Consider the following 288,358-nt stretch of genomic DNA (forward strand, 5'->3'; position numbering starts at 1 on the left):
GCCTGCGGGCGGACAGGAACCGCTGTCACGATGGGAGCGGAGGGCGCGGGCCAGGCAGCCACCTCGGTGGGACGCGCAGCGCGGGAGGGTTGGCACGCGCCCTCCTCTCTGCCGTGGACCGGGCCGTGGGCGTCCTTGGAGGGACGCCCTAGTGACCGGCGAGGACAGCAGCCGAAGTCAAGTGCCCACCTCACCGCCGGCCGTGGGAGCCGGGGCTGGACCCGAAGTCGGGCTGCGGAACCCACGCTCTCCTCGATTAGTTGTTTTGTCCACTGAGGCGGCGCCCCGCGCCCCGGCCAGGCGGGCAGCACGGCCCTGCGGTGCGGGAACCATGCGCTGGGACCTGGAAGCCCGCAGTTTCCGCCCCCGGAGCCGGCGCGCAGGCCGCCAGGTGCGCCAGGCCAGGGCCCAACGCCGGCAGCCGCGGAGAGCCCGCTCGGCCCTCCCAGAGGGGTGCTCTCAGCACCCTCTCCTCCCACCTTGTCCCCCTCCACCCTCCGCCCTGCGGTTCCGCAGCTCTGGGTGCGATCCCGCCCCTGGAGCCAGGCCAAGGCCGGGGCGCAGCTGCAGCCTCGAGGTGCTGCGTCCGTGCCCTACTCCCGCCGCCGCAGGCCCGGAGAGTGGAGAGACAGTCTCCCGCGCCCCCTAACCCGGTCCAGCATCCGACTAGCGGCGGTGGGAGGCGCGCAGAAGGCCAGCGCAGCAGCCCGTGACCCGTCAGCGCCCGGTCTCCCCGCCGGCCCCTCGGCCACTTTCCTCTGCCCCGCAGGCTCCGCTGGCGTCGCCCGCCTGCGCGGCCCAGCGGGTGCGGGTGGCATGGAGAGCGAGGCGGTTCCTCACGGCAGTTGGGGGTCTGGGGTGTGGGGGTCTTGCCTTCTCACCACCCGCGCGGTCTGGAGCCCAGAGCCCGGAAGCCTCGCCCGCGCACGGGACCCAAAGGGGGCCTCCTCCTTTGCTGTTCCGTGGGATCACGTGGCCGAGTTCTCTCAGCGGTCCCGCAAATGTGGGGTTAGGTGCCAGCAGCAAAGGGTGCTCCGTGGGCCTCCTTTCCTCACACCTGCTGCCCCATCCTGGTCCACACCCAGCGCCTTCTGCGGACGCCCCGTGCGGGCGTGGGCACCTCGCCGGAGAGCTGAGGGAAAGTTACAGAATTCAAACCGGAGACCTGCCCTCAGCAGGTTCCAGGACCCCAAAGGATAGGGTTCTGAATGCACCCCAGCTCCCCAGCCCTTCCTGGGCTTCCCTTGGTGCCTGGTGCCACCCAGCTCCCCCTGGGGCCTGGACAGGATTCCGGGGGACCTGGAGGTTCTGGTAAAAGAAGGTTTAATTTCTACTCAGAAGCACAAGGAAATGGCGCATTTCTGTGAGACCCCCAACTGCTTTCCCAGGGAAACCAGAGGTGCTGCCCAGGGAGCTAAGACCCAGAAGGAAATGGCTTTCCTACTGAGATCCCGCAGCCCCTTCCAGCAGACACAGACCCCCCCCCCCCCACCCCTGCTTCTGTGCCACTCCTGGGGTCCAGCTCAGGGGCTGGGGTTGCTGTCTAAACTCTGCTCTGGAGGGCTGTGGTGTAAAGGGGTTGGCTTTCCCCAGGCATCAGTCCTGGTGGTCTCCACCCCAGAGCAGGCAGCCCTGCAAATTGGGGGTGTGGTTGGGAGGTTGGGGCTACTGTTGCTGGTGAGGTGAGCTGCTGTGTCTGGAGGAGGTTTGTGCCACCTGCACCTATGAGGAGCTGCCAGGGACTGGGGCAGCTCCCAGCGTACAGGGGGACAAGCTCTGCCCCCTGCTTGCGGATGGACACAGAGTGCTCTGGGCCTTTCCCTTGAGGGGCGGGGAAGAAAGCTCTGCTTTGAAGCACAGTCTGGGTGCCGCTGCCATGCTGGGAGCTATCATCAAGAAACCCTAGAAGCCTCACCACAGCCATGAGATAGGCATTCGGAAGCCCTTGCCCAAGGTCACTGTGAAAGCTGAGGCTCAGAGGACATCAGTAGTGGGTGGGAGGAAAGGCATGCAGACACAGGCCAGCTCCAGAGGCTGCGCTCCTCCTTGGCTCACCACTGCTATGGGCAGACAGGTGTGTGTGTGTGTGTGTGTGTGTGTGTGTGTGTGTGTGTGTGTGTGTTGGGGGTAGCCCGGTGTGGGCCAGAAAGGGTGCTCTTGCCTCCTACTGGCTCCCACTGGTTTCTCCTCCTCCAGCCCCTGGCACTCAACCCCTCTGGGCGGGCGCTCTGAGGCCACACCATTCCCTTGCCACCTCCCTGTCATCTCCCTGCCTCTGGACAGGCCACCAGGTGTGCCATTTGTGGTGTCTCCTTCCCTTCAAAGCCAAGAATGGGTGCCCCTGCACAGCAGAGAGTGGGCCCAGGTGCGGCAGGACCCCTGCCCAGCCCCGAGCTCCTCCCCACGGCCAGCAGCAACTGTGGTGAGTGCTCCCACCAGGGCCTGCCCAGAGGTCAGGGTCTCAGGCTAGGGCAGACCCATCTGCTGTCACGGGCCTGGCTCGGAAACGTGGCCTGGATGGGCCCAGGGAAGCCAGAGTTGGCATTCTTTCCAGGTACTTGGGTTCCCAGGTGCCTGCTGCACCCCAGCCTCATGTGCTGATTTGGAGTGAGACCTCACCACACCTCTGGAGGGAGAGGGACTATCACCCCATCTTACATGTTCTTCTGCTGACTCGGGAGGCTAACCGTGTCTTGCCCAAGGTCACTGAGGCAGTAAGCGGCAGATCTGGAGAATGGAGCCAGTGTTTCCAGGTCAGGACCGGTGCTGGGTCTGCTCCTGGGGAGGGGCTGGCTGGCCCAGAGAGTGGGTGGTAGGAGCTGGCGCACAGCTTTCTGCCCACCTCTCTGCTCTGAGGGCTTCCCAAGAGACCTTCCCAGGACCCACCGGTCATCAGCTTGACTTTTCTAATTTGAAGAGGAAGAAAAGAGGCAACACTTTCTCACTGAGATGGCCTCTGCACACCACAGAAAGGGGCTAGACCAGGTGCCGGGTGCTGTGATCCGCTGCCCCCACCCCCACCCCAGCAAGCCCTGACCTCTGGGGATGGGGTTGATCACGGGCAGGAGGTGAGTGAACACTGGGCTCTGGGAGGGGCCCAGGGAGGAGCAGGCCTGGGCGGACAAGGCCATGGAGCAGAGGGTCCGGAGGAGCTACACTGGAGGGAGGCTGTGTTCAGTCTGGAGAAGCCAGTGGAGCAGCTATGGTCAGGCGAGGCCTCAGCCCCGATGGGATGGGGAAGGGATGGGCCAGGAGAGGGCCAGTGAAGCCCAGGCCTCTGCCTTCCTCTACCTGCCCGACCTCCCAGGGCCTGTGTTGCAGGAGATGTGTGTGCGGTGGGAATCGTCATCCAGAGCGGTACAAGTTCCTGGAGGACACGAGCGAGGGCTGCCTGGGGCAGCTGTGGTTCTCCGCAGAATACCAGCGGGAGGCAGAGCGACTGCGGGTGGGCCTGGGCCTGCGGGTGGCTGTGGGCACCCTCACAGACCTGCAGTCCCTGGTGAAGCTCCACCTGCTGCCAGAGGAGGGCGCGTCCTGCCGTCCAGGACCAAACACAAAGCTGTCAACCCGCAGCTTGATGAGCACTTGGTCCTCCAGGTGCGGCTCCTGGAGCAGGCAGCGTGGCAAGGAGAGGCTTGTGCAGGAGATCCCAGCCCCAGTGATCCCCTGTTGATCTGCGGAATGGCAAGCTCGGACTCTCGTTTCAGGTTCTTGTTCTATGAAGTTTGAAGCATAAAATTTGTGGACTAAAAGATTTTAAGCAAAAATGTGGAAGTTTATTGCAAGCATATACAGATTCCCCCTGGGCAGGGGTCCCCAAATTGAGAAAACCCTGCTGTTTCTCTCTAAAATGGAAAAACCCTAGTCCTCTGAGTTTCTTGGTCTTTGGGTTTATAAATGCTGGCAGCTCTTTGTCTGTCCATAACTTTCTAATTGGACCCTTCCTTAATTCATGTTCCCCATGTTTTCCTAATTGGCCACTTTCCCCCTTTTCCCTGTATGGTATCAGTTTCAAAGTTCAAAGCTCACCGGTGCCCCCTCTTCTTCTTCCCCTTATCTATTAACATTCCTCCTTCCTGTGTATGTGAGATAAACAACCTGGCGGCTTGGAGCGTCTCTGCCCATCACGGATGCATTCCTTTCCCATGGACCCATTCCCTACCACTGCCTCCTGTCTCTAAACTCCTTCCCCTGTGAATCAGCAGATTCCACTTCGTGGGTCTGGGGTGGGTCCCAAAGTCCTGCATTCCTAACAAGGTCCAGAGGGTGGTGAATCCCACTGGCCCTCAGACCACACTCTGCATGGCAAAACTCTGGCACACATTCCCACCTCCTGCTGTGCTGGCCAAGCTGCTGTGAAGGGTCCCCAAAGATGCCTGGGTTTAGGGTGTTCAGGTCTCTGGTTGAAACACCCCTCACCAAAAGCTCCTGTGTCCAGAACAGTGTGCCACGCCATCCCATCCCACCCCAGCCCAGCCCTACCTCTCTAGTATGAGCATCACTCAGAGGTGCCGAGGTTCCCGGTGTACCATGTGGACTTGTAGAAGAAGCACCAGCTCCTGGGCCAGGTGCTGTTCCCTCTGAGCAATGAAACCGACTGTCGGTGCATTATCTGCAGAGACCTGGAGGCTGAGAGCCTGGAGGTAAAGATCAAGGCCACTAGATATATGCCACTGTGTGCCACACTCCCATGGGCATCTGCCCACCATCCCTACAAGTGCCTGGATGGGAGGGGTGGGGTGGAGGCGCCCCTGGCTAGGGCATGCTACCCAGATTACCTAGAGTGATTTGAAGAATCCGTGTGTGGGTTCCACAACAGATCAGACAGCTGTGGAAGGCGATACATCAAGAAATATATTTACTTGCCTCCCCCAACCCCCCAGGAAAACCCCATGGCTCAGGTAGGCTTTGGCACCCCCAGACCTGAGTGTGAAGCCTCAGTTCTGTCCTCACCTCTGTGTGGACTTCACAGATTCCCAGCTCTGCAGACCTTTGCTTCTCCGTCTGTAAAACGGCGGGTAGGTTTCAAGGAGGAGGTGCGTAGTCACGTGGCACCTGGGCCTGACTGCTGGGAGGAAGGAGGCACTGGGGCTCTTCCACAGCCTGCCCCATGGTGCTGTGCCTTCCGCGCCTCTCCGGCCTCCCTTGGAGTTTGGCGCCCTCCAGCTCTGCCTCAGCTAGGACTGCCCTAGCTGCCTCACTGTGGTCGTGCTGCGAGCCAAGGGCCTAGAGCTCCAGGACCAGCGGAGTTGTGACAGCAAGTGCTCCTCCAGGGACACATCCCACCCTGTGGGCTTGGGGACTAAGGCTGGAGCCGACCCTCCCCTTGGCCATCCAGCTTCTTCTTGCATACTCTCTTAGTATGGACATTGGTGTGAGAAGCCAGTTCCTTATGTTGAACCCAGTACACCATCCCCTTGGCCTCCACCAAGACCCCTAAGACTCCTGTGACCAAGTCAGCCCTCCCTTTTGCAAAGGCAAGGTCTTAGCTCCTTGAACTGGTTCCTCCAGGGTGAGTCTCACACCTCCCTGCCCCAGGAGGTCCCCTGGACACAGGCATGGCAGTCTCTGGAAGAAAAGGTGCTCCAGCCCAGCAGGCCAAGGGCACTCTGCTCCCCCAACCTCCCAGACCCAGAGCCGGAGGAGCAGGGGCCCTGCACCGGCTCACCTCACACATCCACCTCCAGGTGGGTCTCCAGCAAGGCTATGGTTGTCTGCCACCCACGTGTCTGCCCTGAGTTATGGCTGTCTGCCACCCGCATGTCTGCTCTGAGTGATGGCTGTCTGCCTCCCACGTGTCTGCTCTGAGTGATGGCTGTCTGCCTCCCGCGTGTGTGCTCTGAGTGATGGCTGTCTGCCTCCCACGTGTCTGCTCTGAGTGATGGCTGTCTGCCTCCCACGTGTCTGCTCTGAGTGATGGCTGTCTGCCTCCCGCGTGTGTGCACTGAGTGATGGCTGTCTGCCTCCCGCGTGTGTGCACTGAGTGATGGCTGTCTGCCTCCCGCGTGTGTGCACTGAGTGATGGCTGTCTGCCTCCCGCGTGTGTGCTCTGAGTGATGGCTGTCTGCCTCCCGCGTGTGTGCTCTGAGTGATGGCTGTCTGCCTCCCGCGTGTGTGCTCTGAGTGATGGCTGTCTGCCTCCCGCGTGTGTGCACTGAGTGATGGCTGTCTGCCTCCCGCGTGTGTGCACTGAGTGATGGCTGTCTGCCACCCGTGTGTCTTTGCATCTGTGAGATACTTGTATGCCATGTGTCTTGGCACCATCAGCAAGTTGGCATTGAACCTTCCACTGCTGATCCAAAACCCATCTGAGCCCCACACTCAAAAACTTGGCTCTCTGAAGGAGAAGGTGTTTAAGGGGCCTCAGGGTACCTGAGAACCCAGCACCCAAGTGGGAGGGATGAGTGTGCGGGGCCAGGCTCCTGCCAACAAGGGCCAGCCAAGCCATGGGTGCTCCAGAGGCAGAGAGGAAGGAAGAGGCAAGGAGCTGAGTGTCCTGCGCCCCGAGGCAAGACACTAATCACCCTGTCTCCTCTCGTAACGCCCTGTGGCCACAGCCCTCTGGCCACAGTGGCTGTGAGTAATGGGGTCCATGTGCCCCCCACAGCCAGACCTCCAGCAGGCCAGAGGCTGGGCCCCTGCCTGCTCCTCTCAGCCCTCCATCTGCACTGCCCCTCAGGTGTGTTTGTCAAAGTGTTGATGATGAACCATAAGTTTCTCAAGTGCAAAAAGACTTCGGCTGTGCTGGGCTCTGCCAATCCTGTATACAGCGAGACCTTCAGCTTCCAGGCCGAGCCCGCAGAACTGGGCACTGCCAGCCTGAGCCTGGCCATGCTGCAGAGTGCCCATGGGCAATCAGGCCATCCCCACACCCAGTCGGGGGCAGTGGGCAAGCAGGGTTGCTGAGCACCCAGACAGCGGGGACGCCGAGAGCCCATGGATTCTGTTCCATCCCTGCCTAAGGAGGCCCAAGGGCAGGGCTTGCCAGTGAGGGAGCTGGATCCCCAGCAGCTTTCTCACAGTGGGACTGCCTGTGGCACCCAGAGAGGGGATGACTTCTGCCACCCCTCCTGTAGCAGATTGCCAGAGGGTGGGAGCAGCATGGCTGCCTCCCCCAGCCAGGTGACCTATGCCATGTCACTCCATGCCCTGCATTGCCCATGCCTTCCAACAAGCCTTTATGTCCTGGGAGTCACCCCAGCCAGCTCTCCCCCACTGCCCACACCCGTGTCCACAGCCACTGTCTAGGGGAGTGGAGCTGACTGGTCTCGTGGGCCAGAGCTTAAGACCCTTCTCCACTGTGACAATGGAGGTGAAAGTTCCGTCGAATGTTCCTCCTGAATGTATAAGTGGGCTGATGAAAGAAGGCTTCTTTCTGGAGGGGATCCTAGTTCAGCTCTGATGTGAGGCAGGCTTAAAATGGCCCAGTAAGGAATGAGGAGTGAAGTGGTATCCCCAAGGACTGGCTCTTCCCTGGATTTATCCCCCCTCCCCCAATCCTGCCATCTCCAGCTCCAGGGCAAAGTCAGGATCTCTTTGGGGTCAGTCAACTGAAATTGAAAGAGGGAGGAAGCTGGCTGCTTCCTTGGAGGGGAAAAGTACTAAAAGAGGGGGAAGGGAGGGGAGAGGGCAGGAGGGGGAGGGAGGATAGATGGGGAAGGGTAGGAGTGAGGGGGAGGGAGACGGGGTGGCAGAAGGCACTGGCAATGCTTGAGGTGATGGGCCTTCTGCACTCCAGAGAATCACAGTGCTTTTCCTCCTGCAGAAAGCTAGCCGCTGAGCCACGGGGTGGTAGCCCCTACATGTATGCCTGAGGCCGAGAGCTGGAGCACTGGGACAAGATGCTCAGCAAGCCCAGGAAGCTGGAGAAGTGTTGGCACTCACTCTGTAGCACCGTGGATCCCATCCTGACCTGGCCTGACTCTCCGAGGCTGTGCCTACTGAACCTGTGTGGCTTTTTCCTTCACCAGGTTAGGTAAGTTTGCTGCTGTTATTTCTTCAAACACATTCTCTAGCCTTTGCTCACTTTCTTCTCCTTCTAGCACACTTGTTATGTGAATATTGTCCCACAGCTCCCTTAAGCTGTTCTCCTATTTTTAAATTGTTTTTTCTTTTTGGTTCTCTGATTGAGTGATTTTTTTCTACCCTGTCTTCCAATTCACCAATCTGATCCTTGGCTTCTCCTAATCTTTTTCATGCTGTTGAGCATCTTTACCATCATTATTCTGAACTCTATGTCTGATAAATTTCTTATTTCCATTTCATTTAGCTCTTCTTCTAGAGAATTATCTTGTTCTTTCATTTGAGGGTTATTTATTTTTGTCTCTCCATTTTGGCTCCCTGTATTAGGTGGATCTGCCATGCCTCCCAATCTCTAGTGCAGGACAGTGCCAAACACTGTTTCTGACTATTTAGATCAGGCAAAGACCTAAACCTCCAGTGACCCACCTCTATCTGCAGACTGATTGGATTTAGTCCTGAGTAGCCTTCGGTGATCATCCACAAGTGGGGCCATAGATTTTCCAACAGGGTGGGCAATTATTTCTGCCTATAAGCTAATTATTATTCTTAGTCTCATAATTGGCCTCAGAAACCCCACAGGATGGCACAATGGGTTTTCCAATAGGGTGGGGCAATTGCCTCCTAAGTAAAAACCACATGGATGGCAAAATTCTGCCTGAGAAAGATGTCCCCTGCAGCATGAGAGAATGACTCAGCACAGGAAACTGAGGTGGCTGTCCTCTGAGCTCTAACCCCAGAGCCCTCAACCCTGGACTCTCTTCACACAGCTCCATTCCACTTTGTGAGTGGCTGCACATGAAATTTTGTGTGTTGATCCTGTGTGCCTGAATTTCTAATTGGCTCTGGCTGGCAGACAGCAATCCTGCTGCTTTTCACAGCCAGGTGTTATGTGGGCACCTTTCTCAGTTCTGGTGCTCTGGGCTGGGGAGCCCAGCTGAGGTTTTAGACCCAGAGTTCTCAGTGGGAACCCCACACAGCTGAGATATCTCTCCAGAACTTCAGCTGCTGTCTGTGGGATCCCAGCCAGGCCTTTTGCGCCTGTGCCCTTCCTACCAGTCTCTATTGCAGTCTTCACTTTCCATCTTTGGTTATCAGGATTCTCTCCAGCTAGTCTTCAGTTGATTATTCAGGATGGTTGTTGTTTTTGTGTGTGTTTTTTTGTGTGTGTGGGGTTTTTGTTTGTTTGTTTTTGTTTGTTTGTTTGTTTGGTTGTGTTTTTTTTGTATTTTAGTTGCAATTCCAGTTTGGTCCTGGGAACATGTCAGTGTAGCATCTACTTACTCTGCCACCATTTTTTATCTCCCTCAAGAAAGTTTCTTGAAGTTTAGAAAAGTGGCTTATGGAATGTCAGCTCATATTATTTGTTTTCCTTCTTCTAAAATCATGACCCATCAAATGCTTGTCAACTTGGCAGCTCTCCAATAACTTAAAAAGAGGTTTTCTGTATTTTATTCATCTTATCTACTTGTTCTTGGCATGAACATTAGTGTGCCTCAAGCAGAGAAAAAAAAATATTTTCTCAGAATTCCTTTCCCAGAAAAAGAATTCTTAGCAAATTAGTGATTTTATACAGGGACTTAGATTACATAATTCTTGGGAAGGCTGGTGAAGTAAAAAATGAAAAGTTGCTTGTATCAATTAGCTATTTTTGCAATAATGGTGCATAACAATCACAACATTTCAATGTTCTACCAAAATGAGCATTTATTTCTCATACATCTATGGGTCAGCTGAGTGTGGGTTGATTAGGTCAGGCAAATCAACTTTGAGCTGTGGGTCTGGCCGGGCTCAGGCCCTCATGCAAGCCTGTTCCATGTTTCTTGATTCTGAGCAAAGGCTGACAGGGAAACAGATACCCAGGGGAAGTGCTTTCCATGGTGAAGGCAGAAGAAGGGCAAACACATGTTTTCCCCTCTGCTTGTGTTATATCACCTAATATTCCACTGGCTGAAGCAAGTCATGTGGCCAAGTTCAAAATCAAGGGATAGGGAGATAAATTATGCCTTTTTGTGAGAGGAATTGGAAAGCTACCTGGCAATGGAGCTACATGGTGGGGTAAAGAATTGAGGTGATAATTCAATGTTCCATATTGATGTTCCCTAGAGATGGGAATTCCAGGGGCCTGTGCCTGGCTCTGCAGTCTTCAAAGAGACCTCACTGCTATGGAGCTGCTGCGGTGCTTCAGAGCTACTGCATGCTGCAATTTGTTATCCCATGGTGATGAAACCCCGGGCTTTGCACAGCCATTCACCAACTATGGGTGGTGTTTTTTGTGTGTTTTTTCTGATTTTTTTATTGTGGAATTCTTTGCCCAAATTACTGTAAGAACCTCAAGCATCCTGCTATCATAAATGTCAAAGGAAGAAAAGAATAATTTTTACCTTCTTCCTGATTTCTAGTTTCACATGTGTCAGACTCCATCTGGAGCCCTCTTTGTAAAAGTGTCTGGAAAATATAAGTGCCAGACTTCCATTTTCAGAAACTTAATAAAGACCTTTAAAGAGGATGGGGCAGTGCTGTGTGCCAACCCACACTCTGGGGCCAACCTGAGTCCTGGGATCCTGAGGTAAGGGGTCCACACAGAACGGAGGTCCTGAAGAACCCACATGAGTACTCCACTCATCACTGTAGTACTAGTTACGCAGAACCTCTCCCTCCCTCGGGCTGCTCCCTTCCCATCCCCCTCCCTGCCCTGCCAGGGTGATCAGAAACCCCTGTTAGCAAGTCAGGGAAGGACTGGAAGCACAAATCAGAGCAGTGGGAAAGCTGCTGCTCTCCCCTCTCCTACTGTGCCTCACATGGGCACAAGCCAGGGGGAGGGAGGAGCAAAGGGAAACTTAAACTTTAAAGGAAGCTGGAAATTTAGACTACTACATGAGACTGGGATTTTTTTATTTTTTATTGGTTTCAGAGAGGAAGGGAGAGAGATAGGAACATCAATGATGAGAAAGAACCTCCAACACGACCCCCACTGGGAACTGAGCCCTTGACCGAAATCGAACCTGGGACCCTTCATTCCGTAGGCTGACTCTCTATCCACTGAACCAAACCAGCCAGGGCAAGAGACTGGGCATTTTAAGTGCTAGATATATAGCCTGTTTTGTAGCTGGATGTTACCAGGGAAATTTATTGTTATCTAAGAGTGATCAAAGGAGCCAGGGGCTTGCCCTGGACTTTGTATAAAGAGCAGGGAGAAGTTACCTGCCGAGCAGGTTTGAATGGGTCACTGGACAAAAAGGATGAAGTAGTTTGCTGATTACATTCCATAAACCTGACCCTTTCAACATAATAGATATATTCTTTCATTGGATTTAGTGTGATGAATTTTACATTAAAAGACAGCCTGTTATGTCTTTCCCTAATATTAAAATACGGAATTATTAGCTCAAATCACTCTCCAACTCCTCATTTTTACCTATTTCAAGAGCTATGCCTCTCAAAGTGAAATGGCCATCTGGATGGGGAGAAAGAAACTAGGAACTGTACTAGGTCTTTAAGGCGGTTGGGTAAACCTGTGCAGCTTCCCACATTTAGAAATGAAGGAAAGGGAGGTCTGGGAAGGGCTGCCCTTGTGCAAGGCCCCGGAGAGAGGAAGTGGCGAGGCTGCAACTGGCACCAGATTCCAGGTGTCCAGAAAGGTGCCATCATCACATACTGAGCATGTCAGGGCAAGCCCCTGGCTCCATCACATACTACTAGACACACTTCAGCCAAGATAGGCAGGGCATGCAGCCACCCCCAGCCGGGATCTGTGTCCCGCCTATGGGGGAAGCCTCTGTTTGTGCACTCTTTAGTTGCAAGTGAGGCGTACACTTCCCACTTCCTCCCTCCACGCCTTTCATCTTCCCTTCTCCCCTTTCTCTCTCTCCCTCCTCCTGCCAGGTCTCCCTCCTTTCTCTCCCCTCTCCCTTTCTTCTGTCTGTGTAAATTATCTGTGTATCTCCACTGATGAGAAAGTATAATCCCGAAAGTAACCAGATTTGATTCCTTTTGGACTTCTGATTTTGAAAATATGTTTTTATCAGTTTGTTGATTGACAAACTTGATAAGACAAACCTCCAAGAGGTGAATGATCTGAGGGCATGGGAGCACCTGTGTACACCTCCTGTCCTGTCAGGAGGGCCACGGGGATATGATGGGGCAGGCCAATCAGGAACGTGGCTGACCAGGAGGGTGGGGGGGGGGACGTTTGGCTGGCTGGCCCCGCCCTTGATCAGAGTGGGAGAGTCCAATCAGGGATGGGTGGCCAGGGGGGAGGGGCTGCGGGAGGTTGGCCGGCCGGCCCCACCCCCTGATCGGGCCATTTTGCTGGCCACAGTGGGTGTCATAGCGACCGGTCATTATGATGTTACAGTCCCTGGTTTTTTATATATATATACTAGAGGCCCGGTGCATGGCATTCGTGCATGGGGGGGGGGGGCTGTCCCTCAACCCAGCCTGCACCCTCTTCAATCTGGGACCCCTTGAGGGATGTCCAACTGCCGGTTTAGGCCCGATCCCACCTGGATTGGACCTAAATGGGCAGATGGACATCCCTCTCACAATCCAGGACTGCTGGCTCCCAACCGCTCACCTGCCTCTGCCTGATTGCCCCTAACCACTTCTGCCTGCCAGCCTGATCACCCCCAACCACTCCCCTGCCAGTCTGATTGATGCCTAACTGCTCCCCGGCTGGCCCAATTGCCCCTAACTGCCCTCCCCTGCCAGCTTGGTCACCCCTGTCCTCCCCTGCCAGTCTTGTCGCCCCTAACTGTACTCCCCTGCAGGCCTGGTCCCCCCCAACTGCCCTCCCCTGCAGGCCTGGTCCCCCCCCAACTGCCCTCCCCTACAGACCTGGTCCCCCCCAACTGCCCTCCCCTGCAGGCCTGGGTCCCACCAACTGTCCTCCCTTTCAGGCCTGGTCACCCCTAACTGCCCTCCCTGCTGGCCTGATCGCCCCCAACTGCCCTCCCCTGCAGGCCTGGTCCCCCCCCCCCACTGACCTCCCCTGCAGGCCTGGGTCCCACCAACTGCCCTCCCTTGCAGGCCTGGTCCCCCCCAACTCCCCTCTCCTGCAAGCCTGGGTCCCCCTCAACTGTCCTCCCCTGCAGGCCTGGTCCCACACAACTCCCCGCCCCTGCTAGCCCGGTCACCCCTAACTGCCCTCCCTGCTGGCCAGATCACCCCTAACTGTCCTCCCCTGCAGGCCTGGGTCCCACCAACTGTCCTCTACTGCAGGACTGGGTCCCCCCCAACTGGCCTCCCCTGTAGGCCTGGTCCCCCCCAAATACCCTCTCCTGCTGGCCTGGTCCCCCCCAACTGCCCTCCCCTGCAGGCCTGGCCCTCCCCCCCCCCCCGCAACTGCCCTAACCTGCAGGCCTGATTGCTCCTAACTGCCCTCCCCTGCCAGCCTGGTCACCCCTAACTGCCCTCCCCTGCAGGCCTGATTGCCCCCAACTGCCCTCCTCTGCCAGCCTGGTCACCCCTAACTGCCCTCCCCTGCAGGCCTGGTCACCCCCAACTGCCCTCCCCTGCAGGCCTGGTCCCTCCCAGCTGCCCTCCCCTGCTGTCTGATCACCCACAACTGCCCTCCCCTGCTGGCCATCTTGTGGCAGCCATCTTGTGTCCACATGAGGGTGGTCATCTTGTGTGTTGGATGACAGTCAATTTGCATATTACCCTTTTATTAGATAGGACTAGTGGCCCAGTGCACAAAATTCGTACTCAGGGGGGTCCCTCAGCCCAGCCTGCACCCTCTCCAATCAGGGACCCCTTGGGGGATGTCCAACTGCCAGTTTAGGCCTAATCCCACAAGCAGTCGGACATCCCTCTGGCAATCTGGGACCACTGGCTCCTAACTGCTCACCTCCTGCCTGCCTGATCGCCCCTAACTGCCTCTGCCTGCCTGATCACCCCTAACTGCCCTCCCCTGCTGGCCTGATCTCGCCCCCAACTGCCTTCCCCTGCCAGCCTGGTTGCCCCCAATGGCCCCCCCCTGCTGGCCTGATCTCACCCCTAACTACCCTCCCCTGCCGGCCTGATCTTGCCCCCAACTGCTCTCCCCTGACAGCCTGATCACCCCTAACTGCTTCTGCCTGCCTGATCACCCCTAAATGTCCTCCCCTGCAGGCCTGATCTTGCCCCCAACTGCCCTCCCCTGCCGGCCAATTTGGTTCTGATTTGTTGGTTTCTATGCCAGTCAGGGTCAAAAGCTGCACCTCCTAGGCAGCCATTGACTCCTCACAGTTCATCCAGATTTGGTTCTGATTGGTTGGTTTCCATGCCAGTCAGCATCTCCGGGCCTGATCAGTGAGGCAGGGCTGATCAACAGCCCCCGCAAAGACCCAGAAAGAAACAGAGGTGCGGCTGTTGACAAAGCCCAGAGAGAAAGAGAGAGGCAATGGCTGATCAACAGCTGCCATGGAGGCTGCAGATCAGACCCTGTATCTCTCTTCAGGCCTCTCTCCAGGCCTGATCTGCAGCCCCCTCAGCAGTCAGTGCTGGGTCGCCACACCCACACCGGTGGCAGTCAATGCTGGGTCACCACGGCAACCCAGCACTGACTGCAGGACTGACTTCTAGTGTTCGGATGAGCCTTTGGTTGTTTTGGACATTATGGACCCTGGCTCTTTTATATATAGATTTTTAATATATATTTTTATTGATTTCCTCCCATTTTATGGCTTTCTTTTGATAAACAAAAGTTTTTATTTTAACTAGTCAAATGAAGCAATCCTATATAATAAAAGCCTAGGTGGCATCACACAATGCCCTCACGCAATGTCGTCACAAGATGGCCGCCATGACGTTATCACAAGATGGCTGCCACAAGATGGCCATCACAAGATGGCTGGAAGGGGAGGGCAGTTGTGGGCAATCAGGCCGGCAGGAGAGGGTGGTTGTGGGGGGATTGGGCCAGCAGGAGAGGGCAGTTGGGGGCAACCAGGCCTGCAGGGGAGGGCAGTTGGAGGCAATTGGGCCGGCAAGAGAGCAGTTAGGTGCAATCAGGTCGGCAGGGGAGCAGTTAGGGGGCGATCAGGCTTGCAGGCATAAGCAGTTAGGGGCAATCAGGCAGGCAGGCAGGCATGTGGTTAGGAGCCAGCAGTCCTAGATTGTGAGAGGGATGTCCGACTGCCAGTTTAGGCCAAATCCCCCGAGGGGTCCCAGATTGGAAAGGGCGCAGGCCGGGCTGAGGGACAAATTTCATGCACCGGGCCTCTAGTCTTTTATATTAGTGTTGTATGTAAGTTTTCCATACCTTGAGATCATGAAGATGATCCCCTATACTATTTTTAAGAAACATCAGTGATGTTTCTATCTCTCTCCCTTCCTCTCTGAAATCAATAACAATATATTTAAAGAAAAGAAAGAAACATCAGTGAGAGAGTAACACCGATTGGCTGCCTCCTTCATGCCTACTGGGGATCGAGCCCATAACCCGGGCATATGCCCTGATCAGAAATCGAACCCATGACCTCTTGGTACATGAGATGATGCTTAACCACTGAGCCACAATGGTGGGGCTAATTTTTTTATTTTTTAACTCTAGTTGATATACATAGTTTTCCTATATTGACCTTATATATGGCAATCATGCTAACCGAATTCTAGTAATTCATCTCAATATTCTTTTGAGTTTTCAATATACAGAATCACTGTTTTATATTTTAGTTCCTATCCTTATATTTTTTATTTCAATTTTTTGCTTTGTTACTTTATTACTCTGGCTAGGAACACTAGAAAAATACTGGATATAAGTAATAACAGTAGATATCCTTGTCTGATTTCTGTTCTCAGAAATTTTCCCCCACTTTATCATTAAATAAGGTGTACTGCGGTTGTTGGCACCTTAGGATAAACATTGTTAAAATTTGTTAAGTATTCTCCATTGATTTAATGTTTGTCTTTACAAAAAGGAAATATTTTACATGGTTTTCTAATATGATTTTTCACTTAATATACTATCAAAACAAAAACATGTTTTATTTTCCAGTTTTGCTTACCTTATTTTTAAAATTTTAACTTTAAAAAACATTTTCTGTTTATTCTTTTTTAACAGTTTTACTGAGATATAATTCACATACCATACAATTTGCCCACATAAAGTGTACAACTCAATGGTTTTTAGGATATTCACGTTCCTTTTTATTATTCTCAATTAATTTTTAAATCAATTTATCTACTTCCATATGCCATCTTTCAGGGACTTTGGTTAATATTGAACTAACTCTGCATATCAAATCTTTGCAATTGGTAAAAACACATATAATGTTTCATTGATTCCTAGCTCATTTTTTCTTCACAGTTTAAAATCATATGAGTAAATGAAGCTTTTTTTAAAAAAATGTTTTTATCGATTTTTAGAGAGAGAGGAAGGGGAGGGATAGAGAGATAGAAATATTGTAAGAAAGAAACATCATTGATCAACTTGCCCCTTATTGGGGATCAAGCCTGTAACCTGGGCATGTGCCCTGATTGGGAATTGAACCGTGACCTGTTAGTTTATAGGTCAATTGAGCCACACCAGCCGGGCAGTAAATAAAGCTTTTAATGTTTTTGTTTGTCTGCAAGAAGGATTATTTATTAAATTTAGAACTGTATATATTGTCATATTACTAATTTTAAATTTGTAAATTTGTCATTAATTTATGTGATTAATGTATTACCAATATATTTTTGGTTGGTTTCCTGGGATTATTTTTCTGGGTACATATTCTAGTCATTCAAAATAGTGACATTTTAATTTATTGAAGACTTTATGTTACAATTTTTTTTTTCTAATGCTGCACAGACAATTCAAATATATTATTGGTACACACATCTGACTTTAGAACACGTTCTGACCAGTAAAAAAATTAAAAAGACAAGCAACCTAATAAAATAAATGTGCAAATGACTGGCAGACACTTCCCAGGTGAAGATGTGCAGCTGGTGAATAAGCACATGAAAGGGGCTCAAAGTCATTAGTCATCAGGGAAACGCAAGCTAAAACCACTTCACACCCAGGATGATGGCTACAGGAAAGCAATGGCACCTCCAAATGCTGGCCAGGGTGTAGGACACCTGCCACCTCATACATGTGAGCATGTAAAACTGTACAACTTTGGAGCACTGTTTGCCATCCTATATAATAAAACCCTAATATGCAAATCGACCAAACAGCAGAATGATCGGTCGCTATGATGTGCACTGACCACCAGGGGGCAGATCCTCAATGCAGGAGCTGCCCCCTGGTGGTCAGTGGGCTCCCACAGGGGGAGTGCCACTCAGCCAGAAGCCAGGCTCACGGCTGGTGAGTGCAGTGGCGGTGGTGGGAGTCTCTGTTGCCTCCACTGCAGGCAGATGGTAAGGAGCGAGGGGTCCCGGACTGGGAGAGGGATGTCCAGCAAGCAGATTTCATGCACTGGGCCTCTAGTTTTCTTATAAAGTTAAATCTGCACCTACCTTAGCAACCAGCAATCTCAATCCTAGGTATTTGCCCTCCAAAATGAAAACATATGTCCATGAGACTTGTAAAGCAGGTGTTCATAATAGCCAAAAACTGGAAACAACCCAATTGTCCTTTAATAGGAAAACAGATAATATAATATATTCATACATTGATGTATCACTAAGCAATAAAAAGAATGAACTACTGAGTCGCATAAAATTTTTGGATGAATTTCAAAAACATTATGTGAAAACAGCAAGTCACAAAGAAATAGAACCTGTATGATTTCATTTATATCAAGTTCAAGGACAATTAAAACTAATCTATGATGATAGAAATCAGAACAGTGGCTGCCTAACATGGTGGGGATTGACTGGAAATGGAGATGAAGGAAATTTTTCAAATGATGAAAATGTTCCAATCTTGATTGGGATATTGGTTACATAAATGTATATACTAGTACATTTGCCAAAACTCAGCAAATTATACACTTAAGATGTGTGTGTCTTACTGTATATAAATCTTAATTTTTTTAGTTCCAGGAAGAAAAAGTCTGATTGGCCCAGCTTAAGTCAGGCATCCTACTCTCTTTGAAGAATCAATTTTGCCTACAGTAATGCAAGACTAGTCCTAAACATCTGAGGGCTTGGATCACAGCATTGAGGAGAGTTCTGGGGATGGTGACAATTTAGAAGCACTGTGAAAAGGCCATCCTATCCCAAGTTTGTAGAACTGTTTATCCACTCTTGCAGGACAGCATAAGGAATAAAAACCCTCTTCTGATTGGTTTCAAACCCCATGAATGTGAATATTAGAACAGGAAGTGATATGTAAACTTTTCACTGATGTCTTTAGATTCAATTTCTATATTCATGTTAATAGCAGCCCTTATTTCAGAGCCTGCACTGCACTGATGACTCTATTTGGAATCTGGTAGAACCTGCTGGGGATTCCAGCAGCAGTGTTCCAGTTTATGGCTGAAGAATTTGTATGGCTAAAAAATGTAATTCAATACTTGGCACAAATCAGCATGTTTTCACATACTTAATTGAACCTGTAGTAAAACCTCCATTGCTTTGGGAGTTAAGGTTTCTTCAGAAATGTATTGTCTTTGTTGCAGTGTCTTATGTCTCCCCTGTTCATTTGTGGGGAAGGGTTATTCATTTTTTTCAGCCCTGTTAGGTCTGATCAAATAATTGAATAAATATCCCCTCCCCTGGGAACTGACCTTTAGACTACTTCACAACCGACATTCCCTTTTGCTTAGACCACATTCCACTAGCTAAGACCACATTCCACTTACTAAGACCATTATCATTCCCCTCTGGACCCGCCCAGAGAATTCTCTGCCCAGAAAAAGCCTGCCTAGAGTCCTTTAAAATCTCGGACTCCCCACCCCTGGGGGCTGGCGCCATTTGGGGGCTCAACCCATCTGGTTTCCCAGATGATCTAATCTACACTATTAGAAGAGAAAGATGCAGGAGGATCCAAGATGGCGGCGTAGGTAAACACCCAAACTGCTGCCTCGCACAACAATTTCAAAAATACAACTAAAAGACAAAACGTCTATCACCCAGAACCATGGGAAAGCTGGCTGAGTGGAAGTTCTACAACTAGAAGGAAAGAGAAAAGAGCATTGAGATGTGCACAAGCGCTGAAAAGCTGAGGTACGGAGGTGCGTGTATCCGGCTGGCGGCGGGCGACTGGGAGCGCTCCTTTTTTCAACCCGAAGGGAGACAAGCTCCCGATTACTCTGAACTCCAGTTTCTGGGGAGACGCTGGGGACCCAAACTCCTATGGGGAGAAGCTGGACTATTTGCCATCAGGTCGGAAGTGAGGGTGGCTTGCTTGCAGGGCTGCACACAGGAATAATTGTTTACTGCGCTGGGGCGTGGGACGCAGAGCAGGATTACTGGCAGCCATCGCTGTTTGCCACGCCCTAGCCTAGTGACTCCCTGAGACCCCGCCCTGCACAATCTACAAACCCACCCAAGCTCCAAGTAGCGGCTTTAGCATATGAATTGCCTGCCCTATTGCAGCTTAACATAGCAAACTTGCAGCCTGGGTCAGACAGCTCCAAAACCTCCAAAGCCCAAGCAAAGAGGAGAAAACTGTAGTTCTCGCTGTAGCGCCTGCTGGGTGGCCTCAGACAGTAGCTGACCTGCACCCCATTGGAGATCCAGAAGCCAGTGTACCTAGTGGTCAGTGTGAGACACCAGATTTCAACTCTTCACATCCATAAGTGACACATTCAAGAGGCAGACTCAGTGAGCACTAAAGCCCCACTGAAACAAGTCCTACACCATAAGCGTGTCTCCAGCGCAGCAGTTCTTCCATTATAGACACAGCGGGTCCCCACAGCCAATTGGCCTGGAGGTCAATTCCTCCCAGTGTACCAACAGCAATCAAGGCTTAAATACACCAATACTTTGCACTCAGCCCACAAAGGGGTGTACCAAGAGCGTCCACCTCAGGTGATTGGGGAGGCTGAGCTACTGGCCCCTATAGGTCACCTACCACACAAAGCCACTCCATCAACACAGGGAAGCAGAGACAAAGAAACATGTCACGAATGAAAGAAATGGAAGAAAGCAAACTACTGGATGACATAGAGTTCAGAACCACATTTATAAGGTTACTCAAGAATCTTCTAAAAACCGCCGAGAAACTTGATGAGACCTCTGAGGAGCTTAGTGAGACCTTCAAGGACCTTAATGAGAATGCCAAAAAAATGGAAAAGGACCAGTCAGAAATTAAGCATACACTGTCTGAAATAAAGAATATACAGAAACTCAACTGTAGATCAAAGGACCCCAAGAATCAAACCAAAGATCTGAAATATGAGGAAACAAAAAACACCCAACCAGAAAAACAAAAAGAAAAAAGAATCCAAAAATATGAAGATAGTGTAAGGAGCCTCTGGGACAACTTTAAGCGTACCAACATCCGAATTTTTGGGGTGCCAGAAGAAGAGAGAGAGCAAAATATTGAAAACCTATTTGAAGAAATAATGACAGAAAACTTCCCCCACCTGGTGAAAGAAATAGACTTACAAGTCCAGTACGCACACAGAACCCCATACAAGAGGAATCCAAAGAGGACCACACCAAGACACATCATAATTAAAATGCCAAGGGCAAAAGACAAAGAGAGAATATTAAAAGCAGCAAGAGAAAAACGGTTAGTTACCTACAAGGGAGTACCCATACGACTGTCAGCTGATTTCTCGGCAGAAACTATGCAGGCCAGAAGGGAGTGGCAAGAAATATTCAAAGTGATGAACAGCAAGAACCTACAACCAAGATTACTCTACCCAGCAAAGCTATCATTCAGAGTTGAAGGTCAGATAAAGAGCTTCACAGACAAAAAAAAGCTAAGGAAGTTCATCACCACCAAACCAGGATTACATGAAATGCTGAAGGGTATTCTTTAAGAAGAGGAAGAAGAAGAAAAAGGTAAAGATAAAAATTATGAACAACAAAATGACATCAAATACATACCAACCAACAAGTGAATCTAAAAATCAAGTGAATAAAAAATCTGAAGAACAGAATGGACTGGTGAACATAATAGAATCAGGGACATAGAAAGGGAGTGGACTGACAATTCTCAGGGGGAAGCGTGTGTGAGGGGTGCGGGAAGAGATTGGACAAAAATCTTACACCTATGGATGAAGGCAGTGGCGGGGGGGTAAGGGCATGGGGTGGGGTGGTGTGGGGAATCAGGTGGAGGGGAGCTATGGGGAAAAAAAGAGGAACACCTGTAATAATCTGAACAATAAAGATTTATTTTTAAAAAATAAATAAATAAATAAATAAAAATAAAAGAGAAAGATGCAAATTTACCATACCTTCGAGACGCCTACCAGCCAATCAGGAGTGAGTATGCAAATTAACCCAACAAAGATGGTGGGTTAATTTGCATATACAGGCACCCAGCAGCTAGGGGCGGGATGCAGGCGTTTCACACCACCCCAGCCGCTCCAGGCCTCTGGGCAGCATGGGAAGGCGGAAAGGCAGCTCCAGGCCGGAGCAAAGGCTGTGCCGGCAGCCAGGGTAAGGAAAGCCCATTCTGCACAAATCTTCATGCATCAGGCGTCTAGTAAATTCATAATTCTTTACCCCTTTTGGCCTCGTGTGTTCCTCCTGTGGTGACCATAACATTTGATCCCGAAACCCAGGAGGGTTCCACGGGATGGGGAGCCATTGCCCTGGCTTCAGTCACCCCCAGTTTACTACTCAGAGAGCAGTAGGCAGCAGCAGCTTGAACTGGGCTTACCTCCAAATCCTACTCAGGTGACACGATTGCCGGCATTGATTAGGCCTCCCTCCCTTAAGGACTTTTTTAAACCAGCCAAGGAGAACACCAGATCGGGGACCTCTCCTTCCCATTGCTGACCTGCACTCAGCACCGGCTCATTTCATCTCCGATAAGTGACAATTAGATCCCCCCCACTCCCTCGGATTTCTGATTTGCCATTGCAGAAAAAGGACCTAGCACTAGGCCAGAAATCCTCTCCAGTCTGGCTTCAGCCCTGGGACCAGGTCTCACAGTCTTCTATGTCGCAGGGGAAGCCTGCCACATGGATTAGACTGTCCTCTCTCCGGAGCCTGACTAGATGGCAGGGACGCCCTCCCTCTAGTCTTGCTCCCCAGGTCTTCCTTTGTTGCTTACCTCCTCTTCCTAATTTACACCATGGGGGATTTTTTTCCATTCCCACCCCCCCAAAAACACTCCTCTGGGATGTCTCCTGCAAAATCTTAACACACTCAGCCTTTCCACAGAGGTCCAGGCAAAGCACCCTATCCACAATGTAAATTAGTCACACTGGCCCAAGATTTTAACATTCTCTGGGACTTAGACAATTTCTGTCACCACAATGGGAAGTGGTCAAAGAGCCCCTACATCCAGACCTTCTTTACACTGCAATTATCCTTCTCTCTGCCAAACTTGCTCTACTTAGCAAATCCTACTTTTCCACTCAAAGCCCCTTCTGCTGACCCTGAATCTTTCCACCCCAAGGCTTCTAATCCGTCCTTTCCCAACCCCTCAGGTCCCTCAGACCCTCTCTTCGACCCTTTCTATCATTTGATTCTCCATTCCCCTCTGGGTCCCCGGAACTCACCTCCTTATGTCCCTCCTCTGACTGCCCGCCCCCCGTCTTCAGTATCCACCTCTTTGTCCACCCCCTCAATCTCCTTACCAAGATTCCCTCTTACTTGTTCCCAGATAGCCCAGCCTCCAGCCCCCGTCCTTCCCCTCCAAGAGGTGGCCAGAACCAAGGGTATTGTCCAAGTACACATCCCATTTTTCATGTCTGATCTCACACAGATTGAGAAGTGTCTCAGGTTTTTTCCTACTGACCCCACCACATTTACTAAGGAATTTGAGTGCCTGACCCAGTCCTATGACCTGATCTGGCATGACATCTATGTCCTCCCATCCTTCTCTCTAACCCTAGAGGAGAAGGAGCACATCTGGCTAGCAGCTCAAGACCATGCTGATGCCCTCCATAGACAGGATGCAACAGCCAACTCACTTGGCACTGACACGGTCCTCCAAACTGACCTGAGATGGGACTATCAGGTTAATTCTCCAGGGCACCAGCTCCGTGGCCATATAATCACTTGCCTCATTGCCAGACTCAAAAAGGACCTCATATCCCCAGAGATAACCCTTCTTCTGAACACCCATTTTATACCCCATTCAGCTCCCAACATACACCATAAACTTCGAAAAATAGACGGAGGTCCACAAACCCCTCAAAAAGACCTTGTTAACCTGGCCTTTAAGGTCTTTAATAATAGAGACAAGGAGACCCAAATCCAAAAACAAAGGTGAGACCAGGCCAAGGCTGAAGCCCAGAAGGAGGCCTTCCAGCTCATAGGCACCGCTCTCATGAACCCCAAACCAAGTGCTGGTCCTCTCACTAAGGGCAAGTCAGGGGCTAAGCCTCCTCTGGGCCCATGCTTCAAATGCAACAAGCAAGGACACTGGGCCAAGTTCTTCCCAAACCCGAGACCCCCGCCTGGGCCCTGCCCAAGGTGCGGGAGGAAAAGCCACTGGAAATCAGATTGTAGTCTGGCCCTGCTGGGTCAGACTTCAGCCAGTCCAGCAAGGACACACTCTGGATCCAGTTTGTAGCTCCTAGACCTCCTGGGACTGAACACTGAAGACTGAAGCTGCCCAGCCCCTGACAGGGCCCCACAGACTTACATCACCAGGGCAGAGCCTCTGGTAACGATTGTGGTGGCAGGTAAGCCCATCTCCTTTTTAATTGACCCTGGGGCCACTTATTCTGCCCTCCCTTGTGTCCTCCTCAGTCTCTATTATGGGGGTTGATGGATTAGTCTCACAGCCATTAGCCACCTCACCTCTCTGCTGCATCTCACTAGACACCCCCTTTATCCACTCTTCTCTCATTCTACCTCAGTGCCTGACCAGGACTACTTCACATCCCCTCATAAAGCCCAGTTGTCCCAAACCACAGTCATCTACCTCAGTTTCACTCTCACCCCATGGAGCCAAGTCATCCCTTAGACTATAAATGCCTTATCTCCTCCATGACTGTCCCCTCCTCTAAATAACAAATGCTCTCCTTTCTCAGGCTCACTGTGTACTTTGGCCTCTGGGTTCCCAACTTTAGTCTTTTTGCAAAGCCCCTCTGTGACTCAAGGAAGGGACCCCTCACTGAGCCTTTAGATCCCAAAGCCAGCATTCTCACCCTCTTAATGCTCTAAAAATCCTCTCACTTCAGTGCCCTTTCACCCCACCCCTGCTTCCAAAAGAACAACTTTCTTTACTGCAAAACTGCACTTTCTTAACAGTTCTGCTACTATCAGAAGCTGACCTCATTATCACCCAAACCTTAGTATGTTATCACTCAGAAAAATGTGGCAGTTTTAAATCCAAGTAGCTGGAGGCCTGGAAACTGCAGTCCTAGAACAGGCTATAGGGCCTGCTCCCGTGACCCCTCTGCCTTTTCTCCAGCCTCATATGCCTATACATAATTTTCCAAAGTCTTCTTTGGCAACTTAAAAGCTTTGGAGCATTGCTGGGTTAAATGATAAACATCTAAATATTTCAACAAATTTTAAGTTCACCTGATTTTAGCTTTTGTTACAGAAAATCTAGATTTTGAATACAGAAAAGTAGATTTAGAACTGTTAGTGTAATGTCTTGTACTTGGTTAAGTTATGTTTTCTTGAGAGTTAAGAGTGTATTTAAAGTGTGTTCATAAATGTCAATTTAAGAAATGCTGGCTATTGCCCTGACCGGTTTGGCTCAGTGGATAGAGCGTCAGCCTGCGGACTGAAGGGTCCCAGGTTCGATTCCAGTCGAGGGCATGTACCTTGGTTGCGGGCACATCCCCAGTGGGGGGTGTGCAGGAGGCAGCTGATCGATGTTTCTCTCTCGTCGATGTTTCTAACTCTCTATCATCCCTCTCCCTTCCTCTCTGTAAAAAATCAATAAAATATATTTAAAAGAAAAAAAAAAAGAAAAAAAAAAAGAAATGCTGGCTATTTATTTTTTGGTTCTCATTGGAATATCAATGTTTCTAAGAGTTGACAATAGAAGGCATGAGGCATGGACATGCATTTTGAAGGAAAAAGAAAGTGAATTAAAGTTGTAAGAATATTTGTGAAAGTTGTAAGAAGCTTTGTGAAAGTTATGGGTTTGTAGGGAGAAATGTTAAAAGGAAGTTATATAAATGACACAGGCCAGTAAGCCAGGACAAGCAGAATAGGGAACTGAGATAGTAAAACAGCAGTTTGCAACCATCTAGAAAATCCAGATGCCAAGCAGTCCACAGCCATCTAGTAAATCCCATCTTCCTAAACCAGTGGTCGGCAAACTCATTAGTCAGCAGAGCCAAATATCAACAGTACAACGATTGAAATTTCTTTTGAGAGCCACATTTTTTAAACTTAAACTATATAGGTAGGTACATTGTTATTAACTTAATTAGGGTACTCCTAAGCTGGCCTTTGCTAAAAATGTCCTCAATCTGATTGAGGTACGTTCGCTGAGGTCAACCCCTTCCAACTCTCCCATCCACACTCGTCTTGTATACTTGTTTCGTCTATCTCCTTTCATTCATCCTCTATATATGTCCAAACCATCTCAACATACCTTTCTCAATCCTCGACACTACATCTTCTTTCACTCCACAACGTTCCCTAAAATTAACTTAATAAACTTTACTTAAAGTTTTAAGTCTTAGTTAAACTATAGGTACGTTGAATAAAACTTGATATCATACTTAATAACGATATTATTTATTGATAAAATTAAATTCCTTACAATTTACCTTAAAATATCCATAAAATTAAATCATGACAATGACTGACAAACACTAATGTGAACAATGGCATTGCATCTCCTTGAAAAATTTGGGTAAGTCAGGTTTTTATGTTGTTGTTTTTAATTTTAGGCATGATTCCAGGTTCTCATCAATAAAATGACTTCTCAATTTACTCTTGATAAGGTTCATGCTTGAAAATGATTGTTCACATAAATATGTAGACCCGAATAAGGAAAGAACAGCAAACGCTAGTTTTTTCAGTTGATTATATGAGTCAGGAATACTATTCCAGGTGTTAAAAATCAACATATCTTCCTTCTCCAGGTCTTTCAAAGCAGACCACTTGCGCTGTGAACTAAGTTCACATTTGTTTTTCTCCAATATTTCTATATCAGCACAAAGACATTCAAATTTCGAGCACCACAATTCTTTGTTTTTTAAATCCAGCAATTGCATTTCAAAGTTGCTAATGTCAATATTAAAGGGAGAAAAATTTAATTCTGTTACAGTAGCATTAAGAGGTTTTTTAACAAAGGCTAATGTTGCTTTGCTGTTTCTGAATTCCTGAAACCTGTTGAGAAAAGCTTCCCTCATTTTTATAAGTGTTGTTTTGAAATAGCAAATGTCAATATCAGAATTATTTTCTTGGCGATGTTTCAACAGGCTTGGAAAGTGAATCAAAGTTTCTCTTTCAAAATCTTGAGCAAAAAGAGATAATTTGTTTTCGAATGAAATAACTTCTTCTAATATCGAAAAAATTGTGTTTCCTTTCCCCTGTAGTTTACGATTAAGCTGATTTAGATGAGATGTAACATCTACCATGAAATAAAATTTTTGGATCCACTGATCGTTCGTTAGTTCTGGATAGTGAACACCCTTCTCAAGAAGAAATGCTTTAATTTATGTTAATAAGGAAGCGAAATGTTTCAAAACGTTTCCTCTTGATAACCAACATACCTTGTTATGCAGCAGAAGATCTGCATACTCACTCTCCATTTCAACTAAAAATTCTTTAAATTGGCAATGATTAAGAGCTTTAGCTATAATGGAGTTGATAATGTTAATCACCAATTCCATAACTTTGCAGATTTCTTCTGGAAATGTCTGTGCACAAAGCGCTTCTTGATGAATGATGCAATGGTAAGTATCTTGTGATTAATTTTTTCTTTCAAAATAGCAACAAACCCATTTCTTATGCCGGTCATACTTTTCGCCCCGTCTGTTGAAATTTAGACAATTTTATCAAGTGGAATATGATGTTTTTCAATGCACTCAATTACAGCATTTGCTATATCCTCTCCACGTGTTTGACCTTTGAGTGGCAATAATCCTAAAAGTTTTTCTTTAGGACTTGTAGATGAAATAAATCGTACAAAAAGTGAAACTTGCGTTGTATCATTTATGTCACAAGGCTCATCAACTGCTATTGATAAGTTGAAACCAATTTAAGATCTTCGACTTGCTGGTCAGTTATATTCGAAGACATTTTGACTGTTCTATCTTTTACTGTTTTAGCAGACAATGGTAACTCTTTAATTTTTTTTAGAATATCTGCTTTGTTCTTAAAATTTCGAAATAGCTCTTCGGATGCATTTATAAAACAACTTTTTATGTATTCACTGTCTGTACATGGTTTTCCTCTCTTAGCAATCTCTTGACTAACCACAAAACTTGCAATATTTTAACATTGTTGGAAGATTGCATCCAGTAATTAAATACAGAACTTGATTTTTCTTGACTCTTTTGAAGTTCCTCAACTGCTTTCTTCCTTGCATCACCAATAGGATATTTAGTACTAAATGACACGTGTTTAGTTGTAAAGTGTCTCTCCAAATTTGATTTCTTGTTATGCACCAATTTTTCCTGACAAATAAGACAGGTCGGAAGGCCATTTAAGTTTTGAATAAACGCGAAAGTCTCAGTCCATTCAACTTTAAATTCACGGTTTTTGTCTTCCGTTTTTCTTTGCTTCTTCTTTGTAGCCATGTCAAACAGGGCACCTAAAAAAAAGTTTCATTTTATAATAATAAAGCCACCAACACAAAATAATTACAATTCTTAAATTGATGACAAAAATACCTGTAAGATTTGCAGCTGGTTGTAAAAATACAGGTAACTTTATGCTTCGAGTAGGTACTTTTGTCACCCGCGCGCGATTTGCGGATGCGACTAGCACTAACCACTGCACAATGAGACTGCTGACTGGCTCACTCAACTTGTGCATGAATCGCGTGCGCCTCCCCCATGCTGCATATCCCGTGGCCCGCCTGCACTGCGTCTCCCATCGCCTGACCGACCGACACCCCCACTTCTTCTAACGCCACTTCTTCTAATGCCACTTCTTCAAAATAGACTTGCCCAGGCCGAAAACCGACTTCTGCGCATGGGCCATGAAGTTTCCATCGCACTGTATGTGCGCGCCCGCATGTGGTATTTTGTGGAAGAGCCACACTCAAGGGCCCAAAGAGCCGCATGTGGCTCATGAGCCACGGTTTGCCAACCACTGTCCTAAACCAAGGACAAATGAAACTAAGAGAATAAGCCTCATTTTGGTATATTGGACTACAATCCTCCAAACTCATGTCTCTTTCCTTTCACCAGACCATTTGTCATAATTCTTATTGTTATAGCTTTTGCCCCAGTAATACTAAAATTTATAAAACAGATTATGTCCACCCGGTTAGGCAGCTCAAACCCCTGACCTTTTCCTCCCTAAAGATAACATCTAGGCCTCAGTTGTATTTCAGCCCCAGGCCCAGAAAAGCAGCAAAACAAGACAAGTGACCCTGTGGCAGCCTCAGGACCAGCTTTTACCTCCCAAGTCACTCAACAGGACCACTTTCGAACCAGTCTCTTGGGCAAATCATGCTGCTGCGACTCCTCGCTCCAACCAGGAGGAATCTATACAGTGTTCCAGCCCACTACAATCAAAGTCCATCCCCCTATGATCATAACATTGCCCCCTTAGGAAGTAACTATGGAAGATATGACCTTTGTCCCTATTACATAAAACAAAAAAGCTGGAATGTTAAGTCTGATCAAATAATTGAATGGATACTCCCTCCTCTGGGAACTGACCTTTAGACCACTTCACAACCGACATTCCCTTTTGCTTAGACCACATTCCACTGGCTAAGACCATTATCTTTCCCTCAGGACTCACCTAGAGAATTCTCCGCCCAGAAAAAGCCCACCTAGAGTCCTTTAAAATCTCGGACTCCCTGTCCCTGGGTGCTGGTGTCATTTTGAGGCTCAGCCCATCTGGTTTTCCAGATGACTTAATAAATCCATAATTCTTTAAGCCTTTTTGGCCTCATGCATTCCTCTTGAGGCGACCCTAACTAGCCCTATTTGAGATATTCCATTTTCCCAGATATGCTACACTGTTGTATGCTGATCACTCTGCTTTTGTGGTGACAATATTTTTTAAATATATTTTTATTGATTTCAGAGAGGAAGGAAGAGGGAGAGATAGAATCATCAATGATGAAAGAAAATCATTAATTGGCTACCTCCTGCACGCCCCCCACTGGGGACTGAGCCCACAGCCCAGGCATGTGCCCTTGACCAGAATCGAACCTGGGACCCTTCAGTCCACAGGCCAACACTCTATCCACTGAGTCAAACCAGCTAGGGCATTGACAATATTTTTTATTGCAGGTTAAGTATTTCCTTTATGAAGCCTTCCTGCATCTTCCATTGCCATAGATATGTGCCTGGCTTGGGCTCAGGCTCCCCTTTCATCAATGATGGGCTCCTTGCATCTTATATGGTTTTAGCCCTTTCAGTTCCAGGGTCCCACCCATGCCTTGTCACAGTGGGTGGGCAGGTAAACTAAGCAGATGCCCTAAGAGTCCTCCCATGAAATTTGCTATGTGACACTAGCAAAGAGTCTCTCTTTCTGAACAGAGGAAAGTTTGGGGCTTCCTACAGTCATCTTTTATCTATGAGCATAGGTAGGAAAGATAGAGAAAAGAGGGAAAGATGGAGAGAAAGGTCAGGGAAGGAGGAAAAAGAAACACAGGATGGGGAGAGAACAGGGCAAGGAAAGAAACAGGGGAGAAATAGAGGGAAGGAAAGAATTAGGGGTTGGAGTAGCCAGATGACATAATTTAAGCCAATGGATTCAACTGTGCTTTAAGTTAGTGCTACACTCAGTTACATGAAACAGTATCTCCCATTTTTTGCTCAAGCTAGTGAGTTGGTTTTTTATCACTTGCAATAGAGTTCTAATAAACCTATTCTTTTACCTCCTTTGTCTTTTCCACACAGATTTAATCCCAGCACTATCATTATTTTGTTTAAATGTATCTCCACCAGCCTATGAACTCACTGAAAGCAGGCCTTCTTATCTGCCCTAGTAGTACCAGTGCCTGACACATGTATACTCTCAGCAACTGTCTGCAGGGGCAACATGTGTTCAACTTTGTCATCCCACTTGAAGCTCAGAACCACCCCCCAAAAAAATCCAAGATGCAAAAGGAAATTTAGCGCAGATCTCACTAGTGGGGAGAAAGATGAATGCCTCTAAAATGGGAGAGCTGTCCCTCTCAGCTAACTATTGAGAGATGAAGAATGAGGTTTACCTAAAATGCCTCCCATTGAATTGCCATATGTAGAACCACTAACTTCACAGACACTCTTAGGCTACCCAATTGAGTTTTATGAAAATGTATGAAATAGGTTAGGTATACTCTCTTGTTCATCTCAGGTAAGGAATACAGCTAAAAGCTGAAGCTCTGCTGATCCCAATTAAATAGTCTCTGGAGATAGATCTGATTCCTCGGGACAGGAAGAAATAGCCTTCAGGGTTTGGGAAAATATATAAACCCATGAAATATATGCCAAAGGCTGTAAAGACATTGGTGCAACATGGTGTTGTCTCACCTGAAATAGCATAAAGGCTTCTTCCCAATAGCATGTGAAGAGCCATCAATTGCAGGAGTTTATGTTTTGGTAGATGAAGGGATTAGGCCATGTCTTGGGGACGAAGTAGAGAAGGGAAAACTTAAGAGAACAGCTCTCTTGGTGGGCTTATACGATTGGATAGATTCTACATCAAAACTCTGACTCGCTCCTGCTGTGGTTATGGTTGAAAGAGCATGGACTAGCCCTAACTGCTTTGGCTCAGTGGATAGAACATTGGCCTGCGCACTGAAAGGTCCCAGGTTCGATTCCGGTCAAGGGCGTGTACCTTGGTTGCAGGCACATCCCCAGGAGGATGTGTGCAAGAGGCAGCTGATTGATGTTTCTCTCCCATCAATGTTTCTAACTCTCTATCCCTCTCCCTTCCTATCTGTAAAAAAATCAATAAAATATATTTTTAAAAAACGAAAAAAAAAAAAAAAAAGAGCATGGATTAGAGGACATCAGCTCCAGGCTCGAGTTTAACCATCCGTTAGATGAATTACCCAGAGGAGCCAAGTATTTTGTTTGAATTCTAGTATTTCTAGATTAAAAAATAGGACAGCTTTTTGGGGTCGGGGGGAATCCTCACTGGAGGAGGATATTTTTTCCATTGATTTTCAGAATAAAAGGGAAGGGAAGAGACAGAAAGAAACATTGATGTGAGAGAGACACATCCTCCCCCACTCCAACCAGGCCCGGGGATTGAGCCTGCAACTGAGGTGCATACTCTTAACCAGCCGACACTCATCACTGAGTCAAACCAGCCAGGGCAGGACAGCTCTCTACCCACCTTATAGGTGCTAGATAAAACCTCAGAAATCCTTTGTTCTATTCTCCTTGTCTTTCCCCCAAATTAACTCAGAAAGTTTCTACCCTTTTTTGTTGTTGTTGTTGTCAAAGATGCCTCTGAGGATTTATTGAAAGGCATGGACCCCTCTCCACTGAAAAATGGACTTTTGTCTGCACTGTCCCATACACATTTTTGCATATTATTTTGGGGAGAATCAATGTTTTTTTAAAAAGGGGGGAAAAAACCTGAATTAGAGAAAATAATTTCAATGAACTATAGGAATTTAACAAAACACAGACATAGTAAAATAAACTTGTTCATTTCATCAAGTTGTTTTTAGTTGTTTTCAAGCAATATTATTAATCCATTAAGTCACAACATACTCCATCCATATTTACAAGTTAAGTGCCACTCCGTATTTCCTCACTGATGACTACCATTTTATATGAGCTTCTTTGACAAACACAATGAGAACATAAATTGCTAAATGTTTGTTGGTAAGTCAGTTCAGTAAGGCACTCAAATCCCAACTAACAATGTGGCGCTTCCTCCTTCTGTAAAATGAAGCATGGTCTTGTCTTCATCATTTTCAATTCTTCATAAAAAGACATGTTCATCTTGAACTTGTCTAAACATGGGCTTATTCAAACTAGCCCATTATTATGTGTAGTTATGTTAAGGAAATCATCTCATGGCAATAGTTTACTAAAGAGGAATAAGGAAAACTAGAGTTTGAGAATAGAGCAGAAAGGAGTTCCTGAGGAAGTGTTACACCTGTATCCCCAGTACTTTGCCCAGCAGACTGTGGCAAGGACTGTAGAAAGTGAACCTTTTTAATTTCCGGGAAAACATTGCCTTTTTTGCTAGATAATTTCTCTAGAACAGCGATTTTAACCCAGTGTGATGCAAGAATTTTTAAAACATGCAGCACCCAACTATTTAGTCAAGGGCCCTGCCCTCTTTTCCCTTAGACTGTCAAATAAAAATGACAACAGCCAACACAATAGTTGTCCGGTGTGAATGAATCAAATTATACCTATTTTTTTGTCAGATCAGCAAAAATTTTAGTAATTAGTGTTTATGTGTATCATGAGATGAAAAAGGTTGAAAACCGCTGCCCTAGAAGCAAGAGAGGAAAACATAAAAACAAAAATCCCAACAAAATTTTCTTAGAAAAAAAATGTTTTATTTTACATATTTAACTCTTTATTAAATATCTTTATTTGGCTCTTAATAAAATACAAGGGTAAGCAAAAATAGGGTTACAGTTGCAGGTGAAAGTGTGTTCTTATAATATTACTAGAGGCCCAGTGCACAAAATTTGTGCACTTGGGGAGATCCCTCAGCCCGGCCTGCATCCTCACAGTCCAGGACCCTTCAGGGGAAGTCCACCTGCCACCTTAGGCCCAATCCCCCCAGGAAATAGTTTTATTATATAGGATTTATTAATTATTGTATTATTTTTCATATGAACAACTGTAAACCTACTTTGCCCACACCTGTGTATTTAAAAACCCCAAGCAAAAGCCCTGTAATTCATTAGGCTGGAAACAAATTCTTTCAGTGGTCTCCTTGAAGTGCCGTGGTCTCCACTGGCCTCAGGGAGGGCTAGGAGCATGCTCCCCAGGCAGGCGAGAAGTCCAGCAGGGAGAGGTCCTGTTGCAGTGGGTAGCTGTTTTCCTCCAACACAAAGAGGCTCTGCACCTTCAGGAAGCAAGACGCTCCGCAGGCTGCCAACAAGGAGTGCAGCACGTCTGCTGCGACCAAGCCATAGGTGACCTCCGAGGGCGGGGCTGCGGAGAACGGAAGCACACACACTCTCAGTGTCTTGTCCCGCAGGCAGAAACACGCACTGCAGGCTCACTCTTCCCCCTGGCTCTCAGTCCCAATCCTACTGTAAAGTTCTCTTGCTCTCCCTTCACTTTCTAGTCACAGCTTTTTGAAGGTATGCTAGAATGGTGACACTGACTCCTGCTGGTCATGCAGAGAGGGCATAGATAACACGCTATTCAAACTGACAGCATTTGCTGTTATGGTACAGCTACTGGCTTCTTAAAACAATAGAAGAACTGAGATTAACGTTTTCTTAAATTCAGTCTGAAACCAAAGTTTCGTAACTTGGCTTCTCCTAGGCACCTCCAAGCCCAGCACAAGTAGCATCTGCAGATTGCTTTGGAGCTCATGCTGGGTGGCCCTGGGCAGAATGTAGCCAGCAGTGGATTTTGGCCTCCACCTCCTGGGAGGCCTCAGAGCCAGCACACCCAATAGACAGCTTCAGACCACAATGAAGTACCACACAACCACCTCCACAAGTGACAAACTCAAGGTGGGGACTCAACAGGCATCAATAAGTCCTGTTCTGTAGGGTGGGTCTCGGCACAGCTGATCCTCCACAAGGTAGCAGCCAGTGTTTGCAGACAGTTGGCCAGGATGTAAATCCCTCCCATCGCCATGCCAACAGCAATCAAGGCTCAACTACCACAAAAGGGTGTTCACAGCCCAAGGGAGTGCACCTGGAGTGCCCAACTTGGTGATCGGGGAGGCTGTGCCATTGGACCCTACAGAACACCTACTACATTAGGCCAACGTACCAAGCCCAGGAGACACAGCAGCTCTACCTGATACACAGAAACAAACACTGGGAGGCTGCCAAATGAGGAGATAAAGAAACATATTCCAAATGAAAGAACAGAACAAAACTCCACAAAAATAATTAAACAAAAGGGAGAGAAGCAAACCACCAGATGCAGAGTTCAAAACAATGGTTGCAAGGGTCCTCAAACTACAGCCCGTGGGCCACATGCGGCCGGCCGAGGACATTTATCTGGCCCACCAGGTGCCGCTGCCTGTCCTGCTTAGCAGCCGACTCGTCCCGGGCCCACAGTGCACATAGGAATTTGTTCATAGTTGTTTTTTTTTTAAACTATAGTCCGGCCCTCCAACGGTCTGAGGGACAGTGAACTGGCCCCCTGTTTAAAAAGTTTGAGGACCAGAGAAACCAAGATGGCCGCATAGGTAAGCACCTAAACTGCTGCCTCGCACAACAATTTCAAAACTACAACTAAAAAACAGAACGGACACCATCCAGAACCACACGAAAGCTGGCTGAGTGAAAATTCTACAACTAGAAGGAAAGAGAAAAGCTCACAGAGAATTGGAGGTACGGCAAAGGGTCTTTGTGCGCGAAGAGAGGAAGGGCGGCTGAGAGCCTGGCTGACTTTCTCTGGCGGGAGGGGGAAGGAAGCCCCCGACTGCACTTAACCCCAGTTCTGACTGCACTGAACCCCAGTTCCAGGCGAGCCCCTGGGGACCCACGCTCTTGTGGGAGGAGTTTGGACTCTCAGGCGGAGACTCGGGAGCCGGGGAAGGCAGAGGTCTGAAGGCACGCACGTGCCAGTGCGCACAAAGGCTGCGGAGGTTGCCACAGGCTTTCCCTAGTGGAAGAGAGTCAGAGGCTCCTGACTGCACTGAGCCCCAGTTCTGACTGCAGTGAACCCCAGTTCCAGGTGAGCCCCTGGGGACACACGCTCTTGTGGGGGGAGTCTGGACTCTCGGGCGGAGACTCAGGAGCCGGGGAAGGCAGAGGTCTGAAGGCGCGCACGTGCGCGCAAGGGCAAGGCTGACGGGAAGCCAAGACTGAGACTCCACCCCATCCAAGCTGAGCACAGAGGCTATTGCAATTTGGCAAGTCTAATCCTATAAGGCTGTCTCCAGCACCGAACTTCTCCCAGCATAGACACAGCTGATCCTTACAGCCAACTGGCCTGGAGGTCAATTCCTCACAGTGATACCAACAACAATCAAGACTTAATTACAACAAGGCTGTACACACAGTCCACAAAGGGGTGCACCAAGAGTGTCCACCTCAGGTTAACTGGGGAGGCAGACCCACTGGGCCATATAGGAAACCTAGCACACAAATCTACCCTACCAACTCAGGGAAGCGGTGAAAATGCGGTGTCAAAGAATCAGATCACAAACGAAAGAAATGGAGGAAAACAAACGACTGGATATAGAATTCAAAACCACGGTTATAAGGCTTTTCCAGAATATCCTAGAAAAGGCCGATAAATATAACGAGACCCTCGAAGATATGAAAAAGGACCAACTAGAAATTAAACATACACTGACTGAAATAAAAAATATTATACAGAGACCCAAAAACAGACTAGAGGAACACAAAAATCAAGTCAAAGAATTGAAATACAAAGAAGCAAAAAACACTCAACCGAAAAAGCAAAAAGCAAAAAAACAAATCCAAAAAGTTGAAGATAGTGTAAGAAGACTCTGGGACAACTTCAAGCGTACCAACATCAGTATTATGGGGGTGCCAGAAGAAGAGAGAGAGCAAGATACTGAAAACCTATTTGAAGAAATAATGACCGAAAACTTCCCCCACCTGGTGAAAGAAATAGACTTACAAGTCCAGGAAGTGCACAGAACCGCAAACAAAAGGAATCCAAAGAGGACCACACCAAGACACATCATAATTAAAATGCCAAGAGCAAAAGAAAAAGAGAGAATATTAAAAGCAGCAAGAGAAAAACAGTTAGTTACCTACAAGGGAGCACCCATATGACTGTCAGCTGATTTCTCAACAGAAACTATGCAGGCCAGACGGGAGTGGCAAGAAATTTTCAATGTGATGAATAGCAAGAACCTACAACCAAGATTACTCTACCCAGCAAAGCTATCATTCAGAATGGAAGGGCAGATAAAGAGCTTCACAGATAAGAAAAAGCTAAAGGAGTTCATCACCACCAAACCAGTATTATATGAAATGCTGAAAGGTATTCTTAAAGAAGACGAAGAAGAAAAAAGTAAAGATAAAAATTATGAACAACAAATATATATCTATCAACAAGTGAACCTAAAAATCAAGTGAATTAAAAACCTGAGGAACAGAATAATCTGGTGAATATAGTAGAATCAGGGGCATAGAAAGGGAGTGGACTGATAATTCTCAGGGGGAAAGGCGTATGGGGGGGTTCATGAAGAGACTGGACAAAAATCATACACCTATGGATGAGGACAGTGCGGGGGAGGTAAGGGCAGAAGGTGGGGTGGGAACTGGGTGGAGGGGAGCTATGGGGGGAAAAAGGAAAAACAATTGTAATAATCTGAATAAAGATTTATTAAAATAAAATAAAAAAGTTTGAGGACCCCTGGTGCCAAGGAACTTAAGGAAAAAGTGGTTGAACTTAAATAGAACTTCAAAAGCATAAAAAAGGAATTGGAAACCATAAAAAACAACCAGTCAGAATTGAAGAATACACTAACTGAAATGAAGAATAATTTTCAGGGGCCCGGCCAGTGTGGCTCAGGTGGTTGAGCGTCAACATATGAACCAGGAGGTTGAGGTTGGATTCCTTTTCAGGGCACATGCCCGGGTTGCGGGTTTGATCCCTGGTGGTAGGCGTGCAGGAGGCAGCCAGTAAATGATTCCCTCTCATCACTGATATTGCTTTCTCTCCTTCCTTTACCCTTCCTCTCTGAAATCATTAAAAAATAATAATAATTTACAGGGATCCTGGCCGGTGTTGCTCAGTAGTTAGAGCATCAACTGAAGGATCCTGGGTTCAATTACCAGTCAAAGTCATATACCTTGGTTGTGGGTTTGCTCCCCACTTCTGGTCAGGAGGCATGCAGGAGGCAACCAGTCAATGTCTCTCTCTCAAATCAATGTCTCTCTCTCTGTTTCTCTCTATTTCTCTCCCCTTCCCTAGCTCAGTTCCACTCTCTCTGAAGAACAATGGGAAAAAATATCCTCAGGTAAGGATTAACAAACAAATAAAATAAAATATATATATATCCTCAGGTGAGAATTTTTAAAAAATGTCCATACTGCCCAAAGCAATCTATAGATTCATTGCAATTCCTATTAAAATACCAATGACATATTTCACAGATCTAGAACAAATATTCCAAAAATTTATACAGAACCACCAAAGACTCCAAATAGCCCCAACAATTTTGAGGAAGAAGAACAAAGTTGAAGGTATCACACTACCTGATATCAAACTGTTTTACAAGGCCATGGTAATCAAAACAGCCTGGCCCTGGCTGGTGTGGCTCAGGTGGTTAGGCATTGTCTCAAGTACTTAAGAGTTGCCAGCTGAATTCCCAGTCAGGGAACATGCCCTGGTTGCAGGCTTGATCCCTGGTGGTGAGGCATCCGGGAAGCAGCTAATTAATGTTTCACTCACTCTTGCTCCCTGTCCCTTCCTCTCTCTAAAAATCAACAAAAATATATATATTTTTAAAAACAGCCTGGTACTGGCATAAGAACAGGCATATAGATCAATGGAACAGAGTCAGGAAATAAACCCATGTCTTTATGGTCAATTAATATTTGACAAAGGAGGAAAGAACACACAATGGAGTCAAGATAGTCTCTTCAATAAATGGCAGTATGGAAATTGGACTGGAACATTCAAAAAAAGGAAACTAGACCACCAACTTAGACCATACACAAGAATAAACTCAAAATGGATAAAATACTTAAATATAAGTCACAAAACCATAAAAATCCTAGAAGAAAACATAAGCAGTAAAATTTCAGGCATTACTCGTAGCAATATTTTTGCCAATTTTTCCTTGGGCAAGAGAAACAAAGCAAAAAAATAAAGAAATGGGACTACAAACTAAAAACCTTTGCACAGAAAAAAAATAAAATCAACAAAATGAAAAGGCACTGAATCAAATGGAAGAACATATTTGTCGATGCATCTGATAGGGGGTTAATTTTCAAAATATATAAAAAACTTATACAACTCAACAACAAAAAGAAAAAACAACACAATTAAAAATGGACGAAGGAATAGACACTTCTCCAAAGAGGACATTCAGATGGCCAATAGTCATATGAAAAGATGCTCAACATCACTAATCATGAGACAAATGCAAATTAAAACCACAGTGAGATATCACCTCACGCCTCTTAGAATGACTAGCATCAATAAATCAAGAGGAGAAACCAAGATAGCGGCATAGGTAAGAACCTAAACTGCTGCCTCGCACAACAATTTCAAAACTACAACTAAAAGACAGAACGGACACCATCCAGAACCACAGGAAACCTGGCTGAGTGAAAATTCTACAACTAGAAGGAAAGAGAAAAGCTCACAGAGAATTGGAGGTACGGCAAAGGGTCTTTGTGCACGCAGAGAGGGTGGCTGAGAGCCTGGCTGACTTTCTCTGGCGGAAGGGGGAAGGAAGCCCCTGACCGCACTGAACCCCAGTTCTGACTGCACTGAACCCCAGTCCCGGGCAAAACCCCGTGGACCCAGGCTCATACAGGGGGGGTCTGGACTGTCAGGTAGAGAGAAAGGCACCCGGAGACTAGGAGACCCAGGGGAGACCCGGGAGAGCCCTGGTAGGCAGGGTTCCGGAGGCGTGCACGCCAGTGTGCACAAAGGCTGCGGAGGTTGCCACAGGCTTTCCCTAGCAGAAGGGAGTCCGAAGCTCCTGACTGCACTGACCCCCAATTCTGACTGAACCCCAGTTCCAGGCCAGCCCCTGGGGACCCGCGCTCTTACGGGGGAGGGGGTGAATCTGGACTCTCGGGCGGAGACTCGGGAGCCGGGGAAGGCAGTGGTCTGCAGGCGCGCACATGCCAGTGCGCACAAAGGCTGCGGAGGTTGCCACAGGCTTTCCCTAGTGGAAGAGAGTCAGAAGCTCCTGACTGCACTGAGCCCCAGTTCTGACTGCACTGAACCCCAGTTCCAGGCGAACCCCTGGGGACCCACGCTCTTGTGGGGGGAATCTGGACTCTCGGGCAGAGACTCGGGAGCCGGGGAAGGCAAAGGTCTGCAGGCGCCCGCATGCCAGTGCGCACAAAGGCTGCGGAGGTTGCCACAGGCTTTCCCTAGTGGAAGAGAGTCAGAAGCCGGGGAAGGCAGAGGTCTGCAGGCGCACACGCGCACAAGGGTAAGGCTGACTGGAAGCCAAGACTGTCTGCTCCGCCCTGAGACTCCACCCCATCCAAGCTGAGCACAGAGGCTATTGCAATTTGGCAAGTCTAATCCTATAAGGCTGTCTCCAGCACCGAACTTCTCCCAGCATAGACACAGCTGATCCTTACAGCCAACTGGCCTGGAGGTCAATTCCTCACAGTGGTACCAACAACAATCAAGACTTAACTACAACAAGGCTGTACACACAGTCCACAAAGGGGTGCACCAAGAGTGTCCACCTCAGGTTAACTGGGGAGGCAGACCCACTGGGCCATATAGGAAACCTAGCACACAAATCTACCCTACCAACTCAGGGAAGCAGTGAAAATGCGGCGTCAAAGAAACAGATCACAAACGAAAGAAATGGAGGAAAACAAACGACTGAATATAGAATTCAAAACCACGGTTATAAGGCTTTTCCAGAATATCCTAGAAAAGGCCGATAAATATAACGAGACCCTCGAAGATATGAAAAAGGACCAACTAGAAATTAAACATACACTGACTGAAATAAAAAATATTATACAGAGACCCAAAAACAGACTAGAGGAACACAAAAATCAAGTCAAAGAATTGAAATACAAAGAAGCAAAAAACACTCAACCGAAAAAGCAAAAAGAAAAAACAATCCAAAAAGTTGAAGATAGTGTAAGAAGACTCTGGGACAACTTCAAGTGTACCAACATCAGAATTATGGGGGTGCCAGAAGAAGAGAGAGAGCAAGATACTGAAAACCTATTTGAAGAAATAATGACCGAAAACTTCCCCCACCTGGTGAAAGAAATAGACTTACAAGTCCAGGAAGCACACAGAACCCCAAACAAAAGGAATCCAAAGAGGACCACACCAAGACACATCATAATTAAAATGCCAAGAGCAAAAGAAAAAGAGAGAATATTAAAAGCAGCAAGAGAAAAACAGTTAGTTACCTACAAGGGAGCACCCATACGACTGTCAGCTGATTTCTCAACAGAAACTATGCAGGCCAGACGGGAGTGGCAAGAAATTTTCAATGTGATGAATAGCAAGAACCTACAACCAAGATTACTCTACCCAGCAAAGCTATCATTCAGAATGGAAGGGCAGATAAAGAGCTTCACAGATAAGAAAAAGCTAAAGGAGTTCATCACCACCAAACCAGTATTATATGAAATGCTCAAAGGTATTCTTAAAGAAGACGAAGAAGAAAAAAGTAAAGATAAAAATTATGAACAACAAATACATATCTATCAACAAGTGAACCTAAAATTCAAGTGAATTAAAAACCTGAGGAACAGAATAATCTGGTGAATATAATAGAATCAGGGGCATAGAAAGGGAGTGGACTGATAATTCTCAGGGGGAAAGGGGTATGGGGGCGTTCAGGAAGAGACTGGACAAAAATCATACACCCATGGATGAGGACAGTGGCGGGGGAGGTAAGGGCAGAAGGTGGGGTGGGAACCGGGTGGAGGGGAGCTATGGGGGGAAAAAGGAGAAACAATTGTAATAATCTGAATAAAGATTTATTAAAAGAATAAATCAACAAAAAAGTGTTGGTGAGGATGTGCAGAAAAGGAAACCCTCATGGTGCACTGCTGGTGGGAATGCAGACTGGCGCAGCCTCTATGGAAAGCAGTATGGAGTTTCCTCAAAAATATTAAAAATGGAGCCGAAACCGGTTTGGCTCAGTGGATAGAGCATCAGCCTGCGGACTGAAGGGTCCCAGGTTCGATTCTGGTCAAGGGCATGTACCTTGGTTGCGGGCACATACCCAGTGGGGGGTGTGCAGGAGGCAGCTGATCGATGTTTCTCTCTCATCGATGTTTCTAACTCTCTATCCCTCAACCTTCCTCTCTGTAAAAAATCAATAAAATATATTAATAAAAAAAATATTAAAAATGGAACTTCCTTTTCATCCAGCAATCCCACTTTGGGGGATATATCTGAAGAAACACAATATACTCATTTGAAAGAATATATGCATCCTATAACTTGATATGTGGTATTATAATTCCTCCAAATTTGTTCTTCTTTCACAAGATTACTGCAGTTATTCAGGGTCTTTTTTAGTTCCATATAATTTTTTGGAGTATTTGTTCTAGATCTGTGAAATATGCTGTTGGTATTTTAATAGGGGATGCATTGAATCTGTAGATTGCCTGGGGTAGTATAGACATTTTAATGATGTTGATTCTACCAACCTATGAACACGGTATATTCTAAACTTGTTTATATCTTCTTCTTATCTCTTTTTTCAACGTCCTATACTTTTCCAAGTATAGATCTTTTGCCACCTTGGTTAAGTCTATTCCTAAGTATCTTAATTTTTTTGTTGCAGTGGCAAATGGGATAGCTTGTTTAGTTTCTCTTTCTGAGAATTCATTATTGGTATATGAAAAAGTCATCGATTTTGGGGTGTTCATTTTGTATCCTGCTACATTGCCAAATTCATTTATTAAATCTAGTAGTGTTTTGGTAGAGTCTTTAGGGATTTCTATGTACAATATCATGTCATTTGTGAATAATGAGTATTTTACTTTCTCCTTTAGAATTTGGATGCCTTTTATTTCTTCTTCTTATCTGATCACTGTGGCTAGGACTTCCAGTATTATGTTGAATAAGAGCAGTGAACATGGACAACCCAGTTCTTAAGGGAAACAGTTTTAGTTCTTGCCCATTTAGTATGATGCTTGCTATAGATTTGTCAATATGGCCTTTAACGTGTTGAGATATGCTCCTCTATTCTCACTTTGCTGGGAGTGTTTATCAAAAATGGGTGTTGGATTTTGTCGAATGCTTTTTCTGCATCTATTGATAATGATCATGTGATTTTTGTCTTTCAATTTGTTTTGTGATGTATCAAGTTTACTGATTTGTGAATATTGTACCAGTCTTGCATTCCTGGAATAAATCCCACTTGGTCATGCTGTATGATCTTTTTAATATATTGCTGGATCTAATTTGCTAATATTTTGTTGAGGATTTTAGCATATATGTTCTTCAGGGATATTGGCCTGTAATTATTTCTTTGTAGTGTCTTCATCTGGTTTTAGAATTAGGATAATTCTGGCCTCATAAAAAGAGTTTGGAAGTGTTCCTTCCTTTTGGATTTTTTGGAATAGTTTGAGGAGTATAGGTGTTAGTTCTTCTTGAATGTTTGGTAAAATTCCCCTGTGAAGCAGTCTGGACCTGGGCTTTTGTTTGCTGGGAGTTTTTTGAATGCTGCTTCTATTTCATCAGTTGTTTTATTGGTCTATTCAGGTTTTCTGATTCTTCTTGATTCAGTTTTGGGAGATTGTATTTTTCTAGGAATTTGTCTATTGCATCCATATTGTCCAGGTTGTTGGCATACAGTTGTTCATAGTATTTTCTTACAATCCTTTGTATTTCTGTGGCATCAGTGGTTACTTCTCCACTTTCGTTTCTGATTTTATTTATTTGGGTTCTCTCTTTTTGTTTCTTGAGGAGTCTGGCTAATGGTTCATCAATTTTGTTTATCCTTTCAAAGAAACAGCTCTTGGTTACATTGATTTTTTTTGTATCGTTTTTTAGTCTCTGTGTTATTTATTTCTGCTCTAAATTTTATTATTTTTTTCCTTCTACTTACTCTGGGCTTTGTTACCATTCTCTTTCTAGTTCTTTAAGTTGTAGCATTAAATAGTTTATTGTTGATTTTTCTTGTTTTTTTGAGGTATGCCTGTAATGCTATGAACTTCCCTCTCAGTACTGCTTTTGCTGTGTCACAGAGATTTGGGGTTGCTATGTGTTCATTTTCATTTGTTTCCAAGAAGTTTTTTGTTTCTTTCTTGATTTAATTGGCAACCCATTCATCCTATATAATAAAAGGGTAATATGCAAATAGACTGAATGGCAGAAAGACCAGAATGCCTGCGGCCCCTTGCCCCAGCCAGCCCACCCACAATGACCCCCACGGGCTGGACCCCACCAGTACATGAATTCGTGCACCGGGCCACTAGTTGTTTAACAATATGCTATTTAGCCTCCATGTGTTTGAATGTTTTGGGGTGTTTTTACATACTTGATTTCTAATTTCATTCCACTGTGATCTGAGAAGATGCATGATTTGATTTCAATCTTGTTGAACTTGTAGAGACTTGTTTTGTGTCCTAATATGTGGTCTATCTTTGTGAATGACCCATGTGCACTTAAGAAGAATGTATATTCTGCTGCTGAGGGGTGAAATGTTCTATAAATGTCCATTAAATCCATCTGATCCAGTATGTCCTTTAGTCATTGTTTCCCTATTAAGTTTTTGTGTGGAAGATCTATCCAGTGAATTCAGCGGGGTGTTAAAGTCCCCTACTATGATTGTATTGCTGTCGATCTCTCCATTAAAGTCTTCTAGAAGTTTTTTATATATTTAGGTGCTCCTATATTGGCTGCATATATGTTTACCAGGGTTATATCTTCTTGTTGGATCAATCCCTTTAGTATTATGTAGTGAACTCTATTGTCTCTTGTGATGGCCTTCATTTTGAAGTCTATTTTGTCGGATATGAGTATTGCTACTCCAGCTTTTTTTTCTTTTCCATTTGCATGTAAACATTTTTTTCTATTCCTTCACTCTCATCCTGTATATGTCTTTTGTTCTGAGGTGGGTCTCTTGTAAAACAGCATATAGTTGGGTCATGTTTTTGTATCCATTCAGCTACCCTATGCCTTTTGATTGGAGCATTTAATCCATTTACATTTAGGGTTATTATTGATAGATACTTATTTATTGACATTTTAATTATGTATGCCTAGGTTTCTCTCTGAGTTTCTTCTTCTCGTTACAGCAGTCCCTTTAGAATTTCTTATAATGCTAAATTGGTGGTGATGTACTCCTTTAGCTTTTTTTTTGTTCAGGAAGCTCTCTATTTGACCGTCTATTTTGAATGATAGCCTTGCTGGATATACTAATCTGGTTTCAAATCTTTGCTCTCCATTACCTTGAGAACTTCATGCCATTCCCTTCCAGCCTGTAGAGTTTCTGATGAGAAATCAGGTGTCAGCCTTATGGGAGCTTCATTGTAGGTAACAGTTTGCTTTTCTCTTGCAGCCTTTAAGATTCTATCTTTGTCTTTAAATGTTGGCAATATAAGTGTCTGGGCATGGGCCTGTTTGGGTTCTTCTTGATTGAGGTTCTCTGTGCCTCCTGAACTTATTCCTTTACCAGGTTAGGGAAGTTTTCTGCCATTATTTCTTCAAACACATTCTCTATCCTTTTCTCCCTTTCTGCCTCTTCTGGCACACCTACCATTTGAATATTGTTATGTTTCACATTGTCCCACAGCTCCCTTAAGCTGTCCTCCTGTTTTTTAATTGCTTTTTTCTTTTTGGTTCTCTGAATGATTTTTTCAACCTTGTCTTCGAATTCACCGATTTGATCCTCATCTTCCCCTAATCTGCTGTGTATTCCTTCCAGTGTGTTCTTTATTTGTACTATGTCATTCTTTATTTCTGTTTTCATAGTTACTATATCTTTTTTCATGCTGTTGGGCATCTTTACTATCATTACTCTGAACTCTGTATCAGATAAATTTCTTATCTCCATTTCATTTATCTCTTCTTCTGGAGAATCCTCTTGTTCTTTCATTTTGGGGTTGTTTCTTTGTCTTCTTATTTTGGCTGCCTGTTTGGGTTTGTGACTATGTATTAGGTATATCTGCTATGCCTCTCAATCTCTAGTGCAGGACAGTGTAAAACGCTGTGTCTGACTAATTAGATCAGGCAAAGACTCAAAGCCTCCAGAGATCACCTCTGCCTACAACTTGAATTGACCTCTGGCAATTGTCCTCACATGTGGTGAGAGTTTTCTTCACCAGGGTGGGCAGTTGCTTCTGTCTGGAGGCTAATTATTATTTTCAGTCTCTTAAGTGGCCTCAAGAACTCAGCACTGTGGGCAGAATGTTTTCCCCAATAGGGTGAGTCACCTGTATAGCAAATGTCTGTGTGGGAATGATTGTCCTCCACTGCATGAGGGAATGACTCAGCAAAGGAAACCCAGGTGTCTGCCTTCAGAGCTCTAACCCCAGAGACCCCTATCCTAGCTTCTGCTCACACAGCTCCAGTACACTCTGCCCTCCCTTTGCTGAAGCACAAGGTGGGTGGCTCCACAGGGGATTTTGTGCCTTACCCCTTTAAGAGGGTGCCTGAATTTTCAGCCTGCTCTCCCTGGCTGACAGCAACTCTGCTGCTTTTCACAGCCAGATGTTATGTGGGTATCCTTTTCAGTTCTGGTGCTCTCTGCTGGGGAGCCCATCTTGGGGATTAGACCCCAGAGTTCTCAGTGGCAAGCCTCCACAGCTAAGAGAACTCTCCAGAACTTCAGTTACTGTGTGTGGGAGCCTGGCCAGCCCTTTCACACCTCCACCCCTCCTACCAGTCTCTATGTGGTCTCCACTTTCGGCCCTCGGGTATCAGGGTTCTCTCCAGTGAGTCTTCCATTGATTACTGAGGCAGTTTTTCTGTATTTTAGTTGTAATTCCAGTTCAGTCCTGGGAGCATGTCCTGTCCGTGCAGCATTCACTTACTCTGCCACCATTTTTTATCTCCAAGAACATTCTTTTAGAGATCTGCTAGTTCCTCCCTGGGCAAGGAAGGGAGCCTGAGGTTGAGTGGGGAAGATGTTTTCAGAGCTGGATGACTTTGGAGGGGACTAAGATGTGGAACAGGGTCTGCGTTTCCAAGCCCCAGGCCCAGAAGGAAATCAGGCAGAGACTCAAAGCTTCCAGAGACCTGCATCTGCTTGCAGTCTGCCTGTAGTCTAATTGTTATCAGCTTTGATCAGCCTCAGGCTATGGACCAGATGGTGGGGTGAGAGTTCTTCCAACAGGATGTGATGACTGCCTTTCCCCTAGGCAAAAACCACCTGGACAGCAAAGGCCCATAAGAGAAAGATATCTTTTGCAGCTTGAGGGAATGACTCAGCACAGGAAACAGGGGTGGCTGCCCTCTGAGCTCCAATCCCAGAGCCCCCAACTCTGGACTCTCTTCACACAGTTCCAGTCCACTCTTCCCTCCCTCTGCCAGAGCCCAAGGTGAGTAGCTGCACACTAAATTTTGTGGGTTGGCCCTTTAAGAGGGTACCTGCATTTTCCACCATCTCTGGCTGCTGCTTTTCACAGCCAGGTGTTATGTGGGCACCTTTCTCAGTTCTGGTGATCTGGGTTGGGGAGCCAAGCTTGGGGTTTAGATCTCAGAGTTCTCAGTGGGAACCCCCTTCAGCTGAGATATCCCTCCAGACCTTCAGCTGCTGTCTGTGGGAGCCTGGCCAGCACTTTTGCACCTCCACACTTCCTACCAGTCTCTATGTAGTCTCCACTTTCCATCTTTGGTTATCAGGATTCTCTCCAGCTAGTCCTCAGTTGATATTTTAGGGCGGTTTTTCTGTATTTTAGTTGTATTTCCAGTTTGATCCTGGAAGAGTATCAGTGTAGCTTCCATTACTCTGCTGCCATTTTTAATTCCCCAGAGCAGCGTTTTTTTACAATAGCCAAGATGTGGAAACAGCCAAAGGGCCCATCAGTAGATAAGTGGATAAAAAGCTGTGGTACATTTACACAATGAATACTACTTGGGTGTAAAAAAGAAGGATATTTTACCTTTTAAAAGCATGAATGGACCTAAGTGAAAAAAAGCTAGTTAGAGAAAGACAAATGTTGTATGATATTACTTATATGTGGAATCTAATGAACAAAATAAATTAACAAACCAAATAGAAACAGCCCATACATACAAAAAACAGACTGACAGCTGTCAGAGGGTAGGGGGTTGAGGGACTGGGTTAAAAAAGGTGAAGGGATAAAGAAAAAAATATGTATATACACAATATAGACAGGAGTATGGTGATAGTCAGATGGAAAGTGGGGTGGGGAGAGGTAGAAGTGGGCAAAGGGGGGATAAATGGGGAAGGAAAGAGACTTTACTTTGGGCAATGAGCACACAGTGTAGTATGCACATGATGTTTGATTGACTTGTACACTTGAAACCAGTGTGGTTTTTTTGTTCGCTTGTTTTATATTTTATTTTTTTTAATCCTCATCTAAGGACATATGGAGAGAGAGAGAAATATCGGTGTGAGAAACATCAATTGGCTGCCTTCCATATGCTTCCCAACTGGGAATCAAAGCAGCAACCTTTTGGTGCACAGGATGACTCTTAACCAACTGAGCCACTCCAGCCAGGTGAAACCTGTATGGTTTTATTAACCAATGTCACCCCAATAAATTCAATAAATAAATAAATGAAAGAAATTAACTTCTGCCATTATCACCTGGCTGGGATGTACCAAATAACAACCAACAGAGTGCATACAAACAGGGCAGGTGCAAGAACATGAAGATAAACTCTCTCTGAGGTCCAGGTGCAGAGGGAAGGGTTAAAGTGGATGGTAGAGCAGGAATATTGGGGAAAACCAGAAAATCACTTCCCACCATAAGCACAAGATGATGCTAGAGGAATTTGAAGCCAGTGGTGACCTGAAGGTAATGATAGCAATAACAAACTTGAACACAACTCAATATCTGACAAGAGTGACTCTACTCTGCTCACCCTTTGCCCCAGTAAAGGTTTAGGAGAACAGGTATGCCCATTTCCAGGTTAAAAAAACAACTGTTTATCTCAGCTATATTTTTCTATATGTAATGTTCAGCATTCAAGTAAAAATTACTAGCCTGGCCAGCAAGTCTCAGTGGTTGAGTATCGACCTATGAATCAGGAGGTCATGGTTTGATTCCCAGTCAGAGCACATGTCTGGGGTTGTGGGCTCGGTCCCCAGTGTGGGGAGTGTAGAAGGCAGCCAAATCAATGATGATTCTATCTCATCATTGATATTTCTATCTCTTTCTCCCTCTCCCATCTTCTCTGAAATAAAAATTTTCAAAAATCTTAAAAAAAAAAAAAAAAAGACGGAGCAATCAATAGAACCAGATTACCTCATTTGCTTGAGACTAATGAGGAAAGTTATCAAGTTGGATCACCTGACAAATGGGTATTTTCACATTGCTGTTAGCCACTGACTATACCTAGCTTCATAACTAAAGAGAGTAGACTTTAGGTGGTGAGCACACAGTGCAATATAGAGATGAATTACTAGAAAATTGTACACTTGAAATATATATAATGTTATTAAACAATGTCACCTCAATAAAATTAATTTTTAATAAACTAAGATCCTGAACCAAGATGGCGGCATACTATACTTGCTGCCTCTCACAACCACATCAAAATTACAACTAAAGGCAGAACAACTACCACCCAGAACCGCAAGAAAGATGGCTGAGTGGAAGTTCCACAACTAGAGAGGTGAAGAAAGCACAGTGAGACTGGTTAGAGGTGCGGAGGCGCAGAAAGTGCTGGCACCTGGATGTGCTGCTCTTTTAATCGGGAGGGAGATACAAGCTCCCGCTTGCTCTGAACTCCAGTTCCAGGCGAGACTCTGGGAGATCCAGGCACATACGGGGAGAAACTGGACTGTCTGGCATCGGGTCAGGAACACCAGGGCGGCTTTCTCTCAGAGGTGCTCACAGCGATCATTGTTCCTGCATGGGGGCACAGGACGTGGAGAACCGGGGACTTCTCCGGTTCAGGACTGACTGGCAGCCATTGCTGGTTGCTCTGCCCTGTGATTCCCAGAGACCCCACCCCACCCAATTTACAACTCAACCCAAGCTGTGCACATCGGCTTTTGCATATGAATGGCCTGTCCTTTTTCCACCTAAAACCTGTCAAGCTGCAGGTGGGTCAGAGAGCCCCAGAGCTTCCAAAAGAAGGCCCAAGGCCTGGCAGCAGCAGCCGGCCTTGCTTCACAGCTGGGCCTTGTCTGGGCACCTCAAAACCCCATACAAAGAGGAGGAATCTGCAGATGTCTCAGTAGCTCCTGCTGGCCGGCCCCAGACAGTGGCTGACCTTGCACGTCCTTGGAGATCCAAGAGCCAGTGTACCCAGTGGTCAGAGTGAGACCATACCAGATTACAACTCTTCACATCCATAAGAGACACACTCTAGGGGCAGACTCAGTGAGCACCAAAGCCCCACTGAAGCAAGCCCTGCCCCATAAGGGTGTCTCCTGCGCAACAGATCTTCCAGTGTAGACACAGCTGGTCATCACAGCCAATTGGCCTGGAGGTCAATTCCTCCCAGTGATACCAACAGCAATCAAGGGTTAACTACAACAAGACTGTGCACACATCCCACAAAGGGGTGCACCAAAAGCGTCCGCCTCAGGTGACTGGGGAGACTGAGCCATTGGGCCCTATATGACACCTACCACACAAGGCCACTCTATCAACTCAAGGAGACTTAGCAGCGACCCAGTACATAGAAACAAACACAGGGAAGCAGCCAAAATGCGGAGACAAAGAAACAGGTCACAAATGAAAGAAATGGATAAAAGCAAAATACTGGATATAGAGTTCAAAACCATGGTTATAAGGTTACTCAAGAATCTTCTAGAAACCTCTAAGAAATTTAGTGAGACCCTCAAGGATATGAAAAAGGACCAATAAAAAATTAAGCATACACTGACTAAAATAAAGAATAACATACAGAGATCCAACAGCAGACTAGAGGATCCCAAGAATCAAGTCAAAGATTTGAAATACGAAGAAGCAAAAAACATCTAACCGGAAAAGAAAAAATAATCCAAAAATATGAAGATAGTCAAGCGTACCAACATCCGAATTATAGGGGTGCCAAAAGAAGAGAAAGAGCAAGATATTGAAAACCTATTTGAAGAAATAATGACAGAAAACTTCCCCACCTGGTGAAAAAAATAGACTTACAAGTCCAGGAAGCACACAGAACCCCAAACAAAAGGAATCCAAAGAGGACCACACATCATAATTAAAAGGCCACACGTGAGGCCCTGCCTTGGCCCGCAGCCCGGCACCCACACTGGCATCTGCGCCGCCCGCACCCTCACCCGCCGCCCGCACCCACGCATGCTGCCCCGCGCCAGCCGGGCCACGCTGCCCCCGCAGCTCCGCACTCTGGGTCCCGCTCCTGCCGCCGCCATGAGCACCGGCAGCTTCGTTGTTTCGCAGCCGCTCAACTACCGCGGTGGGGCCCACGTGCAGCCGGCGGACGCCTCGGGCTTGGAGACGGCGTTCGAGCCGGCCAAAAAATTTAAAAGAATAAAATAAATAAATAAATAAAAGGCCAAGGGCAAAAGACAAAGAGAGACTCTTAAAAGCAGCAAGAGAAAAACAGTTAGTTACCTACAAGGGAGTACCCATACGACTGTCAGCTGATTTCTCAGCAAACTATGCAGGCCAGAAGTGAATGGCAAGAAATATACAAAGTGATGAATAGCAAGAACCTACAACCAAGATTACTCTACCCAGCAAAGCTATCATTCAGAATTGAAGGTCAGATAAAGAGCTTCACAGACAAGAAAAAGTTAAAGGAGTTCATCACTGCCAAACCAGTATTATATGAAATGCTGAAGGATATTCTCTAAGAAGAGAAAGAAGAAAAAGGTAAAGATAAAAAATTATGAACAACAAAGTGACAACAAATACATATCTATCAACAAGTGAACCTAAAAATCAAATGAATAAAAAAACCTGATGAACAGAACAGACTGGTGAATGTAATAGAATCAGGGGCATGGAAAGGGAGTAGATTGACAATTCTTGGGGGGAAGAAGTTGTGGAGGGTGCGGGAAGAGATTGGACAAAGCTTACACCTATGGACGAGGTCAGTGGGCGGGGGGGTGGGAAGCCTGGAGTGGGGTGGGAACCAGATGGAGGAAAGCTATGGGGGGAAAAAAGAGGAACATCTATGATAATCTGAACAATAAAGATTTAATAAATAAATAAATAAATAAATAAATAAATAAATAAACAAACAAACAAACTAAGATCCTAGTGATTTTGCTTACCAAGTGACACCTAGAGTAAGAGATTAGGTGCTGCCTTCCCTCTATTCATGTGCTGAGACCTGTGTAGAGCAAGTTTTGCCTTACACTGTCTTGTGTTTCAATCAAGCTAAATTATCCTTCTGCTTTTATACTGACAGAATTCAGTCTTGATTTAAAGTCTAGTGTTCTTTCTGTTCCAATACACACTCTACACTCCGTACACGGATGAACCTGTCCATGGCATGGGGACACCTTACCTATAACTCTGCTGAGCCAGTCAGGAGAAATGTTGAGAAGAATCTTCTCCATCAGCTTTGATCCTACATGAACGCAGACCTTATATAGTCCATCAGCTATGGTCATTAAAGCTGGCCTACAAAAGAGGAAATAGAGTATGACCTTGAAAAGATCTTCACATTTTAAAAAATGTATAAATGCAATATAATTTCAAAAAGCCCTGGGTTTTTATGCAGGGTTAATTTTAATTTCTAAAGCAACTCTAGGATGTTCTGAAACATCCGGGAAAGAAGAGAAGGGCTTTTTATTATTTTTATTTTTTTAATATAGTTTATTGATTTCAGAGAGGAAGTAAGAGGGAGAGAGATAGAAACATCAATGATGAAAGAGAATCATTGACCTGATGCCTCCTGCATGTCCCACACTAGGATTGAGCCCGCAACCAGGGCATGTGCCTGACCAGGAATCAAACCCTGACTTCCTGGTTGATGCTCAACCCCTGAGCTATGCGGGCCAGGCAAAAGAAGGGCTTTTATATATATATATATATATATATATATATATATATATATATATATATATATATATATATTAATATATTTTATTGATTTTTTACAGAGAGGAAGGGAGAGGGATAGAGAGTTAGAAACATCGATGAGAGAGAAACATCGATCAGCTGCCTCCTGCACACATCCTACTGGGGATGTGCCCACAACCAAGGTACATGCCCTTGACCGGAATCGAACCTGGGACCTTTCAGTCCGCAGGCTGATGCTCTATCCACTGAGCCAAACCGGTTAGGGCAAGAAGGGCTTTTTAAAAAGTTTCAAATGATAAAATAATCAATTGAATTTATTCCATATTCATTTTATAACTTCAGATTCTAATATAAGAAAACAATTCTACACTGCTGTGTAAATTATTTTTTGAAATAAAAATAAAGGTGATAACCACATATTTCACAATAGTAATTTCAAGTTATTTTTTCCCCACTGGATTTTTTCCTATCAGAAACAAAGTCTATGGCATGTCACTAAATAGGGAAGTAGATAAATAATTTTCAGTACATGATGCAATGGCATACTACAAGGCATTAAAAAGAATGAAGGAGCCCTGGTCAGTTTTCTCAGTGGTTAGAGCATTGGCCCACGGACCAAAGGGTCGGGTTCTATTCCCCATTCAAGGGTACATACCTCGGTTGCAGGTTCCCCAGACCCAGAAAAAGCAATGGAAAAATACCCTTGGGCCCTAGCCAGTTTGGCTCATTGGATAAAGCGTCGGCCCATCAACTGAAGGGTCCTGGGTTCGATTCCAGTCAAGGGTACATACCTCGGTTGCAGGCTCTATCCCGGGACCCAGTCGGGGTTTGTGCAGGAGGCACCAAGTGATGTGTCTCTCTCACATCAATGTTTCTCTCTCTCTGTCTCTCCCCCTACCTTCCACTTTCTTGAAAAATCAATGGAAAAATATCCTCCAGTGAGGATTACAAAAAAAAAAAAAAAGAAAGAAAAATAAAAAATATCCTCAGGTAAAGATTAAAAAACACACAAAAAGAATGAGGAAGATTTATAAGCGCTATCAGAGAAGGCAAGCCATGATATACTTACTCTAAGGAACAAATAACATGAACAAACAATATGAATCATATCACTCTATCTATGTACTTTTAAAGAAAGGGATATACATACATAGTGCTGGCAAGGATGTGGAGAAACCATAACCTTCATACATTGCCGTTGAAAATGTAAAATTGTGCAGTAACTTTGAAAAATAGTTTGGCAGTTCCTCAAAAGGTTAAACAAAGAGTTACCATATAATCCCACAATTCTATTCCTGAGTATATACCCAAAAGAAATGAAAACATATATCCACATAATAATTTGTACATGAATGTCCATACCAGTGTTATTTATAACAGACAAAAAGTGGGAACAACCCAAAAGCTGATTTGTGTGGAAGGGGAATGAGAAGCAACTGCTAATGGGCACGGGGCTTTGGGGGAGGGGGAATGAAAAGGGTCTGAAATAGACACTGCTATTTTGTAAAGGCATGTAATTTATAAGGCAAAAATAAAAAGATTTTGCAAGAATTTGAACTTTTATTATTTGAAAAACAATGTGTTTTTCACTGAGTTGGTTAGTCATTTTACCATAGAGCATGTGGGATCCATATTTTCTAATGTGAATTTGTGAAAACTGAAGTACAGAAAGGTTAAACGCCTTACTAGATTCCACAACTCAAAGGTTAGATCATATAATACCTTTAAACTTTGATTATTTGTTAAGGTGGGTGACTGAGCTTCTACATTTAGATGGTTAAAAGTGTAAACCAAGTAAGAAATTGGAATAGTTTCTTCAAGACAATAAAATTTCCCAATTACTGCTTTTAGAAATCCTGTTATGATTACTGGGCAATATTTGCTTTCATAAATAGCTATTTATCACTTGGGAAATTTTGTACTCTTGTATTAGCTCTAATTAGTTCTCATTAGAAAGTAAGAGTTGATATATATAATTTATTGCTCATTCCCATGCCTATAAAAAAATTTCTTCCATCTGACTGGCTTACTTAGTTGCCTTACCTGTAGTATATTTTCTTTGTAGTACATGGCAAACAGCTAAAACACTGTTTGTAGATCTTGTTTTCATCTGTTTCTAGTTCCAATCCACACTTTGCACAGCCAGTATATGTGATGTTGGGAAGAGAAGAGAAAATGCTCTTCAGAGAACTGTGAGCATTTATAACTATTTGCTGGGTTGTTGTAGCATGAAACACTAGCTCTAAAATCTGGGCTTTGACTAGAATCACTCCTACAAAAAAAAAAACACAAAAAAAACAAAAGGTGATAAATTATAGGACAAAATTATCATTTACAAACATTTACAATTATGTCGTTGATTTATAGTTACTTGTAAAGTTACTCCTGAGATCTGGTTCTTGGTCTTCTATTTTTCACTCTTTTCCTAGATAATCTCACTCACTTATGGCTTCACTATTTTTTTAAATTTATCTTTATTGCTGAAATTATTACAGAAGTGTCCCCCCCCAAATGAAGCCCCTTTCCCCCACTTCTGCACCCTCCCCAGGCCTTCACCCCACTATCGTCTATGTCCATTTATGTATATAAGTTCTTTGGTTGATCTCTTCCCTCCCACCCCCTTCCTCTGAGAATTCTCTACCTGTTGCATGCCTCCATGTCTCTGGCTCTATTTTATTCATCATTTTGTTTTGTTACTTAGATTCCAGATATGTGAGATCATGTAATGTTTGTCTTTCTCTGACTGGCTTATTTCACTTAGCATAATACTCTCCAGGTCCCTCCAGGCTACCTCAAAGGGTAAGAGATCCTTCCTTTTTACAGCTGCATAGTGTAAATGTACCACAGCTTTTTTTTATCCACTGCTGATGGGCACCTGGGCTGTTTACACATCTTAGCTATTGTAAATAGTGCTGCTATGGAAATAGGGGTGCATACATTCTTTCTGAACAATGTTACAGGCTTCTTAGGATTTATTCTTAGAAGTGGTATTGCTGGGTCAAATGGGAGTTCTATTTTTTTTTTTTTTTCAGTAAAAAAGAAGGAATTCTTACCATTTGCAACAACATGGATGGAACTGGAGAGCATTATGCTAAGTGAAATAAGCCAGGCAGAGAAAGATAAATATCACATGATCTCACTCATTTATGGAATATAAGGAACAACATAAACTGATGAACAAAAACAGATCCAGAGATAGAGAAGCATCGATCAGTCTGTCAAACCTCAGAGGGAAGGTAGGGGAGGGTGGGGGTCAGGGGGCGAGATCAACCAAAGGACTTGTATGCATGCATATAAGCCTAACCAATGGACACAGACAACAGGGGGTGAGGGCATGAGTGCGGGGGGAGGGGGAGGGGGGAGTAATGGAGGGATGAGGACACATGTAATACCTTAATCAATAACGAAATTAAAAAATAAAATTTTTAAAAAGGGAGTTCTATTTTTAATTTTTTAAGGAAACTCCATACTGTTTTCCATAGTGGCTGCACCAGTCTACATTCCCACCAGCAGTGTACTAGGGTTCTGTTTTTTTCATATTCTCACCAGCACTTGTCATTTGTTGATTTATTATTTATTTGGCAGGTTTCATTTTAATTTGTATGTCTCTGATGATTAGTGATGCTGAGCATTTTTTCATATGTCTCTTGGCCATTTGTATATCCTCTTTGGAGAAGTTTCTATTTAGGGTGTCTGCATATTTTTTAATTGGATTGTTTCTCTTCTTTTATTGGGTTATATGAGTACTTTATATATTTTGGAAATTAACCCCTTATCAGAAGTATCATTGGCAAATATGTTCTCCCATACAATGGGTTCCCTTTCATTTGATGCCGGTTTCTTTTGCTGTGCAGAAGCTTTTTATTTTGATGTCGTCCCATTTGTTTATTTTTTTTCCTTTGTTGTGCTAGGCCTTGTATCAGTGAAAATTCTGCTATGTGAAATGTCTGAGATTTTGCTGCCTACATTTTCTTCTAGGATTTTTATAGTTTCACAACTTACATTTAAGTTTTTTATCCAACTTGAGTTTATTCTTGTGTATGGTGTAATTTGGTGGTATAGTTTCTTTTTTTTTTTTTTTCTTGCCTGTCCAATTTTCCCCACACCATTTATTGAAGAGACTGTCTTTACTCCATTGTATGATCTTGCCTCCTTTGTCAAATATTAATTGAGCATAATGGCTTGAGTCGATTTCTGGGTTCTCTGTTCTGTTGTTCCATGGGTCTATATGCCTGTTCTTGTGCCAATACCAGGCTGTTATGAGTAAGGTGGCTTTGTAGTGTAGCTTGATATCCGATGTTGTGATCAATCCAACTTTGTTCTTCCTCAAGATTGCTGTGGCTATTTGAGGTCTTTTTTGGTTCCATATAAATTTTTGGAGTGTTTGTTCTGGATCTGTGAAATATGCCATTGGTATTTTAATAGGAATTGCATTGAATGTATAGATTGCTTTGGACATTTTAATGATGTTGATTCTAGTGAAGCATAGTAATCCCTCCTTTGGAAAACTGCTGTTTGAAACTGCTGTTTGAACTACTCTGTTATTCTTAGACAGTCTCTTATTCTGTAGGTCAACTCTGTTATTTTTAGATAGTCCCTTATACTGTAAAATAACTGTTTTAGTTTGAATAATAGAAAAAGATAAAAACTTAGCTGTCTGACCTTGCAAGCTAGCCATCGATGTAACAGACTAATGCTGATACTGATAATATTCCCATATTTTCATGCCAAGTGTTTGTTCATTATGTATCCAAGGCAGGGGTGGGCAAACTTTTTGACTCGAGGACCACAATGGGTTCTTAAACTGGACCGGAGGGCCGGAACAAAAGCATGGATGGAGTGTTTGTGTGAACTAATATAAATTCAAAGTAAAGGAGCGGAGGGGAGAGCAAGAGAACCCTCCGCTCTTTCGGCTCCGCGGGCCGGATAGAACAGCCGAATGGGCCGGATCCGGCCCGCGGGCCGTAGTTTGCCCACAGCTGATCCAAGGTCACAAACTATCTGCAAAAATTAACTTACACAAAGCTCTTTGTAAAGTCAGCAGAAGGTCCAGAAAAACCATATTTGGGAGACAAAGAACTGGAAGCATATAAATAGAGAAAGCTTCCTCCATGTTTTTGGTTCAGAATTTGACAGAGATATTCTGCTCTGAACCCACGCACAATAAAAGACTCCTGATTAATTGGCTCATTAAGGCGTCTCATATCTAACTCGCTGATTTATGATACAACACTTGCAATCTATAACATGGTATATTCTTCTACTTATTATATCTTCTTCTAGCTCTTTTTTAAACATTCTATAGTTTTCCAAATACAGATCTTTTACCTCCTTGGTTAGGTTTATTCCTAAGTATCTTAATTTTTTTTGTTGTTGTTGCAATGGTAAATGGGATTGTTTAGTTTCTCTTTTTGAGAGTTTATTATTGGTATATAAAAATGCCAACAATTTCTGAGTGTTTATTTTGTATCCTGCTACATTGCCAAAATAATTTATTAAATCTAGTAGTTTTTTGGTGGAGTCTTTAGGGTTTTCCATATACAATATCATGTCATCTGCAAATAATGAGTTTTACAACCTCCTTTCCAGTTTGGATGCTTGCTTTTTTTTTTTTTTTTTTTTTTTTTTTTTTGTCTGATCGCTGTGGCTTCTAGTACTATGTTGAATAAGAGTGGTGAAAGTGGACAACCCCGTCTTGTTCCTGTAGGGCTTCAGTACTGACCCTAGAATGTAAGGTGTGCTCTGCCTGCAACTTAAGAGTGAAGGTTTATTTGGCAAATTTGGCTGAAGAGGTGGATGTTTTCTTTCTCCCTGACTTCTGGAATCATGCAAAGTAAGTTTAATCTCTCTTAGGAGAAATCCCTTCAGACTAGCTACCATACCTTCTCTCCCTGCCCTCTATCTGTCTTTTTAATTGATCATCATCAAAAGGCAAATAGGAGGTAAGTTATTCTTCTATTCTATATTTTATCCAAAAATAATACATCGCTAGCTTATCCTCTTTTTAACTTTCTTTTTTTATTTCCTGCCCATCATCACCCACACTCTGGGAGTTGGTTATTTATCCACATGAGCACTGAGAGTCCTCATTTTAACTGTGTAACTCACCATGATCATTCACTACTCACTGGCTCATGCATTCATTCACCTGTTTAAAAAAAAACTAAAAACCAAAACAACAAAAAGAAGCCCGAGTATCTATTATCTGCCAGACATTCTCTTATCTCATTTATCTTTGCCTTATTATATTCTAGTGAGGTCTGTGAGTTTATATGAGCATTCTTCTCCCTTCCTCTCCATATTCTATTTAAATCCTTTTTAAAGCATTTGTTCTTCTTCATCCTTTTATCAGGTAGTACATGCTATGAACTCATCATTCTACTATTCTATTCTCTTTTCTGATTAAGTCTTAAAAAAGGAAAGTTTTTATTAAAAAAAGTTTTCTTGATTAAAAAATGTTTTTTAAAAGAATATTTTTCTTCATATCTTTAAAGAAAGGGAGAGGAAGAAAGATAGTAACATCAATGATGAAAACTAATCATTGATCAGCTGCCTCCTGCACATCCCACACTGGGGATCGAGCCCACAATGCAGGCATGTGCCCTGACCTAGAATCAAACTGTGACCTCCTGGTTCATAGTTCAATGCTCAAACACTGAGCCACACCAGCCAGGCTGGTTAACTCTTTGAGAGTCCCATTAATGATTACTTTCCTATTCCTAAGTCTTTCAGTTTGCTTTAGTCTTTTAGTTCCTAATGATTATTTCACCATCTCTTCCAATAATGTCATATATTCTTGCATGAATTCCAAGAGTGTGTAGTATCAACATATCTAATAAACTATAGCACATAGACTCTATATGACAGATTTCCACACACCTGTTGAATCACTAAGAAACTATTTAATGAAATAATTTAATAATTTTATAAGTGTCCTGGCTAGGTAGTTCAGTTGGTATGGTCTCGGCCCAATACGCCAAGCTTGTGGCTTTAGCTATCCGGTCAGGGCACATACAAGAATAACCAATGAATGCAAAAATAAGGGGAACAACAAATCTCTCTCTCTCTCTCTGTCTCTCTCTCCCTCCCTCCCTTTCAAGTCAATTAATAAAAAAATTTTAGAAGAATGTTAAAGTTTACACACCTTTTTTAAAAATTTAAAGTTCATTACGAATGTGGACTCTGCTTTCAGGGGATTAGAGCCGCTGGGTACTGGTCCTCTGCTGGGGGCAGGATGTGGTGATGAGTGAGCATCTTCTGTCTTTACAAGGAGGCAGGCACAACGGGATCCTTCTCTGGCTTTTGTTATGCTTTGTTAAAAAGAGCAATCTGTCTTAGAAAATCCTTTCAAGTTGATCTCCCTTTCTCCTTCTTTTCATTTAACTATGAAACAGGTTAGGAAAAACTTTCTTGTACTTCCATGTGCTCTCTCCATTTCTGTCTTAAAAACACATAAACAATGATATAAACTATAAATGCAGCCCTCATACTTGAACATAAAGAGAATGAAAATGGCTAAAAGGCCTCCGAACACAACCTACCAGGGGCTGATTGTAATAGTGCCAAGTTTTTGCCTGGCTTTCCAGTATCGAGCACAGCTCCAAGGTTTGCAAGAATACTCCCAATTGCCAGCCTCATCCCCAAAACCAGTGAGGTTTATCTATATACTTGGTACCATTAATCATCAGAGCTGTGACCACTTATTTTCTTGATTTTTTATTTTATTTATTTAATTTTTTTTTCATTTTTAAATATATTTTTTATTGTTGATAGTATTACAGATATCTTCCATTTTCCCCCCTTCTACCTTCCTCCCAGCCCCTACCCACCCTACCAGGTCTTCAATACCCTATTGCCCGTGTCCATAGGCTATGCCTATAAGCATATAACTTCTTTGGTTTATCTCTTCTCATACGCCAACCCAACATCAATGTATGTGAGTCTGTTCCATGCCGCCTTGCTTTGGGTCTTATTTTGTCGGTCAATTCATTTTGCTCATTAGATTCCACAAATAAGTGAGATCATGTGATATGTGTCTTTCTCAGTTTGGCTTATTTCACTTAGCACAATATTTTCCAGGTCCATCCATGCATCCCAAAGGGTAAGAGATCCCTCTTTTTTACTGTTGCATAGTATTCCATGGTGTAAATGTACCACAGCTTTTTTATACATTCATCTACTGACGGGCACTTGGGCTTTTTCCAAATCTTAGCTATTGTAACATAAGATTGCATATATTCCTTCTGATTGGTGTTTTGGGTTTTTTAGGATATAGTCCCAGAAGTGGGATTGCTGGGTCAAGTTCCATTTTTAATTTTTTTTTAATTTATTTTATTGATTTTTTACAGAGAGGAAAGGAGAGGAACAGAGAGCTAGAAACATCGATGAGAAAGAAACACCAACCAGCTGCCTCCTGCACACCCCCCACTGGGTATGTGCCCACAACCAAGGTACATGCCCCTGACCAGAATCGAACCTGGGACCCTTGAGTTCGCAGGCTGATGCTCTATCCACTGAACCAAACCGGTCAGGGCTCCATTTTTAATTTTTTGAGGAAACTCCATACTGTTTTCCATAGTGGCTGCACCAATCTGCATTCCCACCAGCAGTGAACTAGTGTTCCCTTTTCTCCACATCCTCACCAGCACTTATTGTTTGTTGATTTTTTTGATGATAGCCATTCTAACAGATGTGAGGTAACATATAATTGGGTTTTATTTTGCATTTCTCTGACGATTAGCGACTTTGAGCATTTTTCATGTGCCTCTTACCATATGTCCTCTTTGGAGAGACCTATTCAGGTCTTCTGCCCATTTTTTAATTGAATTGTTTGTCTTCCTTTTGTTGAGTTGTATGAATACTTTATATATCATGGACACTAACCCCTTGTCAGATGTATCATTGGCAAATATGTTCTCCCATTCAGTGTGTTCTGGTTTCAATTTGATGGTGGTTTCTTTTGCTGTGCAGAAGCTTTTTATTTTAATGTAGTCCCATTTGTTTATTTTCTCCTTAGTTTCCTTTGCCCTAGATGTATCTGCAAACATATTGCTACTAAAGATGTCTGAGATTTTACTGCCTATGTTTTCTTCTAAGATTTTTATGGTTTCATGCCTTACATTTAAATCTCTTATCCATTCTTGTGTATGGTGTAAGTTGGTAATCTAGTTGTTTTTGTTTTTGTTTTTCACATGTGTCTGTCCAGTTTTCCCAGCACCATTTGTTGAAGAGGCTGTCTTTACACCATTGTATGTTCTTGCCTCCTCTGTCAAATATTAATTGACCATAATGGTGTGAGTCAATTTCTGGGATCTCTGTTCTGATCCATTGGTCTATATGCCTGTTCTTCTGCCAGTAACAGGCTGTTTTAGTTTAATGGCTTTGTAGTATAGCTTGATATCAGGTATTGTGATTCCTCCAATTTCATTCTTCTTTCTCAAGATTGCTGCAGCTATTTCGGGGTCTTTTTATGGTTCCATATAAGTTTTGGAGTATTTGTTCTAGCTCTATGAAGTATGCCATTAGTATTTTAATATGGATTGCATTGAATCTGTAGATTGCTTTGGGTAGTACAGACATTTCAATGATGTTTGTTCTTCCAGTCCATGAACATGGTATATGCTTCCATTTGTTTGTATCTTCCTCTATCTCTTTTTTCAATGTCCTATAGTTTTCCAAGTACAGGTCTTTTACCTCCTTGGTTAAGTTTATTACTAAGTATCTTTTTTTGTTGTTGCAATGGTAAATGGGATTGCTTTTTAAGTTTCTCTTTCTGAGAGTTCATTATTGGTGTATGAAAATGCCATCAATTTCTAGGTGTTGATATTGTATCCTGCTATATTGCCAAATTCATTTGTTAAGTCTAGTAGTTTCCTGGTGGAGTCTTTCTATTTTAAATTTTAATTATATCTACAATCATGTCATCTGTGAATAATGACAGTTTTACTTTCTCCTTTACAGTTTTAACACCTTTTATTTCTTCTTCTTGTCTGATTACTGTGGCTAGGACTTCCAGTACTATGTTGAATGACAGTGGAAAAAGTGGACATTCTTATCTTGTCTTGTTCTTAAGGGAAATGGTTTTAGTTTTTGTCCATTGAGTATTATATTGGCTGTAAGTTTGTCATAAATGGCCTCTATTATGTTGCGGTATGATCCCTCTATTCCTACTTTATTGAGATTTTTATCAAAATTAAGGGTGCTGGATTTTGTCAGATGCTTTTTCTGCATCTATTAATATGATCATGTGATTTTTATCTTTCAATTTGTTTATGTAATGTTTCACATTTATTGATTTGTAGATATTGTACCAGCCTTGCATCCCTAGAATAAATCACACTTGGTTATGGTGTACGAGCTTTTTAATATATTGCTGGATATGATTTGCTAATTTTTTGTTGAGGATATTAGCATCTGTGTTCATTAGGGATTTTGGCCTGTAGTTTTCTTTCTTAGTAGTGTATATTTTTCTTTCTAAAACTTTGTTCTCAGAGAAACCAAGATGGCGGCATAGGTAAACACCTGAACTTGCTGCCTCCCACAACCACTTCAGAACTACAACTAAAAGACAAAACGGACATCATTTAGAACCACAGCAAGGCTGGCTGAGTGGAAATTCTACAACTAGAAGAAAAGAGAAAAGCACACTGAGACTCAGAGGAGGTGCGGAAGTAAAGTGCGGAGGTACAGAGGCGCGCACGTGAAAAGGGCTGGCAACTGAGGACGTGGTTGTCTTTTTCAATAGGTAGGGAGACACAAGCTCCCGACTGCTCTGAACTCCAGTTCCGGGCGAGACTCTGGGGACCCAGACTCATACGGGGAGAAACAGGATTGTCTGTCATCAGGCCGGAACACGAGGGTGGCTTTCTCTCAGAGGTGCTTGCAGCAATTACCAAGGGACACTGAGACCCGTGGGCCTCTTAAGGCAGGGCTGAAGGTCAGCCATTGCTGTTTGCTCCATCCTGGTGATTGCCTGAGACCCCGCCCCACCCAATTTACAACCCCACCCCAGGTGTGCGCCAAGGCTTTTGCATATGAATGGCCAGGCCCTTTGCAATCTGAAATTACCTAACGAACTGCAGCTGGGTCAGAGAGCCCCAAAACTTCCAAAAGAAGGCCCGAGGCTCCACAGCAGCTTGCATTGCTTCACAGCTGGGCCTCATCTGGGCACCTTCAAAACCCAAACAAAGAAAAGGAATCTGAAGATCTCTCTGTACTCCTGCTGGGTGGCCTCAGGCAGAGGCTAAATTTGCACCTCCTTGGAGATCCAAGAGGCAGTGTACCCAGGGGTCAGAGTAGGACCATCCAGATTACAACTCCTCAGATCCATAAGGGACACACTCAGGGGGCAGACTCAGTGAGCACCAAAGCCCCACTGAAGCAAGTCTTGCCCCATAAAGGTGTCTCCAGCACAGAAGTTCTCCCATAATAGACACAGCTGATCCTCACAGCCAATTGGCCTGGAGGTCAATTCCTCCCAGTGATACCAACAACAATCAAGGCTTAACTACAACAAGGTTGTGCACACAGCCCACAAAGGGGTGCACCAAGAGTGTCTACCTCAGGTAACAGGGGAGGCTGAGCCACTGGACCCTATAGGACACCTAGCACACAAAGCCACTCTATCAACATAGGGAAGCAGCCAAAATGCGGAGACAAAGAAACAGGTCACAAATGAAAGAAATGGAGGAATGCAATCTACTGGATATAGAGTTCAAAACCACGGTTATAAGGTTTTTCAAGAATCTTCTAGAAACCGCTGATAAATTTAGTGAGACCCTCGAGGATATGAAAAAGGACCAACTAGAAATTAAGCATACACTGACTGAAATAAAGAATAATATACAGAGATCCAACAGCAGACTAGAGGATCGCAAGAATCAAGTCAAAGATTTGAAATACAAAGAAGCAAAAAACACCCAACCAGAAAAGCAAAAAGAAAGAATACAAAAATATGAAGATAGTGTAAGGAGCCCCTGGGACAACTTCAAGTGTACCAACATCCGAATTATGGGGGTGCCAGAAGAAGAGAGAGAGCAAGATACTGAAACCCTATTTGAAGAAATAATGACCGAAAACTTCCCCCACCTGGTGAAAGAAATAGACTTACAAGTCCAGGAAGTGCACAGAACCCCAAACAAAAGGAATCCAAAGAGGACCACACCAAGACACATCATAATTAAAATGCCAAGAGCAAAAGACAAAGAGAGAATATTAAAAGCAGAAAGAGAAAAACAGTTGTTTACCTACAAGGGAGCACCCATACGATTGTCAGCTGATTTCTCAACAGAAACCATTCAGGCCAGAAGGGAGTGGCAAGAAATATACAAAGTGATGAATAGCAAGAACCTACAACCAAGATTACTCTACCCAGCAAAGCTATCATTCAGAATTGAAGGTCAGATAAAGAGCTTCACAGATAAGAAAAGGCTAAAGGAGTTCATCACCGCCAAACCAGTATTATATGAAATGCTGAAAGATATTCTTTAAGAAGAGGAAGAGGAAGAAAAAGGTAAAGACAAAAATTATGAACAACAAATACATATCTATCAACAAGTGAATCTAAAAATCAAGTGAATAAAAAATCTGATGAACAGAATAAACTGGTGAATATAATAGAATCAGGGGCATAGAAAGGGAGTGGACTGACAATTCTCAGAGGGAAGGGGGTGTGGGGGGTTCGGAAAGAGACTGGACAAAAATCGTACACTTATGGATGAGGACAGTGGTGGGGGGGTAAGGGCAGAGTGTGGGGTGGGAACTGGGTGGAGGGGAGCTATGGGGGGAGAACAACTGTAATAATCTGAACAATAAAGATTTATTAAACTTTAAAAAAAAAACTAAAATAACTGGGTTCGGGGAGCTTCTGGGTTGGTGAACACACAGAGGTGCTAGGAGAGTGGTGCACTTGAAGAGGACATAGGAGCTCTATGTCCCTTCAGTCACACCTTGCCTTATGCACATCTTCCATTTTATAATAAACCAGTAAATGTAAAGAAACAGTGTTCCTGAGTTCTAGAATTAGTTCTAGCAAATTAATAAATCTGAAAGGAGGGTGGGTTGTGGAAACACCCACCTTTGAGCTGAGTCAGTATATGGGTAACAGCTGGACTACATCTTGACTGAAGAAATCCATCTTAGAGGCCTGACTATGACGCCTTACTCTTAGTAAAATTCCATAGTTGAAATGCCCTAAGCACATCCTTAAAGGAAAGAATGCAGGATGATAACATCCTTTCTTTTTTTTTCCAGTTTTTTTTAAATCTTTATTGCTCAGATTATTACAATTGTGCCCCCCCCCCCAAATAGCTCCCCTCCACCTGGTTCCCACCTCACCCTCTGACTTTATGCCCCCCTCACTATCCTCATCCATAGGTGTACCATTTTTGTCCAGTCTCTTTCCAAAGCTCCCACACCCCCTTCCCTCCGAGAATTGTCAGTCCACTCCCTTTCTATGCCCCTGATTCTATTATATTCACCAGTTTATTCTGTTTATCAGATTTTTTATTCACTTGATTTTTAGATTCACTTGTTGATAGATATGTATTTGTTGTTCACAATTTTTGTCTTTACCTTTTTCTTCCTCTTCCTCTTCTTAAAGAATACCTTTCAGCATTTCATATAATACTGGTTTGGTGGTGATGAACTCCTTTAGCTTTTTCTTATCTGTGAAGCTCTTTATCTGACCTTCAATTCTGAATGATAGCTTTGCTGAGTAGAGTAATCTTGGTTGTAGGTTCTTACTATTCATCACTTTGTATATTTCTTGCCACTCCCTTCTGGCCTGCATAGTTTCTGTTGAGAAATCAGCTGACAATCGTATGGGTGCTCCCTTGTAGGTAAACAACTGTTTTTCTCTTTCTGCGTTTAATATTCTCTCTTTGTCTTTTGCTCTTGGCATTTTAATTATGATGTGTCTTGGTGTGGTCCTCTTTGGATTCCTTTTGTTTGGGGTTCTGTGCACTTCCTGGACTTGTAAGTCTATTTCTTTCACCAGGTGGGGGAAGTTTTCGGTCATTATTTCTTCAAATAGGGTTTCAGTATCTTGCTCTCTCTCTTCTTCTGGCACCCCCATAATTCAGATGTTGGTACACTTGAAGTTGTCCCAGGGGCTCCTTACACCATCTTCATATTTTTGTATTCTTCTTTCTTTTTGCTTTTCTGGTTGGGTGTTTTTTGCTTCTTTGTATTTCAAATCTTTGACTTGATTCTTGCGATCCTCTAGTCTGCTGTTGGATCTCTGTATATTATTCTTTATTTCAGTCAGTGTATGCTTAATTTCTAGTTGGTCCTTTTTCATATCCTCGAGGGTCTCACTAAATTTATCAGCGGTTTCTAGAAGATTCTTGAAAAACCTTATAACCGTGGTTTTGAACTCCATATCCAGTAGATTGCATTCCTCCATTTCTTTCATTTGTGACCTGTTTCTTTGTCTCCGCATTTTGGCTGCTTCCCTATGTTGATAGAGTGGCTTTGTGTGCTAGGTGTCCTATAGGGCCCAGTGGCTCAGCCTCCCCAGTTACCTGAGGTAGACACTCTTGGTGCACCCCTTTGTGGGCTGTGTGCACAACCTTATTGTAGTTTAAGCCTTGATTGTTGTTGGTATCACTGAAGGAACTGACCTCCAGGCCAATTGGCTGTGAGGATCAGCTGTGTCTATTATGGGAGAACTTCTGTGCTGGAGACACCCTTATGGGGCAAGACTTGCTTCAGTGGGGCTTTGGTGCTCACTGAGTCTGCCCCCTGAGTGTGTCCCTTATGGATCTGAGGAGTTGTAATCTGGATGGTCCTACTCTGACCCCTGGGTACACTGCCTCTTGGATCTCCAAGGAGGTGCTAAATTAGCCTCTGCCTGAGGCCACCCAGCAGGAGTACGGAGAGATCTTCAGATTCCTTTTCTTTGTTTGGGTTTTGAAGGTGCCCAGATGAGGCCCAGATATGAAGCAATGCAAACTGCTGGGAGGCCTTGGGGCCTTTTTTTGGATGTTCTGGGTCTCACTGACTCAGCTGCAGTTTGTTAGTTAAGTTTAGAATTCAAAGGACCAGGCCATTCATATGCAAAAGCCTCTGTGCTCAGCTTGGATGGGGCAGAGTCTCAGAGCGGAACAAACAGCAATGGCTGCATGGGGCAGGGTCTCAGGGCGGAGCAAACAGCAATGGCTTCCTGTCAGCCCTGCCCTAAGAGGCTCCCCGGGTCTCAGTGTCCCTTGGTAATCGCTCCAAGCACCTCTGAGAGAAAGCTGCCCTCGAGTTTCACCCACTGCCAGACAGTCCAGTTTCTCCCCGTATGAGTCTGGGTCCCCAGAGCCTCGTCCAGAACTGGAGTTCAGAGCAATCAGGAGCTTTTATCTCCCTCCCACTTGAATAAGACAGCTCTGTACTCAGTTGCCAGCCCTCTCTGCACACATGCCTCCATACCTCTGCACTTCCGCAGCTCCTCTGAGTCTCAGTGTGCTTTTCTCTTTCCTTCTAGTTGTAGAATTTCCACTCAGCCAGTCTTCCTGTGGTTCTGGATGATGTCATTTTGTCTTTTAGTTGTAGTTTTGAAGTTGCGCGAGGCAGCAGTTCAGGTGTTTACCTATGCTGCCATCTTGGTTTCTGATAACATCCTTTCTTAACATCATGCTCTGTAAAATAGTTTTTGTCAATTAAATGGTAATTATAATGTCTGCACAAACATTATTTCACAGGCCCTTAGAATGGTCCACTGACTATGGAAAATACCTTTTGACCACCTGGGATCAACCGCTACCAATTATGATCATGGGACAACTGACCTCATTCTCATTTCCAAGCCCTACACCCACCCGACAACCCCTATATAAGCCATCCACAAGAAACACTCTGGGAGCTCGACCTCTCTCTTCTGGTGAACTCTCTTATACACAAGCTCTTTTCAATAAACTCTGTCTGCTTGATCTTGTACTGAGTTCAGCGCTCATTTCTATGACATTGATATTCAAGAACATGGCATTCAAGGTCCAGTAACATAGCCAAGTCAGAATATGTCCAGGATATAACACATAGGTTTGGGTATCCTGGTACCTACTACTTGCAAGTGGCATCTGAACAGAGTACAGTCTTCAGAGATGAGCTCTTAAAACTGTGGAGTCTGACACTAATTCCAGGTAGGTAGTGTCATAATTGAATTGTAGGACATCCATTTGGTGTCCAGAGAGTTGGAGAACTGGTTGTTGGTATGGAAAAATAAAATCCATACATTTGGTGTCAGAAGTACTGTGTATAAAAATAGTTTGGACACTTTAAAAAACTAAAAACCAAACAGAATGTATAAAACAACAATTCTCAAGACCTTGGATATCAAGCAGCAAAGGACAGTGATCCTTAAGAGATGAGAAGCAAAAGAAGTGTGCCCAGTGACTGCTCCAGTTTACAGACAAAAGAGTTTCCTGGCTGTGGTGCAGGTAAAGGGAACTCAGACAGAACCTGATGGTTTCCTGGAGTTGAAAGGAGACCGAACTCTGATCTGGATGGCTAATACAGCTAGAGTTCTTGGGACAGGGTACTAGACAGATGAGAGCTACAAAAAGAGAGAGTTCTAGAGTACTACAGAAGGTCCCCTGGAAGGATTGAACTGAGTATTTACCAGTACATGTGACCAGAGGCCAAGGAAAGAACCATAAAAGAGGATGTTAGGAACAATCCCTGAATCTTGGACAAAGCTGGGGAAAATGCATTTTCCCACCAGCTAGAGTGGAAAATCTCATCATCCATAGGGCACTGGATAAAGAACTCAGAAGCTGTACTTAGAGGGAAACTAATGGCACTGCACACCTACACTGGAAAAAAAGGAAAAGTCTCATATCAATGACCTCAATTTACACTTAATAAATGAGAAAAAGTGAAATCTATGAAAGCAAAAGAAAGGAAATAGTAAAGATCAGACCAGAAATCAATGAAATAGAAAACAGAAAAACGGGAAAAAATCAATTTGAGAAGATCAAAAAAATTGATAAACCTCTAGCCAAATTGATGAGAAAGGAAAATCAAGAAGATACAAATTAGCAATATCAGATAATACCAATACAGATGGTATAACCACTTTCAAAATAGTATGGCAATTTTTTAAAAAGTTAAACATATAACCATAAAATCTAGCTATTCAATTCCTAGGTATTTACTCATGAGAGAAAAGAGACTATGTCCATAAAATGCATTATACATGAATGTTTATAAAGGCTTTATTTATAACAGCTAAGAAGTAAAAATAACTCAAATGTCCATCAACAGATGAACAGATGAAAAAAATCATAATATATTCATGCAATAAAATACAAAGGAATAAATTACTGATTTGCACAACAGCACAAATACATTTCAAAATAATTGGCTAAGTTAAAGATACCAAATAAAACAATGTATATACTGTATGATTCCATGTACAGTATATCAAATCATAGAAAATTCAAACTAATCTCTAGTGTTAAAAAGCAGGTTGAATTACATGATGAATTTGTCCCCTGCTTAGTAAGTATACACAGAAAATTTTAAGTGATCCTTAACAGTTACAAATTAACCTCAAAGATTGTAGGCAAAAAGCTAAGATGCCAATATCTGGTTCAGATATTTATAAAGGCCTATATTTCACTCTTATATTTAACTATATTTTCCCCAAAAAATTGTAGATTCTTTGCTTGCATTAAAACTAGCAATATCTTATGTATGTAAAGATCTTACCTGAACACTTTTCCTCCAGGTGTGTTGCTAAATCTGACATCTTCACAAAAGAGGACATGCATTTTTGAAATTTTGTTTTAAATGTAATAACCCTTATATCATCATCAAACAGGCACTCACAGGATGACCAAGGTGTTGTATGTAATTCTAGGTTTTCTAGGATGTAATTGCGCTGAACGAGAAGATATTTAAATTCCCAAATATAATCTTAAACAAACAAATAAAAACAAAAAGTTATCAAAAAGGAAATAATCTAGGATCAAACTCAGATTAAACAGATTGACATGATTTAATCAGTTAAATACAACTCTTATCACACTAAAGAATTTGGGTATAAGAGATAAAACATGAAGCAGGGGTCCTCAAACTACGGCCCGCGGGCCACATGCGGCCCGCCGAGGACATTTATCCAGCCCACCGGGAGCCGCTGCCTGTGAGCAGCTGACTCGTCCCGGGCCCGCAGTGCGCATAGGAATTTGTTCATAAGGATTTTGTATGGATTGTCAACTGTTCTCAAGAAAGGTTTTTCCAATTTACATTTCCAAGAGTTTATGAGAGTCATTGCCTCCCCATATCTTCTCTATTGATTTCTTAGGAGAAAAATAATCTGTTATTTTATTTGTGTGTCTTCAATTACCAGTCAGAGTACTTTTTTCTTATATATATTGGCCATTTCTTCTTTGGGGACTTGCCTGTTCATATATCTTTTGCCCATTTATCCTTTAAATATATTTGTCTTTTGCTTATTGCATTATATTCTGACAAAATGAAACCTTTTTTTTCTGGTTTTTCACATTTAAGTTGTATATTATGATTTCTATATATAGTATAGTAGTTAATGTTGTTGCATTTTATCTAGCCTACTAACTTTGGATTCCAAGTAAGTTTGCTTATATTTTCTCTATTACTCATTGTTTCTTTTTAAAAACATGTTTGAATCTCTAATGCATCTGTGATTTATTTTGGCACAAATATAAATTATAAATTTTATTTTATTTTTTCTTCAAAATTTTAGCTAGATATTCCAGACATTACCTACAAAGATAAAAGTTTGTTTTTATTTTTTAATTATAAGATAAAATTTTATTGTAAAATATTTAGATAGTAAAAGAAAATGGAATTAATAGGTGAAATAAGATTGACCATAGTTTAATAAGCTGGATAATGGTACTCTGTAAGTGTTTGAACTTTTCCATACTGAAAGGTTGTAAAAGTAAAAGCAGATTTCACAAACACATAACATTAAAACTAAAGGTATAAATAAAAAATAATATTACCATACAGAGATAGCCACTGTGAGCATTTTAGTATCTATTATTTCCAGACTTTTAAGTGTAAATACATACCTATATATCCACTTTTATTAAAATAGGGACCTATGCCGCAGAAAGTTTTATAATCTACTTTTTTTAAAATATATATATATATGTTTTTATTGATTTTAGAGAGAGGAAGGGAGAGGAATAGAGAGATAGAAGCATCGATGAGAGAGAGAGCATTCAGTTGCCTCCTGCAGGCCCCTTACTGGAAATTGAGCAGGCAACCCGGGCATGTGCCCTGACCAGAAATTGAGCTGGGAACCTCTTGTTTCATGGGTTGATGCTCAACCACTGAGCAACACTGGCAGAGCTATAATCTACTTTTTAAACTAATTACCTTTTCCTCTCTCCAGGCTAGTGCACATACATGTGATTGCTAATGAACACAAATTACCCCTTTAATTGTTCCCACACCTTCTAAAATATGCTTAGGCATTCCTATTTGTTCGTTTCAACCCAGTCCTCTAGGCCACAGTTGATGGAATCAGATTCCATCTGGCCAATCAGATTCTCTTCGCTGGAAATTTGGAAATGAGGCTTATCTCTTAAAAATAAAAGTAAAATTAGGAGCTATAGAAAATCACCTACCTTTCTCCTGGTTGAGAAGCAGTGAAAATTAGCACTGAGTGAATGAAGCGGATATATGGAGAAGCAGCCTGGACCCACAAAGCTTTCAGCTCCTAGTTCCAAGTCCCTGGGAAACCCATGAGCCTGCTGCCTTATGTGTTATGAGTTACTCCATATTTCAAATATAACTCCCTCAATTCAGTTAACCAGAGTAGAGTTCTAGTTCTAACTACAAGCCCTCAGTGCCCAAGTTTAAATATAACTCTTAATGCATGCCATGGATTGCAAAACCTTCATGTGCATGCATTTTTAACTTTTATAATTTTTTTCTATTACTTGAAACAAGTGAAGTTATTTCCTCCTCCAACTTGATACCTTCTTCCATAAAGATAGTGGGAATTTTGAAAGGTTGCCTGAACTGTATTTTATTCTTCATTCATTCATCCACAAAGAAAATATTTACTAGGGCAGGCATAGTGCTGTGTAATGATGACACAATGCTGAATAAGCTATTCATAGAACTTACAATCTACTGAGAAAATTAGTTAATTATTAAGCCAGCCAATAGTCTAGATCAGTGGTTGGCAAACTGTGGCTCGCAAGCCACATGCAGCTCTTTGGCCCCTTGAGTGTGGCTCTTCCACAAAATACCACGGCCTGGGCGAGTCTATTTTGAAGAAGTGGCGTTAGAAGAAGTTTAAGTTTAAAAAATTTGGCTCTCAAAAGAAATTTCAATCAGTGTACTGCTGATATTTGACTCTGTTGACTAATGAGTTTGCCGACACCACTGATCTAGATAATCCCAATTGTGTTAAGTGGCACAAATAAATACAAAGAGTGATCTGAATACACATGTGGGAGGCTTTCCTCAGATGAAGTTGGAGCTGAGAGAAGGAGTCACACATGAAGGAGAGATGCAGGAAAAAGCATTCTAGGCAGAGGAAACATGAAAACTCAATTTACTGAGGCAGGAAAAGGATTGGCATGCTCAAGTAACAGAAAGGAGTCATATGCAGGTTAGGCTAGTAAGTCTGAGGGAGTATGGTATTGAGACAATTTGTGAGACATTTCTATATTTGAATCATGAATTAAGGGTATAACTGGGGGAGCCAGAATCAGACTTCTGATCAAGATGGTGGAGTAGGTAAGGTGGTACTCACCTTCTCCCACAATCATATCAAAATTATAACTGAATAACAGAACAACCATCATTCACAACCTAAATCTAAAATCTGGCTGAATGGAAGTGATACAAGTAGGACATAAAGAAGCCACATCAACCCTGGTAGGAGAGGTGGAAATGCAGAAAGAGATAGTCCCACACCCACAAGTGGAGGATAAAAATCTGGAGGGATGTTTCAGCTGCAGAGGTCCCGGCTGAAAAGTGAAGAGTCCCAGCCCCACACCAGGTGCCTCAGCCAACGTTCCAATGCCAGGAAAAGAAGTCCCCACAACTTCTGGCTGTGAAAACCAGCAGGGATTGAGACTCAGTGAGACAGAAGTGGCTAAAGTCCTAGGCGGTTCATCTTAAAGGGCCCGCACATGAACTTACTCAGGGTCACTCCCTCTGAGCTCCAGCACTGGGTAAGCAGTGCAAAGAGCACTGGAGACATGTGGGGAGGAACTGAATTGTCTGGCATCAGGGCAAGAGCTCAGGGGGTAGGAGGCGGATTTCTCCCAGACAGAAGTGCTGTCAGAGACCATTGTTCCTTTGATGAGACCTACCCCCCACAGAGCTGGCAGGTGGGCACTATATCTGAGTCTCCATCAACCTAGCAGACACTTTTTGTCACATCCTGGTGATTCCCTCAGGCCACACCCCACCCAACTTCCAGGTCCAGCCAAGATGGTTCCAGTGCCTTTTCCATAAAAATGGCTTGTCTTGTCTCAGGCTTCAGACTTTCCTAAAATCTCTCATATCTGGCGTTGACATGCTTTATACCTCTCACTAAGTGGCCCCAGCTTAGCACTAGCAGCAGCCAGACTTGGTTCACAGTTTGCCCTCTCCTGGGCAATTCCAAGCTCAGCACAAGTAGCAGCCATCTGCAGGTCACTTTACAGCTCATGCCAGGTAGCTGCAGACAGAAAACAGGTGTCAACTGACCTTGGCCGGCACCTCCTGGGAGGCCTCAGAGCCAGCACACGCTTCAGACCATGTTGAAGAACCACGCAACCACTTCCACAAGCGACACACTCAAGGGAGAAACTCAACAGGCACCAAAGTCCTGCTCTATAGTGTGTGTCCTTGCACAGCTGATCCTCCACAAGGTAGCAGCCAGTGCTTGTAGCCAGTTGGCCAGGAGGTAAATCCCTCCCATCACCATGCCAACAGCAATCAAGGCTCAACTACCACAGGAGGGTGTTCACAGCCCAAAAGGGGAGTGCACCTGGAGTGCCCAACTTGGTGATCGGGGAGGCTGTGCCACTGGACCCTACAGAACACCTACTACATTAGGCCAATTTACCAAGCCCAGGAGACACAGCAGCTCTACCTGATACACAGAAACAAACACAGGAAGGCTGCCAAATGAGGAGATAAAGAAACATATTCAAATGAAAGAACAGAACAAAAATCTATAATAATAAGAGCATAATACGCTAATTAGACTGGACATCCTCCCAGACAATCGTCCAGCTGAAGCCAGGGCTGCGAGGGAAGCCTGGATCCCCGGTGCCTGCTGGAGGCCAGAGGGAAGCCCAGGTCCTGGGTGCCAGAGGGAAGCCCGGGTCCCAGGTGCCAGAGGGAAGCCGGTGCCAGCACCCAGGGGAAGGAAGGCCTACTCTTGAACGAATTTCATGCATTGGGCCTCTAGTAACTAAATAAAATGAAGATAAGCAATCTACTAGATGCAGAGTTCAAAACAATGGTTATAAGGATGCTCAAGGAACTTAGGGAAAGAATGGTTGAACTTAGATATAACTTCAAAGGCATAAAAAAGGACAGGGAAACCATAAAAAACAACCAGTCAGAAATAAAGGATACACTAATTGAAATTAAGCATAATTTACCAGGAATCAAGAGTAGAGTATATAAAGCTGAGAAATCAGCAATTTGGCATGTAAGGAAGAAAAAACACCCCATCAGAAGAGCAAAAAGAAAATAATAATAATAATAAAAAAATGAAGATAGTGTAGGGAGCTTCTGGGACAAATTCAAGCATACCAACATATATGTCATGGGGGTGCCAGAAGAAAAGAGAGAGCAAGAAATTGAAAACTTATTTGAAAAAATAATGACAGAAAATTTTCCTAACTTGGTGAAGGAAAGAAACATACAAGTCCAGAAAGCACAGAGTCCCAAACAAAATGAACCCAAAGATGTCCACACCAATATACACATCATAATTAAAATGTCAAAGGTCAAAGACAAATAGAGAATTTTAAAAGCAGCAAGAGAAAAGCAGTTAGTTACCTACAAGGGAGGTCCCATAAGACTGTCAACTGATTTCTCAACAGAAACTTTGCATGCCAGAAGGGATTGGCATGAAATATACAAAGTGCTGAAAAGCAAGGCCCTACAACCAAGATTATTGTAACCAGCAAAGCTATAATTTGGAATCAAAGGACATATAAAGAGCTTCTCAGACAAGAAAAAGTTAAAGGAGTTCATCACCAACAAACCAGGATTATGTTGAAGGATCTTCTTTAAGAAAAAGAAGGGGGAAAATATTTTAAAAATATGAACAAGAATTCCTAGTTGAGTAGCTCAGTTGGTTAGTGTCCTTCTGATACACCAAGGTTGCGAATTCAATCTCCTGTCACAGCACATACAAGAAGCAACCAATGAATACATTAATAAGTGGAACAACAGCCCAGCTGTTGTGGCTCAGTGGTTGAGCGCTGACCCAGGAACCAAGAGGTTACCAGTTCGATTCCCGGTCAGGCACATGCCTGGGTTTTGTGCTCAATCCCCAGTAAGAGGTGTGCAGGAGGCAGACAATCAATGGTGTTTCTCTCTCATCGATGTTTCTATCTTTCTAACCCTCTACATTCCGCTCTCTCTGAAAAAAGCAATACAAATAATAATAAGTAAAACAACAAAATCGATGATTCTCTCTCTAAAAAAATCAATAAAGTAAATAAATAGTATTGTTTTAAAAATATGAATAAAATGGCAATAAGTACATACATATCTATCAACAAATGAATCTAAAAAACAAAATAAACAAGCAGAAGAGAAACAGACTCATAGATACAAAGAACATTTTAAGGTGGCCACATGTGGGGGATGGGTGGAAAAGGTGAAGGGATTCAGAAGCACAAATTAGTTGGGGGTGGAGGGATTCAGCAGAAAAGAAAAATAACTCATCCACATGGACAACAATGTGGTGATATGGGAAGGGGGAAGGAAGGAAGAGGGGATAGAGGTGGAAAAGGGTATAGGGGCCATAAATGGTGGTTGAAAATTAAACTTCAAAAAGATAAAATGAAATAAAAAGAAGTATAAATTTGTTGTTATAGAATAGTCATAGAGATATAAAGTATAGCATAGGTATTATAGTCAATAATATTTTAATAACTATGTGTGGAGTCAGATGATATTAGATTTATTGAGATGATCACTTAGTAAGTTATATAATGCCTAATCACTGGGGTGTACACTTGAAAGTAATATAATATTGCATGTAAACTATAATAAAAAAATAAAAAATGATTTAAATTTAAAAAAGGGTGACTAGGTTTCAAATCTCCATGAAGACATAACTATGATTTTGCATTAAGTATAACCACAAATATTAGGATTATTTGCATTTACCCTGTGCTTAATTAGCAATGTCATGAGAATACTTTATTGTAATATTATTTTTTAAAATATTAGACTTCTATTAAATAATTTCAGGAGGATATTACATTGAAATGGTATTTAGTTGTGAATAGCTTATTTTATGTGTATTCAAGTACTCTGAAAAAGTGTAAATTAGGTCCCCAGTCCACCCTCATTAGGACCAAACTATGACCAATGCTCGCTACATATGAGGCATACCAAACATAAACTTGGAATTTCTTATTATTCTTCCCCAAAACATGAACTCTGTTATCTCCAGTATTCAATAATGACTAAATTAACAGTGATTCAATATTATCCTTTCTAATTATACCACCTAAATTTGAGTTGTTTTTAATCCTTGGGAACAAGTAAAACCAGTGCCCAATATAAAGAAAATTTGATAGAAAATGCTTCAAGAAATTATAAATAAATAGACAGAATGCTGGAAGTATTAATCACTTACTTAAATGATCCTTCGAAATAGATATTGTCCCACTTTTTTAAGTATCTTGAGGTATTGAGATGGATATTAAAACTTAAAATCATGGTTATGGACCAACATGGCAGTGGCAGAACTGGAGTGAGGATGAGAGTGTGATTGGGTGAGTGTGTGTGAGGGAAAGTGTGCATGTGTGTGAGTGTGGGAGAGCATCTGTCTGTAGGAGTGGGAGTTCAGGGTGGTTCTGGAGCTCCTGGCATAGGAGATTTTTGGCCTTCTGATTCCCTCCACTTGACAGAAGAGAACCCACCATTTTGAAAGAGCTGCAGGGTCCTCCCTAGGAGGAGAATGCGGGGAGCAGCCCCGTCCCAGTGCCCCTAGCCCACAGGGATGTGCATAGCCCCACTGCTGGGACCCGAACACCAGGACCCAACTCCCCCAGATGCACATACCTGTCACCATGACCCAGGACAAACAAACCAGACAGCAACTCCATGCATCTGAACTGAGGGCCTCAGAGGACTGGCTTGCTGCCTTGACAGGCAGTGCAGGGGGCCTGCCCCACCCTATTGGCAAGCAGGGTACCCGGCTGTACCACACACACATCAGCAGACCAGTGCCCAGCCTGCTCCACCACCTTGACACGTGGCCTGCCTGGACACAGAGACCTGCCACCCTGAACCAGCACACCCAACCCAGTGCTCTTGGACGACTGGCCCCATTGCCCTGACGTGGTGTGCCTGGCGCTGCCACCATGACCCAACTCCCCCAGATGCACAGACCTGTCACCAGGACCAAGTGTGCCTGATCCAGCACCCCTGGACAAACAGCCCTACAGCCTGCACTGCCCAGTATACATGACCTGATGCCTCCACACGCACAAACCTGCCACAGTGACAGGGTATACCTAACCTGGTGCCACCAGAAGACTGGACCCACCACTGCGACCCAGCGCGACTAGTCACCTCGGGAAGCATGACACCCCAACCCCAACTGCTAAAATGGGGAGACAAAGACACAGCCCCCAAATGAAAGAAAAGGAGGAATCACCAGAAAAGTAACTAAATGAAATAGAGGCAAGCAATTTGTCAGCTAAAGAATTCAAAGTAATGGTTATAAGGGTGCTAAGGAACTTAATGAAAACTACACCAGCATGAAAAAAGAAGTTGAAACAATGAGTAAGAATCAATCAGGAATGAAGAATGAAATAAAGAATACAGCCGAAACCGGTTTGGCTCAGTGGATAGAGCGTTGGCCTGCGGACTGAAGGGTCCCGGGTTCGATTCCGGTCAAGGGCATGTACCTTGGTTGCGGGCACATCCCCAGTGGGAGGTGTGCAGGAGGCAGCTGATCGATGTTTCTCTCTCATCGATGTTTCTAGCTCTCTATCCCTCTCCCTTCCTCTCTGTAAAATATCAATAAAAAATATATTTAAAAAACCTTAAAAAAAAAAAAAAAAGAATACCCTGGAAGGGTTCAACAGTAGACTAGAAGAAACTGAGGACCAAATAAGTGAACTAGAAGAAACAGTAGAAAAAAAACACCCAATGAGAGCAGCAATTAGAAAAAATATTAAAAGCAGGAGGAGAGTTTAAGGGAGCTTTGGGACAACATGAAAGTTAAAATCATCTGCAAAATTAGGGTACCAGAAAAAGAAGCTGAGTAAGGAATAGAAGGAATAGAGAACCTGTTTGAAGAAATAATGACTGAAAACTTACCTGACCTGGTGAAGAAAAAAGTCACACAAGTCCAGGAAACACAGAGTCCCAATCAAGATGAACACAAAAAGACCCACACCAAGACACATCATAATTAAAATGGCAAACGTTAAAGACAAAGAAAGAGCCCTGGCCGGTTTGGCTCAGTGGATAGAGCGTCGGCCTAGGGACTGAAGGATACCAGGTTCGATTCCGGTCAAGGGTATGTACCTTGGTTGCAGGCACATCCCCAGTAGGGGATGTGCAGGAGGCAGCTAATCGATGCTTCTCTCTCATTGATGTTTCTAACTCTCTCTCCCTCTCCCTTCCTCTCTGTAAAAAAATCAATAAAATATATTTTTTTAAAAAGACAAGGAATCTTATAGCCTGTAAGAGAGACAGAAAGTTACCTACAAAAGAGCTCCCATTAGGCTGTCAGCTGATTTCTCTATAGAAACACTTCAGACCAGAAGGGAATGGCATGGAGTATTCAAGGTAATGAAAAACAAGGAACTGACTCTAAGACTACTCTATCCAGAAAGGATATCATTCAAAATTGAAGGTGAAATTAGAAGATACACAGTCAAAAAGAAGGCTAAAGGGGTTTATTACCACCAAACCAGCACTGCAAGAGATGCTAAAGGGACTGTTGTAAGAAGAAGAAATAGAAGGAGAGGGGGGGACATAGACATAAAGAATAAAAATGGCAACAAATAAGTACCTATCAATAATAACCTTAAATGTAAATGGCATAAATGCTCTAATTAAAAGACATAGGGTAGCTGAATGGGTACAAAAACATGACCTATTTATATGCTGTCAACAAAAAGACCCACCTAAGAACTAAGGACTCAAACAGGATGAAAGTGAAAAATGGAAAAAAAAAAAAAAAAGCCAGGGTAGAAATACTCATATCTGACAAAACAGACTTCAAAGCAAAGGCCATAACAAGATACAAAGGAGGTCATTACATAATACTAAAGGGATCAATACAACAAGAGGACATAACCCTGGTAAACATATATGCACCCAATATAGGAGCACCCAAATACATATTTTAAAAAATCTTCTGGAGGATTTAAAGGGAGAGATTGACAGCAATATAGTCATAGTATGGGGATTTTAACACCCCTCTGATATCACTGGAGAGATCTTCTTGACAGAAAATCAACAAGGAAACGGTGACCCTAAATGACACAATAGATCAAAAGGATTTAATAGACATTTTCAGCACATTTCAGCCCAAAGCTGCAGAATATACATTCTTCTCAAGTGCACATGGGATTATCTCAAAGACAGACCACATGTTAGGACACAAACTAAGTCATTATAAGACCTAGAGTAATGAAATCATATCAAGCATCTTCTCAGATCACAATAGCATAAAACTAGAGATTAACTACAATAAAACCACCCCCAAATATTCAAACACACGGAAGTTAAATAGCATGTTATTAAACAATGAATGGGTAACCAATAAGACCAAGGAAGAAATTAAAAACTTCTAGCCCTAACTGGTTTGGCTCAGTGGATAGAGCATCGGCCTGTGGACTGAAAGGTCCCAGGTTCGATTCTGGACAAGGGCATGTACCTTGATTGTGGGCACATCCCCAGTAGGAGGTGTGCAGGAGGCGGCTGATCGATATTTCTCTCTCATTGATGTTTCTAACTCTCTATCCCTCTCCCTTCCTCTCTGTAAAAAAATCCATAAAATATATATTTTTTTAAAAAGTCTAGAAAAAAAATGAAAATGAACACACAACATCTCCAAATCTATGGGACAGCAAAAGCAGTCCTGAGAGGGAAGTTCATAGCACTACAGGCCTACCTCAAGAAACAAACAAAAAAAAAATTGCTAATAAACTACCCCTACAACTTAAAGAATCAGAACAAAAAGAAAAGCCCCAAGTAAGTAGAAGGAAGGAAATAATAGAGCTCAGAGCAGAAATAAATGACATAGAGACTAAAAAAAACAATACAAAAGATTAATAAAACCAAGAGTTGGTTCTTTGGGAAAAGAAACAGTATTGATGAACTTCTAGCCAGACTCATCGAGTAACAAAGAGAGAGAGAGCCTAAATAAATAAAATCAGAAATGAGAGAGGTGAAGTAACAACTGACACAACAGAAATACAAAGGATTATAAGCAAATACAATTAACAGCTATATACCAATAAGCTGGAAAACTTGGATGAAATGAACAAATTCCTAGAAAAATACAACCTTCCAAAACTGAATCAGGAAGAATCAGAAAACCTGAATAGGCCAATAACAACTGATGAAATTGAAGCAATAATAAAAAATAAAAAAAATACCTGCCCTAGTCAGTTTGACTCAGGGGACAGAATGTCGGCCTGCAGACCAAAGGGTCACAGGTTTGATTCCAGGTACCTAGATGCAGGGGCAGGTACTTAGTTGCAGGCTTGATCCCCGGCCCCCATTGGGATACGTGTGGGAGGCAACCAATCAATGTGTCTCTCACACATTGATTTTCTCACTCTTACTCTCCCGCTCCCTTCCACTCTCTCTAAAAATCAAAGAACAAATATATCCTTGGGTGAGGATTTTTAAAAAAAATCAAACAAAAAAACCTCCTGGCAAACAAATGCCCTGGCCTGGCAGGCTTCACAGGGGAGTTCACCAAATATTCAAAAAAGAACTAGCACCTATCATTCTCAAACTAATTCAAAAAATCCAAGAGAAAGGAACACTTCCAAGCTCTTTTCACAAAGCCAGCATTATCCTGATACCAAAACCAGATAAGACGAATGAAAGAGAACTACAGGCCAATATCCCTGATGAACATATATGCTAAAATTCTCAACAAAATATTAGCAAATTGGATCCAGCAATATATTACAAAGATCATACACCATGAATAAGTAGAATTTGTTCCAGGGATGCAAGGCTGGTACAATATTTGCAAATCAATAAACATGATACATCAGATAAACAAATTGAAAGACAATAATCACATGATCATATTACTAGATGCAGAAAAAAGCATTCCACAAAATCCAACACATTTTTGATACAAACTCTCAGCAATGATACAAAATTAACACCCAAAAATCATTGGCATTTTTATATACCAATAATGAACTCTTAAAAAGAGAAACTAAACAAACAATCCCATTTACCATTACAACAAAAAAAATTAAGATACTTAAGAATAAATATAACCAAGGAGGTAAAAGACCTGTACTTGGAAAACTATAGAATGTTTGAAAAAGAGATAGAAGATAAAAACAAGTGGAAGAATATACCATGTTCATGGATTGGTAGAATTGACATCATTAAAATGTCCATGCTACACAAAGCATCTATAGATTCAATGCAATTTCTATTAAAATACCATTGGCATATTTCACAGAGCTAGAATAAATACCCCAAAAATTTATATGGAACCAAAAAAGACCTCAAATCATCACAACATTCTTAAGAAAGAAGCCAAAACCGGTTTGGCTCAGTGGATAGAGCGTCGGCCTGCGGACTGAAGGGTCCCGGGTTCGATTCCGGTCAAGGGCATGTACCTTGGTTGCGGGCACATCCCCAGTGGGAGGTGTGCAGGAGGCAGCTGATCGATGTTTCTCTCTCATCGATGTTTCTAGCTCTCTATCCCTCTCCCTTCCTCTCTGTAAAATATCAATAAAATATATTAAAAAAAAAAAAAAAGAAAGAAGAAAAAAGTTGGAGGATCACAACATCAGATATCAAGTTATACTACAAAGCCACTGTACTCATAACAAGCTGGTACTGGCACAAGAACAGGCATATAGACCACTGGAACAGAACAGAGAATCCAGAAATCGACTCAAGCCATTATGCTCAATTAATATTTGACAAAGGAAGCAATATCATACAATAGAGTAAAGACTGTCTCTTCAATAAATGGTGTAGGGAAAATTAGACAGGTACATGCCAAAAAAAAAAAAAAAAAAAGAAACAAACAAACTAAACCACCACCTTACATCATACACAAGAATAAACTCAAATTGGATAAAAAACTTAAATGTAAGTCGTGAAACTATAAAAATCCTAGAAGAAAACGTAGGCATCAAAATCTCAGACATTTCACATAGCAGAATTTTTACTGATACTAGCACAACAAAGGGAAAAAAAATATACAAATGGGACTACATCAAAATAAAAAGCTTCTGCATAGCAAAATAAACCAGCATCAAAATGAAAGGGAACCTATTGTATGGGAGAACATATTTGCCAATGATACATCTAATAAGGGGTTAATTTCCAAAATATATACAGTACTCATATAACTCAACAAAAGGAACAGAAACAATCCAATTAAGAAATATGGCCATCAAGAGAGGCAAGATGGTGACTGGCGGGAAGGTAGTGAGGGAGAGTGTGTGAGAAAGTGAGGGAGCGACAGAGGTGTGTGTGTGTGTGTGTGTGTGTGTGTGTGTGTGTGTGCGCGCGCGCGCGCGTGTGTGTGAAATAGGGACAGTTAGACCCTGCAGTTCTTCCAGGGGGCTGCCAATCCAGGCAGTCTTAGACAGTAAAACCCCGCGGCCGCCGCAAACACTCCGGGAAGGACACCGGCGGCACAGAGACCATGCCATCTTGAAGGACAGAACTGCTTGAGACTAGGATCCTAGCCTCGCCACCACCCAGTCTGGTCTCGGAAGCAAACCAGGACCCTAGAGCCACTCTGGTAGAAGACCTGCCACCACAGCTGCAGACCCAGGGACACCAGGACTCCAGGTACCCGGCCGCAGATTTCTGTGAGTCACAAAGCCAACCCCCCTCCCCCGCTGCCCTCCCGCCCCCCGCAGCAGCGACATAGAAATTACCAGACCCCAGACACACAATAAGGCTTTCTGCACACACAAAGCAGTGGTGACTCTGCCTGACTTTGAGCCTTGGTGTTGGACATGGGAAGTGTGTTGGACACGGGAAGTTTGTTTCCCGCGACTAGTCTCCACGCCTAGGCAGGGAGACTGAGCAGAATTCGAGCCTAGCTGCTCATCCCTAGGGAGGCAGTTTCTGCGACCAGATCCCGCACCCACACAGGGCAGGGAGACAACGCTGAACTTGAGCCCAGACTTGTGAACTGGGGGAATTTGTTTCCCGCAACTCATCTCCGCGCCCAGGCAGGGAGACTGAGTAAAATTCGAGCCTAGCTGCCCATCCCTAGGGAGGTGGTCTTCTGCAACCAGTTCCCGCGCCCACAAGGGCAGGGAGACAGTGCTGAACTTGACCCCGGACTTGCGAACTGGGGGAATTTGTTTCCCGTGACTCATCTCCACGCCCAGGCAGGGAGACTGAGCAGATTTCGAGCCTAGCCGCTCATCCTTAGGGAGGTGGTCTTCTGTAACCAGTTCCCATACCCACACAGGGCAGGGAGACAGTACTGAACTTGAGCCCAGACTTGTGAATTTGGGGAATTTGTTTTCCGTGACTCGTCTCCACGCTCTGGCAGGAAGGCAGTCTGAATTTGTGCATAGGTGCACGACCTGGGGGAGAATGTTTTCTGCGACCAGATCCTACGCCCACACAGGGAGACAGCACTGAATTTGAGCCTGGGGGTGCAAACCTGGGGAGTTTGTTTCCCATGACCAGACCCTGCACCCTAGCAGAGAGGCTGCGGTGAATTTGAACGTGGATGTGGGGTCTTGGGGAGTTTGTACCCCACGACCAGACCCTGTGCCCACAAAGGAAGGCAGCGCTGAATTTGAGCTTGGGTACATGGACACAGGGAGTTTGTTTTCCACAGTGCACACCCACGTGACCAGACACCACACCCACACTAAGGGGCAGTGCCACCTGACTTTGATTCAGGGCAAGCGCACACAGAATACTGTTTACGCAGGGCAGAAGTGGACCTCCTGCCAACACAGTGCAACTGAGCAACCCAGTCTCCCGGGCAGATTGGGGACCCTGAATCTCCACACAAGAGGCAGCATTGACCACCAGTGACTAGACTCCATTCCTCATTACGTGCACCTGAGATCCCTGATTCCCAGTACATTCACACTAAGAGCCAGTGACTCCAATTCTTGGTGCATGTGCACACAGGGACCTGATTCTCAGTGTGAGGTAGCACCATGAAACAGAGACTCTGATACTCGATTCTCGGCATGGACACAGGAAGCTTCTGATTCCTGACACGCAATAGGGGACTTAGATTTTTGGTAAACGCCAGTGGGTTCTCTGTTTCAATGTGGCGCAGGCAGGGTCCCTGATTCTAGGAGCGCACACGAGGCCACACTAAGCGCCTGTGACTCTGACCCAGGGCGAGTGTGGTTTCTACCAACCCACAGCAACCACACATCTTGGTATCAGAGCTCTTCAGTGACACTTGGGGGTGCAAAACTCCCACTGCACACGGTCCAGGCCCCCGCAGATCGACATCTAAACCTTCTGGTGATAGTCAGAATGGGGAGACAACGAAGCAATCCCCAGAGGAAAGAAAAGGAGGAATTGCCAAGTAAAGAAATAAGTGAAACGGAGGATCCAAGATGGCGGCGTAGGTAAACACCTAAACTGCTGCCTCGCACAACAATTTCAAAACTACAACTAAAAGACAAAACGTCTATCACACAGAACCACAGGAAAGCTGGCTGAGTGGAAGTTCTACAACTAGAAGGAAAGAGCAAACAGCATTGAGATGTGCACAAGCGCTGAAAAGCTGAGGTACGGAGGTGCGCGTATGGAGCTGGCGGGGGGCAAGTGGGAGCGCTGCTTTTTTCAACCCGAAGAGAGACAAGCTCCTGATTACTCCGAACTCCAGTTTCTGGGGAGACGCGGGGGACCCAAACTTCTCCGGGGAGAAGCTAGACTGTCTGCCATCGGGTCGGAAAGTGAGTGGCTTGCTTGCAGGGCTGCACACAGGAATAACTGTTTACAGTGCTGGGGCATGGGACGCGGAGACACGGTCGGAGACGCAGAGCCAGCTAACTGGCAGCCATCACTGTTTGCCACGCCCTAGCCTAGTGACGTCCTGAGACCCCGCCCTGCACAATCTACAAACCCACCCAAGCTCCAAGCAGCGGCTTTACCATATGAATGGCCTGCCCTATCGCAGCTTAACATAGCAAACTTGCAGCCCGGGTCAGACAGCTCCAAAACCTTCAAAGCCCAAGCAAAGAGGAGAAAACTATAGTTCTCGCTGTAGCTCCTGCTGGGTGGCCTCAGACAGTAGCTGACTGGCACCCCATTGGAGATCCAGAAGCCAGTGTACCTAGTGGTCAGTGTGAGACACCAGATTTCAACTCTTCACATCCATAAGTGACACATTCAAGAGGCAGACTCAGTGAGCACTAAAGCCCCACTGAAACAAGTCCTACACCATAAGCGTGTCTCCAGCGTAGCAGTTCTTCCATTATAGACACAGCGGGTCCTCACAGCCAATTGGCCTGGAGGTCAATTCCTCCCAGTGTACCAACAGCAATCAAGGCTTAAATACACCAAGACTTTGCACTCATCCCACAAAGGGGTGTACCAAGAGTGTCCACCTCAGGTGATTGGGGAGGCTGAGCTACTGGCCCCTTTGGGTCACCTACCACACAAAGCCACTCAATCAACACAGGGAAGCAGCAAAATGCGGAAACAAAGAAACATGTCACGAATGAAAGAAATGGAGGAAAGCAAACTACTGGATGACATAGAGTTCAGAACCACATTTATAAGGTTACTCAAGAATCTTCTAAAAACCGCTGAGGAACTTAGTGAGACCTTTAAGGATCTTAATGAGAATGCCAAAAAAATGGAAAAGGACCAGTCAGAAATTAAGCATACACTGTCTGAAATAAAGAATATACAGAAATTCAACTGCAGATCAAAGGACCCCAAGAATCAAACCAAAGATCTGAAATATGAGGAAACAAAAAACACCCAACCAGAAAAACAAAAAGAAAAAAGAATCCAAAAATATGAAGATAGTGTAAGGAGCCTCTGGGACAACTTTAAGCGTACCAACATCCGAATTTTTGGGGTGCCAGAAGAAGAGAGAGAGCAAAATATTGAAAACCTATTAGAAGAAATAATGACAGAAAACTTTCCCTACCTGGTGAAAGCAATAGACTAACAAGTCCAGGAAGTGCACAGAACCCCATACAAGAGGAATCCAAAGAGGACCACACCAAGACACATCATAATTAAAATGCCAAGGGCAAAAGACAAAGAGAGAATATTAAAAGCAGCAAGAGAAAAACGGTTAGTTACCTACAAGGGAGTACCCATACGACTGTCAGCTGATTTCTCAACAGAAACTATGCAGTCCAGAAGGGTGTGGCAAGAAATATTCAACGTGATGAATAGCAAGAACCTACAACCAAGATTACTCTACCCAGCAAAGCTATCATTCAGAGTTGAAGGTCAGATAAAGAGCTTCACAGACAAGAAAAAGCTAAAGGAGTTCATCACCACCAAACCAGGATTACATGAAATGCTGAAGGGTATACTTTAAGAAGAGGTAGAAGAAGAAAAAGGTAAAGATAAAAATTATGAACAACAAAATGCCATCAAATACATACCTACCAACAAGTGAATCTAAAAATCAAGTGAATAAAAAATCTGAAGAACAGAATGGACTGGTGAATATAATAGAATCAGGGACATAGAAAGGGGGTGGACTGACAATTCTCAGGGGGAAGGGCGTGAGGGGTGCGGGAAGAGATTGGACAAAAATCTTACACCTATGGATGAAGACAGTTGGGGGGAAGGGTAAGGGCAGAGGTGGGGTGGGAACCGTGTGGAGGGGAGCTATGGGGGAAAAAAGAGAAACAATTGTAATAATCTGAACAATAAAGATTTATTAAAAAAAAAGAAAAGAAAAAAGAAATAAGTGAAACGGAAGCATGCAACATGACAGAAAAAGAATTCAGAGTAATGATCATACAGTTCATATACAGGATGGACCGGAAAATCAACAACCTATGCAAAAATCAGGAAGAAATGAAAAATGACATAGCTACAATCAAAAACACCATGGAAGGCTTCAACAGTAGACTAGAAGAAGCAGAGGACTGAATCAGCAAGTTAGACGATCAGGTACAGAAACAAGCCCAATCTGAACAGCAACTAGAGAAAAAAATTAAAATGCAGGAGGAGAGCCTAAAAGAGCTTTGGGACAATGCAAAACAAAATAACATACGTATAATAGGGCTGCCAGAAGGACAAGAAGAGCAGCAAGGATTAGAAAATTTATTTGAAGAAACAATGACAGAAAACTTCCCTGATATGGGGAAGAAAAAAGTTACTCAAGTACAAAGAGTCCCAAGCAAGATGAATCCCAAAAGACCCACACCAAGATATGCCATAATTACAATGGCAAATGTTATCGACAAAGAGAGAATCTTAGAGCCTGCAAGAGAGAGACAGAGAGTTACCTACAAAGGATTCCCCATCAGATTATCAAATGATTTCTCAACAGAAACACATCAAGCTAGAAGGGAATGAAATGAGATATACAAAGTGATGCAAAGCAAGGGACTCAATCCAAGAATACTCTATCCAGCAAGACTATCAATCAAAATTGAAGGGGAAATCAGGAGCTTCACAGACAAAAAAAGGCTAAGGGAGTTTATCACTACCAAACCAGCAATGCAAGAAATGCTAAAGGGAATGCTATAAAAAGAAGAAACAAAAAGGTAAGAAGGAACACAGCCTCAAAAAAATAAAAAAGGCTACAAACAAGTACCTTTCAATAATAACTTTAAACGTAAACAGACTAAATGCTCCAATCAAAAGAAATCAAGTGGCTGAACAGTTAAAAAAACATGAACCATATATATGCTGTCTACAAGAGACCCACCTCAGAACAAGGGACTCACACAGACTGAAAGTGAAGGGATAGAAAAATATCTTTCAGGCAAATGGAAATGAAAAAAAAGCTGGGGTAGCAATACTTATATCTGACAAAATAGACCTCAAAGTGAAGGCCATAACAAGAGATAAGGAAGGCCACTTCATAATACTAAAGGGATCAATACAACAAGAGGATATAACCCTGGTAAACATATATGCACCCAACGAAGGAGCACCCAAATACATAAAAAAATCTCCTGGAAGATATCAAGAGTGAGATAGACAACAATACAATCATAGTAGGGGACTTTAATACACCACTGACATCACTAGATAAATCCTCTAGACAAAAAATCAGCAAAGAAACAACAATCCTAAATGACTCACTAGATGAGATGGACTTAATTGACATCTTCAGAACATTTCACCCCGAAGCTGCGGAATATACGTTCTTCTCAAGTGCACATGGGACATTTTCAAAAATAGACCACATACTGGATCACAAGCAAAGTCTCTCCAAATTCAAGAAGATTGAAATCATACCAAGCATCTTTGCAGACCACAATGGCATAATATTAGAAATAAACTACAATAAAAACAATCCAAAACAAACACTTGGAAGCTGAATAGCATGTTATTAAATATTGATTGGGTTACCAATGAGATCAAAGAAGAAATTAAAAACATTCTGGAAACTAATGACAATAAAAACACGACAATCCAAAACCTATGGGACACAATGAAAGCAGTCCTGAGAGGGAAGTTTATAGCTCTACAGGCCTACCTCAAAAAACAAGAAAAAATGGTAGTAAATCATCTAATGCTACAAATCAAAGAATTTGAAAGAGAGCAACAAGAAAAGCCCAGAGTGAGCAGAAGGAAGGAGATAATAAAGATTAGAGCAGAAATAAATGACAAAGAGACCAAAAAAATAATACAAAAGATCAATGAAACCAAGAGCTGGTTCTTTGAAAGGATAAACAAGATTGATGAACCTCTAGCCAGGCTCACCAAGAAGCAAAGAGAGAGGAATCAAATAAAAAAAAAATCAGAAATGATAGAGGTGAAATAACAACAGACCCCACAGAAATACAAAGGATTGTTAAAAAATATTATGAACAACTCTATGCCAACAAACTAGACAACCTGGAGGAATTGGACATATTCCTAGAAAAATACAACCTTACAAAACTCAATCAGGAAGATTCTAAATATCTCAATAGGCCAAAATCTATGGAATAAATTGAAGCAGTCATCAAAAAGCTTCCAGCAAACAAAAGCCCAGGCCCAGACAGCTTCACAGGAGAGTTATACCAAACATTCAAGGAAGAACTAAAACCTATCCTTCTCAGACTATTCCAAAAAATTCAAGAGGAAGGAACACTTCCAAGTTCCTTCTATGAAGCCAGCATCACCCTAATACCAAAACCAGATAAAGTCAACACAATGAAAGAGAATTACAGGCCAATATCGCTCATGAACATAGATGCCAAAATCCTCCACAAAATCCTAGCAAATCGGATCCAGCAGTACATCAGAAAGATCATACACCATAACCAAGCAGGATTTATACCAGGGATGCATGGATGGTACAATATCCACAAATCAATAAACGTGATACATCACATAAAAAAATAGAGGGGAAAAAATGACATAGTCATATCAATTGACACAGAAAAAGCATTTGACAAAATGCAACACCCTTTCTTGATAAAAACTCTCAGCAAGGTGGGAATAGAAGGATCATACCTAAACATCATAAAAGCCATATATGATAAACCCACAGCCAGCATCACACTCAATGGATAAAAACTAAAACCATTTCCTCTAAGAACAGGAACAAGACAGGGATGCCCACTCTCACCACTCCTGTTCGACATAGTACTGTAAGTACTAGCCATTGCTATCAGACAAGAAGAAGAAATAAAAGGCATCCAAATTGGAAAAGAAGAAGTAAAACTGTCCTTATTCGCAGACGACATGATACTGTACATAGACTCCATCAAAAAATTATTAGACTTAATAAATGAATTCGGCAAGGTAGCAGGATACAAAATTAACACCAAGAAATCTATGGCATTTCTATACACCAATAGTGAACTTACAAAAAGAGAAATAAAAAAGCAATCCCATTTACCATCGTACCAAAAAAATTAAGATACCTAGGAATAAATTTAACTAAAGAGGTAAAAGACCTATATGCAAAAAACTACAGGACACTGAAAAAAGAGATAGAGGAAGATATAAACAGATGGAAGAACATACCGTGTTCATGGATTGGTAGAATCAACATCATCAAAATGTCCATACTACCCAAAGCAATCTATAGATTCAATGCACTCCCCATTAAAATACCAACGGCATATTTCACAGACCTAGAACGAACTCTCCAAAAATTCATCTGGAATAAAAAAAGACCCCGAATAGCTGCAGCAATCCTGAGAAAGAAGAACAAAGTAGGTGGGATCTCAATACCAGATATCAAGCTGTATTTCAAAGCCACTGTTCTCAAAACAGCCTGCTACTGGCACAAGAACAAACATGTAGATCAATGGAATAGAATAGAGAACCCAGAAATCGACCCAAACGCCTATGCCCAATTAATATTCGACAAAGGAGGCATGAACATAAAATGGAGTCAAGACAGTATCTTCAATAAATGGTGTTGGGAAAATTGGAAGGTACATGCAAAAAAATGAAACTAGACCACCAACTTACACCATACACAAAAATAAACTCAAAATGGATACAGGACTTAAACATAAGACGGGAAACCATAAAAATACTAAAGGAATCCACAGGCAGCAAAATCTCAGACATATGCCAAAGGAACTTCTTCAGTGATACTGCTCCTAGGGCAATGGAAAATAAAGAGAAAATAAACAAATGGGACTACATCAAAATAAAAAGCTTTTGCATAGCAAAAGAAACCATCAACAAAACAACAAGAAAAACCACTACATGGGAGAACATATTTTCCAATGATATCAACGATAAGTGTTTAATCTCCAACATTTACAGGGAACTCATACAACTCAACAAAAGGAAGATAAACAATCCAATCAAGAAATGGGCAACGGACCTAAATAGAAACTTTTCAAAAGAAGACAGAAGGAAGGCCAAGAGACATATGAAAACATGCTCAAAGTCATTAATTATCCGAGAGATGCAAATCAAAACGACAATGTGGTACTATCTCACACCTGTCATAATGGCTTCCATCAACAAATCAACAAATGACAAGTGCTGGCGAGGATGCAGAGAAAAAGGAACCCTGGTGCACTGCTGGTGGGAATGCAGACTGGTGCAGCCACTGTGGAGAACAGTATGGAGTTTCCTCAAAAAACTAAAAATGGAACTCCCATTTGACCCAGTAATACCACTTCTAGGAATATATCCCAAGAAGCTAGAAACATCAATCAGAAAGGATATATGCACCCCTATGTTCATAGCAGCACAATTTACCATAGCTAAGATTTGGAAACAGCCTACGTGCCCATCAACAGATGAGTGGATTAAAAAACTGTGGTACATCTACACAATGGAATACTATGCTGCAGTAAAAAAGAAGGAGTTCCTACTATTTGCAACAACATGGATGGAACTGGAGAGCATTATGCTAAGTGAAATAAGCCAGGAAGAGAAAGATAAGTATCACATGATCTCACTCATTTGTGTAATATAAAAAACAACATAAACTGATGAACAAAAACAGTTCCAGAGACAGAGAAACATTGATCAGACCATCAAACCTTGGAGGGAAGGTAGGGGAGGGTGGGGGTAAGGGGGAGAGATCAACCAAAGAACTTGTATGCATGCATATGGGCCTAACCAATGGACACAGACAACAGGGGGGTGAGGGCATGAGTGGGGGGGATGGGGGGTAATGGGGGAAGGACACATGTGTAACACCTTAATCAATAAAGAAATTTTTTTAAAAAAATGAAATATGGCCAAGAAACAAATAAAAATGTTCAACGACACTAATCATCAGAGACATGCAAATTAAAATGACACCTGCCAAATGGCTACCATCAATAAATCAGCAAATGACAAGTGCCTGCAAGGATGTGGAGAAAAAGGAACCATAGTACATTGCTGGTGTGAATGCAGACTGGTGCAGGCACTATGGAAAACAGTATGGTGAGGAAGATCCAAGATGGTGGCGTAGGTAAATACCTAAACTGCTGTCTCGCACAACAATTTCAAAACTACAACCAGAAGACAAAACATCTATCACCCAGAACCACGGGAAAGCTGGCTGAGTGGAAGTTCTACAACTAGAAGGAAAGAGAAAACAGCATTGAGAGGTGCACAAGCACTGAAAAGCTGAGGTATGGAGGCACACAAATCGGGCTGGCAACAGGCGACTGGGAACGCTGCTTTTTTCAACCCGAGGGGAGACAAGCTCCCGATTACTCCAAACTCCAGTTTCTGGGGAGATGCTGGGGACCCAAACTCCTACAGGGAGAAGCTGGACTGTCTGCCATGGGGTCGGAAAGTGAGGGTGGCTTGCTTGCAGGGCTGCACGCAGGAATAATTGTTTACTGTGCTGGGGGATGGGACCCGGGGACGCAGGTCGGAGATGCAGAGCTGGTTTACTGGCAGCCATCGCTGTTTGCCACGCCCTAGCCTGTGACGCCCTGAGACCCCGCCCTGCACAATCTGCAAACCCACCCAAGCTCCAAGCAGCGGCTTTAGCATATGAATGACCTGCCCTATTGAAGCTTAACCTAGCAAACTTGCAGCCTGGGTCAGACAGCTCCAAAACCTCCAAAGCCCGAGCAAAGAGGAGAAAACTGTAGTTCTCGCTGTAGTGCCTGCTGGGTAGCCTCAGACAGTAGTTGACCTGCACCCCATTGGAGATCCAGAAGCCAGTGTACCTAGTGGTCAGTGTGAGACACCAGATTTCAACTCCTCACATCCATAAGTGACACATTCAAGAGGCAGACTCAGTGAGCACCAAAGCCCCACTGAAATAAGTCCTGCACCATAAGCGTGTCTCCAGCACAGCAGGTCTTCCATTATAGACACAGTGGGTCCTCACAGCCAATTGGCCTGGAGGTCAATTCCTCCCAGTGTACCAACAGCAATCAAGGCTTAACTACACCAAGACTTTGCACTCAGCCCACAAAGGGGTGTACCAAAGGTGTCGACCTCAGGTGATTGGGGAGGCTGAGCTACTGGCCCCTATAGGTCACCTACCACACAAAGCCATTCCATCAACACAAGGAAGCAGCAAAATGTGGAGACAAAGAAACATGTCACGAATGAAAGAAATGGAGGAAAGCAAACTACTGGACGACATAGAGTTCAGAACCACATTTATAAGGTTACTCAAGAATCTTCTAAAAACTGCTGAGGAACTTAGTGAGACCTTTAAGGATCTTAATGAGAATGCCAAAAAAAAAATGGAAAAGGACCAGTCAGAAATTAAGCATACACTGTCTGAAATAAAGAATATATAGAAACTCAACTGTAGATCAACGTACCCCAAGAATCAAACCAAAGATCTGAAATATGAGGAAACAAAAAACACCCAACCAGAAAAACAAAAAGAAAAAAGAATCCAAAAATATGAAGATAGTGTAAGGAGCCTCTGGGACAACTTTAAGCGTACCAACATCCGAATTTTTGGGGTGCCAGAAGAAGAGAGAGAGCAAAATATTGAAAACCTATTAGAAGAAATAATGACAGAAAACTTTCCTTACCTGGCAAAAGAAATAGACTTACAAGTCCAGGAAGCACACAGAACCCCATACAAGAGGAATCCAAAGAGGACCACACCAAGACACATCATAATTAAAATGCCAAGAGCAAAAGACAAAGAGAGAATCTTGAAAGCAGCAAGAGAAAAACGGTTAGTTACCTACAAGGGAGTACCCATACGACTGTCAGCTGATTTCTCGGCAGAAACTATGCAGGCCAGAAGGGAGTGGCAAGAAATATTCAAAGTGATGAACAGCAAGAACCTACAACCAAGATTACTCTACCCAGCAAAGCTATCATTCAGAGTTGAAGGTTAGATAAAGAGCTTCACAGACAAGAAAAAGCTAAAGGAGTTCATCACCACCAAACCAGGATTACATGAAATGCTGAAGGGTGTTCTTTAAGAAGAGGAAGAAGAAGAAAAAGGTAAAGATAAAAATTATGAACAACAGCCGAAACCGGTTTGGCTCAGTGGATAGAGCGTCGGCCTGCGGACTGGAGGGTCCCTGGTTCGATTCCGGTCAAGGGCATGTACCTTGGTTGCGGGCACATCCCCAGTGGGAGGTGTGCAGGAGGCAGCTGATCGATGTTTCTCTCTCATCGATGTTTCTGGCTCTCTATCCCTCTCCCTTCCTCTCTGTAAAAAGTCAATAAAATATGTTTAAAAAAAAAAATTATGAACAACAAAATGACATCAAATACATACCTACCAACAAGTGAATCTAAAAATCAAGTGAATAAAAAATCTGAAGAACAGAATGGACTGGTGAACATAATAGAATCAGGGACATAGAAAGGGAGTGGACTGATAATTTTCAGGGGGAAGGGGGTGTGAGGGGTGCGGGAAGAGATTGGACAAAAATCTTACACCTATGGATGAAGACAGTGGCGGGGGTAAGGGCATGGGGTTGGGTGGGGAATCAGGTGGAGGGGAGCTATGGGGGGGAAAAGAAGAAGAACACCTGTAATAATCTGAACAATAAAGATTTATTAAAATAAAAATAATAAAAAATAAAAGGTGCCGAAACCGGTTTGGCTCAGTGGATAGAGCGTCGGCCTGCGGACTGAAGGGTCCCGGGTTCGATTCCGGTCAAGGGCATGTACCTTGGTTGCAGGCACATCCCCAGTGGGAGGTGTGCAGCAGGCAGCTGATCGATGTTTCTCTCTCATCGATGTTTCTAGCTCTCTATCCCTCTCCCTTCCTCTCTGTAAAGTATCAATAAAATATATTTAAAAATTAAAAAAAATAAAAAAATAAATAAAAGGTGAAAAAAAGAAAAGAAAACAGTATGGAGTTTCCTCAAAAAATTGAAAATGGAACTGCCATTTGACCCAGTGATCCCATTTCTAGGAATATATCCTAAGAAGCCAGAAACATTAATCAGAAAGAATATATGTTCATAGCAGCACAGTTTACAATAGCTAAGATCTGGAAATAACCCAAATGGCCATCAGTAGGTGAGTGGATAAAAAAGCTGTGGTACATTTACAACGTGAAATACTATGCAGCAGTAAAAAAGGATCTTTTACCCTTTAAGGTAGCCTGGAGGCACCTGGAGAGTATTATGCTAAGTGAAATAAGCCAGTGAGAGAAAGACAAATATCGCATGATCTCACATATGTGGAATCTCATGAGCAAAATAAACTGAGGAACAAAATAGAGCCAGAGACATGGAGGCATGCAACAGGTTGAGGATTCTCAGAGAGAAGGGGAAGAGTAGAAAGAGATCAACCAAAGAACTTATATGCATATATGCATAATCCATGGGACAATAGTGGGATAAAGACCTGAGGAGGGCCCAGGAGTGGGGAGAAGGAAGAGGTCACTGGGGGAAAAAAGGAGGGGGGCATCTGTAATTATCCTATATAATAAAGAAGTAATATGCAAATTGACCATCACACCCTCACAGAAGATGGCCGCCCCATGTGGTCACAAGATGGCCACCACATGATGGCCAGCAGGGGAGGGCAGTTAAGGGCGGCCGGGCCAGCAGGGGAGGGCAGTTGGGGGTGACCAGGCCAGCAGGGGAAGGCAGTTAGGGGCAACCAGGCCGGCAGGGGAGGGCAGTTGGGAGCAACCAGGCTGGCAGGGGAGGGCAGTTGGGGGTGATCGAGCCTGAAGGGGAGGACAGTTAGGGGCGACCGGGCTGGCAGGGGAGGGCAGTTAGGGGCAACCAGGCCGGCAGGGGAGGGCAGTTGGGAGCGACCAGGCTGGCCGGGGAGGGCAGTTGGGGGCGACTGGGCCGGCAGGGGAGGACAGTTGGGGGCAATCAGGCCACAGGGGAGCAGTTAGGCGTCAATCAGGCTGGCAGGGGAGTTGTTAGGGGTGATCAGGCTGGCAGGCAGAAGCAGTTAGGGTCATCAGGCAGGCAGGCAGGCAAGCGGTTGGTAGCCAGCAGTCCCGTATTGTGAGAGGGATGTCCGACTGCCGGTTGCCCACAGGGATCAGACCTAAACAGGCAGTCGGACATCCCCCGAGGGGTCCCAGATTGGAGAGGGTGCAGGCTGGGCTGAGGGACATCCTCCCCCACCCCAGTGCACAAATTTCTTGCACTGGACTCTAGTTTCAACAATAAAGGTGAATTTTTTAAAAATCATGGTTATAAGTATGCTGAACAAATGAATAAAGAACAAATACATCTGTATGCTTTGATTCATAAATTTTCAGTATTAACCTAAATACCATAGAATTATCTAGAGTAAAGTATACTTTCTCTTCTATTAGCCCAATAGCTATTCATTTTAAGAGAATATTCCCATTAAGCATGGAGCAATCTGCTTTGCTATAGCTTCTTTAGAACTGGAATAACACCTCTGGCCTACATTTTGATCAGCATGCACTAGACTCATGTTCTGGCGATGAAACAGTGGTCAATAATGAAAGTTAATCTATCATTGACATATGTTTATCTGATTTCTCAACTAAACAAATGTTTGTCACTGTTTGATCATAACATAAAAGCCAAAAGTCAGACTTATCTCAAATCTTAGTCATAGGCTATTAATGATTAAGAGAGACAGTGTGACAGATTCTATCTTTAGGTAACTATTTTGTAGGTAAAAGTTTGGGAAGAGATATTCAGGTAAATAGAATGATCACACACTTAATCTCTGAATTAGTTTATCAGGGTAAAATAACTCATGAGCCACTAATTATATTATCTCTGACTGTTACAACTAAAGGATGACATAATATCCAAAAGAAAAATGTACTATTTTATTAAAACATCAATTCCACTTATTCAATACATGATAGATTAATTTGCACTGTAAAGAAAAATGTAATCTTGGGTCATATTTTAAACATAAACATTCTATGGATGGCTAGTAATCTACACATTCTATCTAATAAAAGAGAATCATGCAAATTAACCATACCTCCACTATACTCACAAGCCACACCCACCAGCCAATCAGGAGTGACTATGCAAATTAACCCAACCAGGATGGCAAGTTAATTTGCATACCCAGGCGTAGAGTGAAGACTGAAGACAGCTTAGAAGGAAGCCAAGCACTGCAAAAGGGAGCAAAGCTGCAGAGAAGCAAGCAAGCGGAGTGGCGGAGATGGGAAGGAAGCAGGCGGGGTGGCGGAGAAGGGAGGGAAGCAGGCGGGGTGGTGGAGAAGGGAGGGAAGCAGGCAGGGCGGTGGAGAAGGGAGGGAAGCAGGCGGGGCGGTGGAGAAGGGAGGGAAGCAGGCGGGGCAGCAGAGACCGCAGCAGGAAGCCCTGTTCTTGCAGGAATCTTCCTGCAACAGGTCTCTAGTCCTATATAATAAAAGGCTAATATGCAAATAGACCAAATGGCAGAACAACTGGAACAACTGAACAACCAGACGCTATGATGTGTGCTGACCACCAGGGGGCATGCGCGGAACATGGTGGGCGTCGGGCATGGCGGGATGGTGGAGCAGGTGAGTGGGGGCACCAGACCAAGGCAGGGCGCCCATTGCTGTCATCGGGGCAAGCCTCTGGTGGTTACTGAAAATTCTTTGCTCCCACGTGCTGCGGTCCCACCTGGCACTCACACCTGCTGCCAACACTGGCCCCACTCACACCTGCAGCTGGCGCGGGAGCCACTGCTCACACCCACTGCTGGTGCCCAACACCGGCCCCAATCGCTTGGTGCCATCAGTGAGTGCGAGCAGCGGCTGCTGGCCCCAATCTCCCCTCAGGTCTTCTCCACCTCCTCCTGCTCCTGAGGGGAGATCGAAGCTGGCAGCCACTGCTCACATCTGCTGCTGGCGATGGCCCTGCTCACACCCACTGCCAGCGCCAGAGCCACCGCTTGCACCCACTGCCAGCGCCAGCCCCGCTCACACCTGCTGCCCGTGCCTGGTGCTGGTCCCAATCTCTTAGTGCCATCAGCAGGTGTGAATGGCAGCTGCCGGCCCTGATCGTCTCTGAGGGCTCCTCCCCCTGCTCCTAAGGGGCGATTGGAGCAGCAGCCACCACTTGTACCTGCTGACTGTACTGGCCCCGCTCGCACCCACTGCTGGCACCGGCCCCAATCGCAGACAGGAGACTGGGAGCCACACCAGGAGGGGCCGGGTCGGGGCCTGGATGATGAGCCAAGACCCATCCCTGTGCCTACCACAGCCTCGCAGCCCATAGTTCCTTTCAAGGTGCACCAATTCATGCACTGGGCACCTAGTTTAAAATAACTGGAATAGCCTGGCCAGCATGGCTAATTGGTTGAACATCAACCTATACCAGAGAGAGGTTTATTTAGCAGAGGACTTTGGCTGAATAAAAGTTGTAGAAGCTTCTCCAGAATTAAAATTTTAAGGAACATTCTCTGAAGGAGATCAGACCTCCACTTAAATGGTAAAGTAGTATATTTAGGAATAAGTGGAAGCTTTTCTTTTACTACTGTTAATTATAGAGGACTTTTTGGATTACTGATTTGCTTACAGGAGGTATAAAATTGTAACAGAAGAATATTTAATCATAATCTCATATTTCAAATGTAATCTACCTCTTAAGATTCTCACTTAGGCTCATAAGCATTAACCATTTATGCAACTATAAGATTAAAAGCTTTTTGTTGTATTTACCTTTTTTCCTTTGAAGTTGAGGGTACCAGGCTGCTCCACGACCCCATAATACAAGCACATAATGTTGACCTTGGGCCTGTTCCACTGTTAACAAAACTTTCCTTTGCTTCTGTCCTCTATAACTATATACTGCCTCTGGGGAAAAAAGGACTGTTTTATTTATAACGTCTAATGATAAATATATAATGATAACCAAATTGTATACTAAGAAGGTCTTGTATCTTATTTTAGAACCTACAATTAAGGAGTTGCCCCAAATGATCACCTGTCAGTACAGTGACATCCACCACTCTGAGCAGCGCATGGACTAGCAGGCCAGGCTGGAGCTGCTCCAGAGCCACAAACTCCACACTGCTCACTTTCTGGGGCGGCCGCGGACGGAGATCTCGGAGATAGGAATGCTTTGAAGATACATATGCCAGTAGGTCTTGAAGTACAACATCACTAACTATACTGGAATCTGAAAGAAAACAAAACACACATACATACAAAAGAAGGCAACATTATATTTTCATGACAACACAGTATTTTCTTATACTGCATTTTACGTTGTAAATTGTGATTATATGTAAAACATGATTTCATTTCTACAAAACAGGTTATTCTGGATCAACTTAGATGCAAAAATAAACTTGATATTTTTAATCGATAGAAATATAATTATGTACTATCTCCAAAATCCTTGCCCTGTTCCCTCACTTCTCTATTTTTTCACCAATTAACCGAGACCAACATTCCAGTTATTTTTGACTCCTCCAATTGGTTCTCTAATCCCTGATTTGATCACGGCTTTCCCAGCTATCCAGTGCCATTCTTCCTCAGGACTTAGCATGTCACATCTGAAATACTCTAAAAGTCACCTGACTGACTTTCCCTGAACATGCCTTGTTCTTGCCCACTTCTCAGCCTCTGTCCTCACCATTTCACTGGCTGCAACGCTGTCATCCTCCTCTCTGCCTTCCCAAATACTACACAGAATAATAACCACTTAGGCTCCCAGGGATTTCTCCTTTTATCTCCAACTCTCTTGTGGCATTTGAGTATGTGCTACACCAAGCATGTCAAACTCAAAGGCTAACATGGGCCAAATAAACAAGGTTTAAGTTTATGTGGGCCGCAAAAAAACAAAAGCTTCAATTTTCATAGAAACGTAGGTTTCGATAGAGACATGCTGAATACAAAGGACTGAAATAAATGAGTAATCGTTAGCATAAAATAATAGAACATTTTAATAAAAATTAATATTTTTTCTTGAACATTAACTTACAAGACACTGAATAACTGCACAAATTAATAAATGTAATGCAAATAAAACTATTTTTCTTCTTCTCCAAAAGCAAAATATTTCCTGTTGCGCACACCAAACAAGTCAGTATAAGACTAATGATGTGGCAATCAGCTGCTAAAATATTCGCTGCTAGTATTAGTGGAGAGAAATGGTGCGCCTGCACATAAGGGAAATAAATGCAACACGATTATAGTAATCAGTCATTAGTGAATGTTGTAGTTCATTATTAATAATCTACATATATAAAAGGCTAATATGCTAAGTCTCTGACCATCCAACCAGTCGCTATGATGCACACTGACTACCAGAGGGCAGATACTCAATGCAGGAGCTGCCGTGATGCACAATGGCCATTTACAAAGAAACGGCACCACGGACCTGGCACCCACAGAACAACACTCGGCTTCCCCTAAGTGGGACACAGGCCCCAACACCACCCCTGAGCAACACCCCACCAAATCGCAGCCAATGCTGCCGAGACCCCACGGAGCAAAATGCAGCCCACAGCCCAGCCCAGCCCAGCCTGGAAACGTTCGCTGTGGGCCCTGGGTAATGACGTCACATAGCAACACCTGGCTTCCCCTCCCTAGTGACTAGCCTCCTTGGAGTCCCTTCAGCCCAAGAACACGGCTTGCAATATAGCCAGGTGCAAACATTTCACACTTTAACCAAATGTCTGTGAAGCATTTTCCCATGCCTCATCTCATTTGATCCTCACAGAAGTCCTGGAATAGGTAGCTAGGAGACTCGATGGAATCCTATTTTCTTTTCATTAGCCAGAAAATGGAGATTTAGAAAGTTTAGAAACTTGACCAGACTGAAAAGAAGTAAGAAATGGTGGAAAATGACTTCAGGTTTTCTCACTGCACAGAATATAGTCAAACACTGCTGCAGTTAAATATTTTACCCTTTGTTCTCCCTGTGTGATCTACAATAATAATCTGCTTTGTGTTGATATTTACTGCTGTGTTGCTCACAGTTACCTGAAAGAGAAGTTGGGGTGCTTCACTGGGCTGGAAAAAGTTTAGCTAAATCAGAAAGCAGGTCTAATTAAGCAAGTTTATTCTATATCTATAAAAGGTTAAGTTGACTTGCGCATGTGCAATATATATAAAGCTGGCGCCAATCACACATGTGTGTTTCAATCTGTCATTATCGATTGTGAATTTGGTTGGCACTTCTATTATAGAGAAAGGGTGAATAGTGATATTAAAATATTTCTTCTAATTAATTTCCTTTCTATGTGGACAAATTTGTGCACCACACCACTAGTTATGTATAACAGGATATTGTAAAAATTAAGTTACGAAATTTTTATTAAAATGTTTCTTACATACTGTTATATTGGCTGGGCCACAAAAATATTCGTTGTGAGGCACATGCGGCCCGTGAACTGCAATTTTGACATTCTGTGCTACACTATAGTATTTCTCTTCCTTGTTATATCGGTTATTTAATTAATCAGCCATTATGCCATTTAGATGTTTTTCTCTTTCCTATCTCAATTTTTTTTCTATTTTTTTATTGAGATATACTTACAATCCTTTTTTTTTTTTTTTTTTTTTTTCATGCCCTGACCAGGGATCAAACCCACATTGGGATGATGCTCTAACAAACTGAGCTACCTGGCCAGGACTGAGATAAACTTCATATGCAATAAAATGTGCACATTTTTAAATATAATTTTTTTATTTCAGAGAGGAAGGGAAGGGGACAGAGAGATAGAAACATCAATGATTAGAGAGAATCACTGATTAGCTACCTCCTGTACATCCCACACTGGGTATCAAGCCAGCAACACGGACATGTGCCCTGACTGGAAATCAAACCATGACCTCGTGTTTCATAGGTCAATACTGAACCACTGAACCACACCAGCCAAGCAAATGTACACATTTTAAATGTACAAATTGATGAGTTTTGCTGATTAAATTTTAATTTCCCTGAAAGAAAGGGAGATATCTTTGAATATATGATTGATTGCTGATCAAATTAAGATCTTAGCAAAAAACACTTAAGTACTTTTTAGAAAGCAGAGACTATAAACCAATTTTAGTAGGGGGAAAAAAATGATTCTTCTTTCCTTCCCTCAGTAACATTCGCATCCTAATGTATTTCTTATGCCACACTAAAGCCTCATTATTCACTCACTCAGTAGACCATCTACTATGTGACAGACACAAAGACATATCATGCCATGATCCAAACACTGAGGGGCCTATCAATATAGTTAATAAACAGTGGGGTTAAAGTATGAGAGACCTACACAAGCATTTCTAAGAACACATAAAAAGAACTGCCCAGGAAGTTGGAAGAAGCTTTATTGAAAGAATGTTTGTTCTCGGTTTTGGAAAAGTATCTAGTTTTCTAGGTAGCAACTGGGAGCTGGGGATACATTTCCAGGCAAAGAGAAGGGGGTTGCAAGCTTTAGGTACCACAGATACATAGTCTGATAAAGGCTATGGACCCATTATCAAAATAATATTTTTATGACAGCTTTATTTAGCTACTAGAGGCCCAGTGCATGAATTCATGCACGGGTGAGGTCCCTAGGCCTGGCTGGCAATCAGGGCCAATCGGGGCCAGGCTGATGGGGGGCGTGCTGGCCAGGGGGAAAGATGGTGGGGGGGGGGGGACTGTGGGAAGTTGGCCAGCCGAGGGGAGGGATGAATCATTGTGTGAACTTTGATTTATATATTTAATCATACTTGATATTTAGGTAAATTGATATCCTCTCACATTAGCAGGGCTAGGTTTATAAAATATGTAACACCTCACTATAATGAGAAAAGAACAGAAGTGTTTTCCAAAAATACATTGTTCAGAAGAATGCTCTCAAGATTTGTTATTACTTGCTTTTTCTATTCTTTCAGAATAAAAACCATTGCAATATTCTCAAATTAACAACTGATAATCATTTCCTTAAATTAAACAAAAAGACCTTGGAATATGCTTTATTTCGCTACTAACCTGTGAAAAAAAAAGCAATATAAATTCCTATGTAAACATAAAACCAAGACTTTGCAGTAACCTCTCAAGGTTATATAATTGCAATTAGTACAAGGTTCTACAAAGGTTCACATTGCCTACAAAACCTTAAACTCCCCAGAGGTTCCACTGGATATTCTCCACCAGAATTAGGTCCTAAGATTGTTTAACTAGATTAGCCTTAAAACCAGAACTATCTACAACATCTATCTGCAAAATCCCTTGCAAAATATTTGCATACCACATTATTTTCATTATTTCAAAACATTCCTTACCTTTCTGTTGTACTAACATCTATAAAAGATCATTAATTTTATTTAAAAGCCATTTAGCTCCTTCAAAGTATGCTAAGACGTGATAACTTCAAATATCTATATATATAAAAGCCAAGCGACCGGAACAATGGAATGACCAGAATGACCAGTCGCTATGACGCACACTGTGGCAGCCAACCGGCTCGATCGGAGCCCGATAAGCCCCCCCCCCCCCCCGCAACCTCTCACATCCCCTTCCCACCTCCCACTGCTGGCCCGGCCCAGCCCGATTGGCCCCCATCAGGGTAGGCCGGCCAGACCACACCTGTGCAGGAATCTGTGCACCGGGCCTCTAGTTCATAATAAAACATTAAACTTAAATCTTTTAAGGAAATCCCCAAATTAAAAATTGACTGACTTCCTCACTCAAGTTGATGTCTGCCAAATTTCTTCACTATAAAATTATTTTTCTCCTTATAAGGTGGAGAGATACTTTGAGACTATGCAGTGCTATTTCTCCTAAAACTTCCAGTTACTAATTTCAGGATCTATCAGTGGATCCTGTCTGCAGTATTTATTTCTGTGGTGTTTGCCTAATAATTCTTTATTTTTCTCTTTCCCCTCATATTCGTTTACTGAAACTCCAATGTGAGGAATGGAACCTTATTTACTTATTTAGTCAGCCAGTCAGTCAATTGAAGATTTATTTATATAAGCATGGACCCAAAATATCTTATTCTATGGGTTACATTTCAATTCTATCATTATTTATTTACTAGAGGCCCAATGCATGAAGATTCATGCAAGAATAGGCCTTCCTTCCCCTGGCTGCCAGCAATGGCTTCCCTCCAGCACCCGGGACCTGGGCATTCGCTCTGGCTGCCGTATTCCACCTTCGCTCCGGCCAGAGTTGCCTTCCGCCTTTGCTCCGGCCCTACCACCCTCCTATAGCTCCCTCCCCCCGCCTCCCTCACAGCAGGCATCCCGCCCACCCCAACCACTCCGTGCCTGCACATGCGCTGCCCAGAGGCCCGAGCGGCCGGCCACCACCATCTTTGTTGCAGAGTGATAGTCAATTTGCATATTCTGTCTTTATTAGATAGGATTGCTTATACTGATCCAGTTGTGGCCAGAGGTGCTGCTTCATGTTGGCTCTCTCAACAATCTTTTAGGACATCAGATGTTTAAAGGCTCACTTTGCATTTCCTGCCCACATCCTGCAGTAGCCACTTCTAGCAGGGCTGGTCACTTTTATCAGAGAACAGTTTACAGACCAGGGTCTGGGCACTGAGCATGCTGTGGTTACTGCAGTGCATCCTCTCAGGAGACAGGACTAGGAAACATCCACATGTGTGTTAGCCCACCCATGCACACACACACACACACCTATCTACACTAAGAGAAATATGCAAATTGACCATACCTCCACAACACCCACCAGCCAATCAGGAGTGAGTATGCAAATTAACACAACAAAGTTGGCAGGCTGATTTGCATACGTAGGCGTGGAGCGGCCAGGCGGGGCAGGACGCCTGCTATGAGGGCTCTGGCCGGAGCGAACACTGAAGGCTCCGGCCGGAGTGAAGGCAGAAGGCAGCGGCCAGAGCGAATGCCTGGGTCCCGGGTGCCGGAGGAAAACTGGTGCTGGCAGCCAGGGAAAGGAAGGCCTATTCTTGCACGAATCTTCATGCAACGGGCCTCTATTATTTCTATATATTTTTAATTTATTTATTTACCTATCTATATATTGAAAACCATGAATTTATAAACCTTCCCCCTTTATTTATAATTTTTGTATAACAGTGAGAAACCCAATTCTCATTATCTACAATGTATTCACTTACTTGTTCTTTTTGTTTTATTATTGACTTGAGAGAGAGAGAGAGAGAGAGGTTTGTTGTTCCACTTATTTTTGCATTCATTGGTTGATTGTTGTATGTGCCTAGCCAAGTATGGAACCTGCAACCTTGGCATATCAGGACAATGCTCTAACCAACGAGGCTACCTGGCCATGGCCTACTTGTTCAATTCTAGTAGTACATACATAGACTTGTTGTCAACTCACTCCCCTTGGAGAAACATTGGTACTAATTACATTACAGCATCTGTGTAGTTCTTTTTGTCTTTAGGCTTCAGAATCCAGTCAGTATACTTTGTTCCACAATTACTTACATTTGTTATCCCCACCACCACCCTTCTGTGCAGTTATTTTCTTCATTTGTAATACTATTTATGTTCATTTGCTAGTGCTTTATTCCATTTTGGGTCCTCCTCCACATTCCCAATGGTTTCAATTCTTTGTTTACAGTACTTGCGGATATGTGAAACATTAGCCAGAGCTATACAACAAGTTATGTTCAGCCTAGCCAGTGTGGCTCGGTGATTGAGCATGAACCTATGAACCAGGAGGTCATGGTTCAATTCCCAGCCAGGGCACTTGCCTGAGTTTCAGGCTGGATCCCCAGTAGGGAGCATGTAGGAGGCAGCCGACTGATGATTTTCACTCATCACTGAAGCTTCTATCTCTCTCTCCCTCTCCCTTCCTGTCTGAAATCAATAAAAATATTTTTTAAAAAGATATGCTTTACAGAAGTGTCACTGCCTCTTCATCAATGCTACCCTATTTCTATTTCCTCCTTTTTAAATTTACTTTTTATTAATTTCAGAGAGGAAGGGAGAGAGAGAGTGAGATCGAAACATCAGTGATGAGAGAGAATCATTGATTGGCTGCCTCCTTCACACCCCCTACTGGGAATGGAGCCTGCAACCCCACGGGAATCAAACCAGTGACCTCTTGGTTCATGGGTCAAAACTCAACCACTGAGCAATACTGGCCAGGCCTTTCTGCCTTTATTTAATTGATCAAATTAGCAAGCTGGTTCATCTATTTTGTTATTTTTTTAAAAAGCATTTGGATTACATTTATTGTTTTTCAATTATCATTCTTCTTTTAATATATATTTTTATTAATTTCAGGGAGGAAGAGAGAGGGAGAGATAGAAACATCAATGATGAGAGAGAATAATTGACTGGCTGCCTACTGCACGCCCCCTACTGGGGATTGAGTCCACAATCCGGGCACGTGCCTTTGACTAGAATTGAACCTGGGACCCTTCAGTCCACAGGCTGACACACTATCCACTGAGCCAAACCAGCTAGGGCAATCCTCATTCTTTTTCAAAAAAGATTTTTAATTGATTTTTAGAGAGAGAGGAAGGGAAAAAGAGAGAAAACATTGATGTGGGAGCAAAATATCCATCAGCCGCCTCCAGCATGCCCCCTAGTGGGGATCAAGGCTACAACCCAGGCATGTACCCTGACCGGAATCTAATGGGCAACTTTTTGGTGCACAGGATGACACCCAACCACCCAACTGTTGACATTTTTACAGATGTCCCTCATTTCCCCCCACCTTTGCCCACCTCCATCCAGCCATTGCCACCCTTCCCCGGCCTTAAGAATTCTGTTGTGTGTGTCCATGAGCTATGTATATATGTTTTTTGGCTACTTTCTTCACCTTCTTTTAGCTAACCCCTCCTCCCTCTCCCCTCTGATCTCTCAGACTGTTCCATGTATCCATGCCTCTGGTTCTGTTTTGTTTGTCAGTTTATTTTGTTCATTATACTCAACATATAAGTGAGAATATATGGTATTTGTCTTTTTCTGATTTGCTTACTTTGCTTAATACTCTCCAGGTCTCTCCATGCTGTCTCAAAGAGTGAGCTCTTTCTTTTTTGACAGCTGTGTAGTATTCCATTGTGTAAATGTAGCACAGCTTGTTTATCCACTCCTCTACTGATAGGCACTAGGGCTGTTTCCACATCTGGCAGGTGTGAGGTGACATCTCATTGTAGTTTTAATTTTCATCTCTGATGATTAGTGACATGGAGCATTTTTTCATGTCTATTGGCCATTTTATGTCCTCTTTGGAGAAATGTCTATTCAGGTCCTCTGTCAATTTTTAAATTGGGTTATCTTCCTGGTGTTAAGTTTTATAAGTTCTCTACATATTTCGGAAATATATTCTCCCATACAATGTGTCCCCTTTTCATTTTGTTAATGGTTTCTTTTGTGTGTGTTTTTAAGTATATTTTTTAGTGATTTCAGAGAGGAAGGGAGGAGAGACAGGCAGAAACATCAAAGATGAGAGAGCATCTTTGATCCACTGCCTTCCGCATGCCCTGTATTGGGGATCAAGCCTGCAACCCAGGAATATGCCCTGACCAGGAATCAAACCATAACCTCCTAGTTCATAGGTTGACACTCAACCATAGAGCCACACCGACAGGGGTGTTAATGGTTTCTTTTGCAGTGCAAAAGCTTTTTAGTGTGATGTAGTCCCATTTGTTTACTTTTGCCTTGGCTCCCCTTGCCCAAGGACATATATTGGTAAAAATACTGCTACACAAGATATCTGAGATTTTATTGCCTATTGTTTTCTTCTAGGATTTTTATGGTTTCATGACTTACATTTAAGTCTTTTACCCATTTTGAGTTTATTCTTGTGTATGGTGTAAGTTGGTGGCCTACTTTCATTTTTTTGCATGTACCTGCCCAATTTTCCTAGCACCATTTATTTCATTCTTATTAATTTCTGCTTTTATCTTTATTATTTCATTCCTTGTGATTTATTCAGCTTATTTTGTTGTTCTTTTGCTGGTTTGTTGAGCTTGAAATTGAATTCATTTATTTTTATTCTTTTTTTTATTGATAAAAACATTTAGCTAATAAATTTTTCTCTGATATCTGCCTTAAATGCATTCCCTAGAGTCTGACATGTTGTGTTTTCATTGTTATTACTTCTTAAGCCCTAGCTGGTTTGGCTCAGTGGATACAGCTTTTGGCCTGAGGACTGAAGGGTCTCAGGTTCCATTCCAGTCAAGGGCACATGCCTGGGTTGTGGGCTCGATCCCCAGTGGGGGGTCTGCAGGAGGCAGCCAATCAATGATTCTCTCTCATCGTTGATGTTTCTATCACTCTCTCTCTCTCTTCCTTCCTCTCTGAAATCAATAAAAAAAATATATTATAAAAAAAAAGCTAGTTACTAAAGCCAGAAAGTTAATAGTAGTAGATTGCTGTTGCCTCATCATCAAATCCACACCATCAGAAAATTCTGTTAACTCTATTTGCAGCTAGATGTCAAATCCATTCATTTCTCATGATCTCCATTAGCCTCCTATTATTGCTCAACCTGAACTATTATTAACTTCGTAATTCTGATTCCACTCATAATAAAACCTTCACAAGGTCTCTTATCATGACCTTTAGTTATTTCCCTTCACAGCATTCATGATCACCTGCAAATACTTTGTCTACATGTCTGTCTTCCACACAGGAACTCCACAAAGGCAGGCCAGGTGTCCGTTGCTCACCTCTGCACCCCACACACAGTGCCTCAATATCAACACTTAATACAAACATACTGGGTAGATGAGGAACTTGATTTTAGTTATTTTATGAGAATATGTCAGTGCTGATTTTCTGCTAACTAGGTTCCCTCGGATACAGGGAAATCCTGCCCTTTCCAAACACCATTGTTGTTGTTCTAATAGGTATCCTTCTCTTTTGCTTACTCTGCCTTTCCTGGAGAATTCTAAGTATTCAGAGATTGGAATTCCATGCTGCACCTTCATGTTATTCTAGTTAATCTCTTGTATAATCTTGTATATACTGATACCTATTTTTCTATGATACTATTTCTATGCGGTCAAGGAACTTGCCTAAAGACACAGACTTTGGAAGCTCTAGGACTAGGATTCAAATTCCGGTCTATTGACTCCAGAGACTATAACCACCAGTTTATACTGTCTCCCTTACTTTCTTTTCTTTTTTATTTATTTTTTATTTCTTGAAGAAAAATATAGCTGCTGGTTTCTTCTTTCAACAGCTTATTTTAAAGAAGCAAAAATGGATGTCAGAGAAGGCAGGCAGTTTTTCCTAGCAACGGTACATAGAAGAAGAACTCAACCCACAACTGTCTATGATCCATGCTTTTTTCATTACCTCAAAGATTCCTAATCAGAGGCTCACAAATTCCACAGAACTTTGGAGATCCATGGAACCACTTAGTATTACATGAAAAATTTTATGTCTGTCTACTTAAGTCCATTATTCTGGAAAAATTACCCATAGCTTCACAAAGAGGTTTATGACTCCTTAAAAGTTAAGGACCACCACTATACTGAATCTCTAAGAAAATGAACATGAACCCAAATATTTTTTAAAATACATATGACCTACAATGTACAAGTTTTTTGTTGCTGTTGTTGTTGTTTTGTCAGTCCTCACCTAAGGATATTTTCCCATTGATTTTTACAGAGTGGAAGAAAGGGGAAGAGACAGAAACATCAATGTGAGAGAGACACATTGATTGGTTGCCTCCTGCACACACCCCTGACCAGGGCCTGGGGTGGAGCCTACTACCTAGACCAGAATCGAACCCAAGACCCTACAGTCCACAGGCCGGTGCTCTATCCACTGAGCAAAACCAGCTAGGGCTGTACAAGTTATTTATAAATTCTATTTTCACTCGCACTAAACAAATTAAAGCAATACTCTCCAGCAAATTTTTTAGAAAACATCCTATCTAATAAAAGAGTAATATGCAAATTAAACATCACTCTGCTATACCCACAAGCCACGCCCACCAACCAATCAGGAGCAAATATGCAAATAAACCCAACCAAGATGGCTACAGCCACAGAGAGCAGGAGGGAGGCTTGGGTTTCCCCAGCAATGGAGGAAGCCAAGCTTTCCGCCTGCCCTTGCCGGCCTAGGCCTCCACTCAAGGCTACAAGTTTCAATGATAGAAGATACATAAATCCAAACAGAAATGGCGGCAGCCACGGAGCTGGAAAGAGCAGGAGGCTAGGGTTGCCCCCGGAGATGGAGGAAGCCAAGCTTTCCACACACCCTGGCTGGTCCAGGCCTCCGCTTAAGGCTACAAAGTTTCAATTATAGAAGATACATAAATCCCAACAAAAATGGCTGCCGCCATGGAGCAAACAGAAGGCCTGGCTCCGCTCCAGGCTACAAAGTTTCAATTGTAGAAGATAAATAAACCCCAGATACCAGGGCCTCCGCTTGGGTCGCCAGGGGGCATGGCAGGCCTGCAAACCACCACAGGTCCCTCGCCCAGGCCATCCCACACCCCAAGGGAACCCTCACCCTGATCCGGGACACCCTTCAGGGTAAACCAGCTGGCCCCCACCCGTGCACCAGGCCTCTATTCTATCTAATAAAAGAGTAATATGCAGATTGACCATCACTCCAACACACAAGATGGCTACCCCCATGTGGTCAAAGATCCTGCCCCCATGTGGACACAAGATGGCCACCACAAGATGGCCAGCAAGGGAGGGCAGTTGGGAGGGACCAGGACTGCAAGGGAGGGCAGTTGGGGGTGATCACGCCTACAGGGGAGGGCAGTTAGGGGTGACCAGGCCGGCAGAGGAGAGAAGTTGGGGGTGACTGGGCCTGCAGGGAAGGGCAGTTGGGGGGGACCCAAGCCTGCAGGGAAGGGCAGTTGGGGGGGGACCAGGCCTGCAGGGAAGGGCAGTTAGGGGTGACCAGGCCTGCAGGGGAGGACAGTTAGGGGCAAACAGGCTGGCAGGGGAGCAGTTAGGCATCAATCAGGCTGGCAGGGGAGTGGTTAGGGGGTGATCAGACTGGCAGGCAGAAGCAGTTAGGGGCAATCAGGAAGGCAGGCAGGCAAGCAGTTGGGAGCCAGCAGTCCTGGGTTGTGAGAGGGAAGTCTGATTGCCCGTTTAGGCCCGATCCCATTGGGCAGTCGGACATCCCTCAAGGGGGTCCCAGATTGGAGAGGGTGCAGGCTGGGCTGAGGGACACCCCGCCCCCCGTGCACGAATTTCGTGCACTGGGCCTCTAGTTTTATATAATTACCACTTTAACTCTACTCTTTTCTAATGTGTGTATATACTTTAAATACTAAGCTATTATATGTAAAATGTGCCTTACACTCTTCAGGCTGGACAGATGAATAGCTCCCAAGATTTAATAACTGACTGGTAAATGTTGATTGTAGTACTGTCTCACCAACCCAATGATCTTCATAAACAGTAACATCTAGAAATGGGAGAAAATAAGTTCTGATCATTACCTAAGTTCCTTCATACTGTCGTTAACTTACCAACCATAGCTAAATATTATGCCTGCCTCCACATACCAGGCAATTAAAGTTCAATATGTTAAATGATCTGCCTAAGGCACCAAATGATAAAATAGCAAATCCAAAATATGACTCTAGGTATATCTGTATGCAGGTAAAATAAAAAAATTGCTTCTGTATATGCAAACAGTATCAATAGAGAAGTTCACTGCTCCACAGAGAACATTATTGGCTTTGTTTACATAAGATGCATGCTACAATGTACGTTTCTGATGAAAAGAAATCATTCAGGACCAAGAAGCAAAATACTAGTTCCAAAGCAGTGGTGCCTAGGAGAGTAAATAGTATTCAGTATGCATTCACCCCTCTGCTACAAACATGTGAATATAACATAAGGCATTCTTGAAGGACTTGGATTAGTTTTCCCTAAATAGCATGGTAATCATCTCTGGGTGTTAAGAGTGAAAGACTTTGGAGGTAAGGAATGCTTTCTAAAGGGGAAAAAAGCACTGTACGATCTAAGATAGAGAAGAATCATTTAGTGGAACTAAACATACCAACAGGTAGAAAGAATTCTAAATAGAGCAAAAACTGTAAGTTAGAAACAGAGAGAGACAGACTGATCCCAGGCAGGATAATTTCAGTGTATAAAATGTTAGAGGTATAAAGATATACTAACAGCAACAAATTAACTTGGATATAATAAGAAAGAAAAACAAAGAATCATAAATTCCAAGTAATCACTTCTGACTTTAATTCCAGACCTCAGTTTCAAACCCTTTTATCCACAAATGCCTAATGGACATCCCTAAATGAATACCTTATTGGCTCCCCAATCTCAGCATGGCTCAAACCTGCTTTTCTTCTCAGATTATCCATTTCATTTGTTGGCACTATGCTGCTAGCCAGGTAAACTAAAATGTGAGGTCATCCTGAACTCCTACCCCTCTTCCCACCTGTGTAACAACCCCCTGCTGTTAACTCTGCCTCTTCAATGTCCCACAGCCCTGCCACTGCTACTGTTTACATCAGACACCTTTCGGGAAATTTTACACCTAGGAAGTCAAATCACAACCATAACTAGCTACTCAGTGAGCACTGAATCAGAACAAAAGGAGTTAGATAAATTGATTTGCCAGCAAATAAGGTGATATTGCCAGTGGGACAAGATTATGCTAAGTCTGTTAGTTACAAGCCCATGGTTGTCTCTTTATTAGAGACAGCACCTAACAATCTTAACTACCAGGGTATATTAGCTAAGGTTCTCATTCCCCCAGCAAATGGTTTAGTAGAAACTACTGATTGTTTTCTTTTTCTAAGCTTTTAAGGCTGACCCTCTCCCGCCTCTCTATCACATTCTCTCTGTAGAATCAACTTCCTCCTGGTCTAAGATTCTTCCTTAAAATGACTGATATCTCTGCTCCAGGACACTGTGTATTGATTTTAAATCAATAAGGAAATGTAAAAATATATTAAAACGACTGATATCTCTGCTCTAATACACTGTGCATTGATTTTAAATCAATAAGGAAATGTAACAAAATATTAAATTTCTTATGTCAGGCAAAAAAGCAGGACAAAAACACTGTTCTTCATAAAGAACAATACAGGTGAGGATTCTGGAGTCCAGGTGAAATCATCCTGGCTTTGGCACTTCCTAGAAATGTGACATTGGGCACACTTCTCTGGGTCTGTTTCCTCAAACTAAAAAATGGGAATAATAACCAGGACCTTCCTCATAGAGTTGTAAAGAGTTGATATACATGTAAAGTATAAAACAGGGTTTGATACACAGTAAATTCCCAATAAATATCAGCTTTTATATATGCATGCAAACAAATTTTAAGAAGCATAGGAAAGACAACTAGTAACATTCTAAAACTCTACTGGTGGTTATATGAGGTTGGTATAAAAGCAGGAGTTTCCCTTTCCATATTTCCAAATGTGATTAATAGAATTTCAATAATTTAAAAGTGCTATAGAAATTCTATATCAGTTCCCTCAATAAGAATATAATGTGCACAGCATTATTAGGGATTGAGTAAAGTAGTAGAAATGCTGTCTTTTCATCATAAAACTGCTAATATAGTTTAAGAAAAGGATTGGAAATAAGACATACATAGACATAACCATAAGAAAACAAAGAAAAAGCCTGATGGTGTGACCTAAATGCTAACATAATGAATGAGTAGGAGGAGCAACCAGGGAAGGCTTGGTAGAGAGATGAGTGGAAAGGAGGGGCAGAACTGAGAAGGCTGGGACACAGGCCAGAAATAGCAACGCAGAGAATGCCAGGCAGTGGTGAGGAGGCCAGCACGGAAGCAAGGAAGGGATCGGTCACATGGAGCCCAGACAGGCAGGGGAAAGAGGGAGCCCTCCAGCAGGAGGGAAAAGCTTGCAGCTTTATAAACTCACTACCACTGTTCCACAATGGCCTCACCTGTGAGTAAAATTACATCTCCAAGGAACACTGTAAGGGCCCAAAATGCAGCAGTCCTCCACAGAAAAACTTTCTTCTTAATTTCGGACTGGTCAATTACCACAACTGTTGCTAAAGGCACTTTAGAGCCCGAATTTGGTCCAGATTTTATACTTATTTCTTTCACATGACATGGAGATAGCACCAAGACTAAACAATTATACTTCTGACTTTTGGAATCACAATTTCTTATTAATGATGTTTTTTTAATACCCTTGAATTCCAACACACTCCTCTGGTCTTTTGCTGTAGTAGGACCTCCTGCATTAGAAACCAGCTTAATTTTCTTAGAAACTTGGAGGACTTTGAGATGGCTGGATTTACCTTCAGAGGTCCAATTCCGTTTTGTAGGACTTTTGTGGGAGGCATTTACTTGAGAACACAGAATTCCGGACCTACATGACTCAATACATATCTCATCGGATGGCAGTTTATCTTCAAAACTGAAAAGTTCTTGAGATTCCACATTTTCTTTAAGACCTTTATCAGACTTTATGTGAATGTGGCTACTTTTTGTTTCAGGAAAAACAGGACTGAAAAGTTCAAGGGAATATGCTTGGTTTTGTCTACTTTCATATCTTTCTACAAAATCATCATCAGGCTGAATCAAATTATCTTTAGTTATTTTTATTTCCCCAGGACTTGCTTCAGCTTCAACCTCCGTGATCACTGTCCCTTTATTTATAGAACTCTCCCCTTTATTTGTCCTTTGAGCTAAAAAAGCAAATTGGCTGGAGGTCATTATACTGAGGAATTCCGTTTCAGTAGATGCTGTAAGGTCTGAGACCTTCTCGACTGCTCCCGCAGTCCTTGGCTTATCTCGTGTGGTCAAAGAGCTCTTTTTCAGACCCTGGTTTTGAGTTCCATGATGCTCTATTGGTATACACCTCATGCCGATAGCTCCTGGCTCTGTATTAATCTGCTCGGTATTACACACCAAATCCCATGCAGCTGCACACTCATGGTCTAACTGAAATAAATGTTTTTGGACATTTTGATCACATATATTTGATTGATGTTCATGCTGTTCAACTGTGATTTTCTTATTTTCACTGAAAAGCTTCTGATAGTCTTCCTCTCCAGATAAATGCTGAACTTGGCCCTTACATCCACATATTTGGACATCAGATTTGGTTATGTCACTCATCCCTAAGGGGTGACTCTTCTGGAATTTTCGAGTCTGTGTTTCGGAAATATAGTGTATATAGTCATCTTTCACAGAAGCAGATCTACTCAGAGAGCTTCCTAAAAAATGACCATTAAGAAGATCTGGAGGGGCAGCAGCTTCTAGGATTTGATAATCTTCCACATTTTTATTCTTGCATTTTTCATCCTTCAGATGTAAAGAATGTTGATTGTATAAAAGCTGAACTTTTTTCCAGGGGTCAGTAGTGGACATTAAAGAAGTTGGTTCCTGTGATACCATTATTTTCAATGGACCAATTGGAGCACCCCAAAAAACGTGGATTTCAGAGCCTCTATTCATGGTTTCTAAAAAAATGAAAAATCTAAAATGAGTATTTTATCAGTAGATTTTTATATCTTGATAGTAAGTTAATAATATACCAATAGCAAATGAAATAAAAATAACTCATCAAAAATACAATTAATAGCCAAAACCGGTTTGGCTCAGTGGATAGAGCGTCGGCCTGCGGACTGAAAGGTCCCGGGTTCGATTCCGGTCAAGGGCATGTACCTTGGTTGCGGGCACATCCCCAGTGGGAGGTGTGCAGGAGGCAGCTGATCGATGTTTCTCTCTCATCAATGTTTCTAGCTCTCTATCCCTCTCCCTTCCTCTCTGTGAAATATCAATAAAATATATTTTAAAAAAAATAAATATTACAAAGACATTTCTTTTAAAAAAAATACAATTAATAGAAGTGAGTTAAGATAAATAAAAATATCCAGAAAAATGCTCATGTAAAGATTCTTTAAATAAATTAAATGAGAGAGAGGAAGAAGATGGTGATGGAGTAGGTGGAAGTTACACTCACCTCCACACAGGCCAGAACTGAAATTACAACTAAAATACAGAACAGTCAATTTGAATGACTAACTGGAGACTAGCTGAAGAGAAGTCCTATAAGGACTTATAGAAGAAGCCGCATTGAGACTGGGAGGAAGGCAGAAAGGGCTGGATCCATTCCCACAGGCAGCCGCTGAGAATCCAGACGGACATCTCAGCTGCAAAGTTTCCCCCCGAGTAATGTGGGGTCTCAACCCTCAGCAAGGCTCCCCAGCCAGAAGCAACAGAGCCAGTAGAGGCACCCACATAACATCTGGCTGTGAAAATCAGCAGGGATTCTGTCAACCAGGGAGAGACAGGAGTCGGCTAGAAACCAAGGTGCCTGCTTAAAAGGCCAGCGTACAAAATCTTGCTGGCAGCCACTCACCCTTGACCCTGGTGGAGGGAAGGTGGCTCAGAGCGAACTGGAGTCCCGTGAAGACGGACTGGGTTGTGAGTCTCTGGGGAGGGAGCTGAAGAGACAACCATCAGGGTCCTTGTGCTGAGTCCCTCTCCCACACACCCCCAGACGCCATTTTTCCTGAGTCGAATACTCCCTTCCAAACTGCATCAACCTGGGCGTACTGCACAAGCCCCACCCTCCAGCCCCCTGGTGCTCCCTCTGGCTGAGCTCACACCCTGCAGAGGGATACGCTGCCTGATGCAGACTTTTTTGGTGGGATCTTGAGGGTGAATTTGGGGAGGATCAGAGACATACTTGTGTTGCTCTGGGGCAAAAACCATTTCCCCTCCCTCCATAGTGTGCCTCAACAGGGTATAGGGCCCTCCCCTACCCATGGGCCAGATCAGTGGCACCACATTCCCTCCAAGGGAGACCCACTAGCCCCACCATGGGAGAACCACCAGCTTCCCCTACCTTCCCAACTCTTGCTGGCCCCTCCCTGCTGAGCTTGCAATAGTGACAGCAGGCTGTGGCCAACCTATTGCCCCCACACCCGTCCTGCCCCATCCCTGGCAGAAGACTCTCCAGGAGGTCGGGGCAAACTAGGAAAAAATGAGTTATGTGGTTCCTGAGTGGAGCCATTATTCCCTCACACACCAGACTAGTGCCACCATTCCTGTGCAGAGCCCTCCGTTCACACAGCCAAATCTTGGTCTGTTTGGGCTTGATGAACACTGCTGGCCTCACCCTAATGAATCACTGAGACCCTGCCCCACCAAAAGCTCCAATGACACTGGCAGGTGGCAGCTGACCTTGGTGTACCCTGAGACTGTGGCTGAGTGGCCTCAAACCCAGTACTGGTATCAAGTTTGAATATGTGCCACTTGCCCCTATCTGGTGACTTATGCAACACACATACCATCAGAGGCTCTTACAATTACTAAGCCTACCAGGCAGCTAACAGGTGAGGGTTGATCTCTGGGAGCCCTAGGTCTTTTGCTCGGTGATGATGGAAACCAGCCTTGGGTACAGGTAGGCCCTTCCCACGCACACCCATGCCCAGCAGAGGCAGCCACAAAATGTGGATCACTTTGTAACTCCAAACAGTTAGCCAGACTGATCACAGGCAGGGCCTAACATTAACCAGCACTTGATCCCCTCTCAAGTGGCCTCAGAAACAACACACCCAGTGGTTCAGATCATTTTAGAACACGGTCCAATTAGCTCCCCAAATGGCACACACAAGGGCGATCTCAGCAGTCACCAAACCCTGTTGGGGTGAATTTAGCTTTGTAGAATCAACCCCCATGGAGCAGCTCATACATTTCACTTGGCATTGATCCAGCCAGAGGGGCAACCCCACCCACAAGTGGGCCAACAGCAATTAAGACTCAAAAACAATAGGAAGGCTCACATAACCCACACAAGGGACATTCCTGAAGCACCTAGCTCAGGTAGTGGGAGACTAAGCCACTGAGCCCCACAAAACACCAGATGAAGACTGGGAGGGATAACAGATCTACCTAATTCACAGAAACAAATACAAAGAGGCAGCCAAAATGAGGGGATAAAGAACTAATGCCCCAAGTGAAAGAACAGGAGAAATCCCCAGAAAAAGAACTAAATAAATGGAGGTAAGTAATTTACCAGATGGAGTTCAAAACAATGGTTATGAAAATGCTCAAGGAACTTAGTGAGAAATTAGACATAGAGATACCAAACATTTTAAAAAATATATAAAACATGTAAAAGAACCAGTCAGAAGTGAAAATACAATATTGGAAATGAAGAATGACTAGAAGGAATCAACAGCAGGCTACATGTAGCAAAAAACTGAATCAGCAACTTGGAAGGCAAGGTAACAGAAAACAACCAATCAGACAGAAAAACGTGTGTTTTTTCTAAATATGAAAACAGACTAAGGGACCTCTGGGACAACATGAAGTATGACAACATCTGCATCATAGGTACTGGAAGAAGAAGAAGAGAAAGCAAGGAATCAAGAATCTATTTGAAGAAATAATGATTAAAAACTTCACTAAGCTGATGAAAGAAAAAGACACACAGGTTCAGGAAGTGCAGAAATCCCAAACAAGATGAACCCAAATAGGCTCACAGAAAAATACATCATAATTAAAATGATAAAGGTTAAAAACAAAGAAAGAGTTTTAAAAGCAACAAGAGAAAAGCTGTTACTTACCTACAAGGGAGGTCCCATAAGACTGCCAGCTGGTTTCTCAACAGAAACTTTGCAGGCCAGAGGGATTGACATGAAATATTCAAAGAGAAGAAAAGCAAGTACCTATAACCAAGACTACTCTACCCAGTAACACCATCACATAAAATTGAAGATGACACTGAACAGACTGTCAAATTACAGCGGGAAGGTTGGGGAGTGTTGGGGAGGTGGGGAAAGAGATCAACCAAAGGACTTGCATGCATGCATATAAGCACGGCCAATGGTCACAAGACACTGTGGGGATGGGATAGGGCATGCGATAGGGGGTGGGGGAGTCTGGGGGAAGGTCAATGGGAAAAAAAAAAAAGAGATATATGTACTACTATATGTAATACTTTAAACAATAAAAAAAAATAAATAAATACCATTTTGCAGATAAAAAAAAAACATTGAAGATGAAATAAAGAGCTGCCCAGACAAGAAAAGCTAAAGGAGTTCATTACCACAAAATTAGTCTTACAAGAAGTGTTAAAAGGTCTTTAAAAAGAAAAGAGCCCAACTGGTGTGGTTCAGTGGTTGAATGTGACCCATGAACCAGGAGGTCATGATTTGATTCCCATTCAGGGCACATGCCCAGGTTGTGGGTTCAGTCCCAGTAGGTATGGCATACAGGAGACAACCAATCAATGTTTCTATCTCACATCACTGTTTCTTTCTCCCTCTCTCTTAAAAATCAATTTTTAGAAAGCATTTTTTTTTAAAGAGAAACACAGTTATAAAGAATAAAATGGCAATAAACATGTACCAATCAGTAATCACTTTAAATGTAAATGGATTAAATGTTTCAATCAAAAGACATAGGGGAGATGAATGAATAAGAAAAGACAGCCCAGCTGGTGTTGCTCAGTGGTTAAGCATCAACCGATGAACCAAGAGATCACCAGTTAGATTCCCGGGCAAGGCACATGACAGGGTTGCGGATTCGAACCCCAGTAGGGGTGTGCAGGAGGCAGCCAATCGATTATGTTTCTCTCAACATTCATGTTTCTATCTGCCCCTTTCCCTTACTCTCTCTCTAAAAATTAGTCAAAAGATATTCTTTTAAAACATTAAGACAACCATATATACGCTGTCTACAAGAGACCCAACTCAGAAGAAAAAAAATTATACACAGACTGAAACTAAAAGGATGGAAAAAATATTACATGCAAATGGAAACAAAAAATCCTACATAGGTTAACAATTCTTATATTGGGCAAAATAGATTTTAAAACAATGGCTATAAGAGATAATTTAACACTTCATTGCCATCAATGCATAGATGTTCCACAGAGAAAATCAACAAGGAAACAGCACCCTTAAATGACACAATAGACCAGATGGATTTAACTGACACTTTCAGAGCATTTCATTCCAAAGCAGTAGAATATACATTCAAGTGCACATGGAACATTTTTAAGGACAGGCCAATGTTGGAACACAAAATGACATTCAAGAGATTTTAAAAGATTAAAATCATATCAATTTCTTCTCTGATCACTATTGTATGAAACTAGAAATCAATTACAAGAGAAAAACAGGAAGAAACACAAACATCTGAAAGCTAAATAGCATGTTACTAAACAATGATTGGGGAAAAATATGAAATCAAGGAAGCAATCAAAAGTTACCTTGAGATAAATGACAATGAACACACAACAATCCAAAATCTACGAGACAAAGCAAAAGCAATCCTAAGAGGGAAATTCACAATAATACAGGCCTACCTCAGGAAGCAAGAAAAATCTCAAATATAGAATCTAAGCTTACACCTAAATGAACTAGAAAAACAACAACAAACAAAATCCAAGTGGGTAGAAGGAAGGAAATAATAAAGAGTAGAGCAGAAATAAATGACATAGAGCAGTGGTTGCCAACCGGTGGTCCGCGGAACACTGGTGGTCGTGAGGTCCGAAAGGTTGGTGACCACTGACATAGAGACTAAAAAGCAGTACAAAAGATCAATGAAACCAAGAGCTGACTCTTTGAGAAGATAAACAGATTGACAAATCTTTAATGAGATTCATCAAGAAACAAAAAATAATAATAGAGGAAGGTATAAACAAGTAGAAGAATATATCATGTTCATGGATTGGTAGAATTAACATCATTAAAATGTCCATACTGAGAAACCAAGATGGCAGCATAGGTAAACACCTAAATTGCTGCCTTGCACAACAATTTCAAAACTACAACTAAAAGACAAAACAGACATCATCCAGAACCACAGAAAGGCTGGCTGAGTGGAAATTCTACAACCAGAAGGAAAGAGAAAAGCACACTGAGACTCACAGGAGCTGTAGAAGGCAGAGGTACGGAGGTGCGCACGCATGGAGAGGGCTGGCAACTGAGTACACGGCTGGCTTTCTCAATTGGGAGGAAGACAAAAGCTCCCAACTACTCTGAACTTCAGTTCCGGGCGAGACTCTGGGGACCCAGACTCATTCGGGGAGAAACTGGACTTTCAGGAAAGAGAAAAGCACACTGAGACTCAGAGGAACTGTGTAAGGCAGAGGTATGGAGGCACGCGCACGGAGAGGGCTGGCAACTGAGTACATGGCGGGCTTTCTCAATCAGGAGGGAGACAAAAGTTCCTGACTGCTCTGAACTCCAGTTCCGGGCGAGACTCTGGGGACCCAGACTCATTCGGAGAGAAACTGGACTGTCTGGCAGCGGGCGACAAGACTGTGCACACAGCCCACAAAGGGGTGCACCAAGGGTGTCCACCTCAGGTAACTGGAGAGGCTGAGCCACTGGGCCAGGGGTGGGCAAACTTTTTGACTCGAGGGCCACAATGGGTTCTTAAACAGGACCAGAGGGCCGGAACAAAAGCATGGATGTAGTGTTTGTGTGAACTAATATAAATTCAAAGTAAAGAAGCAGAGGGGAGAGCAAGAGAACCCTCCGCTCTTTTGGCTCCGTGGGCCGGATAGAACAGCCGAACGGGCCGGATCCGGCCCGCGGGCCGTAGTTTGCCCACGGCTGCACTGGGCCCTATAGGACACCAAACACACAAAGCCACTCTATCAACTCAGGAAGCAGCCAAAATGTGGAGACAAAGAAACAGGTCACAAATGAAAGAAATGGAGGAAAGCAAACTACTGGATATAGAGTTCAAAACCACGGTTATAAGATGATTCTAGAATTTCCTAGAAAAGGCCGATAAATTTAGCGAGACCCTCGAAGATATGAAAAAGGACCAACTAGAAATTAAGCATACACTGACTGAAATAAAAAATAATATACAGAGATCCAACAGCAGACTAGAGAACTGCAAGAATCAAGTCAAAGATTTGAAATACGAAGGAGCAAAAAACACCCAACCAGAAAAGCAAAAAGAAAAAAGAATTCAAAAATATGAAGATAGTGTAAGGAGCCTCTGGGACAACTTCAAGCGTACCAACATCCAAATTATGGGGATGCCAGAAGAAGAGAGAGAGCAAGATACTGAAAACCTATTTGAAGAAATAATGACAGAAAACTTACCCTACTTGGTAAAAGAAATAGACTTACAAGTCCAAGAAGCGCACAGAACCCCAAACAAAAGGAATCCAAAGAGAACCACACCAAGACACATCATAATTAAAATGCCAAGAGCAAAAGACAAAGAGAGAATATTAAAAGGAGCAAGAGAAAAACAGTTAGTTACCTACAAGGGAGCACCCATACAGCTGATTTCTCAACAGAAACCATGCAGGCCAGACGAGAGTGGCAAGAAATATTCAAAGTGATGAATAGCAAGAACCTACAACCAAGATTACTCTACCCAGCAAAGCTATCATTCAGAATTAAAGGTCAGATAAAGAGCTTCACAGATAAGAAAAAGCTAAAGGAGTTCATCACCGCCAAACCAGTATTATATGAAATGCTGAAAGGTATTCTTTAAGAGGAAGAAGAAGAAAAAGGTAAAGATAAAAATTATGAACAACAAATACATATCTATCAACAAGTGAATCTAAAAATCAAGTGAATAAAAAATCTGATGAACAGAATAAACTGATGAATATAATAGAATCAGGGGTATAGAAAGGGAGTGGACTGACAATTCTCGGGGGGAAAAGGGTGTGGGGGGTGCGGGAAGAGACTGGGCAAAAATCGTACACCTATGGATGAGGGCAGTGGAGAAGGGGGTAAGGGCAGAGGGTGGGGTGGGAACCAGGTGGAAGGGAGCTATGGGCGGGGAAAAAGAGGAACAATTGTAATAATCTGAACAATAAAGATTTATTTAAAAAAATATAAAAAATAAAATGTCCATACTACCCAAAGCAACCTACAGATTTAATGCAATCCTTATTAAAATACCAACAGCATATTTCACAGATTTAAAACAAATACTTGAAAAATTTATATGGAACCAAAAAAGACCCTGAATAGCAACAGCAATATTGAGAACAAAGAACAAAGTTGGAGGGATCACAATACCAGATATCAAGTTATACTACAAAGCCACTGTGCTCAAAACTACCTAGTACTGGCACAAGAACAGACATATAGATCAATGGAACAGAACAGAGACCCCAGAAATCTACCCAAACCATTACACTCAATTAATATTTGACAAAGGCCCTAGCCGGTTTGGTTCAGTGGATAGAGTGTTGGCCGGCGGACCACTTCTGCTCCATGTGGGTAAAGGGCACTTACCATGCTTGCAGGTTTCTCCCCAGCCCGGGCCTTAGTCAGGGCATGTTCAGGAGGCAACCAATCAATGTGTTTCTCTCACATCAATGTTTCTCTCTGTCTTTCCCTCTCTCTTCCACTCTCTCTGAAATATCAATGGAAAAATATCCTCAGGTGAGGATTAACAAAACAAAAAAACAACAAAGAAAAAAATTTGTCAAAGGAAGCAAGGATGGAGTCAAGACAGTCTCATCAATAAATGGTGCTGGGAAAATTGGACAGATGTATGCAAAAGAAAAAGGAAAAAGAAAAGGACAAGGAAAAGGACAAGGAAAAGGAAAAGGACAAGGAAAAGGACAAGTACAAGGACAAGGACAAGGAAAAGGAAAAGGAAAAGGACAAGGACAAGGAAGAGAAAAGAAAAGGAAACTAGACCACCAACTGACACCATACACAAGAATAAACTCAAAATGGATAAAAGACTTAAATGTAAGTCGTGAAACATAAAAATCCTAGAAGAAACCACAGGCAGCAAAATCTCAGACATCTCTCATAGCAATGTTTACAGATACATTTCCTAGGGCAAAGGAAACTGAGAAAAATAAATAAATTAGACTACATGAAAATAAACTGCTTCTGCATATCAAAAGTAACCATCAACAAAATAAAAAGTGAGCCACTTTATGGAAGAACATCTTTGGCAATGATACACCTAATAAAGCTTTAATCCAAAACATATAAGGAACTCACACAACTTAACAAAAGGAAGAGAAACAATCCAATAAAAAAATAGATACTTCTCCAAAGTGGACATACAGATGGCCAAAAGACATATGAAAAAACTAGAGGCCCGATGCACGAAATATGTGCAAAAGTAGGCCTTTCTTTCCCCGGCTGCCAGCACTGGCTTCTCTCTGGCACCCAGGACTCGGGCTTCTCTCCGGCCGCCAGCAGGCACCCGGGACCCAGCCTTCCCTCCGACCACCAGCAGGCACCCAGGACTTGGGCTTCCCTCACAACCCGGCTTCCCTCACAGCCCCAGAAGGTCACCCGTAAGGTCATCCTTTCTAATTAGCATATTACGCTTTTATTATTATAGAATTATAGATGCTCAAAGTCACTGATCATCAGAGAAATAAAATGACAATGAGGTGTCACCTCACCCCTGTCAGAATGGCTACCATCAACAAATCAACAAGTGACAAGTGCTGGCAAGAATGTGCAGAAATGGGAACCCTAGTACACTGCTGGTGGGAATGCAGACTTGTGCGGCCATTATGGAAAATAGTATGGAGCTTCCTCAAAAAATTAAAAATGGAACTGCCATTTGACCCAGTGATCCCACTTCTAGGAATATGTCCCAAGAAATTAGAAACACCAATCAGAAAGGGTATATGCACCCCTATGTTCATAGCAGCACAATTCACCATAGCTAAGATTTGGAAACAGCCAAGTGTCCATTAGCAGACGAGTGGATCAGAAAACTGTGGTACATCTATACAATGGAATACTACGCTGCTGCAAAAGAGAAGGAAGTCTTACCATTTGCAACAGCATTAATGGAACTGGAAAGCAGCATATTATGCTAAGCGAAATAAGCCAGTCGGAGAAAGATAAATATCACATGATCTCATTCATTTGTGGAATATAATGAACAACATAAACTGATTAACAAAAATAGAGCCAGAGAAAAGAAATATTTTAGAATATAATAGAAGTAATCCTGTTATTTGCAGATTTTTAATATTTCCTACAATTTTTGTGATATCATATTATGTTAATACATTTTTGGTAATATTATTATATTTAAAATCTTGAAATATTAATGTTTATTGCATGTAACATTATATTTAAAACTAGAGGCCTGGTGCATGAAATTCGTGCACGGGGAAGGGGGGTGTCCCTCAGCCCAGCCTGCACCCTCTCCAATCTGGGACGCCTCGAGGGATGTCCAACTGCCCACCAGGATCGGGCCTAAACGGGCAGTCGGACATCCCTCTCACAATCCAGGACTGCTGGCTCCCAACTGCTCGCCTGTCTGCCTTCCTGATTGCCCCTAACCACTTCTGCCTGCCAGCCTGATCACCCCCTAACCACTCCCCTGCCAGCCTGATTGATGCCTAACTGCTCCCCTGCCAGCCTGTTTGCCCCTAACTGCCCTACCCTGCAGGCCAGGTCACCCCTATCTGCCCTCCCCTGCAGGCCTGGTCACCCCTATCTGCCCTCCCCTGCAGGCCTGCCCCCCCCCCCCAACTGCTCTCCCCTGCAGGCCTGGGTCCCTCCCAACTGCCTTTCTTTGCAGGCCTGGTCACCCCCAACTTCCCTCCTCTGCCGGCCGGGTCACCCCTAACTGCCCTCCCCTGCAGGCTTGATCACCCCCAACTGCCCTCCCTTGCAGGCCTGGTCCCTCCCAACTGCCCTCCCCTGCTGGCATCTTGTGGTGGCCATCTTGTGTCCACATGGGGGCAGGATCTTTGACCACATGGGGGCAGCCATCTTGTGTGTTGGACTAATGGTCAATCTGCATATTACTCTTTTATTAGCTAGGATAGAGGTCTGGTGCACGGGTAGGGTCCAGCTTGTTTGCCCTGAAGGGTGTCCCGGATCAGGGTGGGGGTTCCCTTGGGGCATGAGGGAACCTGGGCGAGGGGCCTGTGGTGGTTTGCAGGCCAGCCATGACCCTGGGAACCCAAGCGGAGGCCCTGGTATCTGGGGTTTATTTATCTTCTGCAATTGAAACTTTGTAGCCTGGAGCAGAGCCAAGCCTTCTGCTTGCTCCGTGGCGGCAGCCATTTTTTAGGGGATTTATGTATCTTCTATAATTGAAACTTTGTAGCCTTAAGTGGAGGCCTAGGCCAGCAAGGGCAGGCAGAAAGCTTGGCTTCCTCCATTGCCAGGGAAACCCAAGCCTCCCTCCTGCTCTCTGTGGCCGTAGCCATCTTGGTTGGGTTTATTTGCATATTCGCTCCTGATTGGCTGGTGGGCGTGGCTTGTGGTTGTAACAGAGTGATGGTTAATTTGCATATTACTCTTTTATTAGATAGGATAGTTTTTCTTGGAATAAAAAGCTGTGGTAGCCCTGACTGGTTTGGCTCAGTGGATGGAGCATTGGCCTGCGGACTCAAGGGTCTCAGTTTCGATTCCGGTCAAGGGCATGTGCCTTGGTTGCAGGCACATCACCAGTAGGGGGTGTGCATGAGGCAGCTGATCGATGTTTCTCTCTCATCGATGTTTCAACTCTCTCTCCCTCTCCCTTCCTCTTTGTAAAAAAATCAATAAAATATATATGTTTTTAAAAAGCTGTGGTACATTTACACAATGGAAAACTATGCAGCAATAAAAAAGAAGGATCTCTTACCCTTTGAGTCAGCATGGAGGGACCTGGAGAGTATTATGCTAAGTGAAATAAGCCAGTCAGAGAAAGACAAGTATCACATGATCTCATTCATATGTGGAATCTAATGAATAAAATAAACTGATCAATAAAATAGATCATAGCAATGTTTACAGATACATTTAGATCCAGATTAAATAGATCCCGAGACACAGAAGCATGGAACAGACTGTGGATTCTCAGAGGAAAGGGGGGGGAGGGTGGGTAGGTGGGAAGATATCAAGCAAAGAACTTGTATGCATATATGCATAACCCATGGACACAGACAATAGGGTGGTGAGGCCTGGGGTAGGGGCGGGCTAGATGGGATCAATGGAGAAAAGGGTGACATATATAATACTTTCAACAATAAAGATTTAATTTTTAAAAATTTTAAAAAGAGGATCCAAATAAATAAAATCAGAAACGAAAAAGGACAAGTGACAACTGACACTTCAGAAATACAAAGAATTGTAAGAAAATATCATAAATGACAATATGCCAACAAATTCAACAATATGATAAATAATAAATTACTAGAAACATAGAATTTTCCAAAAGTGAATCAAGAAGAAACAAAAAACTCTAAACAGATTGATGGCCCTGGCTGAGTAGCTCAGCTCCTTAGGTGTCATCCCAATATTGTGGGTTCAATACCCAGTCAGGGCAGATATAAGAATCAATCAATAAGTGAAACAACAAATCAATGTTTCTCTCTCTCTCTCTCTCTCTCTCTCTCTCTTTTTCTCTCTCTCTCTCTCTCTCTTTCTCTGCCTCTCAAGTCAATCAATAAAAATTAAAAATATGTATATTAGCAAACTGAATCCTGCAACAAATTAAAAAGATCATACACCATGATCAAGTGAGATTTATTCCTGGGATGCTAAGTTGGTACAATATCTGCAAATCAATTAATGTGGTACACGCCCTAACCGGTTTGGCTCAGTGGATAGAGCGTCTGCCTGAGGACTGAAAGGTCCCAAGTTCGATTCCAGTCAAGCACATGTACCTTGGTTGCGGGCACATCCCCAGTAGGGGGTGTACAGGAGGCAGCTAATCGATGTTTCTCATCGATGTTTCTAACTCTCTATCCCTCTCCCTTCCTCTCTGTAAAAAAAATCAATAAAATATTTTTTAAAAAATTAATGTGGTACACCACATAAACAAAATGAAGGTTCAAAATCACATGGTCATATCAATAGATGCGGGAAAAGCATTTGATAAAATCCAGCAACCATTTATGATAAAAACTCTCAGCAAAGTGAGAAGAGGGACCATACCACAACATTATATAAGGCAATGTATGACAAACGCACAGCTAACATTGTACTCAGTGTGGGCACCTTTCTCAGTTCTGGTGCACTCTGCTAGGGAGGCCAGCTTGGGGTTCAGACCCCAGAGTTCTCAGGGGGAACCCCCCACAGCTGAGACAGCCCTCTGGTACTTCCGCTGCTGTCAGTGGGAGCCCAGCCAGCCCTTTCATGCTTCCACCCTTCCTCCCAGTCTCTATGCGGTCTCCCCTTTCCGTCCTCGGTTATCAGGGTTCTCTCCAGCTAGTCCTCAGATGATTTTCAGGTTGGTTCTTCTGTATTTTAGTTGTATTCCCAGTTTGGTCCTGGGAGCATGTCAGTGTAGCTTCCACTTACTCCGCCACCATTTTGGAATCCCCTATAAACATAATTTTAAATGAAAGGAACAATTTGAAGTATATATCAATATACTGACTTTTAAAATGGGCCTGAGAATAAAACACCAAATTCAGAATCATGCTTACCTTTGTGAGGGAGATATGAGAATGTATTGAATATGTGTATGTTTTTAACTAGGTGTGGTTACAGAGGTGTTCCTATATTATTTTAAATATGCTGTTTCTTAAAACCCTAGAATAAAAAACATTGAGAAGCAACATTAAGAATAATGTATCAGCAACTATTATTGTATTAGCAACTAAAACAAAGATACACTGCAATGTTCAAATAGTTAATAACGGAATTATTACCAAGGGAAAAAATTATAGTAAGCTTAGGTCAAGTTTTGACCCATAACAAATCAAAGAGGACTAAGCATCATTAACTGCTATAACCACATATCTCACCCTCATCTAATCCTTATAGAAAGAATAAATTGCCTAAGACATGTTAGTATACCAGATCTAATTTACATGTCATTTATTAGATTGGCCACGAGAGGGCCCCAAACAGCACAGCAAAAACCTTTAAGTTCAAACGATCTCAAAACCAAGTTGAAGAGCAAGAATATATTATACTGACATGTAGGTGGGAATACTTAGATATATTCAAATTAAATACATAAACTTACTATGATAATGACCTCCTCTGTCTCAAATCTTTGTGTTTCTCTCCAATGGTGTCTTCCCCTTTAGCTTCAAATCTTTAAAAACAAAACAAAAACTCCTATGTTGCTTGTCCTGGTTCTCACTTCCCATTTATCCTTTTGCCCATTTAAATATGGCTCTTACTCCAATCATTTTGCTATGACACTATTTTGCTATGGAAGCTAACGACCTGTAACAGCCAAATCCAAAGGTCATTTTTCAATCTTTGTCCGACTGCCATTTGAAATTATTTATCAAACCCTCCTTTTCTTAAAACATTCTACTTTTTTGAATCTGTGACACCATCTAATTAGAATTCTTTTGTGTTTAAAAGACAAGTAATTATTGGTTTATTCATTCAGTCACTCATGTAACCAATATCGACTCAATGCTATATGCCAGGCATTATGCTAGGTACTGGGAACTCAACAATAACCACAAGGATCTTTAACAGTCCAATGGGTGAGATAAAATGACAATCATAAAATAATCATAAAATATTGAGCTGCCACAGGATTAAATGCAGGGTGTCCTTACAAGGGAGAAACCTGGGGCAACTCAACCATTATCTGCAATTTTAGTGACAAAATTTTAAAACTGAATTTAAATAATCAGAAAAAAAGGAGTACAATACAGGCCCTGAGTCATCCCGATCTCCCACCCCAACGCAGGACCCAGGAAAGCAGTCTAAGTTGTCTTACCCAAGGGAAAGGCCTGCTACAGGTAACCTCCAAAATGTCTCATGAGTATAAGACACTCGCTGCTTCTGTGTCCTAAATGCCCTGCAATCTGACTTCCATTTGCCATCTCTATTAAGACAATAGTGAAGTCCAAATTGTGTAAGTACTCACCATACTTGACTACTCACAACGCCTGACAATTGTGAAATTGTCCTGAGTTTCTAGAACACTCTACTTTCCTAACTAGTTCTATCTCTCCAATTTTTCTCTCTTCTTCCTTGGCCCATCTCTTCTTTTCATTCCACACAACTCTGCAGAATTTATCTAATCCTATTCATCTAACTACTAAATACCCGATTATGCTTTACCAATATATAACTGAACCAACCACACCCCCTAACATCAGACATACTTTTTTTTAAAATATATTTTATTGATTTTCCACAGAGAGGAAGAGAGAGGGACAGAGAGCCAGAAACATCAATGACAGAGAAACATCAATCAGCTGCCTCCTGCACATCTCCCAATGGGGATGTGCCTGCAACCAAGGTACATGACCCCGACCGGAATCGAACCCGGGACCCTTCAGTCCGCAGGCCAACGCTCCATCCACTGAGCCAAACCAGTCAGGGCCAGACATACTTTTAATATCACTTTATTTGAGACAATCACAGTGGATTTAAAAAGGCAACGTTCTTTTTTATGTAACCTTTCTTTTTTTAAATGTTTTTATTTTTTATTTTTAAAATATATTTTTATTTCAGAGAGGAAGGGAGAGGAAAAGAGAGATAAAAACATCAATGATGAGGAGAATCATTAATCGGCTGCCTCCTGCACGCCCCCTACTGGGGATCGAGCCCACAACCCGGGAATGTGCCCTGACTGGGAATCGAACCATGATCTCCTGATTCATGGATTATGCTCAACCACTGAGCCACACCAGCTGGTCTCTTTCTTTTTTTGTAAGTTTATTTGAGCCAAATTGATAACATGCAGAGAAGCAAGGTATCAAATGTCCCTTAGCCTCTTAATTGAATGGAAAATCTAACTAAATGACCCTATATTCAGATTAGATTTACAGGGTCCTTGGATTAAAGTTTGCTCTCTAGGCAGGGGGATGGTAAAAACATGGGTGACACAAAGCAGTCTTGAGAGTTCAGGGATGATCTCCCAGGATAAAAGATGACTAAAGCAAATCAAAGTTCTATAGACACAAGTCATTTATACATAATAATTACTTCATCATGCCTTCACTTATCTGTCTAAACATACACACCTAAAGGCATGGGACATCTCCACAAAATAACTGACTAGAAAGTATGGTCCTGTTAATTCAAAACAGAGTAAAATTTTTTTAAAAGTCTTTATACCTAAGACTGCTGTGAGTGTGTGAGCAGGGCAGGAATAAAATGTGCCGAGGGCCAGGGGAAATAAAATTATTATCGAAACAAAAATCACGGACTGCAGAGTTCAGTTATGGACAACTGATATATTTCAATGATTCTAGATATGTTTTGGGTGTACTCAGAGGGTTAAAGCTCATTAAGATACCAGATGAAACTTCAAGCTCATATCCATTACCAGGGTTAATAATTATACAATTTCCCAATCTGCAGAAGGCCACTTCAGTCAGAAAGACCAATACAACCATAATCCTTTATCTTTAGAGTGGTCAGAGTCTGATGAATGGGTCAAAGATTTATAAAACAGGACGAACTGTATCAGCAGGTTTTGTCTTTGCAGAACACTACAACTAAAAATGCTTATTACAAAATATATGTAGTGAAAAGACAGTGCTTTATCTATCCTATTACCAAACTAAAAACTCATTGTTAAATGTTTCTCCATTCTATCTTATCCAAAACATTAAGCATCATACAGTTATTCAATAGCATCAAAGGATAAAATAATAAGGCAGCATAGGACTGTAATTAAAAACATGGGTTTTGAAGTAAGATGGATGTGATTTGTTAAAACCCAACTCTGCAACTTACTAAAAATGTAACCTTGAAATTGTTGAAGCTAGATGATAGTTACATGGGTTCATTACACTATTCTTTCTTTTTCTGTATATTTTTAAAACATCCATAATAAAAAAACAAATTTCTTTACATGTCAAGTAGGGATTAAGTTTCTTTATCTGTCAAATGAGAACAACATCAATTACTATCTGACAGTATTTGCAAAATGGGCAAAGAGTAATTGCCCAAACAACGTTAGTGGTAAACCTCAGAAATTCTAACCAGAGGGAAAGGGGGTGAGGGGACCTAGAAGAGGGTATAGGGAAGATAAATGATGCCAGAAGGAGACTTGACAGGGTGTTAAACACACAGTGCAATATGCAGATGATATATTACATAACGACACCTGAAACCTATATAATTTCATTAATCAATATCACCCCAATAAATTCAATAAGAAAGAAAAAAAGAGAAACTCTACACATACATACTGGGTGACACAAACAAAAACCAACCCATTGTATTTTCTTGAAGTTTTTTTTTTTAATTGTGTATTTTTATACAGTTGTAACCATAAAATTGAAGTAATTTTGTATTTTGTTTCAATCCATATATGGTCACCTATATTCTTCCTAATCATTTTTACTGCTAGCCTAATATTTTAATAATGAATCTAATTTAGTTAGCCACTACTCTTTAGTTCATTAATTTGCTCTAAACTGTCACTATTATAGCCATTGCTATAATAAATTATTTGGGGCAGTTAGCATCAATTTTCAATTATTTTTGTGATAAATTCCCATGCATTTGGATTATTGGGTTATATGGTTCTTGATTATTATTATGTTGTTTGCAAAAAAACTGGACACTTTAGAATGCCATAAACCATGGCTGAGACTCTCAGTCTTACCACAACTTTGTTAGCAATTGAAAAAGTAAGTTTACTAGTTAGAAATGCTTTACAGTTGCTTTACTAGTTAGAAGTGCTTTAAGTTGCTTTACTTGCATTTCCCAATTGAAAAACAGTGAATTTTAAATTACATTTGGATTATTATCCTTAATATATGAGGAGTATTCAAGCATGTACACATATGGACATACAAAGTAATAGAAAAACAGGTTAAGAAGATAGGCAGGTATTTATCACAGAAAAAATACATAGTTAAAAGGACTGAAAACATTCATCTCCTAATAAAATGAAAGAAAAATGTATAAATTAATGAGAAAACCTTTCTATCTATCAAACTAGCAAGCATCCATGTAGAAGGTTCAGGGTGCAGCAAAGTGACTGCCATTGGCAGCAGTTTAAACTAGTAAAGCCTTTCTGGGGAGCGACCGGGCAGTGTACGTCAGAGTCAAAGTCCTCTTCCCTCTGTCTCCACATCCCACTTCTAGGAATATGACTGAAAGGGAAAAACAGGCTGTACATTCTCACAGACCTAGCTACAAGGCTGTTCATAGCAGTGTGTATATGTTAGAAAAGTTAAGAAAATGTGCATTGATTGTGGTCTGGTTGAATAAATTATGATATATCCATATAAAGGCAAACACTGTAGCCACTAAAACTCATGAAGACTATAAAATATCATGCAAAAGTTTTTCTTCAATATACTGATATGTAAAATAAGGAGACTGTAGAAAATTATGTATGGAAAGATTTTATTTTCTACTAGAGGACCGGTGCACAAAATTCATCCACGGGGTGGGGGGGTCCCTCAGCCCAGCCTGCACCCTCTCTAATCCGGGACCCCTCGGGGGAGGTCTGACTGCCTCTCGCAATCCGGGACCTCTGGCTCCTAACTGCTCACCTGCCTACCTGCCTGATCGCCCCTAACCACCTCTGCCAGCCTGATCACCCCTAACTGCTCCCCTACCAGCCTGATTGCCCCTACTTCCCTGCTGGCACCTGGCACCACAGGGCGTGTGGCTTGTCCTTCTCCCAGGCCGCAGCCTGGCTGGTCCCCAATTCTCTCTCCCCAGTGTTGAGTGTCTGAGCCATTATGGCATGACGGCATGAGGGTGAGACGACCATTTGCATATTAGCTCTTTATTATATAGGATCTTGAAAAAACAGTATTCAGTTTTCCAGCATTAACTTTGAAGTTAAAAACCATTTCTTATCATATATAAGAAAGATGTGTGTTGTCCATAATGACTGGGAATCCAACCCTTGACCTTTCCACCTACAGGATGATGCTCCAACCAACTGGGCAATACTGGTCAGGGCTCTGTATTTTTTAAGATTTTTTTTTTTACTGAGTATGAAACTATGTTGACAGCATTTATTTTTCTTTCAGTACTTTGAAAAGATTGCTTCAATATCTTCTGGCTTCCATAGTTTTTCATCTTAGCTTGTTCTTTTTTCAGTAATGTCCTTTTATCCTCTGGATAATTTCAAGAATTTCTATTTTTCCTGACTTTCAGCAGTTTTATTACTATGTTCCCAGGTATAATTTTATTTATGGTTATTCCATTTAGTGTTCTTTGAGGTTCATGGACCTGCAGGTTTGTAATTTTCATCAGATTTGGACTTTTTTTGTCATTATTTCTTCAAATAATTTTTCTGTTTACCTTCTCTCTCTTTCCTAGGACTCTATACATATATTACACAACTTGATATTGTTCCAAATGTTACTGATATTCTATTAATAATGTTCCAGTCTTTTTTTCACTTTCCACTCCATTTTGAATAGGTTCTTCTGATATATCTTCAAGCTCAATTATCTTCTTTTGCAGTGTCTAATCTAATGTTAATTCCATCCAGTGGTTTGCTTTTCATTTTGGATATTTTATTTTTCATCTCTAGATGTTCCATTTGAGTCCTTTTCCTATCACTCATTTCTCTCCTTACCATATACATGTTTTCTTATGCCGTCTTGAACATATGAAACACATTTACAATAGCTGTTTCAAAATCCTTGTATGACAATACTATCATCAGAAGTATTTCATTTCCAGGCTCTTCCAATTTATTGTGTTTTTTTTTCTCCTGGTTATGGGTCATTATCCTATTTGATTAATATCCCTAATAATCTTTTATTTGATACTGGACATTTTCATTGCTGGGTGCTGGTTTTTACTGCATTTCTTTGGAATGTTGGTCTTAGCCTGGCTAGAGTGGCTCAGTTTGTTGAGAGTTGTCCTGTGCACCAAAAGGTTGCCAGTTCGATTCACATCCTGGGCACATACCTGGGCTGCAGGTTCGATCCCCAGTTGGGACATGTATGAGGATTAAAAAAAAGAGTGCTGGACTTAGTTTTGGCATATAGTTAAATTACTGGCAATCAAGATTTAATTTTGCCACACAGTTGAGTTACAATTTGATACTTTCAAAACTTGTTTTTAAGCCTTGTTAGTGTGGATTTAGATAGGTCTTTAGTCTATGACTACTTTAACCCTATTCAAGGTCTCTAGCCAATACCCCATGTATGAAATAGTGTCTGCACTTTGTATAGTAGAAATATAAGTTATTTCCAGCACTGTGTGAGCTCCTGGAATTGTTCAACATACTAATTTTCCCTGTGGCTTTCCTTAGGATTGTGGAGTTTCATACTTGCATGTGCAGATGAGTATTCAACAAAAGATTCTACAGGAGCCTTCCAGAGATCTGCAGAGATATTTCAGTTCTGTAGATTTCTGTATAATACCCTTTGCTCCAGTTTTCTACTCCACAAATTCTAGTTGCCTTAGCTTCTCCAAAGTCTCCTCGGCTCTGGGTTTCCTTACTCTGTGCTGCAATCTAGAAACTGCCTACATGCAATTGTAGCACTTATCTCATTTATGTTCTTTCACTCAAGGATCACCATCCTAGACACAGACAACAGGGTGCTGAAGGCCTGGGATGGGGGGAGGGACGGGGGGAGGAATGGAGGGGGTCAATGGGAGAAGAAAGAGGACAGATGTAATACTTTCAACAATAAAGAATTTTTTTTTTTTAAAAAGGGTCACAACCCTGCCCTAACCAGTTTGGCTCAGTGGATGGAGCGTCGGCCTGCGGACTGAAGGGTCCCAGGTTCGGTTCCGGTCAAGGGCATGTACCTTGGTTGCGGGCACATCCCCAGTGGGGGAGGTGCAGGAGGCATCCGATCAATGATTCTCTCTCATGGATGTTTCTAACCCTCTATCCCTCTCCCTTCCTCTCTGTAAAAATCAATAAAATATATTTTAAAAAAAAAAAAGGGTCACAACCCTGCACTGACTATTGTTCAATGGCTGAAAAAAGTTTTTCATACATTTAATCCTGTTTTCTAGTTGTTTACAGTAGGGGGGCACTTTTTATAGCACTGATCCACCATGGGCACATATATTGTTTTTATAGTATCTTTTCTTGTGTTATTTTTTATGGGTGGTCTAAATTAAAATGCACATATTGGAAAATTTTTTAGGTTCTGGTCAAGATGGTGATGTAGGTAGTAAACATGGGGCTCACCACAACCAACAACCACATCAAAATTACAACTAAAGTACAGAACAACCACCATTCAGAAACACCTGAAATCTAGCTGAACAGAAGTCCTACAACTAGGGAATTAAAAAAGAAACACACTGAGACTGGTAGGAGGGCACAAGACGCTGGGTGGAATCACGGAACTGGCTGGTCCCACACCTACGAGTGGTGGTTTAAAATTGGGAGGGATATTTTGACTGTGGAGGTTTCCCTGAAGAGTGAAGAGTCCCTGCCCCACACAAGACCCCCAGCCCAGGGTTCTAGTCCCAGGAAGAGAAGTCCTCACAACTTCTGGCTGTAAAAACCTGGGGGGATTGTGACATGGAGGCTGTTGGCCCCATGCAGTTCGTCTTAAAGGGCTCACTCAGCCTCACTCCCTGTGAACTCCAGCGTTGTGGCAGCAGCCTGAAAGGAACTTGAGACATTTGAGGAGAAACTAACTAGCCTGGAATCAGAGTGAGAGCTGAAGGGGTAGGAGGAGCACCATATCTGAATCTCCATCAACCTGGCTCACACTTTCGCTCTGCCCTGGTGACTCCCTGAGACCCTACTTCTCTCTACCTGCAGGCTTATACAAGCCACTTCCAGTGGCTTTTCCATACAACTGGCCTCTTGGCCTCATGCTTTGGACTTTCCTAAAGTCTCTCGGAGAAACAGCAGCTGGCCTCAGCATGCCCCTTACCTCTCAATAAGTGGCCCCAATTCCGGCACTAGCAGCAGCCCATCTTGGTTCTTAGCTTGGCCTCTCCTGGCACCTTCAACCCCAACACAAGCAGCACCCATCTGCAGATTTCTTTGTAGCTCATGCTGGGTGGCTCCTGCAGGGCACAGGCAGTAGCTGACTTTGCATCTCCTGGGCGGCTCCAGAGCTAGTGCACTTGGTGGTCAGTTTCTAACATGCCAGAATAAAAACCCTACCACATCCACAAGTGACACACTCAAGGGGAAGACTTGGTGAAAGCCCACATTGAAGCAAGTCTTGTTCCACAGAATCAGCTGAGTAGATGCTCTTCTGCTGTAGTTTCAGACGATCCTCACAACTGATTGGCCTAAGGGTCAATCCCTCCCAGTGATGCTAACATCAACTAAGGCTCAACTACAGCAGGACAGAGTACACAGTTCACACAGGGGCATACCTGGAGTGCCCAGCTCAGGTGACTGGGGAGGTTGAGCCACTGGACCCTACAGGACACCTACTACACAAGTCCACTCTACCAAGTATGGAGATGTGGTAGCTCTACCAAATATACAGAAACAAACACAGGGAAACAGCCAAAATGCTGAGACAAAGAAACTTCCTATCTAATAAAGAGGGGATATGCAAATTGACCGTCACACCATCACAAACCTGGCAGCTCCCACAGTGGAGGTGGGGTTTCTGTAACACAAAATGGCTGCACCCACAGCAGGGGCCAAGTTCCTGTAATGAGCCTTAAGGAGCAATTAGCAGGGACCTGAGCCTGCGCCGCCCGCCAGGCCGGGGGACCTGAGGCTGCGCCCCACGCCCCAGCACCAGGCCAGGGAACCTGAGGGTGTGCTGGGGGACCTAAGGCTGTGCCCCCAGCTTGGCATGTGCCAGGGGATCTGAGGCTGCACCCTCCAACCCTGCAGGGCTTGACAGGGGTGGGGCTGGCCGGGTCTGGATCTCGCTCGATTTTGAGGCACCTTGGTGGGCAGGGACTTGACTCTGGGTCCTGCAACTCACCCCAGACTCTGACAGGAGGAAGATTTTCATATACATTTTACTAATTTTCTTTCATCTCTGACACTTCTATTATAGGGAAAGGGCAAATGGCAATATTAAAATATTTCCTCTAATTAATCCCCTTTTAATGTGCACGAATTTCATGCACCAGGCCACTAGTGTCACAAATGAAAGAACAGGACAAGGAGGGAGAAAAATGGCGGCGGAATAGACAGACGTGTTCCGAGCCTTGTCCCGGAGCAGAAAGAAAGAACAGCTGAGGGTCGCACTAGGAGTGTTTGTTGGCAAGTTGGGGGACAGCTGAACTCCAGAAGAAGGTGGGAGACTGCTAGACGGGGTTCCCCTGACCTGGCAGCTCCCACTGCGGCTGGGTCCCCTCCCGGAGCTGCGGGCTTGGACGCGGAGTCGCCGCCATCTGGAACCGGAAAGTGGAGCTTATCGGAAGCCTGAGAATCCACAACTGCAGCACCCACGGAGCGGCTGCGAGCCCCAGAACAACGCTCCCCAATTGGCGCAAACACACGGGTTCAGAGGAGCTCTACACTCCACCACGGAAAGGTCAGATTTCGCCTAGGATAAGGTGAGGTCTCTGGTCCCAGCGCGAGAGAGGAACGCGCGTTTTGCGGGAGCTGGAGGACCAGGGAAGTCTGTGCCTAGAAAAATCGGTGGCTGCTGGGGCTGGCGTGATCTGTGAATGTGGAAGGGGGTCCTCAGAGCTGCTAACAGAAGGGCTCTCTAAAAAGCAACCCATTTTGATCTGAAGTGCAGGGACACCCTAAGAATTTCAGGGGTGTGCTAGACTTACGCGCAGCCACGGAGTGCGCACACTTGGGCTTTTTCCTCTTGAAATTCTTGCTTCTGATTACTAAGCCCAATTCATAGGTTCACCCAGTTGGGGACACCCTGGGAGACTGCAGGGGAAAGTTGTTTTTCTGGAACCTGGGGATCGGAGCGGGGAGTGACCATCCGAGAGTCAGCTCTGAGGCAGCCCACTCCCACAAACCCTACCGGTGCCACAGGGAAAGAAGACTCTAACACTCCCTAGAGAGGCCATAGATAAACCCAGAAGTCAATCCAGAAACACTGCCACCCAGGGGCTGAATCACAAATTGACTCTTGTGTAATCAAAAATAAAGGAATACGAATAAAGACACACCGCCTGCTTAAAATCAGGACTGGCTTACATCACTGAAGAGCAGTGGAACGCAGGGAACTGCAATACTGTCCGGACTGAGAAACAGGCGAGCCAAACAGAACAACAGAGGAAGTGAATGACCTTCACTACTCCACATTTTATTTTTATTTTTTATTTTTTTATTTTCATTTTTTGCATCTTTTACTCAAGAAACTAATTTTTTTTCCTCACTTGATTTTACCTTTTTAATTATTACATTTTTATTTTCAATCCGTATTATTACTACTGCTATTTTATCTTTTTTTTTTTTTTTAAGTGTCATTTTATTTTCTCTTCATTTTGTTTTGGGATTAATGTTCTACATTCTATTTTTATCTTTCCTTTAGCATCATTTTACTCTATCTCAAATCTACCTTTATGCCATCACTCTCTTCCTCACTTTTCCCTTTTCAGTGTCCTGTTTATCTTACCCCTTTCCTGCTTTAGATTTTCCCTATTCTTTCTGTTTACCCCCTTTTAAAATTTCACCCTACTTATATATCTAATCTCCAATCCCCTGCTCCAAGTCCATACACCTCTCTCTTCGCTGTCTTAACTATCCAAAAAATTGTTCTTCTCTCTGTCCTTTTGTTGTTGTTCGTTTGAATGTAGATTATATTGAATTTTTATGCTTTTTTGTGAGATTGTTTTGCTTATTCTTCTTTTGTTTATTTTTTTGTTTGTTTAGTGCTTCTGTTTTCCCTTGCCTCACTCAATATTAGTTGGTGTTGTAGTTTGTATTAATCCCCAGGTACTTGTTGCTGGCATTTGCTGGGATTAGTGATTGTTCTATTGGAGTTTTATCCCCAATATATATAGTCTGTTTCCCTTTCTCTCTTAGTCTCTTTCTTGTCTCTCTTACGTTTTTTTCTTCTTTTTTTCCCTTTTCCCAATTTCATTTTGACACCCCCCTTTTTTTCTTCTTCTTCTTCTTTCTTTCCTTTTCCTCTTCTTCTTTCTCTACTATCCCCTGATTTGCCTTTCTCTGGTGGTCACCTTTATTGGAGGTTGTTAATATCGTGAATACACTTCTGTTCAGTGCCTTGTGTGTTGTACCTGGTAGTGCTGTATTTTGTGCCTTTAAATCGACGCAGGAGAGAGAGAACTACATAACCAGACACCCAGAGAAGAGAGACCATGGGGAGACAAAGACACAGCCCGCACATGAAAGAAAAGCAGGCATCACCAGAAAAGGAAGTAAACGAAATGGAGGCAAGCAACCTTCCAGAAAAAGAATTCAGAGAAATGGTCATAAGGTGGCTGAAAAGAATGGAAGACAAATTCGACAATATGAGCAAGAACCAAGAGGAAATGAAGAAGAACCAAGAAGAAATGAAAAATGACATCGCTGCTGTAAAGAACTCAATAGAAAGCATCAAGAGTAGACTAGAAGAAGCAGAGGACCGCATCAGTGAGCTAGAAGACAAGATGGGAAAAAATACCCAAGTAGAGCAACTTCTAGAAAAAAAAATTAAAAGGCAGGAGGAGAGCCTAAGGGAACTTTGGGACAACACGAAACAAAACAACATCCGCATAATAGGGGTTCCAGAAGGAAAGGAAGCTGAGCAAGGAATAGAAAACCTATTTGAAGAAATAATGACAGAAAATTTCCCTGATATAGAGAAGAAAAAACCCACACAAATCCAAGAAGCTCACAGAGTCCCAAGCAAAATGAACCCCAAAAGACCGACGCCAAGGCACATTATAATTAAATTGGCAAACACCAATGACAAAGTAAGAATCTTAAAAGCAGCCAGAGAGAGACAGAAAGTTACATACAAAGGAACCCCCATCAGACTAGCAACTGATTTCTCAACAGAAACTCATCAGGCCAGAAGGGAATGGAATGAAATATACAAAGTCATGCAAAGGAAGGGTCTGAATCCAAGAATACTGTACCCAGCAAGGCTGTCAATCAAAATTGAAGGTGAAATCAGGAGCTTCACAGACAAAAAAGGTCTAAGGGAATTTATTACCACCAAACCAGCAATGCAAGAAATGCTAAAGGGTCTGCTGTAAAAAAAAAAAAAAAGAAAGAAATAGGAAGCGAAGAAGGAACACAGGTGTAAAGAATAGGAATGGCAAAAAATAAGTACCTATCAATAATAACTTTAAATGTAAATGGATTAAATGCCCCAATCAAAAGACATAGGGTAATGGACTGGATAAGAAAACATGACCCATATATCTGCTGTCTACAAGAAACTCACCTCAGAAAAAAAGACGCACACAGACTGAGGGTGAAGGGATGGAAAAAGGTTTTCCAGGCAAATGGAACTGAAAAAAAAGCTGGGGTAGCAATACTTATATCTGACAAATTAGATCTCAAACTGAAGGACATAACAAGAGATAAGGAAGGCCACTTCATAATACTAAAGGGAGCAATCCAACAAGAAGAAATAACTCTGGTAAACATATATGCACCCAATACAGGAGCACCCAAATACATAAAAAAACTCCTGGAGGATATCAAGGGAGAGATTGACAGCAATACAATCATAGTAGGAGACTTTAATACCCCACTATCACCATTGGACAAATCCTCTAAACAAAAAATCAGCAAAGAAACATCAATCCTAAATGACTCACTAGACCAGATGGAATTAATTGACATCTTCAGAACATTTCACCCCAAAGCCACAGAATATACATTCTTCTCAAGTGCACATGGGTCATTTTCAAAGATAGACCATATGTTGGGACATAGGCAAAGTCTCTTCAAATTCAAGAAGATAGAAATCATATCAAGCATCTTCTCAGACCACAGTGGCATAAAACTGGAAATCAACTACAATAAAAACAACCCAAAGAAATCAAACACATGGAGACTAAACAGCATGCTATTAAACCATGACTGGGTTACCAGAGAGATCAAAGAAGAAATAAAAAACATCATGACAACAAATGACAATGAAAACACTACAATCCAAAATCTATGGGACACAGCGAAAGCAGTCTTGAGAGGGAAGTTCATAGCTCTACAAGCCTACTGCAAAAAACAAGAAACAGGGGTAATAAATTACCTAACCCAACAACTCAAAGAGTTAGAAAAAGAGCAACAAGAAAAGCCCAGTGTAAGCAGAAGGAAGGCAATAATAAAGATCAGAGCACAGATAAACGACATAGAGACCAAAGAAACAATACAAAAGATCAACAAAACCAAGAGCTGGTTCTTTGAAAGGATAAACAAGATTGATGAACCTCTAGCCAGGCTCACCAAGAAGCAAAGAGAGAGGACCCAAATAAACAAAATCAGAAATGAAAGAGGTGAAATAACAACAGATCCCGCCGAAATACAAAGGATTGTTAAAAAATACTACGAACAACTCTATTCCAACAAACTGGACAACCTGGAGGAAATGGACATATTCCTAGAAAAATATAACCTTCCAAAACTCAATCAGGAAGAATCTAAACAGCTCAATATGCCAGTAACTATGGAAGAAATTGAAGCAGTCATCAAAGAGCTTCCGGCAAACAAAAGCCCGGGGCCAGACGGCTTCACAGGAGAGTTTTACCAAACATTCAAGGAAGAACTAAAACCTATCCTCCTCAGACTATTCCAAAAAATTCAAGAGGAAGGAACACTTCCAAGCTCCTTCTATGAAGCCAGCATCACCCTAATACCAAAACCAGATAAAGACAACACAATGAAAGAGAATTACAGGCCAATATCCCTCATGAATGTAGATGCCAAAATCCTCAACAAAATTCTAGCAAATCGGATCCAGCAGTACATCAGAAATATCATACACCATGACCAAGTAGGGTTTATCCCAGGAATGCAAGGATGGTTCAATATCCGAAAATCAATAAATGTGATACATCACATAAACAAATTGAGAGATAAAAATCACATAGTCATATCAATTGATGCAGAAAAAGCATTTGACAAAATCCAACACCCTTTCTTGATAAAAACTCTCAACAAGGTGGGAATAGAAGGATCATACCTCAACATAATAAAAGCTATATATGATAAACCCACAGCTAACATCATACTCAATGGGCAAAAACTAAAACCATTTCCCCTAAGAACAGGAACAAGACAAGGATGCCCACTCTCACCACTCCTGTTTGACATAGTACTGGAAGTATTAGCCATTGCAATTAGACAAGAAGAAGAAATAAAAGGCATCCAAATTGGAAAAGAAGAAGTAAAGCTGTCCTTATTTGCAGATGACACGATATTGTACATAAAAAACCCGAAAGACTCTATCAAAAAACTAACAGACTTAATAAATGAATTCGGCAAGGTAGCAGGATACAAAATTAACGCCAAGAAATCTATGGCATTTCTATACACCAACAGTGAACTTACAGAAAGAGAGACTAAAAAAGCAATCCCATTTTCCATCGCACCAAAAAAATTAAGATACTTAGGAATAAACCTAACCAAGGAGGTAAAAGACCTATTTGCGGAAAACTACAGGACACTGAAAAAAGAGATAGAGGAAGATGTAAACAGATGGAAGAACATACCATGTTCATGGATTGGTAGAATCAACATCATCAAAATGTCCATACTACCCAAAGCAATCTATAGATTCAATGCACTCCCCATTAAAATACCAACAGCATATTTCACAGACCTAGAAAGAACTCTCCAAAAATTCATCTGGAATAAAAAAAGACCCCGAATAGCCACAGCAATCCTGAGAAAGAAGAATAAAGTAGGAGGGATCTCAATACCAGATTTCAAGCTGTATTACAAAGCCACTGTCCTCAAAACAGCCTGGTACTGGCACAAGAACAGACATATAGATCAATGGAATAGAATAGAGAATCCAGATATCGACCCAAACCAATATGCGCAATTAATATTTGACAAAGGAGGCATGAGCATACAATGGAGTCAAGACAGTCTCTTCAATAAATGGTGTTGGGAAAATTGGACAGATACATGCAAAAAAATGAAACTAGATCACCAACTTACACCATACACAAAAATAAACTCAAAATGGATACAGGACTTAAATATAAGACGGGAAACCATAAAAATACTAGAGGAATCCTCAGGCAGCAAAATCTCAGACATATGCCAAAAGAACTTTTTCAGTGATACTGCCCCTAGGGCAATGGAAGCCAAAGAGAAAATAAACAAATGGGACTACATCAAAATAAAAAGCTTTTGCACAGCAAAAAAAACCATCAACAAAACAACAAGAAACCCCACTGTATGGGAGAACATATTTGCAAATGGTATCACTGATAAAGGTTTAATTTCCAACATCTACAGGCAGCTTATACAACTTAATAAAAGGAAGATAAATGATCCAATAAAAAAATGGGCAACGGACCTAAATAGAATCTTTTCGAAAGAAGACAGAAGGAAGGCCAAGAGACACATGAAAACATGCTCAAAGTCACTTATTATCCGAGAGATGCAAATCAAAACGACAATGCGATACCATCTCACACCTGTCAGAATGGCTATCATCAACAAATCAACAAACGACAAGTGTTGGCGAGGATGCGGAGAAAAAGGAACCCTCGTGCACTGCTGGTGGGAATGCAGACTGGTGCAGCCACTGTGGAGAACAGTATGGAGTTTCCTCAAAAAACTGAAAATGGAACTCCCATTTGACCCAGTAATCCCACTCCTAGGAATATATCCTAAGAAACCAGAAACACCAATCAGAAAGGATATATGCACCCCTCTGTTTATAGCAGCACAATTTACGATAGCTAAGATTTGGAAACAGCCTAGGTGCCCGTCAGCAGATGACTGGATCAGAAAACTATGGTACATCTACACAATGGAATACTATGCTGCCATAAAAAAGAAGGAATTACTACCATTTGTAGACACCTGGATGGAATTAGAGAACATTATGCTAAGTGAAATAAGCCAGGCAATGAAAGAAAAATACCACATGATCTCACTCATTTAGGGATAATGAAAAACATTATAAACTGATGAACCAAAAGATAGTTACAGAGGCAGTAAAGCATCAAACAGAGTGTCTAATTACAGCGGTAAGGTTAGGGAGAGGTGGGGGAAATAAGAGATCAACTGAAGGACTTGTATGCATGCATATAAGAGTAACCAACGGATGCAAAACATTGGGGGGTGAGGGCATGTATGGGAGTGGGGTGGGGGGGGCAATGGTAAGATATGTACACATATAATACCTTAATAAAAAATTTGAAAAAAAAAAAAAAAAGAAAAAAAAAAAAAAAAAAAAGAACAGGACAAATCTCCAGAAAAAGAAATAAATAAAATGGAAGCAAGAAAACTACGAGATACAGAGTTCAAAACAATGGTTATAAAAGGACCTGGTGATTCTCTGAGACTCCACCCCTCCCTACCTGCAGGCTCATCCAAGCCATTTCCAGCAGCTTTTCAGAAATGAAGGACACTTTAACTGAAATAAAGAAAGATTTACAGGGACTCAACAGTAGCATACAGGATGCCAAGAATCAAATAAATAATTTAAGCCCTAGCCAGTTTGGCTCAGTGGATAGAGTGTCGGCCTGCATACTGAAGGGTCATGGATTCGCATCTGGTCAAGGGCACGTACCTCGGTTGTAGGCTCGATCCCTGGACCAACTCAGGGTGCATGCAGGAGGCAAACAATCTATGTGTCTCTCTAACATTGATGTTTTTCTCTCTCTGTCTGTCCACTTCCCTGCCACTCTCTAAAAATCAATGGAAAAAAATACCCTCAGGCGAGGATTTAAAAAGAAGCATTTGGGTCCTGGTGATAACCAATCAATGTCTCTCTCTCTCTCTCTCTCTCTCTCTCTCTCTCTCTCTCTCTCTCTCTCTCTCTCTCCCGCTCCCTCCCACTTCTCTATCTTCCATTCTCTCTAAAAAAAAAAAAAAATCAATGAAAAAAAATATCCTCAGGTGAGGATTTACAAAAACAGAGTTTGGAATATAAGGAAGCAAAAAACACCCAATCCAAAACAGAAAAAAAAAAAAATCCAAAAATATGAAGATAGTGTAAGGAGCCTCTGGGACAACTTCAAGGGTCAAGGGTACCAACATTCGTATCATGGGGTTGCTAGAAGGAGTAGAGAGGGAGAAAGAAGTTGCAAACCTATTTAAAAAAATAATGACAGAAAATTTCCCCTACCTGGTGAAAAAAATAGATTTGGCCGAAACCGGTTTGGGTCAGTGGATAGAGCGTCGGCCTGCGGACTGAAGGGTCCCAGGTTCGATTCCGGTCAAGGGCATGTACCTTGGTTGCGGGCACATCCCCAGTGGGAGGTGTGCAGGAGGCAGCTGATCGATGTTTCTCTCTCATTGATGTTTCTAGCTCTCTATCCCTCTCCCTTCCTCTCTGTAAAATATCAATAAAATATATTTTAAAAAAAAATAGAGCCAAAACCGGTTTGGCTCAGTGGATAGAGCGTCGGCCTGCGGACTGAAGGGTCCCGGGTTCGATTCCGGTCAAGGGCGTGTGCCTTGGTTGCGGGCACATCCCCGGTGGGAGGTGTGCAGGAGGCAGCTGATCGATGTTTCTCTCTCATCGATGTTTCTAGCTCTCTATTCCTCTCCCTTCCTCTCTGTGGAATATCAATAAAATATATTTTAAAAAAAATAGATACATAAGTCCAGGAAGCACAGAGAATCCCAAACAAAATGAACCCAAAGCGGCCTACACCAAGACACATCACAATTAAAATGCCAAGTGTTAAAGACAAAGAGAGAATCTTAAAAGCAGCAAGAGAAAATCACTTAGTTACCTACAAGGAAGCCCATAGGACTGTCAGCTGATTTCTCAATAGAAACTTTGCAGGCCAGAAGAGAATAGCAAGAAATATTAAAAGGGAAAGGACCTATAACCAAAATTACTCTGCCCACCAAAGCTATCATTTAGATTTGAAGATCAGATAGTTTCCCAGACAAGAAAAAGCTAAAGGAGTTCATCACCACCAAACCAGTATTACATGAAATATTAAATGGTCTTCTTTAAGAAGAAGAAGAAGAAAAAAGATTGAGAATATGAATGATAAAATGACTTTAAATACATATCTATAAACAACTGAATCTAAAAATCAAAATAAACAAATAAGCAGAGCAGAAATAGACTCATAGATACAGAGAACATTTTGACAGTTGCCAGATGGGAGAGGGTTTGGGTGGATGGGTGAGAAAGGTGAAGGGATTCAGAAGTACAAATTAGTCATAGCCCATGGACAAAGACAATACACAGGTGGAGGCCTGGGATGGGATGGGAGATGGGTAGAGGGGGGTCAAACAGGGGTGGTAAAATGGGGGACATCTTAATACTTTCAACAATAACATTTTTTAAAATATGCACCTTTGCCCAGCTGGTGTGGCTCAGTAGTTGGAGGTCATGGTTCCATTCCCAGTCAGGGCACATGCTCAGACTGCAGACTCAATCCCCCATGGGTGGCATGAAGGAGGCAGCCAATCAATGAGACTCTCTTATCATTGATGTTTCTATCTCGCCCTCTCCCTTTCTAAAAATCAATAAAAATATTTTTAAAAAACACATCTTGAAGTTATTACAACCTATCTTGAAATGAGTATACTAATCCTATATAATAAAGAGGGAATATGCAAATTGACCATCACTCCGCCACAAAGATGTTGGCGCCCACAGCAGAGGCGGGTGGTTTCTGTAACACAAGATGGCTGCACCCACAGCGGAGGCCAAGTTCCCGTAACGAGCCTTAATGAGCAATCAGCAGGGACCTGAGGCTGCACCCCCCCAACCCTGGTACCAGGTTGGGGAACCTCAGGCTGCACCCCCCCCCACAGCAGGCCTTGACAGGGGACCTCAAGCTGTGCCCCCCACCCGGGTGCCAGGCCAGGGGACCTCAGGCCGTGCCCTCAGCCCGGTGGGGATTGACAGGGGACCTCAGGCCACGCCCCCATCCCTGGCGCCAGGCCGGGGACCTGAGGCCACAACCCCTGCCCCACGGGGCTTGATGGGGGACCTCAAGGTGGGCCTCCCCGCCCCAGTGCTGGGCCAGGGATCTCAGGCTGCTCCCCTCGCCCCGGCCCGGGGGACCTCAGGCCGCACCCGCCTGCCTAGTGGGGCTTAACGGGGGACCTGAGGCTGTGTCCCCCTCCCGGTGGGCTTGACAGGGGACCTGAGGCTGTGCCCCCTGCCCGGCAGGGCTTGACGGGGCACCTCAGGCCACGACCCCCCGCCCACTGGGGCTTGACAGGGGATCTCAGGCCACATCCCCCACCCAGCAGGGTTTGATGGGGGACCTCAAAGCATGCCCCCACCCTGGCCTGGACTGTGGGACCTCAGGCCACGCACCCCGCCCCGGCACCGGGCCAGGGGACCTGAGGCTGCGACCCCCACCCGGCGGGACTTGACAAGGGTGGGACCAGCCGGGTCTGGATCTAGCCCAATGCAGGGGGGGGCAGCTGGATCTGGGTCTTGCATGTGGGTGGGCGGAGACTTTTGAGGCGCATGTGGGTGGGCGGGCGGAGACTTGACTCTGGGTCCCATGGTGTGCCCCAGACTCTGACAGGAGGAAGATTTTCATATACATTTTACTAATTTTCTTTCATCTCTGACACTTCTATTATAGAGAAAGGGCAAATAGCAATATTAAAATATTTCCTCTAATTAATCCCCTTTTAATGTGTATGAATTTCGTGCACCAGGCCACTAGTTAAGTGTATAAAATGTATGACAGTTTAATTCCAGTTCCCTCCTTTTGTATTCTCATAGTTTTAAACTCTACATCTATTTTGCTGTAAACCCAAATATATTAATATTTTTGCTTTAAATAGTCATTATTTTATGTGTATGGGTATTACAGATGAAATTACCAAAAAATTCTCTATATTTATGCAGATATTTACCATTTCTGTTATTCTTCATTATTTTCTAAAGATCCAAGGTTCTATTTGGTCCCTGTTGCCTTTTTTCCTCATTGAAGAATGTATAGAAATTTATTTAAAGTTTCTCAGGGATAAAAGGAGCAGAGGTTGACACTAAACATCACAGCAAAACCTTAAAAATCTATGAATATCCTCCCTCCTAAAGTTCTACTACATACACCAATAGCCAATTACTTTTATTCTCTCATAAAAAAATTGAAGACCTACGCAGTTTTCTTTACCACCCTATCCCCTCTCATACCCACCCTCAGTTCTTTCCCTCTACAACCCTTTATCCCATCACTTGTAATTTACACTTTTCTGTCATTTTGAACTTATTTGTCCAGGTGGGGAAGAAGGGAAGAGGAAGGTACAAAGAAGGACAAAGTTGTGCTGAGCAAGACACTGATGGCTTTCAGTTTGCTCTGGGCAGTATTTTCATTCCTCTTAATGTTTGTATGGCTATTCATTATTAAAATTATGAACCTCTTATATTCTTCAGTTATTCATTTGATCTGCTAAGACTTCCACAAATATAATATTTTAATGCAAGAAAATATCCCTCTCCCTCATTTAAAAAAAAAAAAGTTTTTTTTCCACAATACCTAAGGAGACCAATCAAGACTCCACTTAAAATTTGTAAGCATGATCTTGAGTGCCTTTGTCTAGTGCCTCCATGTTCAGGTGGGTTCTGATGGAATACAATTCACAACTGGCTCCAAGATCTTCTATCAGGCCCTTTTCACATGGATTCTGTAGGGCATGCAGGGACCAGCTTACCTTTCTCAGCTTCTTCCTTGAACTGCTAGGAAATCCATCATCGTCTGGTCAAACTTATTGTTATGCAAGAGAGCACACTGGCCCACCTGGAGTGGCTCTGTTAGTTGAGCATCATCCCATGCACTGAAAAGTTGCCGATTCCATTCCCAGTCAGGACTCATACCTGGGTTGTGAGTTTGATCTCCAGTTGAGGAGCAAGCGATCAATGTTTCTCCCTCCTCTCTCTCTCTCTCTCTCTCTCTCTCTCTCTCTCTCTCTCTCTCTCTTCCTCTAAGTATGTCCTCAAGTGAGGATTAAAAATAGAGAGAGAAAACTCTGCCCCCTGGTACAGAACAAGGACAGCTCAATGGAGTCCTCTGTTAAAGGCTTCAGATAGGAGTGGCTTCCACAGGGGATGAGTTGCTCTGAAATTTCAGACCAACTGTGTTAGACAGGGCCAGGGACAGCAAGACTGTCTGCCCCCAGGCTACATTAATCTCATTCCAGAACATGGGGACAGCTGGGAGGCCATCCAATCTGAAGATCTCGAATATTGACTTGAAGGCGCTGGTTTTCTCCAGCCAGGCTAGCAGAGTCTGGGTGTACCACAGCCAGTTCTCCACACTCCTCAGTTCATCATGCAGTTTACTGTAGTCCCCATGGTACTGCCTTTCCTGCTAGTCCAGAGTCTTAGTCTCTACCTGGGCTGCCTCCAGAGTCATAGCTGCTCTATCTTGGTTCTCCACCTTCTCCAGCTCCTGGACCAGCCTCACTTCCTCCAAACCCACATCCTTCAGCTTCTTCTCAGTGTCTCCCTCTCATCTTCATTTATTCTCTCCCTAGTCTCCAAACCTGGTCTCTTGTGTCTTTAGCTCATGAAATTTATTTTAGCATTTCTTATCAGTCCTGGTCTGTTAGAAACAAGTTCTTCACTTTTTAATCTATTTTAAAAATCTTTGTGTTGCCTTTATATTTGAAGGCTATTCCCGCTGGATATAGAATTCTAGGTTGACAAGTTGTTTTTTCCTTTTATCACCTTTTTGGATACCATTCCATTATCTCTAATTCTCTATTTTTTCAGGTGAGAAGTTTGCCATAATTCCAATAGTTATTCCCATCATTTAATGTGTTCTTCTGTTGCTTTTAAGACTCGCTCTTTAGTTTTGAGCAGTTTAATTAGGATTTGCCTAATCTGGAATTTTTTATTTCTTCATTTGTTCTTACTTCTTTTTGTATTTAATCTGCTTGGGGTTTGTTGAACTTCTTAAATTTATGATTTATGTCTTTCATCAATTTTAGAATTTCTTAACTATGGTCTCCTCAAGCATGTCTTCAGCCACATTCTCTCCTCTCTTTCTAAAACTCCAAATACACAGATGTTATACTATGCATTATTATCCCATAGATCTTGGAGCATCAGCTAGTGCCAAAAAGTAAGAAAGTACATTCTCATTCCCTCTCTCTCTCTCTGTCTCTCTCTCTTTCTCTCTCTCTCTCTCTCTCTCTCTCTCTCTCTCTCTCTCACACACACACACACACACACACACACACACACACACACGCGCGCGCGCACGCACTGATGGGGATATGCCAAAGAAACATAGAAACCAAGTGAAAGAGCTCCGAATGGCCAACTTTGAATAATTTCACAAACAAAATAAATTAGTAATTGTATTATAACCCAAAATGTAAATTAAATATCCTTAAGTTGATACTGTTATAACCAATGATTGAAAAAATAAATACACACAGGAGAAGAGATAAACCTCCTTCACAGAATTCCAAATAATTTATGTAGATACTCCATCTTCGAGGAGGGAAAGCATAACTACTCACAGTGACTTTCTTCCAAAGAGTACATATGGAATGGAAAGAATGAAAGAGAAACTTTACAGTTAAGGAACTTGACAAACACTACCAAGGTCAACATCAACACTGGTAAGTCATGTTGACAATCTACCCTTAATATAATGTACTGAAAATGGCACTTAATTCTGTGGTCCTCCTCTGAAAAACCAAAACCCCAGTCGAATCATGAGAAAAATACCAATAATGGACATTCTATAAAATGCCTGAACAATACTCCTCAAAACTGTCAAAGTCATCAAAAACAAGGGAAGTATGAGAAACTCATAGCCAAGAAGAGCTTATGGACAGGACATTAAATGTAGTGTGGAACCCTGGTTGGGATCCTGAAACAGAAAAAGGACATTAGGTAACAACAATGGATAGTGCATAAAGTATGAACTTCAGTGAAAAATAATATATATCCCACACCCAGTTTCTCCTGGGTGTAGGGTATATGGGACCTCTCTGTACTATTGAAACCAGACAACCAAAGGGTCCAGGCTGCCTATCACTACTTGAGCTAATTAAGCAGAGACAGGGTTGAATCATATATGAGCTTTTATTCCAATAATGCAGGCAGTATGGGAGAGCAGCAGGTCATCCATGAAAATCTGCTCTGTACCTGCCCATAAACCAGCTGCTTATGTTGGGTAGGATAAAGATTACATGGGGAAGTAGGTAAAATGAATAAGAATGGCTACAGATCACAGGCAATGAGGGAAGGACTCCATTGTTTGGGCAATAAGGCTGTTCATCTTTCCATGATTGTGGACCACATTTCAAGGTTGCCTCCAACCCAGGGGCATACAGCTCCCAGCCAGATTAGAATGTGCTTTCTTTAATCAGAACAAAACAATCATGGTTAACAGAGCATGATTAATACTTATTATTATAGGTAGTTCCCAATATCCTATTTCTGTCCCTAACACTATCTTTGCCAATTATCTCTATAGATAAAACTATTCTTAAATTAAGCTTACTTTAAAAAAAAGGAAGAAGAAAATAAGAAAACAACTAGGAGTCTTCCATAACTGAAAGCCTCCAGTGCCTCTGGTACGTTTCTCTCAGCTCTCCTGCTCTACTCCACCCTTCCGCAACCCAGTCTTGTGAGGGTGGCTGCTCCCCTTGGGGGAAGTTCCATTTATCTCAAGTAGGAACTCTGTCAGCTCTACTTCCCTGGCCCTTACTCTACTCAACCACCCTTGGGGGCATTCAGTAACCTATGCATAAGAGCTGGGGGCTGACTGCACATTTGCCCTTTAATGGAAAGGGAAGGTTGGGGGAGGGGCAGCTATTCAGGATTTTAGCCAGCCCAAGTATGGCCATTACAAGTCCCTTGAATGTTTAGCATTTTTTTTTGCTTCCCCATCTATAGCTGATGCTTCTTCCAAGAGCTGTTCTATCCCACAGTATTCATGGGTTTCTTCTCTGCTAAGAGCGTTTCATTACTTTCTGCAGTTTAGTTCATTTAGGTTTTCTTGTGTCCTTAGCTCTTTGAGGATTTTTTAAAAATGACTCTTATTTGGCTTCTGTTGGTTTGCAGGTGAGAATGGCACTATCTTATAATTTTGTAGATCTGAAAAAGCAGAATTCTTCCCCAGACATTAAGGTCTCAACTCAAATATCACCTCTTCAAAGATGCATTCCCTGATCACACCATCTAAAAAGTCTCCTTTCTGTGCGTCCTATATATCCACACCTCTGGTTCTATTTTGTTCGTCAGTTTATTGTGTTCATTGGAGTCCACATGTAAGTGAGATCATGTGGTATTTGTCTTTTTCTGACTAGTTTATTTCACGTAGCGTATATAACCTCCAGGTCCATACATGCTGTTGCAAAAGTTGTGTTTCAGCTCCAGACCCCGAAAAGCGGCAAGGCCCGGCAGGCTGACACCAGGCCACAGCTGACATCAGGACCAGCAGTGATGACTATTGACCCCCTGCCCTGGCACTGACCAATCAGTGGAGACTACAACCCTGAAAGGACACACCTGGAAAGCTGATTAAGATTCTATTGAGGTCCTCCGCTGGGACCTCCCCAAAATTCCCAGCCTTAAAAATCCTTAGGAGGGAGGACCCAGTGCAGATCTCTCTGGGGCACGCCCTCTCCTTTCCCCACCCACTACTTTCCCCCGTGCAAGCGCTCTCTCTCAAGCATGCCCAAAGTCCTTGCTCCTCTCCTTAGTCCCAGTTACTTATACCCTTGATTTCTTTCTCCCCAGTTCCAAGGGCCCTTTTTTGCCTCGGTAACTAGTTTCCTGAGTCCACACAGCCCAGCCGGCTCACTTCTTCCATGGCTCACTTCTTTTACCTCTGCGATTTTCTAAATAAGCTTTTGCTTGTTTTTGAAAAAAAAATAAAAGTAAAAAGTCTCCTTTTTTTTAGGAGGACCTAAAATACAATCTTTCCAAATAACAGGAGTAGCATACATGAAGATGAATATCTGTCAAATTTATATCACAACTATAGAATATAAGTGTTCTAGGCAGAAAAGTACCTAGAGGGGGGAAATATTTGCAAAATATATCTGAAGATTATCTAGTGTCCAGAATATATAAAGAACTCTTACAAGTCAACAACAAAAAGACAAATTACCCAATTTAAAAATGGACAAAGCAGTTAACATTTCTCCAAAAGAGATATTCAAATGGCCAACAAGAAAGATGCTCAATATCATTAGTTATTAGGGAAATGTGAATGAAAAACCACAATGAGATACCAGTTTACACCTACTAGAATAGCCATAATAATACATTTTTAAAGGAAAATAACAAGTGGTGGCACAGATCTGGAGAAATTAAAGCTCTTGAGCGTTACTGGTAGAAATGTAAAATGGAGTAGCTGCTGTGGAAAACAGTTTAACAGTTCCTGAGTAAGTTAAACATAGAATTACCACAGCAATTTCACTCCTCGGTATATACCCAAAAGAACTGAAAACAAGATTCTCTGGAGCATTTGAGATCTTTTCCCCTGATATATGTCATCAGTTTGACTCAAACTCTTATAAAAATTTTTTTTTTTTTAAGAATTGAGCCCTGCTGGTAGCTCAGTGGTTCATCATCAACCTATGAACCAAGAGGTCACGGTTCAGTTCCCAGCTAGGGTACATGCCCAGGTTGCAGGCTTGATCCCCAGTAGAGGGCTCATTCTCTTTCATTACTGAAGTTCTCTTTCCCTCTCCCTTCCACTCGAAAATCATTAAAAATACCTTAAAAAGAACTGAAACAAAAACTTGTACACAGCAGCACTATTCACAATAGCTGAAAAGTAGAAATAACCAAAAGTCCATCAACTGGTGACTGAATAACCAAAATGTACTGTGATCCACACAATGGAAATCCACATTATGCAAAGTGAAAATATCTGACTCAAAGGCCACATGTTGTATGATTCCATTTAGAGAAAATATCCAGAGTAGGAAATCCATAGAGACAGAACACAGAGCAGTGGCTGCCAGGGGAGGGGAAATGGCTGCTTCTTTGATAAGGGCTTTCAGTTTGGAGTGATGATCAAGTTCTGGCACTAGATAGTGGTGATGGCGGTGCAACACTGTAAATGTATTTAATGATACTGAATTATAAACTTTAAAATGGTTAATAAACTTTATATGTATTTCACCACAATAAAAAATGAGTAGACAAATAAAAGCTTAAACACTAAAAATCTAGAACTAGATTCTGAGAAAAGCTCGAAGATTAAACACACATAATTTCATTCCCTCTCAAAACTGTGCTAAAATGCCAAGAAGGTATTTTTAAGGCAAAAACAAAACTTTGAAGGCTGGAAAGCAGATGGTAACTAAGAAAAGATCGACGTAAGCTGAATACTAAACCCACAGGGTAAAAGCCAAAACCAACCTGGCTTACTCCACAGAACTCTCAAAAGGCTCAGAAACTGGGAACAGCACCTCCAGAAACAGGGGGAAGAGACCACTAAAGCTCTCTGAGAAATGGCTTATTCTCTCAGTGTCTTCCATTTCTCTTAGTTGTATGTCTCTGTCTACATGGCAAGAGGACTATTCTCTGAAGCAGATTTCTGAACAGAGGGACACAAAGCACTTTGTGGGGAGAAGGACTTAATGAAACCAGGGGGATTAACTAAACACATATATATGCTTCCCTCACTTGGCTCCCAAAGAACCATCTTTCACACACCAGGCAGGAAATTAAGACTTCCCAGAAAGGGAAAAAGAAATGAGAAGCAGATATCAAGGGCTCCCTAATAAATGGCAAACTCGGGTCACCCCACAGTGAACCCATAGATGTGCTCAGAGATTCCAATCAACTTTTAGGACCACACCTAAAAAATTGGAGGTCTAGTCAAGATAATTCAACAGAGGCAAAAACCAAGATGAGAAAAATCAATGAAATAATTTAGGAAAACGTCCCAGAATTAAACACAGTAAGTTTACTATTTGAAAACCCAGAATGCACAGTATAATGAATTTTAAAAGCACATCCATACTAAAGCATATATTTTTGAAATTTTAAAACAGTGGAAACCAAGAGAAGATCCTACAAGCTTCCAGACATGGAGAAATAGGTAGCAAGAGATGAAAAATCATAATGATTTTGAATTTTCGGCAGTCACAGTGTAAGCTAGACAACAATGGAACAAAATCAAAATTCTGAAGGAAAACGATCCCCAATCTGAATTATACATTGACAGGCCAAACTATTAATCAAGCTTAAGAAGAAAATACAGCCCTAGCGGGTTTGGCTCAGTGGATAGAGCATCGGCCTGCGGACTGAAGGGTCCCGGGTTCGATTTCCGCCAAGGGCATATGCCTGGGTTGCGGGCTCAATCCCCAGTAGGGGGCGTGCAGGAGGCAGCTGATCAATGATTCTCTCTCATCATTGATGTTTCTATCTCTCTCTCCCTCTCCCTTCCTCTCTAAAATCAATAAAAATATATTTTTTTAAAAAAGCAAAGGATATGAGTTGAACAAGGACTCTTTAAAAAAAAGACGAAGAAAATATAGGCATTTTCAGAAATGCAAGGTATCAAATAATTTGCCTCTCAATCACCCCTACTTCAGCAAAATGTGGGAGTAAACTAAGAAGAGGAAGACACAGGACAGAAGAGAAGAGAAAGAGAATCCTGACCTTGAGAGCGGCACTGGGAGGCCACAGAAGGGATGGGACTGAGCACTTTGCTTCCTCCAGAGGGGCTTCTTCAACAGGATGACAATGACAGTAAATGAGGTGAGAAAAAACAGGAAGTGTGGGCAATGGGGAGAAAATCTTGGATTCAGTTAGTGATAAGGACACAGAAAACATGTAAACGATGTCCTAAACTGAAAACTCAATAACATCAATTCACATGTTACTTGAAAAATCACAGGAAAACACCAAACAGCTAAGAATTAAGAATGGTAACCTCTGAGAAGGGGAAATAAGGTGAGGACTGAGAATTACTGTTTGTCTAAACAATCCCTGACAAACTACTTAACTCGTTAAACTGTAACGCTGAAAAAATGAAAATAAAAATGTGGAAGACAGAGACATAAGGTACCTAAGGATTTCCCAAAGACATAAAACCTACCTTGGCAATTAAATCTGACCTCTGGGAACCTAGAAGACTAAAAAACTTGTCCTGCAAAGCAAAAAAATAACAAGAAACAAATAAATTTGGCTGACAGGCGGAGGGAGCAAAACAGAAGTGACATTACTCTTTTGCTACCATAATTCTTGCCAAAAGCATGACCCCAATAGCAGAGATCCATGGATTTCTGTGCTTTATCTCCTAGTCTGTCAAGTGGGTATAACAGTGTCTCTGTCATAGAGTTATTCTAAGACTTAATCAGAAATGAACATAAAGCACTTAAGTAATGCTAGATACAAAGATTATTAACACCGTTAATACTTTACTTTTATAAATAACTAAAATTATTTTTATATCAAATCATTCAATTAAATTGTCACAATGATACTAAAGAATTCACTGGAATGCTTACTTTGTCTACTCAAACCTGAGGCCTCTTACCCTTTCACATATGTCTCCTAAAAAGGGGGGAGGAAGAGAAACTGTCTGATTATCCATGAGAAACAGAAATAACAATTAATGGAAGTTGTTTATAAAGATGTTTATCATACTGAAAAACTGACTGTCCCTGAAAAACTACTCAGGCAGGCCATCCTCCTTTCTCTAACAGTTTTTTCTTGTTTATGATCAATCAACTAACTGAGCAAATCAGCAATTAGAATTGAAAACTTTGTACCAACTATACATTAACTCAGGAATGTTAAGACAAGTATCTGTCCATTTCTGAATAGGTCAAGTCTCGAACTTATTCACAGACTATGTTCTCCAAGTTCAGTATAAAACTTGAGATAACAAAATTATGAGATAAAGTTGAAATTCTGGACAATATTCAAAGGCCACCTTAACCTATAAGTATCCAAGAACCATGGAGAAAGAAAGGAAGAAATATAATCATATTAGGAAACTTTCAACCACTTCTTTTGTGCTCTCATTCTATATAATAAAAGCCTAATATGCAAATTGACTGGACAGCGGAACAACCAGTTGCTATGATGCGCATTGACCACCAGGGAGCAGACGCTCAATGCAGGAGCTGCCCCAGCCTGCAGGCCCCAGGCTGACCAAGGCGGGTGCCCCCCCCAATCACACCACCAGTTACCCCACAGATGGGCCGTGATCGCCGGCCAGGCCTAGGGACTCTACCTGTGCATGAATTTCACAGTCCTATATAATAAAACCCTAAGATGCAAATCAACCGAATGGCGGAATGACCAGTCGCTATGACGCGCACTGACCACCAGGGGGCTGGCGCTCAATGCAGAAGCTGCTCCCTTGTGGTCAGTGCACTCCCATAGGGGGAGCGCCACTCAGCCAGAAGCCAGGCTCACGGCTGGCGAGCACAGCGGCAGTGGTAGGAACCTCTCCCGGCTCCGCAGCAGCGCTAAGGGGGGGTGTCCTGGACTGTGAGAGGGCGCAGGCCAGGCTGAGGGACGCCCCTCCCGCCCCCCGCCACTTCACGAATATCGTGCACCGGGCCGCTAGTATCTAATAAAATAGCTAGTTGAGATTAAGGATTGGATCATACTTTGTTTTTTACCTTTGTATTTTTGTAAACATAAACAGTACATAACAGAGTATCTGCCTTCTATCAAGAGCTTAAAATATTTAATGAATGAAAAACTAGAAGTAAGAGTACTATTTCTATGGAGAAACACACTATAATTCCCAATTAAAAGAACAATTGCAGGAACTCAGGCAATAGGATCAGAGTTTGAACACCAAGAGCAATAAAGCATGGGCAGATTCTACTTCATCTACAAATCAATCACTCCTACCAGAAACCACATTCTGGTCACAGATCACCATATTGTTTCTAAATATGTGTAAATCACTAAGTTAGATTTTCATAATATGAAACTTGACTTCCAAAATTTCTTTTCCTTTACCAATACCTTAAAATAAAATAGCAGCTATAACATTTTATCTGGGAATATATTTTCCTCTATTCTACTGAGATATAATTGACATAGAACATTGTTATTAGTCTAAGTTGTACAATATAATTATTTGATATCTGTACCAGTATATATTGCAAAATGGTTACCACACTGAGTTTAGTTAATATCGCACATAGTTACAATATTTTTTTCCTGTGATGAGAACTTTTTTTGATATGATATGAACTTTTAAAATCTACTTTCATCAATTTTCAACATACAATATAGTCACCATACTGTACATTACATCCCCAGAAGTTATTTATCTAATAACTGAAGTTTGTACCTTTGACCACCTTTACCCATTCCCCACAGCTCCTACAACCCTGCCTCTGGCAACCACCCATCTGTTCTGCTTCTATGCTCTCGGTTTTGTGAGATCATACAGTATCTATCTTTCTCTGTCTGACTTATTTTATATCTTGTCACAAATGGCAGGATTTCCTTCTTTTTTATGGCTGAATAATATTTCAGTCTGTGTGTATATGTGTGCCTGCACACGCACATGCTTATATATCTCACATTTTCATTATCTAGTCATCCATCAGTGAACATGTAGGTTGTTTCCATGTCTTGGCTATTGTAAATAATGCTTTAATGAACATGGGGATGCAGGTAATCTCTTGGAGATCGTAATTTCATTTACTTCAGATATATACCCAAAAGTGAGCTACTAGATCATATGGTAGTTCTAATTTTTTTGAGGTAGATTTTTTATTTGCAATTTCTGTATTACTCGTTGGTACAGAAGGTTATCAAATGCAAACTTAATATTATGGCCAAAAACCTTTTTTAAAAATCAATATTCAGACAAAAATCCAATATTTCTCTAGCTCAAATGCAATTATACATTCACATTCCAAAAGTGAAGAGGTAAAAGTACCCAACACATCATAAATAAATTTAGGCCCCAAAATAATTGTAAAAACAACTGAAAATTATAGAATTCAGTAAACAACATATTCAATGTCCACAATGATACTGACTTCCATTTTCTGAAAAGATAAACTCACCTTAAAAAGAACTCCTGCACCAAAACCGGTATGGCTCAGTGGATAGAGCGTCGGCCTGCGGACTCAAGGGTCCCAGGTTCGATTCCGGTCAAGGGCATGTACCTTGGTTGCGGGCACATCCCCGGTAGGGGGTGTGCAGGAGGCAGCTCATCGATGTTTCTCTCTCATCGATGTTTCTAACTCTCTATCCCTCTCCCTTCCTCTCTGTAAAAAATCAATAAAATATATTAAAAAAAAAAAAAAGAACTCCTGCCCTAGCTGGTTTGGCTCAGTGGATAGAGTGTCGGCCTGTGGACTGAACTCCTTTAATTTTTCATCACTCAAAACAACTGAATCTCTATTCTATATCCTTAAAAAATGAAGGTTAATTTATCCTATAGAGGCAGCACTCATCTAGGCTTTATGGAATGACTGAGAATCATATTTCTTATTCCAAACATTAAACTCATATGGATTGTCACCTTAGATGAGGTAAGGTGTGAAAAGCACTTAAGCTCCAACCTAGTATTGAAAATTACTCCATAAGTAGTATTTCTCTTGAGTATTTTTTCTGCTTTGAAGTTCTATACCCCCAAAGAAACCAATTCTTTAGGATTTCATTTTATATAAATTTAAGAAGCCTGTATAAATATTTGTGTGAGTGAATGTAGGAGGCTGAATGAGGATGACAGCTTGTGAGCAACAGAAGAACCATGGGTAGTCTCAGCAGTAGTAGATAAAGTATCTCCAAAGCACCTACTACATTAACAGAATATCTTCTACACAAGATTTTTAAGTGAGTTCTTTATGGGATACTTTGAAAATTATTTTTACATCCAAGAAAACATAATCATAATTAATTAAACCTATTTTGAATTTTGATTCAAGAATGTTTTCTATAGAAATAACTATGCTCAATTTCTCTGCATTAGTGAACTATGTAAAAAAATATGAAACTCACTAAGGAAAAGCTAAGCCAGAATCTTAATATCACTTTTAGAGACTTATCCTGATGTGAAAGTAAACATCATTCACTGGAAGCATATTCCAAACATTTAGGAGAAGTGAATGGGTGGAGGAATAAGACAGCATAAAAATCTGACACTATTTCTATGGTATAGGTTTATGTTTTAATGTTTCCATTCTGAAAAGCAAATGAAATAAACTGAGACCTCCATATGGCTTGCCAAAAGGGCTATCATGAGTACTAATATTCTCCAGTTAACATGGTAGTGAACTTTTCTCTCATTTCTTCCAAGTATCTTAGCATTAAAAACTACTTAGCATGATGAAGCTGCTTTGAAAAAAAGTTTGTCAGTTCCTCAAAAAGTTAAACATAAAGTTACCATATAACCCAGTAACTCCACCCCAGTTATATACTAACGGGAACTAAAAATATATGTCCACACAAAAACCTATACACACATGTTCAGAGTAATATCATTCATAACACCCAAAAACTGGAAACCCAAATGTCCACCAATTGATAAATGGATAAACAAAATGTGGTCTGTCCTACAATGAAATATTATTCAGCCATATACATCACAGCATAAACTTGGAAAACACCCCAAGTGAAAGAAACCAGATACACAAAACAATATGTTGTATGATCCCATTTATATAAAATACTTAGGATAGGCAAATCCATAGAGAAATAAGCAAATAGTGGCTTCCAGAGGATGGGGGAAGGAGGATATAGGGAGTAGCTACTTAATGAATATGAGGTTTACTTTGGAGGTGATGAAATGTTCTGGAACTAGATATGGTGATAATTGCACAGCATTGTGAATATACTAAATACCACAGAAACTTATGTTATCTGAGTCATAGTTTAATCAATAAACAAAACCCTACATAACAAAAAATAGATGTTAACACCTTATCAGAGAAAGTTAACTTGCAAGATAAATACTAAGTATTTTGGTACCCCTTTAATAACCTACTGGTAATTTGATAAGGTCATTATAAACATCTAAAAAATTAAACCTTTTCTATAATTCCCAATGCCATCCTTAAGATTTCTTTTTGTTAGGAATTATGAAACTCTTAGCACCAGCTTTTCAATGCAGGGTAGGAATAAATTTTACATAATATATAAATAATTCATGTGAGATTTTAAATGGGCAGGATATCTTATTAAATTTGGTCTACCAATACCAAAGCTTAAATTTTTGTATAGGATAGGAACATACTTATTCCTAATGAACAAGATCAGCAAAAGATTTTTTTTAAAAAAACTTTTAGGTAGCAAAATTTATGTGGTCTACTTTAGTACTCATGAACCTATCTGACATTCATTTTTTAAAATTTTGATATTCAATAGAGAAAGGCAACATAAAAACAAAAGCTACGCCAAATGCAATAACAGCTCATTAATTTATTTTGCTTCAATTACAGTAGAAAATACAACTTCTGCTGAATCTGATTCTAGGCAAGGTCAAATTCAGTCACCTACATAATATGCCCAAAGTTCATTCACAATCTTCCTGACTGCTCTTAATGGGGTTTTGCGTAAAGTAGGCTCCCGATATATGGGAATTGTGTAAATTATCAGTTAAACAATAGTTTCAACTTAAATAATTACGTCCATTTTGGGCTTATGCAAACCAGACAATGAACTAAATGCTTTACACATATTAGTACTCGTTTCAGGCTCCCGATACTTTACACAGGTTAAATAACTTGCCTAAGGTTATGCATAACATTAGTACATTGCAAACCCAGGATTTAAAACATGGTCTATCAGACATACAATCATTTTTGCTAAAACATTCCAAGTGTGGGCTACAAAAGAACATATTTTCAGTTTAATTGCCAAACATTTATATTCTCTCTTGAACACAGCTTCTAAATATTTAGGGAATGAGAAAGAAAAAAGTACTGGACAAGAACATTGCTGAGGAATGAAGTGAGCTGTCTGGGGAAACAGGCAATGTGCCTACTATGTGCCAGTGCAGCGCTGGCTATTTTATTTTTAAATTTTTACTTATTGATTTGAGAGAAAGGTCAATTTGTTGTTCCACTTATTTATGCATTCATTGGTTGCTTTTTGTATGCGCCCTGACTGGGGATGGAACCCACAACCATGGCTTAATTGGGGGACCACAGGACACACTCTAACAACTGAGCACCTGGCCAGGGATGCACTGGCTATTTTAAATGCATACACACTTAATTGTTACAATCCTGGGAGGTAAATATTGGTGCCTCCTTTTTTACATAAGAGGCAACTGAAGTTTAGAAGGTTCAAGAAGATTAAAGGCACAAAGTTAGGATTAGAAATCAAATTCAGTCCATCAATAAATATTTACTAAGCATTTACTATGTATCAGGGCTATAAGAGGAATGTAGAATAGAATATTAGAGATGCCCCCTCATACAGCTGAAACCAAACCCATTTTCTTTTTGCTTAGGGAGTAAGTCACTATGAAAATGAAAAATCTCCATACTTTTTTTTTAAGTTTTATTTTTTGTTAATCCTCACCCGAGGATATTTTTCCACTGATTTTTAGAGAGAGTGGCAGGGAGAGGGAGGGACCGAGAGAGAGAAACATCAATGTGAGAGAGACACATTGATTGATTGGTTGCCTCCCACATGCATCCCAACCAGGGCCGGGGATCGAGCCTGCAACGGAGGTACATGCCCTTGATTGGAATCAAACCCGGGACCTTTCAGTCTGCAGGCCAATGCTCTAACCACTGAGCAACCAGCTAGTGTTCCAGACTTTGTTTTAAATGATTATTCATGCTTTGGTTATATATGCTAAGTACTGCCCGTAAACTCCAAAAGCTGATTGCCATGAAAACTAAATAAACCTCCAGTAGTAAATGTGAAAATATAAGCAATTCTGTCCAACATGCATGATTTTGAACATATTGCTAGGTGGAGAAGACCATTTTGGTAAGTATATCTCACATGTTCTCGAGAATGATTTAAACCATTAAGCATTCTATGAAGCTTTTGAAGGTCTGTGGCATTTTAAATGACAACAGTAAAATTTCAAAAAGAACAGGAGAAGTCAGCACCAAAGCTAGTTTAGCATTAATAATAAGTGATCTAATAAATAGGTCTGTGTTTGCCCAGTCAGGTTTTGCTTATTATGTCAGTTGGAAAGCCGGAAGGAAACTGGTTTTAACTCCCATACAACCTGTATCGGGACAACATCACTTATCAGCAATGTAGCTGATATCAGCATAACACTGAAACTGTTCAAATTTAAAACTGATCTTTCTTAAAACTATTTTAATAATTCATTCACAGAACAGAATTGAGACAACCTCCTTAGGAAAAAAACACACAAAAAGGTAACAAACATTTATTGAGAGCTTTTTATGTGCCAGACACATGGATTTTTCCACTTAATTCTAATAGCTACCCTGCAAGATATTAACCTCGTCTTTTAGAAGAAACTGAAATTTTGAGAAATGAAGTAACTTCTTTCTAAGGTCACACACCTAATAGGCCGAGCCAAGGTTCAAACTCAGATGTTAATTATTATAATGTTCCATAGCTGTCAATTTCTTACCTTTTTTAAAAAATATATTTTATTGATTTTTTTTCAGAGAAGGGAGAGGGAGTTAGAAACATCGATGAGAGAGAAACATCAATCAGCTGCCTCCTGCACACCCCCTACTGAGGATGTGCCCGCAACCAAGGTACATGCCTTGACCAGAATCGAACCTGGGACCCTTGAGACTGCAGGCTGACGCTCTATCCACTGAGCCAAACCGGTTAGGGCAATTTCTTACCTTTTAAAGAATTTTTTTTTTAAATTATGACAATATGAGAGCAGAGAAAGCAAAGTAAAATAGTGATTTGTATTATAAACTGTTTTTAGTACTGCATAAGTACTATAGAGTGATATTAACCTTGTAAAACTTCCTGAGGTCATTGTGAAGAATATGAAGTGCTTTGCGGTCAAAATATTAGGCTTTCAAGTAGAAAAAACTAACAAATAAGTAAATATAACATTTAATATTATCAACAGAAAACCAGGGTAAAAAAAATTAGAAACCAGTTCTATTCTAAACAGCGGTTTTGAAGACTGCAGATCACCAGTGTAGGCTGGCCCAAAGCTGCATCTTCTGGAGAGAAGGCGTTTCCACAGTCAAATAAGTTTGGGAAATGCTGGTTTTAACACTAAACCAGTTTCATTATTGGTTACAAGCAGTACCAAGCCCTCGGGACCTTCTCTATCTGGGTTTGAATCCTGGTCCTTGCCCGAACTGGCCTAGCCATGTCATTGTAGCAGGCTGTTTGACCATTCTGACAATTGTAGAAGATAGCGTTGCACAGATTAGAAATATTAATATATGTGGGGCTGTTAGAACAGGGCCTTACAAAGAGAAGTGCTCAATAAATGCTAAATTATATACTAACATCATTTCCCTGAGTCTTTATTAAGCTGATGAAAGTTGATGTTCCTAGTGAATTACCAAGGTGGATAAATGCAGTTTCCCAAACTTACAGATGGAACCCACTTTTTCGGACCATCCTCCAAGAAGGCTGGTTAATATCTTTTTTTAAAAATGCTCTTGGGAAATAATAGAGAATTCCGTTACTAAAATAAAATCTCTTTTTAAAGAAACAAGGTTAGTGGTTCCCCATTGGCAAACACATGGAGGTGCTAGAAGGCAGGTGTCCGAAGAGGGCCGGGAAGCTTCATGCCCCTTCCCTCAGACCTCCCCTTTGCCCCTCTTCTATTTGGATGTTCCTGAGTTGTAGCTTAAACCGGAAATATCTCTTTACAGATTCCAGCACCTGGATTTTTTGTAGGCAGTTAGACAAGAGCAGAGAAAGGAGGATGGACCAGGCACAGGTCACCAGGGTAGAAAGCCCCAGGTGCCTAACAATGGACAATCAACTGTAGAGTGGGACCTCGCTGAGGGTGACCTTTCCTCCCCTAGCAAATAGCCAGGTCAAGGGATTTGGACCCCCTGACCTTTCCTCACTAGAGATAACATCTAGGCCTCAGTTGTATGTCAGCTCCAGGCCCAGATAAACAACAAAACCAGCCTCAGGCTCTGACCAGTTTGGCTCAGTGGATAGAGTGTCGGCCTGCGGACTGAAAGGTCCCAGGTTCGATTCCAGTCAAGGGCATGTACCTTGGTTGTGGGCACATCCCCAGTAGTAGGTGTGCAGGAGGCAGCTGATCAATGTTTCTCTCTCATCGATATTTCTAACTCTCTATCCCTCTCCCTCTCTGTAAAAAAAATCAATAAAATATATTTTTAAAAAAGATAAAAAAACAGCCTCAGGACCAGCTGCATGGAATAAACGACCCCCTGCCCCATGATGGCCAATCAATCAGTGGAGAGCACCACTCTAATGGACACACCTGGGAAGCTACTGAATATTCTATTGAGATCTTCCCCCTGGGACCTCCCTAAAATCTCCACCCTTAAAACCCTCAGGGACAGAGGGCCCAGTGCCTCTCCCTCCAGGTAGTGTGCTGCCTTTCCCTTTCTCCTCCCCCTCCCCCAGGCGTGTTACCATTAGCTTCCTTGCTCCCAAGCATCAAGGGCCCTTCCTTTACCTCTATAACTTATTTCCTAAGCCCATTTCATTTCTTCCACAAATTACTTTTTCTACCTCTGTAACTTACCCAATAAATGTTCCCTTACAGTTCGGGTCTTGCTCTTAATTCTTTCCGAGCCAGAACCCAAGAGGTTGCTGAACAGATTCAGCGCCTGGAACCTGTACATGTAGTGGAAAGGAAGATCATTTTATTTGCCATTCTTATAGACCTCAGTGGCTTCAAGTGGTTGTCTGCCTAATCAGAGCAGTTATTCCATTATCCAAGATACTGTGTGGAATCTAGTCCAGCTCGGAATCAACTGAACAAGGACAAGAACATTTTCCATGATCAAAATATGGCCATCCCTCTACGACTCACTCACATCCGCTGTACAGACTTGAAATCAATATTCAAATGATGGTGTTTTATTGAGCCCATTTTGATATTTATAGTCATTACTGAAAGTGCCAATTATGCTGCCCTCCCATTTAGAATTTTTTCTAAGCAACACGTCAGGATTTTCAGAAGTGCTTATACCCTTTCACTGATCACTTCCACCGCATCCCTGCCTTCCTCCTCACCCAGGGCTAAGTCTTGCCAAAGGACAAAACAGGGTTCTTCACGGCATGCTGAGCAAAGGCCACAAACTGCTTAACATTGCTAAGTAAACCTGTACACAATGAAGTCATCTAGCTTTGTGCTCAAGCCAAAATCTCAATCTGTCAGCACAAATACATTTTCCCACAAATTAATAAAAATCTGTTAACATAAAAACATTCAAACCTATAAAGAATTTTTGTGAGTTTATTTGAGCCAAACTGTCGACAATTGCAGGGAAGCAAAATCTCAACGTACTGGGGTAACACTCCAGAGATCCTTGGTTTTTCATCTATTTTTATACATTGCAATCAAAGGGGGGGAGTAGGTAGGTTAACGAAATCTATTGGTAATAGATTAGAGAGGTGGGAGAAAGCAAAGGGGGGGGGAGGGGGGAGCTCTGGGATTGGATAAAAAGTAGTTAACAGTCAACAATTAACATGACAACAATAACAATGAAGGAATTTATGGTCTCCTGGAGCCCAGGGCATTTGGTTGTGGCCTGAGGGGTCTGGAAAAAAAGGGAAGTTACAAGTTACCCAGACATTTCAAGGATATGTTATTATAGATGCAAAAAAAAAAAAAAAAAAAACGATAGGCTGGCTCAATTAAGGTAAAGGTTGACCTTGTCAGTGCAATGAACCCTAGGATGTAACTACCCACCATAACTGCTTTTATTTTTTTTATTTTTTTTATTAATTTCAGAGAGGAAGAGAGAGATAGAAACATCAATGATGAGAGATAATCATCGATCAGCTGCCTCCTGCACGCTCCCCATTGGGGATTGAGCCTGAAAACTGGGGATGTGCCCTTGACCGGAATCAATCCTGAGACCCTTTAGTCCACAGGTTGACGCTCAATCCACTAAGCAAAACTGGCTAGGGCCCCACCATAACTGCTTTTAGTTAAAGTTTAATTTCAGACCATCCTTTGTGGTTACTTTCGGTCTCTGAGTTTGCAAGACCACCATGCAGGCCTTCCCTGAGCTTGTCAGGTTAGCATGTGGCCCTTGCGTCCACAAATTAATAAAAATTTTGAAATCAGCCAAAACCACCATGTTCTTCATCATCACTGCAACCATCCAAAGTGTAAGCCCCTTCAATAATTAATTAAGCCTCTCCAATTAGTCCCTTTTTCCTGCTGCACTCTGATCATTTCTCCTCGAAAATCACATATCCTCCAATAGCTATACTTCCTGATAACCCTTTACATTGTTTCACTGTAAAAAATACCCTAAAACCTGAACCAATTTAAATAACACTCCAGCAATCTTCTTGCCTAAACTAAAACATGAGTGCAAGTTATTGGCACTGAGCAGATGCAAAACATGGAATTCATTCCTTGTTCACAATCACAGTTCTTTTTTTTTTAACCTCCAATGTGCTCAGCAATGTCCAAGTATGATGGTACTCATTTTATTAAACAAACTAGGGGCCCAGTGCACGAATTCACGCACCTTGAAAGGAACTGTGGACTACGAGACTACAGTGGGCACAGGGGCGGGTCTCGGCCCCTCCTGCTGTGCCCCCCCCCGCCCCGTCCCCTGTCTGCCGGCAACCTCACTCCTGCTGCCACTGCTCCCACGCGCTGATGGTGCCAGCCCCGCTCGCACCCGCTGACGGTGCTGGCACTGTCAGCAGGTGTGAGCGCGGCTGCTGCCCCGATCACCACTCAGGAGCAGGGGGAGGTGGAGAAGCCCTCAGTGGCAATCAGGGCCAGCAGGCGCCACTTGCACCCGAGGCAAGCGGGGCCAGCGCCAGCAGCAGGTGTGAGCGCCAGGCGGGACCGCAGCATGTAGGAGCAAAGAATTTTCAGTAACCACCAGAGGCTCACCCCTATGACAGCGACCAGTGCCCCGCCATGGTCTGGCACCCCTGCTCACCTTCTCCACCATTCCACTGCAGCCAACTACCGCCATGTTCCGCGGTCTACAACCTGCTGCCAATGCCCGCCATGTTTTGCGCACACCCCTTGGTGGTCAGCGCACATCATAGCGACCAGTTTGCTCAGTTGTTTGGTTGTTTCACTGTTCGGTCATGTTGCACACATCCTATATAGTAATATAGGATGTGTGTGACATTGACTGGAGGCATTTTTTTTAAATATATTTTTATTGATTTCAGAGAGAAAGGGAGAGGGAGAGCAAGATAGAAACATCAATGATGAGAGTGAACCATTGATCGGCTGCCTCCTGCATGCCCCCTACTGGGGTCCGAGCCTGAAATCTGGGCATGTGCCCTTGACCAGAATCGAATCCACGACTCTTCAGTCTGCAGGCCAACACTCTATCCACTGAGCCAAACCAGCTAGGGCAAAATCACAGTTCTTTACCCTTAAATAAAAGTACCTCTTTTGAGATTTATGTCATCTTTTGCTACCTCTCTCTCCTTGTTATTGTCATCTACTGACCTCTTGGTCACTCTCCCACATTCACTAAAGACTTTGGAACCTGGTTCCATTCTGAGCAATTCACTGCCTGTGTAGCTGACTCTTGTAACACCCTAGCTCAGTGGTCGGCAAACTTATTAGTCAACAGAGCCAAATATCAACAGTACAACGATTGAAATTTATTTTGAGAGCCGAAAACCGACTTCTGCGCATGGACCACGAAGTTTCAATTGCACTGTACGTGCGCTCCCACACGTGGTATTTTGTGGAAGGGCCACACTCAAGGGGCCAAAGAGCCGCATGTGGCTCGCAAGCCGCAGTTTGCCGACCACTGCCGTAGCTTTACAGTTCCCTTATCCCAACTCCAATAACCTTCACTTTCTCTCCACTTCAGAAACCCATCTGACAGCCAGATCTTGCATTCAGTCTTAACCGGCAACCATTCTCCCATTTAATCTTAAATTTCAATATCCATCTTGACCACTTCACATTCCAGTAGCTACTTTCTGTTTCATTTGCTCCCTATTCAGCCTAGACTCAATGGCCCAACACCTCAAACACTCTCACTGCTGGAATCTCTTCTTGTTGTTAATCCTCACCTGAGGATATTCTTCCATTGCTTTTAGATAGAGTGCAAGGGAGGGATAGGGGGAGAGAGAGAGAAACATCAATGTGAGAGAGACACATCAAGCAGCTGCCTCCCCCATACACCCTACCTAAAATTGCAACCCAGAACGCACCCTTGACCAAGAATCGAACCTTCAAGCCTTCTGGTGTGCTGGCAGATACTCCAACAACAATTTACATTCAACATTATTTTGTATTAGTTTCAGATATACAGTGTAGTGGTTAGACAATCATATACTTTACAAAGTGTTCCCCTGATAAATCCAGTGCCCACCTGGCATCAAGCATCCAAATTAATGTCTTAGTGTTGATAAGCGTGTCATGGCTATGTAAAAGGTTAACATTAGAGAAAGGCGGGTAAGCTAACTCTTTGCAGTATCTTCGCTACTCTTGAGTAAATCTAAATTATCTCTAAAGAAAAATTATTTCAAAGCAAATTATTATAAATAAAACTATCTCAAAATAGCAAAAAACAATTTTAAAAAGAGGAAAAATTTAATATACTTATTTTTTTTCTCAATTATTGGTACCTTAATTATATAATGGAGTGCTTTTATGATCCTAGATATACATTTTAAAGCATATTTTTTTATTTTTCAGAATTTTCAGGTTTTATCCTTTTATAAATTCTAATTCATTTTTTGCCAGTTACTGCTTTAACTGATTACTGTAGAGGAAAAAAAATGTTCCATAATGAAAACCAATATGAAAGGATGGTGATAAAAAAAATTGAATAGAAATAAAATGAATCTATAGGAATAGGCTAGGAATAAAATCTAAGTATCCCATCAATACCACATCTGAGTTCAGACAGACAGCAAGAGCGAGTCAGTGAGGAAAGCCAATAGCTGAAAAATGCAATTATTGCAGACTTATGGAGCACTCTATTAGTCTCATTTATACACTTAATTTTCTCTTGCAAAAATGTTAAAATAAATGAAAACCATAAGAGGCAAGGACCTGGAATTTCTCAGGGCTTGGATATTTGTTTTTTTCCACTTAAACTTTTTCTAATTGATTTAAAACTATTTGTGATTGCTTCTCTAATGTAGTTTGGCTCACTTTTTAGTATTTATATTTTAAAAGAGGCAAGAGAGAATATGCAATTATAGGAGATAGTGAAAGTCTATAATTCATTAAAATAGACAAAAATATACCAGCTAATGGAGAAATAAATAGTACTTGCTTTAATTTGAGCCTTTCATCATAAACTTCTTTATTTCTGAGTTCCTGATACTTATTCTATCTCTGCATTAGCACTTTTCCACTGACATATTGCTGTTCAGACACTTCATCTATTCTTTTAAAAATATCTAACTAGAATTTTCACTGTTGATGCTGGCAGGTATCAAATTCTGAATCTAAGATGGAATCCCTTTGTGTTTCATTGTTTGTAGATGTCCCGCCGAGAAAGCAATCATAATGATTCCACATTTGATGAGGAAACTGTGGGGACAATAACAAGGTACAGGGTGCCTTGATACCCATTCCATGTACCTTCAAAATAGACTGATCCCAAGCTGTACTTCTCATAGTATGTTGCTATACCAGAGTCCAATGAGACTGTCATTTTTGCCCTTAGCACACAGATAAGAACTCCTAATTCTATCTAATAAAAGAGTAATATGCAATTTAACCATCACTCTGCTACACCCACAAGCCACGCCCACCAGCCAAATAGGAGAGAGTATGCAAATTAACCCAACCAAGATAGCTGTGGCCACGGAGCAAGCAGGAGGCTTGGTTTTCCCCGGCAATGGAGGAAGCCAAGCTTTCGCACACCCTGGCGGGCCCAGGCCTCCACTCAAGGCTACAAAGTTTCAATTAAAGAAGATAAATAATTCCAACAAAAATGGCGGCAGCCACAGAGCTGGAGAGAGCAGGAGGCTTGAGTTGCCCCTGGCGATGGAGGAAGCCAAGCTTTCCGCACACCCTGGCCTGCCTTGGCCTCTGCTCCAGGCTACAAAGTTTCAATTGTAGAAGATAAATAAATCCCAGATTCCAGGGCCTCCGCTTGGGTCACCAGGGGGCGTGGCCAGCCTGCAAACCACCACAGGCCCCTTGCCCAGGCCGCCCCATGCCCCAAGGGAACCCCCACCCTGATCCGGGACACCTTTCAGGGCAAACCAGCTGGCCCCCTCCCGTGCACCAGGCCTCAATCCTATCTAATAAAAGAGTAATATGCAAATCAACCATCACTCCAACACACAAGATGGCTGCCCCTATGTGGTCAAAGATCCTGCCCCCATGTGGACACAAGATGGCCACCACAAGATGGCCAGCAGGGGAGGGCAGTTGGGAGGGACCAGGCCTGCAAGGGAGGGCAGTTGTGGGCGATCAAGCCTGCAGGGGAGGGCAGTTGGGGGGGACCAGGCCTGCAGGGAAGGGCAGTTGGGGGCAACCGGGCCTGCAGGGAAGGGCAGTTGGGGGGGACCCAGGCCTGCAGGGGAGAGCAGCTGTGGGGGACCAGGCCTGCAGGGGAGGGCAGTTAGGGGGAAACAGGCTGGCAGGGGAGCAGTTAGGCATCAATCAGGCAGGCAGGGGAGTGGTTAGGGGGTGATCATGCTGGCAGGCAGAAGCAGTTAGGGGCAATCAGGAATGCAGGCAGGCGAGCAGTTGGGAGCCAGCAGTCCTGGATTGTGAGAAGGCAGTCGGACATCCTTCGAGGGGTCCCATATTAGAGAGGGTGCAGGCTGGGCTGAGGGACACCCCCCCCCCCCGCACGAATTTCATGCACCGGACCTCTAGTTTCAGTATAAAGATCAGATTAGTCAGTCCTCTTATTAATTTAAGCCACTTGCACAATGAGAATAAGTCCCTGATGGCAGCGTCACCTGAAAATTTGCTGAAATCATTTGAAAATCTGACATTTCATTATAACTCCTGGGTTTTCCACAGCAGGTTGAGAACAAGTTTCTATTCTGTTGACTTGTCTGGCAACAAAGTCAATATCACAGACTGGAGTTACTACTTTACAAACTGTCAATGGTAAAAAAAAAAAACTGTTAAAAAATAAGCATAATATTAAACTATCATCACTATATAATACTTCAAAGGGAACTAGACTGCAAATTTCTCAATATAGAGAACATGATCATTTTCAAAGGGAATTAGAATCTGCAGATTTCTCAAGGGGCTGAACATGAAACCCCAAGCATCATAATTTCCAGTGTTGTATTTAACAATATTTCATCCCTATTAAACTTTGTATACTAAGGAAATATATTATCACAATAAGATAACACAGAGCAGGTCAGTAATTTTCTGGGGCAAATAGGGTAAATACTGTTGATTGCCAACTTAGCAATTATTTCTTCCACTCCTTTTTCTTTGCTGGCAGAACCTGCGGGCACTTTAGAAGCTAAAAGTGCCAGGAAGTCCTCCTTCTAGCCTCCCTTAGAGCAAGGGCATGGGCACTGACCCATTCCTACCTACTGGGGCCTAAGAGAGCTGAAGCTGACAGGCAGGCCTTTGGAAAACGTTTCCTTCACCAACAAAGAAATCTGAGAGGAAGCTGCTGTTCTTCTACACAGTACTTAGTTGTGTCTGCATAACCACTAGGGAACTGGTGCAGCAATTTTACATGAGGACAGATAATCACCTCTTGCTGAATTTAACACAAAGAAAAAGGCACTTGGGTCCCCGACGTATCACTGAGTCCTGTACCAACAACGGAATAAATAGCCTTGCCTCTGGAATTCTTGTAAGATAATAGCTATCTTGGTTAGTTTATGGCTTTAGTGTAAGCCGTTTTTGTATGCGTATTATTACCTAAGGGCCAAAGTATCCTAAGTAATATAGCTAGCAAATATCTGTTCACTGCATGCGACCTAGATTAGGAAGTGAAATCACTGTTACTTTAGTTGACTCCAGCCATTACTGCTTCATTCATGTTTTTCTTTTCATTTCACTAAGAAGCAAACCCAATGTAATTATATTCATATCTATGCTTTACAATAAAACCTGTTTCTTCCACAACTCTTCCACAATAGTCAATGGAAAGGTACTTTTCGCTTCTCCAGTATATTTTCCAGTTACGTCTATTTTTAACAGCATCACAGAAGTGTCCCAATTCGTAGCCAAACTGTCTTACTATACAAACTCCAATCCCATATTGAAATCACAACTGATATAAAATTTCCAAAGAGAAAAGTGCTAATGATATCTAAGAGTTGCTTTTATAGAGGGTCATTCACATTGACCAATAAATGGAGCTGAATGGTAAGGTATTCTGAACGATGAATAAGTGAATATGATATTCTTTTTATACAGAAGGAAAACAAAAAACTTAACTAAAAAAAAAAAACACAAAGAAAAAGACAGAGTTATAAGTTGCATACAGGTGATTTCAGAATCCTGAGTACAATTAATTTTTAAGAGACCTCACTTGTTTCTTGCATGCTATGCTTCAAGGGATAAAGGTCCTACTATTTTTCATGTTTACTCACAACATGAAAAGAACCCTTAGCAGGTTGATCAAACCTTCGTTGAATATTATTCAGCAATGCAGCAAAATGAAAACTTAACCAAACTAGACAAGCACATATAGTTGACATTTGATTTATTAGGAAAAAAAGGAAAAAAAAAAAAAAAGACTACAAACCCTGAAATTTTCAGATCCTTTTCTTTGATATATTTCTCTTTTTTTAACTTTTTAAAACCATGATTTTAGAGAGAGACAAAGGGAGAAAAGTAGAGAGACAGAGAGAGAATCATCGATGTAAGAGAAACATCAATCAGTTGCCTCCCCTATGCGCGCCCTGACCACGGATGAAACCTGCAGTCTATGCATGTGCCCTGATCCGGAACTGAACCCATGACCCTCCAGTGCATAGGACTACTCTCCAACCAACTGAGCCACACTGGCAAGGATGATATACTTTTCTTGCTTATTACAAAAACATGCTCACTAAAGGGGGAAAAAATAAATATTATAATTTTTTCTAAAATCAATTAGAAACACAAAAGCAAATATTAGAAAAACTTTTCCTGAAAAATATGGCACAAAGACTCAAAAAAAAATCCACAATGCACCAAAATTACCAATACATGAAAAAAACAGAAGTGATAATCATTTTCAACCAAATTGCTGTTTAAGCCAAACTATTGTGATGATCAAACTGCTTTTAAGTACAGTATATGCTACTCTATATTTTCAAACCCTGGTCTCATTTATCTTCAGGCATTTGCATGTGGTATTCGTTAGGACAGGGTACTCCTCTCTCCCCATACTCATCTGGCTGGTATATGAAGTACTGACAAGCACTTGTGAACTAAAACCTATTAAACTTAGTAACATAGGGGCCTGATTTTAGTTTATTTTAAAAGCTCTATTTAAAAAGTTAAATATTTTATTTGTGATATCATTTAGTTTAATTCTATCATTTTTTAATATGTAGATAGGGTAACAATTTTTGCCAAATATTTTTGCCACTCTATAAAAAAACAAAATGCTGACGACTATTAAACTCTATGTTCAAATTCACTACTCATACTTAAGAGGTAAAGTAGTCCTGAGATGGCCCTAGCTGGTTTGGCTCAGTGGATAGAGTGTCGGCCAGCAGACTGAGGGGTCCTGGGTTCGATTCCGGTCAAGGGCACATGCTCAGGTGGCAGGTTTGATCCCCAGTGAGGGTCATGCAGGAGGCAGCCAATCAATGATTCTCTCTCATCATTGATGTTTCTGTCTCTCTCTCCCTCTCCCTTCCTCTCTGAAATCAATAATATATTTTTTTAAATTAAAGCTGATGATTATTCTATTAAAAAAACAGTCCTGAAATGAAAGAGTTTGAAAACTGATGTTCTATGTAGTAACAGGTTATTCACTTCAGTACCTCTGTAACTTCAAGATACTGGAATGTATCTAACGTACAACATACATATTCATTAGCAAAAATAATTTTGGCATATCCATATAATGAAATACTATGCAATAGTAAAAGATAATGAGGAGCAATTAGGCAATAAAATAAAACACATCCTGATTGGAAAGGGAGAAGTAAAACTATCTCTATTATAGTCTGAAACAACAAAACATTGCTGAAAATTTAAAAGACCTAAATAAGTAAAAAGACATCTCATGTTCATGAATCAGAAGATGTAATATTGTTAAAATGGCACTACTTTTCAAGTTAATCTATAGATTTAACATAATCCAAATAAAAATTCGAGCCAGACTTTTTGCAAAAATTAAGCACCTAATCCTAAAATTTCTATTAAAACTCAAGGGACTCAGAAAAACCAAACAATCTTGAAAAAGAACAAAGTTGGAGGATTCCTACTTTCCCATTTCAAAACTTACTGTAAAGTTACAATAATCAAGACAATGTGGTACTAGCATAAGGATAGATACACGGCACAAGGGGAAAAGAAATGAAGAGTCCAGAAACCCTCACATTTAGATCAATTGATTTTTGATAGTACAAAGGCAATTCAGTGAGGAAGAAATAGTCTTCTGAACAAATGGCATTGGAACAAATGAATATCCACATGAGAAATAATAAAATGGCCCTAACAGGTTTGGCTCAGTGGATAGAGCGTCGGCCTATGGACTCAAGGGTCCCAGGTTCGATTCCGGTCAAGGGCATGTACCTGGGTTGCGGGCACATCCCCAGTAGGGGGTGTGCAGGAGGCAGCTGACCAATGTTTCTCTCTCATCGATGTTTCTACCTTTCTATCCCTCTCCCTTCCTCTCTGTAAAAAATCAATAAAATATATATATTTTAAAAAAAAGAATGAAATGGAACCCTTTACTCAACATCCTATCTAATAAAAGAGTAATATGCAAATTGACCGTACCTCCACTACACCCACCAGCCACACCCACCAGCCAATCAGGAGCAAATATGCAAATAAACCCAACCATGATGGCTGTGGCCACAGAGAGCAGGAGGGAGGCTTGGGTTTCCCCAGCAATGGAGGAAGCCAAGCTTTCCGCCTGCCCTTGCCGGCCCAGGCCTCCACTCCAGGCTACAAAGTTTCAATTATAGAAGATAAGTAAAGCCCAACAGAAATGGTGGCAGCCACGGAGCTGGAGAGAGCAGGAGGCTAGGGTTGCCCCTGCGATGGAGGAAGCCAAGCTTTCCGCACACCCTGGCCTGCCTTGGCCTCTGCTTAATGCTACAAAGTTTCAATTATGGAAGATAAATAAATCCCAATAAAAATGGCTGCAGCAACAGAGCAAGCAGGAGGCTTGGCTCCGCTCCAGGCTACGAAGTTTCAATTGTAGAAGATAAATAAACCCCAGATCCCAGTGCCTCCGCTTGGGTTGCCGGGGGGCGTGGCCGGCCTGCAAACCACCACAGGCCCCTCAGCCAGGCCACCCCAATCCCCAAGGGGACCCCCACCCTGATCTGGGACACCCTTCAGGGCAAACAAGCTGGCCCCCACCCGTGCACCAGACCTCTATCCTAGCTAATAAAAGAGTAATATGCAGATTGACCATTAGTCCAACACACAAGATGGCTGCCCCCATGTGGTCAAAGATCCTGCCCCCATGTAGACACAAGATGGCCACCACAAGATGGCCAGCAAAGTGAGGGCAGTTGGAAGGGACCAGGCCTGAAAGGGAGGGCAGTTGTGGGCAATCAGGCCAGCAGGGGAGGGCAGTTGTGGGCGATCAGGCCAGCAGGGGAGGGCAGTTGGGAGGAACCAAGCCTGCAAGAGAGGGCAGTTGGGGGCAATCAAGCCTGCAGGGGAGGGCAGTTAGGGGTGACCAGGCCGGCAGAGGAGGGAAGTTGGGGGTGACTGGGCCTGCAGGGAAGGGCAGTTGGGGGGAACCCAGGCCTGCAAGGGAGGGCAGTTGTGGGCGATCAGGCCAGCAGGGGAGGGCAGTTGGGAGGGACCAGGTCTGCAAGGGAGGGCAGTTAGGGATGACCAGGCCTGCAGGGAAGGGCAGTTAGGGGTGACCAGGCCTGCAGGGGAGGGCAGTTAGGGGCAAACAGGCTGGCAGGGGAGCAGTTAGGCATCAATCAGGCTGGCAGGGGAGTGGTTAGGGGGTGATCATGCTGGCAGGCAGAAGCAGTTAGGGGCAATCAGGAATGCAGGCAGGCGAGCAGTTGGGAGCCAGCAGTCCTGGATTGTGATCCTTCGAGGGGTCCCATATTGGAGAGGGTGTAGGCTGGGCTGAGGGACACCCCCCTCCCATGCACGAATTTCATGCACCGGGCCTCTAGTATAAAAATAAACTCAAAATGAATCAAAGACCTAAATGTAAAAGCTAAAACTGCCGGGGTGTTTCTCAGCATCTAGAAGGGTTCAAGGAATCTTGAAAAGGGGTTGCACGTAAATGAATTGAGACTAGACATGTAATATAATTTGGAAGGCATATTGGAGGGCCAGACAGAAACTTAGTTCTAGTAGTTAAGTTCCCTGAATGTCTGGACCGCTAGCTTTTTATTAACACAGATTGCCCTAAAGAAAAGCAGATATACATATCAAAGGCAAGGTTTGGTATACAGTAGGCCAGGGGTCCTAAACTACGGCCCGCGGGCCACATGCGGCCCGCTGAGGACATTTATCCGGCTGCTGGGTGCCGCTGCCTGTCCTGCTTAGCAGCTGACTCGTCCCGGGACCACAGTGCGCATAGGAATTTGTTCATAGTTTTTTTTTTAAACTATAGTCCGGCCCTCCAACGGTCTGAGGGACAGTGAACTGGCCCCCTGTTTAAAAAGTTTGAGGACCCCTGCAGTAGGCATTGTCAGGTTGGAGGAACTGCCCTGGCTGTTCCAGTAGCAGGCAATAATATATGCAAATTTTCAGGTTTGGGGAAATACTCAGCTATTCCAGCAGGCAATAATACATTTCTGCTGAAAATAGAAGCCCATCAACCTTTTGAGGACTTCTTGCATTTATTATGACATGCTGGAATTAGCTTCCAGCATAAAACTATAAAACGCTTAGAAAAAAAAAAGGTGTAAATCTTCATGCCTGCAATCAGACAATGATTTCTTAGACATGACTCCAAAAGCGCAAACAACAAAAGAAAATATTTATAAATTGGACTTCATCAAAAGTTAAAACTTCTGTTGCAAACGACACCATCAGAAAAGTTAAAAGAAAACACTTGCAAATCATATATCTGATAAGGAATTTACATCTAGACTATACCGTGTTTCCCCGAAAATAAAACATCCTCCGAAAATAAGACCTACTTACAGGTTTCCTTCTGAGTGAAATATAAGGCATCCCCCAAAAATAAGGCCCCCAGGCTCTGTCTCAGAATGAAAATTAATTTACCGTAAACTGGTCGCTAGGGCCGCCCCGAATGGCGTCTAGCAACCAGTGACATTACGCGGAGTCCTGACGTCACGCGGAGTCCTGACGTCACTGCTGTGTGGAGGCGGAGCAGAGGTCGGAGTGAGCGGTGAGCGCGGGGCGGGAGAGAGGAGGAGACTTTCGCAGATGCGTGTAGAAGAACAGGAGGATTAGAGCGGACGGGACGCGGCGAAGGTGGTGAGTGCTGGTCTGTCTCTGGTGACACTACCTGATGCTCGTGGCCGCCTTCATGATGACTGAAGGTTCTCAGTCAGTGGCAGACCCTGCTCCAGCCCAGATCCAGGCCCCAGCAAGCCTAGTGACAGTCCCCAGGCAGGCCCCAGGGGGTAAATGTCTGATAAAGGGGTAGGGGGGATGTCTGGTGAAGGTGTTCAGTGGCACAGGGATGGGGGGAGGGGGATCACTTAAAATGACACAGGAGGATCAGAGGGGGCAATCAAAATGACACAGGAGGATCAGAGGGGACAATCAAAATGACACAGGAGGGTCAGAGGGGACAATCAAAATGACACAGGAGGATCAAAAGGGGTTACTAAAATGGTAATTCCCCCCTCTGATTCTCCTGTGCCATTTTGATTCCCCCCTCTGATCCCCCCTGTGTCATTTTGAGTGATCCCCATCCCCCCACCTTGATACCCCGATTCCTTTTTTTTTACCCCTAGAAATGAGCGCAAAAAGAAAAAGCTACTCCGTGGAGTACAAGAAAGGAATTGTGGAAGACTCTTGGGGCCAAAATCTTACTGCTTTCTGCAAAGAGAAGATGTTGAGTATCCCATTGGTCCGAAAATGGCCAGCAGAGTATGGTAACCTCATTGAACAAGTGGACAAGGGAAATGCTAAAAAGCGCAAGTGTGGATCAGGTCGGCAACCATTATTTTCTGAGCTGGAAGACCTGATCTGTGAATGGGTTGTTGACAGGAGAGCAAAGGCTTTGGTTGTGAATAGGGCTCAGATTCAAGAATTTGCCCTTGCAATGGCACCACAGTTTGACATAGCCCCCGAAGACTTCAAAGCATCACAACACTGGCTGGATAATTTCCTTCAGCGAAGTGAACTGTCTTTAAGAAGATCTACAACATTGTTTAGGTTGGAAGATACTCAAGTTATTAAGCGAGCACTTGCATTCAAGTCCTTTATTGATGATGCTGACTTCTCTAAATACAGTCTTTCCAACATGATTGCTATGGATGAAACTGCAGTGTTTATGGGCCAATCATCTCAAACAACAATTGAACAGCAGGGTGCCTCCTTAGCATACATTCCCTCCACTGCTTACGAAAGTGCACGTGTTTCCTGTATTTTGGCAATTCGTCTGGATGGCACTAAAATCCCACCTTTAATCATTTCTAAGGGCAAGAAGGAAAATATTGAACGTGTTTTGGGCGTTTTTATTCTTGAAACTCAAAAAGCCTGGGCCACACAAGCAGTTATAAGGAAGTGGGTCGATTTAATGCTGCTGCCGCTTGTTATGCGAGGGAGCCAAAGAGGTCTGCTAGTCTGGGATGCAGCCAGCACTCACCGCGCTAAAGACTTGAAAACATTTCTTCACGAAAGAAAAATAGATCAGATAATGATTCCCACAGGAATGACGGCCTATCTCCAGACTCTTGATATTGCAATAAACAAGCCATTCAAAGACAATTTGCGCATGGGAATTAATGACTACATTGAAAATAGAATGGAGAGAAATCAGCGTGGAAACTTTGTGAAACCTAAACTGCAACAAGTTGTGACTCGGGTGAAGAATTCATGGGAGAAAATCACTGACAGTTGCATTGCAAATGCACTGCGAGCAGGCTACCTTGATAAGAAGTACTCATTTAAAGACAGTGCTATTGCTAAACATGAGAGATTTGGTCCACTGATTCTGAAAGAAATGGAGTCACAAGAAATTCACCAGGAAATTCAGGAATTGGATTGTTATGATGATGTTCCAGAACATGATAACATGATTGTCATTGAATAAATGAGTAAATTCTTGATACTGTAGGATTCACAGTATTGACACTGTCTTATTTTCGGGGAAACACGGTAGATAGAACTCTTCCAACTCAACAAAAGACAAATAATATAATTTAAAAATGGGGGAAAATTGTGAATAGACATTCTCAAAAAAGATATACATGGCCAATCTATACTAATTAAAGGGTAATATGCTAATTAGACTGGAAGACCTTTGTCTGGTTTGTGTTGACAACTACTGTACTACCATACCGTATACAGGTAATAAATTTCCTTTATTTTCATTTAACAATAAATGTGTACCATATTCTTCTTCATGGAAAAATAATACATCCACTGAAAATAAGACCTAGCACGTCTTTGGGAGCAAAAATTAATATAAGACACTGTCTTATTTTCGGGGAAACACGGTAGATAGAACTCTTCCAACTCAACAAAAGACAAATAATATAATTTAAAAATGGGGAAAAATTGTGAATAGACATTCTCAAAAAAGATATACATGGCCAATCTATACTAATTAAAGGGTAATATGCTAATTAGACTGGAAGACCTTCCGGATGTCCTTCCAGACAAAGCCATGGTGGCAGGGCCAAGGCAGAGGTGGTTAGGGGCGATCAGGCCAGGAGGGGAGGACAGTTGGGGGCGAGCAGGCCAGCAGGCAGAGTGGTTAGGGGCAATCAGGCAGGCAGGCAGGTGAGCGGTTAGGAGCCAGCAGTCCCAGATTGCGAGATCGGGCCTAAACCAGCAGTCAGACATGCTCCAAGGGGTCCCAGATTGGAGAAGGTGCAGGCCAGGCTGAGGGACATCTCCCCCCTACCCCACACCCTGTGCACGAATTTCATGCACCAGGCCACTAGTGAGTAAATAAAGGTAAAGCCACTCATGATCATTTAGGAGCCCTAGCCAGTCTGGCTCAGTGGATAGAGCACCGGCCTGAGGATTGAAGGGTTCCGGGTTCGATTCTGGTCAAGGGCACATGCTCGGGTTGTGGACTCAGTCCCCAGTAGGGGGCGTGCAGGAGGCAGCCAATCAATGATTCTCTCTCATCATTGATGTTTCTCTCTCTCCCTCTCCCTCTCTCTGCTTCTCTGAAATCAATAAAAAATATATATATTTTTTTTAAATAATCATTCAGGAAATGCACATCAAAACCAAAATGATCTACAATTTGATATCAGATAATAATGTTTGAGGAGGATGTGGTGAAATTGGAAGCCTCACACAATGCTGGTAAGAATGAAAATGGTGCTGCAGCTGCTGTGGAAAATAGTGTGGCAGTACCTCAAAAGATTAAACACAGGCTAGCATATGACCCAGCAATTCCACTCTGAGGTATATACCCAAGAGAATTTACAACATCTGTCTAAATAAAAACTTGTACTAGCATGTTCATAATTGCATTATTCAAATAGCAAAAAAGTGAAAATAACACAAATGTCCATCAGTGATAGATTAAAATATGTGATATAGCCATACAATGAATACTTCTCAGCCATAAAAAGAAATGAAATACTGACACATGCTATAAGGTGGATAAATTTTTAAAATATTATGCCACCCTGGCCAATGTGGCTCAGGTGGTTGGACGTTGTCCCATGCAACAAAAGGTTGCCAGTTTGATTCCTGGTTGTGGCCTGGATCCCTAGTAGGGGTATGCAGGAGGCAGCCTATCAGTGTTTCTCTCTCTCTCTCTCTCTAAAAAAAAAAATCAACAAAAACATATTTTTGAAAACAACATGATGCTGAAAGAAACCAGTCACAAAGGACCACATATTGTATGATTCCATTTAAATGAAATGTCCAAACATAGACAAACCTCAAGAGAAAGTAGAAAATATGCAAACTTTTCGAATTAAATCACTTCAAGAACAACTACGTTGTTCATGTACTTATGTTATGTCTTTCTTCATACTAAAACTTTTTCTAAAATATTTTAAAAAGCACTTGGAAACACAAAAGCATGCTGAGAAAAAAAGACCCAGAATTTTAACATAGGTAAGGAAAACTCATAAACCACAAAGGCAGGAAATTTGTTTGTTGGATACTAACAAATGACCAAAATTCCCTTCAATTCTGGCTTCCTTTTAAATTGGAAATTACTACCAATAATTAATCTTTAATTTGCAAAATATCTGTATATTTTATAAAGGCAATCACCAACGTAAAGCTGAAACTCACTGGACTTGACATCATAGTAAACAATTTTAAACTAAATGCAACCACTTAAAATATCAGATGGATGGGCTTGAGTCATACATAGCCTGCTATTTACCGACTAGGTCAATGGTCAGCAAACTCATTAGTCAACAGAGCCAAATATCAACAGTACAACGACTGAAATTTGAGAGCCGAAAACCGACTTCTGCGCATGGGCCACGAAGTTTCAGTCGCACTGTACATGCACGCCCGCACGTGGTATTTTGTGGAAGAGCCACACTCAAGGGGCCTAAGAGCCACATGTGGCTGGTGAGCCGCAGTTTGCCAACCACTGGACTAGATGATCATCTATTTACTTGGTCTGAGTTTCCGCCCCCTTTCTGTTACATCAGGAATTAGAATACTACCTACTTGAGGGTAAAGAGAAACGCTCCAATTACAAAATGGGGACAGGAGATTATTTCTCTATTTTTTTTAAACCTATCTGTACTGCTTAAAATTTTTTACATGTATATAATTTAAAAACATAATGCAGATTTTAAAAATAAAAACTTTGTAGGGTTCTTGTGGAGCCATTTTGTAAGATATCTACACATAGAAAACTCCCAATTATGAATAATTTCCTCACTCCTTCTATAGCCCTTTTGTTACTGGAAAGGGGACCTGGCCCTTCATGGGTCTGCCTAGGGCTGGCTGTAGTGTGTGGGTTCTTGACTTTGTGAAAGATTTCACAATACGAGTCCAGGTGATTTTTAGAGGACGTTTATTAAAGCTGGGGATTTGATTCCTGGTCAGGGCACACGCCCAGATGGCTGGCTCAGTCCCCAGCAGGAGGCATGAAAAAGGCAGCTAATCAATGATGTTTCTCTCTCATCCACGTTTCTCTCTCTCCCTCTCCCTTCCTCTCTCTAAAATCAATAAAAACATGTATTAAAAAAATAAATAAATCTGGGGACAGTGAAACAACGAAGGGCTAGGGGAATGAACAGGCTGGGCTGCTTTGGCTAAGAAGTCAGAGAAAGGGGGGCCTTGGGGACAGTGTCAGGGTGTGGCCTGGGAGGGGCTGCTGCTGCCCACTGCTCCCTGGTTGCAAGCCTCATGGGTTTCCTTGGAGTAGGAGATGCATGCTTGTGGGGGAAAGAAAAGGGGAGAAAGGGGTGCAGGCATATTTCTGGGAGAGCAGGCTCTGTGACCTTCCTTTTGAGGGGTTTTAAAAGCTGGGCATTTAGGGGAGGTCTTAAGGGAGGATCTCTATAGAATCTTCATCAGCTTTATGCTGAAATGACAAAATGAGATTTATTCCCTTAACTTCCTCTGTCCTTGGGTGTAGTTGGCACAAATGGCACTAATTGCATTTCTGCTATCTGTCTCCATGATTTACCCTCTGGTTGGGGATAAGTACAAACCATTTACTCTTACGTGTCCTTTGTTTAGGGAAGATATAATTTATTAGAGGGCTGCAAACTGCTATATAACGATCTGTCTCGGTTTTTCTATCCCACTTGCCAAAGAATTATCATAGCTTTACTATCCTGCCTCACTTCCATCATTTTGAATTCAGGTGACTTAAGACTTGGAGGAAGCAAAGTTAAACATTTATTTTTCTGAAGGCAATGGTTATCAAGAAAGAGATAAACAAGGGCAAAAACAAACAAACTTTTAAACCACTTTCCTCAAAACATACCAAAGAATTTCATCTGAAGAGAAAAAAAAAAGGAAGTCCACATGTTTACTGATTCTAATCACTTTATTCTGGAACATTAAGGTTTGGGGGGTACAATGTTATTGATAACACTATCAAACGAAAAGCAAATTTGGTACCCTAATCTTTTGACCAACAAGACAAATTCAGGATTCAGTTCAGAGAATATTTTTCACTAAGAAACACAATACAAATATAAATTGTGACTATTTTAATCTAGCAAATACTGCAAAATATCAGCACCATCTTTTTTGCTTTGAAAGTACACTGAGAGGTTAATGCAATTTAATTGAACTAGATTGTCATTTATACTTTGCAGGATATTGTGATAATTAAGAACATTCTTTTCCATATTCTAATAGATGAAGAAAGTGAAAGCCAGAAAGCAAAGTAGTTTTGCAAGTCAAAAAAATGGCTTTTAAAACCTCCAAAGTACACTGGGATCGCTAAAGCTTGTAAGGTGGCCTTTAGCAGCTGTCTTAAAAACGGAAACATTACTTTTACAAGCATCAAACTTACCCACAGAGTGGTTAACATCAGCATTTCTCATCAAGTATGTTAAGTACATAATTAAACCTTCATGTAGCTATTCTGGTCCATTTAATATATACATTACTGAGAGGAATTCCCTGGAGTGCTTGTTTTTAGACTATTTCAAAAACATATTTCTGTCAACATAAGGAACGTCGAAACCTGTAGAGAATTTTTAAGTTTATTTGAGCCAAAACTGAGGACATTGCCAGGAAGCTTCCAAACGCTCCTGAGAATAAGCATTTTGCAGTTTCTTTTATGCATTTGAATTAAAGAGGGACCACGGGAAGATCACCTGAAAGTGGAAGCAAGGCAGGGCTGGGGAAAGGAGAGCTGCATTTTTTAGGTGACTTGCAGAAACTGGAAAGATGACGTGCTCTCTTGATGGTGGTCACCCCCAAAAGGAGGGGTCTGAAAGGGAGCATTTCAAAGGTGTCAACCAAGATGCACAGAAACAAAGGATAGGGCTTGCTTTAGGCAAAGATAAACCTTTTACTAAAGATGTGTGTCTGGGGGCGTGACTACCACCCTGAGCACCCCTTTTCCTCCACACTGAAAAGGGGAAGCACCGGCAGTAACTGTTAGAAAGCTACAACAGCGATTTACATAACTAATTTTATCTCAACATCATCGGATGAGTGGTTAAAAGGGACAAAATTAGCCAGGCGGTAAGGGATTCGCCAGATCTCAGGCTTTCCTCATTTCCAGTTTCTGCAAGCCACCTCAGAAATGCAGCTGCGGCTGACACGAAGTTCTTCGCAGTTCCCATGCAAACAGCCAAGCCCTTCTCCTGCCTCCAACCGCCGCTTCTCCGTCCGCCCCAGAACCGCCCAGGGCAGGCCCGGGAGTGACCGGGCGGCCGCCGGGACCAGGGCAGAAAGACGGACACCATGACTCACCGCGGCCTGCCGCCAACCGCACCGCCTGCAGTCCCGAGGCCGGCCTCTCAGCGCCCCCCAGAGGCAGGCGCGCCCCCTTCCAGGACAGGCCCTCGCCCCAGAAAGCCCCCCTCAAGTACCCCGCACCCTGCCAGGGGCACCACGCACGGACCTGAGACTCCGCCCTCCCTGGGATGCTCCAGGCCCGCGCGGCCCGAAGAGCATGCGCGCCGGCCCGCCCGCGCCTGCGCGTCCCCGAGTGCCCGCACACACACCCCTCCCCGCGCCTGCGCGTCCCGGAGTGCCCGCGGGCCCGGCCGGCAAGCGCCGTCGCCAGGGAGGCCGGGGGAGGCCGCGGCGGAGGCGGAGGCGCGGCTCCAGGGCGGCGCGCCCCCGCCCTGCCATTTACAGGAGACGTTGGCCGGGGGCCCCAAAGTCCGTCCTCCTGGGTAGGCGGCGAGCGCCGAGGGGAGGGGTCAGCTCGAGAAGGCAGGAAGCTGCGGATAAAAGGGCAGCCCGCGCCGGGCCGTCCTTCCCTCCCACGGTCCCGAGCCTCCGAGAGCGCCTCCGCCCGCCGCCATGTACCGCTGCCTGGGCGAAGCGCTGCTGCTGTCCCGCGCCGGGCCCGCCGCCCTGGGCTCCGCGGCAGCCGACTCGGCGGCGCTGCTGGGCCGGGCCCGCGGGCAGCCCGCCGCCGCCGCCCCGCAGCCGGGGCTCCCGCCGCCCACCCGGCGACACTACAGCGAGGCGGCGGCTGACCGCGAGGACGACCCTAACTTCTTCAAGATGGTGGAGGGCTTCTTTGACCGCGGCGCCAGCATCGTGGAGGACAAGCTGGTGGAGGACCTCAGGACCCGGGAGAGCGAGGAGCAGAAGCGGAAGCGGGTGCGCGGCATCCTGCGGATCATCAAGCCCTGCAACCATGTGCTGAGCCTGTCCTTCCCCATCCGGCGTGACGACGGCTCCTGGGAGGTCATCGAGGGCTACCGGGCCCAGCACAGCCAGCACCGCACGCCCTGCAAGGGAGGTGAGCGCCGCTCTGCCCTCGCGCCGGCGCCGACCCGCGGCCCGGCCTCCCGCTCGCCCCGCCCGGCGGGCACTGGGTCCTCCCGCTGCCCACGGGTCAGGCTCGGTGGACAGGGGGTTTTCCGCCCTGGCCCACCGGGAGCTGGTCCTCTCCCTGCCCCGGGAGTTCCTGCCGGGGTTGAAGCTGCGTGCAGAGGAGCACTAGGCGCTGCTCCTTTGCGTGACACAGGGCGGGTCCTGACGAAGTGCGCTTCTAGAAAAGGGAACGCCTGGCCATCTGGCTGTGCCTTGCGAGTTTTTGTGGGCTTCTATGACTCACCCGAATGCAGGTTATGAAATAACTTTATGATTTTTCCCTCTTTTTGCACTAGTGACAGGATACACTAGTAAACATAAAAATGAACTGCCTCTAGTTTTGAAATCTAGAGAGTTTTATTAACGAAATGAATTTGTTAATTACACGTTGACTTTTTAATTATTTTTCTATCCTGACAGCTTTTTTGTACAAAATAGTAATACATAAGCAGTGTAACATCTCTGACAAACACCGGGCGTCCTGACAGTAAATCTAAAGGGTGTAGATCGCTGGATGGCCCGCCAGCCAATGGAATGAAATAGCCCGGGGGGTGTGTACTGGTCCTGGCTAGCACCGGATTTGAGCTTGGGGAAGAGATAAGTAGGTGAAGAAAGGAGTTGAATCGGTTACAATTTGGTAACCACCAAGTTATCCTATGCATAGTTTAAATTTTTGAATGTGGATTTAGCTTATGCAGTCATATTGCTTTCTTTGAGAAAATGAAAGTGTGGGTTTTTTTCTATATTTCCTCTAATAAATTTCACTGTACATTTTTAAAGGTGCTTAAAAGTAACCTAAAATAGGAAAGTAAAGAGTCTTGCTGGAGTTTGCAGAGAGCTGTAGGGCTGTGCCCTTTGTCTCCATAAACCTGACACAGGGTTCAATTTTACCAGCTGACTTCTAAGGATAATTTTTAGAAATCTCTCTACCAGAAAAAAAATTGACCACTGCTGGCATTCTCAGCTGGGGAGCAAAGGTTGCTTTAAACTGTTTAATGATTTACTTTTACTTGCTGGCTAAATTTGCATTGGCCCCACCCACTTTTATGACTTAATCTGTAACACTTTATTATCCTTTATGTTTCCTCTTCTAAAATCAACGTTGAACTACTTGACCTCTAGATTCCCTTTCTAGCTCCAAAAGTATATAAAATGTACATACTGTCGATCTCCTACATTGCCTGTCTTCCTGCCACTCCCTTATTCACAAGTTCAGACTCCCAAGAACAGCAAACAAGAATGTTGGAGGAAGAAGCAGAGTTAGCAAATATTAAACTGCAGTGATTCTTTAAAATGAATGTCAAGTTCATATTACTATTTTGTCAGTATTTTCCAGTTGCTTAAAAGCCATACAAATGAACTAGCTGTTTTTTCTGCAGGATCTGATTTGCTCCAGGAAGTTCTAATAACCAAGCCCTCTCCTATCGTTATAAATCACAACTCCACAAACTCACTAAAGTTTACCACAGTTCGTTTGTCCTCTTCCTCTTGTTGCCACAGCAGTTTTAATACCATAATATTGAACCTAGCAACAAATTGCATCAGACATCCTGAAGCACTATTGTAGCACTTGCTTATACTAGAGTGTAAGATACTATTCCATTATCCCATTTACAAGAAGGCATGCCACTGAAAGTTCTATTAACTCCCAACATATAAACATTGAGAAATTGAATTTTAACTAATAAACAGTAGCAAGCATTGCAAGATAATATAAAAGAAAATTGACCTCTATAGTGATAGGTTTATTCTCTTTCAGAATTTGAAAGTATGGAGAGAATAGGTTTGGGGGGGATTGGTTTTGCTATGAAAGCTCTTAAAAATATTTTTGTGTGCTTAAGATAAAGAACAGTATAATAAATGGATGATTAAGAAAAATTTGCAGACTTCTATGCTTTGCTTTCATGGAACTCAAGGATCTTGTACCCATTTATCATCCTTGTCTGATTGCAGAGAATGTATATTCTAAGAGGAACTTACTTTCAGTGGGGGTTTTTCCTCCACTTAAACATTTAAAGCATATTTTACTTAAAAGAAAGTTGTTAACCTCTTTGGTTCCACTGTGGTCTTAGAAATACAGAATATATTAGGTATTGAGATTTTATAAGATGCTTTGCATAATCCCTATATAAACTTCACTAAGTTTTTTCCTCTTTTTTAAAAATATATTTGTATTGATTTCAGAGTGGGAGTGTTAGAAACATCAATGATGAGAGAGAATCATTAATCGGCTGCCTCTTGAACGCCCCCTACTGGGGATTGAACCTGCAACCCAGGCATGTGCCCTTGACCAGAATCAAACATAGGACCCTTCACTCCACAGGCCAATGCTCTATCTACTGAGCCAAACCAGCTAGGGCTTGACTTGTTTTTTAAGAGCCAAAATGCAAAAAGGAAACTGTAGGAGGTAGTTGGTCTTTGTTCTTGTCTTTGGGCAACAGGATGCAGGGTGGAGGCAGCTAAGGTTTGGTTGTCTCCCTCAGCCTCTGGAATATAATTGTGTGGTGAATGGTAGTACTTTGAAGAAGGTATGAGAGTGTGTCTCCATCTGCTGCCACAAGATAAAATGTAGTCTTTGTAGGTAAATTAAATTTAGGATTAATCCAATCTGGAAATTCAGTTAGATGACAGGTAATTTGTAGGTCTTCTACACCATAGCCCTTAGCCCTGAGGTTTTATATTGCTGCTGTTGTTATTTTTAATGCTTTTTAGTTCAATATGAACTGTGTTGCTATTATAAAGGCCTTTTATTTTAGTGGGGAGGGGGGATGAGGGGAAAGGGAGCCAAATGCCTCTAAACTCACCCCCATCCCTCCACATTGCAAATCTACTAAGGAAGAGCTAAGATGATGAGGGAGACCTATATCAGATTGTCATTCAGTCTTCCCATAGTTTGTGTGAATCCATCTAGCTCGTTTGCTTTTCAGTAAAAACCCATTTTCAGGAAGACATACTGCTCACTCATTAGACGCAAAGTACACTTTGCAGGAATTGGGGCATCAGAAATCGGAGGACAAGCACCAGTATGTATTAAACTCCAAATTGGCAGTGTTGAAATTTAAGTTCAAGAAATAGCCATTGAACATGAACTTTCTGGCTTACAGTGGTTTTAGCACTGTTGTGTTTTTTATATATATGTTTTATTGATTTCAAAGATGAAGGGAGAGGAAGAGATAGAAACATCAATGATGAGAGAGAATCATTGATCAGCTGCCTCCTGCATGCCCCACACTGGGGATGGAGCCCACAACTGGGGCATGTGCCCTGACCTGGAATCGAACTGTGTGGCCTCCTGGTTCTTAGGTTGACGCTCAACCACTGAGCCATGCCAGCTGGGCTGAAATAACATTTTAAAGAGCTTTTTCCATTAAAAGACGTTTGAAGAGCTTTGGTGTTTAACAGTTTCATGTGTAGCCAGAACAATACATTTCTCAATTAGTGCATGTATTGTTAAGAATTTTCAATTAGCCGAAACCGGTTTGGCTCAGTGGATAGAGCGTCGGCCTGTGGACTGAAAGGTCCCGGGTTCGATTCCGGTCAAGGGCATGTACCTTGGTTGCGGGCACATCCTCAGTGGGAGGTGTGCAGGAGGCAGCTGATCGATGTTTCTCTCTCATCGATGTTTCTAGCTCTCTATCCCTCTCCCTTCCTCTCTGTAAAAAAATCAATAAAATATATTAAAAAAAAAAAAAAAAGAATTTTCAATTAAATAATTTTTAAATAGCTTTCTTCTGAGTGGCTCTTCCTTAAAAACTAAGAAAAATCTTTATCAAGAATTGCTATTATTTTTCTTGATTATTCTTGGAGTCAGACTAAGAGACCTAATTTTCTGAATTACTTCTTGGCTAGAAGAAAATATGAACATGACCCAAATGACAATTACAAAGGTTGTCAGTAATGTGACCCCTTCTGTCATTTATCATTGTCACAAAATATATGTCAGCATAGGCCTTTCAAAAAGCATATTGTACATATTGGGCCATAGGATTTACATCAACTATTTTTTTAATCTCTTACCAAGAGAGAAACAGCAAAGGAATAATCAAGGGTAACAGTACCCATGTTGGATTTACAAACTATAGACTGTATCCCAAATAAATCATCTTTTCCATTATGTGGGGTTTCCTTTCCTTGTAGGCAACAGTTTTAAACTTAATATTTAAAGAACATTAGTTCATGGGGATTTCTGACAGGTAATGTATCTATTGCATGTCTGTTAATTGCCTTCTCTGTGTCAGGTACCTTCCTCTGCTGGGGAACTATCTATAACATTGATTGCTTTGTTTTGTTTTTTGAAATGTTTTTTCATTTTCCCAAAATAGAGCAGAAACCAAAATCTCTTCTGCACTATATCATTCTCTTTGCTTTAAGCTCAGTACATTTTTTCAGCATTTTCCTTTTCCAGAAACTATCAAGAAATGACAAATTGAAAATACACCAAACAATGCACTGCTGTAACAATTCAAAGAAGATAACAGGGAGAAGCAGTCTTGATCTGGAAGTAGGGAAGGCTGTATAGAAATTGAGTGGGGGAAAGATCACTTATGAGAGAAGTAGAGGGTGGCTTCAGCCCAGGTCTGAGGTGAGACTGTGTGATGGGGACAGACTGTAAATAGAAGTTTTTGTGACATAACAAATGTCACTTTATTTATTTATTTATTTATTTATTTATTACCTCTTGTACTATCCTAACCCCCTTCCTGACAGAGCTCTTAATATCCTTGGAATCCCTGAGTGATAGGGGTGCTAGAAGCATCATTTGTGCTAATAGTTGGTCTTTAACTTCATTTCCTGACACAGAGTTCCTAAGACCCTGTAATTTTCTGGGTTATGGGAACATCTTTTAATCCCATGAGGCAACTCTCTGTGGGCTTCTGGTTGGCTTCAAGATGGTGCTGGTCACCAGAAAGGTGACCTGAGGTTAAAATCCTGGGACTCTCAGCCCCACCTTCCACCCTCCAGTAGGGGAGAGGAGCTGGAGGCTGAGTTAATAATTCATTATGCTTCTGTGGCGGAGCCTCCATAAAAATGCCTAAACTACTGGGTTGGGAGAGCTTCCCGGTAGGCATTCATGTGCCAGGAGGATGGCATATTCCAACTTCTCAGGGACAGAAGCTCCTGTACTCAGGACCCTCTTAATAAACCAGTAAATGTAAGTGAAGTGTTTCCCTGAGTTCTGTGAGCCATAGCAAATTATCAAACCTGAGGAGGGGGTTGTGGGAACCTCCAGTTTGTACCCAAGTTGGGCAGAAGTGTGGGAACCCTAAGCGCTCAGTACTGTAACTGAAATGGTGGTGGGGAGGTCTTTTGGGAGTGAGCCCTTAACTTGTGGAGTATGCACCAACTGGGTCATCAGTGTCAAAAGTGAACTAAATTATAGAACACCCAGTTGGTGTTCGGAGAAGTGGAGGATTGCTGGTGTGGAAACCCCCATACCGTTTGTGTCAGAGTGTGGGAGCAGAAAGTTTTCCTTGGAGGTTTGCTGATGGGTAATGATGAACCTAAGAGGGCACAGAAAGCTAGCAGCAGTGGAGCTGGGAATGATGTGATAGGTAAGGTCAAGGGAGACAAAAGTAAAGGACAGATAAACCATTTTGAAGGATGGTGGTATTACCCAACAGGAAGTATGTATGGATTGAAGGGAAGAGTCAAAGATATCACAAATTTCTAGCCTGAGGCACCAGTAGGAAAAATGGTGGGATTAGGGACAAAAAGGTGTTTATGTAAGGAGAGAGGAATGGGGTTTGAAAATAAGGAAATCTGGTTTAAAGTGATCCTTAGGAACATTGGAAATACAGGCATATACTTTCTCAATCTTACCCTTACGAAGTACTGTCTCTGCCTGTGGTACCTGACCATACATATATTGTCTCCCGTCCACCTATAATTCGTTTCCTCTCTTAAGATCTATCTCAAATATCAGCTAGACTTGTGAATAATTTATATGAAACTGGATATCAAAATTTCGAGCCTTTCCCCCTTGGAACCTTTTTAGAGCGAGTTACTGTTATCTTTTGCTAAATGTTTTCGAACTGGCATCCGTTCCAAGACCTGTTTGGTATGAAGGTGTGACTCTAAGTTTACTGTTAGAATTATCAGAAAAAGGAATCTATTAAAAATTAACAAGATCCCCCTGTTAAAGTGCATTTTTTTTATTTCATTCATTGGGCCGTAAGTTAATTACTTAAGCACAAGACAAAGCTATATATCTATAGATATGTATGTACATAAATACAGGGAAATGATTTGGAAGGATACATATACACTTAAGTTGCTAAGAATGGTCATCCCTAAGTGGTAATCAGGGGAGACTTCAGCTTTTTCTGTGCGTTAGGAAATTATGTTAGTATTAAGTGAGAAAATTCTGAAAAGAGAGAGAATACAGTTGGAAATTGGATTTCTGGTGAATAAATCAAACCCTGTTAAAAGATACGGGTTCACATAATTTAAAAATCCTTTTGAATTTTCATAAATGTGTTTAATGATTCAGCATAAGAAACAATGGTGATTTGGTCGCTAGGAGCTTTTTGGTATGTTTCTGGTTTTGTGTCAACTAGCAAAAGGAAAAACACTGATGCCAATTCAAGTTGTGGTTTTCACTGACTCTTTCAAGCTGGTGTTTTCTTCATCACCATAGCAACTTCAGCTAGTTTTTGCTCTTGATTTTTAATTCTCCTAGAAAAACTTAGTGCACACCAATGGTTAGGCTCTTGAGGATAGTAAGAAATATCTTTGGTAAGTAAGTTAAAAGGCAGAAATACTTTGTGCTGTGTGTAGAAATTAGCTATTTTGAACTAACAGCTATGCATTTCATTAATGTCCTTCTGAGACATCTGCATACCAGTTAGCTCAAAACAGCTAATTTCTCTTAAATGAAAGGGATGATTTCAAAGTTTCCATTGCAAAGTAGGTACTTAATTCTATCACCAGCCCATCCTCCAATTTTACCAAGCTTGATAAATAATAAACACTGCCATGGGTGGTTTTTCTTTAGTTTCTCTGAATGGAAAGCACAGATTACTCTGTTATCCATCTAAAAGTTGTCCTTGATTTTAGAGCCATTTCTAATGATAGAAGTCCTGTGGTCCACGCCTGTGTAAATCACCCCATTTGCTTTCTAGTTTAGCCAGCTTTTCACTGAAAATACCAGCCCTGTTCGAGACGCAGCTGATTTCTTCCCACACATTCCTAATGCTGGTGTCAACAGAGGCTGACAAACAGTGCTATAAGACTAGGATGCCAAAACACAATTTACTTTCCATTTCTAGAATAAGATTTTTCTCCTTTCTCATTTATGCCCTGTGTCCCATATGATCTTTGTTTTGCCCTGCTCAATTTTTTGTTGTTAATCCTTACTCCAGGACATTTTTTTCCCCATTGATTTTTAGAGAGAGTGGAGAGACACATCGATTGGATTGGCTGCCTCCCACATGTGCCCCACTGGGATGGGAAGGGAGCCTACAAGTCCTTGACCAGAACCCAAGACCCTTTAGTCCACAGGCCCAAGCTAGGGTGGTCCTGCTCACCTTTAGCCTTCTCTGCCACACTTCTCACCCCAACAGGAGGAAAGGCTTGGTTTTATAAAAAGTGAGAATATTCAGCCTGCAAATATGATCATCCTTGGTTTATTTTGGTTTGAAATATTTTAAGGTTTTCTGGCTCTCTTGTATGTATGTGCATATTGAACAGCTTTGTCTTCAAATTGAGTATTGAGGTATTAGCCATCCAAAAATGCTAGGTTTTCCCTTTGCAGAATTTGGAAGTATGTGTCATATCATTTTGCCCTTCAGTAGTCCAGTTCTGCTAATCCATTGAATTTACAATCTCATTGGAGTGCCTCTTTTTTGCAGTCATATTCTTAGTGTCCAGCAAAATATAGTTAAGAATTTTCAGGTGACAATATATTTTTAGTAATTGTCTTTGGTTTCCAATCCCAGAGGAGGAAGAGCAACTAGCTTCCTAGCATGTGAGTAACTCCTTTATTACTGGAGTTTGTTTTGTCTCAAGTGTTGCTACAGAGTATTTTATTTATGGTACTTGGAGACTTTGTTTTTCAGATTAACAGTTTAAGTAACTTTTACTAGCATATCTTCCAAGTTCTAGAAATAAAAACATTTATATACCACAGATTAGTTAAAAACCTATTTCTTCTTTAGCCCAGGCAGTGCCACCTGCATTCACCTCTGAGTCCACCCATGTCTGCCCAGCATGCTCCCTCTTTCCTGACAGCTCCTGCAGAAAAGGCTGTGCGTGGGAGGTAATTGATGCAGCTACTTCTTCCAAGTTTTGCCATTGAAATCTCTAAATGGGTGTGCTAGGGAAGAAAATTTCACTTTACAAATCAGAGTTCCTGTGTTCTAACCATTGGAAACATGTTTTTTGATATACATGCAGTTTTTGACTCATTATTCCAGGACTTTTGCAATGAATTAGACATTTTATTTACACCCTTTTGTAGAAGGAGAAGTCTAGTTTCTAATTAACATTTATGTCTATAAGACAAGTTTCACCTGCTCCCCAAAAGCTATCCAAAAAATAGTGTTCCTATGAAACCTTTTATAAGCCAAAATGATGTAAATCGAAGAAGCAATTACCATTAATTTCCCCATTAATTTATATGGGGGAAAATTTGAGCACTCCCAGATCCCCCAAAAAAAGACAGACCAAATAACACAGAAAACCTAAATAACACTAACATATTAAAAGCAGTGTCATTCACTGCTCTGGGTGTGTGCTGCCCCTGTAACAGCTCGCTACAAAACATGCTGAACACTTTTCATTTTTTTTTTTTTTTTTTTTCGTAAAAGTGAAAATTTCTTTGGATTTCTTTCTGTTAACCTAAACAGGTACTGGTGTAGGTCTTTTGTAAAAGTGAGGAGACATAACTCAAAACACAGGGGATGCCTATTGTATTAGGATTGCTATCTGATTTATGAGTATTAGTATTTCAAGACTTTTTGTTTCCTGGTGAATATATTCATTATAAACACTGAGTAAGGGAAAGTAACATTTTCCCCCACTTAACACATTGCAGATGGATCACGAGAATTGTCACTGCATATTACACAGTGTTTTACAAAGTGTCATACTTTAAAGAGACATTAGCTTGTAAGAACATGTAATAAATAACTTCAAAATGCAATGGGTATTTAATTTTAAAACGTTTTTTGTACTCGTTCAATAGAAACTTATCTGGCCACTGGGTAAAGCTAGCAATAAAACTACTGGTCCACAGTTATTTTTAGACAGCAAGCAAAATTAAAATAACTCAGTGACTACTTCCATGGGCTCGAAAAGGTAATGAAAATGTGCTTTATGTGTAATAGGAGGAATACTAACTAATACTAAACTATTTTACTATCCCCGTGAATTCATCTTGAGAAAAAGGAAATCACGGTTCATTAAGCCTCACACGCATTGTCCTGTGCAATCCTGACACGGACAATCCTGACACGAAGCCGACGAGCAGTGTTCACACCTCCCCAGGTGAACAGGTGCTCCCCACCTGGATCGCTGGGGCCCTGCTTAGGACGTGCTGGACACTGCATCCAAGCCAGGCCCCTGGCCTAACGTCATTTTCTCATTTCATTTGAAATGCACAATACTGGGGTTGTTTGTTCTGTTTTTCTATGTAGGGGCTTGGAGGAGACAACTTGGTCTTCCCAGAAGATAAACCCTCTTCTTTGCTTTATGAGGCAGATAGCAACTCCAAACCATGGACAGGTTGGGAACTGCACAGGCCTCAATGCAAATACTTGGTCTTAATATTATAACTTTTATTGTTTTTGTCTGTAGTATATTTTAGGTGCTAGTACTTTTGCTTTTCAATACTTTTTAGTCTTTGCACTTAGGGTGAATTATGCAGCACTTACATGTATATCAGAATTTAGTGGCCATGGCTTTTCTCTTTCCACCTTAAGTTTTAAGTGTCAAGAAATATTCATATATTATTCAACATGTGTTTGAGTGTCTAATACATGCCATTTTCTGTTATGAGACATCAGGAAATACAGCAGTCTTCATGGGCAAGCCAGGAGGTCAACAAGTAGATAACAAAGTCAGTGGTAAAACATAAAATAAGATATAAGGGGCTAGAAAGTGGGGGTGTGGAAGAGGTGCTATTTTAAATAGGGTGATCAGGGTGGGCTTCTTGGAATGAAAAGTTTGTAACAGGGACCTGAGAAATGGGGAAGGAAGCAGGCTGTGCAGACATTGGCTATTTGCTAAAAAATAATAATATACCTATTATTTCTCAGTCTTAGCATCTTAATAACAACTTTATTCCACAGATGTTCTGAGAACCCATTCTATGTAAGATTCTAAGAGGTCACCCCTCTAAATGTAATCATTTTATTTTTCTAATAAGCTACAGACACATGTTCAGCTTCAGAATTTGCTCTTTATGATCACATACACAATAGATAAAATTCTCTTAAAACATAATTTATGTATAAGTAGATGTTTTCTGAGACATAAAAAACTAGCTTTTAAAAATGACTAGGGAAGCCGAAACCAGTTTGGCTCAGTGGATAGAGCGTCGGCCTGCGGACTGAAGGGTCCCAGGTTCGATTCTGGTCAAGGGCACGTACCTTGGTTGCAGGCACATCCCCAGTAGGAGGTGTGCAGGAGGCAGCTGATCAATGTTTCTCTCTCATCGATGTTTCTAACTCTCTATCCCTCTCCCTTCCTCTCTGTAAAATATCAATAAAATATATATTTTTTTAAAAAATGACTAGGGAAGTCTCCTTAAACTGCCAGTTCATTAGCTAGTATACTAGTGTATTTCCATCTGGAATTCTTTTTCTCCAGAATTCTTTGAGATGTCCCTGGGTCCCCCATTTCCTGGGACTCTCAGGGGAAGTTGTACCCAGCTTCATCCAGATACCCTTGATGATGCCCAACCAATGTGCAGTCAAACACTCAGGCCTTCTTCCTTGGGGTTAAGAAGCAATGGACCATGGAGTGCAAAACATGGCTTAACCCTGCACAGCTTAGAAGGGTGATTGATTAAGACTCTTAAAACCTAAGTAGTGGGTATACCTAATTTCTGTGTCCCCTCTACCAAACACCTATGCTTCTAAATACAGGGGCATTAAGACTTAAAGTTGCCTATCTGGTTGGCCACCCACCCATCCTTGCAGAAAGAGTGAAAAGAATTGCTTGTCCCCAGGAATGAGAGATGGCTTTCTCAGCTTGCTCATTTCTTGGTTAAAAGAGGCTAGCAATGGGTGAGGGGAGGAAGGCTCTCGCTGAGTATACCCATTTGAAGCTAATAGCTCTATTTAGCCATCTGATATCGAAGTTGGATCTGTCATACTTGTTGATTATCCATTTGCCCATATCTGTATGTTGTCAGATTAGCATATTCCCTCCCCACTACCAAATCACCCAAACCAAAAAGCAAAAGAAAATAAAACTTTGAGTTAGTTGCTTTCCTAAAAGTGTAAAATCATTTATTTGAAGATAATTTCTTTCTTGTGAAATCATAGTTACTTCTTACTGGATTGTCAGTTACTGAAAGACAGGTTCTTATTCCTCTCTAAATCCCTAGGAACGCTATTTGATGCTCTTAGCTACTCCTGCCAGAGAGCAAAAACGGGGCTTTAACACCAGTCTTTTTCTTTTTATCAGAATGCTTAAAACCCAGGTCGGTGCTCATCCTGGAGTGCTTTCTGGGTGTCGACTTCGCAGCTTTCCCTCTTTGGCCTTACCTATTGACTTTTCATCGTTAGCTTCTTTGAGTTTCTTGGAAATAACCAGGGTGTAAAATGTAAAAAGGGGGCACATTTTCTATTTGTAGCATTTTTTTTAACCTCTGAGAATGTTCTAAATGCATTCCTTTCTTTCTCACTCCCCTCCCCTTTTTAAACACTACAGGTATTCGTTACAGCACTGACGTGAGTGTAGATGAAGTGAAAGCTTTGGCTTCTCTGATGACATATAAGTGCGCAGTGGTTGGTAAGTGATCTCTTTTGTTGTTACCTAACGAGAGCTCTTTAGGGAAATATGTTTATTTACGAGGTTACTTTTAAGATGTTGGAGAAATATGTTTTATCAGAACTGATTTTTTGTTTTTTGTTTCACAGTTTAAGGCTTACATCATTTTTCAGTTAGTCTTAATTAAGATTTAGTCTTTTTTAATGTTTTTAAAATTGATTTTAGAGGGAAAGAGAGAGAGAAAGATAAACATTGATCAGTTGCCTCCCATACACACCACAACATGGGCATGTGCCCTGACTGGAATCAAACTAGTGACCTTTCAGTGCACAGGAAGACATTCAACTAATAGAGCCACACCGGCCAGGGCTAGATTTAGCCTGTTTTTAAATGGGGAACTTTTTATACCATCTAATTGGATTTTCTTTAAGTATAGACGTTCATTTAAGGCCCTTTCCATATAACCTGGTGCATAAGAGCAGATTATACTAGAAGGAAAATAAGTATGCTATTTGCTTTCAAAAATAGTCAAGCACACTGATTAAGTATGCATTGTAACTTGCCTGGGTTTATAATTTCTGTTCACAAGAATTTTAAAGTGCAGTGTTTTAGAAGAGGTCAATATGGGTTTATTGCTTGAATTTTCTGAAATTAAAGCTTAAATCATGCACATCTTTGTAATGTTGCACAGTGCTTTCTTCCTTTTTAAGTTTGTTATCTTTCTTTGGAATAACAACGTTCAGCCTTCTGTTTCAGATGTGCCATTTGGGGGTGCCAAAGCTGGTGTTAAGATCAACCCCAAGAACTATAGCGTAAGTATCACAATGACACCTGTGCATGTGGTGCATTGGCAAAGGACTTGAAGTTACTAGGGTCTGTGACCCCAGCCCCCAATACCAGTGAGGTTAATGGTCTCTATCCCTTTTAAAAGGAATGGAAAATCAAGTAAATAATTCATTGAGTGTTTGCCATATAAAAGGTTACCTGCTTAATGTCAATTTTCATACTTGGTTAACAGGTAATTAATACCTTCATATCCTTAGGCACTTATATTTATACTAGAGGCCCGATGCATGAAAATTCATGCACTGGAGGGGGGGTCCCTCAGCCCGGCCTGCCCCCCTCACAGTCCAGGAGCCCTCAGGGGCAGGAGGTGACCCGGCGATCAGGGGAAGGCAACACCCCATCACACCTCTGCTGCTGCCACTGCTGGCAGCGCAAGCCTCAGGCGGCCCTGGGCAGCCAGCATCCAAGGCTTTTGCCCCTCAGGCTGGCCCTGGGTGGCTGGGGCAGCTGAGTGGACTGGGCACCGCCATCTTGTGGCTATGGTCACTGCCATCTTTGAGGGTGTGACAGTCAATTAGCATATTCCCTCCTTATTGGCTGTGGGTGCTGCCATCTTTTGCGATGGCGTGAGGGTCAATTAACATATTCCCTTTATTAGATAGGATTTATAAATTACTATGATCTGAGATTTGTGTATCAGGATCTCAAGATTCTAGTGACAAATATCTTACCTAATCTGATAAAAATCTTAACTGTTTATGCTCAGGTCCAAGATAATTAAGCTAGTTGTTATGCTTTTTATAGTACCAAATTAACATCTGTACACAAACATAATAAATATGTGATTTTATTCTTTTAAAAATTTGCCCTTTAAATGAAAATAGACCATAGGGCATGCTCATATGATTTTATGTTCATAAAGAGAACAGGAACTAGGGTTTGAGCCCTACTTCTACTCTATTGTTCGTATAACCTAATTTTTGGTCTCTCATTTCTTTATCTTTAAAATGCCTGCTTTATGAGTTGTTCTGAAAAAAAAAACAAGAAGCTATATGAAAATGTTATATACATAGAAAATATGATGCAACTAGCTTCTCTACAGATGGCTTTCCTATCCAAGTCTTTTTCGTTGTTTTTGGTTTTTCTCTTTACAGGATAACGAGTTGGAAAAGATCACGAGGAGGTTCACCATGGAACTGGCCAAGAAGGGCTTTATTGGTATGTGTTGCCATGTAGGTTTCCACATAGAATGGGGCCATCTCAAAAGTAATTGTCTTAATTTGAACCTGTGCATGGATAGGGCTCCCTTTTTACTTTGATAGAGACACGGGTTCTGAGAGGAATATGGTGAGATACCCAGGCCTCTTTATGACACGTCTCTCTTAGGAAATTCCAGTTCCCAGTGTGCAGTTTGGACATCAGGAGAGGCCACTCCACCTCTTCTCCTCGGATACAGTGAAGGGTTCTGGTCCTCTAACAGCATTTTACAGTCAATTGCAACTTCCAGAAACACTGGGGCCGTATATTTAGGAACTAACTAATACCTGTATTATACAGGTTTTCAAATCTGTGAAAGGCAGTTTTGCAGTAGTAACCCTGATCCGATAGCAGTGAAAATTCTAGTGCCTTTTGGAATTGGAGGTGTAAGCGTGCCTGTGCCTTCAGAGCAGTGGGCCAGGCCGAGACAGGAGGCTCATGCTGGTGGCTCCCTGCCGTCCTGGCTGATTTTGAGGGTTCCTGACATTCTTTTTTGTTACTGGGAGCTTTTGTCAGACTAAATTTCTGAAGTTACTGATCCTCATTTGGTTGATGTTTTAGTATCATACTAATAATTATGTGTCATATGTTCTTTTTGAGAAATAGGAATATTCTTTTCTGTGATATATGAATATTCTTCAATCTTTAATTAGCAAGCACTGAGTATTTCTTTTCTTGTTCTAGAAATTTTTTCATTTGTTTTAATAAAATAAACCAAATTACTTACTAGAATGTTTGCCTTTTCAACATAGTCAAACCAAAGAAGACTAACATAGGAAAGATCTACTTTTTCTCTATTCCTGTCCCTGTTTTCTCCCCCAGTATTCCCCCCTCTGTTCATAAATTCCTATGAACTTAAGATATCCTTATTGTGAAATTGGCCCTATTTTTAGGGGGAAGGGGAGAAGAAGGGCATGACTTAAATAAACTAATAAAAATAAATGTAGATCATACTAGAACTTGACTAGATTTGACCTATCATGAATGTATTTCAAAGGCATTTGGATTCTTGGCACGCTCCTCTTCTTGAACACCACTGTGGGCTTACACGAGTTAGTGAGCTGACTGCCTCCTGCACAGGAATGCCTACTAATCCTGAGATTTGTGAATTGAAGTCATGTTTAGCCTATGGATAGTGTTCAGAATTTTTTATGTCATTTCCTCTTCTCTGAAATCTCAGAAGTATTTAATAGTCTTGAGTTATATTATACTTTATTCAGCTGTAGTTATTGCCCATTATCCAGAGTCTGTTCAACTTAATTTTCTCTATATTGACAAGTATCTTATAGTTCCAAAGGTTAAAAAGTAATTCCTTGAAACTCTGAAAGCTTAGGTACTAGCAATTTGACTTTTTTTGTGCAAAAGCCCCATTTCTTATTAACCCACAATGCAACTGAACCGGACCTCTGGGCTAGCAAGCTTCATAGCATAAGAAGGAAGCAGAAGGATTTCCCTCCCTCCAGGGCACAGAACTAGTCCTGGGAAACCTGTGGAATTGATGTTATTTCTCTGTTATTTTCTGACTTCCCTTTCCACAGTTTCAGGTTGCAGTTTTCACCTGAGTCTGAGTCCTGGCCCTCTCACATTGGATGAGCTTTACAATTTCTGCAAAATAGTCAGCTGGGATGTTGCGAGGGGTTGCATTGAATCTGAAGACAGTGGAGTGTTGCTATCAAAACCATATCAAGTCTTCCAGGCCATGAACACTGAATATCTTTCCGCTTGTTTAGGTCTTTGATTTCTCTCAGTGATGTTTTATAGTTTTCAGAGTACAAGTCTTACACTACCTTTTAAAAGTTTATTCATAAGTTTTTTATTCTTTTTGATATTCTAAGGAATATTAGTCTGCAGGATTCTTGTGAGGTCTTTTATTATTGTTGTTCATCCTCACCCAAAGATATTTTTAGAGAGAGGGGAGGGAGAAGGAGAGACGGAGAGAGAGAAACACCAGTCAATATAAGAGACACATAGATCGGTTGTCTTCCACACTTGCCCCGACCAGGGCTGGGGATCAAGTGTGCAACTGAGGTATGTGTCCTTTGCCGGAATCGAACCCAGGACCCTTCAGTCCACAGGCCAGCACTCTTATCCACTGAGCCAAACCGACTAGGGCTCTTGTGAAGTCTTGGATATCAGGATAGCAGTGGCTAATAGAATAAGTCAGGAAGTATTCTTTCCTCTTCTATATTTTTTTTTAATTTGTGAAATATGGTTGTTAATTGTATGAATTTAGATACCCTCTTTGTAAACTGTTAAGGTTACAACCTTTTACTTTGTAAAAAAAAAATACCCTTGCAGTAACCTATTGTTTCCATTAGTGCCCTTTTGTCAGAAGATGAGGCTAGAACAGCCGTGGGCAAACTACGGCCCGCGGGCCGAATCCGGCCCGTTCGGCTGTTCTATCTGGCCCGCGGAGCCGAAAGAGCGGAGGGTTCTCTTGCTCTCCCCTCCGCTCCTTTACTTTGAATTTATATTAGTTCACACAAACACTCCATCCATGCTTTTGTTCCGGCCCTCCGGTTCAGTTTAAGAACCCATTGTGGCCCTCGAGTCAAAAAGTTTGCCCACCCCTGGGCTAGAATATAGCGTTATTCCTTCTAAGCATGAGAGTCGTGTGGGGTGAGGATGGGTTTGGACAGTTAGACTTAATGAGATTTATAAGATGCCTTAAAAAAGCTACCAGGGCATAGAGTTCCAGATGGAGGCGGGGAGGAGGGCAGAGTGAGAAAAGTAAACCGTGGTCATTTCAAAGTTGTCTTATACCAGTTTTTTATCTATTGCATCCTAACTTGTACAAAACAGTGCAGTGTCTAGGACCTTGGCCCCTGAAATATAGAAGAACCTTAAAATGTACCTTATATTGCTGGTTTAAAAGTAAAAATTATAGAAAGAACTTGAATACAGTTCTTAGAATGATCTTTATTTTGGAGAGTCTTAATAGCTTAACCATTTTTTAAAAATATGTTTTTATTGATTTCAGAGAGGAAGGGAGAGGTAGAGAGAGAAAAACATCAACGATGAGAGAGAGTCATTGATCACCTGCCTCCTGCACCCCCCACTCTGGGGATCAAGCCCACAACCCGGGCATGTGCCCTGACCAGGAATTGAACTGTGACCTCTTGGTTCATAGGTCAAAGTTCAACTGCTGAGCCACGCTGGCCGGGCAGTTTAAACATTTTTTAAGTTGTGTTTTTCTTTTTATAAAGACAATGAGTTGTTTTGATTTTATTGTCTGAAGTTTTACATATGTCTCCTTTTTCCCCGATTTCCCCCCACCCCCCAGCCATTCCCACCCCGGGCAAGCCCCCACCGCCCCATTGTCTGTGTCCATTGGTTATGCTAATATGCATGCATACAAGTTCTTTGGTTGCTCTCTAACACACCCGTCCCCCACCTCCCCTGCCATTTGTCTCTGGATCTATTTTTGTTCATCAAATTATGTTGATCATTATATCCCACATATGAGTGAGATCATGTGATATATATCTTTCTCTGACTGGCTTATTTCACTAGCATAATGCTCTCCAGTTCCATCTATGCTGTTGCAAATGGTAAAAGTTCCTTTTTTATAGCAGTGTAATATTCCATTGTGTAGATGTACCACAGTTTTCTAATCCATTCATCTGCTGATGGGCATTTAGGCTGTTTCCAAATCTTAGCTATTGTAAAATGTGCTGCTATGAACATAGGGGTGCATATATCCTTTCAGATTGGTGTTTCTGGTTTCTTGGGGGCAATGAGTTTTTATTATTCAGTTGAAACAGTATAGAAAGCTATAAACAAGAATGAAATCCAAACACAGTGAGCAAGTTTGTGCACATGTTTCCAAACTTTATACACAGGTATGCACATGAGTCTGTGCATATATATTATACATAGAGACATAGAAAGATATCTATACATAGGAACACATACATGGTGTATGAAAACTGCATTTTTCCTCATGTCTGTTTTGGTGATGTTGCTAAGTCATTTACATGGTTGTAGATCATCCTTTTATTCTCACTTTCTTTGGTAGAAGTATTTCTACATATTTCTGCCTTTACATATTTGAGTGAGCATCATTTAACACATTTTTTAAAATGTATTTTATTGATTTCAGAAAGAAAGGGAGAGGGAGAGAGATAGAAACATCAATGATGAGAGATAATCATTGATTGGCTGCTTCCTGCACATCCCCCACTGGGGATCAAGCCCACAACCCCGGCATGTGCCCTGACTGGGAATTGAACTGTGATCTCCTGGTTCATAGGTCAACCACTGAGCCATGCCAGCCGGGCAACACATTTTTATCTGAATTTCACTGTGTATAATCATTGGTACCTATTGCTGCTTTTGAGCTAACTTGTTATATTTGTTTACTGTGATCTGAGAAATTGAAAGCCAAGGCCTAAAACTTTATGTACACCGAGTAAGCTTTGAATAATAGGTCAGAGCAGCATTCCATCATGTGTAAAAGTAATGTGGCCTTAACACAATTGCTTTAGCAGTGTCCTTTTTCCTCCTTCTATTAGCTGAGGAGATCTTACAGCCGAGTTAAGGTGTGGAACCGTACCATACACAAGTACTCTCTGCCCACAGCAGTCCTCTTCATCAGAGCTGATGGCATTGTTATGGCTGCAGTTTAAGGAACTGAGATCCAAAGGCCAGACTGATTTGCCAATGCCTGCATGTATAGAAGCCCTATTGAGTGGCTTATACTGTACATAGCTATCTTCCACATAAATGCCAGCAGGAGGAATTTTCATGTAACATTGTGTGTGTATAAATTTGGTAGTGAAATGTTTAGTAAATATTTCTATGACTTCATTTATCTGAGTGAAATCTAAAGTCCCCTAGCCACGGTAGCTTTGTTAGAGAATTACAAAGGTCTTTGTGTCTGAGATGAGTTTATCTTCAAAACTGGTTCGATGCTTTTCCCTGTGCCCCCAGGTCCGGGCATTGATGTGCCTGCCCCAGACATGAGCACGGGTGAGCGAGAGATGTCCTGGATTGCGGACACCTATGCTAGCACCATCGGGCACTATGTGAGTACCCACCCAGAGGCCCCAGGGCTGCATTGCTGTCTACAAGAAGGGACAAGTTGTGTTATATGTGAAAACGGAGAATTCACCGGGTTTCTCTCCTTCCCTTTACTCATACCTTGATTTGCATGTTATTTTACTTTTGTCTCTAGTCTTAAATCATAAATGTAGGAAACATGGATTGAGCTTTTTGCCTTATATGCCTCCCTATCCTGGATGCTGGGATGGGGCCCTCAGAGAGGGATCACCTACCTGGGTGACACACTGTCCTAAGACACTAGGAAGGAAGTGAAGAAGCATCCCATTCTGACTTTCCTCAAGCTCTCATTTAAGGAGGAATTAAGGCGCATAAGCAAATAAGGTGTGGAGATAGTGTGATGCAAGGATGGAGAGCTGTGGTTTCTGAAACAAGGCTTTCTGGAAGTGGTATTTGGACTAGAACTTGAAAATGGATACAATTTGAACAGAGGGAGATTTGGGGAGTTGGAATAGACTTCAGATTGTCTGAAGATAAGGCATATTTAGAAAGGTTCTAAGAGAGTGAAAAGGTACGTGAACTAGGACAAAATATTAAACCCTGCGGTTTTGGTTTTCCCTGCTGGTCAGATGGGAGCCTTCGATGCTGACTTTGCTGGGGGAGGGCTGCAGGCAGTGTCAGCTGCACTAGCAAAGGGAGAATCTCCTGCACAGGGGCTGGGGGGCAGCTTTGGCGCCTGGCAGACATCAGTTTGGCAGGACTGAGTAGGATACGTGGGATCAAGGAAAAAGACCATGTTGAGTCGGAGAGAACCAGAAGGACTTGAGCAGAAGTGATGCCACTGATACAGAACCCGAGAAGAAAACTAGCTTTCTGTCCTTGAAAGGGATTAAGCCCTGAAAAACAGACATTCAGGGAAAAAGATTTTCACTTAAATATGTGGAGCACCTACTACCTGCAAAGCTAAGTGTAACAAGGTGCTCAGTACAATTGGGGTGAATACTACAAGTTCCGACGCTATGGAAAGAACACTGGGAGCCTGGCCAAGCCTATGGAGATAAGTTTAGAGAAGCCTTCTTTAAGGGTGAGTAGGCACCAACTAGAGTAAGGGAGGGCAAGGGTTAGAAGCGGAAGGACACACCTGGGTAACAGTTCTCATGTGCAGGAGGTGAACTTGGAGGAGACCATGGTGGCCAGAGTAGAGAGCGAGATTGTGAGGCCTAGGAGAGGTCCCCAGAGCAGTGTCAGACCAGATTATCGCCCTGTAGGCACCAGCAGGACTGTGGTCTTTGTCCTGTGTACAGAGGGAAACTAATGCAGCACTAACTGGAGTGAGTGTGTGACACAGCTAAGTGTGCCTTTGGAGCTTCACTCTGTTTGTGGTAGCGAATGGGATTGTTGTGGGGCAGGAGCCTCTAAGGAGCCCAAAAAGACAGTAATGTTAGCCTGTCCTAGCATTGGAGAGCAGCGGGCAGATTGAGGAGTCATTGAAGGGAAGAAAGCACTCAGTTATAAAGAATGTGTTGTGTGTGTTGGGGGGCGGCAGTGGGGGGGGTGTGGGAGTTCTGAAGAGAAACCAATTCAGCAACTGGCTTGTCCTGGAGCCAGTGCAAGGACAGAGGCAGTGGAGGGGGAGTGGGGCAGGGAAGTGGAGAGGGAAATAGGGCAGGGGCAGTGGAGAGGGGAATGGGGCAGGGGCAGTAGAGAGTGGGGTGTGGGGCAGGAGCAATGGAGAGGGGAGTAGGGTGTGAAGAGTAGTCTTCCATTTGAAGAAAAACGGAAGACAATTCGAAAGATGGCTGTTGTCCCAAGAGAAAGAAGTTTGTTGTTCGCAGAGATCAGTCTCGATCCCTGGGTGCAGTCTGTAGGGAGGACATGGGCATGCAGCCTGCATTCTAGACTGACTCCTTCGCACACCAGCTCTGACCTGTGGCAGTGCCTCCGCTTCCTCCTCTGTACAATGACAATGATAATACTCCTTCCTTCATGAGATAGTCATGAGAATTAAATGAATAATCATGTAATGTCCTTAGCACAAAGGAGTATTTATATTTATAAATACTGCATCAGGTCAATTACACAAATCCCCTGAAATAAAACAGCAGTATGAGACATTGATACTACAAAGAATTTTGGTTTGACTATCATTCCCAAATAGAATTTTTTATAAGTGAATTAATTCCTAAAAAAATTTTTTCAAAGTGACACAAGATGAAATAGAAAATTTGAAGAGCCACAAAGCTAATAAAAAGTAGAGGTTATGCCCTACCTGGTTTGGCTCAGTGGACAGAGCATCGGCTTGCAGACTGAAGGGTCCTGGGTTCGATTCCAGTCAAGGGCACATGCCCAGGTTGCAGGCTCAATCCCCAGTAGGGAGCGTGCAGGAAGCAGCCCATCAATGATTCCCTCTTATTGTTTCTATCTCCCTCTCCATCTCCCTTCCTCTCTGAAATCAATAAAAATGTTTTTTAAAGTAGAGTTTATTATTTATAAAAAACAAATAAAGCCTTTTCATAAAGAAAACATAAGGCATGGGTGGTTTTACGGGCAAATTCTACCAAGAATTTTACAAGTGCCAGTATTACATGTCACCTTTTATGTTCGGGGAGCTCTAGGTATGGCCTCTTGTTCTTTTAAATATATTCATATATATATATATATATATATATATATATATATATATTTTTTTTTTTTTTTAAATTTATTTCAGAGAGGAAGGGAGAGAGAGAGAAACATCATTGAGAGAATCCTACACACCCCCTACTGGGGATTGTGCCCACAACCCAGGCATGTGCCCTGACCAGAAATCGAACCATGACCTGGTTCATAGGTCTACGGTCAACCACTGAACTATACTGGCCAGGCCTCCTGTTCTTTTTAAGTAAGACACTAGATTGAAGCGTGCAGAGTAGTGGACAAGTATATTGTTATTCATAGCTCATTCCCAGTGGTGACAGCAAAAGAATGTGTCGTGAGGTGTTGCCAGCGGAAACCTCAGGCTGTACTAATAAAAGGCTTTCCTTCTTAAAATGATCGGAAATTCAAAATAAGGAAGCATAGTTTTTGTTATTTCCAGACGTGAGCCTAAACCACACGGCTCCTTTTGTCGACCCACCTCGAAGAGCCAGTTCTCCCTGGGCTTCCAGGGCAATTAGGTTCTGGCACCACGCCTGTGGGCTCTGGCATTCGCATTTCCACTGTTTAAAGCACTTGGCACTAGGCTTGCAGTTCTGCATTCATAAGTGTTCATTATTCATGGGAGAAACTGTGGGAAAACTAATTCTGTAAATCACTTTACGAGACTGCTTTTTTTTTTTTTTCCATTAATTTTGTGCTTTCTGTTGGCATTTGTATGAGTAATACAGTTCTCAGTTCTCCATGTAAAAATATTTAAACAATACAGAAAAACACCAAATCACTTTTTAACTCATCAAGCTAGGATATCTATTGGGCGGTAGGGTAAGTTATGAAGTAAGGCACTTTATCCTGTTTCACATGGGTAGCAAATTGCCTTAAGCTTATTAAATAATTTGTACCTTAGCCATCATGTAAAATGCTTTCTTCATTTTTATTGATTTCCTATGTATAACTGGACTGTCCAGTTTCTTCTGTCACTAATTCAATTGGTCTATTCTGTACTGGTTGCTACAGTTTATAGCATATTTGATGCCTTGGAAGGGAAGCCCTCCCAAGCTCTTCCATCTTTTTTCTAATTCTATTGTTTCTGCACAAGAATACATGCCCATCACTTCAGGGCACAGAAAGGTGGTGATGATGCCCTGCCCTCACTTCACGCCCACAGTGAACCAGAGACACCACTCACAGAGCGGTGGGCCTCTGTGCCCTACTCACATGTTCCTATTTTCTTAACCCAGATGATACCGTACTAAACATACAAAAAAATGGAATTTCTTGAAGTACAGTTTCTGGGTTAGTGGGTTTTCTTATTTTGGTAACTATTCTATATTGCCCCGAATTATTTTATTCTCAGTAATACAGAACTGAGAACTGTGTTGCTTCTATAAATGCCATTTTTTTCCTTGCGTACTTTTGCTGGCCCACTTCTTTTTATATATATATTGATTAATTGATTTCAGAGAAGAAGGGAGAGGGAAAGAGAGATGGAAACATCAATGGTGAGGAAAAATCATCAATTGGCTGCCTCCTACACACCCCCTACTGGGGATTGAGCCGCACCCGGGCATGTACCCTTGACCGAATCAAACCCAGGACCCTTCAGTCCGTAGGCCGACACTCTATCCACTGAGTCAAACCAGCTAGGGCCCACTTCTTTTTAGGTGAACTTGAGTTTGTTTGTTTTTAAGTGCTTTTTTAAAAGTAGTATTTTATTGAATTTGTAGATTAGTTTGACAGAAGAATATCTTCACAACATTGAGCCTTCCCATTGAAGAGCACCATAATGCCTCTTCCTTCGAAGCTCTGTTTTGGTGATGTACTCAAGTTTTAATGGTAGATTTTAAGACACTTAAGGGTTGGATGTACCCTGACTAAGTAGGGTATAAGTATTTTTTGAAAGAATAATACTTTGTTATGTTTTCATTGATTTCAGGGAGGAAGGGAGAAAGAGAGAGAAACATCAATTATGATAATCATTGATTGGCTGCCTCCTACTGCCTCCACTGGTGGTTGAGCTAATAACTCCAGCATGTGCCCTGACCAGGAATCGAAGTGTGACCTCCCCTGAGCCATGCTGGCCCTGGCCGGGCAGGAATAATACTTTTTTTTTCTTTTTTTTTAATTTCAGAGAGGAAGGAAGAGAGAAACATCAATGATGAGTGAGACACCTTGATTGGTTGCCTCCTACACACACCCCAACCAGGGCCAGGGATGGAGCCTGCAACCTAGGTACATGCCCTTGACCAGAATCGAACCTGGGACCCTTCAGTCTGCAGGCTGACACTCTATCCACTGAGCCAAACTGGCTAGGGCAGGAATAATACTTTTAAGCTATTAAAAATACTATCTGGCCCTGGCCAGTATAGCTCACTTGGTTGGGTGTCATCCCGTGCACCAAAAGGTTGCCAGTTCGATTCCCAGTCAGGGCACTTGCCTGGGTTGTGGGCTTGATCAATGTTTCACTCTCATCGATGTTGTCTCTCTCTCTCTCTCTCTCTAAAAAAATCAATAAAAAATCTTTTTTAAAGAAAATACTACCTATTTTTGTGACATTGTATTTGTACTTTAGGAATCTAGTTAAGTTAAATTCCTAACGCCCTGTTCCTCCCATTGGAAATACTAGTCTAGTTTCACACATTTTCTGGGAACAGAAATCTCAAAGAATGAGTCATGTGCCTCTAGATGACACTCCTAAAGAGCGTATTTTAGTTGAGTGAGAATGTGTTTGGCTCTATCCTTCATTCCATTGGTTCATCGTACGAAATTCTCCTGAGGTTTCATCTCTGAAGCTCTGGCTTTCTCTTGCAGGATATTAATGCCCATGCCTGTGTCACTGGCAAGCCCATCAGTCAGGGTGGGATCCACGGACGGATCTCTGCTACTGGCCGGGGAGTTTTTCATGGAATCGAAAACTTCATCAATGAAGCTTCTTACATGAGCATTTTAGGAATGACACCAGGGTTTGGAGATAAAACATTTGTTGTTCAGGTAAAAGTTTTGTTTCTTAAAGAATAACTTGTAAGTTGTTTTTAGATTTGCAGTTTTTAAAATTTAATTATTTTTAATCTCTTAAGTTTTAGAATGGTTGTTTTCAGAATATTATGCCCTTTATCGTGTGAGCTTTGGTATGATTATGTGACTAGAAGCAATTTAAGTATCTCTAGGATACATATTAAACTCTCACCAACTTCATTTTGTTTTTTAATATGTTTTTATTGATTGGCTGCCTCCTGCACGCCCCACACTGGGGATCAAGCCTGTAACCCGGGCATGTGCCCTGACCAGGAATCAAACTGTGACCTCCTGGTTCATATGTTGACACTCAACCACTGAGCCACGCCGGCTGGGCATCACCAACTTCTTTTGATCAGTATTTAAAAATTGAGACTATATCCAGAAGGGGAAATCACTTAAACTATTAGAGAGTACACAGAAAGAATTTGGTATTTGATTACTTTTCTTAGAGGAATTATGTTGAATGTTACTTTAAAATAGAATTCATATTCCTCCCAATTAGTGACTTACCTTTTTAGTACCAAAGGACATCTGGTCATGAGGGACCTGGGTGGTATGGTTGACACCACTATCATCTATAATAATAAAAGCATAATATGCTAATTAGACTGGACTTCCGGACGACCTTTGGGACAAAGCCAGGGCTATGAGGGCTGAGGCAAGCTGCCGCAGCTGCAAGGGCCAAGCCACTTGCACGAATTTCGTGCATCGGACCTCTAATTTCTTTATAAATCAACAAGGTTGCACTAACTAAACTTCTTCAGGTCTCATTATCACAGACAACAAAGGGTTGGGTTCTTCATTGTTAAACATAGAAATTTATTGTTGAAGGGAAGCCATTTAGTTCATTGTTTCTTTTGGCAAAAGGATTTTAAGAATTTCTTTTAGCTGAAACTGGTTTGGCTCAGTGGATAGAGCGTCGGCTGCGGACTGAAGGGTCCCAGGTTCGATTCCGGTCAAGGGCATGTACCTTGGTTGCGGGCACATCCCCAGTGGGAGGTGTGCAGGAAGCAGCTGATCGATGTTTCTCTCTCATCGATGTTTCTAGCTCTCTATCCCTCTCCCTTCCTCTCTGTAAAATATCAATAAAAAAATATATTTAAAAAAAAAAAAGAATTTCTTTTAGTAGAATGTCAAGTTGCATTGGACAGAGTGTGACTTACCATCTGTCTGTAGTAGGAAGTTGTTTTTTGTGTCATATGTAATTGTTCTTTACAGGGATTTGGTAATGTGGGCCTGCACTCGATGAGATATTTGCATCGCTTTGGTGCTAAATGTGTTGGTGTTGGTGAATCTGATGGGAGTATATGGAATCCAGATGGCATTGACCCAAAGGAACTGGAAGACTTCAAATTGGTATGTTAAACTAATATCTGAGCAGTTTAACTATCCTGAATATTGTAAAGTTGCAATAGCTTTATTTAAATCTATTGCCGCCCTGGCTGGTTTGGCTCAGTGGATGGAGCGTCGGCTTGCGGACTGAAGAGTCCCGGGTTCGATTCCAGTCAGGGGCATGTACCTTGGTTGCGGGCACGTCCCCAGTGGGAGGTGTGCAGGAGGCAGCTGACTGATGTTTCTCTCTCATCGAGGTTTCTAACTCTCTATCCCTCTCTCTTCCTCTCTGTAAAAAATCAATAGGATGTGTTATAAAAAAAAAATAAAAATAAAATAAAAAATATATATAAATAAATCTATTGCCATTGCTTGCTTTTTTAAAATGTAACTTTAATACTTACCTGGCAGGGGAGATACCATGATCACGAAGGTGGTTTCCCCAGGGCGAGGCTTATCCATTGCACTCCGGGTATGCTGACCCCTGCGATTTCCCCAAATGTGGGAAACTCGACTGCATAATTTGTGGTAGTGGGGGACTGCGTTCGCGCTCTCCCCTGATAATTATAAAAGAAAAAAATAAAATGTAACTTTAAAGATAACTTTGTCTTCATGTCATTTGGCACTAAACTCTGGTGCAGCTATTAATTCTGATATTCAATCAATTACAGCAACATGGATCAATCCTGGGTTTCCCCAAGGCAAAGCTTTATGAAGGGAGCATCTTAGAGGCCGACTGTGACATACTGATCCCTGCTGCCAGTGAGAAGCAGCTGACCAAGTCCAATGCACCCAGAATCAAAGCCAAGGTAAAAGCAGAACAGAGACTGTCCAGCCTTCCTAATGGGATGCTATTGAAGGTCAGAGGAAAGTGCACATTTTGGGTATCCTCTTTTTTGTTTTGTTTGCAGCTTTATTGGGATACTAGAGGCCTGGTGCATGACATTTGTGCACTCGGGGGTGGGGGGGGGGGGGTCCCCTCAGCCCGGCCTGCGCCCTTTAGAAGTCCGAGAGCCCTCGGGTGATGTCTGACTGATGGCTTAGGCCTGCTCCGGGCCTAAGCTGCAGTCAGGCAGCGCAGACATCCTTAGCACTTCCACGGAGGTGGGAGAGGCTCCTGCCACCACCGTTGTGCTCGCGTTCCCCCTGTGGGAGCGCACTGACCACCAGGGGGCAGCCCCTGCGTTGAGCATCTACCCCCTGGTGGTCAGTGTGCGTCATGGTGACCGGTTGTTCCGCTGTTCGGTCGATATTACCCTTTTATTATATAGGATTATTATATAGGATAACACACATACCATACAGTTCACCCAAGTGTACAATTTAATGGCTTTTAGTATATTCAGAGTTGTGCAACCATCACCATGGATTTCCTTTTAAACCAAATTTCTAAAAAGTAGTTATGGAAATCAAAAGGTGAAAAAATAGTTTTATATACTTTAGAGCAAAGTGACTTTATTGATTTTAGGGAGAGGAAGGGAGAGAAACATCAGCATGAGAGAAAAACATTGATTGCTTGCCTCCTGCACGCACCCCAACCGGGAACCCACAACCTTTTGGTGTATGGCTCCAACCAGCTGAGCCACACTGGCCAGGGTGACTTTTATTAATTCAATTAAACTGGATTTACTCTTTCTTACAACCTCCTACCCATACATACACATCTCTTGGCGCTCAGTGAGGGGATTTGGTGGTGGTGGTGGCATTCCTATGTGTCCCTGACTTACAGATCATCGCTGAAGGTGCCAATGGGCCAACAACTCCAGAAGCCGATAAGATTTTCCTGGAGCGGAACATCATGGTTATTCCAGTAAGTCATCTGTTTTCCAGTTTTTAGATATGCTTGGAATTGTAATTGTTTTTGTAAGGAATTGTGGGAGGGAGGATCATTAGTTTCCCAAGCTGTTAGTGAATTCATCTTTAGTTTGTGTTTAAGAAAATAAAATAGAAGCATGATTGTTAGTATGGTAAGCCTGTCAATTTTCACCTGAGCATTTTTTCTAGCTTCAAGTTCTTTCTTGAGTATGTATTTAGCCTTCTTTAGAACCTAGTCACATAAATGTGTATTGTGCTAGAAATACTATTCTAACTTAAAATTAAAGATTGCTTTTATCATCCTAACCATATGCATTTCAAAAGTCCCTGCAGCTTTGCTCAGAAAGCTAATGTGAGGAAACATGTTTTCAGTGGATAAGCGTGGGGTCCAGACCAACAGGTTATTGACAATTGGAAGTTAGTATGGATTTAGGGAGCATTTTTAAGAACCCCTTTGCTGAAAGCACTTAAAAATTCAATTTAACAGAACTGTCCTGCCCTTTGGAGGGAATGCTGCTCTTCTGGGAAGATTCCCCAGACAGTGAAGCCCCCGGGAGGGGGCAGCAGTTTTGTCAGAGAACTGTTTGGTGGAGAAGAGGCTCTAACCATAGCTGATTAAATGCTTGATTAATAAGATTAAAAAATCAACTCAAATGGACCGGAAAGGGGGTTGTTAAATTTACGTGTGAAGTTCTAAGATAGCTAAGATCATTTGGAAAGGTTGACAATCTGCTTTGATACTAAAATTGAGCTCTTAGTTTATTGTAAGCTTTTATCTAAAACCATCATCTTATATCTTTGGTATCTTCCTGACACATTTTTGTGTGTAGGATCTCTACCTGAATGCCGGGGGAGTTACAGTATCTTACTTTGAGTGGCTGAAGAACCTAAATCATGTCAGCTATGGCCGTTTGACCTTCAAATATGAAAGGGATTCTAACTACCACTTGCTCAGTAAGTTCTGATGATCTTGTTCTCCAAAAATAATCTTTTGGGCCAGCTACAAGGCTGGACAAAGCTTAAACTTAAGACCAGTTTCCTTTTTATAATTCTAAAGAACTTAAATTAATTTCAGCACAGAAAACTATATTATTTTGCTCATGAGTCTTAGACCAAAAATATACAATTTCTTTATGGGTAAGCAATATATTAGCTTCCTTAAATATATTTATATCCAAATGTTTGTTTTATAATATAATATTCCAAGAACATAATCTGCAAGTTAGGATAAGAAAGAGCATCCGTTTAAACTGGGGGCTCCTGTTGGTGTGCATCCTGTTTCTGCCTCTGGTTGCTCTGAGTAAAGGCCTGTTTAGTGGTGAGAATGTTTTAGTCTTCTGATGGAGAAGACTGTTTTTCTTGGACAAGAGTAGGCTCCAGGGCTAACAGTAGGATTTTCATGAAGCTGAAATAAGACCAAGACCTCCAACTGAGTGCCTTTACTCAGCCTGCTCAGGATCGGGGTGAAGTGACCCATCTATTTCCGTTTCTTTCCCTCAGCATTTTCATTTTTTAAAGAGCCAAGGAAAAACCCTAGTAATGGGTGTTATGGAAACAGAGCAGTGACCTAAATTCACTTTACATAGGAATTTGGCCAAGCGCTTTATCCTTCTAGATGATTAACCCTTTCATGTCATTAATGTTGAAGGTTTCTAAAACTCTTGGTTTTTGGGATTGTGAATATAATTGGGGACAACTTTTGCTACTGCTTGACTTTTTCTGCTGACATGGTCTTCTCTTGTCTTTCCATAGTGTCGGTTCAGGAGAGTCTGGAAAGGAAATTTGGAAAGCATGGTGGAACTATTCCTGTTGTGCCCACATCAGAGTTCCAAGACAGGATATCGGTGAGTGCTTGGGACAGTCCCCTTTTCCACACCTGCCTGCTCTCTTTAGACTCCGGTCGGGCATCTACATGAAAGTAATCCTAGGACTTGTAAGAATCCTAGTTCAAAACAAGTAACTAATGGCTCTTCTGCTTTTGGCACCTTGACAATACCGATGGCTCCATAGTAATGCTAATGTAATGGCAAAGAATTACTACGAATTTAACTTAGTTAAGCTTCAGAGAAATAGAAATGAAAATAAAAATTAGAACTCTGTGAAAAATTGGAATTGCTATATGGATACGAGTAAGAGTGAAAACAGATTAGAAAGGGTATTTAATAGTAATTAGCAATTGACAAGGGTATATTAGTAGTGCGCACACATCACAAAGAGAGCTTCCTCACCAGAAAAGTGCGAAGGCATGGAAAGCAAGTCAGAGGAAATAGGCCTGGACAAAATGTTTAACCTCGCTGTTAGAGTACAAATTAAAATAAGGTTTCTTTAATCTATGAAACGAGCATAAACAATGGATCTTCTAGTCACCATGTCTGCGATGAAGCAGTTGTGCCTTTATTCTGATAACAATGCAGATGGGTGCAGCTCTTTGAAAAATTGAGGAGTGAGGAGTTGTTAGTGTTCCTGCCCTTTGGCATAATAATATCCCCTCTGGGATATTATTTCTTAGATTTCTTCTCCTAAGAAAATCATTCCAAAGGAGAGGAATGGCTCCATGCATGAGGATGTCATCAGAACTGTGTTTGCAGTCAGTTTTAAAGTTACTTTGATTTAACTGTCATAGATGGCAGAAAAATGGCACAGTTATAATATATCTTCTTATGAGATGAAATATTCAATCATGGAATATATCAGCGATTTTCAACCTTTTCCATCTCTTGGCACACATAAACTAATTACTAAAATTCAGTGGCACACCAAAAAATAAATTTTTTATTGATTTGGACCCCCCCAAAAAAGGTATAATTTTGATTAATTCACATGGGACAGCTATTGTTGTGTTGGCTGTTCTCATTTTTTTTATTTGACAATCTAAGACAGTGGTCGGCAAACTCATTAGTCAACAGAGCCAAATATCAACAGTACAACGATTGAAATTTCTTTTGAGAGCCAAATTTTTTAAACTTAAACTTTTTCAAAATAGACTCACCCAGGCCGTGGTATTTTGTGGAAGAGCCACACTCATGGGGCCAAAGAGCTGCATGTGGCTCGTGAGCTGCAGTTTGCCAACCACGGGTCTAAGAGAAAAGAGGTTGGTGCCCCTGACTAAATAGTTAGGTACTGCATGTTTTAAACATTCTTGTGGCACATTGGGTGAAGATTGCTGAACTATATTGAAACATGAGGAAAAGTTAAGGGTTTTGTTTTGAAGATGCTTTTGCCACTCTGGGTACTAATTGTTCCCCTAAATGAATCTTCTTCTTTCCCAGGGGCATGTCTGTTAGTTCTGGTCCCTCTGTCGGAAATGCCGTACCCTCTCCTTTCTTAGGTGTCACCGCATCTCTGCAGCCTTTCCTGAAAGTGCCCTCTGCGTGCCAGAGCTGTGGGCATCCTGAGCAGTGCTGCAGCTGCTCTTCAGTGGGTTTCTTGCTCCTCCCAGCACCTACCTGGCACATATCGTCACTCAGATTGAAACATTCAGGGGGAACACAAAAAGAGGACAGCCCACTAGTTAGGCAATAAGTAGGGCAACAGCTATGATGACTTTCTTTTTATCCTTTTAAAATAATTGTTGCCCAATCTATTGCTATCCCAATTTTCAAATGCTTGCAGTTCTTCAAATTTCAGACTTGAGTGCTATTTCTCACCTCCTACCTGTTGTAGGAATCCTATAAAATAAAAGCCCAATATGCTAAGTGTCCAGGTGACCAGTCGGCCATTCATCCAATCAAAGCGTTATATGCTAATGATATGCGAAGGCCACTCAACCGCTCGCTAAGACGTGCACTGACCACCAGGGGGCAGTCAACGGGTTGACCAGTCACTATGATGTGCACTGATCACCAGTGGGCAGATGCTTCGACCAGTAGGTTAGCCTGCTGCTGGGGTCCAGCCGACAGGGACTGAGCGACACAGGCCGGATACGCCCTGGAGCCCTCCTGCGGTCCCCTCCCCAGCTGGCCAACCTCCTGCATCCCTCCCCAGGCCCCGATCATGCACCAGTGGGGTCCCTCGGCCTGGCCTGCATCTCGCAAACCGGGACCCCTCAGGGCATGTCAGAGTGCTGGTTTTGGCCCGATCCCACAGGCCAGGCCAAGGGACACCACTGGTGCATGAATTCATGCACCGGGCCTCTAGTCCTGTATAATAAAAGCCCAATATGCTAAGTGTCCAGTTGACCAGTCGGCCATTCAACCAATCAAAGCATAATATGCTAATGATATGCTAAGGCCATTCAACCACTCGCTATGACGTGCACTGACGACCAGGGGACAAACAGCCAACCATTCTACCAGTTGCTGTGACATGCACTGACCACCATGGGGCAGACAGTCAACCGGTCAACCAGTCTCTATGATGTGCACTAACCACCAGGGGGCAGACGCTCCGACCAGTAGGTTAGTTTGCTGCTGGGGTCTGGCCAATGGGGACTGAGCAAGATGGGCTGGACACGCCCTGGAGAACTCCCATGGTCCCTCCCCAGCTGGCCAACCTCCTGCATCCCTCCCCGGCCTCGATCGTGCACCAGTGGGGTCCTTTGGCCTGGCCTGCACCCTCTCGCAATCCAGGACCCCTTGGGGGATGTCGGAAGGCCAGTTTCAGCCCGATCCCACAGGCCAGGCCAAGGGACTCCACTGGTGCACAAATTCGTGTACCAGGCCTCTAGTCTTAAGGTGTCAGTTGAAAAACCAGTTCTTTTCCAGCTCCTTCCCTCTCCTTCCTCGGCCACATTCTGGGCTTTCCAAGACCCACTGTCCCTCATCACCGCTAATGTCCTCAGCATTCTCCATGTCTAACTTAAATTCCATGCTCCATCATCACAGTGACTTCCTGCTCTAGTTTTGCTTCATTGATCCTTCTGTTAACACCTGAGCCCTGATAACACCCAGATCTTTGCCCCCTGTGGCTGGAGGCCCTGCGGACTGCTCAGATCCTAACCACTAGCACCATAGATTCTTAGAGCTGCCCCTATTCCATTTGTTTTCTCGTTCTCCTAAATATCCTATTTTCTCCTCTCTCTCTCTCTCCTGCACTCCAGCTCATGACCTGGTATATGCTCACAGAGAACATTGAAGCAGTCAGAACTTCCCCATGTACCCAGCTCCTAGCATCTGTACCCTGCCTTGTGTCAGCTCTCTTACAGAGCAACTCTCTGTACTTCCATCTAACCCCATGTCTTGCTCTGGGCATTGGAGGGCCCATTTTCAACTTATCAAATGCGTAACTCAAGCAAATCCTCCCCTCTGTTCTGCATCACCTATCCTCCCTTGTGCAGTCATTTCTATTGGTATTCTAAATGCTGACCTAAAAATATATAAATCTTGCTCAGTCAGTGTGGCTCAGTGCTTGAGCATCAATTTATGAACCAGGAGGTTGCGGTTCAATTCCCGGTCAGGGCACATGCCTGGGTTGTGGGCTCAATCCCCAATGTGGGGCATGCAGGAGGCAGCCAATCGATGACTCTGTTTCATCATTGATGTTTCTCTCTCTCTCTTCCTCTTCCTTCCTCTCTGAAATCAATAAAAATATAATTTTAAAAAAATTATATATATGCTAGGGGCCCAGTGCACGAATTTATGCACCTTGAAAGGAACTGTGGGCCGTGAGGCTGCGGTGGGCACAGGGGTGAGTCTCGGCCCATCCTTCGTGCCCCCACCACAGCCCTTGGTCCCATCTGCCAGCAGCCCCACTCCTGCCACCACAGCTCCCATGCATTGATGGTGCCTGCCCCGCTCACATCCACTGACAGCACGGAGTGATTGGGGCCAGCGCCAGCAGCAGGTGCAAGCGGGGCTGGCGCTGTCAGTGGGTGCGAGCCGCAGCTGCTGCCCCAATTGCCCCTCAGGAGCAGGGGGAGGTGGAGAAGCCCTCAGGAGCAATCAGGGCCAGCAGCAGGTGTAAGCACCAGGTGGGACCATGGTGCGCAGGAGCAAAGAATTTTCAGTAACCACCAGTGACCAGTGCCCACCTTGGTCTGGTGCCCCCGCTCACCTGCTCCATCATCCCGCCTCAGCCAACGCCCGCCATGTTCTGCGTGCACCCCCTGGTGGTCAGTGCACATGATAGCTACCGGTTTTTCAGTTGTTCTGCCATTTGGTCTATTTGTACATTAGGGTTTTATATATATAGAAGGTGTGTGTGTGTGTGAATCTTAATCCCACTTATTCTTCCAGGTCTTGCCATTTTTATTTTCCTTATGGCAAGCCTCCTTAAGAGTTGTATATACTCTGTGTCCAGTTCTTCTATACTCAAACCTACTCTTATGCCCGTCACTCCACCAAAACTGTCTTGTCAAGGGAGCCAGTGGCACCTGCACTGCCAAATCCAGTGGTCACTTCTCAGTCCTCATCTTCCTTCACCTATCTGCAGCTGTTGTCACAGTGTTCCCTCCTCCTGAAATGTTTTCTTCTCTCACCATCCAGATACCAGTCACCTGGTTTTCTCCTTACTTCACTATCATTCCTTCTCATCTCCACTCGCTTAACGTTGGAGGGACTTTGTCCCTGTACCAGATCTCTGTCTGAATTCAGTTTTGATGATCTCACTCAGCCTCAGGGTTTTAAGTCCAAGTATCTATTCCCACCAAAATATAAGCTCTATGAGAAAAGAGAATTGTCCTTATTGTGTGTTCTGCTGTGACCTACAATGCCTAGAAGAGTGCCTGGCACTTAGTAGGCACTCAATAAATGTTTTGATGGTTGGGTGATTGAATCAAAGAAACTGCAGTGCCCACCTGTTCAGCAAGATCTTCTTACCCTGATAGAAGTAAATAAAGCTTAGTTTTTAGTTGATACAAATGTTATAGAAATATACCTTCTTAATTGAATAGTGTTAATTGGGTGAAGTTTGGCATAGATAACTTGTATTGGTGACCCACTTTTTATATTTTTATCTGGCCTCTCAGGATGTTTTTGATAGCTGTATATATCATACTAGAGGCCCAATGCACAAAAATTCGTGCAAGAGTAGGCCTTCCTCCCCCCAGCTGCCGGCACTGGCTTCCCTCCGGCACCCGGGACCCAGGCTGGCTTCCCTCCGGCCCCAGCTTCATCAGCCAGGACGTCCGGAATGATGTCTGGTAGACATCCTGTCTAATTATCATATTATCCTTTTATTATTATAAGTTAGGAACAGTGGTGAGAGTTAATTGTCATAAAATTTTAGAAAGTGTTCCAGAACACAAATTAAATAGAGGAATCTCTTGAAACAAATAGACTTAAGTGATTAGCGATAATTGGCATAGGAAAGAGATTAGCTGGCATGTTGGTCAAAGACCTTGGTTATATCCCAGCTCTAAAACTAGCTACTGGCAAACCTGGCCAACTTCTCTAGTTGACAGTTTCCTCATCAGTAGAATTAGGGGGTTCATTAGATTTGCTAACATTCATCCAGCTTTACAAGTGGTGACACTGTAGAGTTCAGGACTCTACCTCCGAGCTGCTCCTGGAGGTGCAGGTGCCTTTCTGTGCCCCGTGTGTCCCTGGTGGGCTGGGGACTGGGGACTGAACATTCATGCACTGGACGTAGCCGGGGGAGCCTGCTGCTGGGATGCGGTGGCATATCAGTGGCGGGTGCTGATCTCACCACTTGCCTTCATGGTTCATGGTTTTCTGTGTTCGTTGTTTTACTGTGTCAGATCTTACTTCATGAGTATTTGTTTGCAGTCAAATACAGTGAAAACTAAATTATGATTAAAATGCAACTACCTCATTAGGTATGAAGATATTATACAAAAATTAGGTATATTTTTAATTCTGCTGGCTGTGTATTGACTTAAGAACCTTTGTGCTCAGGGGGGTGAAGCATGTGCTAGGATGGTTTTATTGACTTCATGTTCTTTTTCCTAACAGGGGGCATCTGAGAAAGACATCGTGCACTCTGGCTTAGCCTACACCATGGAGCGCTCAGCCAGGGTACGTGCATGCACTATTTCTGTCATGTCTCAAAGGGCAGCCCAGTGTGGTCTCAGCCCCCAGACTGTGCGTGAGCATGTGATCCTTATTTGTGTATGACAAAGCACATGTTTTTTCAGTCTTAAATGATAGCCAGTGTTTTCAGGATCTTCAATATGCTTACCAGGCTTATGGAAATAACTAATAATGTCAAGTAGGAGGAAGTGAGGTTTAGCTAAATATCAAGTGGATTGGAGCTCAGTGCACATTCCATTATCCTATAGCAAGTGACCTCACTATAGAATTTTATGTAAATAAAAGGTTTTTTGACCACTTGATTCTTTTATCAAGATCTTAAACACAGTTTGTCCAGTTTTCCTAATTTCTTGAGTTCAGATTCTGTCAGCTCAGATTTAAGTTGGAATAGCACAACAGGTATTACACACTGTGAATTTACCCTTTTACAGTATAAAATTTAGCAGCCTTAAATGTACCCACAGAGCTACATAGCCATCGCCATTAACTACAAGTCACTCCTCACCCCATTCTTAGTCCTTGTACATCATCACAGAGTATGATGTCAAATGAATTCATTCCTGATAACACGGTGTCTGAAGGACACAGACAGCTCACACCTAAAATTCTGAAGAACAACTTCTTACTGCTGCCTAGACCAGTGGTCGGCAAACCGCAGCTCGCGAGCCACATGCGGCTCTTTGGCCCCTTGAATGTGGCTCGGTGTTAGAACCACTTCTTCAAAATAGACTCGCCCAGGCCATAAACCGACTTCTGCGCATGGGCCACAAAGTTTCAATCACACTGTATGTGCGCGCCTGCACATGGTATTTTGTGGAAGAGCCACACTCAAGGGGTCAAAGAGCCGCATGTGGCTCGCGAGCCATGGTTTGCCAACCACTGGCCTAGACAGTGGCTTGTTTAATTCCAAGAATCAGTCCTTCCTGACTAGAGGTTATTCTACCGCCTGAGTAGTTTCTTTTTGGCTGCCCAAGTCCTACACTGAAATGGGGACAGTCAACTTGTGCCAGGCCCATATGTGCCTATGTGTGTTCATGGCCTGGATGCTGAGTCGGGTGGTCTTCACTATTTTTTCTACTTTGTTTCAGCAAATCATGCGCACAGCCATGAAATATAACCTGGGATTGGACCTGAGAACTGCTGCCTATGTCAATGCCATTGAGAAAGTCTTCAAGGTGTACAATGAAGCCGGTTTGACCTTCACATAGATGGATTGCCACTGACTTCTTTACTACCCTCTTCCCCTCTTCATCCGTAGACCTATCACAAGTTTACATGTAACCACAGATCTTTCTCTCATTGCTTATAGACAATGGACAACATTCTCATAGGTCGATTCAAATGAGACCCTTAAGAAAAGAGAAATTAAAGTTAGGGGATCGTGTGCAAAACTAAAAGTAGATGCCAGAGAGCCATTTGGGTGTATCAGCAAAAGAGCTCAATTCTATAGATTACAAACAAAAATAAATGCTGTTTCTCTTTATGCATTTTATTCTTTTAGAATAAAATAAGTACATGCTGCTGTAATAAAATTGCCTTTAATCACTTATTAAGCCTAACCTTGACTAAGCAGTGAATGCCTGTAAACATGATGAATGAAAAAGCTAGTATTTTTATAACACAGTATAATTTATAGTATGTTGTCCAACAAACAAAAAGCCCAATGGAGAGTTAGTTATCTTCTTTCCTATCATTGCATAGCAAATGATGACACCTATTTCTGTTGTGTGAGACTGTCAGAATTTATTAACCACACTGATGACATATAGTCCAAAGAATACAGTAACCTCCTTATGTTAATTAATTGCTCTTCTCTTTTCAAAGTCTATTGTGTTGCCTGATTGAACAATAATTCAAATAGAGTGTCCCAGAAAAAAACCGCTTGGGCTCCCTCTTTGGAGTCTGGCTGGCAGCTGTGAGCATTGCCAATAATGGCCCAACTCACCCTGACTTTGTGTCCCCTTCCAGGGGCCTCCCCTTTGGCACAGCTTCAACAGCGGCCTGGAGACAGCCTTGGGTTGGTGGTTGTGTTTTGCCAGGGCCTTTTAAATAGTAGTGTCCCAATGAAGTGCTAGATATTATTTATGTAAGAATGAGCTTTTTCTTTTTTTAACAATATCCTTTCAGAAATTTCTAACTACTTTGTAACTGCATGACTTAACCTGGTGATAAAAGCAGTTATTAAAAGTCTACCTTTTCCAAAGCTTATGTTTCTTTTCTGTTTTTATATTTTAATAGTGTCTATTAGTAGGTGATGAAAATACAATTGGGTTTCTGGAGTTTTTTTGAAACAACCACCTAAATAACATTACTCTTGCTATGTTTTGAGTGACCACATTTCATTCTTAAATTCTTTTGTTTCATTATATTGAATAGGAAATGGCTCTTGAGTTGATACACTGAAGTAATCTCTTTGGTGCCTTTTTTTTTAATGAAGGAAGGTTTCATTGATTAGGGTTTGTTTTTAATTACTTAGTCAAAGAATGTGTAAGTTTAAGGCAATACCCATCATTGGCAAAAATGGATTCCAGACCTGTTTCCACCATGTCTTAGCTGCCAGATCTGGATTCTGCTTCATCCTGAGTAGGGGCAGAAAAGCAGGCCCCACAGACCAGGAGCCCCTCCCGAGTGCTGTCTGCCGGCCCCCCAGGCAGAGCACTAGATGTGCTGGAGAATGTGCAGAAAACAAGTGTCAGAAGAGAACAGCACTGGTGGACCGTAGGTTCAGGTCATGTGATGATCAGGTCTTAGTCTTGGCCTTTGGCTAACTTACTGGGAGTAGGCAGGACTTTTTTAAAGATTTGATAAGCGTTGATGTGTGTTATTGATATTAATATTAGAAAAGTTGTAATGTCTATGCTAGCTATAGAAAGGCAACATAGCATGAGTATCAACTTTGGTTCCTGGATCTTTGAGTTAGAAAATTCTGGTCAATTTAAATTGCCTCATGAACCCCTACACTAGAATGTAGTTTACCCTGATAGATGAAGTTAGGGGGAGTTTTTTTTTTATTGATTTTTTAAAGCAGTGTTTTAATGTTTTGATTTTTTGAGAGGAAGTGAGAGGGAGAGAGAGAGAGAAACATCCATCTGCTGCCTCCCAGATGCCCCCCACTGAGGATGGAGCCTGCAACCTGGGCACATGTCCTGACCAGGAATCGAATTGTGGCCTCCTGGTTCATGTGTCAATGCTTGACCACTGAGCCATGCCAGCCAGGCTGATTTACTGTTTTTCAAAACAAAACAAAACAAAAGCCTGATCCTGGTTCAATTGTTTGGAGCATTGTCCTCTACACCAAAAGGCTGTGAGTTCAATCCCCAGTTAGGGTGGGGGAAGGAGAGCAACAGGTTGATGTATCTCTTTCACATGGATGTTTCTCTTCCTCTCTCTAAAATCAATAAACATATCCTCAGGTGAGGACTTAAGAAAAAAGCCTGGCATCTTAACTCACAAGCTTTAAATACCCTTAACATCCTGGCAGGCTTCCTTACCCTGTTACACATTAAGGCTGTATATTGATGATGTCAAAGGACATCATCAAGAAAAGTAGACAGCCCAACAGGCGTGGCTCTGGTTGAGCATCGACCTATGAACCAGGAGGTCTTGGTTCCATTCCTGATCAAGGCACATGCCCAGGTTGTGGGCTCAATCCCCAGTAGGGGGCGTGCAGCCAATCAATGATTCCCTGTCATCATTGATGTTTCTATCTCTTCCTCTCTGAAATCAATAAAAAAATATATTTAAAAAAATATTAACAATCCAACAGCCCATAAGTATTACGCATCATGACCAGGTAGTATTTGTCCCAGGAATGCAAGGGTGCTTCAACATGAAGTCAATGTTATATACCCACAAATAGAATGGGGGAGAGGGAGAATAATAATCATCTCAATAGATGTGGGGGGAAAAAAGCTTCTGATAAAATCCAAGAGCCTTTCACAATAAAACCACAGTAATAGAAGGAACTTCTTCAACATAATAAAGGGCATTAACAAAAATAAAAATGGCCTCGTTGGTGAAAAACAATGTTACCCTTTAGTAGGAACAAAGATTCTTCTCTTCACCACTGTTATTCAACATTGTACTGTCTAAGTCCTAGCCAGAGCAATTAGGCAAGAAAAATTCAAGTCATCTGAAATGGAAAGGAAAAAATGAAACTATATGTAAACATTACATGATTCTATATATAAAAAATCCCATAGAATACACAAAACCCACTGGGCTAATGTGTTAAGCAAAGTTACAGCGTATAGCATCAATACACAAAAAACAGCTTTTTTTCCTATACACCAACCATCTGTAAAGGAAATTTAAATTCTAGTCTGGCTGGTGTCGCTCAGTGGTTGAGTGTCATCTCATGAACCAAGAGGTCCCCTCTTTGATTCCTATGGGCTTGATCCCCAGTAGAGGGCATGCAAAAGGCAGCCAATCGATATTTCTATTCCTCTCTAAAAAACAATATTTTTTAAGAGAAAACAATTATATTTACAATAGCATCCAAAAGAATAAAATATTTAAGAATAAAATTAAGGAGGTGAAAGCCTTCGACACTGAAAACTACAAAACGGTTTAAAAGAAGTTAATAACAATGGAAAGACATCCCATGTTATAGATGAAAATCTTAAGAAGGCATTACTTAAGGCAATCAATAGATTCAAAATTCTAATTCAAACTTCTGATGGCCTTTTGCAGAAATAGAGAATCTGATCCTAAAATTAATATGAAAATGCAAGTGGCCCCAAATAACCGAAATATTGAAAAAGATAAAGTTGGAAATCTCATTCAGTTTCAAAACTTAATGCAAAGCTACAGTAATTAAAACTGGTACAGGCAAGCAAACATACAGACCAGTGGTGGAGTCCAGACCATTATGGTTGATTGCTCTCAGCCTCGTGCCAGCACTGTGTTTCCTAAAAGCTGTCTTCACCAAGGACCACAAAATGAAAGGTGTAGCCAAAACCGGTTTGGCTCAGTGGATAGAGCGTCGGCCTGCGGACTCAAGGGTCCCGGGTTCGATTCCGGTCAAGGGCATGTACCTTGGTTGTGGGCACATCCCCAGTAGGAGGTGTGCAGGAGGCAGCTGATCGATGTTTCTCTCTCATCGATGTTTCTGGCTCTCTATCCCTCTCCCTTCCTCTCTGTAAAAAATCAATAAAATATATTTAAAAAAAAAAAAATGAAAGGTGTAAAGTTTACACTGCAAACCAACAGACCTTTATTGTCTCACAGTTTGAGTGGCTACAAATTAGTGTCTGAAAGGCCATGCTCCCTCTGAAACCTGTAGAGGGGAATTCTTGACTTTTCCTAGTTTGTAGTGTTGGCCATTAATCCTTGACACTGGCTTGTAGCTGCATCACTCCAATCTCTGCCTCTGCCATGTCATGGCCATCATCCCTCCGAGTGTCTATCCTAGAGGAACACAGGTAAATTGGATTAAAGGTTCACCCTACTCCAGTATGACATCTTAATTAGTTACATCTGCAATGACCCTATTTCCAAGTAAAGTCACATTCTGAGGTTCTGGGGGTTAGGACTTCAACATATCTTTTTGGGAGACACAGTTCAACACTATTCAATGAGAAAAGAATAGTCTCTTCAACGAAAGGCACTGAGCCCTGGCCAGTTACAAAAATTAACTCAAAATGGATCAAAGACCTAAGTATCTATCCTATATAATAAAAGCCCTTTGACCATAATGGCAGAACAACCAGAACGACCGCTCGACCAATCACCATGAGGTGCACTGACCACCTTTCAGTCCCTTTCCCTGGCCAGCAGGCTCCGATCACTGATGGCAAACAGGGACCTGGGGTGGGTGGCAAGGGATGTAGGCGGTGCCAGGCCAAAGCACCCGCCCTACCGGTTACCCCACACACAGGGGGTGACCTGTGGCGGAGGTGGGGCCAGCAAGCAGGCAGGAATGGCTGACCTCTCAGTTCTTCCCTGGACCATCAGGCTCCGTTCGCTGCATGGCAAATGGGGAACTGGGCTGGGTGGCAGTGGGGGGTGGGGCCGGCTGCCAGCAGCCAGGGAAGATGGCCCTGATCATAGGCTAGGCCTGGAAACCGTACCTGCACACGATTTCGTGCGCCAGGCCTCTAGTCCTATATAATAAAGAGCTAATATGCTAATTGGCCCTAATGGTGTCCAAGTCACGACCACTCAATGGGTTGCGCATGCACAGGAGCTGGGGGATGGGGACAGGGGCGGAGACTTCCACCCCCAGCCCTAACGTCACACTGCCTGCGTGCATCCCTGCCCAGTGCTGAGGTGAAGCTGCCTGCCTGCATCCCTGGCTGGGGACTTGATACTGCCTGCGTGCATCCCCATTCAGTGCTGACATGACTCTGTGAGGGGGCTGGGCTTGATCGGGGACCTGAGACTGCGCCCCCCCCACCAGGCACTGGGCTGGGGGACCTGAGGCTGTCCCCCCCGCCTGGAGGGGCTTGACAGGGGTGGGGCCAGCCAGGTCTGGGTCTCACCCAATGGGGGTGTGGCCGACCGGGTCTGGGTCTCCTGCATTTTCGAAGCACGTGCGGGTGGTGGGCGGGGACTTGACTCTAGGTCCCACGGTGTGCCCCAGACTCTGACAGGAGGGAGATTTTATGTACATTTTACTAATTTTCTTTAATCTCTGACACTTCTATTATAGAGAAAGGTCAAATAGCAATATTAAAATATTTCTTCTAATTAATTCCCTTTTAATGTGCATGAATTTCGTGCACCGGGCCACTAGTATATATATATAAAAGCCTAAGCGACTGTTTCAGCAGAACGACGAGAACAACCAGAATGACCGGTCGCTATGATGCACAATGACCACCAGGGGGCAGATGCTCAATGCAGGAGCTGCTCCCTGGTGGTCAGTGAAGTGCACTCCCACAGCGGAGCACTGCTCAGCTGACTGACGTGCACCAGACGCAGGGCTCATGGCTGGCCGCCACAGCCTGGGGACCATAGCAGAGTGGCAGCAAGCCTACTGAGCAGCAGCAGCAGCAGGCGCAGCAGGGCTGGGATGAGCAGGAGTGGCAGGCAGGAGCAGCAGGCAATGTTGGACTGCTGGTTTCAGCCCCATCCCCACAGGCCATGCCGAGGGACCCCACAAATCTGTGCACTGGACCTCTAATAAGAGATAAAACTATTAGAAGAAAACATTGTGGTAAATCTCCATGGCCTCAAATTTGGTAATGGATTCTTAGATTTGACATTAAAAGCACAAATAATAAGAAAAATACATTGTAATTTATTAAATTTAAAGCTTTTGCTCATCAAAGGATGTTATTAAAGAACAAAAAAAATAACCTACAGAATAGGAGAAAATATGTACAAATCATAAATATGAAAAGGGTTTAATATGCCTTCAAAGAGCTCTTAAAACAATAACAAAGAGACAAATATTCAATTTTAAAAATGGCAAATCAGTTGAAGAGACATTTTTCCAAAGAAGATACACAAATATTCTAACAAGCACATGAAAGTTATGAATATCATTAGTTGCTAAAGAAATGCAAATCAGAACCATAGTGATATACCATTCCATAGCCACTAGGGTGACTTTAATTTTTAAAATCAGAAAATATATGTTAATGAGATGTAAAGAAATAGAAACCCTTATATACTGCTGGTGGGATTTTAAAATGGACAATAGTTTGTCAATTCTTGAAAATGTTAAACATAGAAGTACCATATGATCCAGCAATTTCAATCCTAGGTAGATACACAACAGAAATGTAAACATGTGTCTGAATAAAAACTTATACAAGAATGTACTGTATATAGAATGTACTGTATATAATAAAATGCTATATGCAAATTGACCAAATGGCAGAACAACTGGTTGCTATAATGTGCACTGACCACCAGGGGGCAGACGCTCAATGCAGGAGCTGCCCCCTGGTGATCAGTGCACTGCCACAGAGGGAGCACTGCTCAGCCAGAAGCCGGGCTCATGGCTGGCGAGCACAGCAGAGGTGGCGGGAGCCTCTCCCGCCTCCACGGCAGCACTAAGGAACCCACAGGGAGCAAGCCTAAGCTGGCAGTCAGACATTCCCCACGGGGTCCCAGGCTGTGAGAGGGTGCAGTGACGAATGTTGTGCACCAGGCCTCTAGTTATTCATAATAACCAACGGATGGAAACAAATCAAAATGCCATCAACAGACAAATGGATAAACAAATTGTGGTAGGAACATACAAAGGAATAGTATTCAGCCATAAACAGGAAAGAAATACTGATCCATGCTACAACTTGAATGAACCTCAAAAACATTATACTAAGTTAAAGAAGCTAGACACAAAAGGTCACTAATTTCATGATTATTTTAGTATATCCAGAATAAGTAGATCCATAGACAAAGAAAGCAGATTAATGGCCAACAGGCATATGAAGAGATTATCAACATCACTGATCATCAGGGAACTGCACATTAAAACCACAATGAGTGGGATTGAAAATGGCAGCTGAGTAAGTGAATGCTACACAGACACACTCCCTGGATCAAACTGGAATTATAACTAAAATACAAAAAATATCGTCAATAATCATCTGAAGACTACTGAATAACTAAGGACAGAAAGTGGAGACTGCACAAAGACTGGTAGGAAGGGTGGAGGCATGAAAGGGCTGGATGGGCTCCCACAAACAAAAGCTCAAGTTCTGGAGAGATATCTCAGCTGTGAGGGGTTGCCCCACTGAGAACTCTGGTGTCTAATCTCCAAGATGTGCCCCACAGCAGAGACCACCAGACCTGAGAAACGTGCCCACATAACATCTGGCTGTGATAAGCAGCAGGGTTGCTGTCTGCCCTGGAAAGACAACTGGAAAGGCAGGCACCCTCTTACAGGGCCAACACACAAAATTCTGTGTGCAGCCACTCACTTTGTGCTCCAGCAGAGGGAGGGCAGAGTGGCCTGGAGTTATGTGAGCAGAAGCCAGGGTTGGGGGCTGTGGAGTTAGAGCTCAGAAGACAGACACCCCGGTTTCCTATACTGAGTCATTCTCTCATGCTGTGCAGGTCATCTCTCTCAGGCAGATATTTGCTATCCAGGAGGTTTTGCTGGGGGGAAGACAGTTGACCCACCCTATTGGAAAACACCTTGCCCCACAGTGTGGAGTTTCTGAGGCCCATTAAGAGACTGAGAATAACAATTTAGCCTCCAGGAAGAAGCAATTGTCCCACCCTGTTGGAAAAACTTTTGCCACACCTGTGGACAATTGTCTGAGGGCTACAAAGACTGAATCCAATCAGTCTGCAGGCAGAGGCAGGACTCTGAAGGTTTTGAGTCTTTGCCTGATCTAATTAGTCAGAAATAGCTTTTGACACTGTCCTGAACTAGAGATTGAGAGGCATATCAGACCTACCTAATACATAGTCACAAACCAAACAGGCAGCCAAAATGAGGATACAAAAAACAACCCCCAAATGAAAGAACAAGGGAATTCTCCAGAAAAGATAAATGATATGGAGATAAGAAATTTATCTGATATAGAGTTTAGAATACTGATGGTAAAATTCTCAGCAGCATGACAAAAGAGATAGTAACTATGAAAAAAAAACAGTCGGAAATAAAGAATGACATAGCACAAATAAAGAACACATTGTAATGAATATACAGCAGATTAGGGGATGCTTATGATCAGATCAGTGAATTACAAGACAGTGTAGAAAAAAAATCACTCAATCAGAGAACCAAAAACCAATTAAGAAACAGGAGGACAGCTTAATGGAGCTGTGGAACATGAAACATAATAATATTCTCATAGTAAGTGTTCCAGAACAGGCAGAAAGTTAGAAAGGGATAGAGAACATATTTGAAGAAATAATGGCAGAAAACTTTCCTAAACTGGTGAAAGAAAACATCACATAAATTCAGGAGGCACAGAGAGTCCCAAGCAAGAAGAACCCAAACAGGCCCACGCATAGACATATCATAATTAAAATGCCAAAAATTAAAGACAAAGAGAGAATCTTAAAGGCACAAAGAGAAAAGCAAACTTTTACCTACAAAGGAGCTCCCATAAGGCTGACACCTGATTTCTCATCAGAAACTCTACAGGCCAGAAGGGAATGGCATGAAATACTCAAGATAATGGAAAGAAAGGATCTGAAAGCAAGATTATTATATACAACAAGGCTATCATTCAAAATAGATGGTGAAATAAAGAGCTTCCTAGACCAAAAAAAAAAAAAAAAATGCTAAAGGAGTTCATCACCACCAAGCCAGCATTACAAGAAATGTTAAAAGGACTAATGTAATGAGAAGAAGAAATAGAGAGAGAAACCTAGTCATAAGAATTTAAAATGGCAATAAATAAGTACTTATCAATAATAAATTTAAATGTAAATGGATTAAATGCTCCAATCATAAGACATTGGATAGCTGAATGGATTCAAAAACATGACTCAACTATATGCTGTCTACAATAGACCCAGCTCAGAACAAAAGACTCACCCAGGATGAGAGTGAAGGGACAGAAAAAAATGTTTACATGCAAATGGAAAAGAAAAAAAAAAAAGTTGGGGTAGCGATACTCATATCTGACAAAATAGACTTTAAATTGAAGGCCATCACAAGAGACAACAAAGGTCACTACATAATATTAAAGGGATTGATCCAACAAGAGGATATAACCCTGGTAAACATATATGTACCCAATATAGGAGCACCTAAATATATTTTAAAAACTTCTAGAGGACTTTAAGGGGGAGATCAGCAACAGTACAGTCGTAGTAGGGGACTTTAACACCCCGCTGATTTCACTGAATAGATTTTCCAGACAAAAAAAATTGAAAAGGAAAGAGTGACTCTAAAGCATACACTAGCAGGGGTCCTCAAACTTTTTAAACAGGGGGCCAGTTCACTGTCCCTCAGACCATTGGAGGGCCGGACTGTAGTTTAAAAAAAAAACTATGAACAAATTCCTATGCGCACTGCAGGCCCGGGACGAGTCGGCTGCTACTCAGGACAGGCAGCAGCACCCGGTGGGCCAGATAAATGTCCTCGGCGGGCCGCATGTGGCCCGCGGGCCATAGTTTGAGGACGCTTGCACTAGATCATATGGATTTAATTGACATTTATAGAACATTTCACCCCAAAGAAGCAGAATATACATTCTTCTCAAGTGCACATGGGTCATTCACAAAGATAGACCACATATTAGGCACAAAACAAGTCTCTACAAGTTCAAAAAGATTGAAATCATGTCAAGCATCTTCTCAGATCACAGTGGAATGAAATTAGAAATCAACTACAATAAAAACACCCAAAAACATTCAAAAACGTGGAAGCTAAATAGCATGTTATTAAACAATGAATGGGGTACTAATGAGGTCTCTGGGTCACAGCAAAAGCAGTCCTTAGAGGGAAGCACTTAGAGGCCTACCTCAAAAAGCAAGAACAATTAATAATAAACTTCTTAACCCTACAACTTAAAGAATAAAAAAAAGAACAACAAGAAAAGTCTAGAAGAAAGAAATAATAAAGATTAGAGCAGAAATAAATGACATAGAGACTAAAAACATAATACCTAAAATCAATGAAACCAAGAGCTGGTTCTTTGAAAAGATAAACAAGATTGATGAACCGTTAGCCAGATTCATCAAGAAACAAAGAGAGAGGACCCGAATAAATAAAATCAGAAATGAAAGTGAAGAAGTAACAACTGACACCACAGAAATAGAAAGGATTGTAAGAAAGTACTATGAACGATAAGCCAGCAAGCTGGACAATGTGGATGAATTGGACAAATTCCTAGAAAAATACAATCTCCCAAAACTGAATCAGGAAGTATCAGAAAACCTGAGTAGGCCAAAAACAACTGAAATAGAAACAATAAAAATAAAAAATAAAAAAAACTCCCAGCAAACAAAAACCCTGGTCCAGATGACTTCATGGGGTAGTTTTACCAAACATTCAAAAAAGAACTAACACACTCCTCAATACCCCAAAATCTATGGCTTTTTTAAACACCAATAATGAATTCTCAGAAAGAGAAACTAAACAAGCAATCTCATTTACCTTTGAGAGTACTGACTAAACGAAGGGATGGACTGAGAAGTAACAAATAGGTGTTGGCCCACCTGTCTGTGCCTACTGCTTTCTGCTCCTTCTTAGTAGTCCCAGGGTCCACCCCTGATGGGATAGCGGCCCGAAGCTTCTATTGAGCTCTGACTGGCCAGGGTCCCCTGCTGTGATGGTGCCTGATGACTGAGGCTGAATTATAGAACCACAGGTCTAGGTGGTTCAGTCCGAGAGCAGCAACTATTAGAAAAGAGCAGTGCCCTGCAGAAGAGAGAGAAAGGGCCAACTCAGGTGTGGCTGAGGGGAGAATGGAAAGAGGACAGGATTAACCCAGATGGTAACATCAGAGGCTCTTCGCCAAACCCACTCCCTAAATTCAACAGGAGGAGCACAAGTTCTTTAAAATGAAGGCAACAAAGTCAATACACTGTAGTAGAAGCAGCCAAATTAATGGACTGGCTAAAATATGAATTTTAAGTAAGAATTGTGAAATACAACATACATCCTCAAAGAAACAGGGAGAATATTACAAACATGAACCAGAAAAAGAGTGATAAGGAGGTCGAAACTGGATGTTCTGAGTATGAAATACATTATAGTTAAAATTAAAAAATCAAAAGGGAAGCTGAAAAGCAGAGAGAATAGTGCTCTGAAGAAAACATCTTAAAAATATAGGATGAGGTGAATGAGTCCTGTATGATGCCATTTATATAAAATGAAAGCACAGATGCACAAAACAGCACTCGATATCTTTCCAGAATGTGTATATGCGTACATGTCAATGAACATAGATTAGAGTGACTAATGGTGTGAAATTAGAAAGCGAAAGAAATAAAATGAAGTGAGAAAGGCCTTGCACAGGCTGCTGAAGTGCTCTCTATTACAGACTATGATAAACTCAGTTCTCTGTCTCTGAGGACCAAAATTATAATTCTTTTTTATGGGATGCCATTTTTAAAAAAGCTGTAAGGAAATACACAAAATAATAATAGTTGTGTTAATACAGAATAAACTTATGGGAGTGTTTTTCCATTAAAAACAAATAAGAAAGCTGATGAGGGCGGGGGAGTAGATGAGGAGTGCGTACTTAATAGGTATGGGGTAGCCCTAGCTGGTTTGGCTCAGTCGATAGAGCATCAGCCTGTGGACTGAAGGGTCCCGGGTTCGATTCTGGTCAAGGGCACATGCCTGGGTTGTGGGCTTGATCCCCATTAGGGTACGTGCAGGAGACAGCCAGTCAATGATTCTCTCTCATTATTGATGTTTCTTTCTCTCTTTCCCTCTCCCTTCCTCTCTGAAATCAATAAAGATATATATTTTTTAAAAATAGGTATGGGGTATTTTTCTGAGTAAGTGAGAAAGTTTTGAAACTAGAGAGTAGTAATGGTTGCACAACATTGTGAATACACGAAATATCACTGGATCGTATACTTTACAATGATTAATTATATGTTATATAAATTTCACTTCAATTAAAAATAAATAATGGGCTCTGACCAGGTGGTTCAGTTAGTTAGAACATCATCTCAATAGGCCAAGGTTGCAGATTTGATCTCCAGTCAGAGAACATACAAAAAGCAATCAATAAATAAGCGGAGCAACAAGTCTCTCTCTCTCTCTCTCTCTCTCTCTCTCTCTCTCTCTCTCAAATCAATAAATTAAAAAAAAAATGATGGGGAAAAACAACAACAACTTCAAGTCAAACCTCAGGAACCATCCAGGAAGTGTAGCAAGTTGGCCAACAGTTATGAGGAAACAGATGTGAACAGAAATTTTATTTTGTGAGCTGAGTGAAGAGGGGCTCTATTCTTTCTGTTCTTCAGCTTCCCTTTTGATTTTTTGATTTTAACTATTATGTATTTCATACTCAGAACATCCAGTTTCGACCTCCTTATCACTCTTTTTCTGGCTCATGTTGTAATATTCTCCCTGTTTCTTTGAGGATGTATGTTATATTTCACAATTCTTACTTAAAATTCTTATTTTAGCCAGTCCATTAAGTTGACTGTAAACCACCCTCTCCTGGAAAGCCTGTAGTAGAGATGCTAGCACGGAGCAATGTACTCAGGGAGTTGCAGGAATCTGAGAATGTTTGGGCCTTTATGACCCTGCAGTAGGTCACGAAGCTGTGGGACAGACCACAGCCAGGGCCCTGTGGGTCTCCCTGGTGACAGCAGGGTGGGCAGCATGGAGAGGTGGTCCCCTGGGTTAAGTGTCCTGTGTCTCTGTGAGGTGAGGAGGCTTGGTGGCTGGATATAACATTCTTGGTGACAGTCTTTTGTTTTCCCAGCACTTTGAAAAGTCATCCCACTTCAGGCCTCTGTGGTTTCTGATGAGAAATCATCTATTAATCTTATGGAGGCTTTCTTTCACGTGATGACTTTTTTTTCTCTTTCTGTTTCAGGATTCTCTGTCTTTCAAAAGTTTGGTTAGACTATACCTATGTGGATTCATTGAGCTTCTTGGAAGTATAGATTGTCATCAGATTTTTTGTTTTCAGCATTATTTCTTTAAATAATCTTTCTGCCCCATTTTCTTTTTTCCCTCTGGTACTCCCATTATGCATAAGGTAGTGCTTTTGATAATGATCCACCAGTCCCAGTCTCTAAGTCTCTGTTTTTTCTCTCTTTCTCTCTTTCTCTTTCTCTCTCTCTCTCTCTCTCTCTCTCTCTCTCTCTTTCTTTCTTTCCTTCTTCCTTTCCTTCTTTTTAATGTTTTGCTTTCTATTCCTCAGGCTGAATAATCTCATTTGATTTATCTTCCAGTTCACTGATTCTTTTTTTAAAGATATGTTTTTATTGACTTCAGACCGAGGAAGGGAGAGGGAGAGACTGTTAGAAACATCAGTGATGACAGAGAATCATTGATCAGCTGCCTCCTGTAAGCCCTCTACTGTGGATCAAGCCCACAACCCAGGTATGTGCCCTGACTGGGGATCGAACAGTCACCTCCTGGTTCATGGGTCAACAGTCAACCACTGAGCCACACTGGCCAGGAAAGTTCACTAATCTTTCCTAATAATAGAGAAACATGTAAATTGACCATACCTCCGCTACGCTCACAGCCAATCAGAGTGAGTATGCAAATTAACCCAATAAAGATGGCGGTTAATTTGCATACATACCTGGGTCCCTGGAACCTCCTCGGCACCCAGGTCACTCCCAGCCGGCCATCCCACGGAGGCTTTAGGCTTGGGGGATGGGGGTACCCGCTTCCCAAGCCTAAAGCCTGGGGTTGAGGCTGTAGGCTTGGAAAGGGGCCCAGCCTGCCATCGGAGGGGCAGTGGGTGCCCGCTTCCCAAGCCTACAGCCTGGGGCGGAGGCTGTAGGCTTGGGAAGTGGCTGAGCCTGGAATTGGAGGGAAGGAGAAAAAATCTATGGAAACATATCCTTAAGTGAGGATAAAAAGAAAAATAAAGAAAGAAATGTCATATCTTATGAAAGGCACATCTTGAAAATGCCTAAAGAAAGTTGTCATTTTTTCATGGTGAAGGGACTGGAGTCCATGTTGATGAAAATACCTTGGTGGCTGCGGTGGCTGGCAGTGGCTGCAGTAGTGGGGTGATGGGGCTGGCGCCTTCCCTGATCAGCCCAGTCGCCTCCTACAAAGGAAGGCCAGACTGCTCCGATGGGGAGTGGGCCTAAGCCATCAGTAGGACATCCCCCGAGGGCTCCCAGTATGTGAGAGGGGGCAGGCTGGGCTGAGGAACCCCTCCCCAGTGCACGAATTTCATGCACCGGGCCCCTAGTTCTTTCATATGCATGCTCAAATCTTATGTTGAGCCCCTGTAATGAATTTCTTATTTCATTTGTACTTTTAACTCTAAAATTTCTATTCTGTTCTTTATTATAACTTCTTTTAATTTTGTATTATCTATTTGGTTTTGATATTATATTTCCTTAAATTCTTTTTATAATACACTAGAGGCCCGGTGCACAAAATCTATGCATGGAGGGGGGTTCCCTCAGCTCAGCCTGCACCCTCTCCAAATGGGGACCCCTTGGGGGATGTCCGACTGCCGGTTTAGGCCCAAGTGGGATTGGGCCTAAACCAGCAGTTGGACACCCCTCTCGCAATCTGGGACTGCTGGCTCCTAACTGCTCACCTGCCTGCCTGCTTAATTGCCCCTAACTACCTCTGCCTGCCAGCCTGATCACCCATAACTGCCCTCCCCTGCCAGCTTGATTGCCCCTGACTGCCCTCCCCTACTGGCCTGATCTTGTCTCCAATGGCCCTCCCCTGCCAACCTGATCTCGCCCCCAACTGCCCTCCCCTGCCAGCCTGATCTGACCCCCAACTGCCCTCTCCTGCAGGCCTGATCTTGCCCCCAACTGCCCTCCTCTGCTGGCCAATTTGGTTCTGATTGGTAGGTTTCTATGCCAGTCAGCGTCAAAAGCTCTGCCTCCTAGGCAGCCATTGGCTCCCCACAGCACCCAGATTTGGTTCTGATTGGTCAGTTTCTATGCCAGTCAGTGTCAGAAGCTCTGCCTCCTAGACAGCCATTGGTTCTTCATAGCACCGACATTTGGTTCTGCTTGGTCTGTTCCTTTGCCAGTCAGCGACTCCAGGCCTATCTCTGGGCCTGATCAGATAGGTGGGGTGTAACAGCAGCCCCTATGGAGGCCGGGAGAGAAAGAAAAGCCCAGCTGCTGGCAAAGCTCCGAAAGAAAGAGGGGGAGAAAGAGAGAGGCAAGTACTGATCAACAGCTGTCACTGAGGCTGCACATCAGACCCTGACTCTCTCTCTGGGTCTAGCCCCCTGGGCAGTCAGTGCTGGGTTGCCAGGCTGCAGCTGGGCAGTCAGTGCTGGGTCGTCCTGGCAACCCAGTGCTGACTGAAGAACTTCCAGGTTGGTCAGCCTTCGGTTGTGATCGGTCATTACAACCCCGTCCTTTTATATATTAGATATTTATTGATTTCAGAGAGGAAGGGAAAGGGAGAGAGATAGAAATATCAATGCTGAAAGAGAATCATTGATCAGCTGCCTTCTGCACACCCACTACTGGGAATTGAGTCAGCAACCCGGGCATGTGCCTTTGACCAGAATCAACCCGGGACCCTTCAGTCCACAGGCTGACGCTCTATCCACTGAGCCAAACCAGCTAGGGCTCCTTTAATTCTTTTATGTACTTTTCTTTAGCTCTTTGAACATGCTTAAAATACAGGGTGGGGTCCTAGCCGGTTTGGCTCAGTGGATAGAGAATAGGCCTGTCGACTGAAGGGTCCCAGGTCTGATTCCAGCCAAGGATACCTGCCCAAATGCGGGCTCGATCCCTGGTAGGGGGCGTGCAGGAGGCAGCTGATGAATGATTCTCTCTCATTGATGTTTCTATCTCTCTCTCCCTCTTCCTTCCACTCTGAAATCAATAAAAATATATTTAAAAAAAATACAGGGTGGGGTGCCCTGGCCAGTGCGCTAAGTGCTTAGAAGATCAGCCCATGCACCAAAGGATCTCAGTTCAATTTCTGGTCAAGGGTATGGACCTGGGTTGCAGGTTTGATCCCCAGCTCTGGTTCAGGGAGGTGTGTGGGAAGCAACCAATTGATGTGTTTCTCTCATATCATTGTTTCTCTCTCTCTCTCACTCATTCACTCTTTCTCTCTCCCCCTCCCTCCCTTCCACTCTCTTTAAAAAAAAGAAAAAAATCAATGAAAAATATCCTTGGGTGAGAATTAGCAACAACAAAAAAAGTTTATCCTTGTATTATTAATTATTATTCTTGTATTAATTTCCATACAAACAACTGTAAACCTACTTTTGCCCCATATTGCAGTTGATTTAAAATTTTTGTCTAATTAGTCCAATTTCTGGGCCTTTGCTGCCACAATTTCATTCTCCTCCCCCGGCCCCCGCTTTAAATGGGTGATAATTTCTATCCTTGCAGATCATGTGACTTTTTTGCTGACAACAGGACATCTATAATAATAAAAGCATAATATGCTAATTATACCGGACGTTCTTCTGGACATCCTTCCAGATGAAGCCATGGTGGCAGGGGCTGAGGCAGAGGCAGCAGAGGTGGCAGAGGCCCCTGGCTGCTGTGGTGGCAGGAGCTGAGCCCCTTGCACCAGTTTCGTGCATTGGGCCTCTAGTTTTAAATAATATAAGGTGGCAACTCTGGAAATCAGATTCCATACCCTCCCTCCAGATTTATTGTTGCTGCTGTTTGTTTAGTGACCTTTCTGAACTAACTCTATAGTCTGTTTTTTTTGTGTGTGTGGCCACTGAAGTTCTACACAGTTTGCTTAGTCTTCAGCTAATGATTGGACAGATATTTAAATACAGTCAAACCTCAGTCCTCAAACATCTCCCATCTTGAACAATTCAGTTCTCGACCAAATTGTTCACAGAAAAAAAATGTCTCTGTTTTTTAATAAAACTTCAGTTCTGACCTGACAACCCTTTCATGGTGATACATCAGCATGGCAAAAAGTGTCTCTCTGGAGGGATGGGGCAGGCTGGGAGAGGTCAATGGGGGGAAAAGGAGACATATGTAATACTTTCAACAATAAAGGATTTAAAAAAAAAAAAAAAGAGCCAGGTATCTGGAAAAACAATCTTATCTAATAAAGAGGGAATATGCTAATTGACCCTCATGCTGTCACAAAGATGGCAGTGCCCAAAGCCAATAAGGATGGAATATGCTAATTGACTGTCCCGCCCTCAAAGATGGCGGCACCCACAGCCAATAAGGAGGGAATATGCTAATTGACTGCCCTGCTCTAAAAGATGGCGGCGCCCAGTCCCCTCAGCCCCACTGGGGCATCTGCCTATAGAGTCCCCCAATCCTCTCAGCCCCCCAGCCTTGGATGGTGGCTGTCCAGCCTCCCAGGGCTGGCCCGAGGTGCAGGCAAGCCTCGGATGGCGGCTGCCCAGCCGCCCAGGGCTGCCCGAGGCTCAGGTAACCAGGGCCGGATAAGGCTTGTGCTCTCCGGGTCACCTCCCACCCCCTGAGGGCTCCTGAACTGTGAGAGGGGGCAGGCTGGGCTGAAGGACACCCCCCCTCCAGTGCATGAATTTTCATGCACTGGGCCTCTAGTTCTATATAATAAATGCAAATTGACCATAATGGCGGAATGACCAGGAACGAGCAGCCGCTATGACGCTGGAGCGGGCCTAAGCTGGCAGGTGGACATCCCCCAAGGGGTCCTGGATTGTGAGAAGGTGCAGGCTGGGCTGAGGGCCCCCCCGCAAGTGCACAAATTTTCATGCACTGGACCTCTAGTAAATTTATAAAATGAAGGGGAAAAAAATATCTCTCAGGCCACAAACAAAGGAATGTGAGTCATTTAAACCTCGTGTTGTTAACATTTCAGAAAATTGTGTTGTGAATATTTCCACGATGTTGTTGTTTGTTTGCTTGCTTTTGTTGCTGGTGAAATGGATGATTAGCACAATTTTAAAACCTAAAGAGACCATCAAGTGTGCTGATGCTGCTAAAGGTGTAACAGTGCTCACAAGACTATGATCACAGGCAATTGAAGAGGTAGAAAAACTGTTGTTGATTTGGACAAATGAAAAGCAGTGAGCTGGTGACAGCATTTTGGAGGAATGAAATGTGAAAAAGTGAAGATGCTGCATACTGACCTCTAGAGAGAAACCCCTGGAACCAGTGCTGGAAGTGATCCCTTTAAGGCTAAGAGGGGGTGGTTTGATAAATTTAAGAAAAGAAGTGTTTGTTTATAGATTAAACAGTACATTAGACATGTACTGTGTATAAGAAAGGTTGAAACAGGGAGTCATATAGGGGTCTGGAAAGGATTAATTCAATTTACATTGTTTCTAATGGGAAAAAATGTTCGGTTTCGAACAAATCGTTTCTCCAACGGCCTTTTGGAATGAATTAAATTCAAGAACCGAGGTTCCACTCTATCTAGAACCAGTAAGACTCCCATCTGTGCCAAGGGACTCTGTGCATGTTAGGCCTCCCTTTCAACACTCAGCCAGGCAGGTACCATTTTTTTCTGTGTTTTCACTTCCTGCTTGCACAGAGACTCAAGGTTATTTAGAGGTGAGTGCTTTGAGCCTTCTCAGGTCTTCACTGAACACATGCAGTCTACACATATACATGGTCTTCTAGATTCCCAGGAATAGGTTGGAATTTTCAAAGACTCTATGGATATGTTATTCACCAGCTTTTCCTTTAAGCTTTTGATTAACCTAATTTTGTGCCAACTGTTATCCACCACCTCATGCAGCCACCAACTTAAAAATTGCCTTTAGGTGTTTCATGAAAGACAGCCCAGGGAAAGGGTTTTCTGCCCTACGTGAGCTCCCAGTCAAGACTTTATTTAGGCAGCCTGGCAGTGGGGCCTTCCTAGGAACCACCAGTCAAGTTCAACAATGACAGTTCTCGGAGAATGAGGCTTTGAAGGAACTCGGAAGTTCTCTTTCCAGTACCTGCCAGGTTGCTGGTTTTCAAGGCTACAGTGGAGCTGGGGAAGGGGGTTCAAGGGGCAGATGAGAACAGAATTAGCAAGTTAAAAACATCCCAAACCTTGCTATTCTTTACAAGATTTTATTTGTTTTTAATTTGTTTTACATAAATGCTCCATTGATTGCCATAAGACTTTGGTTAATTTCCAGAGTTCTGAAAAAAGTTCATTCTGACTATTTTTACTAGTTTTCTCATTTTTATGGAGGAGGGCATGTTGGGAGGTCCTTGCTCCACCATGTTCTCTGATATCACTTTCTATTGCTTTTTATGGCACATCTAGAGTTTGTCTTAGTTGGATGTCATGTCCCTCATTGCACAACCCACACAGGGAAAATGAGATCGAGATCGGGAAGCGATTATTCCAGAACAGCACACTGCAAGGGAACTGGGCAGCACAGTGCTTCTCCAACTCTGTGGGAAGGACCCCTTTTCTGTTTGTGCGTTTGTTTCTTAATCTAATTCATCATGGTATGTGGTCCTACTTCATGGGACTAATTCATGTAAAACTTGCCTTGCAAGTTGAACAACCTGAGCTGGTCTATACCCTCTTCAGTTGGTTCTGTTTTTTTACTTACCTTGTTGCCAGTGGTAACAAAGTTTGCAACCAGCAAAGAGTAGCACTTAAGTAGGAAACAACCTTGAATAGACTAGTAAGTACCCTCCATGACCATGATTTATAATGTATCAGTATTGGTTTCCTCTTAAATTCAAGCATCATGGAAACATATAATGTAGAAAATGAAGACTCCTCATATTCTCACAGACACCCAGAGATGGGCACTGTAATTATGTTTGCTATATATATATGCTACTTGTCTTTTTCTATTTTTATACAATTACTAGAGGCCCGGTGCATGACATTCATGCACTGTTGGCGGGGGGGGGGGGGGGGGGGGGCGGGGGGTCCCTCAGCCCAGCCTGCGCCCTCTCACAGTCCTGAACCCCTTGGGGGATGTCTGACTGACGGCTTAGGCCCACTCCCCACGGGGTCCTTAGCACTGCCACAGAGGCAGGAGAGGTTCCCGCCACCGCTACTGCACTCACCAACCTTGAGCCCGGCTTCTGGCTGAGCAGCGCTCCCCTGTGGGAGCACACTGACCACCAGGGGGCAGCTCCTGTGTTGAGCATCTGCCCCCTGGTGGTCAGTGCACGTCATAGGGACTGGTCACTCAGCCGTTTGGTTGATTTGCATATTAGGGTTTTACTATATAGGATGTGTTGGCTTTGCTTTGTAAAAAAAATAACTTATTCTACATATATATTTTGCATCTTATTATTTTACAAGTGCCCATATGACATATGTACATTTCCTCCTTTTTAACAGCCATGGAGTATTCCATTTAATACATAAGTAGTCCCTATTGGTAACCAGCTAAACACATGTCTCATTTTTCAAGCTAAGACACTATAATACACTAGACGTTGTAGGTGTCATCTCTATATTGTATCTCAAACTTAATAAGCAGAGCAAAACTTGTCATCCAAGTGATTCAGGTTAGCATTTTAGGGTGTTTCCAGTATCTGCTGTTACAGACATGCCCTGAGAAGTCTGTGCTCCCACCTGGGGCCTGTACATGCACCTGAACAGTAAAGTCTGGAAAGAGGAATTGCCATCCAAAGAGGTGGTTCATGTTACCTGCTACGGACAGTGCTCTCATCCTGTTGAGAGTGGGTTTGGATTAGGGGATTTCAAAAGTCATCAGAAATCAAACTAAGATACAAAGCGCAGATGGAGCTGGACAGTGGCAGGTGCTCCAAGCCAGGACATTTGGTTCCTGAGCTTCAGAAACTTGTGAAGCCGATTCTAAAAGGAAGCCAGAAATATGGGGAGCAACAAACTTGTTTGTAAAAACACCTTTCCTTCTAATTTCTTCTAAGAACAAACTACTTTCAGCAAGATAAATAAGCAATGCCGTATCTTTTCAAATCACTTCCTTTTTTATTTTTTCCTTTTATTTTATTTTTAAAATGTTTATTATTGAAAATATTACATATGTCCTCCTTTTCCCCCCATTGACCCCTTTAGACCACTCTTGCTCCCTGCCCCAGGCCCTCACCAACCTATATGCATAACCCTGTGTCCAAGGGTTATGCATACATGCATACAAGTTCTTGGTTGATTCCACACACCCACCCTCCCCCGCCTTCCCTCTGAGATTCCACAGTCTGTTCTGTGCTTCTGTGTCTCTGGATCTATTTTGTTCCTCAGTTTATTTTGTTACTTAGATTCCATATGTGAGTGAGATCATGTGGTACTTGTCTTTCTCTGACTGGCTTATTTCTCTTAGCATAATACTCTCCAGGTCCCTCCATGCTGACTCAAAGGGTAAGAGATTCTTCTTCTTTTTTTTTTTTTTTTTTTAAATATATTTTATTGATTTTTTACAGGGAGGAAGGGAGAGGGATAGAAAGTTAGAAACATCAATGAGAGAGAAACATCGATCAGCTGCTTCCTGCACACCTCCCACTGGAGATGTGCCCGCAACCAAGGCACATGCCCTTGACCGGAATCGAACCCAGGACCCTTCAGTCTGCAGGCTGACGCTCTATCCACTGAGCCAAACCGGTTTCGGCGAGATTCTTCTTTTTTACTGCTGCACAGTATTCCATGATGTAGATGTACCACAGTTTTTTATCCACTCATCTACAGATGGGCACTTGGGCTGTTTCCAGATCTTAGCTATTGTAAATAATGCCGCTATGAACACAGGGGTGCATACTTTCTTTCTGGTTGGTGTTTCTAATTTCTCAGGATATAATCCTAGAAGTGGGATCACTGGGTCAAATGTCAGTTCCATATTTAATTTTTTGAGGAAACTCCATACTGTTTTCCATAATGGCTACACCAGTCTGCATTCCCACCAGCAGTACATGAGGGTTCCCTTTTCTCCACAGCCTTGCCAGCACTTGTCATTTGTTGATTTGCTGATGGTAGCCATTCTGACAGGTGTGAAGTGATACCTCATTGTTGTTTTAATTTGCATCTCTCTGATGATGAGTGACTGAGCATTTTTCATGTCTCTTGGCCATCTCTATGTCCACTTTGGAGAAGTGTCTATTTAGTTTCTTTGCTCATCTTTTAATTGGATTGTTTGTCTGCATTTTGTTAAGTTGTATGAGTTCCTTCTATATTTTGGATATTAACCCTTTATCAGATGTATCATTGCCAAATATGTTCTCAGACCCAGTGGGTGCCCTTTTCATTTTTTTAAAATAAGTCTTTATTGTTTAGATTATTACAGTTGTTCCTCTTTTGTCCCCCATAGCTCCCCTCCACCCGGTTCCCACCCCACCCTCTGCCCTTACCCCCTGCATTGTCCTCGTCCATAGGTGTTCGATTTTTGTCCAGTCTCTTCCCTCACCCCCTACACCCCCTTCCCCCCGAGAATTGTCAGTCCACTCCCTTTCTATGCCCCTGATTCTATTATATTCACCAGTTTATTCTGTTCATCATATTTTTTATTCACTTGATTTTTAGATTCACTTGTTGATAGATATGTATTTGTTGTCACTTTGTTGTTCATAATTTTTATCTTTACCTTTTTCTTCTTCTTCCTCTTCTTAAAGAATACCCTTCAGCATTTCATATAATACTGGTTTGGCGGTGATGAATTCCTTTAGCTTTTTCTTGTCTGTGAAGTTCTTTATCTGACCTTCAATTCTAAATGAGAGCTTTGCTGGGTAGAGTAATCTTGATAGTAGGTTCTTGCCATTCATCACTTAGAATATTTCTTGCCACTCCCTTCTGGCCTGCATAGTTTCTGTTGAGAAATCAGGTGACATTCGTATGGGTACTCCCTTGTAGGTAACTAACTGTTTTTCTCTTGCTGCTTTTAATATTCTCTCTTTGTCTTTTGCTCTTGGCATTTTAATTATGATGTGTCTTTAATTATGGTGTGATCCTCTTTGGATTCCTTTTGTTTGGGGTTCTGTGTGCTTCCTGGACTTGTAAGTCTATTTCTTTCACCAGGTAGGGGAAGTTTGCTGCCATTATTTCTTCAAATAGGTTTTCAATATCTTGCTCTCTCTCTTCTTCTGGCACCCCCATAATTCGGATGTTGGTACCCTTGAAGTTGTCCCAGAGGCTCCTTACACTATCTTCATATTTTTGGATTCTTTTTGCTTTTCTAGTTGGGTGTTTTTTGCTTCTTCGTATTTCAAATCTTTGACTTGATTCTTGTGATCCTCTAGTCTGCTGTTGGATCTCTCTATATTATTCTTTATTTCAGTCAGTGTATGCTTAATTTCTAATTGGTCCTTTTTCATGTCCTTGAGGGTCTCACTAAATTTCTCGGAGGTTTCTAGAAGATTCTTGAGTAACCTTATAACCATGATTTTGAACTCCATATCCAGTAGTTTGCTTTCCTCCATTTCTTTCATTTGTGACATGTTTCTTTGTCTCTGCATTTTGGCTGCTTCCCTGTGTTGATAGAGTGGCTTTGTGTGCTAGGTGTCCTATAGGGCCCAGTGGCTCAGCCTCCCCAGTCACCTGAGGTGGACACTCTTGGTGCACCCCTTTGTGGGCTGTGTGCACAGTCTTGGTGTAGTTAAGCCTTGATTGCTGTTGGTATCACTGGGAGGAACTGACCTCCAGACCAATTGGCTGTGAGGACCAGTTGTGTCTACAATGGGAGAACTGCTGTGCTTGAAATACCCTTATGGGGCAGGACTTGCTTCAGTGGGGCTTTGGTGCTCATGGAGTCTGTCCCCTAAGTGTGTCTCTTATGGATGTGAAGAGTTGTAATCTGGTGTGGTCTCACTTTGACCACTGGGTGCACTGGCTCTTGGATCTCCAAGGAGGTGCAAAGTCAACCACTGCCTGAGGCCACCCAGCAGGAGCTACAGAGAGATCTACAGATTCATCCTCCTCTTTGTTTGGGGTTTGGGGGTGCCCAGATGAGGTACAGCTGTGAAGCAATGCAGGTTGCTGACAAGCCTTAGGCCTTCTTTTGGGAGCTCTGGGGTTCTTTGACCCACTTGCAGTTTGTTAGGTCAGGTTGCAAAAAGCCAGGCCATTTATATGCAAATGCTTCTGTGCACAGCTTGGGTGGGGTTGTAAATTGGGTGGGGCGTGGTCTCAAGGACTCACAGGATGGTGCAAACAGCAATGGTTGCCCGTTGGCCCTGCCCCAAATAGGTCCCTGGGTCTCTGTGTCCTGTGGTCCCGTGCAGGATCAATGAACGCTGCGACCACCCCTGAGAGAAAGCCGCCCTCATGTTCCGGCCTGATGCCAGACAGTCCAGTTTCTCCCCATATCAGTCTGGGTCCCCAGAGTCTCTCCCGGTACTGGAATTCAGAGCAGTCGGGAGTTTGTATCTCCCTCTGATTGAAAAAGACCACAGCGTACCCAGTTGCCAGCCCATTTCCACGTGCGCCTCTGTACCTTCCCTCTTCTGCACCTCTGCACCTCCTACCAGTCTAGATGCGCTTTTCTCTTTCCTTCTTGTTGTAGAACTTCCACTCAGCCAGCCTTCCCATGGTTCTGGATGATATCAGTTTTTTCTTTTAGTTGTAGTTTTGATGTGGTTGTGCGAGACAGCAAGTTCAGGTGTTTACCTATGCCACCACCTTGGTTCCTCCCTGCCCTTTTCATTTTGTTGATGGTTTCTTTTGCTGTGCAGAAGCCTTTTTTTTTTTTTTTTTTTTTAATGTAGTCCCATTTGCTTATGTTCTCCTTAGTTTCATTTGCCTTTGGAGATGTACTTGTAAACATATTGCTACTAGAGATGTCTAAGATTTTGGTGCCCATGGTTTCTTCTAGTTCTTTTATGGTTTCATGACTTACCTTTAAGTGTTTTATCCATTTTGAGTTTATTCTTGTGTATGGTATAAGTTGCTGGTCTAGTTTCATTTTCGTTGCATGTATCTATCCAATTTTTCCAACACCATTTATTGAAAAGACTGTCTTGACTCCATTGTATGCTCTTGCCTCCTTTGTCAAATATTAATTGAGTGTAATGGCTTGGGTCAATTTTTGGGGTCTCTGTTCTGTTCCATTGATCTTTATGCCTGTTCTTATACCAGTACCAGCCTGTTATGAGTACAGTGGCTTTGTAGTATAATTTGATATCTGGTATTGTGATTCCTCCAATTTTGTACTTGTTTCTCAAGATTGCTGTGGCTATTTGGGGTCTTTTTTGGTTTCATATAAATTTTTGGAGTATTTGTTCTGTATCTGTGAAATATGCTATTGGTATTTTCATAAGGATTGCATTGAATCTATAGATTGCCTTGTGTAGTAGGACATTTTAATGATCTTCATTCTACCAATCCATGAATATGGTATATTCTTCCACTTGTTTATATCTTCCTCTATCTCTCTTTTTTTTCAATGTCCTGTAGTTTTCCAAGTACAGGTCTTTACTTCCTTGGTTAAGTTTATCCCCAAGTATCTTAATTTTTCATTGCAATGGAAAATGGGATTGTTTGTTTAGTTTCTCTTTCTGAGAATTCATTATTGGTGTATAAAAAAGCCATCAAGCCCTAGCCAGTTTTGCTCAGTGGTTGGAGCATCTGCCTGAGGACCACAGGGTCCTGGGTATGATTCTGTTCAAGGGCACATACTTCCTTGCATGCTCCTCCCTGGCTCAGGCCCTGGTCCAGGTGTGTACAGGAGGCAACACATCGATATTTCTCTCTGTCTTTCCCTTTCTCTAAAAATCAATGGACAGATGAGAGAAACCAAGATGGCGGCATAGGTAAACACCGAAATTGCTGCCTGGCACAACAATTTCAAAACTACAACTAAAAGACAGAACGGACACCATCCAGAACCACAGGAAAGCTGGCTGAGTGAAAATTCTACAACTAGAAGGAAAGAGAAAAGCTCACAGAGAATTGGAGGTATGGCAAAGGGTCTTTGTGTGCGCAGAGAGGAAGGGCGGCTGAGAGCCTGGCTGACTTTCTCTGGCGGAAGGGGGAAGGAAGCCCCCGAACGCACTGAACCCCAGTTCTGACTGCACTGAACCCCAGTTCCGGGCGAGCCCCTGGGGACCCACGCTCTTACAGGGGGAGTCTGGACTCTCGGGCGGAGACTGGGAGCCGGGGAAGGCGGAGAACTGAAAGTGCACGCGCGCCAGTGCGCACAAAGGCTGCGGAGGTTGCCACAGGCTTTCCCTAGTGGAAGGGAGTCAGAGGCTCCTGAATGCACTGAGCCCCAGTCCTGACTGCAGTGAACCCCAGTTCCAGGCGGGCCCCTGGGGACCCAGGCTCTTGTGGGGGGAGTCTGGACTCTCGGGCGGAGACTCGGGAGCCGGGGAAGGCGGAGGACTGAAAGTGCGCGTGCGCCAGTGCGCACAAAGGCTGCGGAGGTTGCCACAGGCTTTCCCTAGTGGAAGGGAGTCAGAGGCTCCTGAATGCACTGAGCCCCAGTTCTGACTGCAGTGAACCCCAGTTCCAGGCGAGCCCCTGGGGACCCACGCTCCTGTGGGGGGAGTCTGGACTCTCGGGCAGAGACTCAGGAGCTGGGAAGGCAGAGGTCTGAAGGCACGCACGTGCGCGCAAGGGCAAGGCTGACGGGAAGCCAAGACTGAGGCTCCACCCCATCCAAGCTGAGCACAGAGGCTATTGCAATTTGGCAAGTCTAATCCTATAAGGCTGTCTCCAGCACCGAATTTCTCCCAGCATAGACACAGCTGATCCTTACAGCCAACTGGCCTGGAGGTCACTTCTTCCCAGTGATACCAACAACGATCAAGACTTAATTACAACAAGGCTGTACACACAGTCCACAAAGGGGTGCACCAAGAGTGTCCACCTCAGGTTAACTGGGGAGGCCGACCCACTGGGCCATATTGGAAACCTAGCACACAAATCTACCTTACCAACTTAGGGAAGCAGTGAAAATGAGGCATCAAAGAATCAGATCACAAACGAAAGAAATGGAGGAAAACAAACGACTGAATATAGAATTCAAAACCACGGTTATAAGGCTTTTTAAGAATATCCTAGAAAAGGCCGATAAATATAACGAGACCCTCGAAGATATGAAAAAGGACCAACTAGAAATTAAACATACACTGACTGAAATAAAAAATATTATACAGAGACCCAAAAACAGACAAGAGGAACACAAAAATCAAGTCAAAGAATTGAATTACAAAGAAGCAAAAAACACTCAACCGAAAAAGCAAAAAGCAAAAAAAAAAAATCCAAAAAGTTGAAGATAATGTAAGAAGACTCTGGGACAACTTCAAGCGTACCAACATCAGAATTATGGGGGTGCCAGAAGAAGAGAGAGAGCAAGATATTGAAAACCTATTTGAAGAAATAATGAACGAAAACTTCCCACACCTGGTGAAAGAAATAGACTTACAAGTCCAGGAAGCCCACAGAACCCCAAACAAAAGGAATCCAAAGAGGACCACACCAAGACACATCATAATTAAAATGCCAAGAGCAAAAGACAAAGAGAGAATATTAAAAGCAGCAAGAGAAAAACAGTTAGTTACCTACAAGGGAGCACCCATACGACTGTCAGCTGACTTTTCAACAGAAACTATGCAGGCCAGACGGGAGTGGCAAGAAATTTTCAATGTGATGAATAGCAAGAACCTACAACCAAGATTACTCTACCCAGCAAAGCTATCATTCAGAATTGAAGGGCAGATAAAGAGTTTCACAGACAAGAAAAAGCTAAAGGAGTTCATCACCACCAAACCAGTATTATATGAAATGCTGAAAGGTATTCTTAAAGAAGAGGAAGAAGAAAAAAGTAAAGAGAAAAATTATGAACAACAAATACATATCTATCAACAAGTGAACCTAAAAATCAAGTGAATTAAAAACCTGAGGGACAGAATAATCTGGTGAATATAATAGAATCAGGGGCATAGAAAGGGAGTGGGCTGATAATTCTCAGGGGGAAAGGGGTATGGGGGGTTCATGAAGAGACTGGACAAAAATCATACACCTATGGATGAGGACAGTGGGGGGGAGGTAAGGGCAGAAGGTGGGGTGGGAAATGGGTGGAGGGGAGATATGGGGAGAAAAAGGAGAAATAATTGTAATAATCTGAATAAAGATTTATTAAAAAATAAAAAAATAAAATAAAAATCAATGGACAAATGTCCTTGGGTGAGGATTAAAAAAATAATATATATATTCCATCGATTTTTGGGTGTTGATTTTGTATTCTGCTACATTGCTAAATTCACTTATTAAATCTAGTAGTTTTTTAGTGGAGTCTTCTATGTACAATATCATGTCATCTGCGAATAATGAGAGTTTTACTTCCTCCTTTCCAATATGGATGCCTTTATTTCTTCTTCTTGTCTAATTGCTGTGGCTAGGACTTCTAGTATTATGTTGAATAAGAGTGGTGAAAGCAGACATCCCTGTCTTGTTCCTGTTCTTAGGGGAAATGGTTTTAGTTTTTGCCCATTGAGTATAATGTTTGCTGTAGGTTTGTCATATATATTGTTGATATAAGATTCCTCTATTCCCACCTTATTGAGAGTTTTTATTAAAAAATGGGTGTTGGATTTTGTCAAATGCTTTTTCTGCATTTATTGATATGATCATGTGATTTTTGTCTTTCAATTTGTTTATGTGATTTATCATGTTTATTGATTTGTGAATATTGTACCAGCCTTGCATCTCTGAAATAAATCCCACTTGGTCATGGTGTATGATTTTTTAGAACAACTCAGCAAAATAAAATTCCTGCTTATTGTTGGACAACATTGTTTCACACATACATTAAACAGGCCTAAATAAATAAATAAATAAACAGCAACCTCCTATACCAAAATAGAGAAAAAAGAAAACCTTTTTATCTTTGGCCTTTTTAACCATCTCACACAAACCAACTACTTATAGTACAGCTACTATACACAAAAAGTTACTGGAATGCTCAGAATAAGATTTTCTTGTTGTTTTTCCTTTTTTTTTTTTTTTTTTACAAGGTTTTCTTTCTTCTTTGAGATTTTAATGAACATGGTCACACCACAAATAAAGTCAGAAGTAGGACAGAGAACGCTCCAAAGGCTGGTTTTTGGTCATCCCAAGATCATTAAAAATGGCTGACCTCTAACAATATGTACAAAAAATATAAAATGAAAATAAAAAATACAAACAAATTTTCCTTTTTAAAGTACTTTTAAGAAAAAAAGCAGGACCTTGGAAGCTTTGGTTCTTTTTCCTCCCATGTTGCACATTCCCAGTGTGGTTTTGGTTGGGTGGTGGAGAGTGCATGCCATCTGCGGGGGCACTGCCCAAGGTGAGTGGGCAGGCCGGTGGCCCAGAGTCTCTACTCAAAGGCGCCCACATTTATATTCTGAGATGGGAAGTGGAGGGTGAATAGGTCATGAAGGCCTTTTTTTAATTTAACTTTTCCTTTTTTGCTGTCCAGTCATCTCATCAGTCTTCTGTTTCTTGGTTCAGCTGCCCATTTGCCCGTAGCTGCCTCAGCCTCCTCATCTTCATCTCCATCCTCTTTCTCACCTTCCTCTTCCTCCTTCTCTTCCTTCCCCTCCTTTTTCTCCTCCCCTTTTTCTTTCTCTTCTTCATCTACCTCATTGTCAGCCTCCTGCTCCCCATTTTCCTCATTAGCATTCCCATTCACAAGTGCATCTCTTCTGTTTTCTGCCTCCTCCACAACCTCCTTCTTCTCCTTTAAGTCTTTGGTGGTGATGTCGGAGGTGGTGTCCACGGCCGGTATGACATGGTGGGGCACGCCGATGATCCTATGCAGCGGATTTTTTCTAAAAAGCGAGAATTGGAGGACTCTGGCAAAGAAGCTGGGCAGCTGAAGAGGCGTGTGGCAGAAGTGGTTGCTGCGAGTAGAGATGCAGCCACAGGGACAGTGCAAAGCAGCCAGTCTGTGTGATCTTTTTAATATATTGTTGGATCCAGTCCTAGCCGGTTTGGCTCAGTGGATAGAGCTTCCACCTTCGGGCTGAAAGGTCCCAGGTTTGATTCCGGTCAAGGGCACATGCCCCAGTTGCGGGCTCCATCCCCAGTAAGGGGCAAGCAGGAGGTAGCCAATCAATGGTTTCTATCTCTCTCTCCCTCACCCTTCCTCTCTGAAATCAATAAAAATATATTAAATATATATATCTATATATATAAAAGGCTAATATGCTAAGTGTCCAACCATTCGGCCAGTCATTATGACGTGCACTTATCACCAGGGGGCAGACACTCAACACAGGAACTGCCCTGATGTGCACTAGCCATTTGCAGAGAAATGGCACCGCAGATCTGGTGCCCAGAAAGCAACACCCGGTTTCCCCCAAGTGGGACACAGGCCCCGCCAGCACCCTGGAGTGACAGCCCACCAAATCGTATCCAACGCTGCTGAGACCCCATGGCGCAAAATGCAGCCCACGGCCCAGCCCAGCCTGGAAACTGTGGGCACCGGGTAATGACATCATGTAGCAATGCCCGGCTTCCTCTCCCTAGCAACTAATCTCCTTGGAGTTTCTTCAGTCCAGGAACATGACTTGCTTTACAGCCAGGTGCAAACATTTTACACTTTAACCAAATGTCTGTGAAGTGTTTTCCTATGCCTCATCTCATTTGATCCTCACAGAAGTCCTGGAGTAGGTAGATAGGAGACTTGGTAGAATCCTAATTTTTTTTTATTAGCCAGAAAATGGAGATTTAGAAAGCTTAGAAACTTGACCCGAGTAAAAAGAAGTAAGAAATGGTGGACCTTGAAAATAGACTTCAGGTTTTGTCACTGTGCAGAATATAGTCAAACACTGCTGCTGTTAAAAATTTTACCCTTTGTTCTCTCTGCATGATCTACAATAATAATCTGCTTCATATTGATATTTACTGCTGTGTTGCTGACAACTACCTGAAAGAGAAGTTGGGGTGCTTCACTGGGCTGGAAAAAGTTTAGCTAAATCAGAAAGCAGGTCTAATTTAGCAAGTTTATCTATATATATAAAGCTCTCACTAGTGCCAAGTGCACATGTGTGTTTTGATCTGTCATTGTCAATTGTGAATTTGGTTGACACTTCTATTATAGAGAAAGGGCAAATAGTGATATTAAAATATTCTATTTAATTTCTCTTCAATGTGCACAAATTCGTGCACTGGGCCACTAGTATGTATATATATATATTTTACGATTTGCTAATATTTTGTTGAGGATTTTAGCATCTATGCTCATCAGGGATATTGGCCTGTAATTCTCTTTCTTTGTTGCTTCTTCATCTGATTTTAGGATAATGCTGGCCTCATAAAAAAAAAAAAAAAAAAAAAAAAGCTTGGACCCCGCTGTCATGGCTCAGTAGTTGAGCATGAACCTATGAACCAGAAGATCATGGTTTAATTCCCAGTCAGGGCACATGCCTTGGTTGCAGGCTCAGTCCCCAGTGTGGGGTGTGCAGGAGGCAGCCAACCAATGATTCTCTCTCATCATTGATGTTTTTATCTCTCCCTCTTCCTTCCTCTCTGAAATCAATAAGAAAAGTATTTTTTTTTAAAGAGCTTGGAAGTGTTCCTTCCTCTTGGATTTTTTGGAATATTTTGAGGAGTATAGGTGTTAGTTCTTCTTTGAATGTTTGGTTAAACTCCCCTGAGAAGCCACCCAGACCAGGCCGTTAGTTTGCTGGGAGTTTTTTTATTACTGCTTTTATTTCATTGGTTGTTATTGGCCTATTCAGGTTTTCTGATTCCTGCTGATTCAGTTTTGGGAGATTGTATTTTTCTAGGAATTTGTCCATTTCATCCACATTGTCCAGGTTGTTGGCATATAGTCGTTCATAGTATTTTCTTACAATCCTTTGTATTTCTGCAGTGTCAGTTGTTACTTCACTGCTTTCATTACTGATTTTATTTATTTGGGTCTTTGTTTCTTGATGAGTCTGGCTAACGGTTCATTAATCATGTTTATCTTTTCAAAGAACCAGCTCTTGGTTTCATTAATTTTATATATCGTTTTTTTTTTTAGTCTCTATGCCATTTATTTCTGCTCTAATCTTTATTATTTCCTTCCTTCTGCTTACTCTGAGTTTTTCTTGTTCTCTTTCTAATTCTTTAAGTTCTAAGGATAAATAGTTTATTATTAATTTTTCTTGGTTGTTTTTTTAAGTAGGCCTCTAGTGCTATGAACTTCCCTCCTAGGACTGCTTTAGCTGTGTCCCAGAGATTTTGGGTTGTTGTGTGTTCATGTTCATTTGTTTCCAAGAGGTTTTTTATTTCTTTCTTGATCTCATTGGTAACCCATTCATCCTATCTAATAAAGAGGGAATATGCTAATTGACCATCACTCCGCCACAAAGATGGCTGCAACCCACAGCTGAGGCCAAGTTCCCATAAGGAGCCTTAAAGAGCAATCAGCAGGGACCTGCGGCTATGCCCTTCCCTGCCCCAGTGGGGCTAGATAGGGGACCTCAGGCCACGCCCCCCTCCTCACCCAGCGGGGCTTGACAGGGGACCTCAAAAGGTGCACTTCCCGTCCTGGTGCTGGGCTAGGGGACCTCAGGCTGCTCCCCCCACCCCAGCGCCAGGCTGGGGGACCTCAGGCCATGCCCCTCACCAGGTGGGGCTTGACAGGGGATCTGAGGCTGCACCCCCCTGCCTGGCTGGGCTTGACAGGGGACCTCAGGCCGCGCCCCCGCCCTGGCGTCAGGCTGAGGGACCTCAGGCCATGCCCCTTGCCCCAGCACTGGGCCAGGAGACTTGAGGCTGCGCCCCCCTGCCTGGCTGGCCTTGACAGGGGACCTCAGGACGTGCCTCCCACCCAGCGGGGCTTGACAGGGGACCTCAAGGTGCACCCCCAGTGCTGGGTCAGGGGAACTCAGGCCATGCCCCCTGCCCAGCGGGGCTTGACAGGGGACTTGAGGCTGCGCCCCCCTGCTGGTGGGGCTTGATGGGGGACCTGAGGCTGTGACCCCTCCCTGTGCTGGGCCGGGGGACCTGAGGCTGCTCCCCCCCTTCCTGGCAGGGCTTGATGGGGGACCTTAGGCCATTCCCCCTACCCAGCAGGGCTTGATGGGGGACCTCAAGGCATGCCCCCCGCCCTGGTCTGGGCTAGGAGACCCCAGGCCATGCCCCCTGTCCTGGCACTGGGCCAGGGGACCTAGGCTACGCCCCCTGCCCGGTGGGGCTTGACAAGGGTGGGACTGGCTGAGTCTGGATCTAGCCCAATGGGGGTGGGGGCGGCCGGGTCTGGGTCTCATGTGATTTTGAGGCATATGTGGGTGGGTGGGGACTTGACTCTGGGTCGCATGGTGCGCCCCAGACTCTGACAGGAGGAAGGTTTTCATATACATTTTACTAATTTTCTTTCATCTCTGACACTTCTATTATAGAGAAAAGGGCAAATAACAATATTAAATTATTTCCTCTAATTAATCCCCATTTAATGTGCATGAATTTCATGCACCAGGCCACTAGTTTATATATATAAAAGCCTAAGCGATCGTTATGACCAAATGACTGGAACAACCAGAACAACTGGTCGACCGGTTGCTATGACACACATTGACCACCAGGGGGCAGACACTCAATGCAGGAGCTGCCCCCTGGTGGTCAGTGTGCTCCCCCAGCCAATCTCCCACCACAGCCACTCCCCCCAGATGGCTAGCCTGCCTCCCGCAGCCCCTCCTACTGGCCGGCCAACATCTCATGGCCACTCCCCAGTCTGGCCAACCTCCTGGAGCCCCTGCTCCCGGCCAGCTGGCTCCCCCATTGGCTCCAATTGGGGGGCTGGCCGACCAACCTCCGTGGCTCCTCCCCCTGGCCAGCCGCCCCCCCCCCATAGGCCTTGATTGCTGGCCAAGCCAAGGGACCTCATCCATGCCCGAATTTGTGTACTGGGCCACTAGTTGTTTAATAACATGCTATTTAGCCTTCATGTGTTTGAATGTTTTTGAGTGCTTTTACTGTAGTTGATTTCTAATTTTAGTCCATTGTGATCTGAGAAGATGCTTGATATGATTTCAGTTTTCTTGAACTTGTAGAGACTTGTTTTGTGTCCTAACATGTGGTCTATCTTTGTGAATGACTCATGTGCACTTGAGAAGAATGTATATTCTGCAGCTTTGGGGTGAAATGTTCTATAAATGTCCATTAAATCCATCTGATCCAGTGTGTCATTTAGAGTCACTGTTTCCTTGTTAAGTTTTTGTCTGGAAGATCTATCCAGTGAAGTCAGCAGGATGTTAAAGTCCCCTACTGTGACTGTATTGTTGTTGATTCTCTCTTAACTTCCTCTAGAAGTTTTTTTTATATATTTAGGTGCTCCTATAATGGTTACATATGTGTTTACCAGCGTTATATCCTCCTGTTGGAATGATCCCTTTAGTATTATGTAGGGACCTTTGTTGTCTCTTGTGATGGCCTTCATTTTGAAGTCTATTTTCTCAGATATGAGTATTGCTACCCATCTTTTTTTTCTCTTCCATTTGCATGGAAAATATTTTTCCATCCCTTCACTCTCATCCAGTATGACTCTTTTGTTCTGAGGTGGGTCTCTTATACACAGCATATAGTTGGGTCATGTTTTTCTATCCATGCAGCTACCCTAAGCCTTTTGATTGGAGCATTTAATCTATTTACATTTAAAATTATTATTGACTAGAGGCCCTGCATGAAATTTCTGCACTGAGGGGGATCCCCTCAGCCCGGGTGTGCCCTCTCGCAGTCCGGGAGTGCTCAGGGAATGTCTGACTGATGGCTCAGGCCTGGAGGGAGCAGGTCTAAGCTATCAGTCAGACATCTTTAGTGCTGCTGTGCAGGCAGGAGAGGCTCCCGCTACCGCTGCTGCGCTCACCAGTTGTGAGCCCAGCTCCTGTGTTGAGAGTCTGCCCTGGTGGTAAGTGCGCATCATAGCGACTGGTCATTCTGCCATTCGGTCGATTTGCATGTTAGCCTTTTATTATATAGGATAAGTACTTATTGCCATTTTAATGCTGTATGCCTAGATTCTCCCTCCCTCTCCCTCCCTCCCTCTCTCTCTCTCTCTCTCTCTCTCTCTCTCTCTGTCTCTCTTTCTCTCTTTTTCTTCTTCTCATTACATTAGTCCCTTTAGCATTTCTTGTAGTGCTGGTTTGGTGGTGATAAACTCCTTTAGCTGTTTTTTTGTCTGGGAAGCTCTTTATTTCACCATCTATTTTGAATGATAGCCTTGCTGGATATAGTAATCTCGGTTTCAGATCCTTGCTTTTCATTACCTTGAGTACTTCATGCCATTCCCTATAGAGTGTCTGATGAGAAACAGCTGACAGCCTTATTAGAGCTCCTTTGTAGGTAAAAGTTTGCTTTTCTCTTGGTGCCTTTAAAGATTCTCTCTTTGTCTTTAATTTTTGGCATTTTAATTATGATGTGTCTGTACGTGGGCCTGTTTGTGTTCTTCTTGCTTGGGACTCTCTGTGCCTCCTTAACCAGTGTGACTTTTCTTTCACCATATTGGAGAAGTTTTCTGCCATTATTTCTTCAAACACATTCTCTATCCTTTGCAAACTTTATTCTCCTTCTAGCACACCTATTATGTGAATATTGTTAAGTGTCATGTTGTCCCAAAGTTCCCTTAAGCTGTCCTCCTTTTTTAAAATTGATTTTTGTTTGTTTGTTTCTCTAAGTGAGTGAATTTTTCTACCCTGTCTTCTAATTCACTGATCAGATCCTTGGCTTGCCCTAATCTGCTGTGTATTCCTTCCACTATGTTCTTTATTAGTGCTATGTTATTCTTCATAGTTACTATATCTTTTCTCATGCTGTTGAGCATCTTTGCCATCATTATTCTGAGCTCGATGTCTGATAAAGTTCTTATCTCTATTTCATTTAGCTCTTCTTCTGAAGAATTTTCTTGTTATTTCATTTTTTTTTTTTGTCTCTCCATTTTGGCTCTCTGTATTAGGTGGATCTGCCATGCCTCCAATCTCTAGTGCAGGACAGTGTCAAATGATGTTTCTGACTAATTAGATCAGGCAAAGACTCAAAGCCTCCAGAGACCCACCTCTGCCCACAGACTGATTGGATTCAGTCATGACTAGCCTCAGGCAAATAGTCCACAGGTGGAGTGAGAAGTTTTCCAATAAGGTGGGGCAATTGCTTCTTCCTGGAGGCTAATTGTTATTCTCAATCTTTTAATGGGCCTCAGAAACTAAGCAGGGTGGGGCAAAAGGTTTTCTAATAGGGTGGGGCCACTGTCTTCCCCACAAGCAAAAACTGCCTGGATAGCAAAGACCTACCTAAGAAAGTTGCCCTCCAATGTGTGAGGGAATGACTCAGCACAGGAAACCAGGGTGTCTGCCTTCTGAGGTCTAACCCCAAAGCCTCCAACCCTGGCTTCTGTTCACAAAGCTGTAGTCCACTCTGCCCTCCCTCAATTGGAGCACAAGCTGAGTGGCTGCACACAGAATTGTGTGTGTTGGCCCTTTAAGAGGGTGACTGCATTTTCAGCAGTCTGGCAGACAGCAACCCTGCCATTTTTCATAGCCATGTGAAAAATATGTGGGCACCTTTCTCAGTTCTGATGGTCTCTTCTGGGGGGCACAGCTTGAGAATTAGACCCCAGAGTTCTCAGTGGCAACCCCCAAACCTGAAATATGTCTCCAGAACTTCAGCTGCTGTCTGTGGGAGCCTGGCCAGCTCTTTCGTGCCTCTGCCCTTCCTACCAGTCTCTATGCAGTGTCCACTTTCTGTCCTTGGTTATCAGGGTTCTCTCCAGCTAGTCTTCATTTGATTGTTCAGGATGGTATTTTTTAATTTATTTTAGTTGTAATTACTGTTTGGTCCAGGGAGCATGTCTGTGTAGCATCCTCATTTACTTTTTAAAAATCCAATGTTAAACTAAATGCTACTTAAACATATGTTTAACCTTAATGGTAATGTCGCACTTGTGGCAGGAAGGAGAGAAAGCCAAGTATTCTTACCCACCAATTAGGCCTATACAAGTGTCAGAAGTGCGATCCAACAGTGGCTTCAACAGCCAATAAGCAGTAGACTCATTCTTCCTTGGCCTGATTTTGTGACTGACCAGCAGACAAGCTTCTCCAAAGCCTCTTTCAGAATGTGAAGCATCTCAAGCTGTCTGAACCTGTCCTGCTGGCCTGTCAATCAGGTTGGTCTGTGATCTTCCTGAATCCTGTAAGAACATTTCAAGGAAAACCCAAAGAATATGTAAGCTGAATTATGGTCCTCCCGTGGGGCATCCCAAAGCACTGAGGTGTCTGAAAGCTACATATAGTTTCTGGGAAAAGAATCTTCAAAGAAATGTCGCACAGCCCTAGCTGGTTTGGCTCAGTGAATAGGGCGTTGGCCTGCGGGCTGAAGGGTCCCAGGTTTGATTCTGGTCAAGGGCATGCACCTCAGTTACAGGCTCCCAGACCTGTTTGGGGGCGTGGGAGTGGCAACCAACCAATGGGTTTCTTTCACATCGGTGTTTCTCTCTGTCTCTCCCTCTCCCTTCCACTCTCTCTGAAAATCAATGGGAAAAATATCCTCAGATAAGGAAAGGAAAGGAAAGGAAGGGAAGGGAAGGGAAGGGAAGGGAAGGGAAGGGAAGGGAAGGGAAGGGAAGGGAAGGGAAGGGAAGGGAAGGGAAGGGAAGGGAAGGGAAGGGAAGAAAGAAGGGAGGGCCGAAACCGGTTTGGCTCAGTGGATAGAGCGTCGGCCTGCGGATTGAAGGGTCCCAGGTTCGATTCCGGTCAAGGGCACGTACATTGGTTGCGGGCACATCCCCAGCGGGAGGTGTGCAGGAGGCAGCTGATCGATGTTTCTCTCTCATCGATGTTTCTAGCTCTCTATCCCTCTCCCTTCCTCTCTATAAAATATCAATAAAATATATTTTAAAAAAAAAAGAAAGAAAGAAGGGAGGGAGGGAGGGAAGGAAGGAAGGAAGGAAGGAAGGAAGGAAGGAAGGAAGGAAGGAAGGAAGGAAGGAAGGAAGGAAGAAATGGAGCAATTCTTAAAGAGGTCCTTGCTGAGATGGGTAACGCTTAGTGTGAAAGCACCACATCTGAATAACGGGACTATCTGACCCCCAGCGGGTGTCAATGTTTTAGAGCAGGTGACAGGACATAGACAGTGCTTCCACTGTACAGGAATAAATCCAGGGCAAAGTGTACACATTTCACAGTTTTTTATTGAGATTCAGGAAGGGTCTGCGGGCATGGTCACTGTCCCAGTTTACCCAGGCCTTCTGCTGCATGGGTGACAGCATTTGTGACTGTGTGGGTCACAGTCTCAGTGACTTCCTTTACCACTTTGTCCCCTGACTCCTGGGCCTTCTTGAAGGCTTCGGCAATGGCTGTCAGCAAGAAAGAGGAATAATGTCTGGGTGAGCAAAGTCAACATTCGAGCCACTTGCTGGGCTGTGGCCCCTGCAGTGGCCAGCGGGATGTGGCTGTCTTCCTGGGCCATGCCCTAGAGGAGCCCCAGTGGGGTGGAGGGCAACAGAGCTCCTGAGGAATGTGTGCAAATTTTGTTTTATTTCCCCAAACAGCTTGCATTTCTGACTTCAGTTGTGAGTGAAACTGAGCGCCTGCTCACAGGGTGGCTGCCTGCTCACATGCCTTTTCCTATGAACTACCGCTATATCTCCTGACCATTTCTATGTTGGGTTATCATTTCCACTACAAATATTTCCCCTCAGCTTGTGGTTTTTCTTTGGCTTAGAGTATAATTTTTTTATTATGGAAAATTTGAAATATTATTGTCAGATTTATCTAACATTTCCTCTATGGTTGTTGGGTTTTCTGTCATAGTTTAAAAAAAAAAGACCCTCCCCACTCTGAGATTATGCTAAAATCTCCTGTGCACTCCTCTAACAATTTAATAATTTCATGTATTTATATTTAAGTCCTTGATTCACTTGGAATTTATTTTGTTGTAAGGAATGAGGTGCACTTATACTTTTTATATAGTTGTACTCACAGTACACATACAAATACAAACATTTATGTAAATATGCATTTATATAAGTGTATAATTTTACGTCTTGAATGCTTTGTCCCAGCGAGCTGCCGCACTGCCTTTTGTGACATAGTCTCAACGTTCCACAGAGAGGCCTGTTGGGCTGGGTTAGTAAGGTTGGCCTTAGTAAGGTTGGCTCTGTGGCCTCAGATGGTGTGATAATTGCATGCCATCCGAAAGGGTGCAGCATCTGGGTCAGGGTTAGTCAGAGAGCAGGCTGCTCCCAGCTCCTCGCTTCCCTCCTCCCCTCCTTCCCAGCCCCCACCATACCTTTCTCTCCAGCCTCCTTGGCATGCTCCACCACCTCCTTCACCACCCCCTCCACAGCATGAACTGAAAAGGTGAGATAAGGCCAGAGTGAGAGCCCGTGCTGGGCAGCTCCTCCTCCCTGCAGGGCTCAGGCAGCGCTGGGTGCCCTGAATGCAGCTCTGGGTGCTGCCCCAGCCAGGACCGGCTGGCTCAAGGGAAGGACCCTCAACTTGCTTCTTGAGGAGGATGTTGTGGGGAGGGTCTGGCTGCTGGGAGAGAGGCCGAGTTAGACAAACAAGAGCACAGAGCCCTCCATGCCCCTCAGCCTGGGGCAGCCTGGAATGCCAACAAGCAGGCCCTCCTGCCAGCTAGGAACTGGTGCCAAGGCTGAGCCTGTTTCCCAGGTTATCACACCTCGCAGGTGTGCTGCCATCCTGCCTCAAACCAGATGGAGACTGCAGGGGATGCCAAGTCCAGAGCCTCCTACAGCAAAACCAGTTCCCCAAAGCCGTTCCTCCAGCAGCAGGGACTGTCTGCCCACCTCGGAGTGTGAGTGACAGCCTGCTAGGACCCTAGGAATCGGAGTCAGGGGAACTGGCCCTGATATTAAAACACCCCTCCACTGCCTGGTTCCTCATCTATGAATGGGAGTCCTAGGAACGCAGAGGCCAGTGAAGGAGGAAAGAGGACGCTCAACACTGGCACAGAGTTAACCAATGAAATATGGACATAAGCCGCCATTTAGAAAGAGAACAGCAAACTTAAACATCATTTGGTGGGACCTGGATCCCCTCCCCAGCAGAGCTGCTGGCGTCTGCATACAAAAAGGGCTTCCGGGCCTTCCTTTGCCTGTACAGAATATTCCAATTAGGCTGCTGGGATGGGAAGGCTCCCAGGTTTCCAGAAGGAAGTGTCCAAGCCACCAGCTCCTCCCCTGGTGTGAGCACTGCACTCCAGTTCCAACACACCATGGCCCTAGATCTCCTGGCAAAGCTGGGCTCCCCTCCATCTCCACCCCCCAGCCCTACCCGGGGCTTCCTCTGAGATGGCCTCCCTCCTGCCCTCAGCCACAGGGACCCTCCTGGCTCTACCCCAAACAGCCCTCCTCAGCTTCTGCACCCTCTCCCCATCCTAGCCTTATGGGTCTGATTGCCCAGGGCTCCTCATGGGGTCAAGGCCTGCCCCCAAACTGCGGGGATCCGCTTCGAAACAGGCCCAAGCAAGTGGGTCCCCAGCCCCCAGCCTGAGCCCCAGGTCCTTACCGGCTTCCTCAGTGGCCTTCTCAGTGCGGTGGGCCAAGCCCTCGGCAGCAAGCTTCCCCAGGCCTCCCAGCATGGCGCAGCGACCGTGACGACCAAGGAGGATGCTGGGGCCCGGGCCAGTGCGCTTTTATAGCCGCCTCTGGGGCACCAGCCCTCCCGGCGGCAAGGTCAGCGGTGAGTCAGGGCAGGCGGCGGCAGGAGGAAAGGCTGGGTGGGGCCACCCTAATGCTCTGGCTGGGGCACTGCACCTCTGGCAGCATGAGACCCCGTACCCTGCCTTCTGGGACCCTGTGAGGGCCGGGGACGGGGACCAGGACCAAGGCCAGACAAGAAGGTCAGCCGGGGGCGCGCTCCTCCGGGCAGAGGCCGAGTTCCTGGAGGAAGAGACACGGCAGCAGCCCGCCCTCCCCGCCTCCAGCTCCCCACAGCCCACTGGGGCAGCCAGACAGGCCGCGGCTCCAGCCTGCTGCTCAGGGTCTCCGTGGGGCCTAGCCAGGGGCTCGGGATTCCGTGGGCCTGGGGACCTGCGTGACCCCTTTAGGCCAAGAACACAAGCGGAGTGGAGGCCGCTGCCTTCCCCACTCCCAAGAGCTCCGCTCCTCAGTGTGGCGCTGCAGCCTCCATGCGACAGGTGGGGGCTCCGGGGTGCCTTCCGAGCAGAGGAGGCACATCGAGGCGGTCCTGCCGGCGGTCAGCTGGCCCAGCACCGAGCAGCCAGCAGCTGCGGGAAGCAGCCCTCCTGCACCTCGGGGCCTGGTCTCTCGGGAAGGCCCTGTGAGGGCAGCAGTGCCCACCAGGAGGTCCCAGAGGAGTAAATGGGGACTCCACACCCCCTCGAGGGGCTTCAGGCCCTGGCAAGATCCCCAGGAAGCCGCTCTACCAGTCCCTGGTGAGTCAGTCACAGGCTCCTATAGGGGCCAGGCTGCCTCCCCAGTTACTCAGTACCTGAGAGATGCCTCAAGCCCGGGCCACGTGCTCCTTCTCTTAGTCAATAGCCCAACCTGAGCCTCAGTTTCCTCAACCATAAAATGGGGACAGCATGCCTTCCTGGCCATGTCACCAATAGTTGTTGAGATGATGTGTGCAAACTCCTGGTAAACTCCTGTTCCTCCCCCTTGCGCGGCTGTGCCAGGGAGGGGCTGCTTGGCAGTGAGCCTGACTCACCAGTGGGCGGGCCAAAGGGTGGTGAGGTGTGAGGCTGCCACAAGCCACCGGCTGGGGGTCTTCACCCCGGGGCAGGAGTCATGGAGGGCAGGTCCTTCACTGCAGGCCTGGGGCGGGATTCTAAGGCTGCATCCCCCATGGGTGTTGCCTTATCCCTCAGAGCTGCCCTGGCCCAGGCCTTCCCAGCCCGGGTCCCCAGCGCTGCCCTCCCACGTTCCTACGTGGTCCTGGATGGCCCCTAGGCTGTGGCCAGCCCTGGCAGCAGTGAGACTGTGAGCAGCAGGGACTCTGGGCCACAGGTGCCGTCTCCCTTGGCAGGAGTGGCTGGTCTTAAACCACTGGGAGATGTCTTCTTAAGAAAAAGAACATAACACTGCAACTCTTACAAGTTTCACAAATATACAGGCTGGGGCAAAAGTAGGGTTCCAGTTATTCATATGGAAAAGAATACAACAATAAATAATAATACAAGAATAGACCCTTGTACTCACAACTGTAACCTGACTTTTGCCCACCGTGTATGATGACTCTGTGGACTCGGAAGGGCCAGGAGCACAAGGGCCCTGGACCACAAGCAGGTCCGATGACTCTGTTCTCTCCACGTTACAGCCAAATACCAGAATGTTCTGCGCAGGGCATCCAGGCAATGCTACGGGTGGGGGACTTCTGGGTCATGACTGGTGGGAATTGGGCCGAGACCCAGAGGGATGTTCCCTGGGCCCATCAGAGCCCCTTTCCTCTTCGCTCTGAGGTTGTCTGTGTCCCCCACCCCGCAGGCTCTTCTTTGTGCCCTTTTCCTCCAGGCCCCACCCTGAGATACCCTTAACAATCCCCCTCTCCTCAGGAGCTCACCGGCTCCTCCAACGGCCCTTGTCAGGACTCGGCCACTCAGCAGAACTGAGCCCATGCCAGCCAGAGCCTGCCCACTACAGCCTGCAGCCGCTGCTGCCCTCACCACGTCCTCTCCCCGGGGAGCCTGCTCCTCCTTAATGCACCGTCCTGGTGTGAGCACCACACTCCAGCTCCAACACACCATGGCCCTAGATCTCCCTGGGCCAGGCTGGGTCCAAAAAATCCCAAATGCCAACAGGGAGAAAACAAGAATCCTCAAGAGGCAAGCTGCATAGGGCCAGACCCGAGTCCAGGCCTCAGTGCTCTGGCCCAAATGCAAGCCCACTTGGCCTTAGCTCCAGCTGAGACCACCGACCTGTCCTGTGAGCCCAGCCCATGGCTCCCTGAGGGTAGACTCTTTCCAGCTGGAGAGCGGGGAGCAGGCCTAGACCCTCCTGACCAGGGCTGGATTCCTGGCAACTCCCACAAGGAATAACAATACCCTCCCAGACACCTAAAATTAACACAAAGTAAAACTGAATGTAAAGTAATTGAAAAATAAAATTAAAAAGAAGCATTACCTGCCTGGATGAGGTTGAGGATGGCTCAGGAGGGAACCGCCTGACCCTGGAAGGAGCCTGGCCTGCTGGGCCCCTGTGGAGAAACCCTTGAACATAGTCCTGAGTCAGAAGGTCAAGTCCAGCCCTGGGGCAGGGAGAACCAGGCATTGGCAGGAGCTAACTAATTCTCCATGTGGAATTTGCTCAACAACCCTTTGGCAAAAGACCAGTTGCCTGCATCCAGTCAAGGAGAGCCAATTTTTCAAATAGCAATTTGCCAACTTAGCAATTACCAATTAAGGGGGGAATTGTTTGTTTTCAGTACTTAAATACTTAGGGCCGTCTTATGTCCAAAGCATGATGATTTCTTGTGTGATTCGAACTGGAGATGTCATGGATGTCCTGTTTCATGACTGTCCATCCTGCCTACGCTTCTCCAACTTCTGCTTCATGGATTTGAGCTCACAGTATATTACGAGCCCACATCTCCTACACACACTGACCCCTCCCAGTCACTGGGGAGCCAAGCCCAGGTCCGGGAGACAGTCACCAAAGAAGGACTTCCCCAGCATGTCAATACCCACATGTCAGTCAGGTTCCTGGTGAGAATCAGAGGGCGCATCAAAGGCACACCTGAGGAGAGGGACTGTTCACACAGGTGTGGGCAGACTTAAGGGAAGGGATGTGGGAGGGCGAGGTGCCAGAGACCAGCAGTAGTGGGAGTCGTTACCTCCCTGGACCTGGGAGCAGGGGAGGGGCGGCACAGACCCTGAGGAGAGCTGTGCCTGTAGGAGAGGGTCACAGGACAGAACTGCAGCCACAGGCAGAGAGCACGGCTACCGCCACACCCTGTGCAGCAAGGAGGGAGCAGGGCTGTGTCCCTCTCCTCCCCCTCTCCAGCCTCCTACTGCTATTTCCCCATTCGCTGAGCCAGCGGAGGCCGAGGCTGAGGAAGCCTGGGTAATGCAGTTCAAGAGGGAAGGTTCCCAGGGCTCAACCACTGAGCCACGCTGCCGGGCCATCAGTGGGTCTTATGTGCAGTGATTATTTCTGTGGTGTTTGCCTAGTGGTGATTCACTATTTCCCATTTCTTCTACATTAATTAATTAGAATTCTGCAGTAAAAGTTGCCCCTTCTCCGCCGAAACCGGTTTGGCTCAGTGGATAGAGCGTCGGCCTGCGGACTCAAGGGTCCCAGGTTCGATTCCAGTCGAGGGCATGTACCTTGGTTGCGGGCACATCCCCAGTAGGGGGCGTGCAGGAGGCAGCTGATCGATGTTTCTCTCTCATCGATGTTTCTAACTCTCTATCCCTCTCCCTTCCTCTCTGTATAAAAATCAATAAAATATATTAAAAAAAAAAAGTTGCCCCTTCTCCACATTTATTTAATCCATTAGTTACTCATATCAGTATGGGTTCATGAATAGAATATTTATCTTATCCTATAGGTTAAAACCCAATAACATCATTATTTATTTTGTGGCTCAAATCAATCCAGGTTGAGCCTTTAGAAACTCCTTCAGTTTGGCTCTGGTGTTCTTTCAATACCCCCCTCCCTCATTTTTGCTGCTGTCTATCTATCTAATCTGTTTTAGCATTGCTTTACTTTCTGGCACTACAAGGATGTTCCAGGCTAATCCTGTATTTTCCCCACTCCAGCCCTACAGTCAACTACTTCTTCTTGAAGCTCTGGTTCCTTTTATTAGAGAATGGTATTAGAAATCAAGATTTGGGTGATAGGTATGCTCATTGATATCATTGCTCCTAGGAACTTCCATCAGATAGATCTGGAAAACCATATATATATATATATATATATATATATATATGTGTGTGTATGTGTGTATATATATATATATATATATATATATAAATCCTTTCATACATACACACATATATATATTTTGTATCTATCAGTATTTATAATTAAAAACCATGAGTATGTATTGATACCTCAGATTCCAGTCCAACACCACTGGATTCATTTTAGTGTTCCCCATTCTTTATTTGTAATTTCTTTTTCCAATAATTATAATCTACATTATATCTACTTATGCATTTAATTCTAGTATATACAGGAGTACTCCACCTTATTCACAGTTTAGCTTTCTATGGTTTCAGTTACCCATGGTCAACCTTGGTCCTAAATATTAGGTGGAAAATTCCAGAAATAAACAGTTCATAAATTTTAAATTGTATGCTGTTCTACCTAGCATGATGAGATGTGGCACCATGCTGCCCAGCATATCCATGAAGAGTACTGATCCTGGCAATTAGAATGTGCCAAAGAGAAGCCATAAAATGCCTCTTTAAGTGAAAAGGTGTGTGTGTATAGGAAAGACATTGCATACATAGAGTTTAATACTCCCTGTGGTTTCAGGTATCCAAGGGGGGGGCGGTGTCTTGGATAAGGGGTAGTATAAATATTGGTTCAGAACTGCTAAGCCACAATCCTGTGAGAAACACATTTACTGGCTAGATTACAGGATTTATGTAGTTATTTCTGCCTTTAGCCTTAGAGAATCCAGTCAATACAGTCATACACCACATATGACATTTCAGTTAATGACGGGCCACGTATGTGATGATGGTCCCTAAGACTGTAATGGAGCTGACTGATTCCTGTTGCCTACTGACCTCACAGTGCAATGCATTCCTCACATGTTTGGGGTGATGCGGGTGTAAACAAGCCTACTGCGCTGCCAGGCCCATAAAAGTGCAGCAATTTAAAAAAAGGGAAGAGACAGCAACCCGCTTTGCTGGCTTAGGGCAAACAGACAAACCATGTCTAGAGGGGACTCCGAGTCAAGCGGGGCTTGAAGACTATAAGCAGCCTAAAGCAAAAAAAAAAAAAAAAAAAAAAAGTACAGCGCTTTCAAGCATGTGCGTGCACAGCACCTGAAAATGGTAATAAATGGCGGACCGGTTTCTGTACTCGCGAGGCTGTCCTTTCTATCCCCATTTTGGAAGGCGCTTTCCACTTGTAAGCGCAGCTTGCGTAACCGCCAGGGGATGCGCGGCCTCTGGCGCTTGATTGAATCTCTGATGTTGGTGCAGCGACGCGCTGTGCAGCCTGGGGCCGAGCAACGGGCAGCCCACGCCCGGGCGCCCTCCCGGCTGTGCACGCGCCTCGGGGACGCCCCCCATCCCGCCCCCGCCCCCGTCCCCGTCCCGGCCCCCGCCCCCGCCCCGGTGATGAAAGGGCCTGCGGACGCCTTCCTCTCACGGCTCCGGATCCCGCCATTCGGCGGCGCAGGCCCGTGCACTCTTCCAAAGAGGTTAGGATTTTCCTTCCTTCCCCACCCTCTTGGTGTGGCCATTTTCTTCATTTCAAGTAGAGTTGGGATCTTTCGTTAGTGTTCGCATTCCGTTTCGGATTCCCCTCTGCTCCATTCCAGGTGCTTGTAGTACTTGTTTTATTTGGGGGGAGGAGGGATGGGAAATAGTATGAAGGTTCTTCAAGTCAGAACTACACACAAAGACAGACTCAGACAACTGTCGCTCTTTTCTCCTCTCTCCTGCCCTGTGCCGCGCCCCCTTTCTTTCCACTACCACCCCGCCGCCTGGAAGTAACCAGTCTCTGGGTGCTGGTTTATCCTTCCTGCACTTTCTGCCCCTTACGCCCGCCTCCTTTCTTTACAGGAAAGATAGCCTCCCAGAGATGTGCTCTTTTGCACCTCACTTTTTCATACTTAACAGTAAAAACATACTTTTTTAAAGTATGAAACACTACATGGCATATGAAGGAATCCCACCAAAAAGTTTCCCGCAAAGAAGGCGCGTGAAACGCGCGCCCGCGAGGCCGCTGCCAGAGCCGGATCTCCGTCCTGGGCCGCCAGGACCCAGCGGGCAGTCCAGGTTGTTGCTGGGAAAGAGGAAGGCAGGACGGCCCCAGAGAATCTGACCCACTTGGTAGCTGGAACGGAAACGGGCCGGCGGGCGGCTGACGGTCACGCCCTCCACGGCGCCCCGGAACCGGCGGTGATGGCTACCCTGGCAGGAAGCGCCGCCGCGCGCCCACGCGGGAGGACGGCAGCGCCGCGGCCCGGGCTCTGCGGCCAAAGCCTCCGGTTGAAGAAGATGCAGATGGTTAAACTCAGCCAGCACCTCCTCCGATGGAGGTGGTGAGAATAGGATGCGGCAGTGGGTGAGGAAAGCGACCCTGAAGAAGAGACTGCACCCGGAAAGGAGGCGGAGGAAACGAGCCACAACTAGAACCGAGTCCTGCAGAACCCGCGCGAGCAGACGCAGTGGAACTTCCTGCCGGACCGACGGCCTGGCTCTCGGGACTGACCTGCTAGCAATGCAGCCTTTTCAGCAATGAGCGGCCTCATCGCCACCACGTTGCGGCACAGCCAGCTTCAATGCGCAGTTCCTCCCCGCAGGAGGGGGCGTCGGCTGGCGGCGGTGAAGGAGGGGTAGATGAATCAAGAATAATCTTTGAGCCCCAGCCGGTTCGGCTCAGTGGATAGAGCCTCGGCCTGCAGACTGAAGGGTCCCCGGGTTCAATTCCGGTCAAGGCACATTCCCGGGTTGCAAGCTCAGTTCCCAGTAGGGGGGCGTGCAGGAGGCAGCCAATCAGTTTCTCTCTCAGCATTGATGTTTCTCTCTCCCTCTCCCTTCCTCTCTAAAATCAATAAAATATATTTTAAAAAAGAATAATCTTTTATTACACTCTCCCATTGGTTTTGCTATATCCATAAGAACAAGTTAAGTATAAAAAGGGGACTTCGTCCAATGTTTTTCTTCTGATTAAGGCAAGTAACACAAGCACTAATAGGAACCAGGGGGCGCTCTCCCCAAGCCCACCTTTGTTGAATCCGTCCTCCCCCCTCCCCCCGCCCCCGCAGCCGAGGAGAGCAGGCGACCACAGGACAACCAGTCCCCCAAAGGCTGGAGGCTGAGCCAGGACCTGGCAGCCTCTGGCGGTCCGCCCAGAGCAGCGCCTGCTCAGCAGATCCTCCTCCCGGTCCCTTCCTCCCAGCACGGAAGGAGCGTGATGGGTGACAGCTCTGAAGGGGAGCGGATGCAATACCTGAGGTCCTCTCCTGGGAGCTCGAGCCTGACAGTTACCCTCCAGGTGACCAGCACCCGCACCCTCTGACATTTACGGGGCACAACATTTGCTGCAACTGATTGTGAATCTTCCAGAAGTCCCTGGGAAGATGTCCTTTTCTGAGAAGAATCTGGAGGCTTCGCTGCGCACGTGGACTCTCTCAGGTTTTCAACGAGCACCCGATGGCTTCTGCCCAGGGCCTGCCTGTTGTCGCTGCCTGGGAGACACGTGCCAGCACCAGGACCCCGGGCCACTTAGTCAAGTTTGGGTGGCTCCGGAAGAACAGCCTGCTGCCTGGCTTTGCGCTCTAGGTCCCCAGTGCAGAACTGGGGAGATGATGGAGAGGCGATGCCCACCCCAGGCGCCTCTGGCAGGGCAGGCCCAGTTATCTGAGTTGTTACACACTCGAGTTACCTCTGTTAAGGAGTCCTTCCTTGGTGCGTGCACCGCCTCCAACATCTGACCCTCGCCACTGGACACCTCACCTGCTGCAGGAGATGAGAGCCGCTATGCTCTGGGTGGGACAGTCATGGACCTGTGCATAGGTTTAGGCTGTTTCAGTAGACGTTGAAGCTGTTAGCAATAACCACATTTTTTAGTTGTTAGCACTAAGCAAAACTGTTTTTGCAAACTTACATTCTTATGATGAGAATGCGCAACTCTGTCCAACAAATTTTAGTTGGGCTTGGAAACTGCAAAATATTTTAGAGGGAATTGATATTGATGGCAAAAGAAAATTTGCAGCTATACATTTGCTTGTTACAGTTCCTTTTCGTAGAACCTTACTTTTGGTGGTCTAAAAAAAAGCATTGTCAGACTTGTTTGAGATTTTATAGCTGTACTTTGTTGTGTAATATTATGGTTCCCATTCTGGAAAATGTTATTTTTGATGTTCTAAATAAAGCAGAATCCATCTTGTTGGAAAAAAAGAATCACATGAAAATGATTACTTAATATGAATTGAATTCTAACATAACATTTTTTTATTTGCTAATCACATTCCTCCGTCACTTTATTCTGGGGGGAGAGGGGGCAGACAGGGTGGGAACACAGGATTTTTTCTTGTGATGGGAATTTCAGTTCTAAAAAAGACCAGTTACTAAGCAATTAGTATCTAGTTTTTTATTTTTTAAAAAATCTTTATTGTTGAGAATATTACAGGTGTCCCCCCCCTCCCCCCGCCATTGACCACTTTAACCCACCTCCGTCCCCCGCCCCGGGCCTTCACCATACTAATGTCTGTCTCCATAGGTGATGCATATAAGATCTTTAGTTAATCTCTTCCCATACCCCCCTCACCTCTTCCCTCTGAGATTCCTCCATCTGTTCCATGTTTCCATGCCTCTGATTTTATTTTATTCATCAGTTTATTTTGCTCATTAGATTTCTTGTTCATTTATTTTGATTTTTAGATTCAATTGATAGGTATATTGCCATTTTATTGTTTGTATTTTTCTTCTTCTTCTCCTCCTTCCCCTTCTTCTTCTTCTTCTTCTTCTTCTTCTTCTTCTTCTTCCTCTTCCACTTCCTCTTCCTCTTCCTCTTCCTCTTCCTCTTCTTAAAGAATACCCTTAAACATTTCATGTAATACTGGTTTGGTGGTGATGAACACCTTTAGCTTTTTCATGTCTGTGAAGCTCTTTATCTGACCTTCAATTCTGAAGGATAGCTTTGCTGGATAGAGTAATCTTGGTTGTAGGTCCTTGCTTTTCATCACTTTGACTATTTCTTGCCACTCCCTTCTGGCCTGCAAAGTTTCTGTTGAGAAATCAGCTGACAGTCATATAGGTGCTTCATTGTAGATAACTAACTGCTTTTCTCTTGATGCTTTTAAGTTTCTCTCCTTGTTTTAACCCTTGGCATTTTAATTATGATGTGTCTTGGTGTGGTCCTCTTTGGGTTCCTCTAGTTTAGGACTCTCTGCACTTCCTGGATTTGTAAGTCTATTTCTTTCACCAGGTAGGGGAAGTTTTCTGGCATTATTTCTTCAAATAGGTTTTCAATATCTTGCTGTTTCTCTTCACCTTCTGGTACCCCCATAATGTGAATGTTGGTATGCTTGAAGTTGTCCAGAGGCTCCATACACTATCTTCATGTTTTTTTATTCTTTTTTCTTTTTTCTTTTTCAGTTGTGTGTTTTTTGCTTCCTCATATTCCAAATCATTGATTTGATTCTCGGAATCCTCTACTCTACAGTTGAATCCCTGTAAATTATTCTATATTTCAATTAGTGTATGCTTAATTTCTGACTGGTCCTTTTTTATGTCATTGACAGTCTCACTAAGATCCTTGAAAGTCTCACTAAGTCCCTTATAGCTCTCATTAAGTCCCTTGAAGTTCTCATTAAGATCCTTGAGTAACATTATAAACATTGTTTTGAACTCTGTATCCAGTAGTTTGCTTGCTTCCATTTCTTTCATTTGTGGCCTGTTTCTTTGTCTCAGCATTATGGCTGCTTCCCTGTGCTTGTTTCTATGTATTATGTAGAGCTGCTATGTCTCCTGGAATTGGTAGAGTGGCCTTATGTATTAGGTGTCCAGTAGGGCCCAGTGGCTCAGCCTCCCCCGTCACCTGAGCTGGGCATTCTAGGTGCACCCCTGTGTAGGCTATGTGCACAGTCTTGTTGTAGTTGAGACTTATTGCCGTTGGCAGCACTGGGAGGAATTGACCTCCAGGCCAATTGGCTGTGAGGACCAGCTGCATCTACAATGGAAGAACTGCTATGTAGGAGACACCCCTATGGAGCAGGACTTGCTTCAGTGGGGCTTTGATGCTCACTGATTCTGCCCCCTGAGTGTGTCACTTGTGGATGTGTAGAGTTGTAATCTGATATAGTCTGAAGCTGTCCACTGGGTATACTGGCTCTGGGGCTTCCCAGGAGGTAGAGAGTCAGCCACTGTCTGGGGCCACCCAGCAGGAGCTACAGAGAGATCTGTAGATGGCTGCTACTTGTATTGGGCTAGGAAGTGCCCAGGTGAGGCCCAGCTGTGAAGCAAGGCAGGCTGGTGCTAGTGCTGGTCTTGGGCCTTTTATTGATAGGTTTGGGGCACACTGATGCCAGTTGCTGCCTGTTTGAGACATTTTAATAAAGTCTAAAGCCTGAGACAGGACAGGCCATTCATATGGAAAAACTGCTGCAAACATCTTGGGTGGGACTGAAAACTGAATGTGGCAGGGTCTCAGGGAATCACCAGGATGGAGTGAACAGTATGGGCCATGCTGATGGAAACTCAGATATGGCTGCCAGTGAGCTCTGCAATAGGGGATGTCTTAGCACAGAAACAATGACCCCACAATTACTCCAAGTTCCTGCCATGATGCCAAACAGCTCAGTTCCTCTCCATATGTCCCTGGATTCCACCAAAGCCGCCACCCAGTGCTGGAGCTCAGAAGAAACAGACCATGTAAGTTTGTGCACAGGCCCTTTAAGAGGAACACCTGGGACTCCAGCAGCATCCGTGTCACTCAGCCACAATCCCCACTGGTTTTTACAGCCCAAAGTTACAAGGACTTCTCTTCCAGCTCTGGAACCTTGGGCGGGGGGTCTGGTGTGGGGCTGGGACCCCTTGCTTCTCATGGGAGGCCTTGGAGATATCCCTTCCAGGATATGTGGACACATGTGGGTGTTGGACTAGCCCTTTCCATGCCTCCTTGCCTCCTACCAGTCTCAATGTGCTTTCTTCTTTACTACTCTAGTTGGTGGACTTCCATTCAGCCAGATTTCAGGTGGTTCTTAATGATGATTGTTCTGTATTTTAGTTATAATTTTGATGTGGTTGGGAGGGGGTGAGTACCAGTGTTTACCTAAGCTGCCATCTTGGTTCCTCAAATTTTTTTTCTTAAAGACACTTAATAAAGCATTAGGAAGACTGTAAAACAGAAACACCAGAGGTCTGGGATATGATGGTGGACATCCAACTGGGCAGAACAGGAACTTACATACCTCAGGAGTAAAATAGAAGAATAAAGGTAAAATAAGCCATTTTAGAAATGAAGGCTAAACTACAAGGAACCACAGTAAGAGCCTATGAATAGAAAAGGAAAAGAAAAGAAAAGGAAAGAAAAGAAAAGGAAAGGAAAGGAAAGAAAAGAAAAGAAAAGAAGAGAAAAGAAAAGAAAAGAAAAGAAAAGAAAAGAAAAGAAAAGAAAAGAAAAGAAAAAAGAAAGGAATCATAAAGAGATACACAGTGTTTGGTAAACGTGGCAGACGTGGAAACCAGGTAGAAGAGACTTCATGCCTGTAATTGGAATTCCCAAAGAAGAAAGGCGAGCAATGGAAAAGAGCAAATAGTTTAAGGTACAATTAAGAAGTGCTCCTGAGCTGCTACCTTGAGCTACTGCGCAGCTGTGTCAGAGCCACGCCCAGCTCATCAGGGTGATCACAGATGTGAAGCTCGCCGTGTTCGCAACAGGCTGGGGATGTGGCTTTTCCTGCTGGTCGTTCTGTATCACTGTGTGGCCATCAACAATCCCAAGAAGCAGGACTGAAAGAACTCAGGGTTTCAGGACATAGTCTGAGGCAAGACGGAGGATGTGAGGGGCTTTCACACTTCACTTCATTCCTTCTTCCCATCACAACATACACCTGTATTTTTCTAAACAACTTTTATTTCCTCAAAGTCTTCTTTAAACCTATGGAACAAGAAGCTGCCATTGAGAAGGCCCAGAATAGGGGCTTTCTTTTCTATTCCCCACATCCCAATATAAAAACAGATTTTTTTTTTTGTCACACCCCGTCTCCCCCCCAGGAATGTTCCTGAAATAAAAGAAACCTAGAATCTATATTGAAAGGGCATATTGCATACTATGGAACAATCATCACCGACACAAATCCTAGAAAATAAACATTGTACCTTAAAAAATAAAGCAAGATGGCCAGCCCAGAAGATCAAGTCACTTGTTAGAAATGCTGGGAATTGCTCAACCTCTGTGCCAGAGGGCAGTGCAACAACACCTACAAGACACTCAAGGAAAATAGTGTGGATTGTAAATTTCAAACCCAGCCAAGGATAAAGTATAAAGGCTACAGACCAATAAGACCACACACTTAAGAACTCAGATTATGGTTCACACAAGCCCTTTTTTTTTCTTTTAACTTTTTAACCTTTTTAAAAATAGAAAATGCCATGTACAAAAATAGATAACAATGGACACTCATGAATAACAATTATTGACTCAACCCCAGATTTCTTCTTAGCTTGTTACAGAACTTAAGGGTTTCACTGCTTGGGTGTTTTATTTAAGAACAAGAAGTGACTGTCCCGCCCTAACCGGTTTGGCTCAGTGGATAGAGCATCGGCCTGCGGACTGAAGGGTCCCAGGTTCGATTCCGGTCAAGGGCATGCACCTTGGTTGTGGGCACATCCCCAGTAGGGGGTGTGCAGGAGGCAGCTGATTGATGTTTCTCTCATCATTGATGTTTCTAACTCTCTATCCCTCTCCCTTCCTCTCTGTAAAAAGTCAATAAAATATATTTTTTTTTAAAAAAAGAAGTGATTGCCCCAAGGTAGTTTTTTTAATGTCTTTTTTTTATTGTTTAAAGTATTACAAATAGTAGTACATATATCTCCTTTTTTTCCCCATTGACCTTCCCCCAGCCTCCCCTACCCTCTGTCACATGCCCTCATCCCACCCCCTCCAGTGTCTTGTGTCCATTGGTTGTGCTTATATGCATACATACAAGTCCTTTGGTTGATCTCTTTCCCCATCTCCCCAACACTCCCCAGCCTTCCCGCTGTAATTTGACAGTCTGTTTGGTGCTTTACTGCCTCTGTATCTATCTTTTTGTTCATCAGGTTATAATGTCCTTTATTTTCCATAAATGAGGGAGATCATGTGGTATTTTTCTTTCATTGCCTGGCTTATTTCACTTAACATAATGTTCTCTAGGTCCATCCATGCTGCTGCAAATGGTAAAAGTTCCTTCTTTTTTATAGCAGCGTAGTATTCCATTGTGTAGATGTACCACAGTTTTCTAATCCACTCATCTGCTGATGGGCATTTAGGCTGTTTCCAAATCTTAGCTATGGTGAATTGTGCTGCTATGAACATAGGGGTGCATATATCCTTTCTGATTGGTGTTTCTAGTTTCTTGGGATATATTCCTAGAAGTGGGATTACTGGGTCAAATGGGAGTTCCATTTTTAGTTTTTTGGGAAAACTCCATACTGTTTTCCACAGTGGCTGCACCAGTCTTCATTCCCACCAGCAGTGCACCAGGGTTCCTTTTTCTCCGCATCCTCGCCAGCACTTGTCGTTTGTTGATTTGTTGATGATTGCCATTCGGACAGGTGTGAGATGGTATCGCATTGTCGTTTTGATTTGCATCTCTCAGATAATTAGTGACTCTGAGCATGTTTTCATATGTCTCTTGGCCTTCCTTCTGTCTTCTTTTGAAAAGATTCTATTTAGGTCCGTTGCCCATTTTTTTATTTGATCATTTATCTTCCTTTTATTACGTTGTATAAGTTCCCTGTAGATGTTGGAGATTAAACTTTTATCAGTGATAACATTTGCAAATATGTTCTCCCATGCAGTGGGCTTTCTTGTTGTTTTGTTGATGGTTTCTTTTGCTGTGCAAAAGCCTTTTATTTTGATGTAGTCCCATTTGTTTATTTTCTCTTTAGTTTCCATTGCCCTAGGAGCAGTATCAGTGAAGAAATTGCTTCGGCATATGTCAGAGATTTTTCTGCCTGTGGATTCCTCTAGTATTTTTATGGTTTCTCGTCTTATGTTTAAGTCCTTTATCCATTTTGAGTTTATTTTTGTGTATGGTGTAAGTTGATGGTCTAGTTTCATTTTTTTGCATGTATCTGTCCAATTTTCCCAACACCATTTATTGAAGAGACTGTCTTGACTCCATTGTATGTTCATGCCTCCTTTGTCAAATATTAATTGAGCATAGTGGTTTGGGTCGATATCTGGGTTCTCTATTCTATTCCATTGGTCTATATATCTGTTCTTGTGCCAGTACCAGGCTGTTTTGAGGACAGTGGCTTTGTAATACAGCTTGAAACCTGGTATTGAGATCCCTCCTACTTTGTTCTTCTTTCTCAGGATTGCTGTGGCTAATTTGGGTCTTTTTTTATTCCAGATGAATTTTTGGAGAGTTCTTTCTAGGTCTGTGAAATATGCTGTTGGTATTTTAATGGGGAGTGCATTGAATCTATAGATTGCTTTGGGTAGTAGGGACATTTTAATGATGTTGATTCTACCAATCCATGAACATGGTATGTTCTTCCATCTGTTTACATCTTCCTCTATCTCTTTTTTCAGTGTCCTGTAGTTTTCCTTGTATAGGTCTTTTACCTCCTTAGTTAAGTTTATTCCTAGGTATCTTAATTTTTTTGGTGCGATGGTAAATGGGATTGCTTTTTTAGTCTCTCTTTCTGTAAGTTCAGTATTGGTGTATAGAAATGCCATAGATTTCTTGGCGTTAATTTTGTATCCTGCTACATTGCCGAATTCATTTATTAAGTCTGTTAGTTTTTTGATGGAGGCTTTAGGGTTTTCTATGTACATTATCATGTATCTGCAAATAAGGACAGTTTTACTTCTTCTTTTCCAATTTGGATGCCTTTTATTTCTTCTTCTTGTCTGATCTCAATGGCAGGTACTTCCAGCACTATGTCGAACAGGAGTGGTGCGAGTGGGCATCCCTGTCTTGTTCCTGTTCTTAGGGGAAATGGTTTTAGTTTTTGCCCATTGAGTATGAAGTTGGCTGTGGGTTTATCATATATAGCTTTTATTATGTTGAGGTATGATCCCTCTATTCCCACTTTGCTGAGAGTTTATATCAAGAAAGGGTGTTGCATTTTGTCAAATGCTTTTTCTGCATCAATTTATATGACTATGTGATTTTTATCTCTCAATCTGTTTATGTGATGTATCACGTTTATTGATTTGCGGATATTGTACCATCCTTGCATCCCTGGGATAAATCCTACTTGGTCATGGTGTATGATCTTTCTGATGTACTGCTGGATCCGATTTGCTAGAATTTTGTTGAGGATTTTGGCATCTATGTTCATGAGGGATATTGGCCTGTAATTCTCTTTCATTGTGTTGTCTTTATCTGGTTTTGGTATTAGGGTGATGCTGGCTTCATAGAATGAGCTTGGAAGTGTTCCTGCCTCTTGAATTTTTTGCATTAGTCTGAGGAGGATAGGTTTTAGTAAAGGAGACGGGGGATTTATAGCCAAAGCTCCATCTCCCAGAAGGGAGGCTCAATCAACCCAGCAACCGAATGGTGGAACGACCAGAATGACTGGTTGACCAGTCGCTATGATGTGCACTGACTACCAGGGGGTGGACACTCAACCCTGGAGCTGCCCCCTGGTAGTCAGTGTGCTACCACAGAAGGAGTGCTGCTAGGCTGGCTGACCGGGATGAGCAGCTGCTCCCACTGTGAACCTGGGGCCGATGGGCAAGAACCCAGGCTGTGATCGTTGCCTCCCCCTCCCCCTCCTCCTCCACCTCCCCCACCTCCCCCTCCTCCTCCTCCTCACTCCCTGCCGCCACCTCTGGACATCCACAGGCCATGCAGCGCCACCAGTGCACGAATCCCATGCACCAGGCCTCTAATATTACACTATTTGGTCTGCTATACATTGATTTCTTCTTTATGGTTGGCTACGTTTACGTTTATTGGGTTGGGTTCCTGTGAAGCTCATCCTGTTTGCAGCTGGTTTCTCTTCTCATCTGTAATCCAATAGGAATCAGAGCTGAGAAGTCAAGTGGAACCAAAATGTAATGCTAGCCCTGACTGGTTTGGCTCAGTGGATAGAGCGTCGGCCTGCGGACTGAAGGGTCCCAGGTTCGATTCCGGTCAAGGGTGTGTACCTTGGTTGCGGGCACATCCCCAGTGGGGGGCGTGCAGGAGGTGGCTGATTGATGTTTCTCTCTCATGGATGTTTCTGACTCTCTATCCCTCTCCCTTCCTCTCTCTGTAAAAAAAAAAAAAAAAAAAAAAAAAAAAATCAATAAAATATATTTTAAAAAATGTAATGCTAGTGATTGTGTTTTGCCAATCGGGGAACTGGACTTTGGAGAATTAAGAATTATTTGGGGGAATTGGTAATGAAAGAATTTATCTTTGGAGACTTGACTGAGACCCAACAGGTAGAGTGGCCACAGTGTTCTCTTTCTCAGCTGATCTGGGCTCAACTAGCTTCCTCAACCTCATGGAGGCAGGCCTGGGCTCCGACAGGCTCTCACGGGCTCCCCTGGTCCGCTGCGCCCACTGTGTTCCAGACATGAGGCAAAAGACAAGTGGAACCTGGCCCTCCTCCTCGGGACTCAACATTGGGAGACACAGAAATAGGCATTTGCATGGTGCCATGGGAGTGCCAGCTGCACAGGGGTGGGGGTAGAGTGGAAGGAACTGCACTAGGAGATGGCACCACTGTGAACCTGACAATATGTGAGCTCATGGTTATTCCGTAAGTGAACCAAAGGAGCTACACCTGCATTGATTTAGCAGATGTTACTGGAACACCAGTCTAGGCAGGGCGAGCTCCAGTCAGTAGAAGAGACTTGGTTGCAGCCCCATGGACAATCGTCACAGAGCTGCACACAAGAAAGTGACTGATTAGTGTAACTGTGGAAAAGAAGCATGGGCTGTGAGTGTATGTGGTCGATCCATTTTGAGTGTGCATGTGTGTGCATGTGTTGGGGGACAGACAGGGGCCTGAAGGATGAAAGAGTAGGAGCCACCTGGACAAGGGTAATTTTTGAGAGAGAATGGAGAGCATTCCAGACAGAAAAACAAACCAGCATGTGCAGACCCTGAGGCGAGCAGGAGCGGGTGTCAAGGGAAATGAAAAAAGGTCCATGTCTGAGGCCGAGGGAAAGGGAAGTCCTGAGGTTTTTGTTTGCAACAGAAAGCCTGACACACAGTGGCTCAAAGGAGGAGGAAACCGGATCCTCTCACCTCGAATGTGGCGGTTGCAAGATTGGTTCAGGGACTGAATAAAGGAAGCCCTGGACCCAGGTTCTTTCTGTATTTCTGCTCTGTCCTAATCAGCAAGTTGGCGTTTCCTTGGGCTTATTCCTCCTATGGTTACAAGTGGCTGCCACAGTTTTAAGCATCATTTCCAGACACGAAAATGCACAGTGGAGCCCTGGCCAGTGTGACTCAGTTGATTTGCGCATCATCCCTGCACCGAAGGGTCATGGTTTGATTCCCAGTCAGGGCACATACCCAAGTTGCAGGTTGGACTGCTTCTTCCAGTTTGTTTCTTTTTTTAGTATGAAAAACCTTTCCCAGAAGCCCCCTGGCCCTCTAAAAAACCGGATGAAGACAGATTGTTCAGCCAATTGGGACTTCTCCAAGAGTCCCAGAAAAGATGTGGGGGCCCCACCAGTTCAACCCCACCCATCTCCCAGCTGGTCTCTCCCGCCCTGGCATCCCTCCTGGAGATGCTGGGAGCAGCCCCTAGCCTGCCCAGGTGTCTCTTGAAGGACGTCTCTCTGGGCTGGAGAGATCAGCGTGGCCCCTTTTGCAGACTAGAGGAAGCTTTGGGTGGGTCGGGCAGGGACGGGGACGGGGACGGGGGCGGGGGCGGGGAACAGCAACAAGGAACCAAGCACTAAGTGGGCTCGGCCCTGGGGTGAGGGTGGGAGGTGCCTAGCCTGAGGAGAAGGGAAAGGCCCCCAGCAGGGCATCTCCACAGGCTGGCTGGAGGGGAGAGGATACCCGACGGAGAGCTCCCTGCTGGCGGCCAAGAAGGCCCCCCTTCCCCCTTAGCCAACATCCCAAGGAAAGGCGCGTTTTCCACTCAGTCTCCCAGAACTGGGAAGCCGGTGTAATCCTGTGGAGGATGAAACAGCAGGACTCCGTCTGTGCTCCTCCAGAGGCGGCGACTCCTCGCGCAAAGGGGCGCCGTGGGGGAGGCGTGCGGGTGTGGGGGGCAGAGTGGCTGGAGGCCTGGCTTGGTGGAGGGTTGGGTGAAAGCGGCGGCAGGAGCCCAACTGTGAGTCGCCACGGGCAGGACGTGCTGGGGCTGGTGTCACGCACGCGGACACGTGCGGGGAGGGAGGGAACTGCGCCAAGGACAGAGGCGCAGACTGGGAAGGCGCTGGAGGAGGGCCGCGCCCCGCGGAAGCACCGAGGTCCCAGCGGCGGGCTCCTCCCGGCCGCCACGCCGAAAACAAGTCCAGGGGCGGGGTTCTCGGGGTCCTCGCCCTGCGGGGTGACTCACCGCCGGAAGAAGCCTGCACACAAACACCCCGCGGGACGGGACGTGCGTGGGTAGTGAGGCCTAGAAGCCCGGCCTGCGTGGTCTGCGAGCTCCAGAACCCAGGTCTCCACGGGGCGCCGGGCCCAGGGATGCCCCGTGCCAGGAGCTATGGGAGGGCAGTTCCGAGGCCTGGGCCCTGAGAGCTCCGCCTGCAGCCCAGAGCTGACCCCCCCCCCCCCCTGCCCAGGACCTGGGGGCCGAGTGTCCCCCTCCTCAGGGGACGGGATTCCTGGAGGGGGCAGGACGGCCGGCTGCTGAACTGAGCGGGGAGGGGTAGTGCCTGGCCGGGTTGAACTTGGGCTGTGAGGGAGCGTCCGGATACCAGGGTGAGGCAGCCCCGTGTGTGCGCAGGTGGAACTGGGATCTGGGTGTGGGCTCTGCCCTGGAGGGCCAGGCGGCCTGGCGGAGGCAGGAAGCGGACACAGGCTCTGGGCACGTGCTTTAATGAGGCCTCATGCCGAGGGGCCGCCGCGGAGTAGAGCTCGGGCGGGAGGGTTGCCCAGGGCTCCCTTTTGTCACTTCAGGAGACCTAACTTTTTCCCAAAACCTGAGAAGGTCTCCGAGGCTTGGTTAGCAGTCTTGTCCGCGGTCTCCTGGGTAGCTTTAGCCACCTGGTCCATGGCTGGGGAAGGAAAGGAGAGGGCAGGTGAGGGCAGGTGGGGAACCAGGCCAGGCAGGGTCTCCTTCCAGGATGCAGTGTGGGCAGCTGGGCTTCAGAGGAAAGGGTGTGCTGGGTCTGCCCACCCTCCTGCCCTCTGCCCAGCCCGCCCCAGCCCCAGCCCCAGCCCTTTCTGCCCACCCTCCTGCCCTCTGCCCAGCCCGCCCCAGCCCTTTCTGCCCACCCTCCTGTCCTCTGCCCAGCCCGCCCCAGCCCTTTCTGCCCACCCTCTTGCCCTCTTGCCCTCTGCCCAGCCCGCCCCCAGCCCCAGACCTTTCTGCCCAGCCTCTGCTGCCTGATCCACCACTTGCTGGGCTGCTGCTCCAGTCACAGTCACTGAAACAAAGAGATTTCCCTTTAGCCCCTGTTGAGGCCCCATGGACCACAGGGACCCACACTGCCACCACCCTCCATCTGTTCTCTGGAGTAGCCTGTCCTCCAGGCCCTAGGGACAGATGCCATCAAGGTAAACAAAGTCCCTTGACCAAGGCCACCCAGCCAGTGAGGGGCATGAGCGGTTTCCATGCCTCTGGGGTGTTCTTGTTTATTTATAACTCTGGGCTCCTCCCCTCTGCCTGCTTCCCACCCAATGGCAAGGATGGCTCACAGGAAGGTGGGCGAGGCCAGGCAGGGCAGGGCAGGGCTGGGCTGGAGATGGCTCTGGGCTATGGCTGCTGCTGGGCCTGGTCCAGGAAGAACCCTGCCCCCTTTAAGAGCCCCCCAGATGCCTGGGTTCCCACCTTTAGTGCACCCTTAGTGCATCGGGGCCTCTCCTTCCTCAGGGCCTCTTCCCCACCTCCTTTACTGTGCCTCCACCGAGAGGGCACCCAGTGACCATGCCAATGCCGCCCGGGGGCCGGCAGCTTAAGGCAAGGTGCAGACGGGAAGTAGAACTTCGAAGGTCAGGCCCTCTTCTCTGGACCAGAGTTTGCGCCTGTGGGACCTGTGTTCCCAGAGCCTTTGATGGGCAGACTGTTGGCTCCCGGCCTCCAGAGATCTGACTCATCCTTGCTTCTGAACAGGAAAGGGCTTGCCTTCCCCACACCCTGGGGTCTTGTCTGACATAGCCAGGACCCAAAGAAAGAGATCTGCACCCTGCTTGCAGATAAAGTGGGGTCCAGAGGCGGGCCCGCAGAAAGACGCTTCCTGGTGGCAGCCAGTGCGGCTTCCCCTGGGGCGCTAGTGGGAGGGGTGGGTGCGGGTGTGTCTGTGACTGAGATGTGCAGGAAGGATTGAAGCCGGAGCCGGAGCCGTAATCCCAGGGAAGATGAGCTGACACTGGTGGCCCAGTCCCTTCACATGCCTTCTCCCCACCCCCTCTCTGGCTGTGTGACCTCAGTCAGAGGAGTAAATAGCTGAGGCAGAGCAACCAAGGCTGGGGAACTGCTCTGCTGGGGTGAGGTGGGAAGGCCCTCTAGCTGAATATTAAAAAGAAAGGAAACAACTATTTTTCAGGGGGAGGAAAACTCGAAACAAAGCCCAGTGGAGGTTTGGTGCCACCCATCCCATCCGGGCTTGTGTGCTGAGCCCGGGGTGGGCAGAGGCCAGTCTCAGGGTGGCAGGGTGCACTCTCACCCTCCCCGAAGGACCCCAGAGGGCCTCCCCTGATTGGCTCTAGCAATCCCCAAAGTGCAGCCTGGGCTCCGCACCGCTGTCCCCCACTCCCAACCCCACCCCAGGATCGTCTCTGTCTCCCGGCTGGTCAGGGTGGGCATCCTGCCAGTCCCCACTTCTTAGGGGAGGGCAGGCTTCGAGCCTGAGCCTCCTGCCAGCTTTCCCTCCTGGGCTGGACCCTGCTCCGAGCACTCAGCCATGTCCCTGCGAATGCCCAGGCCGAGTGCCTCCTCACCTGCCTCCTGGGCAGTCCCCTCCACTTGCTGCTTCAGGTCTTGCCAGCCCTTGCCGGCCATGGTTGCAGGTCTGTGAGGTCCTCAGGGGTGGTATGAGTGACGTTTGATCTAGCTTGGGGCTGCGACCGTGGTTTTTAAAAGGAGCCGCAGGGCGGTCCCGCCCGCCCGCATTGGGGAAGGGAGGGGCCGGGGCGGTTCCCAGCGCACGAGCTGGAGGAGTGACCTGGCCCTGCTCCAGGCTCCACCGCCCCAGGAGCGCAGCCTGGTCCCAACCAGGGTGGTAAGAGGAGTTAGGAACTGCAGAGGGACGGGGCCAGGGGCCAGGGGCCAGAGAGGGTCTGAGGGCAGGAAGGGGGCGCACACACCTCCACACCCAACTGCTCTCTCCCTCACTGGCCCAGAGGCTCCCTCGACCCGTGAGCAGGGCCAGCGCCAGGTCAGGATCTCAAGAAATTAACCATAGCAGCTGCTTTTGCTGAGCATTTACCTTGTGCCAGGCGCGTAGGGACAGCTTTCTAATCTTTACAACCTTGTGAAACGGGTGTTATCCTTTTATAGGAAGAAGTGGAGGCGCTGAGAGGTGGAGAGAGTCTGTCCCCGGCCCCCAGAGAGTGAGTCACTGACCCACGGCCCTGGGGACGGTCAGCGCATGGGGAGGGGTCAGAGACTTACGTGAGTGAGGGTCCAGGATCCCAGGGACTGCAAAACGGCTCTCGAGGCCCATCCTCCCTGCATTTAAGGGCGAAGGGCGGGCCCCCACCCTGCCTCAGCTCTAGAGGCCACCGCTGCCCACCCCACCCAGAGTCTCTGCAGGGCATCTGACCCTCTCCATTGCTGCTGTTTCTTCCTCTCCAGGCCTGCCTGCTCCTCCATGGGAGTCTCCCCATCCTGAAGCTCTGGAGGCCCCACCTACCGAGGTCCACCGAGAGCCCATGGGGGCAGGACAGGAAGGGGGGCAGGGAGGGTCAGGTCCTGGTGTGAGGTATATGGAAGCAAGACACACACGCACTCCGAGGAATGGGTTGATGGAGATGAGGTCAATCCTGGGCAAGAGGAAGGGGCATGCGCTGAGGCCAGGTGGGGAAGGCACATCAGGCAGGGCTGGCTGCCCGCCCACGCAGGGCTGTGAGCCTGGCCGGAGCACACAGGCTCTGCAGGAACTGCCTGACACAGATTGGGGGACTCTGGCACCCATCCTGGTCACGGCCCCAGGCCCGCCAGCCTCCTGAAGCAGCAGCACCAGAGTCAGCCGTCTCCGTTCAACCACCCCCAGGGCAGGTCCTTTCCTCTCTCTCATGGGGGGACAGCGTGACAGTGAAGATGAAATAGGCTGAAGGGTGCCCCAGACTTACCTAGGGCCCTTGAAGAGGGGCAGGTACCCCTGGAGCTCACTACCAAGAGGGGGCACAGGGAGAGGGCAGTTGGTCCCCTGAGGAAGCCGCGGGGCTCACAGTGCATTGCAGGCACGGCAGGCTGCCCCTGGACTGCGCAGGCCTTGGCGCCTGGCCCTCGGCAGGAACAGGCCCTGAGTGTGTGTAGGTGGAGCAGGCAGCAGGGAGCCAAAGTAGGGCACCTCCCCAGTAAGGCAGAGGCACATGGGGAAGCACTATCCCCCGGTCAGTGCTCCCCTGCCCCAGGCACCTGCGTGGTCAGCTCCTCCCCTGCTCCACAGCCCAACAAGAACCGCCCACGGCCTGCCCAGGCCCTGCTGCCTCCTCC

At 43.6% G+C, this 288,358-nt stretch overlaps 5 protein-coding genes and 2 pseudogenes across 25 annotated transcripts in view; 2 read left to right on the plus strand and 5 right to left on the minus strand.

Moving 5' to 3' along the window:
• Positions 1–331: 331 nt before the first annotated feature.
• On the plus strand, positions 332–10,243 carry LOC308233524 (synaptotagmin-15-like; annotated as a pseudogene). The gene is made up of 9 exons: positions 332–391; positions 1,594–1,806; positions 2,284–2,422; positions 3,354–3,597; positions 4,426–4,643; positions 5,140–5,257; positions 6,680–6,851; positions 7,766–7,975; positions 10,126–10,243. The product of its transcript is annotated as a synaptotagmin-15-like (transcript).
• A 21,514-nt stretch (positions 10,244–31,757) lies between these two features.
• On the minus strand, positions 31,758–186,879 carry SHLD2 (shieldin complex subunit 2). 17 transcript variants are annotated; one of them, XR_013961590.1, is made up of 12 exons: positions 186,650–186,839; positions 129,105–129,176; positions 128,560–128,665; positions 114,131–115,660; positions 111,540–111,647; positions 99,298–99,492; positions 99,033–99,167; positions 69,710–69,916; positions 67,430–67,638; positions 54,056–54,284; positions 51,495–51,610; positions 32,606–33,227 (listed from the first exon to the last, which is right to left on the minus strand). XR_013961590.1 is itself a non-coding variant. In XM_080687064.1 (11 exons), the coding sequence occupies exons 4-11, from the start codon at positions 115,653–115,655 to the stop codon at positions 33,043–33,045; spliced, it is 2,700 nt and encodes an 899-aa protein (XP_080543190.1). In that variant the 5' UTR covers positions 115,656–115,660; positions 128,560–128,665; positions 129,105–129,176; positions 186,650–186,839; the 3' UTR covers positions 31,782–33,042. The 17 variants fall into 17 exon arrangements, 16 of the variants coding, with proteins under 16 accessions (XP_080543196.1, XP_080543183.1, XP_080543182.1 ...); XM_080687064.1 differs by lacking the exon at positions 67,430–67,638 and having other exon boundaries at positions 31,782–33,227; XM_080687060.1 differs by lacking the exon at positions 67,430–67,638 and having other exon boundaries at positions 31,782–33,227; positions 114,494–115,660; positions 186,650–186,819.
• An 84-nt stretch (positions 186,880–186,963) lies between these two features.
• Positions 186,964–225,761, plus strand: GLUD1 (glutamate dehydrogenase 1). Its single transcript, XM_080687072.1, has 13 exons — positions 186,964–187,655; positions 199,607–199,687; positions 200,423–200,478; positions 201,607–201,670; positions 206,642–206,736; positions 212,156–212,335; positions 213,581–213,718; positions 214,366–214,503; positions 215,424–215,504; positions 216,340–216,463; positions 217,262–217,353; positions 223,360–223,422; positions 224,526–225,761. The coding sequence occupies exons 1-13, from the start codon at positions 187,208–187,210 to the stop codon at positions 224,643–224,645; spliced, it is 1,680 nt and encodes a 559-aa protein (XP_080543198.1). The 5' UTR covers positions 186,964–187,207; the 3' UTR covers positions 224,646–225,761.
• Positions 225,762–254,254: 28,493 nt separating this feature from the next.
• On the minus strand, positions 254,255–255,005 carry LOC308233525 (annotated as a pseudogene). Its single transcript has 2 exons — positions 254,991–255,005; positions 254,255–254,642 (listed from the first exon to the last, which is right to left on the minus strand). The product of its transcript is annotated as an uncharacterized misc_RNA (transcript).
• Positions 255,006–262,922: 7,917 nt separating this feature from the next.
• FAM25A (family with sequence similarity 25 member A) lies at positions 262,923–266,274 on the minus strand. Its single transcript, XM_080688438.1, has 3 exons — positions 265,282–266,274; positions 264,041–264,103; positions 262,923–263,105 (listed from the first exon to the last, which is right to left on the minus strand). The coding sequence occupies exons 1-3, from the start codon at positions 265,352–265,354 to the stop codon at positions 262,972–262,974; spliced, it is 270 nt and encodes an 89-aa protein (XP_080544564.1). The 5' UTR covers positions 265,355–266,274; the 3' UTR covers positions 262,923–262,971.
• An 18,284-nt stretch (positions 266,275–284,558) lies between these two features.
• On the minus strand, positions 284,559–287,270 carry ADIRF (adipogenesis regulatory factor). Its single transcript, XM_080642688.1, has 3 exons — positions 286,639–287,270; positions 285,063–285,125; positions 284,559–284,753 (listed from the first exon to the last, which is right to left on the minus strand). The coding sequence occupies exons 1-3, from the start codon at positions 286,697–286,699 to the stop codon at positions 284,647–284,649; spliced, it is 231 nt and encodes a 76-aa protein (XP_080498814.1). The 5' UTR covers positions 286,700–287,270; the 3' UTR covers positions 284,559–284,646.
• The window catches only part of SNCG (synuclein gamma), a 9,421-nt gene continuing 5,621 nt past the window's right edge, over positions 284,559–288,358 (minus strand). The window contains exons 5-7 of one of the 3 annotated variants that reach the window (XM_080642685.1): positions 287,312–287,368; positions 285,063–285,125; positions 284,559–284,753 (exon numbers count right to left, since the gene is read on the minus strand). In XM_080642685.1, coding sequence (XP_080498811.1) covers positions 285,123–285,125; positions 287,312–287,368 — 60 coding nt within the window. In that variant the 3' untranslated portion in view covers positions 284,559–284,753; positions 285,063–285,122. Of the gene's footprint in view, positions 284,754–285,062; positions 285,126–287,146; positions 287,189–287,311; positions 287,369–288,358 lie in introns of those variants that run through there. The other 2 variants (XM_080642687.1, XM_080642684.1) reach the window with 2 other exon arrangements.

The sequence above is a fragment of the Plecotus auritus genome (genome assembly GCF_963455305.1).
Source record: "Plecotus auritus genome assembly, chromosome: 9".
NCBI lineage: Eukaryota > Metazoa > Chordata > Mammalia > Chiroptera > Vespertilionidae > Plecotus > Plecotus auritus.

Coding starts and splice junctions, on each gene's coding strand:
- ADIRF (XM_080642688.1), bottom strand. CDS start 286,699: ATGGCCGGCAAGGGCTGGCAAGACCTGAAGCAGCAAGTGGAGGGGACT. Junction 285,126..286,638: donor GGGGACTGCCCAGGAGGCAG/GTGAGGAGGCAC, acceptor TCTTTGTTTCAG/TGACTGTGACTGGAGCAGCA. Junction 284,754..285,062: donor AGCAGAGGCTGGGCAGAAAG/GTCTGGGGCTGG, acceptor TTCCTTCCCCAG/CCATGGACCAGGTGGCTAAA.
- FAM25A (XM_080688438.1), bottom strand. CDS start 265,354: ATGCTGGGAGGCCTGGGGAAGCTTGCTGCCGAGGGCTTGGCCCACCGC. Junction 264,104..265,281: donor GAAGGCCACTGAGGAAGCCG/GTAAGGACCTGG, acceptor TCACCTTTTCAG/TTCATGCTGTGGAGGGGGTG. Junction 263,106..264,040: donor CAAGGAGGCTGGAGAGAAAG/GTATGGTGGGGG, acceptor TCTTGCTGACAG/CCATTGCCGAAGCCTTCAAG.
- GLUD1 (XM_080687072.1), top strand. CDS start 187,208: ATGTACCGCTGCCTGGGCGAAGCGCTGCTGCTGTCCCGCGCCGGGCCC. Junction 187,656..199,606: donor CCGCACGCCCTGCAAGGGAG/GTGAGCGCCGCT, acceptor TAAACACTACAG/GTATTCGTTACAGCACTGAC. Junction 201,671..206,641: donor GGCCAAGAAGGGCTTTATTG/GTATGTGTTGCC, acceptor CTGTGCCCCCAG/GTCCGGGCATTGATGTGCCT.
- SHLD2 (XM_080687063.1), bottom strand. CDS start 115,655: ATGAATAGAGGCTCTGAAATCCACGTTTTTTGGGGTGCTCCAATTGGT. Junction 99,168..99,297: donor GGATGTCACTGTACTGACAG/GTGATCATTTGG, acceptor TTTTTTCCCCAG/AGGCAGTATATAGTTATAGA. Junction 54,285..69,709: donor CCTGGAGGAAAAGTGTTCAG/GTAAGATCTTTA, acceptor TTTTTTTTGTAG/GAGTGATTCTAGTCAAAGCC.